This window comes from Lineus longissimus, chromosome 1 (assembly GCF_910592395.1).
Source record: "Lineus longissimus chromosome 1, tnLinLong1.2, whole genome shotgun sequence".
NCBI lineage: Eukaryota > Metazoa > Nemertea > Pilidiophora > Heteronemertea > Lineidae > Lineus > Lineus longissimus.
Genome location: NC_088308.1, coordinates 21933335 through 22180123, shown reverse-complemented (window position 1 = coordinate 22180123; position 246789 = coordinate 21933335). Strand labels below are relative to the sequence as shown.

Below are 246789 nucleotides of genomic sequence, written 5' to 3'. Positions count from 1 at the left end.
TTTGTCAGCAACAAGAACGTAAAAGGATTCACTGAGAGCAAATCCAGCCTTCATCTTGTCAGTTAGTTGTATCGACTTGATCCTCCTTCCCACAAAGAAGGAAAGAGGTTGAGCAGCCTCTGATAACTGGCATGGCTGGGGATGAAATTGCCAAGGTTCCTCGGGCTTTTGTAAAGAAGACGCTCATAGGCGATACCTGACCCTTCCCTTCCCCAGACTTGCATGTGCACCGCGGTCTCTTCCGCGTAAGACGAGAATGACATCTGATCCAGGTTAAACTCTTACAAGCCATGAAGACTTGTCAAATGAAGCTTTGGGGTTCACCCAGGAGATAATTGTAGATCGTGAGAGATCATGGCCGTGTGACAGCATAAACTTAGCTTTCTTATTGACGAAGTGATTGTGATAACGGAACAGGATGATGAACCATCATGTGCAAATGTTTTTTCTCCAACACTGCTGGTGATTTTCTCACAAAACAGGCTGTCGACGAGAAAGACCAATTACTTCTTGTACACTTGCCTGACCAGCAGATTCTCTAGCAAACGTAGCACGAGTCCTGCACGATTTGCAGATATGCAATGCAACAAAATGATCGGCTCATTGAAGGAAGCTACATGTATGATTGGTTGCAATGAAAACCACAACAAGCATCCTGTGCACACATGGACGGTCAGTATTGCCTATTCATAGAGTACCATCCAGATCCCGTGCCTGTTGTACAGAATGCATTAAAATTCATTCGATTTTTGTTTTCACGACACTACTGTCAATTGATTATTTCCGTCAAAATGTTAGCGGGGATTGATTTTGCACTCGCCATGTCAATGATGCTCTGTATAAGCCCAACGTTCCAATGGAAGTCTTGAATATTCATTGGAGGGAAATCTCAGGCCGCGTGCCGAGGCTCTCTGACGGTCAATGTTCCCATGATGGCCAATAACAAAGTCGATGTCGTTAATAATAGCCGACTGCTGGCATAAGCAGCATAAATCAAACTGGTAAGAATAGCCCCAGAGGGACCCATGATCGCCACGGGCCATGCAGATAGTGATGTGATGGGGAGCGCAGTTGACAAAGGCAATGGCGAATGTGGTTTCGAAAAGAAGGATAAAATCAGTATGATGATACCCGCAAAGGAGAGAATTCGCTGCATCAGTATAAATCACCTATATCTATTGCAATACAGCCTGCACTGAGGAGAGCATCTCAAACCGAGAGCTTCTGCCTTTCGCTTGGGACACTTTCCAACTGGAACATAAGTTTAAAAAGGAGAGTTGGGACTATACCGCCATCGTTCATGGTCATGATGGTAGTTTGGCTTTGATCCATCAAAATCACCCAACGCTTCGTGTAGGCACAGCGGTAGCTAGTCACTCTAATGCGGCTGACTGAGTTTGATGTGGAAGATGCCAAAACACCTAATAAGTGCAAGAGTGGACACTGAGTTAGAAACTTGGTGTGTTTTTATACCTTAACGATGACGATTATCCTCAAGCATTTCTTAGAGTGAAGACTCAAGGCAATACCTCGCCGAAATACATTAACTGGATGTCATGCTTCGACCGCCATAGATTTTGCCTAGTCTAACTAGTTAGCCTGCCCAGGAATTTCTATAGACGTATATATACATGTACCACCACTAAAGCACGTGATTGAGATTACCTTTCCAAAGTGCATTTGGTCATGCCCCACTCGGATCAGCCTCTCGTATCGAACACCTCAAGCCTCGCCTGATTGGAACCGCGAGTGAATCAATACAAGATGAACACCCTCTAGACATTGTCATCTATCAATGTCAGCCGGGCAGACACTGAAATCAGTGATCAGCCAAACTTTAATTCATTAAAACATCGCGGGTTTAGAATATGGTATCATCGCATTTCTCGTTGGTAAGCAGTCTAATATTTTGATGACATGCCCCGCTTCGTGGAATTGCTCTGGGTGGAGGACACTTCTCTATCGCTGCTAAGACCTTCCATGAGTTGAAGACTCTTTATCATCAGCTGATGAGACCGAGTGCGGCTCAACAAAAGAGCAGACGAAAGGAAATCATGGAATGAGCCGTGGAAACTGAACTCAAAGAAAGGTCTCACGTGGGAGTATGTCTGATGAAGAGCAGCAAACGGACAGCAAGAGCATGCGACTGAGGTAGAATCGACTGCAGCACCTGTGCTGATACCCTTTAGTTTTTGATCCAAATAAAACAAAACTATATGGGCACGGTGATAGGAGTGTCGCAAAGAACGGCTGGAGGGCACTGCCTCTGGCAAAGGCACGGAGGCAAGATGACCTTGCTATCTGGTTCAAGTACTTGCTGCGGATCGGATGTTGTCGAACGAATTCTCCACATTGAAAATTGTTCGACAGAACATGTCGAAGGAATGGTTTCATCTTGATCCTCACGACATCGCGTGACCACACCAATACCGCGCCACTCCAGAACCAATTTATAACAATTGCGGGTTATGATTTTCCCCACCGTAAACCAATTACCTGACCAAAGTTATTTGATTATTCCATCGTCGGAAACAATAAGACAATTACTCATAGCATCGACCGTGCCCAAGAAGCAAAGGTCAGGATATCACCTTGAGGTAGGTCGAAACTTGTCTTACCTGCTGTAAAGATGGGCACTGTCCATGAAGACGCTGATTCCATGCAACGCCTTTCTTGGTCTTTATTAACCCTTCTATGTTATCGGCGGAAGAATTAAACTTTCAGAGATGATAATTACCTAAGCACTCACTGTAACAAAGAAGTAAAGGTCCCCTGAAGGTTGGTCGAAACCTGTTTCACCTGCTGTACATAGAGATGGACATTGCACAACCATGTCGAAAAAAGAACAAAGGAGGATAATCGACTTCGAAAAATGCCTTCCTGACCAATGCTTTCCATGCGTACTATCAAAAGTACAAACGAACCTTATACATTAAATAGGTAAATAGGTATTTGATACTATGGCACTGTTGTGACGTTGCACTGAGGCTGAGTGCACATACTTCGCCGACATATTTGTCAATATTTTCTATTTTCTGTATATTCTTCAACAGGATAAGGAGGCATCCGTTCCATTAACGAATTGAAACAATACAGTCATTAAGTGGATGATTCACTCTTTGCGAAATTTTTCAAGATAAGTTGAACATCGTTTGAGTGGGAGATTATTAATCATCTTGCAATGATAACTCGGCAAAAACTCCATGTGTATTTGAGCGTTTTCCTTCTCCAACGTTGACATTAGGTATAACTTTGATTGAGCAAGAATTGAAAAAAGGTTGGAGTCTTTCTTTTACAGCTTGAATATGAAAATCGACCCATAATCCATCTTTTGGCTGTTATCTTTTACATCTATGGTTTCACCAATCACATATGACTTCTTTTATTGGGAGCGCAACCTTACAAGGGCAAACCATGAAGAAAACTAGGGTCTTACGTTAAAAACTTGTCATTCGAATAAAGTGGTAACAACTTGCAGCGTAATTGGCAGCTCAGCTCCATGATCATCACTAGTAAGGTTTACGGAGTGCATGTGTCCGAGCACCTACCCCCACGAAACAACTTTCAAGTGGGTCGATTGGCCTACATGTCAATTGGCAAGGGCAAGTAAACATACGTGTAATAAGACATCATTGTATTATTTCTTTAAATGGGCTGATGCAATAGTTTTTTGTAATGGTGACTTAGCATGCCGGGCTACGTTTTATGAAAATTATAAATCAAATTTTAATAGCTATACGTAAATGTCAAGCTGCCCTGTAATCTCCCGATGTTACAGCCTTCGTATAAGACAGTGATAAATTATCCACCTCCTGACATCAATGGAAGCTTCTATAATGGTGTGCGACTCTCGTTAAAGACCCAACCGATAACAAGTCCCAAGTGTCAGGATAATATCATACCATAAAACAATAGGTTCATCAGATCACACCAGGACTGATACGGTCTTCCAATTATCTTCATGATTTAATTCCACCCAGAGGACACGTTTTGCTTTCAGACAGATTAATCAAATTCTGAAGTATATGAAAAGTTCTTTTACACTCTGTTATAATGAGATTGATAATAATACAATATATACAACTTGAGTTATATGGCCATCGTTTTGTATGGTAGACCAACTGTTGATAGGACCAATGGGATTATTAATGGCAATATTACCAAACTGTACGCTGCCCAGTCACCTCCTATTCAACGTAAGTAATTTTAATCAACAAATAGCACATAAAAGGAAAAATTCAAAATTTGACTGAGTTATCACGCTGTTCCGATGCTGACTCCGATTTGACCCAAGTTAGCCCTCCGTGTATCGATCTTCTCCATGTGGACCGATGCGCTGCCTGAAGCCATGGATCTACGTCTGACGTCATGCTGACGCATATGCTTCCTTCTTTCTCGAAAGCCAACTCTGTTTCCCGATACAGTTATCGAAGGTTTCAGTCACTGATGATACTGCCTTATCTATGCATCCCAAGCAGGTTACGCATGAGTTGGTTTATTTACATTTCATAGTGTGTTTTTTGTTGCATGCAATCGTAATTGCTCCACTTTATGGCGATAAATCGTCTCATGAGCCGGAAAACGCTCGACTGATTCGCTGCAGTGTGATGAGAAGCACGAGAGAAGATGTACAGTACATATAGATTACATAAAGACTGATTTTATCCTGACACGAGTATTTTTCCTGCGTGTCCCACGAATTATTCACAATCAAGTTTCAGGTTTGCCTACGGCGACCAACAAGGCAAAACACAACTAATTCTTGAAATTTCTATTGAACGGGATTGAAATGAAACCCCATAATATTTCGAGTGGGATTATAGCCTCTGGAAGAGGAAATATTATTTCCGGCATGCAGTGATGTCATGCTAGCTCCAGGCTACGGCACCAATTTGCTTCTATGTTAAACTGGAGTCCAATATCACGACCTAGCTGATTTAATGAGCGAATTATTTCGATATGGTGATCATGCATTCCTTGCATCCTGATGTGAAATGTGACCACGGATGCGTGATTGTAAATGCGGTATCAGCCATATCACCGCTCCTGCTCAAACGTCGCCTTCGTATCAAAGCTGGTGTTGTTTTACTCAAACCTGATGAAAGGTAAATCACTCAAATTTCGAGGGAAGTTGGTGACTGCAGTAACTATTGTTCAACGAGAGGTGGCACGACCCCCGCCAAAGAGGTTGAAAAACCCAACAACTTTTGGCATCTTGATGAGCCCGATTGAATGTCATCGGAAAACACGTTTCCTTAAGAGCCTTTCGCCACTAATTTCATACAAGTTCTTTCCGAGAAGGCATTCCATGTTTCTCACGTCTGCGTAGCGCTTGTAAACCGGTTATCCGGGGCTCTCACGCCAAGCTCTTGATTAACCATTCGGATCACGTTGAGTCTTACTGGAGTCGAAGTAAGGATTCCGAACAGTTCTGCAGAAAGGCACTTTCATGGTGTCATCAACAATATACGTTGTTGGTGTCATACATGTTGATGAGTACTCATTCTAGTGTATGTTGGAGAATTCCTCAACACTGGCCATTGCAAACGTCAACAACTACTTCGGATTATGGGTACCAGTCTATATTTCCGTATCCCCAAAAGAGGAAAACGCCATACAAAGAGTGGCTATTAAAATTCAATGCAAATGATTAGATGTTGGCCACTTCCAAGCTAAGATGGTAACACATATAAATGATAAATACAGGTTGCTAATGATGGCCCAAATAGAACTTTTTCGTAAACTCTCAAGAGAAAAGTGGCTACTGACATGATCATGAGAGATGGACGGTCACTCCTACCATGTACCCACCACAATGTGCCTTCAATCCCAGCAGAACTGGCAACAGATACGTCCTAGTAAATAATCAACTGATGCACGGTCACCTCAACCATGTTATGCCTAGCCCAACGGTGTCGTTCATCCTTTCAATCTGCCAAAAACCTGCTACTGGCGGCGGTGCTCCAAGGACCCATATCACAGACCATGAATCTGAACCATGCAGTCATTAACTTTTTGCGTGGCTGATTTATATGATTTACTGCCAGACCAATATCTGCATCCAAGAAGCGTTTATCCAATGCACTAGTACTTAGTCCTATTTCCTCATAGACTTCATTTGTCTAAATCCATCATATTTCTTTAATGGAAGCTTGACAACCATTCAATGCGCTTATTGCACCGATGTGGTGATGTGACGTTCATACCACATCTGTCAGCTACAGAGGAAGCATTTAAAACCAGTAGTTCCCATGTGTAAATTACCAAACCAAAGCCGGAAGGTTTATTTTTGGCATGCGCATACCGTGCGCGGCGCGGAAGCAAGTTTTCCTGAACGACTCTCCTTGGGCAAGTTGCAAAAAGACAATTTTAAACTGCATGTTTCCGAGTTTAATGCCGGCCTTTTTTCTGTTTTAGGGAGGGTTTATGCTCGTTAGGAGCTTTCAAACCAGGTGCTACGGTGATACGACAGCAACCACTGCATTGATCGATCAGCGGATGATCCCCATCTGATACCTGGCTCATTAAATCTAAATGAAGACAACCGTTGGTGAAATATGATTACTGTAATGACATGAAAAATTCTATAAATTCCTACGCAGACCGAGACGACACTGTGATACTACCTCTGATATTCTACTTTAGAGTTGCAAAAATAAGGCGTCATTTGGTAATGACAAATCTCCTGCCGCATGCCAAAATTAAATGGGCTGTTTGTCTCAGGCGCTACTGACAGTTGAAATGGCACTGCAAGATTTGGTACTACCAAGGGAGTAATAAGTCTCGGGAAGATTTTGTCATAATGTATTTTATTCCATGCAGAGAGATTAAGTTGTTTGATTTTGCGTTTGGGGAGTTCCTCCTGAGTTGTGTAGCTTTCCCGTATTCGTACAGCATTCTTTTTAGAAGTTTTAGCATGTTCATATGCTGTAACTTTAGGAGGACAATCACCCGAGAGAATCGTTCCATGCTAACAGGAGCAAGATTACTTACAAATTTAGCTCTTTTTTATGGCCACCCGATTACATGTATGCTGTGTATATATAGTAACTGACTTTGGAAAACTCAAATCATAACAGCATTCATCATTCATAATGCGCGAAACTCACAAATCGGCTTGTTATGAAACTACATATGCCACAACGTCAATGTTAAAATGGATCGATTTCGAATATCGAACTCCTCAGATCAATAAATGATGTATTATCATTTGGCTACCGTAGTTTTATCAACACCTGAGACCAGTAATGGTACAAACACCTCACAGGCATATTTTTTGACAGTTATGGTATACACCATGTATTTTATTAATGAGAGGACACCGCCATTTGGACATTCGTGAGGTTGGAGAACCAGCTAAATTACAAGCATTTTTCGTGACAATAGATGGCCGAGTGGTATGGGCATGTATACCTCCATCGTAAATGTTAAACGCTTGATCACTGGTTATATAAGTCGCAAAATTACAAAAAATATTACGAAATGTAATTTCCCTGTTCTGACATTTTACCTACGTGTAATGCACTTCACCGATATTCGTTGTCTTTTACTTGACATCCTAGACGGTACAGGTGACATGTCTCTAAAGCTTTCGCAGCAGGATTCTTTTTTTCATTTTACATAATCCCCATTTTTTTCTGGTCGGCAAACTGTCAAAGGATTTTGCTTCTCAACTCGTGAATAAAGGGTCAGTGAGCTTATAGAAGAACCTTAACATGCTTTTTCGGCTGACACAAATGCACCCCTTAGCGGTTTATCAATAAAATGAAACCATTAAAACTGTTAAAGGTTTTGGAGATTATGAAAAACTTCCATAGGCTTTTGATTTCACAGAAAAACCGCTTGAGGATGTATTGTTTTGGCCGTAACCCTTGGTCTTAAAAAAGCTCAAACACCTTTATTTCTTAGAGTGTATGCTGTAGCCGATAGCTGGAGATAACGTAGTCGAAAGGGAAAAAATCATGCCACACATTAAACGCCGTTCAACAATCTGTTCCGCGTTATGTTTCTGACATCTGCCCACGACCGCATCTAATTTCGCATTCCCTGGATTTTACAGCGAAACCACTAGCATCTGTGGCATTTACTGTGCCATGTGAGCTTGCAATTTGCCAACAGTTTTATTGACAAACCATCTGTCAGTTGGACAGGCATCCGCAGCATTCGCTACAAAAAGCATTAAAAATAAAAGAAGCCCGGAAGCTGAAGGTATCAATGTAAATGCCACCGAGTTGTCACTTGTTTTCGATGCAGAATTATGTCGCTGTCAGGAAAACAATCTGTGGGATCAGAGGCGGCAGATTTGCAATTTTCTATTTCTATTGAGTCGGGTCCATCTGATGTAGACAAGCAGTTGGTCTGGAAAAAAAGGGAAACCTGTTTTTCTCCAAAAGGTCCATCTGACGGAGACATCGGTTGGTCGGGTGGTAAAAAGGAAATCCGTTTCTTTGCAAACGGCCGCCGTGTCGACAAATCGATGTAGCCAAATATTCCGACTATAGCAGGATGGCGCAAATCGCTCAGTGATGAAAAATGATGGCGTTTTTATAGCGATTTCCACTGACACGGGTCTGGAACAAAGCATTTCACAACAACTGTCATTATAGGTCTCCACAGAGGCACTCTGGATTATCAGTGGCAGCCGTCATTTCAGCACACACCTGAGCTCGACCTTTGGAGGACAAAGAGCGGAGTTCGAACCTGGCGACACTACGACTGAGAGTCGGACTACTCGCCGAGGTGCTCAACCCCATCTGCAGATCAGTGATCCTCTCGGAGGAGTCCATCAAATCCTACGCAAGTCTCTTTCCCTCTTTAGATTAACCCACCTCTAGGCAACAGCAAACGCGACGAGTAGGCCAACGAGGATGTTCGGCGATCACATCTCAAGGAGTGTGTCAGTTTCGGATATCGAACCAATGTCTGTACCATGACCCCCTTGATCACTAGTCCGCTGAGGCTGACGAGATGAGCTCACGTTTACCTTGTTAAGGGATGGGCTGGTCGATCCACCTGATCACGCCCTTCTTGAAACACGCCAGTTGACCAACATCATCGTTTCTATCAGCCAACCCAGTCTAAAATGCAATTCCGTACGGACGCTACGTTCCAGTTATAAACGCATCCAAACTAAAACTGTCATGTTATCTCTGCACAGTGTTACACTCGATGGCACCGAGCATGTCCAATTTTCCACCTCGGCCTCCCGGGTGACAAGACGGATTGTTGGTAATCTAGTGCAAGAGATAATGGCACTTATTTGTCACTATTCTATCGGCATTGGGTTGAAACTAGACGAGTGGCGTCGCCCAGATTCTGCTCAGTATCAGAAACAAAAGGTGTCAATAACATCCAACAGATATTCTGGGGAAAGATCGCTTCCACTAAATGGACTGGTTTCTAACTTAATCGGGGAGCAAAATTTTAAAAAGACATATCTTTAACCGCCAACTTGTGATTTGCAAGTTTCTTTTTTACTAATGTAGATTTTAAAGTTCACGATTGTTTTTTTGAGCGCATTAGATATTCCTCTCAGGTATTCCATTTTAGATATTTCATTTTGCGTTTTTTACTGAATTTTCTTTGAATATGGTTATTTGCATTATGATAAATGTGATAAATCCTACTGTATTTCATCCTTTCCAAACCTGTGAACAAGGAAACCCGGTTCGTGGTTGCGAACCACTTAAGGCATAAAGCATGGTTCACAATATGAACATGGTGCTCTTAAAAACACCTGTTCCGCGCAATGTAAAACATTTAGGAATGTCATAGTTTAGATTATAGGCGATGGTGGAAATGTTTCCCAAAACCAATCAATAAAAGCGCAACTCACCAATTTTATTCCTAGCGAAGACCTCCCTAGGGCGTTCTTAATGTCATCCAAAGTTGACTACTTTCAAATATGATTCGAGATGATAACATTGGAGTTGGAATTCGATTTAAGTTATCCCAAGGTTACTCGGCGTCAAAGCGACATGTATGTTGAAGCAAGTGTGTGGTGCCTTGAGTCAATAATTGTTCAATGGTTTCAACCATTTATGTACTCGGAAACAGGTGCAGATAATTCAGTTGTTCCTCTCACCGATGGAGAGAATATAACATTGCATTAACTACTACCCGGTAGAATATAAAAGGGCATGAAGCTGATGACTACATATGATATTCTATCGGAGGAATTTCGGCTGACAAATGAGAGTCCACGGCGATCCCCTCTCTATTGCTGCGTTTAAGGGTTGCACATGAGGTACCATCATTTTGGCAAGAACTTGAAAACCTTAAGTAATTAGACCTCTTTCAAAACGAAGTAAATGCCAATGTCAAGGGCTAGTCTATTCTATGTTTTCGGAAGAACATCATTGATTACCTTCACCTTACGTGAACAGTGGTGATTAGTCCGTATCACGGTCACTCTCAGGAGGACCACAATCCGAAAGTAATGGGTTCGGACCCATTCATGTTCATATGAGCTTCCCATAAAATGACCTCATTGCATTACTGTAGCCATATATTACTTTAAAAGATTATAAAATGACACAAATTTCTTCTAAATTCTGATTTATTATTTAACAGCATGGTCCTTTACTACAATGCAAAATGCATCGAAACATAGAAGTCAGTGGTCTAGACTAAATACCGATTTTTTTTACATTCTTACTGGCGGCACTGATATGATTCATGGAAGTTTTAAGCAGAAAAAAACAAACCTGTCCATCCCGACTCCCAAGACTTCGACATACTTTTTTCAAATGCAGGTGAAACGTGATATGTGCTTTATAGACCTAGCCCGTGGCGCCAGAATGATCATGAATGCCATGTGCCAAAAATACACACAGTGACTTTAAAAGGCCAAGTCCATTCCTCAATTCCTTTGTTAGTGTCCGTTAGAAATGCCAGTGTGCACCCTCCTTCTCCTGGGGCAGCAACTGTCCCAAAGTCCAACTTCTAAACTGAAACACTGCATCAGTTTAATATACCATACATAAAGTTACCCCAGTGCCACCTATTCAGATGGTTGTGAACTGCATACCATCAAGCAACCATGTAAACGAAGTTGACAAATGTACTTGGTTTTTAATGCTGTGTTTTAAGATCGTGAGACTCAATTCAATGGCAGTGATAAAAAGAGATACCACGGCAAATTTTCCAGAAAGATTGTTGACTTTCACAAGGACATCAACTAGCTACTGTAATCAGAGAAGGGGTGTCTTGTGATATGAATGCAGACCAGTAGGGTGATTCTTGTTGCCGAGTTCCAGTGAATATGGTGCTTTAAATATACAACAGAAAGTGTAAATTATCATCACCACAAGTTCAATTCTACGAAACTTCCATGATTTCACATTTTAGAAGTATGCAGAGACACAGATATCGAGTAAGAGTTGGCACATTCCGTAAATGGCCAAGTTTGATAGAATATAACACAATTATAAAAGGTGAAGTGCCCCTTTTATCGCCAAAGAAGACTCCATATTGTGTCAAATTCTACTAGCGACAGTAAAGATAATAAAAAGATGAAATAACTACAAAACAATAAACAAATATAATCTTCTCAAAATGAACTAAAATGAGTTAACAGAGAACAAACATAAATGCAGTAAAATGGTACATGTATTTGATAAATAAATGTAAAGAGTAAAACTATTACTGGACAAGAGATATTTTAATACCTCAAAGCATCATTGTGGTTCAGGCACAAAGCAGAACTATCACCTACTTGGACTCTCAGACAAACTGAAATGAAAAACAGACTAAGAAATAGGTAAGAAATCTACAAATTCATGAGAGATTCAGGCATGAGAGATATCACGACATTGATTACCTTCCACTTTCAGACAACCTGAATCACATGAATTGAACAGAGATATGCAAGAAATATATCATACATGGTCATTGCACAGCAAAATGCACAGCATTGTTTGCCATCTTAAATCATTTGACCTTTTTGGTTCGAAGAAGGAAAACACACAGTCTATCTGAACGTTATCTACTGAAGTCATTTTGAAATGGTCATAAAAACTAGACTTTGAACACAAGAAGTGAAACTTTCACGGCAGTTTTGTTATCTCTTACACTAGCAGAGTCTGAGAGATGAATGTCATAGCATTATCGCTATCCATTTTATTAACCGTACTATGGTTGCAATCATTTTGGGTCACACTGTATCAATACAGTAACAAGAATGGCAGTTTAGAAAAAATCTTCGAGGGCAGTGATGATAAATAAATTATTTTTGTGGAATGATCAAACCAACCCTTACATGTATATTCAACATTTCTAAGGGTCCTCAGTTTCACAATCTCTTCCAATGCAGACCCGTTTAATTCCAACTAACAATGATTTTAAATGCTAGATACAAGTGGCAATGTGTTGCAAAGTATCCTAATGTGTGGTTAGAGTTGAGAAAGCTCCGATATTGCTCTCATTTCAAAATATGCCTGGCAATTTTTTCGAGGTCTACCTCAAATGAATCTTGACATAAAGTCACATAGTTTTAAACCTGCATTGAAAACTTCTCTCATACCACTTCCGCTCCCAAAAATACTATAATAAATTGTATGCACCTGAGCACTGTGACCCACTTTTCGACGGCACGTGGAGTGAAGATGGCATGCAGTGTCAGCCATGCCTTCCAATTTATTTAGCATGGAACTCCTACATATTTGTCTTGCGTATGTCCGCACTTTTCTCAAAACGGTCCGAATGAAGTTTTGAATGGATTAAAGCAAAAATTTATAAAGATTTTATATCATCTTTATCAATTCTTGATTAAAGCTATGCAACAAAGATGCAATAGAAATAGGTATCATAAAAATTGTATACAACTAATGAAATGAGAGCGATATGAAACATTTGTCAACACTGCTGAGCGAACTATCGGACCATAATATACATCGATCTACCAACCTACTGGTGGTGACATGAAATGATAAAATATTGCACTAACCACTACATGAAGCCATCCATAGCCTTGCCTGTTACATTTGCATAGGTCATGCTGGAACAATATATTACATGTAATTAGGAAGCAAATACACTTGATACATATTCGCAAAGTCAAGCAAACTAGAAGACTTTGTACAGGCAGTAGCATTATATACACTATTTACAATTGTGACATTTATACAAATGCACCTCTTTCCAGATCAGTGCACCATGTAGTGCAGTGGTCAAACTTTGTCAAGTTACAGGTCGGTCAATGTTGATTTCGACATCAAGGCTGACATTAAGTCAGAAACATCATAGGCCAACCCCGTAAGTCAGCAATTTTGTTTTTTCACAAACAGAGGTCCACCACTGGAGGTACTGACCAAGAAAGAGGGAATCATATCCAAATTTGATTCCACCGAATTCGCTACTAAAATACCTCCCCAGTTCACAAAGCCACAATGAGTGCATTAATTTAAGGTTTTACAGTTAAGAAATCTTTTTACATGTACACTGTACATATCATTCATGGGTGTCACTTTCGGGCTCGTTTTTAAGACATGTCAAGGAAAACTTTTACTTGAAAATACTCTAAAACTTTGGACACCCAAGGTGTCAATGGAGCAATAGCCATTCCTCTAAGTCAGTACTAGTAGAAATGAAGGTCAACATTTGATTCTCCATTATAATTTGAGTATACAATATGACATATAGACTATTTACAGACAAAATTTACACCTTAAAAATCTAACTTTACCCGGATAATTTTGCTCTTTTCTTACATATAGTAATATATCCTTTAACCACTTTGTACATTTCAATTGGACTATTCAGTGTGGCACATACATTATGCACTCCAGATATCGAACAAAACTGCTTCACAACAAAGAACATATAATATACATTTTGCTCATCAATATGTACAGCATTCATGCTAACCCTAAAGTGTGCGTTCAAACAGTTGTTTATATTGTAGTTCTATACATCATTAGACTAGTATATAGTTCCTTTCATAAGACAATTACAGTCCAAATCACAATAGTCATCCTGTAAATCACGTCAGAGGCGGGTCATTGACATGCTACCCAGTGCGTAGATCGCGTGTGATTTACGCGAAAGATAGAGATAAGCGTGTCACTGGTGCTTCATTGGCACCCAACTCCACGCGTAACTTGTCACTGACACGACACTGAGACTGACACGAAGCAGGACAGATGTCATTTGTGATTTGGACTGTATGTACCTGTCTTTATACACAACATCCATTTTCTATATCTGTCCTAAAATATTTATAACATATCCACCAACCTAGAGAATAAGAATGGCATTAGATGAATCTTCATATCCAATCCAACAACCTTTCTCAGACAAAGACGATGGCACTGAAGAACTTCATATCCAATCCAACAACCTTTCTCAGACAAAGACGATGGCACTGAAGAACTTCATATCCAATCCAACAACCTTTCTCAGACAAAGATGATGGCACTGAAGAACTTCATATCCAATACAACCACCTTTCTCAGACAAAGATGATGGCACTGAAGAACTTCATATCCAATCCAACAACCTTTCTCAGACAAAGATGATGGCACTGAAGAACTTCATATCCAATCCAACAACCTTTCTCAGACAAAGACGATGGCACTGAAGAACTTCATATCCAATCCAACAACCTTTCTCAGACAAAGATGATGGCACTGAAGAACTTCATATCCAATCCAACCACCTTTCTCAGACAAAGATGATGGCACTGAAGAACTTCATAACCTATCCAACCACCTTTCTCAGACAAAGATGATGATATTCGATGACATACCAATGTGTAAAATAAGGACTGCAGTGGTCTCTTTGATATGTAATATTTTTTGTGACCAATAGATTTTGAGAAAGATTCTTCATTAAATGTTTTTGATATGGCACTTGTTATGCATTGCCTGGACGTTGAGCACCAGGGTCATCTGAAGAGTTTCATGGTAGAGAGTGATATGTGCCTTATCCAACATTGGCATTGAAATATGGCAGTTTATAGTAGAAACTACCATTTCATCACACTATTCAGGTTGCCTAGGTAACCCGGGTGCTCAAGTCAAGGTCAACAAATTTCAAAATGTAGAAAAAATTATCGGCAAAACTGCCCATTACGTTTTCTACAACAAAACAAACAAATAAATATGTTTAAAAACATATTGGCAGCTTTCTAAACTTATGGCAGCTTTGGACTCTGCAATGGATCAGATTAGATATGCATAAGGCAGTTTAGAGTTAATAATTTAAACATGTGAACAATGGAACTAGACATATGCACACACATCAGCAAACAATAAGTTTACTTCTGTTCAGTCATAGGCTTTCTGTCTTCATTTCAGAGCTTGTCAGTTTCAACCAAAGTATAGGAGGCCTACTTTTTATCAAGAAACTGGCTCTGTTTGCAGACTGCCCATGGCCATGATTGAAGCAACGTGGAGAAGGAAGAAGTTTGACTAGCTTTTTTTCCTCACATTGCGTGGAATATTATTCTTTTGTACCATATTATGCAATTATGTAAATCAGAAAAAAGCAATACCCTGGTTCAAAAATGCATCGCATTGACCCTATTATTGAAAAATCAATAGTTTTAGTTATCGAGACAACCCAGTTATATTCCCATGCTTTAAATCACATCAATCTTGGGAGATTTACTGGATATTGCGGCTGAAGGCCATCAGGAGCTCCGCTCATAGGCAGCCAAATCAAGAGGGACTGACACCTCCATTGACTTCAAAAAAAAGGAATGGGGCAACATTCCTCCTGCCACTTACTCTCACAAGCTATCAGTATCAGGGCCTGCAAAACCCGGCATATTTGTAAAAACTTACTCTTCGGGATCTGCCCTTGATCATGTGGTCCTGCCCGTGGTTGTTGGCGTCAGAGTTTATATCAAGTTACAAACTCTCCTGTTGCCATTTACTCGGAGAGCAAATTGTCACAGTTCGATGTAACATCATGTTCACACGGCCATCTTATCAATTTACTGACAATAGATGGCACCTATCACATAAAACTAAACCACAAGTATTCACAAAGCTAACAAGAGTTTTGAGCGATGCAAGGTCACTCACTTACTCTTTTGGCAGTGGTGCCTCACAACTATTTACACTGCATGGAAAGGTGAAATGCTCAATCAAACAGTACCGACAGATTTTCAACCAGAATGGTTTACTCAGACATGTCAGGGAACCCATGGAAAAAGTAACCAAGTGCGGTTCCATTCAAACAGTTCGGGTCATTACTTTAATCAAAAGAAATCATCATTTCACAAGTAAAGCTGGCGAGAGAAGCCAGGATTTGAAGTTTGCCCATGTGAAAAAGTTGAAACACCATACCTTTATGCTGAAAATAATGATGTAGGCCCTTCTTTGACATACCAATTCTTGTAAAGAAATCGGCAAGACATATCTGAAATGTCAATGTCAGTGTCAGCCTAAAATGTCAGAAGACACTCAGCATATCTGGCCCGACTCCTCAACAGTACTCATATCACAAATGAAACATCTCATGACATTTGAGCCCGAATAGATCAGTCTTTATGAAGAGTTAACCTTTCCGCCTCAGCTGCTGCCCTATAGTTATAACAATATCCTAAACGGTCAGACTCTCGTCGTCCCATGGCGCTACCTCATTTATACATGGCACATTAATAGCAACATTATCATTTGTCTCTGATTCATCATCGTCTTCTTCTTGGGCACGGACAGGATAATGTGCTGGAACTTCAAGACTCGTCTTCTGTGGACTTTCTCCAGATGATCTCTTGACCAGGCTGTCTAGTTTCTTGCGTAAAGTACTCGGCGAGGCAATTCTGCAAAAAACGATAAATCTATGTCGAGCCTGATGATAAAAGGTACATCACCCGCTCCTATGAAAATCAAGAGAAATCGATTGGAGTACAGCAGCCTTTTTTTCCAACAATATTTCATTGATATTTCACCTGGGCTGTTAACTATCTAAATCAGAATTTGACGGCACCTAACACTTAATCATCAATCGTTTTACATTTCAAATCATCAAATAGCGGCAGCTAAAGGGAATGCAGAGAGGAATTGAAGATGTTTTCACTTGACTCAAGCAGAGAAAAGACATCTCCTGTTATTTGACATCACCAGGAGAGTAAATGAAGAGAGAAAAAGGAGAAAAAAGATTACTATTTCATCTACTTTCACACAGATTATACTTTTTAAAACAGAACTGGCAAGAAAATTGACTGTTTTAAATTTCTAACCTAAAGCAGGGATTCAGAGAGAAAAGGAAGAATCTTATTACAGATGTGACTACAGAGATGACTTTTCACTGGTCCGCAATTTCCACATGCAAGCCTCATAGATATTGGACAACAGCTTGACAACACAACATTTTCGTTGGAATGTCCAAATTACCAAGCGAAGCACATCACTTTGTGTGTTGAAACAGATTAGGGAGAATGAAGATCCATCGTGCATGGGGAGAGCAAAGCACATTGAAAAGAGGGCAGCAGAATGCGACTTGTTTCAATTCAGCTGGCAATGCATAAGAAACAATCTGCAGCAACCACAGTAGGAGCCTTTATACAATGTTTAAGTTCAATAGTCAATACCCACATAGTTTACCAAGAACTTTCAGACACAGCAACTTGAAGTGAACCTCAGCACATTTCAAACATTTCTTGGTCAAATTAGGCTGATCAAGGCAATGATAGCACATAAACAACCAGATAGTGTCAGAGCCTACACAAAGCTAGATAGTGACTTGCTGTGCAAAAAGGCATCTTGGAAAGAAAGCTTATCCAGTGTGATCTGCCTGCTAGACGCTTATTCGTACTTAAGTCCCTTTTGGTGGCATTGTTGTAGCACGAGATATGCCACAAAAGTTTAAGGAAGGGGATCAACTTGACAGCTTGACAGGATGATAATCAGATCTGAAACACAAGATTACACAGCAACAACAACAATCAGCTTTGATGGTGTCATTTGACCATTTAATGACATCACCCTCAATCAGGGCAAGTTCGAAGGTCTATCAGTAATCACTCCATTTGCCTGTCTCAATTACGTGTGGTCTGATTCAAAACCGAATACAAATTAAAGTGAAATTTAGGTGAAATATGACACATGGAGGACACCTTGTTCCTGCTTGATACCCACATAGGAATCGAACAATCAAAGTTTGACAAGTTCGCACAAAGTACCTGATTTTCACCATCAAAACTGACTCATGGGCATGCTGTGGACACTGGTTACAATAGTACAATGACAGAGTGGCTTAACTGAATGCATCACCTGGGTGCACCACCCTGGACCTTACCTATCAGAGTCACCATTCTGCTCCTGAGACTGAGCGAGGGGCTCAGCAGGCTCAGGAGGTGCAGGCTCTTCCCTATGGGGGAAAACGGTGCAATCATCAAATCAAAGGTGGCAAAATGGGAACAAAATAGGTAGAACATTAAGTCCTTTCTGGTTGTGAATATGATACATGTATCCTAAAGTCTTATTTCATGTTTTTGGTGAGATATCATCAGATGAGAACTCCATAAAGCGCTCTCTGCAAATGAGCGATGTTTGTCACGGCACCTTATAGTAGCTTTGATACCAGAAAGGACCTACAATAAAACTTGTAACAGAAAATGCAGCAAAATTAGTGAGAATTCACTTCATACGCAGAAATAGTGAATGAAACAAAAGCTAAATGATTTCTTTTCAAAACCTACCTTTACTTCAGCAACCAGCAAATGAGCGATTACTGCAAAATGGCTACAAGTAGGCTCAGGGGTACCTTGTCAGCTACTTGGTGAAATCTTGCCACAGCGTTTACTTATAGGATCAGATATTGTGACTCCTGCTCCTAGCCTTTCCACAAGATTAAGAGGTTTCAGTCATTATAAAGTGTGTCATGCCCTTGATGAGATGGCTGCAAGGCATTGCTGCATAAAGATAAAACACCCAAAAAAGAAAGAAAAAGTGGTCTCACTCTCAAAAGATGAGATTTCTTCTCAAATGGCATACCTGAATACATTTCCAGTTGGTTTCTGTTCAAAGTCGAGCTCTTGTAGGTTTCCTGTACTATAGGAATGCTGGTGTCCCACGATACCGCTCGTACTGCCCTTCACGCTACTTCCGTCCGAATTCCTCTCGCTGCTTGTACTTCCCCGCCTCTTCGGTTGGGGACTGGGGACGGGTGTCTTCTTCTTTCCAGTGCCAAAGTTGAAGAACCTAAAATTATTACAGTAAAGAAGTGTTCAACGGACCGCATGACATCTCCCAGGCAATAAAATCAGAACAGCCCACCAAAGGGACTAGCTCAAGTAGCATTTCACCGCAACATATTCTTCATTCATAGTGTCAAATGAGGAACTAAAATCAATGAAAACAAAGGAAAAAGGAAATTGGGTTGTCAATCTCTCTACTCTTATCTTATTATTTTCATTTCTGAAATGAAAAAAAATCCTGTAGAAGGCGCCGAACAGGCAATATCCTACGTTTATAATATTTTTAACTGAATATTGTAAACCATGTGATAAAAGATGCATTTGTATTGAATGCTGATTTGATTTGAATGCCAATTTAACTTAATCACTAGTTCGAATTGAATACTCAATTGACTGTTTTTGGAATTGAATTGACTGTCAGGTTAAATCGACTGCTTTAAAATACCAATTTAAATTGAATGCCATTTAATAAACAATTCTATTGATTAATTTGAAATGAATGCTTCATTTCAAGACGGATGAATGCTAATTTGAATTGAAACCGAATGCCACATTTACCACAAAACACAATTGAAGATAAAATTGTGCAGGAAGTCAAAATAGCAGTGACTTGCTTGACACCTCTGGACTGACAACTTAAAGGCCTAAGCTGTTCGTTCAAAAATTTTGAAATTGAAAGAGTGGCACAGACCTTTAAGAGAAAGCATTTTACAGAGCTGGGCATGATGAGTTTGAAGCGTTGTGTAGCATTTTGAAGCATTGCACGTTTTGCATAGAAAAATAGAATTATAAAACTTTGAATGCACCAATGCATATTACAATGTAGGATGGTGGGCACAGAGGATAAGCAAGGTCACAAAACCATTTGTTGTATAAAGCCCTTCCCATACAAAAGGGCACAAATCAGCACGCAAACTTTTTACTTGGACTAGCTGTGTTTAGTAAATATTATTACTTGTGAGATGACACATTTTACAATTCATTGACTGGAGTGGGAATTCTGGGGCGAGTGCATCATAACTAGCAAGTACGTGTACCAGATCACTGAAAGCTAATTCCATCTGAAGATTTTGAAGTGTTTTGTGATTTTACCACTTCTAACAATTTCATCAAAACAGACCCAGCAATTGACATTTTGTTGTGTCTGCACTTAGAAATAAAAACATTGGAAACAAAGCGTGCACCATTGCATGAAACATCGCAAGACCACAAACACTGCAGATATCATTTTCTCACCTAACAATTTTACTTACATAATCGCTATTGCTGTGATACTACAGATATTGATAGTCAATACAGTGTCTTGAAAATGTCCCTAGTTATGACCACATTTTATCCATCTCGAAGAAACTAAAAGCTGGAGACGATGTATGGGAAGTGACGAAAATTCTAAGTTCTAAGGAGGGCTGAGGTATAGATATAGAGGTATATATAAATATCCTCCAAAAATTGAAAATATCTCATCTCTGGAAGTTGGACCAAAGCGATAACTTGGAACATTTATTCGAATGCTCAACACGTCACTCAGTCAACAGGTTTTGAAACAACAATGAGTGAGCGACACAGATCTTACCTAATGGGCGTAAGAGAGACTTCCTTTTGACTGAACAACGCTCAATTAAACTTCCCATTTGATGAATAAATCCATTTGATTTATTAGTATTGTTTTTATTTTATTTACATACCAATAAAATCCACAGTGCATGTATCCTTGTGTCATGATACATGTATAAAGTCACAAAAGAAACATCTGACGTTTTTACGTTACTGATTTCAACATGAAAGATTAAGTAGACATTGAAAAGACTGCAGACAATGTTGTGTCAATTCAAGATTATGTTGTCATCGAAAAAACCGCAGATAAAGTTGTGGACACATTTTCAAGTTCCATCTGTGAACGAGTTAACCCTCGTTGAACTTGGGCGAGTAACCTCCTGTTAAAGGGAATGGACAAGCAATATAAGAATCAGCATGACAAACAGACTCAGCAGACATGAAAGTGGTGGAAATTAAAAATACTTTTTTTTCCACGAAACAAATTGTGATCACCTGTATGTTTGGTTTTGCATGTATTTTGAAATCGCACATTGTGAGCCAGTACTGCCAACCGCAGAACTTTTGCTGGCATTTCATTTTTGCAGATTTTGCAAATAACCTAGATTCTTGAAAATGAAAATTGAGAAGAAATTTACTGGAAAACAGAAGCAAATTTTGTAATCTGCTCAAATAAAACAGTGCAAAATATTGGCAGTTTACAGCACAACTGAACAGTAAGCTTACACGACTGCCCCTAAAGTACAATCATAGTCCCTTGCAGCCATGGTAACAAAGTTTAATGCACCATGTCAAACAGCTGCTATCTGCAACATCTGGATGAAGTGGACCGCGCTATTTCTGGAAACGTCCCGACTAGAAAAAATTTATCAGAACACAGCGGTGCCACATTTCTTCACTTAAGAGGAAGTGTGTTTAGAGATAAAACAGAGGTTGCATATCATCTGGTACGACTACTAATCGCTTTTCAGCTTCGCGAGTGAATTACAGTCACCTAATGACAACTCCGATTCAACTGAACTGACAAATGTTTTCAGATAAAAAAATCTAAATCTTAGAATCTATAATGGGATCCGAGTGTAAAACATGGTTTAAGATAATCATCATAGGTACATCCGTGGGCCCATCAATGATTCTAGGATGGAAACGTTCCCTGTGTACGCATACAATTTGGCAGTGAAAGAGTTGATCATCAATGGTGCTGGTCTGGCATTATCTTGTGGTACTTCTCCTTTGATACTACACCATTCATGCAACTTGGTTTCCCATAGATAGAGGAGGAGCAGCATGAACTACTAACGACCATCCAACATGTGTAAAGGAGGCTTCTTTTTTAGTAGTAAAGGTGTGCTGCTGTGCATCAGAAATCTGTCATTTTCTGCCGTCAAATTAAGCCCTTTTTAGGAGAGGAAAAACTGAAATCATCCAAAAATAAAAAACGTCTTATCCCTGGCCCTGTATGAAGAAACAATGTATTACACATTCATGATGGCTTTTAATAATTTATGCGACTCCTGCCACTTAATTCAATTGCTGTATCTGACACCCATGTTGATGATACAGCGGAATTCAACTTACTTCTTCTTGGAGGAAGGTTGCAGTGCCGTCGCCAGCAGGTTCTTGTAATGGTCTGATCGCAGGAACCGTTGGTAGCTGTCCTTCTTCATCAACGTGAAGATGTGTTCCTGGGCAGCATCAAATGTGTACCTTACAGAAAAAAGAAACGTCTCAATTAAGAACACTTTGACTCAATATTACTTTTACTCAGTACATCCTTATTCAAAACATTCACACCGTAATAAATACAACCATTTCAAAGTCACAACATATTGCTTTAAATTCCTCCTAGACAGCTAGCGGAAGTCGACAACATGTAAATGTAACCAATGGGAATTTTGATACAAACCTTGTAGGGTTCTTTAGGTTGTGTTGAGTTAATTCCATGGTTTTGCAGTCGATGTTGATTTCACATGGAGCTCCTGGGGCAAGAAATTCTCTGAAAGAAAGAATCTGTACATAAGCTAAGATGAACTCATGCCAATCTTGAATGGCTGCCTTGCTGTGCCAGGTTGCTTGAATACAATATCCTACTATGCCAGAGGATTCACGTGTAATAAATATGAAGACGTAAACCCAATGGTAAGCCTGAATACAAAGGGGACAGACCTGACCAGTCATGTAAACCTACCTATAAATTTCATTTGCCTGTGCTGGAATCTGCAACATCTTCCCTTGCTTCAGCTCTTCACAAGCTTGCCAGAATCGAATGTTTTCCTGACTGTACTCCTTCTTCAGGTAGATCTCAAACTCGTTTCGGCCGGTCGGATCACGCAGCAGTTCATGGAGACCAAACGCCCATCTCTTCACCCGCCTCTCTGTTGGTGTTTCGACCCTGATGTAATAAAGATAAAATTGAACAGAGAACAGGACTTACAATTAGATCAATAAGCGCGGAACAGAGGAAATGACCACCCAATCAAATAACCTTCAGGATTCACAGCTGCTTCTTTCTCTAATGACTATCCCTCTGATTTCATCAATCAAGCTGAATGAAGCACATAAGTGGCATACATGTAATCCCTTATCAACCCTCTTTTACAAACTTACAGTATCCATAATGTTGTATCATCTGTTATCCACGGATTGGACGGTAAAGCCCCTACTATGATCAGGTCATGCTCTGCATACATCTCGGTACGGCTGATTAAGCTGTAACAGTTGAAAATTCATGTCTAAGGATACAAAAACGTACAGTGGAAGTATCTGTGTATCTGTCAACACAATGGCATGTTGAAATTCATATTCAGTACATATGTTCGCAATTGTAAATTTTCAAATTCAATGACAAATTTCACTTTTTTAACAAACGGCGTATGTCTTTAAAATGGAACTAATTGTAATACTATTGACAGAATGACAGATGCCACAGTAAGAGTTTTAATGCGTGCATCATCAATCACTTATATGACAACTCCGAAGTACTGCAACGCAATGGAGACTGCTTGTCCAGTACAACACACACAGATGCATCTGATATATTGTTTTTGGACTGTTCAATCACTTACCATTCAACAACTTTCGAAGTCTTCATTCTTGGAATGGTGACTGAATGTTTGAAGAATTCATACTGTAACAACAAAATGCACCATCTCAATCAAGAGTTTGACATGCTGTCAGTGTCATACATGATATACTGAAATACACAATACACAAGTTTTTCTAGGCAATTGCATATACCCGTAGATATTCCATGCCAGAAAATGCAAGTCTGTTTTATTTGTCATTCAAAATATGATACTACCTGAAGAGTTAGCCAACTATGGCAGTGCAAACTTTAACTGGGAGATGTGAGACAACAACAGAGGTTGTATTGCAGATGACCTTCAGCTGGGCAGCAGAATATTCATGACATGGGTTAGTTCTTTAGACCCACCTCTTTCTTGACAAACTCTAAGCTCTTTTTCTTCTTGCTCTCCGTACTCCTGAGATTCTTCTTCATCCCCTCCTCCAGAGTTTTGATCTGCCCGGGCTGAAAAAAGAGAATTCGAATTTGTAGAATCACAGGTTTTGAGATGAGGATATTTTGTTGTAGTGGGTCTTCCAAACCCTATGAACAGCGCGTTTTTGGAAATGATCAGGGATCGGCACTAATGATTTTGAGGGCATAGCAAAGCCTCCACAAAAAGGGGCAAAAAGCCAAAAAGATATGTTGCGATGCTGAGATTCTGCACTTACACCTGGTCTATGAATCCTCCAGAAAGCCTTTTCCTGACTATCGACGACTACTTTGTCTGCCTTTTTTCTCTCTTTTGCCAGTCTGAAAAATGGGACAAATAGTGTAACCGTTAAGTAAGATTAATAACAAAGGTTGAATGTGTCAAGATGCTCTGGCTCGATTTGGGTCGAACTGATATCTTTCATGCGGCAGTGTCCCTATCGCACCTATACATTTTTGCCTTGCACTGATGAGACACAATGAATCTAATTTCATTGGCCTCACTCCTAGTGAATGTGAGAGATGCCATTATCAGCACTGATACCAACTGGGGTCGGGTGTGATAATGGCTTCAGACAAGAGGCTCAGGCTAGGGAATTGGACTTGAAGATACCAATTATGGGCTGACATCAAAGGAATTCAGTGCAGCGTAATTAGTCCTGGTCAGCTCAAGAGGTCTATGGAATATCTTATTCTAGATGCCATAAGATAAAGGTCAGCCTATCACAGGCTATCTTTAATGTAGGCTATTCAATGTGGCTGGCTCGCTTATGACCTTGAGCAAAGCACCCTACCTTACTTGTTCCTCAGCTTGCATATATATAAATTCCCATTTATCACAGAGCATCTTCTGGAGTTTGTTAAACGCAACCTTCAATGGAAAAAAAAAACAGTTGCATATCCATAAAATAAAACACCATCCATGCCTATTTCTTGACGAGAATTTTATGTTGTCGTGTTGATGTTATTTTGACTCTCTCTTTGCATGTACATGTACAGTAGAACCTGTAGAACCTCTTTCTTAAGGACAGCTTTGGGTTGACAGAGCTGTCCTAAACAGAGAGGTGTACTGTTTTGATGGAAAATACTGACCTGTTCATGTTCATCAAGTCCATGTCTCTGTTTATTTCTCATAGTTCGCTTTGCAAGGTAGATAGCTGCAATGAAAAGTGTTACCTACAGATTTTTACAGATCAAAATGTGAGCATGTGGGGTTTAGACAGTATGTGAGATCCCACTGCATTGGTAATTTCCGCTGGTGAGTACGAGATTCAGTGCTGTGAGAGCCAAAAAGTTATCGAAAACTTCAGTTCAACAGCCAAATCTGGTCGACTTCAAAAAAAGAAAGGTGAGCGAATGTATGTAATGGGTTTGACAGTATGAGTGATCCCTCCCCCTTAAGGCATCTAATGTTCAGCGTTCAGCAGTGTGTTAGCGACTGAATAGCCAAAATCTATTGACAGTTGAGTACAGAACAGACAACATCGATGACATTAAGACAGAATGGTCTCGGCAAATAGCATGGAGTCTACGGTATTTGAGATCCCTATACCACGGCCATATTACCAAGTCATCCAACGAGTTCAGCGCTCAGTGCTGTGACAGCCCACGGTGTAATCAAAAAGCCATCGAAACGTCAGAACCATCGTCACCAGGGAGATGTAAGATATCTGCTCGCAGCTGGGACACCCAGGACAATATGATGGTAATGGTGATGAGGAGAAGCGAGGATCACCTTCGCAATTATATTACGTAGTCAACTCAAAGTTCATTTCACTGTTACTGAAATGCTAGCACCTGATCACAGGTGATGGCAATCCAACTGACTCTTGACGAGCATGCTACTTGGTGTTTCAAAATATACTTTTGGTATTTTTCATTCTGAATACCTCGACGAAAATAAGTGTGCTTTGTGGGCATGCCCAAATTACAATGAAGCAGCATCATAAATACAATAATTCAGTGGACTTGGAAGATAATGATGATTGTTTGAAGCATACCAAATGCAGCCTTGAGGCTGGCTGGTCCTGACACCTAGCTCCACACTGTCTAGCATCTGATCGATTAGAATAATTACGCAAAGGTTAGGTGACCCCAGGGACAAGAGTTGAGCTTGTGCCTGATCAATTTTAAAATGATTTCAAAATTTGGATTACATATAGTGGTCCTGGATATAGTCAGACATGTCAGAGATTGAGAACTGCCTCGAGAAACAAGAGGGCTCAGTGCTCTTGTTCATCCTCCCATAGCAGACTATGGATCATTTCTAAAACACACTCTCACAAAGACCATGTGTATTTTAAGAACAATACAAAGGTCTGCTGTGGGAGGATGGTCATCAGGGGCTGATCCAAGAGGGGGCCGACCAAGACCCTGCCCTAGGCTTAGCACCCCCCCCCGCCCTCTTTCTCATAATCCTGGATTTGCCCCTGGTCATGTGAGACAAGAGAAGTTACATATGACACTGCCTAAAACGCATTAACCCTACAAACATGCAAACAGAGTAAAGATGATGATTGATTTGAAGAGAAATTCATTATACTAACCATAGTCAACATTGTCAGGATTCCAATTTTTGGAGGGCCAGAAGTATGGACTCTGAAACAAACAAATAGCGCACAAGATAAATAATTGGTTAGTCTTACTCTTAATATGCCATATATTTTGATTGAAAAAAATTGAGACACTGCGAAAGTGCCTTGTCCAAGGTCACAAGCAATGTGATGTGTCCGTGACAGGCATTGAACCAACAATGAGAGGTGCAGACTGTGAGTCTGACACACTAACCTCTAGACCATGCCAGCCCTGCCCCTAGTATTGAGGCCCAACTAATCTGCCAATCCCACACATTATCAGATTCCTCTAGCCGTGATTTACGTGGAGGGAATATCGAATCTTATCACAGTCAAACAAACACACACTGTAGAGTACCGTTCTACCATTTGCCCTTTAAAAACAATCAGACAGCATGACTGACATCATGGGAAATGAAGAGGGTTGACGTCATCAGTGGTGGCACGCCATCCCTATATCCAATCTGTATTGGAGCATAAAGAATGCTTTACACATTCTTGATGGCTGTGGTCGATGTCTACTGATAGATTATAGATTTTTGGCTTAATGAAGAGAGCTGACCTTTATACACATGGCGCTACCATTGACAGCTTTTACTATATTTGTAATACACGAATACATATAGAAATATGATGAGACGCGTGAGCTTTCAAAAACATAGTTCAATAAAGCATCATTTATACTACATGTGCAGCAAAAAGATTTTGAATCATATTTTGAGAAAAGTTTTGATAAGCATCAGACTACAGAGCTCCGCAAATAAGTGATTTCTGTCTTTGTGACAAGCAACGTTACCATGACAACACTACGATTGTGACTGGAATATGGCTACCGATTGGTTAAGTCACAATCAAATGTTGTCGAGGTTACTGCGACGTAGGTCGCAGCCACATAAATTGCTTGTTTGCAGAGAAATAAATTTGTCCCTAATCTAAAGGTGTAAAGAAATTGTTTTGTCGATTTTTTGCGGAGACGAAATTAAACAGCAGATAATGGTTAAACAAACCTACAACTACCACTTTGAGACTTCGGGTCCCTGACTGATATTTGGACACACCTGAGCCACCTTGACTGCCAGTGCCATTACTTCTTTTTCAATGTTGCAGACATGCATATCACCCTACAAATGCATAGTGATCACCTCAAATTGATCCTTTTAAACTCAAGAGCTATTTCGAGTTGAATCAAAAACACTTCATATTCAAAACTAAGTGATAGAGACTTCATGTGGAACAAAATAATGCTTCAGGTGGCAGTTAATATTGAACTCATATCCAACCAGGACAAAGATGATGAGATGCCCCGTGTGCATAACACGCTGTTACCCAGTTTCAGGACGCAATTAAACAATTAAATTCAGAGGCTTTGGGACGTGTATACTGTTTTATAACAATGACAACCACCGTTCACAGATGATCCCTACTCAAACCTTATCTTATCTTCTCATGAGCTCAGGACACTGAGACTTTTGTAACGTTGTTGTAACGAAAACTATTCATTCCATGGATATAGTTTTTGCCCTCAGAGATCAACAGATATTGCAGTGCACATCCCACCTAAACATACCTCACGTCACATGCTCAAAGATGAGTTTTTAAAAGCATTGATTGACAACATACGAGTGAATTCATTTCGTGCATTCAGCATAATTATGGGACACAACACAAGGACCTGTAAATAATTGATAAAGCTTACTGATTAATGTACGCTGATGCTCACCCAGGGAATAATCAAAACCCAACTAATCAGCGAAACAATGTGAAATCCATCTTCTCTGTCCCAGTCATGCAAGTTCACACATGTTGCATGCACAGCCACATCAAAAAACCTTTATGATGATTTGATCTGTAGCCTAATGCAGAGCTGTCAATGTAATCACTGTACCCTACCCTAATTTTTTATCAAATGAAGTTCTAGGACAAGGTGAGACATACTATACTTATACAGATGCATTTCATACAAAATGTGATACTGACCTGAAATCTGTAAAGGGAATTGTCATCTTTGACGGAGAGGGTTCTGTTGTCCGTGACTGGGAAGATGTAGCCGTAATGACATAGCAGGTTGCCCAAATGAATGGCCTCAGCAGAGTCTTGGATCTCCAATCTTTCCATCAACCATTCAATGAGATCATAACCTAGAATGAAAACAGAACACAATGAAAAGGATGTGCAGCATTTCAGTATCAAATTATCAAGTGCACTACCAACAAAAATTATTGTGGAATGAAAAATGTGCCATCCAAAATCTGCCGCTGACACACTGTTCATCAAAACAATCACGTTACCACTATCAATGTCTTTGTCTTGTCTTAGGGCTATCGAGAGTCGATGCGCAGAGCACATTTCCATCCCGATGCATGCATGGTAATTTTAGTGATTACGCCTTGTACAGTCAATTTACAAGTGATTAGCCCACCTGACCTAAGAGGTTCTCATCAAAAGCTGACAATGATAGCTATTTAGAGGAGCAATAATTTGCCATACTCGCACTGAGGAGAGGCGGGTTATGAAGTCAGTGGAAAAGGAATACAGTCGTTCAACAATGATGGAGAGCCCACGAATTCCTCACATTCGGTCATCTTATTCTCTTCCTTTTTACACCGTTGGTTAAAAATTTGAAATTTGTAGGTCGTTTGAAAATTTTCAATTGCATTACTACCGCTTGGATTTTAATTTTAACATTGCCGTTGTGGAGACAAATTTTCAAATACTTTAAATTCCAAGTTGCAGCAAATTTGTATGCTAGATAACTGCCCAAAGGCATTGTGTAAACTGCATTTCTATTTTTCTGAGCCACACGTACGGCAAGCACCAAGTTATACCCATGTCTCCTCAGGCTAGCAGGGTACTGGGACGATTTTTTCATATTCTATGAGTCATGTGTCACAGGTGTAATGAAATTTTTTCAATTTTTTTAAAAGTTTTATTAAAAGTGGAGAGGATAATAATGAATGGCACAAGTATTCTTGAAACTTGAAACTTTTGCCTACTGGTAATCCTAAAAATCCATATTAAAAACTTTTCAAGCAAACAGTGATTGACATACATTGCCTATCAAATTATCTCAACAGCATTTTTAAAAAGCAGAACATCGTGATTTTAAAAAAAATACAAACCTGTGAAAGCACATGGTATGGTGGTCAAGAATATCTTTTGACATCGAACAGGAATGCCTGTGTCTGGAAGTTGCATATCTTGAATGATCTTCTCCATCTGAAATGAGGGGTCAATGCAAAGAAATGATATTCGCATCAGCTATTCACTATCTTCTGATTACGCTAGCATGCATGGTTGGGGCCATGCGGTTCAGAAATACTGTCCAACGGCACTGACCAGCCAGTTTCCTACGATTTCAAGTTAGTACAGGGGTTGATGTTTACATTATGTGCACCAACCTGAGGATATCAGGGCAGGGTTGATGTTCATTTCTCTAGAACTGCACACAAATTTGATCTCTGAGACAATACCCTTGATTGGCTGAAGTTCTAGTGCAGAAGCAACTGCAGACCTCACTAGTATTTGATTCCAGGAATTTAATCAACGCTATTCAAAGGTTGTTTTAAAAATTGTGCCAAAAGAAAAGAAAAGCACTGTCTTCTCTGAGTGTGAGGTGCAATTTAAGACTTAGTTTTTTGACTGCCATTTGTATTCATATAATGAGAGGTACAGTAAGGAAAGAGAGGTTGATACTTATACTCTTGATACTGGTTCTGGCAGCATTGCGACTACTGGTAATTACACACCTAGATGGTGGCTTTAAATGGTAATCCCCACTCCACTGTACTTCAGCCAATGTGGGGAAATGTCTCAGGGGTTTGTGTGCTGGACAAAGGTTGGAGAAGCAAACATTAACCCCCGATGTCCTTGGTTTTGGATCAGGCTGGGGTCACTGTCACCAACGCTGGCACTGACACTGACACTTACACCGATACTCGCAGCGTTATCAACCCTACCCTCACATTTAACATTAACAGCATATAGGCCTACACTAAGTAATACAGGAATGTGAACTGTGCTGCTTCAACATTATATAAGCCTCAATTAGCATGATAATTAGTCACGCAATGCAACGCAACTTGCAATGACTACCGTAATCAAAAAGTAAAACATTTAACAGTATGAATGAAAACGACCCTTTTACAGCGTCCAAGCGCACGTACCAAGCAAATGTAAGCGGAGGAAGCCACTGCTTGCCTAAACCTTGGAGGAATTTATTAATTCCTCCAAGCCCAAACAAACCTAAATTTATATAGATACAACGAACAAAAGAACATGTGGTGTGCTACCATGCGATATTTTGTTTGCTGCTTGTTTGTTGTGGCTAGCAGTGGCTTCCTCCGCCTGGTGTAAGGGTCTCTATAGCCATGCTACATAGTACCTACATTGCATCTGTGCTTACCTTTGAGAAAATCATGTTTTGTGGTCGATGGTCTTGATTTAGATCCATCGTCTGTGGACTGATGGTCATACTTGCCGTAGTTTACACCATCATTAAAGAATCAATGAAGCATACGAAATGTAAACATGACCAAATTAGGGCAAGAGCATGAAAACAGGCCCGAATTCTGTCCACAAAATCCCTTGATTGCTTCCTCGCAATCCTCATGAGTTATTCATATTGACGTCAAAATTATTTAGATCACCCGAACAACCACTCAAACCACGGTAAAATACATTAGAATATTGAGCCAAAGTTCGCCCAATTTAGATTTCACGATCAGCACAATTTGTGCACATCAATTAATAGATTTGATTTAAAAACCAGCTTGTTTATTTGTTTTCATACGCCCGTGCAGGATTTAATCGCTAATTAGCAGTTTGGACTAATTACCCAACACCCTTTATCAAACTGGTGTTAGTTCTTTTCTCTATATATTTTGGTGTCATATCCATTTGCTCACAACAGTACACGGCATTCAGAGGATCAGTCGGGCGCGTGCATTTTCGCCATTTTCCCCGATTTCAACCCGAACTGCGAACTTTTGTTTTGAAAGCTCGCATAAAAGCCCGAATTTACCGACTTGCAGATCTCAAATTCACCTACTTATCCTTAGACTGATAGAACGGAAAGCATAGAAAATGGTTGACAAAATAGATATGAGTTTAGATGACATCATCAAGCAAAATCGAAGGGGAAAGGGCGGCCGCGGTGCCGGTCGAGGTGCCGGTGGAGCTCGCGGCAGAGGCAGCGTCAGTCGACGTGGTGGTGGCCGACGAGGCGGTGGCCTTGGCGGTGTATCTCGAGGCGGTGTCCAGAAGAGAACAAGAGGCGGCCGTGGAGGAAGTTTTGCCAGAGTGAGTCTTCGATTTCTCTGTTGTTTAATTTAGCCGGTTATGTCTTTGATTCAGTTTATGGTTCATATTCATTCCATTGTTCGTTGTGTACAAACTATTTTGTCTCTTTTTCAGACCAGACAAGTCCCAGATGACCAGTGGCAGCATGATATGTATGAGGGAGGCAACGGAAACAGCCCAGTGAAGAGACGTGGTCTTGGTGGTGGTGGCTTCAGAACCACAGGCGGTGGACGTGATGGGAAACTTCATGTTTCCAATCTTGATTTTGGTGTCAGTGACCATGATGTCAAGGTTTGTACTTTAAAAAACATCATTTCTTCATGCTTCTTCAGGCAGCCTAGAGTCAAGTTTATAGGCGATGCCTCTCGTTCCAGATTATTGGCCAAACTTCCTCACTAAAATCTAAGTATATGACTTATACTGAGTCATCATGCAACATATTCAGTATCTAGAAGAAGGAAATATAAATTTGAGCTCACAGGTCTTTGGATGCTTGTGTTCTGACACTTATTCTTTCCTATTTCAGGAACTATTTGCAGAATTTGGTCCCATGAAAAAGGCAGCCGTGCACTACGATCGGTCAGGAAGATCGCTTGGTACAGCTGATGTCGAATTTGAAAAGCGTTCTGACGCTTTAAGGGCCATGAAACAATATAATAATGTACCGCTTGATGGTAAGCAAATGGTTACGTGAGCATGTAAGGTTCACGTGCAACCCTGGCAGGTTTGGTTCAATTTTCCTAGATGTTCCCTTCCACTTGGTCTGCAAGTTGTGGTTAGGTACCGTACTCTATCACCCTGCTGATCACCCTGTGACCTGTGAGTGTGTAGAGGCGCCCAACGTCAACAGTAGCCGAGGTAAGTTCATACTAAATGTGCTGTGTGCATTTGAATGCTTTGGAAAGAATCTTGACGGGAGAGTCATTTATAGACTTTAGGGAGGGAATCCAGTCCAAAGTGTTGAACTTGTACCAGGGAAGAAGACTAGAATATTTGAACCCAATTTCCCCCCAGATTGCACTCGAATGACATGATTCGATATTCTAATCAAATAATCTTTTCCCCCGTCATTTTATTTTCATCTGGACACAAAGTTTCTTGATTCAGGGAGGTTTTTTTTATGCAGATTTCAGTTGGGCCGTTACAGTTGGACTGATGACCTGCAACATGTCAAGTGATGAGGAGAATTTAAGGGCAGGCATGCTAGATGATGCATCCCACTGTCCAATTGGGATTGTAAACGGAATTCCAGCTATCATCCATAGTTTCAACTACTGCAATTTGTCATCTTGTTTGACCAAATCTCCAAGTGGAAAATATCACGTCTTCCGAACTTGGTTGTCTTTCATTTACCTACTTCTGAAATTTAACCGCCAGATTATTTTCCGGTGTTGTGCTGAACCAGTTCCAAGGACTCTTCCTTCCGTTGTGAATTTTAGGTCATATGTTAATACGAGGCAACTTCAACTGATTAACCCTTAAAGCGCCGAATTAACAAAATCATATTACCCCTGAGCGCCGAATTAACCGAGCATTTTTGAAAATGATTAATAACAACGTTATTTTTGTTACAAACACTATGGAATGTACTGATGATTTTATACAAATGGTAATTCCCGTCGATTTTTGTGACATTTCCCGCCAAAATTTACTAATTAGGGGTTAATTAGTGCAAATACCCATAATCAACAAAAATATGGCCAGAACATACCTCCATCAGCTTTTTATACCTCCCTTGGTATTTTAATATGAAGTCTGGGTCTAAATACATCGTTTCCATCCGATTCCTGGTCGAAGCATCCGTCTAATTAGTCGTAGCAGCGCTAATTACTCCTGATGACGTCATTCCCGCGAAAATGGGGCTTCAAGTTTTTGATAAAATACTCAAAAGCTTGTATAGAAACTTGAAATTTGTTCGATGCCATTTTGTGCTAAGCATCACTGTCGAAGTACCAAAGAGCGTACATGCACACTCACTGCCATCTCTTAGCAGACAGGTGGAACTAAACGTCTGCTGTCGACGATCGTCGCCTCTGGCGCTTTCCCCCTTATGTCGACAATCGTCGCCTCTGGCGGTTTAAGGGTTAATGGACTGCACTGGGTCCAAGGAGATGTAGTCTTATTGGCTTGTTCACTTCTTTTGTTCTTCAGGTCGCCCCATGTCAATACAGCTAGTAGGCGCAGTTGAGGCCGCCGCACCACAGCGACGGACAAGTGGAGGCGCTGCATTTGGTGGTGGTGCTAGTTCAGGTTTTCAGAGGACAAGGTACGTATCGTACCACTGGTAATGATTGCATGAACTTTTCGTTCCTTCATGAAGTGAAATGATCAGAGTGTGTCCTACTTGGTCCGAGTCGGAATGTCTTTCACCACTGTGAGCTAGTTTTAGTGAAGCTGTTTTTTAGATGTGGCACAAGTTTTAAAATGAAATCTAGTGGGCTACAATTGATTTAGAATACATGAGACGAGTGTACCATAGAAGTTTCCGTTTAACTTGTAGTCTAATAAGATATTTAATTTATTTAATATAATTATTTCAGAAGTGCGAGTGCCAGTGGAGGAGGTGGTCGTGGAGGACGTGGCCGGGGACGGGGCGGTCGAGGTGGTGGAAGAGGACGGGGCGGACAGAAAAAACAGTTAACAGCAGAAGAGTTAGATGCACAATTAGATGCTTATAATTCCAAGGTGGGTCCATGTCTTGTTGCTCTGGAGTGTGGGTCTGCCATACTGAGGGTGAGACTAGATGGCAGTCAGCTTCACAATTTACCCTTGATGAATTATTTGAACTACCGATAATTCCCGGAGCAATATTTAAGAAATGTTGGTTGATTTTGTGTTACTTTTGGCTTTGATGCAACTGTTTGATGCAGTAAAATAATGAGGTCTTTCAGTTATGATAGTGACAGATAGTAAATATTGTTGTTCTTGTTTTTCAGATGGAAGTAGAATAACTCAGTTGTCAGGTGTAGATAAAAGTTTACTTCCCATTTCTGGAGAATTCAAGGAGGTTGTCATCATACAAGAAGGAGACCAACGCAGATGCCACGATATTGCTTAACTACATGACTGTAAATTGCCACAATATTCTAATGTCATCATAGCCATATTGAATTTTATTCATTAACTTGCTGGGTGCCTTGAAACTGCAGGGAAAGAGATCTTATAGTCCGTTCTTCAGCATTACAGTGTTCAGTTACTGTTTGATGGACGGAAAGCAGTGTTATGTTTCAAAATTTGTGACTTGCTCGGTATTCACTGGTTTGAAACTCTGGGAAGGGGAAAATCAGAAAGACTAAATTTCAAGACAAAGTTTATGATCTTACATCATTGTAGTGGTTTCTATTGTATGATGAAATAAGAAGCTGTTATGTTTGGAACTTGTAATGTAATGATTGTTGGTGATATCAAGGATTTGTATTCTTGGTGTTATCATTGGTGCACTGCTGGGAAGGTCTTAAAATCTATCAAGACTAATGCGTCTGCCAATGTTGTGCTCTATGCTTTCATCCATGTCATCTCTCGGAGAATTAGAGGGGTTCTTGTGCAGCACATGCACATGCACAACTGGCGTCAGTTGAACGAAGCAATTAGACCAGAGTTGAAGTCGTGCTCATCAAATGAACTGCGTGTTTACCTTGCCTTGTTTTTACTCAAGTTTGGTTTTATTGTATACAAGAAACATATTTTATCCGGTTTTATGCGCTGGTAATTTTTATCAAGAGACTAAGTGAACAAATGTGGATGTGAATAATTGTGGTTCAATATCATTCCATTGGAAAATTTGGTACAAGGGGAAAAAAGAGGACTGACGGAAGGGAACTTCTGATCCAATGTGGGCCATCCAATCTATAATACACAAGGGGACTTCTTTCAATTAAAACAATCCTATTGAATAGTGGCCATTTAGCATGAAAAGTTGATGGGAATTCCTATAACTTCCGTTTTTGTAGTGATTCACATCCACAGGTTGCGGTATTTGTGAAGTGTGGTTATGTTATGTATTGTTCTTGACCCCCGTTCACCTGGCATAACTGCAAAATAACGTACAGTATTTGTGACTCGTTTTACAATAAATGATTTAACTGCCATAAATATTACTATGTCTTGTAACTGTGTGTTAGTAAAAACTTGTGAATCTCGGCTCCCTAAAGTCGCAACATTGTCCCCGAAATAATTTTGGTCAGAGACCAGACAGACCATTACAAATTACTTAAAATGATCTAAAAGTGAAGTCTGTGAAAACGACTCTTGTTCTTTCAATTTTTCATGGGTTTGATTTTATTAAAAGTAGATTTACTGGTGACAGTTTTTTTTTCATTTTATTTACCCCTTATATATGGCGATGTTTGGTAATCAACGGAGTATTGTTTCATTTGTAATCTTAATGGCAGCTGATTAAATTTTTGTTTGGAGATTTTTTCAGCCTGTACATGACATGATATACTTTCTGCACATGGTCTAATTCTAAAATATCCTGGGAGAAGTACAAATTGTGAAAATATGAAGATATATTGAATCAACTTTAATTTTCTCATTCGATTTTGCTACAATGCTTTTGCACCATGAATAGACTTGTCTCATGCATTGAGGGTTAATTCCAAACACCCTGACTAAATTGTTCACTTGCCATGTCTGTAGTACGATCAATGTTGATACAAATCTCCACTCCAGAAAACTAATAAGTAAGACTATTGTATATAATCAGTCAATCCAGAAATGATGTAATTTGTGTGCAGGTAAAGATAAAAGAACTTTCAGGATGGACCTTCTGCTTCGGATGGTCATTTGTCATAGCATATTTATTTATTATCAGTATCTTGAACTACCGTCCAAATTGTTTTGTGGATGTTCCATCAAAGATACTCTTTTGTCTTTATCATTGGACAAATGTTAATCAATACTTGATTCTCTATCCCAGAAACAGCATTTGTAGTAGGTTTGTAAATAAAAAGTCACATTCGAAACTTGTAATCAAGTTTTATTCCCATTTTGTGTGCCTGGCTCATAGAGTTCATCCAAATTCAAGTGTAGTGTGCATCTTGTCTACAGACAGGAAGACTGAACTGGAGACATTCATTGGCACTACAGACAGATATCGCAAGCCTATTCTCGGGACGTGATTTCTAGCAAATCCTCTTGCCCCTTCTGCGGTAGCAACTGGGGAGACCATCCTTGCAGTTGATGCCACAAGGACAATTATCAGGAAGGCTGTGCTAGCCAAATCAATGTATGCATCTTCCAAATGCTCCCTTCATCATTTGTCAGTCAACCAGTGAAGTAATGGCAAAAATGTATCATGCATGCGTGCCGATATGATCTTGGATTTTGAAAGACTATATTCTTTATCAGGTTCATTGGAGTTGCATGGTGTCTACACACTTAAAGGGAGACATTCATTGGCATTACCAACAGATATTACATGTTCGGGTATACTTGTATGCTATGTCCAAGACGAGGCCCATTCTCTGGACAAAATGTATAGCAATTTCTCCTCCTGTGGTAGTTATTATACATGTACATGTTGATGCCACCCAAGACAATATTCAGAATTAAGGCATTTCTTCGCTATTCAGCAGTAAGCCAATGAAGTGAGATAATTTGGCAATCTTGCAGCACTGAACCTATTTACTGTGCATTGCCTCTCGAATATGCAACTTTCACCAGGATCTGATCTGGTATTAGCTTGGTCAAGCAAGATGCCTCACCAACATGGTCTTTCATATAGGGAGGATCTGAGAAGCCCACTATGACAACCATTTTCCCTATTCCTTGGATGGAGATGTTGACCAAAAAAAACTGTCAGTCATTTGAAGAAATACGACACAACAAGAATAATTACATGTATATTTTGTGACAGTTTATTACAAAATTACAACATCCAACCCTTCTTCTATTCTATTCAGAGAAAGGTCAGTATTTTCATCACAGCAAAAATATGATATATTTCATAAGTAACAATAACCTTCATGAAATTCAAAGCTCCTCCAAGAAGTACACTGACCTAGTTATAACATTTGGGTTCCATGCCGTCTCAATTGAAATACCAGCAATCCCAAGAATAGTAATAACTAGGTTACATGTTTACACTACAGGCAAGTCATTTTTTAAACTTTTCGCTGCTGCAGGGTTTTGAATCACTAGCGATCAAAAGACAGGTGCCCACAATAATCTGGTCCAGACTTATCATATCACGACCTTGTATCTTCTAAGTATCATAGAGATTTAAAGGACCATTGGCATTATTATTAAAGCAACTGGCTCCAGCAGGAAACGCCTTACCGTTCCACGTGGAAAGAGTCGATGCGTGGAGAGCTACACCAGTCAAATCAGAGTCAACATTGGAAAAGTGCGATATTTCAGTCAGATTTTGAATTTTTTCCTTTTTTTGTGCAATTTTTCGATGAAAACTACTTATGTAGAATAGGAGGTGACTGAGCAGGCAGCCAACAGCTGGGTAATATTGCCCTTAATAATGCCAATGGTCATTTTGGTACAACTGTTCAAGAAATGGGATTGTCTCAAACAGTCAAGAAAAAATTTGATTATAGCTGACTAGGCCTCATTAAGCCGACTAGGCCTCAGTACACTGCAGCAAAAGCTTGTACATTGACTTATTTGATTCTTGATAAAAGTAGGCATTTGACTGTTCCCGACACCACTATCAATAAGATTTTATAAACTTTACCAAAATATATTTAAAAGACGATCCTACATTGTATGATGTTTATTCATACTGACGACACAAGTGACTAGACCTCTTCACTTACTCAGGAGACAAGGCAAAGTTATGAAACAGAATGCAAGACATCGCTAAAAATAGAAGTATGGTATCACATGACTATATTACAGTAAAAATAAGGGGGAGTATTTTGTAGAACTAGATTAAATATGTGGAGAAAATACCAGTATAGAGACTGTGCAGTTACATCATTCAACCAATCATTCTGGACTGTTAAATGAGTTAAAAAGGCAAACAGGTTGGATTTTTCTACACCTCTGGGGGACAAGATGATGAAAATTTTGAGGGAAATTTGGGGGTTTCAACCAGACAAGGCCCAAGCCACAACACAGTTTCTAACCTGACAATTTCACCTGGTCTCGGCTTGAATGATCCGTGGAGAGCCATGCTCAAAAAGAATACTGACCTGTGCTAATTTATTGCAACACTCACAAGTCATCTTCTACATTTACATTGTAGTTGTATGACTATGACTACAACTAATCGGGGAAATTTTCTAAAATAGTCATTTTCTAAGTACATTAACATATTTCGTACCTCATTGTTCGTAGCTCTTCGTTAGTGTGGCGAAACCTGCATGCCTAACATCTCAGTTGACACTGCAACAAATCACCATTGCCACTGTTGCACTGACCAAAAAGGCCGCCACACGCGTCAATGATGTGAATTTGACATCCGAAATGGTGTCTTGTTTTGGGATGACATCATCTGCACAGTTGCTCAGGCAAAGCAGTGCATGATCTGACCTTTATTATTATAGCATGTACATGTATGTTCACCAACTAATCTTCAGATATAGAAAGGCAAGTTAGAAATACTAATGAAACGGCACAAAGTTGACAGCAAGAGATTATTATGTATGTTTCTATAAATATGTGGGGCCTGACCCATTTTATGAGTCTGGTCGATCAGTTACAACCTACTTCTAACAGTAGTTAAAACACCTAGTATAAATAGGCCCATCCATTTTTAGTTACATATTAAAATTAAAATGTGCATTGTCTTGAAGGCATTCGGCAGTATGCAATAATCCTTTGCAATAGTTCAGTCCAAGGCCATTTCACTGACTGGTATTGTATCTGCACAGGTAGATTATCAGAGAATGCCTGAATCTCAAAATAATGCCAGGCCGAGCAGTACCGATAGAATATCAGGTTCCAGTAGGGTTGCTCCCCAAGGGGGAAGGTCACTCCTAGAAAGGGGTAGTGCATGCACATCCTTGTTCAGAAATTTGTTGAAGCGCCTGACACAAGAGAATTTGTGGAAGCGACCCCTTGGGTTGGCACTCTTTGTATGTGTAAGGAAATCTACACACTTACATGCTAGTGCTTACACTTCAAACTGTTTGTCTTCTGTCTCTACCTTTGGGTGTATGTAATAATGCCATCAACATTTACACAGACATTTATCTCAATAAAATGAGAGCACCCGCAATATTTACAACTTCAAAACAAACAATTAAAATTTTGGCAGTGAACAGTGCTACATCCTGTGGGAGTAATGTCCAACCAATAAATGTTCATAGTCATAGGGAAGCTATAATATCAGCCAGCCGATAAAACACATTTATCAAATAAAATGAGTAATATTTCACTTACAACTGCATGTATAAAAATCTTCTGAGCAACTATAACACAGCAACACCTACACTCCAAACACTTCCCACACCCATATAAAAATAAATAGTATCCATCAAAAAAATAAATAAAGCATTAGTGCCTGAACAGACTTATATAAATTCAATTCCTTCAAATTTATAATTTCCAATCTTCGTCTCGGGCAGCAGCACATCACCATCCAAATTAAATGCCATGATATAAGATGCAACATGTCCGTTATCTTCCTCTGATTTCAGTGCAATGATTATGCTATCAGTTGTAAAGGGTATGAATTTAAAAGATGAAAATCCATGCGTTGGATTCAGTGGGCCAATGCGTTTCACCTCAACTTTTTCGAAGTCCTCGTCAGCAATTAGCATGAGATTTGTCGCCCGTTTTTCATCAGCCATTTCCTCATAACGGTCATGACTAGCTCGGCGAGGAAGGAAGAACCATTTTCTATGAAAATCACTCCAAACAGCAGATTCATGAATCATATAGCCTGCAAAAAGATAGTGAATTTGAAATGAAAAATTAATAGAAATGAAAAATTTCTAATTCACATTGCCTGTCTGACGGGTTGAGAATAATGCCTCATTGCTGAACGATTTTGGTTACTTCATACATGTAGCTTAGCTCTTCATTTAAGATAGTTACCCACTCAAGCCCTTTTATCTCACAGACTTTGCCCAAAGCTATAGTGATTGGGCAACTGATTTTACCCTCACTGAGTCAAGGCCCAAGGGTCAGTAACTGAGTGAGCCCTTACCCATGATTACAGACACTTTGGCAATTAGGCATGTAATTTATGGTTAAATCTGTCAGCTGTTGTAGGCTTCCGTTTGTTTCAGTACCTAAGAAACTTAGCAAAACTTTGCAACGTGACACTGCTTAAAATGCCAATCAGGTCTCAAGTATCATGTTACTATACCAACCTGGATACTGAAAGCCAGCAGCCTGTCTCAGAGTATTATAATTGAGATGCCAATCAGAGTGTTCAACATGTCCGTTATGATCAATTATCTTCACCCACTGGGGATGAAGATTCACAAGCTCTCCATTGGTTGTAGTCCATTCTTTTCCAAGCCCACCAACAAAGAGTTTGCCATCTTTCACAGCAGTCCATTCTGCTTTAAAACCTTTATGTAGAAAAATAGTACCGGGTTAGTCTTTACTTATTCAATTCCTATTATCAATTGCACACAAATGGAATGATTCTTAACGTGGCAAAATTCATACACAAATGAAAATCAACAAAACAATACTTCAACACAACTTATGGATAATTGATCTAAGGGCACTGCAGTGCAGAGGTCAGACTGAGATGTAGCTCTTAGTCCTACAATAAAAACTTTGAATGTTGTCATGATTGAACACAATAATGATGAAAATCATTTGTTTTGTGATAAAACGATTATTTTATTTTGACATAATCAACTTCCCAAGCCTAGCTAGTAGAGGGTTTTCATCTGGCTGCGAGACTCAATTCAAAGCAACTCATGCATACCTTTGTTTGTAAGTCCATTCCCATCAGGTAGTATAACCCAAGGCACTACATCTTTATGGCGATAGATTTCATAAACAATCCCGGTACGATCATCCACTGTGTAAAGTTTGCCATTGAAAACAACAAGTTCTGAAAGCTCCATTCCTCGCCCACCTTGTGAAATCGAAGACTGCAAAGTGACAGGATCTTTGTCCCATTCGATCTTGATTTCTGTACTCTCACCAACTAGAGACAAATAGCCCATCCTTAAATAACTGAACCATTTGTTTTTCACATCTTGCACTTTGGAATCATGATCTAAATCGGTGACAACTGCAAAGCGTAATTGAATTCCTTTCAAATCTTTCATCGGATGTGTCAAGGGATAAGTGTTATTGTAATGTCTAACTCCACAGGCATATTTTTCCTCTTTGGTACCTGGCCATCTGAGTACGGTCAGGAAAAGCAAGCAAAAACACACACCAACAATGGACAGGATTGTTTTCTTCCTCAGAAATAAACTGGAACTGCCTATTCTGTACGGTGTTGGGGATTTTATGACTTTCATCCATTCATGGACTTTGTTGGTGTGGCTTAACATCATCTAATAATATAGTTCTACCTTCCTGCTAACAAATTATTGCTCTCGTTTACTCTGATAAATGTTTTTAACCCTATTATACATTATTTTTAGGTGAAATTTTTTTTGCGGACATTTGCGAAGCCATTTTGTTGGCGTTGTCGTTGCCGGTATCAGTGCGGCCGAAAATAGTTCTATATAACAACAGGTGGGCTGATAGTCCCACTCCATAGTCCACGAAGCATACTTCTTTTTTACTACATCATTTGACACTAGATCATATTTTAAATATTTTTTAGTGGAAAATTTATTGTAAGGCGAGGAGTGAAATAATCACGACTATTCACGCGGAAGCCAGTGGTATAAACCGGTCTATATAAACCGATGACGCTTTATTACTCCGCCTTTTTCTAACCCACGTGCTGATCGTTAGAATTGAGTTCCCGATTTCGTAGGCTTTCCCGAGGCCTTATAATACCAAAATTCATTTCTCAGTGTTCCGGCGATTTGCTTCCACCATGGCAAAAAGCAAAGTATTTTTTGACATCACCATTGGCGGAAACCCTGCTGGTAGAATTGTCATGGAGGTAGGCTACCGTTACCTTACTTCGAACTGAAAAAATGTGTTTTATGTCATGTTTTAGCCTACCCCAGCCAACTCTACTCTGTCTCTAGGCTATGCTCTACGCATGATGAACTCCTGCGTCGAGTATCAAAAATTGGGACATACACAAATTCAGTTGAGACAAACCAACCAGAGCCCAAACATATAAATGCACACAAGTAGGCTAGTCCAGACCGTCCATTATAGTCAAAACCCGACAGAAAGCAAACTCGGGTATTCTTATTAATTCTCTTGTTAAAACCATCTTATTTTCATGACTTTTGACATCCACTTTGCAGCTTCGCAACGATGTAGTCCCAAAAACTGCCGGTGAGTTGCTCTGTGGTTTGTTTGTCATCCATTATCTTTCGTCGACGTTATGGGTGAAGAGATTTTCGACACATTTTTCCTTTTTGCAGACAAGCTTATAAATAAATATAGTACATCCAATTTTTATGCCCACCACAGTGCACCAACAAAGAAAGACTACACCAATGAACGAGACACAAATTTCCGTTTGCTGTGCTGATGTAATTTGACAAGGCGTAAAAAGAACATTGTCTCATTTTGCTATGTTGGGAGTGCAGTGCACTTCACCTAATATGTACGATGGGCCTTTGGTGAGCGCCCCTAAACAGGCTAAAGAGCGTTGACATGGTATATGTACATATAGTCCTTCAACATCTCTTTGAAATGTGTTACATATCTCGCTTCAGACAACTTTCGTGCCCTTTGCACTGGAGAGAAGGGGTTTGGTTTCAAGGGCAGCAGTTTCCATCGCATCATCCCTGGCTTCATGTGCCAAGGCGGTGACTTCACCAAAGGCAATGGCACTGGCGGCAAAAGTATATACGGAGCGAAGTTTCCTGATGAGAACTTCCAGCTGAAGCATACAGGGCCAGGTAGGTATCCAGTGCGTATGCACTGGTTGTTGCCAGTCCTTTAGAATGAAGAAATTACCAGTGTTTTAAAAGAAGCATTATGATTTAAACAAGCAGTTTGTAAAATTCTGTCTGGTTGGAAGATGGCCTGCCTTCATTTTAGATGGAATTGTACAGTGAAGGGCCAAATGTACAGTGAAGGGCCACTATTGATATGATGCCCCCACTGGAAGTAAATCGCATGAGAGGAATGACTTCTCAACACTCTCATGTATTGCTTTCCCTTTTTAGGTACTCTTTCCATGGCCAATTCTGGACCAAACACAAACGGCTCACAGTTCTTTATATGCACTGCCAAGACTACATGGTAAGTCAACAAGGGCTTTTACAGAAACCTGCAATGAATGGGAACGAGTTAATTATGCTGCTAAGCTGTTAGGCCACATAAATTTCACTTACTGTTTGACACTGCATGAAAGTCTTAGAGTAGGTGACCTGTTGACCTAAGATTTACACTTGGTGGCAAATTTCAATAATATAGCATTAAGTGAGAAATACGAGAGAAAAAAAGACACCCCTCATACTTTTTATAGATTTCATTTTCAGTAATGTGCTCGCTTTTCGTGGCACTCGCGATTTTTATGGAGAAGCAGGGGCTTGGCTAGCGCAGGAACCAAAAAATGTGTTCGGGACCTTGATTTTTTGACAAAAAATTCAAAATGTGTCTTTTTGGCATACCCGTCCCCAAGACCAAAAAGCTAGCTATGCGCACCCTCGTGAAGTGCCTCTTGTACTTTTTTCTCACTAACTCCTCTAATTCTTGCAGGCTGGATGGAAAGCATTGTGTCTTTGGCAATGTTGTTGAAGGCTACAAGGAAGTTGTCGACAAGATGGAAGCTGTTGGCTCCAATGGAGGTCAAACGTCCAAGAAGGTGACCATTGAAAATTGTGGAGAGCTATCGTAAATAACGAGTACAAGTACAGCTTTCAGGAATTGTTCATATTGAATGATTTAAAAAAAACAGCACCAAAGTTTGTTGTCTTGGACTCTTTGTTGTACCAATATTTCACTCTATCGATCACTGTGCAGTATTATTTGAAATGTATTTCGTAGGATCTCATTTGTCTCAAATGTGCTATTTTCTGACAATAAGTTAAAAGCTTTAAAGGCAGTGCTGCATTTCGTCCCTCTGGTATCACAAGGGCCCTTGTGACAGCAGTCACATTACCGGTAGATATTCAATTAGTTTTCATTCCTAAATTATCTGTAATCCAAATACTGCTTTTCTAATACAACATTTTTTTCTCTTGGGACATGTCGTCTGAGACAATACCACCAATGAATATTCATAGGTTGGAGGGTCCAGGCCTATCAATTAGACGAGTGCATGTTTTTAACTCTCAAGTACATATTTGGAGAGGTATTGAACAAATATTTGCTGTGGCAAGTCTTCAGATGTGAAGAAATTATTTGATGAAAAAATTAATTTTGACTTTTGCTAATTTGGTAATATTTTGAGATTTTTCTGCCAGTTGGCTGAAAAGAGTGGAAATATCAATGTCTGTCCAATTTGTCGATTATCAAAAAATTTCTGTGGTCAAACACCAGTTTACTTTTCACCATTCACTTGCCCGACTGTCCGGAATATCATATCAAAATTTCAGATTCACAACCCCACGCAGTATTTGATGCGTCGCGGTCAAACATTGACAATTGAACTGCTAAAAGGCTTAAAAAATCAATGGTGGTCTTGCCTCGTCCAATTAATACCATTGGGTAAATATCGCTTGAATGGCGATGATTGCCAAATCTGAATTCATGCAATGAATAGCCAGAAAGAAGTGGAGTCCAGTAAAAACGAACTTATCCCCTGAAAGCATTGCATTAAACCTGTCAATTATAGTCTACTGTCTTCTCGATATGTGAAGGATTTTTTTATAGTACACAATTAAAAAATAATGGAATTGATCTTCCTTGTGGTGTCATTCCTTTTGAAATGTCATACTATCAATGCACGTGCATGCGTTAAGTTCTGATCATATTATCAGAACTCAACCCATGCACGTGCTTCAGGAATTTAATCCTATTGTTAGAGTGTGTTGTGTGCATAGTTCAGGGCAAGAACGAGAGCATGGTTGTCTGGGTGAGACAACCAGATTGGACCTGGTAGCTCCACCATCTAGCCAGCTTTGTGTGAACCAGATAGCTCCATTGTGCTGCAAACAGTCTGAATCTGTCTGGGACCTGGTTTGATGACTTTGACTCTTCGGAGACAGTCACAACCAGATCCGATAGTTCTGGCAGCAACACCATAATGCCAACTCGTGTTGAGACGGTCACAACCAAGCCAAATCAACCTTACATGCTCCACTCAATGGCCAACACAGTTGTGGCTGTTAAGCCTATATCGAATCTGACCTGGCTCTCCGCTGTATTGGCAACACGGTGAGAGACTTCAGACAGAATCGGTCCTGGCAGCGTGCCATGCTGCCAAGACGTTCACAACCAAACCTCACGAAATTTGACATGGCTGCTCCACCATCTCGTCTGATTGGTGAGAGTGTTGAGACCGTCGCAACTAAACAGAAGCGGGTCTGGCGGCCAACATGATGAGGGAGTTCAACTACCACAATCAGACCGATGGAAATGGGTAGCGTCACTGGGGTGCCAACACATAGACAGATAAGGCCGTCACAACCAGATCCGAATCGGAACAAGATGCTCACCGACTGTCCCATCTGAGACAGATGAGACAGTCGTGACCACCGAATAGGGCCTTGCCTCTACGTGTTGCCAACACGGTGGCTTTGTATAACCGTATCGGACACGCCAGCATCACCATTTTGCCAACTCGGTGAGCGAGGTGAAGCAGTAAAAACCAGACCGAATGAGACTTGGTAGAGTCACCTGACACCGCAACGTAGATACAGCCGCAACCAGATAACGAATCGGACCTGACAGCATCACCCTATTGCCAACTTGATGAGTGAGTTTAGAGAGTCACACCCTAGCCGAATCGGATCCGAATTCTCCACCGTCTTGCCAAAGTGGTGATAAAGTTGAGACATTCACTGCGAGACAGAATCGGACCTCACTGCTCCAGTGCGTTGGCAACACGTAGAGGGAATGGGGACCTACACAGTTATAGAAAATATCGGACCTGGCAGCGCAATTGTGCCGCCACGACGTTCACAACTACCCTCACGAAATTGAATATGGCTTCTCCGCCGTCTCGGCTGATCGGTAAGGGAGTTGAGACAGTAACAACCATACCGAATTGGACATCGCTGCTCTACAGTGTTACAAACACGGTGAAAAAGAACAAACACCCACAGCCCAGCCGAATGGAACCTGGTCACCGCGTTGCCGACACATAAGGACAGGTGTGTCAGTCACAGCCAGATCCGAATCGGACCCCACCCTATTTCAAACACGTCGAGAGAGATGTAACAGTAAAAACCAGATCAAATGAGACAATGAATCGGACCGGTCAGCTCCACCATCTTACCAACTCTGTGACGAGTCGGGCCTGGCTGCTCTAATGCGTTGCACACTGGGTGAGAGTTGCTTCGAGACAATCACAGCCACGAATCGGACCTGACAGCCACACCATATTGCCATCATGGTGACAGAGATGAAACTGTCACAACTTGACCGAAGTGGACCTGGGAGCGCCACCGTCTATTTACAACGGTTATCATACAGAAGAGACAGTCGCAACCGAACCGAATCAGGCGTATCAGCTTCACCGTGTGTTGCCAGCATGGTGAGTGAGTTGAGACAGTCACAGCGAGACTCGATCGGGCCTGGCTGCTCCATCGTCTTGCCAACGTATACGGTGCGCGAAGAGTCATAATCAGACCGAAAGTGACCTGCTGGCGTATCAGCCAGACTTCATTGACTTGTGCCAATGTCTTGCACAGTCGCAACCAAATCGAATCAGGCCTGGGGGTGCCCCACCCCATCGTGTGTCCAACACGGTGGGCGAGCTGAGAGAGTCACAACCAGACCGAATACGACCTGGTAGCGTGATCAGACAGCTAAGAGAGTTACAACCACACCGAATCGGTCCTGGCTTACCTAACGTGTCGCCAGCATGGTGAGAGAGTTGCATTGGATCATTCGCAGCAAGACCGAATGTAGTCTGCCAGCCCCCCCCCCTACCCCCCGAAACATCTGGCTAATTCGGTGATAGAGATGTGACAGTCTGAACATGAGTGAATGGGTCCCGGCATCGCCACAGTCTCTTGAAACCGGTGTTGAGACAGGTGAGACACTCGCAGCCAAAACTTATCAGACCTATTAGCTGTACCGTGTTACAAGCATGGTGAGTGAGTTGAGATAGTCACAGCCACACTGAATGGGACAGGGCAGCGCCACCCTGTCTCCAACACAGTGAGAAAGATCAGACTGTCAGAGCAGCTAAACCGGATCGGATGTGGCTACTTCACTGGCTTGCCAACGGTGACAATGAGATAGATTCGGGCCTGGCTGTGCAATCGTCTTGCCAACATCGGACTGGAAGCTCTAATGCCTTAGCGATGGGCAAACGCGAGCAGCACCAGTCCGAATCAGACTGGGAAGCGCCACAATCTCAGCAACACTTTGACTGATGAGACAGACACAGTCAGACTGAACGGAACCTTGCAACCACGTGGACAAGACAGTCGCAACCAACCGAATCGAGCCAGGTTGCTCCACCGTATTCCTAACAAGGTGGGCGAGTTAAGACAATCACAATTAACTAGGCCGAATGGCGACATTTTGTCGTCGCCGTGTTGCCGACTCATGAGACTGACGAGACCGCGTTGGCAAGACAGTGGAGCGTCCAGGCCCGGATCTTTTGGGTGTGACTGTCCTCACTCGCCCAAGGTGCATAGAACGGGTATGAGCAGGCAGGTCTGAATCGCTGTTGTTGTGACTGTCTCATCCACGTGTTTGCAGGCCGTCGACAATGCCAGGTCACATTGCTGTCACCTGACTCACAATGCTGCCAGCTGACAGGCCTGATTCTATTCGGCTGCGACTGTCTCATATATTTCACCGCTGTTTTTAATAGATAGACGAAGGCGCTGCCAGGTCCGATTCAGTCATGTTGTTACAGTTTCATTTTTGTCACGGTAATGGTAATATGGTGGAGCTGGCAGGTTCGATTCAGCCTGGTTTGTCTCAATGACTCGCACCGTGTGGGCAATGCGTTAGAGATTCGATGTGGTTATCTCTCTCTCATCTGGCTCATCATGGTTTGACAAGGTGGTTGTGCTGCCAAGTCTCATTCGGTCTGCTTTTTCACCTCTCTCATCATGTTGGCAAGACGTTGGAGCTGGCAGGCTGTTTCAGTCAGGATTTGACTGTCTCATTTCACTCACAGCATGAGCAAGGTGGTGGAGAAGCGAGGTCCAATTCGGTGTTGTCGTGACTGGCTCAACGAGTCCACCGTGTTAACAAGACAGTGAAGCATCCATGTCCAATTCGTTTGGTTGTGACAGTCGTAACTTTTACTCGGTAAGTGGTAAGACAGTCAAACCCAAACGAATCGTATCCGACCTGGATGCCTCACTGTTTTACCAACACGGTGATCTCAACCTTTACCGAGTTAGCAAGACGGCGGCGCTGCGTGGTCCGATTCAGATCTGTTTCCGACTGTCTCGTTTGTATCAAGCGCTGCTACCAGCAGGTCGTGACGACACACCAGGCTCCATTTGATCTTGTTACGACTCTTAATTCGCTCACCGTGTTGGAAAGAGGTTAACGTAGCTATGTCCGGTTCTGTCTAGCTGTAAATGTCCCATCTCCTACCATTGACAAGCCAGTGGAGTAAACATGTCCGATTCGGTTTAGCTGCTGTGACTGTCTCAACGTGTTGGCCTGGCAACACGGTGGCGCTACCGGGTCCCATTCACCGTGCGGTGGAGCTAACAGGCCTCATTCGGTGTGGCTGTGACTTTTCTGTATAGACGGTGGCGCTTCCTGGTCCCAATCCACCATGATGTGAGAGTGTCATCTCTGTCACCGCGTTACCAATACGTTAAGAGTAGCCAGGCCCGTTTCGATATGGTTATACCTCTCATATCTGTCTAATCATGATTTTGACAAGTTGGTGATGCTGCCAAGTCTAATTCAGTCTGTTTTTTACTGTTTCATCTCTCTCACCGTGTTGGCAATATGGTGGAGCTGACAGGTCTGATTCTGTCTGAGTGTGACTGTTTCATTTTACTGGCAGTTTGGGAAAGACGATAGAGCGGCCAGGTCCGATTCGGTCTGGTTGTAACTGTCGTAATGCGCTCATTGGGTCGGCAAGACACTCCGATTCGGTTTGGTTCCGCCTGTCTCTTCGGCCTTAGTATATTGGCACAAACTTTCACTACAATGTCTTGTTAGGTGTGGTTGTGCCTTTTTCATCGTTTTCCTGCCGATGTTTGCAAGACAGTAGGTCTGTGGTCTGATTGTGACTGTCTCATCGGTCTTAATATATTCGCCGTGTGGTGATGCTACCGGGTCACATTGGTCTGCTTATGTCTCCTAATTCGCTCACCGTGTTGGCAAGACTGTAACCATGTCCGATTCGGTGTTAACTGTCTTATAAACCTTCTCACCATGTGTTATTAATGACAGCGTGGCGCTACCCGGCCCCATTAATTATTGTGGTTGCCCCGACTCACTTACCACGCTGGCAACACGTTGTAGCGGACAGAATTGCGACTGTCTCATCCGTCTCACCACAGGTGCGAATAGACGGCGGCGATGCCGGGTCCCATTCGGTCATGTTGTTACAGTCTCATCACCGTGCAGGTGTGGTTTTTCGGTCTTGTTCTGCGTTTTTCATCTCTGTGTTGACACACAGTGACGCTACCAGGCCGCGTTAGGTGTAGTTGTGACTACCTCATCGTTCTTCTATCGCTGATGGCAAGACACTAGAAATAGAAGTCTCATCCACAGACCGAATCGGACCTGGTTGCTCCACCGTCTTGTCCACACAGTGGGCCTGTCTAAGCTCTCTTTCCGTTCTCAGAAGACCAGTGATTAGACTGCCACAATTGTTGTAAATTCACCCTGGCTACCAATTTTCAATTCGGTATGCTCGTGACAGTCTTATCTCTCTCACCGTATCGACATGGAGATCAGCCAGGCCCAATTAGGTCTGGTTGTTACCGTCACATCTTTTTCTTCGTGTCGACACAGGAGAGAGGTAGGTCCAGTTTGGTCTTGATGTTTTGGCGATACGGTGAAGCTGCCAGTTCCCATTCAATCTGGTGGTGACAGTCTCACACTGTATGCAGATAACTGGGCATTTGCACTGTCATATGTTGTTATACAGCATGGCTTCATTGTTGACAGAGACTCCAGAGTCTGCCTGCAGACGCAACTGACAACTCGGGTATCCCGAATTAATGTTGACTAAGTAAATAGTAGAACTTTAAACTTTAATGCGCAATTTGAGACACCTTGCAAATTGCAAATTGTCCTTTGGGTATCAAAAGAGATTTGCTTGTTCGTTTTTATTGTCCAACAACTTATCGTCGGGGCAGAAGGGTGGACGTGCAGCCATGAAGTTGCCTTTCTTCATCTTGCTTGCCATCTGTTTGATCGAGTCAATATTCGCAAGAAACTTTTTCCACCGCCGCAGCCACCACCACCACTACCACCACCAGAAAGGTAAAACCTCTCTTTTACATCATTAAGTTTTAGATAGACATTTCAAATTCAATTTTAATTTTACATTCATATTTAATTTTACATGTTGGCCTACCGAACCACGACGTATGTATAGCGTGCTCTACACATCCGTGACCGAACGAACGCCTGGCGTCGAATGGACATGTAGATAGAGTTAGCTTTTCACGTTAGGCCTTTCATTATTAACTTCTCTCTTTTTTGATACTTTTGAGGTTCTTGCAAACCAGGCTGGACTTTTTTTCGATCACACTGTTATAAGTTCTTTGGCCAGAGAGTAGACTTCACGAAGGCAGAGGAAATTTGTCAGGGACGCAATGCGCATCTGAGTAGCATCACTAGTTCCGAAGAGTTCACATTTTTGGTCGACTATTTCAAGTATGTATATGACTTAACACCAGATCTCTTTCTTTTACGGTCATTGTCATATCTGTCCAACGTTCTCGTAGTCTCAGGCGATAGAAGCTTAGAAGGATAATCATTTTAAGTTGAGTTTACCAGTCCTGGTTTTATGTTATTGCGACATTGGAGTACATAGGAAGAGAAGGCCACCCTTTACACACATACTATACATTTACGTCTCAATTTTTACCTAAAGTCTTGTAAATATCGTGGGACAAGGTAAAAATCATTAGAAATTAGTTTAAAAACTCTTTTGTATCATCTTGTAACAATGATGATTTTACAGACTGAAGTAAAACTTCCAAGTTCTATTTGCAGACAACAACCAATGTTCGGAATGTCCGCATGGAATATCTTTGCATCTCGAGGCCCAGTTTTTGGGCCATGGGTCGGTATCACGACAGCGAAGAAAAAAGGGAAGGTACACTTCAAGTGGCTCGACGGCTCCAAGAATACGTACAAGCCACCCTTGGATTCCAAACATATCAACGGAGCATCTCATGGTCGACTTGCTGCCAAATGGGGCCAATTCAAGCTGCGGTTTGCTGCGTCTGACTTGACGTTCCCCTTTATCTGCAAAAATAACGCCGAGATAGAGGTAAAAGCTGTTAAAAAAGGTGGCCCAGGTACGAAGTTTATTCGTATATTTCTTGTGGCTTGATCCCCAAAATACCCAAGCACAGAATGGCTAGGAGATTCGCAATCCTTCTGCGGTCTTGCTTCTGAAAAGAAATTGATGATAAATTTGAGGTGTAATCAGAGAATGCGTGATGCTTTTTCGACTGACGCCATCGAAAACCAACTTATCACACTTATAGGCCTATATATATCCGAACTGTCTAAAAAGAAGATTTTGTGACCCATGTTACATGAAGGCATTGTTGATCCTTTTGTCTCCACTATCAACATTTCTCGAGGTGAAAGGGAAAACATTTAGTCCCTACCGGAAGTCTGAGGCGTAGTTAGCGGAGAGCCAAATGTCCATCAGAAGTCAACAAGATAGTTTTGACCACGATTTGTTCCGAAATATTGAAAAAGTGTTATTTTGGAAGGGAACTGAAACATGTGTACACTTTACTATCAAAATAAAGATATGGACTCCTCTTCCGCAATGTGAGACAGTTTTGGTATGGGATTTCTATTTCATCTCCAGCTTGTCGACAAAAATGGAAGCAGTTCAATGGATACTGTTACAAGTTCTTCAAACGTCAGTTGAAGTTCTGGGCTGCAGAAAAGGACTGCATCCGTAAGAAGTCGCACTTGACCAGTATCCACAGCAACGAGGAGTTCGAGTTTCTTGTCAGATTATTTACGTAAGTTATGGAAGATCTTATTTCATCTATCAATTACATTACAGTTCGGGTAAATGTTAGTATAAACCATAATTTCATCGATCCATAACAAAGACGGCTTCATTAATTATTACAAAATCGACAAAAATGTTTACTAGTAAGCCGGAATATGATGTCACGACGACCATCAGACAACTTGGTGAAGCCTTACCACTGCCTAGTGTATATCCGAATTGAACATTTTGAAGTCAGCGAACGACAAGCGCTTAAATTTCAAAGTTTCTTGAGTCGTCAGAAACGGTTTTTGTTTAGTGAAAGCACATTGTAGCACATACACGCTCATGCATATAAATGTATAAGAAATTCGGATTTCTAATTCCACTAATTGGAAAATGCACATGTTGTAAAATTCCAAAAATGCGAGTATAGGTTTTTGATGATGATTTTTAATAATCATCATTAAAAACCTACTTACATTTTTACAAGATGGGCGAAGAGTTCTCAATTGAATATAAAATTTTGCTTTTAATGTTTTTTTCTTTATCCCTTCTAGACGCGTACAGGGTGGTCTCAAACGAGTGGGCAATTGGCTTCACAAGGGATTCACGCCAACAGGACCATGGGTGGGAATACTGATAAAAAACGGGACAACAGGGAACACCGCCCAGTTTACCTGGACGGACGGCTCTGACACCAAATACCGCCCACCAATGAGTATGGACAACATACCCAGAGGTTCAAGAGTCGCGAGATTGGTTGATGTTCTTCTCGTGTATAAAGTGAGAGATCATTCCGAAAACACAGAATTTCCGTACATTTGCAAATATAAATTAGGTAGGTACGGGCGGATTATACAGGAAACCGGCTCTTGAGTATTTACTATGAAGTAATGATGAAAGAAATCGCTCAAATTTCCATTTTGCAAAAGTTGCCACTGATTTTGTAGACCCTCCAGATGAAAATAATTTTCGCTGAAATTATCGGTGGGATATCAAAAGGATGTTTTTTTCTGTTGAGATGAATACATTTGTTGGTGGCCGAGCATGTCTAATGGATACAGGGAATCGTATGACCGCCCATAGAACTTTTCGAACTTGTTTTTGCATAAAGGCAATCGTTTCCGGGGTCGTATTCAGATCTTACTCGTATTTTGACGTGAGGTCTTATGGTAAATGACTTGTATCCTAATTAATATGAAGGACTGCAAAGCAAAACGACCATGTCAGTCTACATAGGACTTAGGCTGTTTCGCCAGGAGGGAGGATGCCACATTGAAACCCCTTTTCATATACCTCTGCTCTTTCGTCTCTCAAAGCATCTTCGTTGAAAAACACGACTAAGAAGTTGAAGTCAAAGCAGACAAAATCGAAGCAGAAGAAAAAGCAATCACGCTCGACACCGACTACAACTACAGTGACACCGACAACAAGACAACTAAAAGGTTTAGCATATTTTTTATACCAAAAGCGTTTTGAAATTTCAGCCACTGATGATTTCGTTTAAAAATAACAACATTTCGTGCAGTATCACCAGCCAGCCAGAAAATCGACGAGCGCTTGAATACGCGAAACCAATCGCTTTGATTGAGAATACATTGTGTTTTACCAATTGGTGAGAATGATGGTCACCACATGTCCCTGATTTGTTGCCAAGCACTTCCTATACCTGCAGAAAAGCAAATTTATAACCTTACCGCATTTATCTGCTATCCTACAGTCCAATGCGCTACGAAATGGTTCCGCTACGACAACCGATGTCACAGGTATTTCTCCTCGAAGCTATCTTTCTTCAAAGCAGAGGACTTCTGCAAGAAGCAAGGCGGCCACCTAAGTAGTATCCACAGCAGAGAGGAGTACAAACTGCTGATGACTCAAATGCCGTAAGTATGACTAAAAACTCCCCCTTCTTTTCCCTTAAAACACCTGGTCCAGAATAAATTCTGCGGTAGGGCTTGTTATAAACCGCGAGATGAATACTCATTATTTTCTGCCACAAGATTTTCTACTTCCCCGGACAATGACAATCAATCACCATTTCTGATACTGCTCTCCACTTCCCCACTCAATGATAGTAGGGCCGAAGACAATACAAAGGCTACATGCAACTGCATGTTCATCTTGACCACAAAGGTTTTTGCAATTTATCAAGACATACTGTGAGTATAATACATGTACCACGAGGTTAAGGATGCTGCATGTGTCAAGATTATTTTCCCGTTACGCCTGGCGGTACAAGTCACCATACACTTGATTGGCCGATAACACAGGGCATGCACTTGGTGAACGTCTGGTCATCCCTAAAAATAGCGCGGGATAGTCTGACCATCTTGATTGGCCGATAACACAGGGCATGCACTTGGTGAACGTCTTGTCATCCCTAAAAATAGCGCGGGATAGTCTGACCATCTTGATTGGCCGATAACACAGGGCATGCACTTGGTGAACGTCTGGTCATCCCTAAAAATAGCGCGGGATAGTCAGACCATCTTGATTGGCCGATAACACAGGGCATGCACTTGGTGAACGTCTGGTCATCCCTAAAAATAGCGCGGGATAGTCAGACCATCTTGATTGGCCGACAACACAGGGCATGCACTTGGTGAACGTCTGGTCATCCCTAAAAATAGCGCAGGATAGTCTGACCATCGGTTTATAATAAGCACTGCGGTAGGGCAGTGCACGTCCATGACCTCAAATCAGTGTAACGCCGTTGTACATGTAAATGGCGTATTGCAAATGTTTCCGAGCCATTCACATGCAGTCTCAGTGCTTCCCTCTCCTCGCCGCTTCACTCGAGTGACCAAACATCAAGCACGGCATCTCCCGCCAATATCTGTTTTAGGGAACACCGAATGGGGAAGTACCAAGCGTTTCACCACCGTCACTCGGGAGCACCAAGTCACTTTCGTCAATGCAAACGTGACAAACAGCATACCATACATGTATAAAGGAGATGTCATGATTAATAAATGCAGCACATAAAATACCCTAAACCTACCATGTTAAAAATATATCGACCGGGCACTGACACGATTTCGAAATTGGCCTGATTCAAATATCAAATTAAAAACGATGTTTCCACAATGTAAGAAGGAAAATGTCAAGTTGATAAATCCTGACATTTACATGTAGTAATTAAATTTCTGCATGTCTCACAGGAAAGGAAATCATCCTATCGAAAATGCATGGGTGGGTATGAAGGTCCCCAAAGACCAAACGGCCGGTGACTTCATGTGGACGGATGGGTCTTGGAATGACTACGCCCCTCCTGCGAAGTTCGATGGTAAACCAGCCGGGGCGAATGCAGCCAGACTCATCATTTACCGCGGGAAACGGATGGGCTTGTATGATACGTTGGGGGCAACACCATATCCATTCATTTGCCAGAGGAGTCTCAAAGATAGAAATGGTTGGTCCAAGCGTTTATCTCAATGTCGCGTACTAGGTCACATCTTTCCGAGACTCTTGGAGATTTTACGGGAATTTCCATTTTACATCAGCAGCGTGATCTTGTTTCGTTGCATGGAACAACTTCAATGAGCGGTTTGCCGAGTGGTAGATTTGCCTGGTAGCGAAAAACATGCTGCCATTCAGGCTTGTGAGCTTCTGCACCAAGACCCTTAGTGAGACCGATCACATGCACGTGACTGACATGTTCTTGCATTTTGATAAAAATATAGATTCAATTATCAATTTCTTTTTAGGTAACACGGTGAAGTCGACCAGGACTAAGAAGCGACCAACTTTTACCTGATGATGACCTAAAATTTAAATAGAAAGTGTTGGCAATGATAGCAGCCTTGACAGTAAAAAATGGCATCATCAAAAGATAGAAAAGCTTTTTTCATCCAAATACATGTACTGTACATACATTTAGCAAAGAAACAGTGTAACATGTTTGAAAAATGAACATGAAATAGTACACAATTGCACATACATTGCAGCTGTATCACCTGGCTTAGAAAAGTCAAGTCGGAGCTCTAGTTTTCTGAATGTACACTAGAGTCCTCGATGAGCAATGTTGATAAATAATTACATTGTACATGTACTTTGTCAGTCACCAAGACGTAGTATCTTTTTAAATTACCTGTCCCAAATATACATCCCCAGTGCCATTTACATACTGAAGCTACACTATCCTCTGGATTAGGCTAGGGCTAGCGCTGTCCTCTTCGTGAACTCAAAATGATTGGAAACGCGCTTTATCATTCAGGGTTTAGCAGTTTTAAATCTGGTACGTTTTATATGGTCGTCCAACATCTCATTCAAGTGCTCAAATAAAAAAATCGTCATTTTCAAATGCTCATATGAAAACGATCTGTTTTTTGGCGAAAGAAAAGCTGCCATGCTTCCACTATACAGTACAACATAACAAGACTGTGGGGTAAAATTCTTAACCAGGACGACCGATCCCTCGGAATCTCAAGCATCTGCAAAAATTCACCGGAAGGAAACTTCTTCTCCTTCATAAAAAGCAAGTGCATAATGCAGCAGCTGCTGGGGTTCGCAGAGACCAATAATACCCAGAGGGAAACACTACGCAAATTCAAACATCAAAGAGGCGCGTAACAAACTAATTGGACAACGCAGCGAAAGCTTTTTTTAGAGAGCCATTGGTTGTTGGCACATCTGGAAAGTGGGAATTATTATAAAGTGAGATGATCAACAGATACATCCGTGACACCACCAGGAATAGGTACCAAAATAATCCCATCGAAAGTTTATTTCAGAATTTGTAAAGTGGGTCGGTTGTAGAATGAAATGACAAATTTTGGCAGCGCTGCCTTTTTGTTCAATTGCATTTTCTAGCCTTACTAGTAAAATTCCGGGAGTTAAACTCATTAGGATGACCACTGTACGGTCGCTTATTTGAGAGGCCGTCTTTCATTTGAGAGATTACTCTCGACCTGATTCAGGACCCAGGCACCTGAAAACCGAGATGAAGGATTCTTGGCGCCTCCCCGGCTGAGTGAAGAACAACTGAAGACAGGCGTCCTACTATATACGTACAGCATATACTTTATTCTATAGTCTCAATAAGAAGTGAGTATATCATATACACGTATAATATACATTGAACACAATGGGGAATGTCGTGAATGAAACGGGGTTGCCTCAATCATAGCCAGGCTGTCTAAAGTAATGAGCAGGGCCAATACCAAATTAATCCATGGTGCATGTATCTTCGGCATCTCAGAAATTTCCCCCCACATATCAAAACCGATAAATATGTAGCTGGCAAGTAATTTCTGAACAGGGCTTTCTCTCGTTTGGAATGTACAATATACTAGTTTGAACTCTACCGGGAGGTATTCTTAACAAATCCATCTGCTACAAAATACCTTTTTGTCTATCAATCTTAAAAGCAATACATGTAGACGACCAACTTGAACATGCTTTATTTCAGCAAAATCCATAAGATGTGAGTTTTACTTATGGCTTTTCTTGCAAAACCCTGTAGTTGAGTTACCTCGGTTGGATGATGTTCCCTTCAACCGGGGTGATATTTTTTGGCCATTCACCTCAAACTTGATCTTAGAAAAAAGCAATTACTGAAGCAAATGCTTTGTTTATTCCTGGCTGTGAATGGCTACCCAAGGACGTGGTGATTAATGGTATGAGAGATGAGAAACCAAAAGGGCAAAAAACCTAATCGAGCTCTGACAACCAGCAAGTAAAATAGCCATAATGGCCACACCATCATGGCAACATGCATGGTTGTCTTGACAACGCTGCGTCCCGGGCTTATTACAGGTTCTTTGAAGTCGGCTATATATCTTAAACCAAAGTTGTTGTGTCATAATCATACTCACAACGACCTCTGAGGGCATAGACAAGCTACCACTTCACTGAAAATTGACAAAGAAACCAGGGGTGGAGGCCTGAAGGACGAAGGGTAATTCTTTTTTTTTTATCAACGTTATGGCGTTATTAATTATTAGAATTGGTTTCAGGACTTCATAAAAAGCATTGGTTGGGATTTTACAAAATTATAAAATAATCGGAAATTTTCAGTTTAAAGAAGTTCCTAACGTTCAGTGAATGTTACCCCTGAACCTGGGTAACATTGTAACTTACCTCAGGGGGCAAGTTATTATTGTTATGGAGAAAGCTTTGTTTATGTCTAGTAACCGTAAAATTTTGTCTGCCTGATTTCATAACCAATTGTAATAACTCCCCTGAAGATATCGTGTACGTTCGTGAACCAGATGTTGTAAATTGCCTCGTTTCAGTCTCAAGGTCAATGTCGTTATTCCGTGAACAAGGTGGACAGTAGTTGTAAATGAAAATTTGGATAAAACCATCTAAATACAATGTACACACTACATAATAAATAACAGTGACATTGCACACTTTGAAGAAATATTCTCAATTCTGGATTCAACATTTTTACATGTTTTACTCAACAAATAAATTTCTCGGACGTGAGACCAACTTTCAATAACTCAAGAAAATATCCATAACTCTTTATGGGAGTCATCAAGACACGTGCTAGAATATCTTCCAATATTACAAGTTTTAGGTATTGTAAATTATTTGAAATGGCACAGTAGATAGTTTTGGTCTTTTGAAATTCAGCTATTCCGTGCGTCAAATTTAAATCAGATTTTACGTCTTAATATTCAAATCCTAAAGCTTTGTAGCCTTCTACATGTACACTGTATCCTAAAATGATGAGTTTAGAGATTAGAGATAAGTTTAAAAAGCTACGATTCACTTGCAAACTTACCGGAGTTCCAACCGAACAACAACGATCAACGCTCGAAATTTGTTTGACGAAAAGGGTGTTGGCATAACGTATTACCTTGGGACAACACTGAACTCCATTTCATAAACACATGTTTTCATTTGTGTTCACTTACTTCACATTGACGAAAGGAATAATTACAGTTGAAATTTAATTTTAATTTCAATTTCATTTAAAGGGGGACTATAGGCAGGAGCAGAGAGGCTAATTTGGCCATCTTCAGGTGACTAATATACGCAGTAAGGACCTTGGGTCATGTCAGATTCAGCACTGAATATATTCCTCGAACAAGAATGAATTATTTTGACGTACTGTGAGATGTGAGAGACCCCTATTGGTGAATTCGTGTAACTTTGTCTTGCCTGCCCAGCTGCTGCCCATACTGTCCCTTTAAGTGCGAATTTTACAATAACGAAAGGAATTAAAATGAAACCATCCATTTTGAATTTAAATTCACTGCCTGACAGACCTGTAGGCTACATATAGTTTCCATGTTTGTACTCTATTATTGCACTGACCAAACAACTATTGATAACATGAATAGGTATCATAATCATAACATTTGAAACAAACTGTAGCAACTGTATTCTGTGGCCGCCACGCGAAATCAGAAAACATGAGACATTTATTCGCCGGTACCTTTCGATACAATACATTCACCACCTACATAGTTGTTCATGAACGCCATTTAGACCAATCTCCAAGCCTTCACTTTGGTGACTGTTGATAGACCATCGCCGTTTAATGAAAGTGTGGGAGGGGTACTGTCGTACTTTTGCTCTACGGAACTAATGTACTATAGCTCTTCGGAGCAAATGCAGCTATTTCTCTCATTGGGAGATTGCATTAAGACATCATCTCTGCAAGTTAATACCGAGAACTTACCTCAATTTGAAATGACGTCACTCACGCTCATACAAACGCTCATGCAAACTGTGGACATCCACCTGTGCAACCTCATCAACGGGTTCAGTTATGAAATACAACACGAACACATACCTTCTGTCGTCCCTGCACCAGGATATGATATAAATATGGGACGGGGTTGTTACTAATTAAATTTCACAGCCATACGAGTACTAAGTAATTAACATACACAAAATTACGTTACGGGGCGTGCGACCACTGATTGATACAATATTGAAATAACTGATGATCATAAATCAAATGACGATGACAATAAGTTGAGTAATATGGACAGGATTGCGCCAATATCCGGGCATTCCTGCATATTTAAATACAGGCTTTCGCTCAGATTTCTTCGGCGGCCGTTCAATCTTCCTGAGCTGACTGCCCATTTCCTTTCCATCCCGTTGGTATATAAGTGTCTGTATAAACAAGTTCTCAACCCGATGAAAAGGCTCTTGCGGTTGCGCTACAACCACTATCATATTAAGAAAAAGTGATATTTTTCTCCTGAAATTTTGGGAAATGGCTTGTAAACCTCTAGGAGTTGTAAGGACAGTTGAGGTTAAGTCAATTATTCTTCACCAATTTTGCTTTGCAGTTTCGTTATCTACTGCAATTACAACATGTCACGATTACTAAGGAGGTTTCTTTTAAGTCGAGTTTGCGGAAACATCGCAGATGGAACAACAAAGATCATGGGTGCATCCAGTTCGGGAATGAATAGATATGCCGCCGAAACTCCAGTACACACGTCATTCAGTACAATATACATGTACACGTACATTTAATTCATTACAATTGCAGTTACATTTAGGTGCTTTTGGACACGAGGTATAACGATATATAAAAGACTTGACACAAAAAGAATTACTATATCTAATGAATTCCCGTGTAATTTGATATTATTCAAATTGTTAGCTAAATTCTACCGAAAAATGGATTACCATAATGTCAGTGATGTTATTCTATACCCTATATCGTGTCTATGTTGCGTCTACTCTAGCATAATTCCGTATAAAACTGTTCGGTCAAAATGGACGTTCAGCACATGAGCTGTCCACTAAGAGCTCACCTAATGAACATCTTGACACAAGGAAATTAAATGCAACCCGAATTAGATAACGAGAAAGGTCCACTGATAAAAGATATTTGTGTGAAGTCATCGTTGTCCGTGTTTTTTGGCCAAAGACCCTCCAGTTGAACAAAGCTTCAGACGGATGCCGAGGGCTTGTATCAACAAAAATTGAACAATAGGCAAGTTTCGCAACCGCTATACGAACGACGAAGTAAGAACTACAAACTTCAAGGCTTGTTGTGTAATATACATAGTACTATGCTAATTCTTCTATTTTTAGTTTCTACGAAGAATCGGGGAAATTTATGTAAAAATTTACAGGTGCATACTTCGTACTTCGTCGTTTGTAGATCTTCGTAAGAGTTATATTGCGAAACCTGCCTATACCTATTTTCAGAAATTAGACCGAATTCGGGCGAAAGGTCCTCCTTTCAACGACATCTCCAACCAGACAGCTCATGGTGCTTCGTCGATCCTTTCTACATTCGTAGCTCTCTACTTTAAATGTTTGAATTCATATTGATTTTACAGGGTATGCATAGCTGGTCATTTTAATTCCGCTCATATCCGATTGCTCGATCGAGTACGTCTCTAAAACTCTTGTACACTCGTGGAAACCATAATGGAATTTGGCTACGGAAATCTTGTAGGTCTTCATTCTACGCTCTTTTTTCCACACTTGTTGTGAAAGCACCATGGGAAACCATTTTATGATAGCGCTGCTTCCGAGCAACTTTCAGCCCTTTCAGGTACCCGACTGCTTTTCAAGATGATGTGTACATTATGGCTTCTACATGTACGTGCACTGCGTGGTGTTAGATGTTATTTTCTTCAATACCTCAACAGTGATTGATACGGTTAGGTTGGTGTACATGTGCTGTTGTAAATCATGCGACAACCGCAACTCGATGAGTAGCGTCTGCAATGCCACCAGTTTACAGAATCCATGGGCTAAGACGCAAATCGGTGTTACAGATTTTGTGCTGTTTTACTATTATATATATCAAGTGTGAGCGCTGCAAAATGGCGGCCAGTTTAGATTCGTGCAGTAAACAGATGATATGACAAATAGGTGCTGATTTGTCGCCATGAGGGTAGACCTTTAGCCATCTGGGGGCCATCCAAGCAACATATTCTGTCAAATTCTCAGCTCTCTTTGGGTGAAGTGTGCGTGGTTGATGTCTATGGCGGCGTTATAAAACTGTACATTTTGTTCTCTCGGCCCAGGGGTTTTCCTTTTTATCTTTAGGCGGACACACGAGGGCGTCTTTCGGCATGTTCCCGGTGACGAAGTTAATCATCCTGCAAAGAAAAAGATTGAAATACGCATCAAGGCATCGTCATAAGATGGATTATTCACCAATAAGTGCTTATTTTTGACGCCTCCGCCGTATCTTCCATTGTTTTCGTGCGTCACCACCATGTTTAGACTAGGACTATACTTGTACTCTGCAAATCAAGAGAGAGAATCTTTTCCGTGTGTTCCTTATTATGCATACCTCTGAAACAAATAATATCCTTAAAAATCGGGGGTGGAATAAATCATTGATCAATATTCCAAAATATATTTGTAACAGGCATGCGGTAATGTGCGTCCAACAGAAAAATCTAGAAAAGGGTTGATCCAAACATTGAAAAGTATTTAACCTGTCGCGTACATATACAATACTGATTGCAATGCATCACGACATTCACAGGAATATATAGTTATTTCAAACATGACCGCCATCAAACTAAACGATGATTTCAATGAGACCAATTAGAATATTGATTTTGTGACGGTGTAGTTTATAATCGCCCAGAACAACCGTTAACGATAGAAACCACCGCGTAGGTCTTGGCATATTCAAGGTCATGACGGAATGCGCTACAGCGAGCTTACCACGATGGCAGGCAGGAAATGCCCTTTGGCGATCCTTTGACTGCAGCAGAAGTCACCGATGCTATTGTCAGGAATGTGAAAGGTGAGCAAAAAAGAAACGGAGGATTATGTTTGGTCCTTGAATAGTTGAGCGCACACGGCGTGCAGCGATGCAAGTGCAACTTTCGGGAGAATACGGTGCAAAGATTACCAAGGATGTCCACGCGAGCCAGTTGGGCCAGTTTAAGTTTCACGTCGCCAATGTATCGACATGTACATTGTATCGACTACATTGTATCTCCTAGAACATTCACAATTCATTCAAGCTGTGGAAGCGCGGTGATGTAGCGGTAAGAATGAAAGACTCCCCGTGACCGAAAGGTCGTTGGCTCGAATTCCTGTCGAGCGACTTTATTCTTCCTGTAACAGTTCGATGGTCAAATGTGCTCAGTACATGTATAGCTGCTACTCAACAATCCCCGGTTTAGCTTGATGAGGGAGTTTAGAGAATCAGTGCATGATGAATACGTTACTCAAAGTGCTTTAATCACGTAGACCAATAATTATTGAAACTCTTGCAGGCGATATTCGACTTTTATCATTTGACGTCATCTTTACCGACATCTCGGAACTTCTCGGGCAATTCCGGAAGGTCGTCGGAAGTTATCGGGTTTTCCGTGTTGCAGATAGAACCTGACAAACTCGTAATTGCTGCTACGGAAAGTGAAAATTGAAAAACAAAGTCCATGCGCTAATAATCACGATTGCATGACCAGACCTCGCCCATTGCAAACAGCGGTAAAAGCATTACATGTACACGAAAGCTTCTGGGCGTGATAGTCAATTTCAATTCCATTATCGAGAAGATTAAAGGGACTCCGTTGAATAAAATGCTATTAGCCATTCAATAAACCCTCGGTCCAGCGCTCTTTGCTTTCGCGTGTGCTAATTGTAATGGACATCAATAACTAAAAGCATGAATTGAGCAACTGGTGTGTATGATAAACAGGGGCAACGGATCGAAATTGTTTATTACACAACATAAATCAAACAATAATACGATATTTTATGGGCAAGCAATTGGTCGATGGATAAAGCTTCTCTTTCATGAATAGTTATCTAGCCGCACACAGCCGTTACAAATTTTAAAATTCTCATTTTTTATGTCTGAAATCTATATATAAATCATCACATTTACATGATGCTTTTTGGATCGATTATGATTAAACATGTGCATGAGAAATTGTGTGCTTCTCAAAAAACTTGAGAAGCCATTAACAAAACAAAAGATGTACTATCCTGTGTGTACATGTATACATTGCCCGGTTTTGCCCTGATGTTCCGTCCCGTCATTCCGGAAATCGATTTCGAAGATAATGAAAACCAAGACGAACAACTCTTCGGCCCCTGAGCAGCAAATATCATGATGTGTTCATTGGCTTACACCATCACGTGAATAATCCCCGGATAAAGTGTCGTTCCCCCGCCAACTTTTCATCATCGAAACACCTCATCCCCGTGAATAACCGCGTTCTTTTTTATACACACCACGTTAATGCCAAAAGCGGATTCTCTATACATCGTTTCCAAGCTCACCGGGCAAGATTTTTAACGCAGGAAGAAAAGGAGATTGAAAAGCAGATATATGACACATCTGGTCAGCCAAGCAGGATTACACAAATTAGCCGGATAATGATGAATGAAAGATATGATGATTCAATTTCGCGCTAGCTTGTCAGCATTTCTTTCACGCTACGCGGAGATAGCCGCTACTGGCGATAGTATCTCACTTGCCCGCAATCTCCGTCACAGAGGTCTGACTTTCCATACGTTTTTGTTAAGAGATTGAGATGGTTGCTGCCTATAAAAACAAATAGCGACTGCAGCGCCCCTGTGGCAGGGGTTGACTTGCCCGGTGTTCTCTCAGTGGTTGCTTTATATGACTGCGTTGTCTTTCGCACTGTAAAAATCAGTACGCACGTCCAAAAGCTCGCACGTCAAAGGATAAGATCTATCTTTATAAATTAGATCCATACTTAGTTTCATGATACATTTCCATCTGGCATTGTGTGGCAATTATTGTATCGATTTTAGTGAAACTGATCAGACTCATTTGATTTATGATCATTAAAACTGGGATGGTTCAGGACAAGATTAATTGCTTTTGTGGTATTAATCAGAAGTCAATTCCCTCGCCGGGAGATGTGCATATTTCTATACGTATCGATCCCCTTTAGTTTTCTGGCGCGGTTTATAATGATTCGTAATTTCAGTGGCTTGGCTGTTAATAACGACTAGTACATGTAACAGCTAGCTGCGCACTTGACTGATGATGATGATTATGATGATGACGATGATTAAGAGCTCGTGAATTAAATCCTCTATAACCTATTACGATGTATATATTGTATACCGCTATAGACCTATTTATCAAAGGAACAGAAATACCTTTTATCACAGCCCACAATAATTCACGGGTGGAATACATGTATTTAAATGGGGAGGGGGGGGGATAAGGTCCCTTTAAGCCTTTTGTGTCAAGATAACACTCCTCAGGCTACATTCCCAAGTCCATCAAAATGAGTTTCCGGTCTATCAGTTTTCAATTTATGCAAACTCACTTGGAATCATCCGTATACAAACAGCCAATCTTGGTGTGGATAATCGTCTTTCGGGTCATTAGGCGGAACTACACCGCCATATCGATTACCTTTGAGCTGACAATCCCCGGCAGCTTAGGCGGGTAATCCCGTTAGCAGAGTCAACCGTGGTCGAGGGATTCCTTAAAATACCCCCTATATCCTTACTAGCCTCAGCCAGCTTGTTTAAATCAACCAAAGAACTGGTAAAGTGTTTTAGGAGTGTTCTAAACGAATTATTCTATCAAGTTTGAGGAAAGGCATGAGACGCAAATATCGCCACGCGAAATAGCATAAAGCATTTTTTTGTTATTCTAATTGATGCTACAACATCGCAAAGGAGTGGTTTGGCCACAAAAATGTCGTTGTCGTGTCAAAAGTCAGATAATAAATAAAATGAAATGAGTACAATCCAAGCACTGAATTTTCGACGCGACGCGCGGCCTTGCCGCCGTTCTACATTATGTGCAGCTTGTCTTGACATGAACCTCAAATCATGCGGCGAGCAGTCAAAGACCCTCGTCAAAGCATTCCGCATCTTCAACAAAGGATGCCACAACGCCATACCGCATCCCTTAGAAGAAATCGAATTTCGCCGGACAATCGGGATCAGAAAACATGACGCTTTCTGTCAAAGATCGAGAATTCGACTTATTCAGCTCCATACGCCAAATGATGCCACGATCATGCCACATCCCGAGGCCCGCTCAAAGAAATAAAATTATGCCAGTCAGACGATCAAGGTTTTCTTGACAGGGTGAGCCATGGCGCGACCTCAGAACGAAGCAATTCAGGTATCTGACCAATTCAGCTGTCAAATCCCCGGGCCAACTGAAGAAATGGAATTCTGCTTGACCGTCGCGCTTTGGAATGTCGATCGGGCGGACGATTGATTGTGTCCCCTGGGGGAGTTTTGAAGAGACATCTCTTAAGTCGAGGGGCTTTGGCTATGGATTCCTTCGTCTTCGATCCGACTTGGCGACTCTCATGACTGTGGTTATTCAATAGAATATTCCTGAACAATCAAGTTTTGTGCGGCGTTTACACGGACATTCTATCCGATGTGAGGTGAATTATATGATGTCGCTTTTTTCGTGTCGTGTATAAACGGCACTGTTTATATATATGTCATGGGTGTGCATGCCATATTTTTAACAGTTACATCAGAATCACATGGAGTTAATCTGAGTTGTTTCAGTACATGGATTCCTGATTTATCTGGCTCCCAGTCTGACGTCAGCACAACTCACCTGACCTCACCCAGCTGAGGACATCACTACGAGCTAGATATGAAACACTCCCGTTATCTCCGCCTGAAGCTCCGCGGTTTGATGATGATTGTGATTATAGCGCGGATGCCGCGCAATTAACGTGTGAGACACCCTTTGAGGTTATAGGAATACATGGACTTGCACTATAAAATAGGTACATATACAATGTACAAGTATAACCGTTCGTTGAGGATGGAAACTCTCCCATATGGATGGTGCCCATACCGATATATCGTTTTTTGCCATACCTTGTAAAAAAGGATGTTTAAGGCATAAGACATAATAACACGACAGATCTTCGTAGTTCGTGGTTCGAGCGTGTTGCAAAACCAGCCTATGGATATCTTACTCTACAGCGCGAAGTGACCTCGAGGGTATTGCAAAGCTCTTTTGTGATAAATGGTGTGGGTGGATTGACAGGCCCCAAAGGAACTGTGAACGGTTTCTGATGGCTTGATCGGGTGGCATGTGTCGGTTAGTACAACCTTTTTCTACTGTTGCCGTAATACTTATGGAGATAGTAAATCAGAAAACCTACAGCAAAAAATAAGACAAACACTGAACTGGTCAGGTGAGACACGATGCGATTTATATCAATTTTAAAGAAATGAGCGTCGGCTTGTACACAGAAGCCCACTTCTATCAGAAATTGAGAACACATTTGAAAATCGGAGAAACGATCTGCATGATAGGCTGATAACCTCTAATTGGAGCCAGGGCTAGAACCACAGACCTTATTTGTAGAGCTATCTGAATTACCCCTTGAACTGTGTCGTGTACATGTAGTATCACATACAAGATGTATAAGTCGCATTCAGACCTCGAGGAAGACGAAGAAGAAGAAGTGACATGCCCTACAGCCCAGCGAAACCAACAATTTTCGGAACAGAGTTGGATGATGATAATAATGTCAAGAAATGGTAATCTTAGTGCGCCGGATACGGCCGATGGTTACCATTCTTCATCATAAGACCGGTCATACACTGCTGATAAGACTGACAACAAAGACCTTGGCCCGTCTATTTCAACCCACTCTCCATCAATCCTTATAAGACCCACGCCTATTTGATACCATATTTGTCTCTGTCGACTGATAAATACAATGCGCTCAATGATGTCCTTCGTTTCGCATATGAACCCAGTCACACAGAAAATAAAGCAGGTTTTGATCAAGATGCAGTGGTGATTAACTCTTTAATCACTGGAAGCTACAGTTGTGCTGAAACCGTTTTAGTGCGCGCTAACCCCTTGTATAGTTAGTATCACCAAGTTTTTATACTGTCCATTTTTTTTCATATATTCATGCAGCTCTTAACAGTACTTATTTTAAGTCAGCAATTGGTTTTGTGATTTACCTCAAGAGATCACAACTGTTATGATAGTTCCGTCTTTGGCTTGGGGAAGTCACCGATAGAAAGTAGCCATTGGCGCCATATAGCTCACTTTTATTGGACACGTACCAATAATTTAACTGATCATAATGTTCAGTTGCACCCCATTACAACCATGACAGACTGGTAACACTTTCCTAAATTGTAGTTCCTTCAAGCAGTTGACAAGTCCATTCAACCAATATCACGAGTACACTTCTTGCATCGGAAGCTGTCTAAGACACTTATTACCATCGCCATCAATTTCCTCTTCAAGTAAGAACCGGTAACACCCTTGATAGACAGCCTCTCAATCAAGCACTTTCGAGAGAAAAAAAACTTTTGTGTAACATGAAGATCGCTTGGGCATATTGTTGACCCCAAGAGACTGCCAGAGGCAGTAATATCAGTTCAACCTTTCAATAAGTTTTTTAGCATATCTTTTTTTAGTCGGATTCGGTTCGGATTACTAATTCAAATGGCCAAGAGTTCGTGTGGTCTGGAGATTGTCACCACCTCCACGACATGGCAAACGTGATATGACTTACATGTAGGTACCTATGGCAAGCCAAAGCGGAATTTATTCAAGACTTTAGAATTACCATTCAAGAAGTTAAATATAAGTTCAAGAAGGAAATATATGTTCAAGACTAAAATATGTTCAACCTTGAATCAAATGTTTTCAACCTTGAATAAAATATGTTCAACCTTGAATAAAATATGTTCAACCTTGAATAAAATATGTCCAACCTTGAACAAAATATATTCAACCTTGAACAAAATATATTCAAGACTCACGTGACCATATTCAAGACGCACGTGACCACAAAATTGATGACGTAGAGCGTAGAATCTGTGGTACTTCCGATGCGTTCTGTTTCACGACAGGCATTGCGCATTTTGAACCTATAATTTGCCTGATGTCTGTGAAACATGTATCGACTCTGACATTCACTCGGCATCCATGTCATGATGTGTAGGATTACAGTACATGTCAGGTGTAGGCGGCTAGGTACGTGTACAACCATGTGTCAAAACCTCGTGCGAACAATTCGAGCTCCGAAACGCAACACCAGTACCATGGGTTCGGGAAAGTCCGGACGCGGGTTCGGGAAAGTCCGTAAAGCATCAAAACATGAGCAACTACGTCATCAATTTTTGTGGTCACGTGCGTCTTGAATATGGTCACGTGAGTCTTGAATATATTTTGTTCAAGGTTGAATATATTTTGTTCAAGGTTGACAATATTTGATTCAAGGTTGACAATATTTGATTCAGGATTAAACATATTTTGGTCTTGAACATATATTTAACTTCTTGAATAGTAATTCCACGGTCTTGAATAAATTCCGCTTTGGCTTGCCATAGGTACCCACTTCATTGCAGCGTTTGACAGGCGAATATATAGATTTTTTAAACTGATCAAGAAGAATAAAAAATCTCACATTTCGTTCATTTGAACGGCGATGCAACCGAACCTGGTTTGTGAGATTCTTACTGACTCCTTTTTCTTTTCAACAGTAAAAAACGTTGTGAACGCAGTCAATCTATTCATGCTAAACTCTTTCCACCTCTCTTCTTGACCAGCCTGACCAGGCGTTATACCATGAGATATATATACAACGATATTGGTATTGGTATTTACCAGCCGCTTATAAGTTGTAGCTTCCTGACTGGCGAAATGAATGAGACTGTCTGACAATCTGAGTGGATTCCTGCCCACAAATTACTAGAGATACATGTAGCGCAGCTCTCACTTCCAAACTTAACGTGACACTAACGTAACTGCGCATGCGTAATTGAAAACTGTCGGATGTCAAAATGACAGGCGATCTTCAAGGGCGTCTTGGAAGGAAGTGGCTAAGTGCAATAAATATGACGCTTTTAATCTAATTAGGACTTTATCAAGTGACACGAATTTTAATTCATGATATGTAGCAATGGATGGCAGACCTTGGAATGGAACGCTTTGACAGTCTTATTGCCGGATTTGTAAGGGCGGAAGTACCAATCATGAAGATTTTATCTGCTTGTCTAGACGAGCGGTCAGTGCTCTCAAACTCGATTGCCAGGAATTTTCATTTAGTATTGCGAACATGCCTTGTTGACTTGTTTCGGCTCTCTAGCCATTTCGATGATCAGCTACCTGTCCCTCTAATCATGTAAGCATGCTTGACAATTCCCGATGAACACTAGCGGAGTGTCAACATCTTTCCCTCGCTTAATTAATTCGACAAACGTAGTGGAAGCGCTCATGACCCATGTAAACGAAACAACACGATCTTCGCGTGATATCAAAGGTATCAGAGTCACTTCTAAAGAAATCCGTTCACACAGGTTTATTTGGAAAACGAAGGTTGGAAATTTCCTATTTCCCGATCACGACATTCACAAGTTTAAACGTTTCAGTAAATTGATTATATCCTAAAATGAACGATTAAGATAACGTGGTACAATCATACCACCTGCGTCATGATCACCACAGCGTCCAATTCAAAATAGTGACCTGAAACGCCATCAAACGTTGGAGAAGAAGGACATACATGTGTGCTGATATGATAATCAAAACCACAGGCAAAGTCATAACCACGTGGAGGTTGACACTGTATGTCAAATGGAATACAGAGAGTAAAGTAACAATTGAATAAAACGGCAAGAATTGCATGAACAGTCTTATTCCAACTCGCAGAATATCCACTTTCCTACATTATTGACATTATTGGAAATCGAACAGTTTGAATTAAACGGAATTCAATTTCTGACGGGAAGATGTCCAAGCGGAAAATCAATTAAATGCATGGGATGATGCTGTCAGTAGTTGCAGCTGGGGCAGAGATTGGGTGTTGGAGTTAACTCGTCGGAGAAAAAGCAATATTAGCATACCTTTTGCACAATAAGTGCATGGCATGAGTACATGTATGTACATGAGTATAGTGCTAAGGAAGAGCTTATCACAAGCGATTCAGGTAGATCATCAGGGTAAAATACCTTGATAAAGATATGCCTTTCGACCTAGGAAGACCACATAAGACATCAATGTCTATTTTTTGCATACCACTTTGCTTGACAAAATGACTGTCATTCCGCTGCGCTGAGCCATATCAATTCGATATCATCCATGCGGGCCAGCTGGCGGCAAAACAGCCGGATAATACCATAATATGGCCATCCAGACAAAGTAATGGCCGATATCAGAAAATTGGGGTCATTGTTTTTATCAGTAATGCTGGAAGGTTAATACATCACAAGACTAGAAAAAAAGAAATATCAAAATCCGATAGCTTCTCATTGCCAATAATTCACTCGGAGTCGACAGCATAACATCTCTTGCTGATGGGAAACGCTATACTTAATCTTGTTGATAGCGTGAAGCTTGGCTGTGAGTCCTTCACATTACCCTGACCTGTGTTTGGGCATAACATCGTAGAATGGAACATACCACGTTTTCCTGATACTAGTTTTGTCATCATCAGCGTCTTGTCTTTTGAAAATAACACGCAGCCTCTATTCAGTTTCCTCTGCCCTTGACCTCATAGCCGCCATTGTTGTTTAATAATGTACTAGCATCGACTCCTACGCCTTGGGCCTATTATAACAGATATCTTTTCTGAAAAACAGGCATCAATGGAAGTTCCTCTTCTAACAACAACGCAGTAGAGTGGTTAGTTTGTTTGTTTTGTTGTTTATCTCATTGGCTTCATGTTTCATAAGCTTCTCAAAACCATCTCTATGGTTTGATCTACTTTTTTTCAAATGGCGACGAAACTCAAACAAGGAGGGTTACACCCACATATCTGTTTCCGTTTTCAACATGCAATTTAAATTTTAATTACAATTCATTCTAAATTAATTCTGACATTTAGCATGATAAACATATAAGTAAGTATGCGTATACATGTACGTATGCTCGCTGAGGAAATGAAAGATATTTTGATATCGACATGTAAATTGCACACTACACATGTAAATACTTGTAATTTTTTTTACAAAATGTTGCTTTTAGAAGGTGAGGGATTGTATCACCGGAGACTTTGGGATCATCAACATTAAGAATAAAATAAAGACTAGTCTACATTACTTCTTGGTATCATACACCAAAAGCACTATTCAGCTCCAATATAAGTATTTACATTGCACATACGCATTCTATGCACATTTTTCGAGTACATGGTACATGTAAGTCGAAGAATTTGCATGCAAAAACAATGCATGAGAAGGAAAAATTATTGGCATTTCTCATATGACTCAGCGCAATCTGTACAAAGTTAACCATCACAACGAGCCTTAACTGTATTATGTTTTGCCCTATGGCTTTTTGTGCAAGTTTCAAGTTCAAAACATGTTTACATGGCCTGAGGCGGTCTTTCTTGCCAAACGATAATTAGATTTGTGAACATATGCATGTACTTCCCACGCGTTGAAACACAAAGAAAAGCGGGAACGCGATATCAACGTGGTTTAAGGAAGAGGTATTGGCAGCCCACCCAAACACCGCTAGAATTCGTGTTTCCAATCAAAAAAGTTTTTTCTCGCAAATCTAGCGAAATCCGCGATAATAAACGCTGTAAAAATATTTAATTGCAGTATCAGACTATAAACCACAAATATGAAATATAAAATACCAAAACAATATTTGTTATTGCTTTGAAAAACACGCTCGGCGCTCAATGTGTGAGATAAAAGTGATTTAATGCATCAATTAGCGCTTGTTATCCACAGTCAGTTTAGAGATAATGCGCCTTCCATTCATAAAAGAAACCTAGTAGATATCCTAATGCATCAAGAGAAGCCCTTGTGGCGTCTTAATCTTGTCGTGGTACGAAGAGTACTGCATGTCAGTACAATGTAATTAGGCCGAGAGCGGAAATACATCTGTCTTTCGAACTATACCTGCTGGCTAATCTGTGGATTTGGTAAGCGCAACATCGATGCTATAAGCAATTAGTCACTTTAAACAATTGCATTGCACTTCGAATAATATTTTTTTTAAATTTTCCACCAGAGATTGATAGACTTTTTAAAACATTGTTTGTCAAGAAGGGATCCAACAATATCACGGAAATGTCGGTATTGCTATGCCAAACTTCTTTTCTCGCTCATCGATGGTTTCTACATGTTGGTGTGTACTTTTAGAACAGGAGTGGAACACGTTTGAAGTATTAATGGGTTTTTCCTAAGACACATACGAAAGAACTTTTTTTGCCATATGATATCTGTCCGTGTATTACTACATTTTGTATTTTGTTTTCTTACGCCCTACCTTTGCTCGGACTTAATGGGGTTACTTTACTTACCTGCAAAGAGAGAAACACAGCACATAAAGATCAGAAATAATCAGAAAAGTATCTGGAAACCATCGAATTAACATCTCGATATTTATAACTTTGTCAGTAGAAAGACGAAAGACGCAGTACATCGAGTAGGCCGCGAATTAAGCAACGTCACAGAGTTCATCAAAACGCCTGCGCCCTTATTTTTACCATGTTATCACTCAAAGGAAATGTATTGGAGCTTCCAAAAGACATTTGGTCAATACATACATGTATGTACATGTACCTCGTCGGTTACGGGTTTTCGGCAAAATAAAAAACCTTTGAAGCGCTTTCAGAGTCACAAAAACCGTTAGCGGTTTTTCATTTTTCTGTAAAAGCTCTACGAAGTACAAATCTGCGTTGACCAAAAAACCTTCAATGGTTTTTCAAAAGCTCAAACACCTTCTTTTCGAAAGGATACCTGTCCATCTGAGAAGTTGAAGAAGAGGAATAAGGAGGAGAAAGGGAGGAGAATAATAATGGGAAGTTGAGGAAGAAGAAGAAGAAGAAGAAAACAAAGACGCCGGGCAATAATTACTTTCCTTCAGCCTGGACAAGACAATTGGAATTTTAAATTAGTGAACTGAGCCAATTACTTTAGAAATTGCAGACGATTCCTTCGGGATACATAGCACATAAAGGTGCATACCATGGCAGAAATCCTGTTGATTGGAATGTGTCTGTAGTGTTATGCAGCCTCCTCAGGGTAACATACGTCTTAGTTTGTTTATTTAGATTGTTCCTTTCCACTGATATGATATTCATAGGATTCTATTGTCGCCAGGTCTGAGGGGTGATGTCTGCGGATGTGATCAACACCAGTATAAACTGAGATTCAGAGGAAACGAACTAGAGTGGGCAAGACTCGTGCAGACAACAACTATCTCGAACGCCATACAAATGTACACATACATATACGTATGGTACAATTTACTCTGACACTGTATGTACACGTGGAATTCTTTTTCTTTAGTAAGGTCAGTGAGGTTATTACATATTGACCACTGTGCATCTGTCCAAATATCAGTCACGTGAGGGCCGGATTCGAAGCCTCAATGATATGTCCACAACACCTGTAGGTACATTGTAATTGAAATATGACACAGCTTGAACCTGTCAACATACCCCTCTTAGGATCGATCATAACTGAACGAGATCGGACTCAGATATAGTTCTTTTACAATCAATGATTGAATAAATGGAAATTATCAGCTACTATTGATAGATACTTCATAAAATGCGCTGAAAGAAGCGTGACATTCTCTCCCCTTCCATCTCATTAGATCGCTATGGCCTTCGATTGTCTTTGAAACGATTCGAAGCGATGCGCTAATCTCTCTCATTGATCTGCAATAGATTTCCTGATTTGGACTGCTCTGGGAAATGACCCGTGTAGCTCAACCTTGACAAAAACCCGATCAATCTTAATGATTTTTCAGGGTGTATGACCGAGCAATATGCAATCATTCAGCCATCGATAAGGTCGGATTCCTCTCTCATGACTGCCATGCAGCAAGGGCAGAAGACAAGCCAGACAGTGCACCTAAATATAAGTAGAAACCGCTTGCTGCAATCAGTAGCACGTTGAAGTGGGATTGCATGCCGTAGTTGGATCAATGGATCCAGTGGGAAGCAGCCCCCGAGCCGTATGAACAATATTTTCCACGATCTCACCGACGGAACTGGGTGAAGCAAGGTCCTTATTGAACAACAACACTGTATTCTCAGATGCCACAAGGTAACCTTTACTCGTTGGTCAAAACATCATATTCATATCCATCACATCAATTCGATGGTTGAAGAACGTGCATATTTTCCGAGATTTCTCCATGTTTTCCAAGATTTTCCCAATGTTGTCCGGGAAAAGTCCGAGCTTTGAGGTTATCCCCAAATGCCAAGGAATCCCTTTAAAACACGTACATCAAATTACCAACTAATAACGACGGACAGAGCCGACCAAAAAGAGAATCTCTTCTTCTTTTTCAGGAGGAACTCAAATCAGCACCCTACGGTTTACTTACGTTTTCACGAAATATGACGAGCAGGATCAATTATTGATAATTGGGGGCTCATTTTATCACGCGAACATCCTGTTTCCCGTGCCTCCCAATTAGCTAGGTCCGCATCAGAAAGAAATCCTTGATTAACGAGCAGCAATTAACTTTTATAAAAGTGATTGCGCCATTTGTACGGGTCTAACCCAACTTGTAAGGAGAAAAATGACGATTTTCTATGTAAGTATATGATATAGCTCGGTCATTTGAAAGAAGAGGCACAACATACTAACACTTGTTTAAAACTACATGTTGTAATTGAATAGTTTTTATAGAGGCTTCGAAACAAATTATTTTGATGCCGACATTTTTAGACAGTAGACAAATTTTATGGCTGAATTGTGGATACTGTATCTAAAGTTGTGATCCCTCAAGCTGTAAATCACTGAACAATGATAACTGAACAACTATCTTATCTACATATCGGCTGCGATCGACAGCCCTTGCGGTCAACGACTCGGCAATCACGATCAACCGCTCTCCGCCAGGTCGTGAACGCACTTCTATACGAAGTCAAGCCCTGTCGTTGGTATAATCTGATTGATGGAAACACCTTTCTACGTGACACCTCGGGTGACTTATACCATCCTTCTCTTAGGTCCCTACAATACTGATGATAGCCGAGGGAAAATGTGTTTTGGTTGCTAATAGAGATCATGGTATTGCCATGGCAACGTCAGGTAAACTTTATTAGATACCTCGATTGCCACGGTAGATGCGACAACGTTTATCGTAATACTCAGTTTATGGGATTCGCAAATATGACCTTATTGGGTTGTTACGATAGGGTTATTGCGGTTTTCCAGGCTCTTGGTGTTGCTAGCGTGCACTTCAGCACGAAGATTTTACTTAGAGGAAATTTTTATGCATCAGATATGCGCATATTTGCGGATATTTGCTATATTGATATTTGCTATATTGAACGTATCCAAAGGAAGTTATTCGAACCGTATCTCTCATTCTGTTCTGCTCGGTGCTGCGCATGGATTTGGCCACAAGAAGAAACCAAGGTGTTTTCTTATGACTTCGATAGTCAAAATTGAAATTTTCCTTTGATTGTCGGCATGTCTACAAAAAAGTTAGGCCTGCCTTCTGAGGGTCAACCTATATGTTTCTCAAAGGTTCGGAAGGTGATCAGTTTCACTGTCCTCTCAGCAACAGTTACAGGATACCTCACTTAGTACCTTTCTGACAGGTCAACAGTTAGTGTGTTAGATGCTGCATCCCTTCACCTCCATAAGCAGAATCAATAAATGTGTATCAAATTGCGTTGAAAAAGAAACTTCCGAAGAAATTATGTAGACATAGACCATTGTTCTGTTTTTTGTTGTTGTAAAGTTCGCATCTAATTTCGTGCTCTTAACATTACATCCTTACATTAGCATCAACTTGTATCAAATTAGTTCATTGTTAGCATAGTTAAGAATAAAAACACACTTTTCCTGGCAGGGGTAAAAGTCCATAGATCATTGGATATTGTTAGCTCGTGCGATCAATCAGATTATAGCATCATGGTAACAATAGGGAAATGTCGAGCTTTTCGAGGGAAATTAATTAATGGTGGCAAGAAGCTATAACAAAGCTAATCTATCATCGATGGTTCGCTGCTCCTGTCCATGACGACGAAAACACTGCCTATGCAAGTTAGCTGAGGCTACAATGTATATGCTTGTGACAGAAGCAACCCTTTTAAAGTAAATTAAATTTTATTTTTAGAAATCGGTTAGCGTGACTCCTAATTCAATCAGTGTCATGTTCTTTGCTAATTGAGTTGCAGGGGATGATCTGTCTACTTCTTGCATGTCGGAGCTATTTTGATACGATTATTTCTCTCCCAGCGGTCTTTTTCAATCAGCATGTGAGAGAGCATAGCCAAATTTCCGGCAATTCGGTTGAAATATTAGAGTTCGCTTTGCTTAATATTCATTACGTCATCTGTTCGTCTTGTGACTCTAACGAAGCTTGGTTTCAAAATGAACCTTTAAACTACTTCACATTCAGCCCTCACAGTAACTTTGTCCGCCAACTTTCACCACTACCATATTTGCCCCTTGAGGCTGAGTTAATTTTACACGAGCTCGATACAAAGCCCACTCGCACCTAGGCCTAAATTCCCATTGTTCTACGATCTTATCAATGGTTATCGCGCAAGTTTTGATAACATCGATCAACAGAAGAGCTTTCATGGGGTTCGATAGGTCTACGGTAGGGCAAATAAACGTATATTGATTAGCTCCATCGCACTCTACATGTACATGTAAATGAAATCAGATGCCCACTTAAAGAGTCAATATCCTGAAGGTCGCAATGACTTACACTGGTGTCAGATTGACGTCACACTCCTGTCAGGGTCCCAGACCTCCGATGATTGATCGGTGACTCTGTATACAAAATCAATTATCGTGTAGAGCATGATTCCGATTAGAGACCAAGTTGTCTTCTTGACTTGGTCATTCGCTTCGGTGGCTGATACAAGCGCCTTCGTTACTGAGTCTTGACTTTGATACGTTGTACCTTGGTTTTGCTGAGGTACTTGCTGTTTCTTCTATGACTTACATGTGGACGGTTCTTCGAGCCACCGCCAAAGACCCCAATTAGAACCAGGGGCGATGATGCTCCAGGCATGCCTAATCTTGGCAGGAAAAATTATTTCCCTCACCGAAACAAAGACCGTGGGAGGTTTTCTAAGACCAACCGCTGTCCGAGTCGGTCAACAGCCACCCATTTGCTTTGAAAACAAACGAAATTCGTTTTATCCTTAGCGATTGGTGACGAAAGCAACAACCAGCAATGAATTTTTTCCCCAAACTTTCCCTAATAAAATCCCGTGACGGGTTATTGATTACCGGCGGCCGGTGCTGCGTAAAATCGATAATTGCAATGATAATCTGGGGTAAGTCTCTGCTTCCTAGAAATCAATTTAATAACTAAATCGATATTCATATTGGTACAGGAATGAATTCTGTTATAGAAAAAGATGATTTGATGTGAAAATGAATAACGTTATACCGCGTTCACTGCCGGCAGCATGTGACTAATCTAATCAAGAATGGAGGACTTTTTTTAAAAAGTACAGTTATTTTGAAGCTCGTATTCAAGAATGATAACAACGCGGACTTGATTCTGGTCTCATCGAATTGACAGAACGGAACGGAAGAAAATGGAATATCAATGATAAAATCACGTCTTAAACTGTCGTAAAGATGTTTTAGTTCAAGGGACGACCAGCGGGAGATAATGACCTGGTTTCTGTGAAGAGTGCGCCAGACATATACATGGTAGGTTGGCACAGATTGGTTTTTGCTCACATGATGAATGCGTGCCAGACTTGCCCTCGAAACAATAACTCCTTTCTTATCATTAATGTTGGTACGGCGCTACCTGCTCCTATACTCCCTCAAACGATTTATCGTGATTTCATCACGTTCCGTCATATTCCATTATATTCCGATCATTCCGTCAATTCGACGAGGCCACTATTCAGTAGATGATATCGTATTTTAGCGGAAAAAAATACAGGTATATTTCATTTGGCTAATGGATATGAAATGTCACTTAATCCAGGCGGTTTGTGACAGAACAGCAAAAACAGCTCAGGTACGTGGTAATATGACTTTTGGTCGGTGTAGAAGTAGAAAATGACCATTTGAAAAATTGTCCGGCCCATTGTATTCAGATAGATTATGCCTGGTTCTGTAGAGGCCATAACTGTCAATGTCGCATAATAGAATCATATGTTCGACATACATTCTATCCTTGCATGATGTGGTTCCGTCCCTGTTTGAATTGGCCATAATCGCCATACTTATCGATATATATTTTATTGCTTAAAGCATTCATATATACAATACAGCTTTTTGGTACGGCGGCCGATATAATCCTCGTAATCTCTGACAGCAAGAATGGACCAAAGATATCTCTCTGTCCAGTTGTACACTACACAATTGTGTTTTAGCAATCGTGAGTGCGTGCACATGCTTATGAATCTGTCCTAATGCCCATGACATCTCACATATTTCTTATCCACTGGCCCATTCAAGCCGAAATGTGAATCGTCACTAAACAGAAGAACGTAGACCACCCAGTTTATATAAATTTACTTCAAGTACCGACACAGCACCTTGGTATATATATTTGATTATGCACACGTGAATCTCCAGCCCAAACACAGCCCGGGGGGGGGGGGGGGGGGCGGCGGTCATACAGACTCTTCCTTGCACATATTGTGACATTGAAGCTAATCAAAACTCCCTGGGGCTAATACCTATCGTCCCAGGCAATGCAAGCGGTGAGCTGGAATTGATTTGCTATCAAGGGCGTTGAACATAAACCCCAGGGTGTCTATTAATCTATCAGTGCGAGGCAACTTATTATGTCACCATTATGCGATAATTAAAACCCTGATTTACAAGCAACAAAAGACCTTTGGAGAAAAATGATGACGATGACATCTTCTGTTCGATTTTTAGGATAGATCGATAGAGGAGTTAATCATGGGCGTTTGGATAGTGTCGTATCTATTGAGAATACAGACTCATTCTTAGGTCAATAATCGATCATTTGCACGCACTGTAAAATTCTGTAAAACAACTAATTGGAGGGACAAGGATTGAAATGACATGACATGAAATCAGTCAAACTATTGATTATCGATATGATGTTTTTAAGTCACATGCACCTGTCCAACACTTATTGGTATCTTTAGAGGAGAAACGGGGCGTTTAAAGTTGGGAGCGCACAGAGGTTTATTATGTCTGCTAGATGGAATACGTCGTATAGATGTAAATTCCTACATTAATGTTTTGAGAAATAGTAACGTTTCGTTTTGTTGGTATCAGTGAGATCGTGTCAGCTGAAAGTCGGAGGATACATTGCGGCAAAGCAGCACGTTATAGATTATTTTTTGGGGCCTGTGCGACACGATCTGGCGGATATTTACCTTTCGACACAGGTCTATGGTAGAAGTAGTCTGGTAGAAGACAGTGTTGCCGATATGAACGATCCCATGCACACCATGCAAACCATATACTCCTTGCGCAGTGATAGTAGGGTGATGAGGCGGTCCTACTGTGCTTGAATATTATCGCTGCTTTGGAGAATGCATGAAAATCTAGACTACGAGATTAAATACCTCCGATAATATCCGACTTCTACTTGACTAATGAACTGCGTAAAGACTATGGATTGATTATAATTAATGGTCGCTAACATAACGAAAAATCGACTTCTCATGATAATGATACACATAGTTTTCGTATTCTAGCATACTATAGCAATATTATTCGACAGCTGAATATCTAAAACCTATAGTTCCTACTTCCCAATAAAAATCACTTGTTAGATCAGTTCCATCCCTTACAAACCTAACCAACAACGTTACTTCCAAACACAACTAGCATGCGGCCATACTCGAGTTCGCCCTCGGTCAACGCCAGCAGAATGACCTTGGCTTTGAAGTCTATAGCGAGGCAAGTTTATTGAATTGTATAACACTATTATTAGGTTAGACGAACGAAGTGGGCACCATGGAATCACAAACGGTATCCCCGTATAAACATGGAAGCTGGCTCATCCGGTGACCAATCAGGATCGTTGCTGTACTCCTGTCGGCTTCTTTGATGTCGAATTGGAAAAAAAGGCTCATCAGTTTCACGTAGAAGGAATAGCGTCGTTTTGCACTACTATGTACATTTCAGCACGCTGTGAGACAAATGCGATGTCGCTTTCTGTAAGAAGAGTCGTGTCTGTAACATAAAGGAGTGGTTGTATGAATCATTTGTAATGAAAATGCTTGTAATCCGACTCGCGTACATGTATATGTCGAGTGTTGTCGTTTTTATCCCGACAACTCAGTTTCAGGTGAAAAACTCTGACACTAACTTAAGCAACTTTCCGATGATTTTGTTATTAAAGGTTTGAAGTTAAAGGCAACTTTGCGTGACCAAATTGTTAGCCGATGTTTTATAATTCCAACGCTCGAGAAAAAAGCTCCTTATTTCCTGTTTCGCCGAATTGCCCAGCTAGCTAGATTCGGTCTGCTGAACTAGTGATAGGTAATTTTCTATACTGAGGTCCGGGAAAATATAAGGGGCATTGTATTAAGTGTGCGAAGTACCCCTTAAGACTGCTATTCGCAACCGAAAAGTGCTAAAAGGTACTGTCTACAGAAGAGACTGCTGCTATGGAAGTCTGACTGACCGAGTGTGTAGAAGACAGCTGGTGCAAACTGGCAAGGATTTTCCTTCTGGGACAAGCCAATAAACCAACTTTGTATTGAACAGTCAGCTAGCGCAGCTATCGCTTCATGTCCGACAGGTGGTCATTTCAATAATAGCTTTATTCCCAGACACAGCAATGCGTGCGAAGAAATATTGAGGATATTCATCTGGTTTTCAGCTCACCTGCTAAAGGTGGCGGGAATTTGCCATGTCTACATCATTGGTACATGTGGGTGCGTGGCGATTAGACCATGTTCCTGTTCACTAATTAGCGATATCGAGTCGGCAACAGCAGAGTATTAATCATCATTACATCGCTAAAAACAACTCCTTTGATAGTGTTGTGAGAAGCTTTAACCTGGGTGATGATGAATATACATAACTATCGTATGAGATGAGATGAGATAACAAATTCAGGCAGACACGCCTAAAGAAAAAGACCGCTGAAGTATATTGTCTCCGATAAAGAACCATGCACGAAATTTACCCGTCTCGTAGTTTTCTATTACACTTTATGGTGATTACCGCAACTTGATCACAATATCATCAAAGTAGACAAAGCGATTGCATTATTGATAGTAATTCGCGAACGTAAATGCAGATTCGGTAAGATTGTATCAAAAAGTAATCAAACAATTTTCTCAACTTCCAGAACTTCATGCGTCAGACGTCCTACTATATAGGAATATTGTTACCAAATGCGTTAACACTATCAAAGGGGACCACGGGCCGTTTCTAAGCGATCAAAGCCATTGTATTACCGCCTTCCGCCCAGATCGTCCAATTATATTATATTCGATAATATTCTCGAGAAGTGTTCGTTATATTCAAGTTTTCCCTTTGATATGGAAATATCATAATTCTTTATTGTCCCCAAAGTCCAGTCAATTAAGATTGCATTTCAAAGCAACCTTAAGAATCGATTTTTCGAAGGTTTTGAATATGCTCGGAAATAGGTAATGATTTTACTTGAAGTGGTGAGTATATAGGACCATGAACCTGGTGAGGTGGTTGGTGAGAGGGGTGGCAATAGTCTTTAGAAGGTGGTACCACGGACATCCATAGACATCAGTCGTCTGTTTGCCAAACAATGCATTCAGCGAAATGCTCTCCATCATGTTACTTGCATGACAAATCCTCCTGATTGATTTCCCTAATCCACCAAGGAACCTTCCAGTTGAGAACACATGTAATCAGTAAGCTGAGTGGTGTGGTTACAACTCCGTGAAGAAGGATTGGAGAGGACACCAATCACTAAAGGGTTTGTGCAGCGGGATAATCAGTTGATTTCAGTTGTGTCTTTAAGACAAAGACAATCAACATCAATTACGGCCCTCTGACTTGGGGGTTGATAATACTAGCGAAATTGCTGCTGCTTTGCGTCTATTCTGAGCTAGTCTGTCACTAAATTTGTCTAAATAGCATGATATGTATTCGAATCATTGACCGATGTCCTTTATCCACGTGGGAAACTCACGAAATTAGCCAGCTCAGTAGTGTCCAAGAGGACATCCATTCACTTATAAAGGGTTTGCGCAGCGGGGTAAAGTGCAATATGTCTGGGAATATGTCTGAAGCAGTGGACAGACAAGAGGAAAGGAAGTGATAATACTGAAGACTGCCCTGTCTCATCGCCAGTGTAGATGGTCAGATAGAAATTTTGCTGGTTCGAGCTCTTTAGTAAGATTAATATCATTTTGGCTTCATAACGACGAGTGTACAAATCTGATTACATTGGGGAAGACTAAATAAGTAGTTATTATGATAGGTATTTCATGAATATTTTTGGGCCAAACAAGTATTTTGTTCGAGCTTGATCCAAAAGTGATGACTCAAATCCACTACCGGCTCTGAACAATACTACTGGCGCATTATATAATTCCCCGTGAAAAGCAAACAGTTTGCCGGGCTAGTCCACCATGCACTAGTAACCCAGTTCAACTACCGGCTCAGAACAATACTAATGAAGTATTATATACATGTATAATTCCCAGTGAAAAGCAATCAGTGTGCCGGGCTAGTCCACCATGCACTAGTAACCCAGTTCAACTACTGGCTCAGAACAATACTAATGAAGTATTATATACATGTATAATTCCCAGTGAAAAGCAATCAGTGTGCCGGGCTAGTAAACCATGCACTAGTATTACCCAGTTCAACTACCGGCTCTTAACAATGCTACTGACGCATTATATAATTCCCCGTGAAAAGCAATCAGTGTGCCGGGCTAATCCACCATGCACGAGTAACCCAGTTCAACTACCGGCTCTTAACAATGCTACTGACGCATTATATAATTCCCCGTGAAAAGCAATCAGTGTGCCGGGCTAATCCACCATGCACTAGTAACCCAGTTCAAACTAAATTGATACATCCCAAAATTGGTCGCCAAATATAATCGCACAACTCCATGACCGAAGTCCAATGGGATTGTCCAAATGTTGATGGCAATTCAAATCTTAAACATTCCAGCTGTGACAGAGAAGTTCACGAGACTCCAGGGACGTCTGGAATGGCTCACGATATAACTTCATCCCGTTGTTGTCCCACGGGGAGATCGGATTTGGCTTAAACAGGGTCTTTCAAGAAAAACTCTGGCTTATACTAATCTATACAGGGTCCGAATCGAAAACGACTATATGGAAGCAAAAACTCCACTTTGCCCACTGAATGTATGTTGTATCTATTCCGTGATATTTCCTTTGCGGTTTTCGTAGCCTATCGATCAAATTGGGGGCCGGGTAAGTTTTCTATAACCCTTTTATCTGATACGGGGCCGATTTGCCAATGATAAAATTGGTATTAACGAAAAAATGAACTTCACATTTTGTAATCAGGAAGTTTATTCCCTTGTTCCCTACCAAATTATTTCTTCGCCTGATATATATATTGCATAGACTTCGTCGAACATTTCTTTTTACAAAATAGTCAATAATCCTTTGAGGGTGATATAAATGTTGGGAGAAGCTCGCTGGTGGTCAAGATACTTATGCCTTTGCCTTTCTATACCAAGCCACAAGCAAAGTAAGTCGTGCAGTGCGTTAGTTTCCTGCGAAAACCTGAATGCAATAGTATGGAAAAAATCCTGCATTGATATTGGTGTTTTTACTGCTTGATCCAGTAGCAGATGTTACCCTCATTACCATCAGGACAGGATAATTGATCGAATAGTACGTTATACGATAGGCATCATCATCGGATGACGGAGATACACCCAATAGCAAGATACTCTCCTGGATAATGGAATCGCATAACGGTTTCAGTAGGAAAGCAATTATCTTCTAGTCATCCTGTCTTCATGTCGTCATAATCATCTAATATGCCTCATTAACCCCTATCACTAAAGTTTTTGCGGTGGTAAGCATTACAGAGTTTTTGCAAATCCCCCGAAACGCCAACGCGAATGCCTGTCCCATTGTTCGACATCGTCATGAGGAACTCGAACGATGGGACGGGCGTTCGTAATGGCGTTTCGAGGGCTTTGCGAAAACTGGCCAATTATGCATTAGGAAAACGTCTAAAGAGATTTCACTGACAATTGTTAAATATTGGTTGCCTTTTTTAAAGGCTGTTTCGATATCATATGCGTCGGAAACACCTGCGAAATGCTAGCTAATAAAGAGGTTCAGATTTTTATCTCAGAACGAGAACGAGTTCCTTTTATCTCTCTGGCTGATTTCTTGTATTTTGTACTATTGTTTGTAGCTACGCCAGAAAATAACGACGCACTGCTTCATTGCATTTCTGACAACCAGCAATGCTTCCCGAAATTGGTGGCTTGCATTGGAACTAACTTTTTCCTCCTTGTCCGTCAGTAAAGGCATTCAAGTGTGTTGGTCAACCATGACTATCTCCTTTGTCCCTCCACCATAAAGCCTAGTTTCCCCTTATGACATCACTATTTCGGACACTCGGCGCCCCATTTCTGGAAAGGTGTATACATCGTTAGAACACCACCTTGCTCTCGTTCTTGAGCTCGGATCAAACTCTGAATCTCTCAAATGGAAAAACATCGACCCAATTAAAAAAATGTGCAAAGTGCTGATTCAACAAATTTATTGCGTCTACGGCATTAATATGAAATGTAACAGACAGGCTGTCGTCGTAAAGCAAACAAACACCAATGTTAGCACCCAACCGTATTTATTCAGTTCCAGGCTCGGAAACCTCAAGTCTGCCACACTCCACATCGATCATCCGGCAGGTTTCGCAACCCATACGAATGAAGAATTTCGAGTGACAAACGTCTATTGTATCAGGTCATGCGAATTTATCAATGCGACACTCGTAAAAGATATTCTATACTTAAAAGCTAAACGAGGAATCAGTGAAATTTTCCAACGAAGTCGTCGATAAAAGTACATGATATACTGTCGTACTTCGTCGATCGTAACTTGTGTGTATGTAGGGATTGCGAACCTGCCCATTGCTGACGGGGGGGGGGGGGCTATTAAACCACCTGCAGCCATAACATGTATTAAGAAGGTAGCAAGTTGTAGATATAATCAGATTATCGCATTTATGAGCATCTTTTCAACAATGTATAATGTGAAATGGCTTCAATAGAATGGCAATTTTTAATCTGGTTTTATGCATCATGTACCAAACATGTTACCTGAATGAGAGACACTGGTTTGGTTCCCCTTCTGAAGAGACACCGTCAATCTAGCTGTCTATTGTTTATGTGTGAAAACAATATTGGGAACGTTCCCAACGTTACATAGGACCAAACGCCTCTCTTCTACTAACACCTGTTCCTCCGGTTATTGGTGAAATTATAACAAGGATCATTTTACCACTGTGAGCGTGAATTTAAGACACGAGACAGTGAGTGATAGACAGGGTGAGATGCATTTCATGTACTGGCATACTGAACTTTCAGCGGTATTGCCTCCGGCGTGGCCTCCGCCCATACTGACGCGCGTTGTCTGGAAGCTGAACAATGTCAATACATTAAGGGTCAAGATGTTTTGATGGATTGCCTTGCAAGATTTTGTGACAAGAACATCAGCTCCCCCCCCCCCCCTTCTACAACTTCGTCATGCTGTCTGTGATTAACGTGCCTCTCGGGGGACAAATCATACATGATAAGATCGCCGATATCCAATTGCCCTTGAACCCATGACGGAGCACTCCATCAGCGCCTCCGCCAAATTAGTGCCGTCCCTCAGTATATTGGAGCCAGCGGTGCAGCAAATGATATTGGCTCGCCTGTCGATAGCCTTGATTTCAAACATATATACAATATATTGAAACTTATTCTAAGATTGAACGCAATGTGTTCGGGCCACTTAAGCATGACCAAAATGACACTCCGGCAATTTCGTGCTCTGAATGGTTTATTGCCGACCTTGACCCCTGCGTTCATCGAGGATTCCATTTTGTGACCTTGACCTCGGTTGCTAGTATAGAATGCGTTAACCAATAACATTTTTCGAAAATTTCCATCGACTGACCCTTTCCTGTGTTTATAAGATTGATCATTTTTTCATTTACTGGTTTGATTTGGAGTTTTTGAGGCCCTCTCTTTGTTCGTGACGAGAGATCGGTTATCCAAGCCTCAGACCTATACTTCTTGTGATCGTTTGTGTCCAATATACGACTGATCAAATAATTTGTGAGTTCCGCTTGCTGTTATATCTTTCAGTGTCTAAATTCGACTGTCGACTTTAACCCGCTCTCTGCTTTAAATTTTATATCGCTGTAAGATTTTATTGGGGCCACACCCATTTTTTTCCTCTCCTTCCTTGCCCTTGCTCATACGACTGGTCAATCAAATTAGAGTATGTAACATATTGGTTGCGATTTACTACAACCGAGGAATTGAGGAAGAACGATTGATTTTCGACTGGTCATTGAAATAAATTCGATAATCTGGAGAATGTTTTACTTAATGTAAAGGCTAAATGAAGGGAATAACTCACCACAAAAGCAAAGGCTAATGGCGATACATCAGCAAAAAAAGGCATCACATCGAATCCCTTTCCGTGACGGGCTAGAGATGCCGCCCGCCGTCGCCTTCACCGACTATAGCTAGAGAGCACATTCCATTAGCCTCTGAACCAGAGAACGCTCAAACTAATGTCATTTTTCTAAGTAGTCTCTTTTCCAATATCTAACGATTTTTTCCCCGTTTGAAGTGCCCGGGGAGAGAAATTTTTCAATTACACAGTCAATTGATGCTCAGGCTATCAATTTTCTCTATTAACGCTCACTTCAGATGGTTTATTTTCCTTGCAGAAGTAACTGCTCATCGAGATGTAACAGAATATAGATTTTCACTGCTGCCTTTGTTTTTGTCTTTTGATTTTGATGCGTCATTTGAGTCGAAATGAGAAAACGATTCAAAATATTGAACAGTACACTTCAAAGGAAGGGTAAAACAGCACATTGCTTTTGACAGGACTTGGATTTGACCGGGACAAATTGCCGCCATAATTGGAAACATCGTGGAAGAAAAACGATATCGAGATATTTTGGTACCCCAGTTATATTTAGTAACTTGGTGAGCGTACAGTATTGGAGCAACCAAAAGGCCTGTAATATGCAATTCTATCACACAAATCCACGTGACCACCACGAAGAAATCTGATGTACAGATGATCGACTCGATTAGCGTGCTGGCTAGCGGTGTAACTCCATGACAAGATGACTGAGGCTAGAGTTATCTGATTGGGCAAGCGGTGATTGCAGTCTGAGATAGAATAACAGATATCGCGGGGTGTTGCCTAGGCAGTGTGATTGCTGCGATGAGCAGATGATTCGAGCAATGAATACCTTTGGCAATGACAGGACAAATATTATAGGCGAATGGTAACTTGTATACCAGACTAGATGTATTTTTTCCACGGACATTTTGACATAGAATATTGCAGTGATTGACCGATTGACCAAAAACTAGAAGGCGTCTCTTTCCTTAGATTTCTTTAACCCTCCAAAATTAGCTTAACAGAGTTGACGAAAAAAATGTACTGACCGCGCACATGACAGTCTATAAATCAGAACTTACCATGCTGATCAGTTAATATACTCTCTACATGTATGTCGTTTGTCATTCTTTTGTCTATATATAACTACCTTTGCTATTACCTGGAAAACATGTAGAGAACATCGTGGTTCAAAGCTTTTAAAAAACATATTTTTTTTACAAAAAAGCATATCAGACACATTTAGCAAGAAGCATCTTGTTCAGGCCAAGCTCCGCTCCGAAAACAGATAGGCAGCTGCGCCCAGGGCAGTTGCTTCAGTTTCTTATCAAATGCTTGTCTTGGACAAATAAGGGGATATCTGTCATATCGGATATTTGAATCTAGGTGCTAACTCAAAGGAGGCCGGATAACCAGCCTACATCTTCGAACCCTTAGGGAACGGAGGCCGCCGAAGCAAAATTTCTCTGAGTAAACGTGAAGCATCTTGACTCATAGCTTAAGGGGATGTGGTACAATATCCCCTTAAATGTTCATAAGCTGGAAAGCTAGAATTGTATGAGGAGACATGTTTGATTAATCAAGCCGAAATTAGCTTTAGTTTTTTAATAAAAAAATATTGAAAGGCTCTGGTAGGATATATCGTAGACCCAGTTTTGATACAGTGATGCCAAACACAATATATTGACAAACAGTGGAAAGAAACCAAAGGAACTGGCACTGAAACAGTATCAGTATCGGTGATTACTGTCAACCTGAATCCATGATGAGGTCAATTAGTAAATGTCATTGCTGTATTTGTACACCACTGATTCATGTGACAAAAACAAAGCCAAATCATTATCAAAGAAAGAAATCATTATGACAGCCATTTCCGACGGAAACCCGAACCAATGACGTCATTCGGCTCATCATTTCCGCACTGATGACACTTTAAAAAAACATCAGATGATAATGTCGTGAAATGCAATCTTCTTACTGCAATTATTAGTTACAGCTCTCTCCCTCAAGGGTAATTGTATGGTTGAACGGGTCTATTTATTAAGAATTCTGTTTAGAATGATGTTGATGTATACCATAATTAATTAAGTGAATAGGACCTATATAGTGACAAATACGTTTACAATATTTACATGTACGTGTTATTCATCTCATACCCAGTTGGCATTTGCTGTAGTCTCATGGGAAGAAATGTACCAACATGATGGTACTGGCTCTATCCACAACAATGATTCTCATCGATGGGAATGGTTGGTCGATGGGAATCCTTAAATCTCAGCCCTGAGCAACATTCAATATCGGCCTCGTGGCCTAATGGACACGGCGTCTGACTTCGGATCAGAAGATTGCAGGTTCGAGTCCTGCCGGGGTCGTTTTTTTTTCTAGTCCAGCTTTTGATCTAAAATGCTTGTATTCACCGCCTCGTCAGTTATCACTTTTTTAAGGCGTGGTATTCAACAAACTAGTATTCATGGACTTCATAAAGCTTCGTTTACACATAGAAGTGTATTGAAAAGACACTCAAAAAGATATGAAAATTAACAGCAAACCCTTTTACGATGTTCAAACATCGCAGGTTTCTCAGATGCAGCTTATGTTATTTCAAAGAGTTTATGCTTCAAAGCTCTTTGGTTGCCTTCGTGGTTCCTTTATGATATTCGCCTTTGTCATATTGAGACTCTACAACATGCACATGTCAACATCTCGAAGAATATGAAGTCAGGCATGTAGATGGAGGCCCCGTTTGAAAAGGGTGTATCGTCAACCTCGCGGGCAAAATTAACTACAGTGGAACCTCAGTCGGCGACAACCCGCTATGACCACCAAGAATCGCCGGTCCCGAATGGTTTCCTCTCTAATTACCATAACAAACCCCCAGTAACACGACCACCTCTGTACCCAGACCAAGACCACTGGATTGGGCGGTCCCAATGACCAAATTTACCCCTCTCTATCCCGACCAAATGGCCTAATTGCCGTGAAACTACTAGAACCAAGTAACACTGACATTTTCTTCATGATAAAAGATACATTTTTTTCATAAATTCAGTCTCATGAGTCTATTTTATTATGTACAAACCTTTCTTAACAACCTTCAGCATGGTTGTACACATTTTTACTGTTTTAATTCTTAATTATTATCATTTGACGTAATTGCAAGGAATTAAAATCCAACGATCATCATCATTAGAAACTTTGACAACATCATTTTCTACTCAAAATAGCACAATGTTAAGTAAAACGCAAAAATGACAAGACAATTACATGTAGCTATGACGAATCCATTAAGAGAAACGTGAGCGCACTTATCCTATTAACTAGCAGATAGATGTTTACTGCAGTTTAATCCGCACGTCTTCAACTGCCTTAGACAAGTTTCTATCAATATTATTTATAGAAATAACGTATACGCCATTCGTATTTACTGGTGGGTCAGGAGAATAGAAATGCAGTTATACACAATGCCGAGTGCAGTTATCATGCATACCAACATATTGCTGAAACTTGGTACATGTTTACATAATATTGGAAATATTCAAATTCAATTAAAAATTTCAAATTAGTAATGTACGACGTCGGCCTTTAATTTCTCCTTACTAAGATAACACAGACAGAATCTAAATATTCTCACAATGATTTAAGATATGATTAATATCATTAATGTCTGATCGTCGCGGGATATTTGTCGTAAAGCGTAATGCGTATAAATTAATATGAACATTTGCTAATAAAAGGCGCGTGCATTTATCATGCACATGTAAATGCATATACTTTCAAAACATGCAACACATTATCGTTTCATTCGGGGGACATGTACATGTAAGCCTGACAGACAGAAATCCAATATCGTAGCTTCAAAGTCGATGACAAAAGGCTGTGGAAAAAAGTAAATCGGCACAAAAAAGCACGCAATGAAAATTACATTCATGTGTCGACCAAAATGTACTTTGACAGTAATGCTCGGAAACATTAACATTACGCATATTTACCCTAGCCGGGTTAGGCCTATCAACCTAGTAACAGGGGTCTATGTAAAGCCTGCAGCACACTAGCCGCCAACTTTGGCGACAAGAAGCGTTCGGCTGACCCCTCTCGACGCCAAATTTGGCGGCCAGTGGATCCCGGTCAGAGCACACCTGCCCAGAATCGGCGTCCAGAAGCGTCTTTTCCGCCACTTTAACTCATCCTGGGCCATGCAGCGCGAAATCATGTGACATCAAGACGCAAGCTGATTGGCCATAGCCTCGCCGCCGACGCCAAGTCAGGCGGCCATCCGTAGCACACCTGGCTTCTTCTTGCGTTCAAACGCGGCGACACGCGTCAAAAATCAAACATGTTAGATATTTGGCGTTTAGTTGCGGCAAGTGGCGGCAAGTCGCGTTCGCTGACGCCGTTCGTAGCAGACTAGGGATTTTTCAGGCGTTCAGGACTCTTGCGACAAAAAACACCAGTGAACGCCGAAGTTGGCGGCTAGTGTGCTGCGGGCTTTATCAAGATTTGGCCTAGGCCTAGGTGCGAGCGGGCTTTGTTTAAAGGCAATAGGTCGTGTATTTGGCTATAGGTCTGAATTGTTTTAAGTGCGAGGTAATGGCAAAATAACGTTATAACATAAAATTACACCATCCGTCTGGAGACCTTCCATATCGGTGACTTTCCATTCATATAAGCGGATATCCGGATGGGCGCGACACAAGCGTCTATCAACCTACTACAGTCCACAGTGCAGATAATGAACACCATGTTAATCAACCGATGAAATGTCGCCATTAAAACAATAATGACTTTCGATAAGTAGTTACATGTAGATCGGTTCTTGAAAATAATTATTTCTGAGCTTTTGAAAGGGTTTTTTTAGCCAGCAGAAATATGCTCACCGTCGAGGTTTATCAGGAAAATGAGCTTTTACACAGCCTCAAAAACCTTTTAGAACTTCTTTTGCCTAACTCATAAGTTATGCGTAACTTTTATGCAACCACACTTCATGTTTAGCTAAAATAGCGAGAAAACTGTTGAATACGGTTTTTGCTGACCCGGGAAAAAAGCTAGTACATGTATATAGCAATGCCCCATTCAAGCAAGTTACCCACATTTGGCAGACACTGAAGAACTTATATTTGAGTCTATTTTTGTAATTTGTCAAGAGTATTGCTTTCTACAACTTCACCATAAGCAGCAAGCTTTCGCCACCTAATGGCTCTACGTTCCCCATCGGTGAAAGATTCATGGTGACGGAATTGCCGGCAGACAGTAAGAATTAGCCTCAATGGCTATTAATAATTCATATCAGTCGCTGTGACTAGATCCTATTCGAAAGCACTTCATTCTCAATATTCGCATGAGGCATCGACACTCAACAACGCTGTAAATTATGCAACTTTGTAATCTGCCAGGGATGGAAGATCGAATTCTAACAGCAACGGTTGACATCAGTATGAGATGACATATCATTTGGTACTGAAAAGACAGCAAAACCTTCAATATGTTTAACATACTTGCTTGTAACAACGATAATCAAATTATCAGATTCAATTTTCTAATTCTAAAAAAGGCACGGCCTTTAAGTGTATCCGCTGTAACACTGCAAAACGATTTAATATCCGGTAATAAACGCAATTCCCCTTCCAATATCAACAATGCAACCAACCAACCAAGAGAGCATACAACGAACCTCGTCCCCGCCGACAACTCATGAAAAATATGTGCATTTTCCTAAGCATCATGGGACCAAGTGATAAAACGACTCGCAACATTATCACGTGATATCTCCTGATTCCAATATGGTGTCGGAGTTGATCAGAATCGATATTGCTCGGTGTCCAATTTCACTCCCACCTGCATCAGCATGCAAGGCGTGGGTTGACGCTTCTTTCATCTCACATTTTTAACACACGCAATCAGAGAGTTAGATCAGTTTCTCCGCGATTGACACCACTTCGTGCCATTTGGGAATCGAAGTGTGCAGCATTGGCAACAGCGGTGAAAGTCACGTTCGTGTCTCTTTGAATATGATCGACAGGAAGCATTTGCCTTTATCATACTGGGGCCAATGGCCTGTCATTTAATTCTGATGCGACAATGTTGATCAGAGCGATTCCATGCGTGAATTTGATAAGTCAGTGTGGTTTCCAGCGAAACGTGTAACGTCGATCACGAAATTGTTTCTGTTGTTCTTGAGATTTTCAAAGATCGCCAATTGTTAGACCAGAGTCTTCCAAATAAATGTACGACGTCATTATTTCCGCTCTCATATACACAGATCCGATCAGGAATGCAAAAATTATACAGGAAAATGTGCACGTAGTTTCTCAGAAGGGAGTTTTGCATATATAACCTGTAATATAGCATAGAAAACGCGGTTTTCATCTTGATGTTGAGATCCGCGTGAGTTCATGCACAAGCTAATTTGCCTTTGCCAACAACATCGAAATGCAATCTTATTGAAATAGTATATATGCACATCGATTCGATTTGGCTAGCAGCTTATTCATATTGGTTTCTTTAGTCATGTTAACCTGATGGAGAGAGCGTAATCTCAGCCTGCATGAACGAATCTCGGAGCATGTTCTGAAAAGTGTTATGTTCACGGAAATGTATTCGAAAGACACTGATCGATAGTTTTTCTTTCGAAATGTAACAAGAAACTACGGTGGCCCATTAGGGACATCATGTTTTTTTTTAGATTCAAATACGATTTTTTTTTCTCGAATTTTCTCCACGGAATTAAGTATTTTCTCCACGGAATTAAGTATTTTCTCCACGGAAATAAATACTTTTCTCCACGGAAATAACATTTATCTCCACGGAAATAAATACTTTTCTCCACGGAAATAAATACTTTTCTCCACGGAAATAACATTTATCTCCACGGAAATAACATTTATCTCCACGGAAATAAATACTTTTCTCCACGGAAATAAATATTTTTCTCCACGGAAATAACATTTATCTCCACGGAAATAAATACTTTTCTCCACGGAAATAAATACTTTTCTCCACGGAAATAACATTTATCTCCACGGAAATAACATTTATCTCCACGGAAATAAATACTTTTCTCCACGGAAATAAATACTTTTCTCCACGGAAATAAATACTTTTCTCCACGGAATTAAGTATTTTCTCCACGGAAATAACATTTATCTCCACGGAAATAACATTTATCTCCACGGAAATAAATACTTTTCTCCACGGAAATAAATACTTTTCTCCACGGAATTAAGTATTTTCTCCACGGAAATAACATTTATCTCCACGGAAATAACATTTATCTCCACGGAAATAAATACTTTTCTCCACGGAAATAAATACTTTTCTCCACGGAATTAAGTATTTTCTCCGCGGAAATAACATTTATCTCCACGGAAATAAATACTTTTCTCCACGGAAATAAATACTTTTCTCCACGGAATTAAGTATTTTCTCCGCGGAAATAACATTTATCTCCACGGAAATAAATACTTTTCTACGGTGGCCCATTAGGGACATCATGTTTTTTTTTAGATTCAAATACGATTTTTTTTTCTCGAATTTTCTCCACGGAATTAAGTATTTTCTCCACGGAATTAAGTATTTTCTCCACGGAAATAAATACTTTTCTCCACGGAAATAACATTTATCTCCACGGAAATAACATTTATCTCCACGGAAATAAATACTTTTCTCCACGGAAATAAATACTTTTCTCCACGGAAATAACATTTATCTCCACGGAAATAAATACTTTTCTCCACGGAAATAAATACTTTTCTCCACGGAAATAACATTTATCTCCACGGAAATAACATTTATCTCCACGGAAATAAATACTTTTCTCCACGGAAATAAATACTTTTCTCCACGGAATTAAGTATTTTCTCCGCGGAAATAACATTTATCTCCACGGAAATAAATACTTTTCTCCACGGAAATAAATACTTTTCTCCACGGAAATAACATTTATCTCCACGGAAATAACATTTATCTCCACGGAAATAAATACTTTTCTCCACGGAAATAAATACTTTTCTCCACGGAATTAAGTATTTTCTCCGCGGAAATAACATTTATCTCCACGGAAATAAATACTTTTCTCCACGGAAATAAATACTTTTCTCCACGGAATTAAGTATTTTCTCCGCGGAAATAAATAATTGATTCCGCTGATATGATTGGTCCTGCATTTTAGAGGACGAGGTCAAGGTGAAACTATTAACCCTTAAACCCCAACCTTGCGGTAGGCTCGGGAACCAAGCTGTACAGGCGCTGCCCGCTGGAACACGAGGCCGCTTGTCAATCCCGTTTGACATTGTCAGATCTGACTATACGTGTATAGTGTTGGCATGAAGACTGTGGAAGATGTAAGTAACACGATGATTGTCAGATTTGATACGTTTTGAATCATAAAAATGCAGTTGGTAGCATCTTTGTAGAGTGGCCTAGTATCAGTGAAGAAAACGGTACGTGGAGACCCACTGCCGATGTTATGTATAGCTAGCTACTGCGCGCGATAGCTAGCTATACATAACATCGGCAGTGGGTCTCCACGTACCGTTTTCTTCACTGATACTAGGCCACTCTACAAAGATGCTACCAACTGCATTTTTATGATTCAAAACGTATCAAATCTGACAATCATCGTGTTACTTACATCTTCCACAGTCTTCATGCCAACACTATACACGTATAGTCAGATCTGACAATGTCAAACGGGATTGACAAGCGGCCTCGTGTTCCAGCGGGCAGCGCCTGTACAGCTTGGTTCCCGAGCCTACCGCAAGGTTGGGGTTTAAGGGTTAATAGTTTCACCTTGACCTCGTCCTCTAAAATGCAGGACCAATCATATCAGCGGAATCAATTATTTATTTCCGCGGAGAAAATACTTAATTCCGTGGAGAAAAGTATTTATTTCCGTGGAGAAAAGTATTTATTTCCGTGGAGATAAATGTTATTTCCGCGGAGAAAATACTTAATTCCGTGGAGAAAAGTATTTATTTCCGTGGAGAAAAGTATTTATTTCCGTGGAGATAAATGTTATTTCCGTGGAGATAAATGTTATTTCCGTGGAGAAAAGTATTTATTTCCGTGGAGAAAAGTATTTATTTCCGTGGAGATAAATGTTATTTCCGTGGAGAAAAGTATTTATTTCCGTGGAGAAAAGTATTTATTTCCGTGGAGATAAATGTTATTTCCGCGGAGAAAATACTTAATTCCGTGGAGAAAAGTATTTATTTCCGTGGAGAAAAGTATTTATTTCCGTGGAGATAAATGTTATTTCCGTGGAGAAAAGTATTTATTTCCGTGGAGAAAAGTATTTATTTCCGTGGAGATAAATGTTATTTCCGTGGAGAAAAGTATTTATTTCCGTGGAGAAAATACTTAATTCCGTGGAGAAAATACTTAATTCCGTGGAGAAAATTCGAGAAAAAAAAATCGTATTTGAATCTAAAAAAAAACATGATGTCCCTAATGGGCCACCGTAAGAAACCTTTTAGATATATAGTTTGTTGCGCTGGATGTTAGAGGAATGTTTTATTCGTGATTGAGACCGAGTCTGGTTGTTCAAAATACATGCATGATTTGTCATTAACGCTTTAGCTTAGCCCGGCGTTATCTTCTTCATGAAAGCCTCTAGGCTTGACCATATAGGCACCAACATTTTGGCTAGAGCTTGAAATCCGAAAGCAATTTACAAGTCCTTCAAAACGAAGTTAATGCCAATTTCAAGGGTGAATGTCAGTTCCTGGAAAACAAGGAATTGATTCCCACTCTTGAAATTGAACTTTACTTCGTTTCGAAAGAGTTCTGATTGCTTTAGGTTTTCAAGCTCTAGACAAAATGGTGTTGCCTATGATCAACCCTTAACTCCAAATTAGATTAAAGCAAGCGTTGGTGACAAAACTTTTTTTGAACAATAAAGAAAGGAGAAGAAGCGGATTAATGAATGTTTCGAATGAACATTTGATTAGTGTTATGGAACTAATATCAAACCAGCCGACTGATTTTTTAAGATAAGGGGAAACAAACCATATCCAATCTGATTCAGCCGTCCTCGCCTCGGTCTCTAATTTCGTGTCCCCGCGTTTATGCCAAATTAGGCCTCGAAGGTCGGGAAGAATGATAAATGACATTTCCCCATCCATGGTTTAGCCGGGGATCATGTCTTGTGACGTCAGTGGTAATTACTGCTGATGGTTGGAGATCCAGTCTGTATAGAGGTTGATTTTAACCCTTGTTTGTCGATGGCCAGAGATCTACATTGGTACGGATGGTACGGATGAAAAATGCTAAGTAAAAATAAGTCGGTCTGTTTTTGAAGAACATATATATACCTGTATATGACAGCAGGCAGCCCAGAGCAGATATAACTCCCGGATAGAACTGTAGGTGTTTCTGAGGAAGTGGAACTGGCTCGGCCACACCCGGAGAAACCAAAGGAAAAACATCACAAGGCATCGCTTGGGTCGTGGAATCCGCGAAACGCGAGAACTGTTTAAACCACTGATCGACATCAAGTCAATAGATTTCCGTCCTTGGTGTTTCACAAGCGACACACCCTGTTGCAGGACAAATCTCGCTTATCATTAGTTCATCAAAGGACCTGTTAACTCTTGGTATTACTGTAACAGTTCCCCACGTTTGCCGTCAAATAATGTACATGTAACATGAGCAAATATTGCGTATTACATATAACCTTTTGTTTGCTAATGGCCTCAAACGACGATTCATTTGCTAAAGTGTATCATGAAAGACCAATATCAGTCCCTCTTATATAAACTGCTGGCTACAATAATTAATGCGATGATTGATAGATAAAATAGTCGGTTCGCGTGGCATATTGTTATCAGATTTGATTAAATTGCCGAATACATCACGATCATTCACCAATAATAATGGCCAAGCCTCTTTTTATGGTGGTATGTAGATTGGTAGATTTAGTAATAGGTACCAGAAAGCGCAATAATTGCACCGACAAATTCGAGTGAAGAACAAAAAGACCAAAAAACAATCGGGAGATGTATCTCCATGTGCATATATCTCGTGCATATCTCCACGCAAGCGTTTCATGCCGCGTCTTACGCACTATAGCATGTCGATTGTTCTTGACAACGCAGCCTAAAAAAACCGACAAAGGCCCTCTGCTTGATGCGCGGCGTGATATGTTTATGCGGAGAAAGGCCTTGAGAATGAAAAGACTTCGGGACTGCAAAAATCCTATAACCGGATCGTACACTGAATACATCGGGACTTCCAATTGACCAGGACAATTACTTGTATCCAACTATCATCGAGCGTTCTCCGGTGGTCGTCTCTCGGGTATCGGCTCAGGGTCACGGTAGCCCTGGACGGACCTGGAAATCGATATCCATGGTTTAGTCAAATGCTGCAAACTACCCGACCTCAATGACATTACCTACCATCCACTTTTGTTTTAAATAATTCATTCTCGTCCACGCTGTTGGCTAATCTTATCTTTTCAATAAGCTGTTCATGAGATTGCATTGCCAGATTATATCACATTAATCAAATTAGCAATGTGTCCATTTCTGTAAGCTGATCGAAAACCTCAATTGATCATGGAACGTTCTGGAATTAACGATTTCCTATTCATAAGATAGAAGTAACTGTCATTCCACATTTTCCGATCTATATCTTTTTGGCCTGATGTAAGGTAACGCAAAGTGAACGTTAATCGGGAATTGTTAAACCATTCGAATCGAGCCTGTTTACGAACAGAGAATTACAGAAAAATAAGGCTTTTTCACATACTTGACAAAGAAATCCGATATTTATATCTTACAAAATACTGTATGTGAGTAGAGAGCGACAATAAACAAGTATGGCGATGCGCGCACAATGTAGGCGATAAACCCATCAAACAAAACTAACAGCAAATTCTTTGTCTATTGTCACAAAGCAAAACGGAGAACCATTTGAGTGCAGGATCACGACGAAACAACGAAATTACTCGATATTGTTAAATATTCATTTCGTCTATGACAACGATAAAACCGAAGCAATCTGGGTTGACATTATTGTTTCCCCTACAAAACGCTAATCGAACAACCGTATCTCAATTCTCACCCAGCTGTCTTGACACTGCACCACCACGCGCCCCGGAGGCCTTGAGAATCAATCAACCATTCTCTCAAGTCGCGCAGCATTTCTTTTCTAAATTTCAAAAAGGATGATCGAAGCCGCAGGGCTCGTGCAGCAGTTCTCGTCACTATTGAGGGAAATGAAACGAAAATATTGCTTCATTTCATTACGGCAAATTAGGTAATCTCCATTGCCAAAGTAATGATACCAACAGACATGGTCCGTGGCGAATCGTGCATGTCGGAAGCACGGAGGTATTGCACTGCTTTTTTGAAGACACTTATAGGAAAGTTTCTGATGTGCACACTTGCAGTTTTGTTTACCTTTGTTTGATGTTAAATGGGGAAAATGGGAAACAAAGACGTTAAGTTTGATGACCGTAGGGCATGAGCTGAAAATCATCAAACATTGCCGATTCCGATAATGGATCGCATCACCGACTGAAGAAACAGGTACGATATTTCCTAATGACAACAGTACATTTAGTTCGGAGAAAGCATCGCCGTCTTGCACAAGAAAATCCTCGTTGCTAAAGAAACGCTCAGTGAGAGATGCTGGCAGCGCTGCAACATACAATTCCAGTGCATTTTCAAATCTGAAACCTAACCTGTAATCTGAAACAAGCTAAATAGCAACCATTGAAGATAATTTGATAGTCATGACATCTTAGTCGCACAAGGTGTAGAAACGTCTCAACTCAAGGACGCTTCGCTGACAACAGTATAGGCGATATAGATTTTCTTCAGATCTTCTATTCAATCATGTAGTACGTGCATGACAATTTGGTTGTTTTTCAAGATATTGCATACAGGTTGCATGAAAACTATCTGTCAACTCAATACGTGCATGACGGCCGAATATTTCAGGGTGAGTACGTTCGGAGCGGGGTGATATTTTGTGGACTAATTTGTAGGTACAGTGTACAATCTCATATGAAGTACATGTTCGTCTACCTTTATTGTACTGTTCTAGATATATCGTTTGTCCTCGTCAGGCCTCCAACAAAAGTACATTCACCGCCGTTCAGCAAACGATTTTAATTAACATTTATCAAAGCATTAACAGATGAAAAGCCGGTCCACACCCTGACTTCTCCTAAGCACAATTATAGCCTTTTAATGTGAAAGTTAAAACAATTATCGAACTGTTCAAATATCTGTTCACGGTATCAAAGTCAATCGAACAAATCGGAACGCAAATGCAACAGAATCAAGATATAATTACAGATTGCGCCTTTGATAACACTGGGTGCAGTTACAAAGGATATGTTCACTTTCACAAGTCGCTTTCACTTGCTTCGTCATTTGACTCGCACAAAGTACGAAAACTTTTCGATACAATCAATATTAAAATAAGGATTCGTCAACAAGAACGGCGTGAACGGCAAGAAGGTAATTTGATCGGGAACCTCTTCTTCTCAAAATCAAGCATCGGACATCTCTTTAACTAAAAGCTATTATAAACGTAGGATACAAAATCAACAGAAACCCTTTGGTGGTAGTACGCTCGTAGAAATAAAGATTTTTCAACTTCTCAAAATCCTCATATATAAATCTATGTTTTCTCCCAAAGGTTTTTTCGCGGGCCAACACAAATATGCAGCCCGTAAGGTTTTTCGGCAAAATGAAAAAAACACCTGGTGGCTTTTAAGATTCTGAATAACCACTTAGGGTTTTTCATTTCCCTGCAAAACCTGTACCGGGTGCATAATTTTGTCGGTCGAAAAACCGTTAGAGGTTTATCAAAAGCTCAAAAGCCTTTATTTCTATCGGAGCACGTTGTTAATGCGTATGTGGATCTTAAATAAAAGCGTACAATGTATTTGGAGAAAAGTGGAATTCAAAAGTACAACTAATTTTACAAGTAGAATCCTACTCACTCTGCTATTGATTCCGACAGAACCATTCTATCAATGCCTTTCTGCCTCTGAAGTATATCCCTTTGGCGTTTGAGTTGTTCCTTATCCATCCTTATCACCCACTCGACGGCAAACAACTCAATCCCTAACTTGAGGAGACTATTTTTTAGCTTCTATCCAAATGCCTTTTAAAGGCTTACAAAGCGCCAATATGAGTTCGAGTGCGTTAATAATGTATCCTTGAAATGGCTATATCCACGTTGCTACCCTTCTCTCAATTGTATCCTGTTCAATGTGTAGTACACAAGGCGAATGACATGCACCACCTTGTTTGAAATTACTGCTTCTGGATCGATGCAGCCTTTTCACCGCGGAGTGATGTGATATTGAAGCGAGTGTGCGTTGTCAATGGTTGCAAAGGTGCATGGTTCGGATGCTCTGTGCGCGGTATCTATATCAATGTAGTGGCGTCTTTTTATAGCTTGTGTCGAGGTTCTCTCAAACGACTTAACGTGAAAGGACTTCCCTGTCAGTGAAGTTCTGCTCAGTTGAAAAAGATACCACTGAACTTATAGGAGCCAAATCACCAGAGACGGTTTTTAAGTCCAACGGACGTTAAAATCGTCTGTTGGCTTCAAAAGCATCCAATGGATGCCAAATCGTCAGTGAAAACCATAAACTGTTCGTATCAGTTTTCCCTTCATCTCTTCGACGTTGCCGTCCGTTGCAGTCACTGTAGGATATGCTGCCAAAGAAGTAAATTTTCTCAAAAAGCATCCAATGAACGCTAAATCGTCCACATATAAGACTTTGACTGTTTGAATCAGATTTCTAATCATCTCTTTAACGGACACTGGAACTTTTCTCCAAAAGCATCCAATGGCCGCTAAATCGTCCATATATAAGACTTAGTCTGTTTGAATCTGGTTTCTCTTTACATGTATCTCTTTGACGGACGCTGTCGTCCAATGGGCGCTAAATCGCCCGTAGGATCTGTTGCGAACTCATATATAAATCTATGTTTTCTGCCTATGTCACATTTTTGATGTTTTATAAATCTATGTTCTCTCACCACCTCGCTGATACTAATTACCAGGTGTGGAGTTAAAATAATATTATTTTGTTCATGGTTTCTTCTATAGCAACAGGAGAACACTTATCGATTTCTATTGGCTTCTTCCGTTTTGGAGAAAGGCTAAAATTCATCTCCATGTTGGCTTCCTATTGTTTTAGATGTGCATAAATCCCGGGTTACAGCTGGTCATGTTATTTCCCATCACGACGAAAGAGAAGACGACACGCCCGGGGATACCACCATGAGAGATCCGCAAGACCAGAGACAGCCACCAGCCTATCGTGACCTCAAACAAAATGGGAGGAAAATAAGGGCCGCCAGGGCAGAGATCCGCATGATGGAAGGCACGATTGACCGGCTCAGCAACCGCTACCAGAAGGCCGTCACGGAAGGACGCAAGGCGTTCAGGTACAGCTACCGGATCCAGCTGTGTACCTTTCAAACGATACGATTGGCGTATTACGAGTACATCCGGCGGAAGTTGGCAGAGAGAAGACAGATTATCGCCCGGATGTTAGAAGACACAGCTCGGGAAGCACAGTAGCGGTGTGCGTCTGCCTAAAACAGCAAACGGCTCTTTTCAGAGCCATCAAAATTGTCAAAATAGATAAATCAGTGTCACAGAAATAAGAAAAGCTTGTCTCGTCAGTAGATGTAAATATGTAATTAAAAGCTTGCTAAAAGTCCCCGGCTAAAATACCAAAATACAAAGACGAGAAATTGATTGAAACATCAGCAAGAATTTTCAGTGGTACATTTTATATGCATGAAATTTCAAAATATGGCCAGAGGGCAGTTTCAAAATCAAAAGTTAATAGGCATTCTGGTTGTGACTCTTTGTCTTCAGTCACACCCCTTTGGAAATAATATAGAACAATACTTAATGATGGCCCTATGAATCTTATCCTGATGAGATTAAGAAGTTTTTTCACTCCTGTTTCATTGAAAATTTGAAATGTCGAGAGGTGGAGTATATTGAAAACCACTGGTTATACATGCTTCCCGAAATTGGAGGCTTGCATTCGAACTAACTTTTTCCCCCTTGTCCGTCATTAAAGGCATTCAAGTGTGTTGGTCAACCATGACTATCTCCTTTGTCCCTCCACCATAAGGCCTAGTTTCCCCTTATGACATCACTATTTCGGACACTCAGCGCCCCATTTCTGGAAAGGTGTATAGCAGGATGCATGGGTCTATGAAGGTTTTTTTCTTTACCCAACCGGTAGACGGTATTTTCGCGTTGTTCGATCCGTTTCATCACTGTTTCCCAGTTGACGGGTTTGACTATTTTATGGGTCGCAGAGTGATATCCTTCACAATAAGACGTGTTTACTCTTCAAGACAACACTGCCAAAATGGAAACACTATAAAAGGAGGGTCGTGTCGTCTTTCTTTTTTAACTTTACTCGCTGTCGACACAAAATTTACTCATTTGATAAAAATGTCGCAAACATAAAATGATTGTCTCTTTTGAAATATTGTGATGGCTCTAAAAAGAGCCGTGTTTGTTGTCTTGTCGCTTTCCGTCTTTTATCTCTTGCGGTAACTAACATAATGCAAGCTGTGTTCTCTCTTTCACTTTAAGTTGGATGTACTCGAAGTAGGCCTGTCGCACCCCTTCATAAGTTGACAACTGGAGTCGATAGCTGTTCCTGAATGCCTTGCGTCCGTCCGTGACGGCCTTGGTGAAGCGGATGGCGAGTCTGTCCATCTGTCTGTCAAGGAGGCGGATCTCTGCCGTAGCTCGCCTAATCTTCCTTTCAATCTGTCTCAGGTGGATGCAGGCCTGTTTCAGTGTCTTGTCTTCGTGCGTTGGACTCATGGTGTTGTCTTCTCTGCTCCGAGGTGTGATGAAATTATATGCCCTTGAGGGACAAGGAGTTATATCTCGATCGAAGCCATTCGAATTCAATTACGCCATGTAATCTGCTGCCAAGACTTTGAGATGAGTAGTTGGCAGTTATAGGCCCTCCTCATTTTTAGAACCAGAAAAAACCAGTCTTTGAGCTTCCATGGCTTCTCAGCGATCTCAAGGAAACTATCTCGAGGGTGATGCAAAATAAGCAGGTGTGAAAGTAAATTTAGCCCCCCGGAATATTTTAGTCATACTGGTTACTGTGTGGTCACACCTAATAAAATTCCTTGCTTTGGGATACGATGGTATAAGTCATCCATCCTTATTTCTCGGCGGGACAATGAAAGACCACAATGTGGGATGTGCGGCTCGCGAAATTTTGGTACACATTAGAACAATGGGTGATATGAATAAAGACTAGCAAATGCTTTTACTTCAATTTTGTACAGAAAGCCCTAGTGTAAATGTACATGGAGTTTTAGATAAAATCATTTGCTAGTCTTTATTCATATTACCCATTGTCTCTATTATGGACCCCCCCCCCCCCGCACACGCACACACACCATTGCCCATTAAGTGACCCGACCGAATCAAGTTTGATATAATGCTATCAAAGTTGGCAATTGTATTCTGTTTCGAATGATTGCAGGTTTCGAAACTGAGCGCCCTACGAACGACGAACTACAAAGTACGAGTGTCTGTCGAGTCATCAAGTCCTCTATCTGCTAATTGATTTACGCGACACCGAACCATCTTTTATACGTGGTTGTTGGAGGAATTGGGGAAATGATAAAAAAATCGTTGATTAAAAAATGCATTTACGTCGTCCTTTGGCTTACGGAACCTGCCTTATGCATAATACACAGCTCGGCAAACGTACATGTACAAGAATGTATGCTAAAGCTAATGCCTGCATATTTTTGACAATGCCTCTCATAATGATCCATTGACAGAACAAGAGACTTTGGTCATGATCGGTCGCGGTTGATTTGAACGCCAGTCGGGCGGTGTGTGAGCTGTGGAGAACATCGAGGGAACACTTTCTCCGATTTCAAACGTAAAAATGCCTTCAAATTTTCCGAAACAAATCAAAACGGTTGCAGCAGAAGGTAAGGCACAGTATCTATTTCTGATAAAAGTATGGATTGGTTTCAAAGGGTTTTTATTATAGAAATAGTCATACTATCAAGACGGGAATGAACTGCACAGTTTGGAATTTCAAGTCAGACACGTGTGAATTATGTACATCACTGTACTTCATGTATACATGTTCAATGGCAATTTTAATTGCTATCCCTAATCAAATACCATTTGCTCAAAGAAACTAAAGGCGCACGTCCAAGTCATGATGGTAAGGATGGAAGTGATTATGTTAAATCTGCGTGATACCATCACTTCGGTTCTATCCTCTGATGTGGAAATCTCCATTGAATTCATGAAGGTTTGTCTAATTATATGTAAGTTGACGTGAACAAAATTCAACAACCATTCATTTGGCGGCCACTATCCCGACTGTGGTGTAGCACCCGACTATAACTGGCATGAATAGGGAATACGCTGGTTATGGATGTCAGATCGTGGTTTCCTGACTTTTGCAAACAATTTCACTGGACGTAACCCACGCGGCGACACCAAGGACCGCTGGCTGATCTATTGATATGTTCGTAGTAGGGTGTCAAAGTCGGAGAGACGAAGAGCCACTCGTCTCTTGTAGGGGGTCCATTTGGAAGTGTTTGCATTTGTTAGCCTATAAACACAAGATTTTAATCCTTCAGTCTAGAGTTTGGCGGAGAAACTAATCTTACAGAAGGCCCAGTCATATCTCGTCATTGACAGTATCTCTGGGAGGTCCTGTGTGCCGTTGAACCAATATACTTGAGGCTGTTGGAGAGACTTCTTGTCTAAAAAGTACCATTCTGCCCCCTCTAAGGCATAACAATGGTAAGTAATAAACACAAGATTTTAATCCTTGTCTCGGGTGTCTTTAAGAGAACTGATCACACACAATTCCCAATCTACTCGTCAGCTAGCTGACAGATTACATGGGTTGAACGTGCTGCTGAGATGTTTTTGAAGAGATACTTGTGGCTGTTGGAGAGACTTCTTGTCTGAACAGTACCATTCTGCCCCCTCTAAGGCATATATTGATACTAAATTGACTACTAAATGAAAGCAGGTCAACACAATTATGGGCGAGCGGGTCGAGTATAATGCAAATGATCAACCGTGTTTTGTAAGGATGATATGATGTCATGTTTTGGCGAAAGAATTCGGCTTCATATGGTTTTCAGTCAGATTCAAATAACCACAACACGTCAATAATAGATTAAATAACATGCCACTCTCTATATCTTGCGGTTAACTTCAACTCTTTAGTTTTCAGAGAGCATGTGCCATGGACCTGCCGACTTTCCGATGTAACCGTAATGAATGCCAGCCGGAAAATGAGTCTTCTACTGTAATTACGGTGAAGGTATTTGGTAATACTGAAAGCAAAGAGTTGACCCAAAGAAGCATGAGATGTGGACGAGAACCCAAATGACCTTGATATGCGTGGATGCAATGAATCTAGAGACTATGGGCAGAATTTTCTTTCACACGGGTCCCATGCCGAAAATCTGATCGGCTGTCAAGGAGTGAGTTAGGGCCTACCTCAGCTGGTAGGATACCTTGAACACAGTTTGCATGATGACTATTTTCTTGTCCAAAAACTTGGCCCCAGGAAGAAAAGGTCGCAAATTCCTTTTTTTCAAATGATAACTCACACAACGTAGTGAGTGTAATGGTTACGTATACGGTCAATATTCCAACGAAAGAAATAGAACAGGTGCTATCAAGAAGAGGATAGACGAGCGTACGGGTTTGACAACGGCCGCCCATCGACCGAAGACACCGCACAAGCCCGGCAAGAATGGAATTGAGCAATTCGTTGTAACCCGGAAGTGTCAGTCTCGTGATTTTTTGTCGATTTATCATTACTTTTTCGCAGTTTTCTGTTATTCATCAAACTAAAAGCGCTAGATATTTGCTTGAAATTGAAGTGAATTATACAGTGGTTGCAGGTGTTCATTTCATTATTCTACCATTCATGTGATTGAGTGAGTTTTCATCGGGATATATTCAGATGTTTTCTCTCTACAGAGTGTCCCAAAAACAGTGCCTAGTTTAATCAGCAAAATTTGCATAGTGTTGAAATTGTGACTGTTGTGTCAGCCTGAATGCTCTGCTACTGCACCAAAATGTTGCTTGTGTAATGTCTTGAGGCAAATCTCTTATTTCAGATTGAGATAGCCTTTAGAGGCCACAATGAATGCAATCATCTCTCTGTGCCACTTCTGTGAGCTGCATGGTCCGAGTGTCCTCTTCTGCACGCAGACATTTCATACTCAAGATCCCCAGCATGTGCTGAGTGCGGAGAGTCCAATATCTGCTGACAAGGAGGCTCCATCATATTATGTTCGAGACAGGGTCCGTTCTCCAACTGTTGAGGCTTCTGCATCAGATCCCGCTGAACAACAGACGCGTCCCAGTAAAGCTTCAGACCTATGCGAGGTAAGAAAATGTAGCCAACCAATTGGATTGTCAATTGGTTTATTGCATCACAGAATCAGATTAACTTGGTACTGTCAGATTGTCCTGGATTGTTCAAAAGCACCAAATCGACGTTATCTCTAATGGTTACACGTAGGTTAAGTATCCTTAAAGATATCATCTCTTTCAGTTTAAATAAGACTAATGACTCCTACAAATCTAATGTGATTTTGAACAACCCCTGATGTATAATTTACCTGGTACTAAAGGTCAAGCTGCAAAGCTTTTTTCATGTCAGTGTTTTCAAGTCATGTATTTCAAATGTTGATTAATTTTAGCAAAAAGTATGATGATATCAAATAATAATAGCATCGCAATACATCACCAAATAAATTTTAATTCATCATTTATTGTGTTTTCAGGCCTGTCGTTCATTGCAACCAGACCAGCCTGGTTTTATCAGTAATGACCATGAAGCTAAGGTCAGCTATGTGAGTAGCCAGTACCCCGACCACCCTCAGGTATTTTCCATGGTTAGACAGGCTTGTCTAAGGAGCTTGAGTTGTGAGGTAAGTAGATCACAATGGTTTTATGGAACTGCCATGGTTTGTCGAGAGGTGCCGTCCATAATGTGTGTGTGTACGCACCTAACCACAGATTTTCGGACCCCCTTCCCCTGTACGCACCTTGGATGCTTGCTCTACCCAGAGTGTGTGAGAAAGAAACTGTCCAAAGATAAGTTATGAATAAAGTGTATCACAACTACTGATTGTGTTTCAATTGTTATAAATCATATCAAAGAGAGAATCTTCTCCAAACTATTTCAGTTCCAAATGATAGCACATTAAAAGCTGTCATTTGCTATGGCCTAAGCATTCTTCATCAAATATCACCAAATGTTCAAATATTTCATGGCTAGTGTTGCATAGTTTTCTACACCTAGATGTATTCAAAATAATGCTTTAAAAATCTTCATTATTCACCTCGCATGTATTTCTATCTCCCAGGTTTGTCCGGGGCGAGAAGGTCCAATATTCTTCGGTGACGACCACCGTGGCCATGTATTCAGTCACACCTTCTTCATCCAAGACAGCCAGGCTCGTGGTTTTAGCCGTTGGTATAGCATAGTAGTGGCCATGATGGATAAAGTGTACCTGTTGAATTCTTGGCCATTCCTTGTGCAGCATATAAAGGACATCATTGACCACATTCAAGAAAAAGCCTCAGCAGTTTACCAAACAGAGCAGGTAAGAACTGGGCACGGTCATTCAAAACAAATTTTGTCCCTGTCATTGGCATTAACATAACTTGGCATGAGGAATCCGAAACTAAAACTATATGTTCAACTTAAGAACAGATGTTTGGCAGCTGTTTTCCATGACAAAGTTTTTATTGCTATTGATAGAGTTGTCCGTTTGCTCTGAATTCATCAGGCCAAGTGTCCGCAAAGAGCCCACAGACTTCTCACAGCTCACATCAATCCAGCAAACTTCAGGCAGCACCGTGGAGAAAATAAACCTGCACGCTCACTCGTGGACTTGACGAATGACAAGAACATTTTCCGCTACCTACACCTGTCATTCACGTGGGTGCTCAAGGCTTGTGGGAATCGACTGACAGAGAAGCTTGTTGAAGGTCCACCGACTGAGGACTCGGTCATTGATTTGGAAAAGCAGGAAGGTGAGTTTAATTAGTTGGGGATTGATGCACATATTCCACTGTAGTGCCTGGGCTATCTGGCCACGTATTTGGCCAATCCCAGAGTCCCAGTGTTTTTCTCTTTATGGCTATTTAAGCTAGGACATTTCTGAACAGAGTCTCTACAAGGACCTTGCACGTTCCTGGCTTATTGTCATGTGACACATCCTGTTAGGTGACAGTCACAATCCTGGAGGAGACACCACAAAAGCAAAACCTGTAAAATATCTACTTTCTTTTCATTATGACTTCAGAGACCGATGAAGGCTTCATCAAACTTTATACCAAGAAGAAAGATACAGCTGAGAATGTTACACTGGATGAAGAGTTGACAACAGACTACCCTGAACCGTCATTCAAAAATATCAGGCATTTGTTTAAGGTGGGTCCAAGATGCTCACAAAATCTGGTGTTTCTCCAGCACTAGGCTAGGGAATAGCCTTATTCCAAACGGATTATATCTGTATCAAACCCTTGTCTGTTATTATGATACTAAGTGATGCTCTGCTGCTTTTGGAAATGAATTTTCAAAGACGATTTGAAGGCTAAGAGGGGTGGATTTAGAAAAAAACATGTACTTTGTTAAGAAGAGGGAAAATAAACAAGTTATGTAGTTGAACACCCCCAGTTTGTGATTTGATAGAAGGATAACTTGGTGTACAGTCTTATAGAGCTCTCTGGAGGAAATTACACTAAGTTAAAATGAACACCAACTTCGTGACTTTACCTGTTTGAACTACCGGGCACAGTTTAAATACACACTTGTATTTTTTCTTCCAGACTCTTGATGCTGAGAAGTTCCACACTTTAGCTCACCACGTTGTGACAGGCAATCAGATTGTGGTGCGATCAAGTAGTGAAAATCTAACAAGATCTCTTATCAGCTGTTTAAAGGTAAAACTTTGTATTTCAGACATATTTGTTATTAAGTTCTCTTTGTGCCTCGAGGGCACATGAAGCTTCTATTTTCATTCTCCACCCTGTCTGATCGGCAGCCTGTCTGTGGATGTTTTCTCAGGTCAGACCAAGCTGTCACATCTACTGTTTTCTACTGAATGGCACCAGGTCTTTCTCTGGACTTGAGCAAGTTTACTGGTTTGGGACAACGTTCTCACATTCCAGCATGCTATCATCAAAGTAGTTTTTGGTGTAAGGGAGTCAACAGTAGAGGTGTGCAATCCGAGACAGATTTGGTCCACATCAGCTGTACACATCAGCGCTCATTGTGTCATAGGATGACTGACTTGCGTTGTCCCTTGCATCCCGTTGTTGGGTTTCCGTAGCAATAGTGTATTTTTACAAGTATGGGGGTGCTAACCCCATGCCAAAACCCCCAACCTGGAGGACCAGGAGTCTGATTTTCGTGTGACTTTTCACAATCAGCTAGTCTGGCATGGTTGAACCTGCCGGGAGTTTTCACTCCAGCCAGTAGTGTCGTCCGGGTCATTGAAGTGCACAAGCTGCCATACCACTTCAAGGTAACAAACACAACAGTATCAGTGTGTCCCAATATGGAGACCAAATAAGTCTAGGATACATTTACGCATCAATAACCTTTTGGAGAGGTGTGTTGCTGGTATACTACCCTCTGGTACCATGCATGCTACCCCTGATACTATGTACACTACCCTCTGGTGCCATGCTTCATACCCTCTGGTGCCATGCACACTATCCTCTGTTGCTATGCGCACTACCCTCAGGTATCATGCACACAACCCTCTGATGCCATGCACACAACCCTCTGATGCCATGCAGGCTACCTTCTGGTTCCATGCACACTACCCTCTGGTGCCATGCATGTACACTACCCTTTGGTGCTATGGACCCTACCCTCTAAAGTCATGCACATTCATGTACACTACCCTCTGATGCCATGTACACTACCCTCTGGTGCCATGTACACTACCCTCTGATGCCATGTACACTACCCTCTGATGCCATGTACACTACACTCTGATGCTATGCCCATTGGTGTCATGCGCACTACCCTCCGATCCCATGCACATTGGTGCCATGTACACTACCCTCTGTCATTCATACTGTTGTCAAGCTCACTACCTCTTTTGACATTCCCAAATATATTCAGAACAGTCCAATGGATTTATTTGGCAAGGAAATTCACTTTCAATTAAGAAGATTGATGAAAATTTTGCAGAAGTGCAATTATTCTTGATTGAATGATATAACCGGTTTTCAACTTCTCTTCTGATCACCAGGTGTTACTGCCCCGGGGATGCTGCAGCGTCAAAGGATACAGCAACACTTATGAAGACTCCTGGCGCTGTAACTTTCTTGGTATCCCGAAGACCGTCATGATGCCTCAACACGTGGTGACATCAGAACACTACCTCCTCGTCGAGGTGCGAGGACCCCTGAACAAGCCCCCTGTGCCTACTGTCGCAGATTTTGAGTTCATGTTACATTCAGAGGCTACTCTGCCTGAGAAAGGTGAGTTCATTTCCCATGCAAAGGGTACATTACACCCAAGCATAGTAAGAAAAGAGAAAATTGATACCATGCTCAAAAATCAGTATTATAGTGATTTTTGTCTTTCAGGTCCCACGGTGCTTACCAAGATGGAGTCCGCCATTACCAATGAGGATTTACCAATAGAGGTGGTTGAACAATGCCTGATATGCCTCAAGGAAGAATGGATGAAGTAGGTCAAATTACTTGATGATGAAAAATTAACATGGCTATTCTCCACCATGCTTTTTGTCTAGGCGCAGCACCTGGACAGAATCATTTTTTCCCTTCCCTTTCAGCACTCAGACTATAACATTAGCACCAAGACAGTTTCATAAAGTTTATGGTAATGCTTTTACTGTTAGAGTATCTGGACAGGTTTTGATGGACCCTACTCAGAGCTCACCTGTTGATACAACAACATCCCAAAGTGGAACAAGTCTATTTTGTACACCTGCATGTTGGGGGGTAAATCTTTGTGATTGTACAGCTAAATCTTTATGATTTTACATGTATCTTCTTTCTTTCAGTAAAGTCAAGGTGCTATTCATGTTTACCAAGGCTGGTGGTAGCCGGAGCGACGAGGACAACAAGAAGATGCTAAAGGTCCTGGGGGCCCAGGAGGAGGACAAGAGGGTACTCAAGTTCTGGATGACGGGCCTCAGTGTGCAGTACAGGAACCATATGCTGTCTGCGTCAAAGAGCCAAGCTTCATGAGGGTTCAGTGTGCAGTGCAGGAGCCATGTAGGACTGAGTATTGCTGTTGAACAACTGACCAGCAATGCACTCTGATTCCATTTTGTGTAAAAATAAAGAAAGGAACAGATGCTAAGTAGTTTGTGTTGCCAGTGTTGGCAGATATGGTGCTATTTCGTAATTTCATTGCCCCAATAAATTTGATTTGATGTTACAGAAGTATTGTTCATTATTTGTTTGTCTGCCTGGCATTTTCTTGTCGGAAGTTTCTGAAGATGTCATGTCAGCACTAGAAAAGAACTGTGATTTCTTGGCTGTCCTTGCTTTGTCTCTGCAAGAGTCACAAGACTATCCATTGAGAGTCCTAAGACTATAAAGGCATTGGATCAAAGGAAAAAAGGTCCCATCTCCTAGTTCATGGTGTTTTTAGCTCACCTCTGGGGAGCTTGTACAATACCGTGGCATCCGGCGTCTGGCGTCGCCGTCCGTTGCTGTCCGTTAGCAGATCACTTTGCTATACTTGGATGGTACCAGTAATTTTCTTTTGTGCCATTGAGCTGAGAAGAATAATATTATTCGATGGAATCAAAACTGGTGAAACTAGCCAGAAACTGTTCTCCCCATATCCACTGCAAATGACATGCATTACATACCCGAGGTGAGCACTAGGTCCCTGTATGGCATCTGTACGACATCCCCAACTACATTGGCAGTGTTTTATTGGTTCTGACATGTCTAGATATCAATTATAACAATATATCATTTTGGGTCATTTTTGGATGAATTTTCATGGCAAACACGAGCGATGCTAAGATGCTGAAAATCTTGGAACGTAATGATATATACATTATCTGATTGATGCTTAAGCGAAATATCGAAATCAATGCTAATTAACCATTTATTCTTCTAAATATCAAGAAATTACAACTTGGACATGTTCTCAAAATATCAACATTTTTTGAAAATGTTCTTGATGACACGGAGGACAATGTCAGTCTGAGTACTAAACCAAGATTTGGGGTGAAAACATCAAAGTCTAGTTGATTGAGAGGGAAAATCGTTTTCGTGATATTTTGAAGAATTACTGCCAAACCAGCATTGATATAAAAATTTTGCTTTAACATCTATCAGATTATGAATCTATCATCAATATCCCGCATTTTTAGCATTATATCACGCACAGTTTGCCGATGCAAACCACTTTAAAAATACCTTGTACCCAGGTCTTACAGGCTTTTCAGTCCTATACATTCATGCTCATGGATGGTCATATGGGCCCTGGATCCAAGGCCCCTTTTTGAGTTTGATGGCAGAATTTGGCAAAAATTTACCAAATTTTTGAAGAACCATGAAGCGGTTCGAATTTTGAGCCGATTTTTGCATGCAGCATCTGTACGACATCAACAACTTCATTGGCAGTGTTTTATTGGTTCTGACATGTCTAGATATTAATCATAACAATATATCATTTTGGGTCATTTTTCAAAATTACCTATTAGGCCAAATGTGACCCGACACAGCACAACCAGGCCATGAAATCTGAATACATCAATTGGATAGATTTTCAGGGAAAACAAGATGCCGAAAATTTTGGAACGTAATGATAGATACATAATCTGATTGATGCTAAAGCGTAATATCGATATCAATGGTCGATGGATTCGACTGAAAAAGAAAGATGTTGTAGAGAGTACATAGATATACAATCACATGAAATTTGGTTGCAATCCGACTGTTTAATTTTCAAGATGGCCACCTGGCGGCCATATTCATGACATGCATGTAAGAGTAACAATGCAAACTTATTCAAACTATTTAGATGGAGTTGAACATGTCTTCCTAAGTTCATGTAATTTTGAATGGTTTTGAAGATTGATTTTAAAAATGGCCTTTGTCATTTTAAACTCATTGCCTGTGAAAAGGGCATTTTCAAAAGGGCTGGAAATTGTTTTCGCAAACCCTCTATAATTTGGCTTCATTTCTCTTCATTGGTACATAAAGTGTCACTCCCAAAGGAATGGCTCATTACTATTGGTACAGAATATGAAGTTACTTACCCAAAACTGGTGGGCAGTTCTACGTTCTCTGTCCACACACTTGGTTCCATTGCCCTGGGCACCGGCATATGTATTGAACATCCTTCTCTGGTATACAGCCTACAAATAGGCCATTCCTGTTTAGATCGGTGTGTCTATCTTGGTAGTAAATGGTGAATGGGTTGGACAAAAGTATTTCACAACCTTGTGGCAAGGGCCTTTTCAACTTGTCTTTAGGCCTTGGAAGTAACAGGCCGAATCACTTTCTTCAAAATTACCTATTAGGCCAAATGTGACCCGTCACAGCACAACCAGGCCATGAAATCTGAAAACATCAATTTCTTCCATTATCTCCTGGTGTCGTGTAGGCTCATCGGCCTGGTTTTGCTGTGACGGGTCACAAATATAGATCAAGCTTGCTCATCTACGACTGAATAGGCCTACATGTATTCATTCGATGAGGCAGCTGTAGTTATGTAATTCTGAGAGCCTGTGTAAGGGGTCCACAGATATTCACTCCAAAGCACTCCTAAACAGTTGGGTAGAATGTCGTCCGATCAAGTTCTGAGGTATCCACGAACGGCCCTTTATTGGAATTCAGCAAACTTGTAGTGCTGGTGAGCAATTCTCCTGCTCCCCCACCTTTTACAAATAACAAGAAGACTTTTTACTTTGTAATTTTCTTTTAATTGTATTATACTAAATATACTTCGACCCAAGTTCAGACAACCTGTTTTTAATACATTACTGGCATATTCGGTTAACAGAAATGCTCAGATGCAGCAATGATTAAGTCAACATTCATATCATTACAGCTAATTACATATTCTGCATTACCCAACAGCATGGATTAGTCTATCTCATCTCATTCTCATCCTCAGAGTTAAGTCAGCTTGAACCTCGAGAGATGCACATGTGTACATGTATGTGTTAACATTTGCCCACCACAAGAGCATTCATTAACAAGATTATTCTCAGATGGCAACACTTTCTTATGTGATTGTCTACAACGGCAACGAGTCGAGCTAAACCCAGAGTTGGCATTAATTCTGTTTAAATATACAATTGAAGGAAAGAGCTGTACAAATTTGCCTTTCTTGATCAGTTTCTCACTTGGGGCAACAAAATTGCCGACTTATGAGGTCAGCCTTTGATGTTTTTGACATCACGGTGGACGAGACATCAGAATCATTAGAGCCTGACCCAATAACCTGGTGAAGTTCATCTACTCCACCACAAGAGACGCCGATGAAAGGAAAGAGGCAAATTGTTGTTGACCATCATTCATGTTCCTATGTAGAGTCGAATGAATGACTAAAACAGCCCAATGAATATGGTAGTGCTTCATTTGTGTACATATCTGTACATATCTGGAGTGATGACTGTATACAGTAGTTAATGCAACTACTTGTACTTCTTAGATTCAATGAGTCGACATGTACTTGATATGGGTTACATTTCTGCTAGCTGATGAATCCGCAGATATTTTTTTGGTGATTTTTTTCGATGTTATTCGCAAAATCTTTAAAAATAAACATATTTGCCGGTTTGAGGTATGCTGTTGGGTAGTGTCACTAAAAACATGTTATTTCAAAAACGTAATGGATTAGTTAAGAAAAATAATAAAATAAAATGATATTTTAACACGTCAACAATATCCACGTGCTCACACGGCCACTGAGGAATAGAACAAGTCACATGAAAAGCTTTGTCACAAAATGCGAAAGTCCCCAAACTGAGTTGAATTCTTGGTTACCAATTCTGTCATAAAGAAAAATGTGTTAACCCGATTTTTTGAAGAATATGACTGATCAGTGTGATTTCAAAATCGAACTTAGCACAAAATTCTGCGTTTTGTATAAAACCATCGAAGTTAAATTGCATTTTCCTCGCAATGTGATTTCACATTTTTGTGACGAAAGTCCTCATTTGCAACAAAATCTACAATGTAGCATTAGTAGGCAAACAGAAAATTCAAATGACCTCAAGATGTTTAACATGACAAGGAGTAACAGTCATTGAAAGGTTTATCTTGGAAAGGGGTGGACAAATTAATGGTTGATTTACATGTTCACTTTTTCTTTTTACAATATCAGGGGGTAGCTAGTCCGATCAAATAGTTTCTCAACCCAAAATTCTGATCCGTTGGCAGAAAAGATATGAGTGAACAAAAAGATTCTACACAACATACGTGATCGGTCTAACAACTAAACTGTCATGTCATAAATGAAGCCAATTCTATTTTACAGAGCACTACTTTTTCAGCTAGGTTCGCATGCATACTTGTCTATAGTTATGTCTAAGAACAGTACGGAAAACAGTATCTTTTTCGAAGCCAGATGCCAACTTGGACACACATTATTATGAAAGAAGTCACCCAGGAGAATCGATTCCCAAGTTGCCGAGGATCTGACATGCCATCCAATTTGCCGAGCTGGCCTGTTGTGAGAAAGGAGTTTTTCAAAACCGGGTATTGTTGGAAAAACTGTGTTGTTGGAGACTTTCAATGGAATGTTGTCCGGTTGTTTTTTTTGTGATGCACACATTTTTCTACGGCTCTACTAAGCAATATCCAGGGCCGGCTACTCGGTGAGTTCGAATGCCTGCCTTGAATACTAAAGATTCAGATAAGACTCTCGGTAAGTTGGGGAACTGATTCTCAAGGGTGGAATTATTATACAAAGGTGAGGAGTTAGGACCACTCAGACTGAGAACTACTGACAGAAACACAGTGAACACTCTGGTGCATTTTATACATTTGTATATGTACGAAATCTACCCAATATGACTAGCGCAATATCTGTGTATGTCCAAGTTTTCAAATGATGTCCCCTTTTTAAAAGTATTCTTTTTTGTAGGCAAAAGTTAGAATGAATAGAAAGTAGTCTTAATCTATTCTTGGCTGTAAGAAATTAGGACATGCATATGTGTTTGAAAACCTTATATAAATGAAAACTTATAAAGCCCAGTAACCAGTTTTCTTACCGCTCAGTGCTGTCCCAAGAACTGGTAGAGAGGCTTTCTCAAATCTGGTCAGTGCAAGACCAAGATACATTTAGACAGAAAAAGCAAGCTGATTCAGATCATGTTTTGACATATCTTGGTCAGTTTTTTGGTGAATTTAGAAAAAAATGAAACGTAACATAAAAATCGGTGTACATGTAGCTCACTAAGTTGCAAAATTCAGAACAGTTAGTTACATTTCGCATTGAATAAGACATACCGCTATTTATACATTAACCTACGTTCTTATAAGCACTTTTGATATGAGGTTTTTATTCACATTTCAGATATGATGGCAAAATTACGCAATTTTGACCGGAAATAATGGATATTAAATAACACCAATAAATGTAGTGTACATGTACAGTGTTAATTCACATAAACGTACGTAGAGATGACCTCAAATACTGATTCTAATCGATTCCTCCTTTTGTTCCCCGCAACAAGATGCCATGCACGATTGCAGGCAAAAGCACAACAAAGAAAACGTAACAAACTGTTTCAGTGCCGGCCCGAAATTGATTGAGGGCGGTGAGAAGAACCAAGAAAGTAACTTTCAGAGGCCTAGTTTGTGGATGGGGAAAGTGTGTAGACCTACATGTATTCTATTCTAATAAAAACTTGACTTATAAACTGGTGGCATGATCAGGAAGGTCCTGCATGAAATAATGGAGTTTGTTCAACAACCTGGAAACTTTCAGGTTGATGAAGTACCACTCTAACCTGGGAAATGAACTTAACAAAACAAACAGGAGGTTGAGGTAGAAGGAATACACTTACAACAAATGTTCATATTTGTTTGGCCTTCAGGTACAACATCAAATTTATGCGGCTTGACAAGACTTTTTCATCAAATAATCCTGGACAAAGGCGGTAATATAGCAAAGAAAATTAAGGATAAATATGAAGTATTACAAATCTGCTCTTTGAGATATTTTACTATGTTCTATAACAGCAGGGTAAAAAATTTACAAACACAGCGGAGAAATATTACATCCGTTGCCTGAACCCAACTGAACAGGTTTGCTTGGGCGCATTTTCCTTTTTAACATTTCCGTGAAAAAACAACCAAGGCATAAACTGAATTCTGAGGCCTGTATAGCCACAACAAGTTATAAAGTCCACCCCAGAACTGAACCCACTGTTTTTTAGGTTTCCGTTACAAAGTGGCGTATCCTAGTTTACACCGTTAGAGATACGAAGCTGTTATACTGCGCGATGTTTCGCTTTAGGATGTCTGAGCACGGGCCGAGAACTCTCTCAAATCGCTGCCTGTCCATCTTAACCGTCTTTAGCGGGCCTCGGGCAACCACGGTGGCAGCACGGGGACGGTCTAGCAGCAACGCAATCTCTCCTACAAATAGTGAAAGAAACATTTAGAACAAACTTACAAAGATGGATGTTCGAATAAACGTGAGTATGCTCCTGGGAGTAGAGTAGCCGGTAGCCAAAAGCAGAAGCTTCAACAGCCAACGCACTGAAGACTCCCTTTATCGTGAGTTTGTATCTCCAATGCGTCTGATACAGCAGTGATCTTAGGCCTATGTCATGTTAGTTGACTCTTACTATCTACAAGTAAGCCACTGTGGAGTATTGGCTCGGACTCTAGGCGACCATCCAAGAGGTCCCTGGTTAGAACCCGAGTTGACATGAGACTTTGGGCAGGTCTCTTTGTCTCACTTGCCTTACTCCAACCAGGCGTATCAATGGGTACCAGTAAAAAATGCTCAGGTTGTAGCACTGACTTAGCAACTCATCTGTGTCCTACTGAAAGGTTTTAGGATAGACCGGGGTTAAAGTTTGATGACAAGCTCTACTGCAGTGGATATCAGACTATTACCCCAACTTGAACTTTTTAAAACAACTTTAAGCCATATGGAGTAGTGAAGCACAGTGACTAAACCTTCCTTATCAAATGCAAATTATTAACAAATTCTTACCAAAATAATCTGAGGGTCCTAACTTTCCAACTTCCACAGGTTCTTCATTTTCAGATTTCCTCTGCAATACAGCGGCGCAGCCCTAAAGAAAGTGGAAAGACATCTGTTTTTAGCGGTAAGCATTATTTCAGTTCAAGTTCAAAATGTGACTTATTTGTTTTTGTTAAGTGAAAATAAATTAAATCCATTGATGAAGTTCGTAAAATATTTCGTAAACTTTTGAAGCACTTTTTGGATTCTCTCGGCGAGGCCACTGGTTAAACAATCCATGACAGGATGATAGGTTGGCTTGAGAAAAAGGTTTATTTGTTACCTCTGTGATTATAAAGAAGTCATCTCCTGGTTCGCCCTGTCGCACGATCTCGGCATTGTCTTCAAAAAGTGCTGGTTCTAACGCATCTGCAACCGTCAAACGTTCCCACTTGTCCAAACTCTCTGGAAAACACAGTTTTTCTTTTAGGATCAACATTTCTTCAGAAAAGTTGCAAAAATTTGTTTTAATACGTGTTACATTCAGAAACAATGTCAAACATAACTGACAAGACTAACACAAGTAACATATTGATCATGATTAAACCAAATGTTTTTCAATTTATGAAAGCTTCACATCTTATACAGCGTACCTAATATTGAAACCTTGGCTAAGAATTCTTCATACATTTTCCTCTTACGAATAGTGCTACCCTGAAAAGGCAAAGGAAACAAAGTCAGTCATGTCTGAAGAGAAAACCTCAATCCAAATGTCTAGTCAAATGCTCATGTCTTTTAAAAGTGTCTCCCACTATTGCCAAACAGTGATCATGAAGTGCATCCAGAGATGCAATCAAATGTGTGGAACAACAACGCATGCACTGAAAATACAGAACAGGTAAATCTCATCTCTTTAAATGACAGGGGAGCAAATGCTTGCTTGACGTGGCCTAAAATGAACTAACTGGGCAGAACTGGTCACAATTCAAAGAAACCCATTTCATGATATGAAAATGTCAGGCTCTCTCTTGGGAATGGGACCACAAACGACTCTGCCCTGATGGTAACCAGTACAGGAAGCCCCTCTGACACACCCCTTCCCCTCAATCAAAGGCAGACGACTGGAACGTGGCCAGTTCTTTGTCTATGAGATCAGAAGGCACCAATTACCCTCACGACAGGTGACAGGATGAACCTTTAAGTGTAAACCTTGGGTCATTCCACGTCAAGGGATTGACACTGGTAGCATAATTGCGGGTTGGGATTTGAGAAAAATAACATGTAATCAAGAGTGGAAATTGCTGGTTTATCAAGACATGAAAGTAAACCGCTGTCATTTTTGATCCAGTAAACTACTCGCTTTGACTCGGGGAAATAATATCTCAGACTTTATCATCCCTATCATCATTTACTGGGCTCTCTCAGTTGCAAGTCCAATATGATAGCCTCCAGTTCAGTATCAATCCTTTAACCATCGACTCTAGGTCTAAGGATACCAAACCTCTAAGGACTACCCTGATGCCAGAAATCCCGGAACAAACCCAGCAACTCTTTTCTACCTACCATGAGGATTCTTCTGTAGCTATCGCGGTCGATTCCCCACAACTTAACATCACATTTGGCCTGAAAAATTAGTACAAAATATTACAATTATTTCACTGATATTCCACACTCATCATGCATATGTCTCGAGCTTTTGAACTTGAGGTTTTTCTAACTAATTGTCAGAAATCTTAAATCTGCACATGTCAAAACTATTTTGAAGAGTCAGAAAGTTATGCAACAGGTGATGTTCAATTCATCAAAGCGCGTAATTCCATCACGAGATTAAGAAATTCTTGACATTTCAAAGTTTTGATTAATCGAATAGATTTCTTTAAAATATTCATTAAAGACAGACTCTCACCAAGTCATGAAGTCTTCAATAATTTGTGATAGATTTTAGCTGTGCAGTTGGATAGACAGATCAGGATCATATCTCCAACAGCAGTGTTATACTCAACTTATACACATTTTCCAAAACAATTTCTTACTCCTCTGGGGGCGAATAGCATAAAATTACTCATTCAGACAAGAAAGATCATAATTGGATCCTACATGTATGCTTAATTGATATTGTTCAAGGTTTCTCCACTCATTGGGCTTCTGGGGACTATAGCCATCCGAATGACTATAATTAGGGACACAGAGGTGCAATGAAACAACTTCGATGTCATTAGATTATATGGGGCGAGAATAAGAATAGGCTAGTGATGTATTATTCTAAAAGCCTTATTATCACTGGAGGTCGTCCAAGCGAATTTCAATTTCAATTTCAAAGCAATTTGTGCTAGAATTTATAAAATTCTTCTTCAACACTTAAATGACTGATTGGATCCATATCAAAATATCGCAAATTTTGGTATATTGAATTGATGGACAGGCTTAGTACTAGTGTCTTGCCCATGCAAATGACCTATCTAAAGATAAGTGCTAGTGAGCGATCCTTCCATGGCAATGACAACGCAATCATTGTAGAATATTAGCTGTCTTATGCCGGCAAATACAGCCGACAAGTCATGACAGGTGGCTGCCGCTATAAAGCGGCTTAAAGTATCACGATACGCCGCTAGGGTTCAAGCTAACAAGAGCTACACCGTTTGTACTAATAGAATACAAAATGTACAGCCCCTTCATTTCTTGTTGAAACGAGAAAAAGCACAGATCTGCATTAAAGAAGACCAGACCAGCACTTAGCTGGCTTGGCATATAGTGTCCGTTCCTGACACTGATGAAAATATCCAGATGATTACAACCTTTTTTTCACGATTTGTAATGCCACAGGGAAGCCGTATTTCAATTGATACATGATGTGCCTTTTGGCACCATAAGAAGTCATGACAATAAAGTTGTTGATGCGAAGAGAATATTACACCTTTCTGTGGATTGATACATTATATTGCAAGATAACTTTGAGGGAAAGGATGCTTTTCAATAATTTCTTCAAGAATTACACCGATCTGAAACTGTAGCGCTGTCACACATAAATCCCTTGGCGATATAACCAACTTGAGTCACTTGGCATCAGAAATTCAAAATTCATTTGAAACCAGACCATGATGCATCTAGTTGATGCGGTGTACTCATTTGCAGAAACTGAATCTAAAGGTCAGAATGAGATATGCTTGCATTGTGTGTGGCAACAATGTCAGAATTCGTTGTATTTTTAAAATTTTCCAAGGAATTCAGCCGGGAGCAGGTTGTATAAGATGGATTGACGTTCAGCTCATTCATTCAGCATCTTACTCCGATTAAGGGAAGCCACCTGAGGCTTAATTTATCAAATTTCAAATGAAATGAAAATACCATGCAATTCTCATCCATTTTGATACTGGTAATAGTGAACATTTTTAAAATTATGATAAAAAACTTCATTTTAGATTAAAATTTTATATTCAGATCCGTTCTGAAAGTTTGTTAACTAAAAGATAGTGCAAGTTTTCTCTTGAGTCATTTTCTTTTTAAAGTTTGAATTTGATAATATTTTGATTCAAAGACAGCATTGTGGTCAGGGTGGTGTCCCTTGGCCAGTAATTTTTTAGCTATTTAACACTCCTCAAATGCTGCTGAACTCACCTTAACTGTTGCAGCTCTTGGGGTACCATAGATGAGCGCCAACTCTCCAAAACTTCCCGCCTCACCGATACAGATGGCAAATTCGTTATTCACATAAACCTGAAAGAGTAAAAGTAAAGTGCATATATTATTTGAAATTCGTCAAAATTACAACTGGTATTATGGTCGGTTTTGGCATCGCTGGAACTCGAGGGAAGAATCCCTAAATTCAAGACAAAAAGGTCGGTGATCACAAATATAGACATTATTGACAAAATTATGCATAGATCTAACTGTTCATGATATCACACAGACAACAGGGATGTGACAATGCCCAGAGCAAAAAACTGGAACAAAATGTTCATGCGAAAATGCTGTCCTTTAACAGGCTTTCCATTTCTGCTGTCAAATTAAGCCCTTTTTAGAAGAAAAGTGAAACTTTTTCTTCGTCACAACATCTATCAAATGATCAGACAATAATTCTGCACGCCAATAACCAATATCTCACTTGTATTTAAGGTGCAAATACAATTGTCTTTCAGCCTAAGGCAAGGAGTGTTCCTCAACCAGATAATAGTCAGTATAGCTCTTGGTTTTTAATTGGATTATTTCGTGTCATATCCTGTTAACATCTCAGTGCCTCTAGAAGGAACATTGACGTCATTGTCACATGAACAGACACTGATAACTAGGTAGAGCTGGGAACAACTGGGTTGTCTGGGAAACAGATGAAAGTTGAAAATAGGTAAACGGACAAGGCCTATTGTTTGACAACCTGTTTGAGTATGAGCAGGTAAGGTTCTGAGTTACGTTGCATCTGATTTTTGGGTTCGACATAACTAGTGTAGCTGACCTCCCAATCGTAATTTCTTCGCCCAAAATGTCAAACAAAAGCCCAAAAAGCCGATATTAACTTAGTGATCACCTCAGATCATGAGACCAAAAGCCTCGGTGTCTGATCGGGCAGATAGAAACCGACATCTCCATTCTGACAGAAATAGGGAAATAACCCCAGGTTTGGAGACGAGGGTTTCTTCTCATGCAAGAAAAAATGCAGCGATGATGAAATAATTGTGTATCTGTTTAGAAAGAGTGCGAATATTGCCTGTTTATATTGTATGATTCACGTTTACTTGTTATCTATTTCCGCACCTATAAAAAAGTGCCCGAAGGCATTGAGGGGGTTGCTGTTTTGTTCACTATTGTTGTGTGAAGCATGCTTTGACATTTTCCGAAGGGAGTGTGGGGCTATTTTCAACCGACAACGTAACAAATATTTATAGGACTGAGAATGGCTCAGTCATAAGTTTAGGCCTAAAAGCAATCGTTCTGTCAAGAAACAACACAGTCACACAAGTATGCTTTTGTGTGGTTGTTACACTTGGTTATGCTAATCATGTTTGCATTCTGATAAAGATACGTATTCCTGAAAGTCGTAATAAACGACATCTCAGAAATAGCACCCGCCCCACCACCCTCATTATACTAGGGTTAATCAGTAGATGCCGGGTCGTGGTTATTTCTCCCATTTTAATTTTCTGGTTGAGCACGTCTTTAATCACGGCTGCCTAGAACGGGTGAACATTATCGATCTTAAGTGGCTCAGTCACGTTCCAAACATGTACATTCAGCATAAATTTGAATAATGCTACAACAGTAATTTCAGGTTTGTTTTTTAGTAATTTATTATTAAAACCATCATCTACCATACAGGCGCTCGCTACCTTGTTTCCACTTAAAATTCCATTATGAAAAGCACATGCCTATTTGTGGTAAAAATTGGTAAAAATCTATTTTATTTCAGCAATACTCTCAAAGCCCTACTTTTACTGGCATATAAAAATCACTTTCTTTGAAGACAATTTATGCATTTTCAAAATCAGATTACTCGGCCAAAAGGCCCATTATAACAGATAGCATTCTTTCACTCTGTCTACTGCAGTTCCAGCCTGAAGCTTTTAGCTTTGAACTCACAATGGCAAAGGACTGGAACAGCCATCAATTCACTTTGATTCATTTTATATTGGGAGATAACAACCATAATTAAGAAAATTATTGCAAAGCGAAAAAAACTTCTTGAGTGAGGAACTGTGTAAAAATAATATCGCAAAGGAAATTGGTTTACAGCTGATGGAAATTAAGCTCACATTGCATGATAGGTAAGCTTTAATTTACCACAATATTGGTTAACAGGCCAGAGAAGTTATTTTGGTATTGTCCTGGCAATTTGCTTCAAGCCACAGGATGAAATAATTTCTCATCAGGAATAATTAAAAACGGGTATACGTTATCAAAACAAGCTCAGTAATTTTTAACCGTCCAAACTGATTTTTGTCAGTCCAAATAAGCAATTTTGAGCAGTTATGTCCACAGCGGGCAATTTTAAGAATTGACACCCATTAGCCATTTGGCAGCCACAAGATCCCATAATTATGCATCTTGACTCGCACGGTTTGACTCCGTTTATGCCTTCGGACATTGATACCGTTCAAAGGATGCCTGTTTGACAAAGTGCCTCACCCAAGGCCATATACTTACATCTACTTCTCCTTGATCTATTACATAGAAGTTATCTCCCTCATCACCTAGAAAATGGAGAAAAATTCACTCATAAAATATACCCAATCAACTATCTTGCAACAGAACAGTTCCAATAAAGGTGTGACAGTTTTAACCAATATAGAAATACTCTAGCTGTGCAATGCCTTCCCTCTGAATGCAAGTCAAAATGGAAAATCTCGTCATAAACATATTGATTTTAGATTTTAAAGATTATCAAATTTTTAGTCCATTAGATTTGGTATGGAGATGCATCAATGTGAAAGGTTTTGAGCACAAGTAGTAAAGTACCAAGCTATTTGTGGCAAGCTCAGGCTAAAGATGTACACATATCCAAACATTGGAAAAAGGTTTATTGGTACGAGATAATTCCTCACACGATTATCTTTAAAAAGATGTACATGTACATGTCATACATGACAATATCCTAGGATTGACTGAGATATGGACTTCGCAATATATCATTCTCAAGTTTTAAGTGGAGAAAACCTGATCCAAAGATCGGTTACTTAGTCGGTAAAGTATTTGAAGGAGCAATTTATTTGCTGTAACATCTCAAACATAGCAAAAGCTACTTGGAGGAAAGTGATCCTTTTGTCAGAGTCTTTCACATTTGGTGATATCACTTTTTTGAGATGCGTTCAAAATGTGTCTCTTCACTCACCTTGTTGAATGATTACTTCTCCAGCATGTCGGTGTACAGGAAACATGGCATCAAAAATGTCACTGGAAAGACAAAGGAGGTGTATCATTACAATACTATTCAGCAACAAGGCATGATCAAGTGCAAGTTGTCTTTCAAATATGCTTGAACCAATAACTGTATATCTTTCCCTGGTATGCTACTGAATCCAGCAAGAGCTGAAAAAGACTTAGCTGTTCAGTATTCATATGACCCGCGGTCAACTCAAGGGAAGTATAGCACCACCCAGCACTCTCTCTAATCATTTCCTATAAGCCAAATAGTGGAGGCAAATAGGGAATTCTGTTGATGATGGTAATGAAAGGAAGCGGGGAGAGGACCAGGGCAGATGGAAATTGAACTGTAGGATTAGGAAGTTGGCAAATTAAGCATTGCTGTCAAGAGCGCTGATTGAAAACAGGGACATGTATATATAGAGTTTTGATAGCATCAACTAAGAGAATTCGTTTAAGGAATACAGATTTATTAAATTGGAGGTATTGGTTGTCTCGCCAAATACCATTAGGGTGAAGCTAAACTGTAGGCCAAAACCAGGGCATGAAGGAAACGATGCTGTTAGCTATCATGCCTTCCTCTTTTGTCTTTGACTTAAAGTTAACTCCTGATAGAATCAATTCTGTTACTTCCAACACAACACCAGATTATTTGAACTGATTGCCACTTAGCTCTATCATCATGGACTAATTGGTTGCATTGGGAATGCCTTATAGTGCTCTCAGAATTCTGATCACTGTCATTTTAGCTAATTGCAAGTCTTACATGTACATATCATCATGATCAGCAGACAGTGGATCAGACCTTCTTTCCTAAGTCAACATCAGTCATTGGTTTATCTGAAGTTCTTGGTTACAAGAGCGCTAAATCTTGGCAAACAGAAGAGGATCAGACCTTCCCTCCAGAGTCACTATCACTCCTTGGTTCTTCTGAATCATGGCAAATAGAAGATAGAGGCCTGACCTTTCCTCCAGAATCAATTTCACGCTGTGCTTCATCTTAAGCTCTTGGTTTCAACAGCACTGAATTATGGCGAATGGAAGAGGATGGGTCAGACCTTCCTTCCAGAATCAATATCACTCCCCGCAGTTTATCTGATGTTCTTGGTTATAACAGCACTTAATCATGGCAGATAAAAGAGGGGGTCAGACCTTCCCCTCAGACCTTCCCTTCACTCAGACTCAATATTACTCCCTCCCGGTTCATCTGGAGTTATTGTTTCAACGGAAAGCTATCACAGCCCGAGCCTAAAAGCTTTCTCTAATCAGAACAGACAACACACCTCCACCTACCCAATAATCTTGGCAGAGATATCTCCTCCCCCATGCCCTCAAGCTGATACTAGTGTACCAAATCAAGAAACGGGATCAACCCATCCTTATCTACTCTTGAACACCATGGATTATACTTCGACTCATTTGTAGGGGATCACTTGACCCAATACCTGTCAACACTGTCAATCCCCAAAGAGAATTGCGGAAATCCTCTGTCCCCAGTAAGTCACTGTCACTATTTTTATCTGAGATCCGCAAAAAGTACCTCCAGACGCTTTTTCTTTCTTGGCATTCTCGGTCACCAAAGGATGATATCAATGTCATAAAGCATCTTCTTCAAAATCTACGAGAGCAAGATCTTCCTGCCTTGTTGATATGTCTTCCTCTTTGCCAGTCTCAAGACAGGCAATTAGACTTGGCAGATCATCAACATAAAATCGCAAAATGTCCAAGTACTGTCCTACTAAGCTGACCTTTCCATGAAGTGGTCTACTCTTCTTCGGTGTTACCAGTTGATTCTATGTCGAACTCTATGCTGGTGTAAAGAGTGAGAGTGATTAAACTCGTGTAGATACAATATCCCGATGTGAGGATGAAATTCAAATTAGACCATCAAAATGCAGTTTTTTTATTGACCGTCATCACATAACGCCTCAAACATCATTAACTCGGCAATAAAGGAGCTTAAATGGTGGCAAGCACACTGCACTAAACAATTCCACAATCAGTGTCGATGTCTCCCCAACGGCAGAGTAATTACAGTTTGAGAGACCTCCGAAGTGATTCAAATCGTGAGATCAATCACATTGTCAACAGGTAATTGAAATGAGTCTCCTCGAGCTTTACCTAACGTCAATTTGAGCCGTAAACTACCGAGAGAATAATTTCTAACCATTTTGTTGGCAGAAGATTGCCGCAAGCCCAAGAACTCCATCAGAGTTCTAAACTCGATAATTTTACACATTAGGCGACAGTTTCAACTCTTTGATTTGCACTTGGAATAAAGGTAATCTTCACCCATTATCTATCGTCTTACATATCAGCTTGAATATCAAGGATTTTTTCAGATAGTCTACATTGTAACTAGAGGCACAGCCATAAAAATTACATTCTATCAAAAATATGTAAGCGAGCCTCATAAATTTTTGTTTCTATATCCGGTATTACTTTCGTTTTTTCGAATCAAAAAAAAATATGTGTGATTTTGGAAAACTAACTTTTCCCAAAATTTAGTTTACGACAGTTGCTAATGATAAGTTGACAGAACAACCAGAAGTATTGCTCCCGGCATGTGAAAATTTCATTAAATGTGATACCTTTAAAGTATGGCACATCAAAGTTGATTAGATTCTTTGCTATGACTGTGATTTTGATCCAGTGATATCTGCCCCCTCTAGTCATGATATCGTAAAATTTCTATGATGCTTTTACTCAACACTGAACTGATTGAGTTAAATGTAGTTCTTCAAAGGGCTGACAATGTTGAGACGATTCCAAGGCTTTTTCATGCAAGTTTGTGAGTACTGTATAACTTTCAAAATTGCAGAGAAAACTAATACCTCAGTTGAATTTCAAATTCTTCTAACACTTGTAGGGGTACAGGCGTTGTTGATAGAAGGCCAAGGTAAAACATAATAACCAGACCCACTTGTTGACAACAGTGGAAAAGATGGTAAAACACAAGGTCATTTCAAAGGTAAAGAAACATGTAGGCGAAACGTAAGTACAAGGTCATTGGTCCCTATTGATCTTCCCGTCACTGCACCATGCTTTTGATTCTAATAGCGAATACTGACAAAAGGTTACATTGACACTTCCTTACCGATGGTGTCTTATGACCGTGCACATCAGAAACGGTGCCAATTAGTACGGCTTATTGCTGCTGTGAATTAATCACGGTGTTTGTCAACCTTTAGCATGGTTGTTGCCTGGTTGGTGGGAGGAGTGTGAGAGGGATTTCACCTCATCACTTAGTCACATTGCTCGCTATGATAGCCGCCGTGGAGACAGAAGTAATATAAGGCTTCTAGTGATCAACAAATTTCTCAATCTTTGTATAAAAGCGCTCCGCAAACGAGCTATTGTATTGTAGCAACCTGTGATCATGATCATATGCGACAAAAATGGTGTGTTTGTGGTGATCATTGCAGGTTCCTTTGACAAGAACCGGTGATTGCCACAACCTGCAATGAACATCAAACTATTAAAGTGATTGCCCGTTTTACCCAAAGACAACAATGCACACTGTCATTTTAACAATCAGGACAACAAAACCTAAGTGATGGCTCAACAGGCAGTATTGAGGCACCCCATGGTCTTTGGCTCCCTTCCTCTTCTATGTGACACACCATAATATCAACCACAAGCACGAAAATTGGAACGAGCGATATTCACCAAAATCAGTATAAACCAACATTCCTCCGGTTTGTCAGGTAAATCTCTTCTGTATTCATGACAGAACAATTGCCAATGATCCTTTCTATAGCTCCTCAGGAAATAGTGGAACCAGAGATGCAGTTAATTCTGTGATCTCACATCGATCTTCTGCATACCAATGAAGGATCAGCTACTACGCGGTAGCTGTCAATGAACTAGACATTGCTTTAATCATGACCTCTATTTCTTATGCATTTCTGAGTGAGGCTACAAAGAAGCGGCAGTTACACTACACCACGGGTGCAACAACGTTGCCTCATTCATGGAGGTCATAGCAGGAGATGGCATAAAGCTAAATATGCAAGACAAGTACTGCCTCACACTCTTAAGTCACATTTTCTGCTTGTCCTCTAGGTCTTTCACTTGTCACATTATCTTTAACTTGTTAACTGTCTTTCGCTTGTCAGGCCGCCTTTCACTTGTCACACTGTCTTGATCCACTTGTCACATTGTCTTTCACTTGACTCGCTGTATTTAATTTGTCACACTACCTTTCGCCTGTCGCACTGTCTTGCTTTTGTCACATTTTCCACCAATAGCCTCCTTTAAGTTAAGTCAACTCATCACAATTTCCTACATCTTTAAAATTGGTCACAGTATCTTCTCGTGTGACATGACACACTCAAAAAGACCACACTGCTTCTCCAACGAATAACAACTCATCATTCCTCCTTCCTTCCTTGAACGCAATTAACGAAAGCCTGATCCAAAGTAACAATCTGGTCTGAAACCCCAGAGACTGAGTCGTGCTATGAAAATTATTTCCTACAGCTGTGATTGAGCCCAGCACACTATAGCGGAACTTGTCACATTTCTTATCGCTGATGCGAGATCAAATAACTGGTTGGAAAGGAACAAGAGTGCTTCTGCATGATGGCGTTCTTTGTCAAGCAAATCAAATATCAGCCATGGAGGTCGAGCATGGCACATGTATGAGACACGCAATAACTGTGCTGCGATATGGTTAGCTTGAAGCAGAACCTGCAGTACCCAGAGAAACCCTTCAGAATGATAACCAACTCTTCGATAACATGCCCATACAACATGTCTCAGAATTTGTGGGAAGTCTGACAATTGGCAGGGCACAGATGCCAACATCCTGACTCCTTGGGTATAACATTACCTAATGATTTTACCAGCATGAAGAAGAAGTGACTGATATCACTGTCTTTGGGATCAAGATGATGAAAGACCAATTTCTTTCTGACATGCCTATTATTGTCACAAGCCCCAATCCAGACAAGCAACCTTTACAGCAAAGATATGTAAGGCTGTAGCCATGTATTAAGTACAGTCAACTCAAGGCCACAAACATGTTATTGACTAAAGACAGGAGACAGATTTCCCGCTGACATCAAACAAAACCCCAAGACAGTAAGTGATTAGTATGGAAGTACATCCTCAAGTCCTTATGATGATGAAATTATGTTGGGCATGTTGGGTGCATGGCTTCGGTCCCTTATCAGTATAAATAAATGTCCAGTACATCAATTTGTTGAATAGGACGGTGGGTTCGTTTTAAAAGGGGCACATCAATTTTTCTTTCGGAAGAGGGCACTTTTGTGAGTATTGAGAAAAAGGGCACACTTTAAATCTAAATTGATAAGGAAAGATTGCCTCTGTTTAGGAAGACATTTCAAGGTCACTAAGGCAAAAGGGGAAGACACAAGGGCAATCGCTTCTGTCACTTCTGTGAATTTCTATCCCTGGACTCATGGGAGAGGGAATATCATATTCAACACACCTTCATTGATTTCCAAGGGGCAGACTGTGCTGCTGGCCATGTTCACCACTTTTACTTATGTCCAACAGCTGCAGTATGTCCATTTCCTGATGGTAGAACAAAAATAAAACTATCTCTTTTCGGATTGATGAAACAATCACAAAAGTTCATATCTCAACCTGCAGTTGCAGGAGATTGTCCAGGACTGCAGGCTCTGGACCAATCAGGGTTTAGTCACATTAGGAAAAGAAGAGGATACCATTTAGCTTGGGAAAACTTTCCTGCTGGCATACTCTTATTATGTCTTCCAGCCTTGTGTTTTTGCCAATTTCATATTGGTAACATGAGATAAATATGAATGGACGTACTGTAAAACAGCACCATGAGGAAATGGAAAATTAATAGGTCTCCATTTTTTTTACCAAAACCCTAGCACGCTACACAAAATGGGGCATTAATGAGGTGATTAGGATATACAACATCAATCAGGATTTTTAGGATGCTATCATCATCCAAACATAACTTCTTTTTCTGCATGACCAAAAGAGAATTACCCCTGAAGCTAGCTGGCACACGGAACGTCGCTTGGCCACAGAAAAAAATAGTGCAACTAACCCATCTCAACTTCAGCTCATGTTCCCTTCATTTGATATGCCACTACAACTATATTCTATCAGTTTGTACAATTCAATTATAATTTATCAGACAATTAAGAGAAAAATTCACTTTACCGACAACTTTACAGTATTCCCAATTCTGTCAGAGAAGCCACAACATGAAATGTAATTTAGATGAAGCAGGAATGCTGGTGATTAAAAACAAGTCTTTTTTTGTTTAATATAGAAGAGGGGAGGCTTTGTTGTCATAATGATACATGCTCCACAATTATTGTGGGGTTTTAAAAATCTTAAGCCATCATACTGGATGGGAGGAAGAGCCAAGGGTAAACAACTCCAACAAGGAAATGTCGTCCAAATCGAAACATTGTAAATAATATAATATTGGCAAGGGAAATTACTAGAAAATAGTAGACCTCCATCGACAAAGAGCTTTTTCAGCAAGAACATCCTGTTTCTTTTAGAACCCAAATGGAAAACGGAAAATCTTGATTAATGGTAATCATAGAAGACGTTGCTTCTTTTTATTTCTACCATCTGTGATCTACTACATTGTATCTATCCCAAACCATTCTCAATCAAATCATTTGAAACCAAGGATAAATCTGCATCCTAAAAGGGGAAACAAATCTACGCAAAACACACCATACCTCATCATTACTAAATCTAAAGCACACATGTACCAATGAGGAACTTTTATATCATCAGGAGGTGGCAGTAATAGATTTCCAGCCAATGTCAACATTTCATCGACCAAAGGCTCTGTTAATATAATACTGCCACCTTCTGGAAATAAAGTCCTTTATTAAAGGGGCAGCAAACACACAGCCTTTCGGGTCTTTTTCTGTCTATGCCAATGTCCAGGCAGCATCACAGTCTGCCTTCAACAGACAGGGCGGAACAATATGCTACATGTAGCTGCTCCCCCCCCCCATGTCAGAAAAGAATGATTATTTGTGGAGGGAACTGTCACCTACCTTCTTTCATTGTCGTCTAAATGGGAAAATAAAACATTCTTTTGAATGGCCTTGGAGAGAGCTGCCATTGTTTTATAGTCCTTAGGGACAACCTGAAATGAGAGTAAGGAACACCTGATTAGAATTTGATGAGACTGAATGACATTTGTGCACCATTAGGTGGGAATGCTGTGGGTTCTTTTTCTGCATCACAAATTTCATTGCTGCTTCTTGGAGTAGTGCCTGTTGCTGTATCAAAGGATGATCCATCTTCAGGGAGTGCATCTGTCATCATAAAAGCTGTGTTGATCAGCTGATGTTGTATGCTGAGACCTTGAAAAGATTCTGTGTGTGCTTCATGATGTAATCATTGATTTATTGAAAAGAAGACCTCCCTAACCAAGATTGCTTAAGTAATTAATAATTTGATTTACACTCTTGTATCAGTAATAAAAGATTTGAATACGTTCATAGATTGGTGCCTGGGATTTATAATTGATCCAAACATCCTGACAAACACACCAATGACTGACACATTTCAATAATTGTCGGTGACGTCAAGAAGATATCGTAAGTCACTCTTGAGCCATCCTCTCCTCTGAAGCTTCCTTCCCTCCTCTCAATAACTCACAGTAAAGCCATATTGCATGACAAGAAGTTAGTATGACATTTTCACATCTGAGCAATAATACAGCCGATTATAAACAGAAGTCACGCATAACGCTTTTTGCAGGTCTATTACTGAGCAGCGTATCAAAATATTTTCAAAGCCCCTCAACTCGATTAATCAAGATAATGACTTCTCTACGCCATCATGTCCCACACTGATGTCCAGGGTCAGGAAGGAGTTGGGTGACAAAAGCTAGAAGAGAACATAGCTGAGGGCAGACGTGATCTGCATGGTGGTTGAGTTTGGCAGAAAATAATTTTTGCCTTTTCTCACCTTCTCCCAATGGTGTCAACCTCAGAGGAGAGAAATTATAATATTGATAGATAATATATTGGCTCATGGTTATTTCTAACTCCCCTGACATCTCGTGTCCGTTTGTTATTCATTAGCACCTCAGGAACGGGGGACAGATCAAGGAACTACAACCCGTACCCTGGTTCCTGACGTGAGCCAAATGTGAAAAGGGCAGCGGGCTCATTATAACACCACCAGGGGTCGGGTTATTGGTGACTGGCTATAATGAATACAAAATAACCAAACCAGGAAAACAGGCATATTCTTCCAGTGATGGAGTTCAGGCTGACAAATCCCCATCGTAGGACCAATCAGGCAGGTTAAGCCAAGAGACGGTTTGATTTAAGATCACAATTTTTTGCAAAGAATGTTGTGCAAAACTCTCTGAATTTGCAAGGCAGTGCTGGTGCACATCAGCCTTATCATTCAATGTATGCAGAGACAGACTGTCAGATTTTGCATGCAGTATTGTCGCATTCCAAGCAGTATCTTTAGCACCGTTCCCTTCAAGTGGAAAAGAAGTTCTCCAGTTCAAATGACACCTATCAACCTCCAGGAATCTACATGACAATAGATTTCCATCATTCTGAGACAACCTGAGAAAACATGCCTGCCTATTCAACTAGAAAATCTAATCAATATTGCAAACAACCTGAATGGTTTGAGAGAGGTGCAATAACAGATTCCTCTGTGACACACACAGTGGTACAAGTTATCTTGTAAATTCAATATCTGACATTCTTTCTCAACTTTCTGGCTTTGATGGATTAGCTAGTCAGGAGTAGATGTCAACTGTAAAAGCTTTGAAGTGATCAGGTGAAAAACTAAACAAGACGAATCGGTTTCCATTCAAAAGGATTTTGCAGAACCTCCTGCAGATCGGATTTTGCCCCAAATAGAAGCTGATCTAGAGAAGTTTAGAATAACCATTGTGGTTGACTTTTTCAGAATCAGGCAGCCTTATTCAAACAGCAGAACCAACCAAGTATTAGTTATAAGGATGAATCATTGTTAGTTTGCGATGCCAAAGATTTCCCCCAAAGGAAACCTATACATTTCCATTATCTTCAAGATTTTTTCAACATTAAAAACTCTTGTCAGCATTTGCGTGCCTCTATGAATGAGTCTTTGAGCTGAGAAAAAATTAAAATATTGCTAACAATTGCTGTTCTCCTCTCTTAAATGAGTACATGTGTCTGGTTTCTCATTGTTGTGTGTTCTTATGTCATACTTGTATCATTTCAGCAGCCATTTATCTTTAGATTTGATGAACTTCATTTCTGTTGGATTCCTCTTAAGAACAAGAGAGATGTGGCAGCCATGGCTACACATCCTTTCCTTATTACAGAAGAACCGCTTTATTAAGGACGCCCGCTGGACTGACAAATGATTTTACCAAAACAAGTATTTTTAATAGAGAGAGTGTCATGGTATTAACAAAGGTGTTGCTATAAGAGAGGTTTCCAAAGAATCAACAAATTGAGATGAAGTCTTTTCTAAACACTGACATCCTAATTCCCCAGGCAACCTAGTATTTCAGACTCCAACACCATTCTTAACTGTTGGAGAATCTCATGTCAACACAACTATTGCTTGGTTCCAATATGCAAGGACGCAGCAAAAACTACCAGAGTCATTGTCAGGGTTGATAGATTACAGCAAGTAATACTGAGGGATTACCTCCGTGCCAACAGAACCAACATCCTGGATTATGTGTTATGTTCAAACGACATGAAAAACTATACAATAGAACCCCATCTATAAAGTGCAAATGATCCAGAATGCAAGACAAGGGATGTGACTTCTGCCAAGAATGATAGGTCAGATAGTCAAAAAAGGACAATTAGATTGCCATGAAAACTGATTGCCATATTCTTATTTGATTCCAACATCAAACGCAACTACTGCTTTTGATAAAGATTCAAAATACAAATGTAGCAATTGAACAATCAAAGCAAAAGTTTGCATCATCATCAACAGAATGTTAGCGAAGAAGTTTGTTGCTGTTGAAACCAAATTGAAAGAGCATTGAAACCAAAATAGTATGTCTTTTGCACTTCACATAAAAGCATCTATCTTCATTTGCTATTGATTTGAGCATAGTAACAAATATTCAACGCGTTACCAAGCAATACTGTCAGTATTGGGAATAATCACGACGACAAATATAGGCCTCCTTTGACAGCAACGCGAGGCATAGCAATGACATTTTGTAGAATCTCACAAATTCCTACCTTCGGTCGATAGTTTTCCAAGGCCAGTTGCTCCTCTGCTGACAGATTCTTAATATCACCTCTGAAATCCATGGCTAACGAAACCAATGTCCTTGATAGCAAGCTACGGTGACAATCCAAAATCTCTGAGACTAAATCAGCGAGACTGGCTAGCCGAGTGACGCGACACGCAAGCACAAGTGGTACCGACACTGAGCATGAAGAGCGATGTTTCTGCGCTACTGCTGATGATGGAACTGATGACAATGGTCGTGTTGGAGGGTTTAATATGCTCGTCGCTAGAGGAATCGTGACAAGAGAAGAGATGGCCGATTCAACAGGTAGAGAGCAAATATCAATAAAGTTGGTCATGTCCAGGTTTTGTATTTCGTAGCCGATGAAAGTAGCGATGCAGGGTATGGTCGTAACTAGAGGATTTGTGACAAAAAGATTAAAGAGGAGATGGCTGATTCAACAGCTTTATAGTGCAAATATCAACAAAGTTGTAGCATTTTGCAGCTAGAAATAGCAATTTTTCTCATCTTCCCGCTAATACAACACAAGGATTTCTATTCATCCCTGATAACATGAACCATGTCTTCCTATTTATACTTGGCAAAATAAGTTCGTCACTACTCGTGACAAGAGCAGGACAAGCATGACACTGGGGACATGGCTGATTACCATATCAATAAAAATGTTGTATTTGGGTATCAGACCTTTCATGTTCTGCAGCTTAAAGGGACAAGCAGGGCATGAGAAATGTGATTTTTCAATGTAAAATGGCTTCCAGCATGTCCAACAGGGCCACGACTTTTCCAAACTGGATCACTGAACTGAAATAATGACTTCACAAGCAAACAATGCAACCTTAAACTGAAATTCACAAGCCATAGCCAAAACCACCTTGCAACACAAGCAAAAATCGTTATTGGAGATCTAGATCAGCATGAGCGTGACGCTACATGTGGTGGCACATTGTGGCAAGAAGGCACATTATCTTCCTGGCAACCATCCCACACCCAAGTTGCCCCTTTGATAAAGAAGTGTGTGTTTTCCCCTCCAATATAACATGCAGAATGTCTTTTTTATTCTTGACAAGACTTCTGTTCACTTCAGCCAGTACAAACATCACAAATACTAAAATGCATGAGGAGAAAGAAACGATTTGAAAAAGGGACAAATCATGTTTGGTCCTCATGAAAAACACCTTTTGCTTCAGCAAAATGGATAATTTTGAAAGAAAGTGCGGACCAGATTCCTATTGACAAATGAAAGGTGATCCAAACCAAATCAAGGAATGTACCAACGGCAAGATCCAATAAGTAGTGAATCTCTGGTTGTTATGGTAACGAGGTAGCAACCGATCACTTCTTGCAAATGCTACGATTCTTTTAAAACCGCCTAATGCAATCATTTCTTCCTTGGCTATAAAAGCACTACAGCTGCATTGATTTAATAAAAAGTCAAAACCAAATTAAATTGTTGAAATAAGAAGATCTCCTTGAGGCAAAAAACAGTGTTTTATTCAATGCAGTTAAAATGCATTTTTGCTTAAGCCATCTTTATGAAGTTAATACCAGTACCATTCTAAATAAATTGTTGAACTCAGGTGTACTTTTGATGATGTTCTGACCAATCTTTTAATGCCATGAAATGAAAGCAGATATTCTGCGTCGCAGATTGCAGATTTCACAACTACATGGAAACAGGGTCCATTTATAGGCAACTCTGCTTTGAAGGACAAAATGTTAGGCATGCTCATATTACTTCTTTCCCAATAAGTAGTTAATGCGAGTCTATCATTCTTTAGAGTCTACAACACAGATTAGTACAGAAAAATGTAGCTGATTAGTACAGAAAAATGTAGACGGGTTCTCTGAGGATTGCACATGACATAAAAGAAGGATGTTCGCCTCCCTAGTCTTTTTATCAGTCAAGGTAGCTAATTGTTTACGCCAATGTGCCAATGGCATCAACAGTTGCAGGGAAAAAAGAAAGTTACTGCGCACTGCAACACTGAAGATTGAAGTGATTTGGTAACTGTCTTCTGACTTCTTATTATTGGTACCCAACTTATAATTGACATTCAGGCGAAATTGTCACCAATTAAATGTTGCATTTAACTTTGGCGGTCTACTGGGCAACTGGGTAAAATTGGTACCCGGAATCTTGATTGCAATCATGTGCAACTACTGATGCCCTATAGACACCCTTGCAAGCCTGGCCTCATTCAGTTTCACAGGGACAGAATGCATTTACTACAGTCGAAAGATTTCCTCCCTCCCCATCGAAAGTTGTCTATAATGAATAGTACAGCCATTCTGACAAACATGTAGCTGACCTGTTATCCAGTTACAGCCTAAGCCATCAACCCAGCTTAGAAATTCTGCCTGTGGGTTAGTCTTCCTGCCTGTTATTGGCACCTGTCAAATGCCCCTACTACAAAGCAGTTTATCAAAGTCTGATCCGACTTGTAATGTTGCAGGACTAGATTCCAGCAGAAGTTAAGTGGTGTAGAGTTAGCCTGAGAAACCATACCCACAAATATTAAGACAAAAAGTAACCGCAAGAATGCAATTTATACCCTCAAAGATTTTGAGCATAAAAGTTATCTCTGCCCAAAAGCCATCATCTGGTAAGAAGAAACTTTTGTTATTTCCTTGTCACATAAACTGTAGGCCATTTCCTTATCGGAATTTGTTGGCAGTTTCCTTCCTGGAAGCGTGACAAAGCCATTTCCAGTGAGAAGAAAACATCAACCATTCTTAAACGGATGGTTGAGGCATGAAACTGTGGATGGACTAAACTGCAGAGTACATTAATCATGACACAAATTGGCTGGACCTCAGCACAACAACTATTTGTGAATGGGATGCATTTCTCAATAACAGAACAATATTTTTTACTTCAAAAACATCAAAACGATGTACTATAATTTTAAAAGAATCATATGGTAGAATTAACTGTCTAGTCTACTAGTCTCAGTGTCCCATCTCCGCGTGTCTGTGTTCTAGGGCTCCAGTTGGTATCCCTGTCATCCTAAAGTCAGTTCTTCCTTTTCTCGTCAGAAACAACCACCTCTTCAAACCAAAGAGCAAAAATAACATGGAAGCTTTTAGCCTGGTTCCCAGAAAGATGTTTAGCACTAGACAAAGGTGCTTACAGGCCAGTGGGATTGAAGGAGGCGACCAAAAACGCCCACACGCTCTCGAACCTAAATCTCCTGCGGATGATTATCCCACCTAATAACTGCCGAAAAATAGTAGACAGGACTTGGAAGTTTATAATTAGCTGATGCTTCCTCTGATCAGCAAATGAAAAGAACAATAACTATCAAGTAATAATGCGGATTTAGACTCAGCAGGACAACATCCACTCAAAGGTCATCTCACAATAGCTCTAGTCTGCTCGTCTCAGGACACACAAAGGAAATACTGAAAAATATTAATTTTGCAGGATTTGCGATCCTAAGATAACGATCATAACTTAAAGAGTTTGCCTATACATTACCTTGCCAAAAACAAACATATATTGGACATCGCATAAGGCACAAGGTGACATAAATAGACAGTAAAAAATATCTTCTTAAGTACACAATTCTGTATTACAAACCACAAGGCACATCAGAGAACTGTCAAAAATGTCTTAAAACATTACTTAAAATGCTTTGAATTTTCATACAAAGCTTGTACAGATTGGCCATTCTAAAGTCTGAAAGGGGGAATGAAGTATCCCTATATCCAATTACTTGAGCAATGATGATGATGATCTTGATGATGAAAACCAAGCCAACACAATCCAACATGAATATCACCCTCCATATCCAACCATGTGAAATATGATTTAAAATAAATTGGCGTGCTGAGCAGGGTCCATCTCTTGATGGCCAGGGAAATTACATCAACTCCAGGGTACCTAAACTCAGTGTCACATCAAAGAATACACTCTTCAGTCATCTCATATGTCTAGACTTGGATTTGAGATGACCAAAACCGAGCCAATACCCCCCATAAAACCATTTGTAACAATATCAGGTCTATTATATCTGTCCCTTTCAGACTGATCAAACAAAGAGAAAGGAATTTGGATGCTGAGCAGGGTCTGTATTCTGACTGATAGCCAGAGGAATCTAATCAAGTGGCAGGTAAGTAAAATCAAGTGTGACATCAAAGGGTGCACTATTCAGTCACCTCAAATTAAAGGCTCCCAGACTTGAAATCAGAAGAAAAATATCATCAGTCACCTGAGGGGAGGGGTAAGATGCTACTGATGTATTTGGTTTCCTGTGTGGCGGTTGTTTGTTCATGGTGCAGTAGCAAGACTGAACTTGCCAAGAACAAATAGAAGCCATTGATCATACCAGGAAAAATCGTAATTCAAATTACCACATTAGGACGAATGCACATCATATTTCAATAATGAACATATCTGCATCAAAAAAGCATTCTTAAACTGTCATTGCTTTTCTGAAGACTGAAGTATGAAAAGTGCCAGATTTCAGGGTGTGTTAGATAACAACATATAAGTATGATAACAAGATGTTACCATGGCAACAGATGGTAGTGTTAGTATTTTAGAGTCTTTATCCTCAGGCGGAGAGATTTCATCAGCAAAGTTAAGGCTTATGAATAAGACGCTGCCAGGGCATCAAAACTTGTCAACAACAGAAAACTGGCACTGAAGAATATGACAGATCCCTGCAGACACGTAATAAGAAGCAGTAAGAAGAATTGACATTTCTTGTCTGCGGGTAAACCCTTCATCGATGCGTTTGATATTTACGTTGGTCGCAACGATGACTGATTAATTGTTCGAGCACCTGTGAAGACCCTGCAGAAGAGAGATCTTTGTGTCATGCAATATCAGATAATTGCAGATTAACACAACAAAAATCTCTCATTAGCAGAATAAAGAATTCGTATCATCACAATATACAGTGCTGCCATCTACCTCTATGGCAACCTTCAAATTCTACCTCTGGGGTGAATTGTTCCATTTCAACACATCAATAATGCTGCCATCTAACTTGGTGAGAAGGAATCACAAGCAGAGCCACTCAATGCAACAGGACGAGACCTTTTTACCTTTTTGACATATGATGCGGCATCTTCTTCTGTGTAAACCTCCGCACTGACAGCGCCTCGCCGACTTCTTTTTTTCGGTGCAGGCTGTGGCGTGGGCGAAACCTCCTCCTCCCGGTCATCACTGGGAGGCGTACTCGATTTCTTTTGTTGTGCAGCTTCGTCCTGGAAAGAGTAAAGGGGTACAAAATGATTTAGAAAATGGCCTACTTGCATGTTGTAGACCTCAGGGTAGGTCAAGCACCAGCTGAAATTTAACTGAAAATCTGCCCTCAAATATGACCTACTCTAGAAGTAGATGCAACTTGGTCACTACAAGGCCTTGTGGTCTGTTCGGGTTGCTGACTTTCAAGACAATGACATGACTAGACTGGATGCAGCATAGAAGTCAGACAAGAAAGAAGCATGAACAGTGCCAAGTGCAAATGCGCACTGTATGCACACCTAGGGAAACTCTGGCTCCCGGCTGTTGCAAAGGAAACAATCGAGATTCTGAAGCTTCATGGAGAACAATCCATTTTTAGATACCAACCTCTTCGATGAAGTTCCTACCCCTCAACCTATTGAAGAACTTCAACATGCTAAAGGACGCTGCGATGAAAACATCTGAATACACTGCCTCAAGTCAAAGATGCCGGATACACATGTATTTCCAGAGAAAAGTAGGACAAAATCTGACCCAGAAACTGCCACCTTTGAAACACAATTACAATAGTAAGCTGATGCTTTGTAAACACTCTATGTGAATAAAGGCAAGGTCATGCGTCCATTTATAAACTTGAGTACATGAAATAACCAATCGATATCAAATCACGTAATTCATCTACCTAGTTCCTATTATTTCATTTACATGTAGTATCAAATTTATCTAGCTGCCAATTCATCAAGTTATTCATGAGATCATTTGGAAAGGATACACTGTGTCAGAGCTCTCCCACAAAGAGCAATGCTGCAAAAGGCAAAATGAACTAACAGGAAGTTTTGTGTGGAATGCAAGGACAAAGTTCATCACACTCCTTGTTTTGACCCTAACCAGCAAATTATGACCAGTCGACTACAGCCACCAAGCGGTAGCCACAACTGTTACTCCTCTCATCAGAATAATTCCAGCATCAGTAGTTTCCTTGTGTAACTTCAGATGGCAGTACCATTGCTTTATCAATCGCTGAGACTGTTGGAATTATCGGCCAGTCAGAGGAGGCAAACAGAAACAGATTCATTCAACAGACGCATGGTATCTGCCTCCTGAATAATTTTGAACCTTATGACTGGACCATGCAAATTGCCATGCATGGGCAAAGCTTCTTCACCGTGCCTAGTCGGGGCTAGCATTGGCAAAGATTCAATATGGAGGTGAGTTGAGAGCAGTTAACCAGCAAGTTTCAAAGTAAAAGCCTGATCAATGAACATCATTATTAATCAGTTATTTGATGGAAAGGTTTCCCAGTTGTAAAGGTAGAATCGATTTCAAAACAGTCCGCACATCAATTTTTTCTAGTCGTAAAGGTAGTCTTATCTGCATCTGCTATGAAAAGGCAATTCACTCAGGTACTCATTCCAGCTCTACACACCCGACTGAGAATGCATTCACACACAGCAGCTGAGTCAGTTTTCAGACCAGAGCCAGCAGCCTTCCCTAAGTAGCTCTGTTGCTTTGGAATGGAAGGCTTCAAGACTTTAGTTGTAATGTTGAGAATGAGAACTGCCTCACAGATTCTCAACAGCAACTGCTAGTTTTCGGAGTCCATTGGCATGGTTGGCGTGCACGATATAAGTTTCAAAAGAGTTAGTTTGCAACCATGGTCCGTCTCAGAAGACTTTTATTCTATAAATTCAAAACGTGAACTAGATCGCTGATATGAATAATGCATGTAGCACTGCCATGAAGAAATTGCCCATGAGAGCAAAATATTGAAAATTTCTCAAAAACATTCATTAACTGGGAACCAAATGGGAATACAGCAGAACCTGTTTACGTTTACAAGTCTCCCTTTTGTTGCACAGAAGTTCAGTAATTTTTAACTCACCACATCACCACTTCATTCTAACGCAATCAATGGAGAGTGATGAACCCAAAGCCCAACGGACCCCAAGCTACCAACTTCTCCAATTCTGATTGGACCATGTCATTATGGGACTGCTTGGCAACACTGACATCATGAAGCATCACAGTGCAAGGCGCATCAGTGCTGTCCTGTGTTGACATGATTGAAAAGTGCATTTCAAGGTGGGAACTTCGTTGGTGCCAATAAACTTTTCTGACTGCAAATTAATAAAACTCATATTTTCTGTTCTGGGGTAAAAAACTGCATCTGAATACAGTATATGGAGATAACATTGTTCACGAGCCGCAAAACCAGCCAGAAAAAGGATGAAAGAACCATGGCCTTTTGTCATTTTTTGTCATGGCTGGCGGAGACCATTAGCATGTGGATAGGGCAATTACGATTCAGAATACCACAAAACGTCCTACACTACAATGACTGATGGGTACGAGACTTATCGGGAGATTTAGAATCAGATTTATCGGTTCTGGTGGAATCAGTAATCCGTCCCAGAGCTGCAGACGTGGGTAGATATAATCCTCGATTGATGACATGGATGTACAGGAATTTCTCAACAAATCTGCATGCTGAAACTGCTGACACTGCCATAGTTTTTGGTATTGCACTACCTTTGTCTCACCTGGGGGTGGTTTGGGGGGGATAAACGCAAAATCTTTACCGTCAGGCTTCGGGATATCCTTCCTTAGTTCAGCAGGATTCAAGAAAAATTCAGGATTGTATTAGGATTCGACTGAAACTCCTTGGCGGGAAATGAAGTGAATCATTCTTGACCACAGAAGACAGCAATCCGCACGAGGATGTTTTTGTGAAGAAATCAGGAATGTTTTGCTAGCTGTGAAACCACCCGGTTCAGGGTCAAACAAGGGATGATCTCCCAGGTCAAACCCATGACATAAATGAAGATAAATGTAATTTGTAGAAAGAGCGAGCACAATAAACAAGCACCCCCTAACATAACAGATTTTGCTGTGAAAGCCTGAAGTTCAAGGTCAGGCAGGGATGATATATTCCGGGCATTTTCTCATTAGAGATGATAGAGATGGGATCCTGAATGATGGAAAATTGCTTTGATCATTTAGAGCAAAGATCAGAGATGGTAATAAATGGTCTAATCAAAGACTGGTATGTAACAGCTTGATAGGTATTGATATTGAGCTCAAGGTATTGGTTGCCCTACCATACACCGCAAGCATGTGGGACGCCCCATGATGATAATGAGGCACAGTGCATTACACACTGTAAACTAAGCTACTTTGTGAAACCAATAGTGTCTTTCAAAAGACATGTACAACTCAAGTGACAAATTATAGGTTTGCGGTGTAAGAGAAGTCGAGGAAATGAGCAGTTGCATTTTGATAGATGTGGCGTTGGCAACTCCCTTGGTACACTTCTTCCATTTGAAGCCAATCCGAAGGTGGGATCATATACTTGGTGCTACAGAAGACATGGCTGTTGATCTCAAAAGAAGTGACCTTTATAGTGACCATTTCATTGACACCATGAAATTTCAGTAAAGTAGGATCATCTCAGGTCAAAACACTCTACACTTAATACATGTCATGGCATTATGAATTCTCCGATCATTCTGTCTCTCGTCTGAAGATTATGAATTTTGCTCATCTCTGCCTCATATTTTGTTCCCAGGGCCATCACTAATGAGATATCAGTGTATCACATTTGGGTGCGATTTATATTCTCAAAACTGAAGAGCAAAGAGGCCGCTTAATGAGGATAATTCTTGAAGTATGAACTGGGTTTTAAATTCACAAGAAAATCTCAAGGCTCAAGTAGGCTGGAAAATATAGGGGGCAATTACACCCCACAATGGGCCAATGTCGCCCCATTGTATGTTATCCTTCTTCTACTCCTCAGCAATCAACACAACAGCACTTCAGTACATCTTTGCAAAATCGCATCAACACCCAATCCTTGAAGCAATACAGACAATATGCCTTACGCGTACGGTTACTATGAGCTATCCGAGTCCATCGATCAAATGTCATACATGACACATCACATACAAAAGATGCCGAAAAAACAATCATCTTCTGCCATAAGAACCATTCTCAGTTGGTTTAGGAGCTGGATTACAAAATGGCGATAAAGAGATGGCAGATTGCAACAAATGGAATTGGATAAATGATATGATGTACTGTATGCTACAAAGATGAAGATCAACGATGCATCTCGAGTTCAGGGACGTGCTATAGCATCACTTTCAACAGCAACAACTATCATGAAAGCTGCAGATGGTGGATTAGTGAAAGGAACTCTCAGTGGTTTTATCAAAGGGATTATTACATTTATTTCAAAGTTCTCGACTAGAGCATATCAAGGATCATTATCTTGTAAAATGCAGGGTTCCGGTTCTCTTCTACGCTTTTGTCCAGACACAGCCAGCACCTGGACAAATTAATTTCTTCTATTTCATTTGATTCATTAGTTGCTCGATTCCTGTAGAAATCACTATAACGCGCCATCCATCATGAGTCAAAACCTGGGCAAACAAATCAAGAGCAATGAATCTGTCATGTAATCCACACACAATGACATTTAGTGTGCTTCCCACAGGCTACCAAAGAAATATTGGAGAATTGACTGGTTTCTCAGACATTTGTCGAGCTAATACAGGTCGCCAGTAGGAGGATATATGATACTGCAAGAAAAGTGTTACCTGCAAAAAACTCTCACACTTACTGTCCAAGAACAAGATTTCGAAACTGGGCATCGCTCTAATTACATGTATATACCTGTCTGCTTCTGTTCCAAAGGGGAGCAAAACCATTTCCTTCTCTGAAACTTTTGGCGATATCAATGACAACATCGTTGCAAGTTTTTGTTGAGCTAATGCCTAAACTTGAACCAAAGAAATATATCTACTTGCTCAATTCCGCTCTCCGTTCATGGCAGCTATGATGAGAGAATACCGTCTCTGACTCCGCGCAACATCATTTAGATTTAGTAACTCAATATCAGTTTACCCACTTTCACATCATCAAGTACCGGGTAATGATGAACGCCGATGACATCCAAGACATTTTGTTAGTGAAATTCTATCATAATCGAAGATTGAGAAAAACTTTCGAATAACAGCAAACACAAATTTCTCAGCGCAGAAAAAGACAAGTAATCGGGCTTCAGGGCATGAGGCAATTCCTTTGGTTCAGAATCAAATTTGCTCAAAAAAACACAATCTTGATAAAGATCAGAAGAGAAGAAGTGATGTTATGTGATAGCCTCGGGGAAGTATGCAAATAATCATTGTCCATTTTAGAAGACTTTTATAGACATTTTTCATTAATCTAGAAACATTTAAAACTTGAAACCCTGACATCCATGTAACATCCGACTTGTTTTAACTGATTTTTTAGGCATGAGTGTCGACACAAAACTAAAGTGAGGGTGGTCGTTTTGAGAAACCATGAGTCCAAGACAAAAATGAAATGGCCAGGGCCATTGTGCTCACCTCATGTGGAGGAAAGATGGATAAAGAGCATGGTATTGTGTCATGTAGTGTTAGGTTTGATGTAGGTCCAAGCAATTACAATTTCCCCAAAATGGCCAATTTACATAACATTCGACCTCTGTGACCTTGAAAAGTAGGTCAAATCAAAGAAGACCCGGGTGACACATTGAATGGTTGTTAGAATTAGATGTACCTATGATATAAAATTGGTGCCAATCGGGCAAGTCATTACTAGGAATAATGGCATTTTGAAGAATTTAGGATTTGGCCCCCTCCCTGGAGGCCAAACGGCAAATCAGATCGCACCAAACTTCGGTACCTGAGATCACCTGACCAAGGGGTACATGTGTACCTAATTTTTGATCGATAGTCATTGCAGTTAAGAAACGTGCCATAGTTACGGCCTGACGGCGAATTTACGCCATTTGACCTTTGTGACCTTGACAAGAAGGTCAAATTAAAAACCTGTGTGATATATACTGTATGGTGGTTAGATGTACCCATGATATCAAATTGGTGGCAATCGGGCAAGAAGTTAAGGAATAATCACATTTTTAAGGTTTTTGGATTTTGCCCCCTGGTGGTCAAGTGGTGAATCATATTGGACCAAACTTCGGTCCCTGAGATCACCTGACTAAGGGGTAAATGTGTACCAAATTTGGTATCAATAGTCATTGCAGTTTAGAAACGTGCCATCGTTACATCCTAACGGCCAATTTACACCATTTGACCTCTGTGACCTTGAAAAGGAGGTCAAATCAAAAACCCGGAGGATATATGATGCACATTTGCTAGAAGTACCTACCATATTTTTTTCAAAATTTCCCGACTACTATTAAGGGAGATATTGCATATTTTCACTTTTAACGTTTGGCCCCCTGGTGGCCAAACCATGAAACGAATCGGACCGAAACTTGGTCTCCAAGGTGTCATTACATAAGGGTACATGTGTACCAAGTTTCAACTCAATAGCTCTAACAGTTACGAAACGTGCCCTGCTAACGGACGACGGACGACGACGACGACGACGACGACGACGACGACGGACGACGGACGCCACGGTATGGGATAAGCTCACCTCTGCTAAGAGGTGAGCTAACTATATCAGCATTTTCTCCTTTGATGGTATATAGTTTTCACCAACGAAAATTACCTACAAGCAAGTGAGTTGGCACTGATGCTTAAAAGAAAGGAGGTTTCCAAAAAACAGTACTCTTTTTAGTTTTTTAACATCGACTTCTAATAGCTTTATTTCGAACAACAGTAATTGCTTTTAGCACCATCTATTTTCTGCTTTGAGCCGACGTGAGATAATTATGCCTGGGGATGACTTTTTGATGAAGTAATTTATAAACGAGTATGGATTTTAAAGACTGTGCACGTAATGTTATATAAGATAGAGGCATGGATGGAATCGGTACATTTCAACATGTTCTGCAGAAGGATGCAAATTTCTAAGATCAATAATATACCGAAATGACAAACAATAGTTCCCAAAGCACAATTTTTATAAACCTTTCTCAAACCTTTCTCTTTCTTTATTCTAAATGCAAATAAGACAGGAACCATTCAATATTTACCTTCAACATGTTCAATTTAAAGCAGCGTTTGTACAAATGGTTTTAAACTTGTAGTGCACATATATCCTTTACGAATGAACATGATGAACTAACAGCCTCAGGTTAGCAACTGGAATCCAAAGATACACTTAATGTATATGCAACGGTATACCCACCAACATTTTTTCAAAACAGATCACCAAATACTCCTTTCCAAAACATGTAGTTGAATCCAGTGACAGCTCTTTGTCTAAACCTAGCGTTAGAGTTGTGGAAATCCTATCTGTGAGGAGAGGCCACTTATCATTGAAACCGGCACCAGCTAGAACATAATCCAGGATAATGATTCGGAAAGTGCCGGGCCCCTGTAGCGAAGTCTTTCACAGCGTAATTACATGTAATTAGAAGCTGGATGATACTTTACAAGTGAAAAAGAGAATTCGTCAATGCAGTTGGAATGGGCACACTATGCCCATCTGACCAAAACCATACTCAGAAGAATGTATCCATTGTAAAAAACATCTCTTTCGTTGCCTTGCAGCACTAAAAAGAATATCTTTCGGAGATCGCAACTGCCTTTTTTCATAGCTAGACGCAGAAGTCTATGGGGACCACATCGACTTTTCATCATCGCTGTTGTCAATAAAACAGCAAAGAACTTAAACAAAGGAAACAAAAGTGTAGCAAAAACACTGCATGCATCTCTTACCAGTAAACTCGATTGAGGAAAGATACTCACAGAACTAATTTGTAGGTAGTTTGCTACATTCATCAGAGAGTTGGGGAAGTTGAATGCACTAGTCAAGGTAGGACTCAGCCATTGGAAGCACAAACGGCTATTATCAATTGACTGCCACAGACTCTGACTAATGTCCTCTGCGGCGTGTGAATGACTTTCTGACAAGTGCGACCAAAACGTAGTGTCCCAGCGATGGACCTTCATGTGTAGTATGGACTGATTTCCAGCAAAGTGATGTCCAGACAACTTTTGAAGTAATTTTTTCCGTCGGGTGTGACTAATTTAGGCAAGCAATCATCGATTGGTTGCATCCCACAACAGGCTGCTATCATGAATATGACAAGCAATAAATCTGGACTTAACGTGGTTCGACAGTTTCTTTGATGAATGACGCAATGATGGGGATAGATGTTTATGACTAATTGTTGGGATCGAATCTTGCTCCATGGATGATAAATGGTACTTAGAGCAAACTTAATTATTCCAGCAGAGGTTCATGTATTAATACTGTACTCGATACATTCTGTATTATATAACGAGTGCAAGTGCTATGATGAAATATAGCTCTGTCACACTATACTGCATGTCTCTTGGGGATTTATCTCAAGACTTGCAGACACTACCAAACACATATAAAGCGAGCTCGAGTCTAATGTATTTTTGATACTTTCCAGCGAACTCTTAATTGGTAATTTCATCAGTGATTAATCAGTCTGAAAATAGATCAGCCGCTTGTGACTGAAAATACATTCATCCACATCTCTTTAGATTGATTTTGTAGCCTTGGCTAATGGAAAATGGATGCAAAAAGCTTGCTTCAATCTAGGCAGAGCAGCGACTAAGTTTGAATTGAGTGCATAATTTATGCCCAGTTCTTTGGCTGCTTGTCAATTCTCATGAGCCATAAGAGGCAGAGGCGAGTTTGAAAGCAAGGACAACTTGATGCTGAACAACTCCAAGCTGAAATTGACAATGACACAAGATGAGCAGCAACACCAGTGCACTGTAGTCAACCTGCCTCAATATTGGGGAAGAGTTTTTATTATCTTCTTCCTGCTCTGCCACTGGGGAAACAATATGAAACTGCATGGCCAAATGTAATAAATTGTTATCAGACCGCCAGAAAGATGATGGTTTGGAAACCATAAAGCAAGATTCAGCTGCCTAATGATACAGGTAGATCAGTGTATAAATCACTGCAACAGATAACTTATTCTGATAAGGTTAGAATCAACAGCGTTGTATGACCGAAGACTGCTGTTATGTTGTTAGAATGTATTTCTTGGCATGAAAAGATCTGGCTTACTGCATGGACTTTGAGCAACAAAACAAAACCAACGAGAAGGTTCCTAGGTTTTTTTTCTTTTCACAACAGCCTCTTCATCCTCGGGCCGTGGTTATATGGGGAGTAATCATTGATTGCCAAAACTAGGCCAGGATTCAACCTACCAACCTCCGATGTAGAACTTTGCTTTGAAGAGGGATGGCTTCCAACAAGCACAACAACAAGCATTGCATTTGCAAACACATTACTGCTCTATCGTGCTGAACACAGACACACCAATGGTACATGATAACTGCCATTAGATTAATGTTTTAAAACAGTTTTCCATATTCACCATCTTGAACTTGAGAGGCAGCAGTTGCATAGTACACCACATTAACTGCTCCCTCAAGCTAAGGTCTAATCACATTAAGCGGACTGTACCCCGACCAATACATGTCTCTTTTCAATGATCATGTCAACACTATGCGGGAGAGACTCATTAATAGAATGGACAACATGACTGGAGTTGATCAATGCAAACCGAATTAAGATAAGGCAGGAAACCGTTGGACCACAGGACCGAGATGGATAGAACTGCTACGCACCAGGGGATGGGAATTTGCCAGCTGACCAGACAAGGCAATCGCTTTATATGTCCTGGTTCACATATTTAGGTGAAACTTTCTAAACATTGGTATCCATGATTACCAATCATGAACCAACCATCCACATATGGAAGATGTTCATGAAGCAACAAAATCATTGCAGCAAAGACACAAGACACATTCCTCCAGTCCTACTTATCATATTGCCATTAATCCTTGCCAATGCCAAGGCCACTTATCAAAATTTGTGAGAAAGGTAAAGGGGTTGAGCACCCATCCAAAGTGCTCAATATGATCCCAAGGCTGTTTCATTATTAGATTATAGCCTTTAAATGTGATATTTGATCTCTCCTTCAGACCACTTGCCACTATTTCACCCAGTGGCAAGAACGTTGCACTGAGTTTAAGAGTCCATCTAACAGGTTGATCTAATTTCCCTTACAAATATACACATGTTCCTGAACAGAGTACTGTAGTGGGTACCACAAACTGGCAATATTGCCTAGTAACTCCACCAGTTTCATCCACATATAACTCCCATATTACGCAACTCTGAAAAGTTCGGGTACTTTGACAATTCCCATCCATATGAATTCTGAACAAATTCCAACAAACCTGAAAACCATCCGAGTCTGCCATAGTTTATACATCTACATGTTATACGTGACTTCAGAAATATCCATTTTTATTTGAATGTAGAGCAACCCAACATACAGGAACACAGCTTTGCTCACACTGAAGCAGCAACCGAATACAGGAACACAGCTTTGCTCACACTGAAGCAGCAACCGAATGTACAGGAATGCATCTTTGCTCACACTGAAGCAGCAACCGAATGTACAGGAATACATTTTTCCCCACACTGAAGCACCAAACGGAAACATCAAAAGTATGTCAGTCAGCATTCAATTTGAAATTTGTCAATTATGCTATTAACACATAGAAGCATTGATCCGTAACATCAGGTCCAAGGTTAATCAAACCGCAAATTAAATCTTGAAAACGGAGACCCCTGTACCATCAATATCTATTATGCTTGATCTATTTTTGACGCCATGACCGCAAGCAAGAAAGTTGACTGCCGTCAGCGGGCAGCCTGACAGATATTCTATTGATTTGATCGAAGAGATCAGGTTTCAAAGACCTATCCATATGAAATGAATCAATGACATCACAAGGATGTCAAGATGAATTGCTTGTCTTTGGCAGAGCTATCTTTGGTCGCAACTGTTTAAAATGCAGTCAAAATGTCTTAATTTTGCGTAGGTTCCGTCCACAGACATTGTGTGAAGTTGCTCTCTCCTTATTTTTTTTCCAGTTGCCGACACCACAGACTGGATCGTATGTCATTAGGCTGAAGAAGATCAGGTCGACATCGCTAAATTTAAAGGTCATCACAGGAACAAGCAGCTGCCAGCCACAGCCTATAATGTGATCCGAAATCAATCTGCAGAAGAGATCAGTCCAATATTTAGGCAGTAACACCAGAGGGACTGACACAGACAGGGTAGAAGATTTTTTTTCCTCAGAAACAAAACATGAGAATCCTGGTTCTGTCATGTTAGATAATCTGGGGTTTGAGTGCTTACTCTTTGTACTTGTCAATGGTGAGGGATGCCAACCCTATGAAGTCAATCATCTACAAATAGAACTTGCTATATATTTCAAGGACATGCTGACTTTGACGAAGGCTGTGGTGTTCTGGTTAAAAGGTAACAGAAATTCTTTACAGACCCTGAAGTCAGTGAAAACCCGCTACTTTGTATATTCAGATATCATAACCCCCATCCTTATCACCATAGAGAGTCACTGTACGTGCAGAGCCTAACCTCACCAGAGAAGAACAGCAACCGATGCATTTCAAGCAAATCCATTGATTACATCCGTAGAGTATAGGTAAATGGCTCCTGGAATCTGCACATTACAAGCTGATCCATTGATTACTTCCGTAAAGTATAGGTAAACGGCTCCTGGAATCTATCATCCCTACTGGAATCTATCACTTATAGTTAGGTAGAGTGGCAACATCAATAAATCATAATGGAAAAGTTGACAAGAGTTATGTATCTTTCCAACCAAAACATAGACTGCCAATATTTCTTTAGTGTCCTTTAAGAGTACTTTCTGGAATAGTACCGTTTTTGTTACAGGGGTATGATTTTCTTTGACGTTATTTTTCCTCAGAATAGCCCAAATCCCTATAAAAGAGTTGAACATGCATATGAAAGGTCAACACTTGTCCCCCTTCTTTCAGCTGGTCACAAGGGAATGTCGCAAGATTTGATTATATCGTGGATGAGATGAGATCATGGTGATGGCATGTGACACTTATTACTGGAGAACCTGATCACCAGTGCCTGTACACATGTAAGTGTGTGAGAATGGTGGCAGGTGTAGCCAATGATATAGGAGACAAGAGATTGATTTGATTGTTCCAGCCGGGTCAGAACAGGTGGGCGGTGTTACTAATGTGACAAACCTTGTTATGCCAAGAACGATTCTATTGGGCTATCCCAAGGGAATTGGCATTCTACAATGTGTTTGTAAATAAGGGAAAATCTGGTTTTGTTACGATGGTATAAGGTACTTGCTTCTTTAGTCGATCAGAGCAGGCATATTGCCAACTGACGCAGTTGTTAATGACCCTGAAGGGGATTTGAGGCAACAATTGGAGACCAACTGAACTACTCTGATGATTCTGATTGGCGGCCTCATTATAGTGCAGCGTCTCTCATAGAAACAGGAGCCCTGTGTTTGGCTGTGGTAGGAGGAGAATAACGCATGGAGTAAATATAACACAGAAAACTTGGATCAAAGAACACAAACAACATGCTCAACCCACACCGAGTATCGCCTCCATCTGCTGGTATTTGAAATATTCAACACAATGATTGCCCAGCTCGGAGAGAATTACCGCGGCAAAACCATTTCGCAGAAGGATTAGAGGCTGAACGAGCTTTAGCCGCACAATGATCAACACACAGATTCGATTCACCAAATCGATGGTAAGCGTCTCAACACATGTTGTTGGGAACTAACCAGGTTTTGGAAGCGATGAAAGTATGATTAAATTGCTTCTTTCCTATCATCTCCATGGATGTACAGTCCATCAAACCGTTGGCTGATTTATGAAGTTGCTATGTGACAAGCCTCAATTTCATCCTCATCTCGCAAGCAAGATGAGCTATGACAAAGTTCAATGCTGAGTGGACGTAAGGGATAGATACCATACCCCAAATTGGATGACTTAAACTATGATTTTCTATAAGACCAATTTCTAGGATTTTATGAAGCAGTTTGATGGGATTCATGATTGTGCCACAGTTTGAAGAAAAGGGGATATGAGTGTCAAAATAAAGCAAAGGCAGGTGTTCAATAAATTAGCACAAGGTAAAAGATAAAAAGATGTGTTAAATTCCTGACAAGCAGGAGACACATTTAGCTACAATGTGCAATTGTCATTTTCTCAATGATCAGATTGCCTGACGGTTATTAAGAATTCTTAATTTCCAATCGACAGCGCGAGACGATTACAAAGAAGCCGTCAATAGCAGACGGATTGGCAGATACCGTGGGACGGGCCGCGGCAGTTGATCGGAATCCCATGGATTCGACATTGACGTTGGCATGCCAATCCAATCTCAGCAGGCCGTACTTCCATGAAATGCATTCGTATGCGTTATGCACAGCTTGCTGCTGCTTTGACATACAAGAAAACATTTCTATGGCATTTCCATACTGCATTCAACCTGGCATGTAATAGAGGGTGATGCCACCTGCAACCTCAGGGGCAGCCAGGAGAAATTTGTATTGGAGTGATCAGTTCACTCCCACGATGACATTTTACGGGAGTGATGAGACCACATTTCACATACACAGCAGTGATATATCAATTCAAGTTGAAGGAAGGATGGCCACCACTCCCACAAAAAAAATTGCGGGAGATTATGCGGGCAGGTCTCATGGCTGATACTGCAACCTGGCTGTTCCACACATTACATTAGACTAAAGACCGCAGACTAACTCGCTCCTCATTTTGACTCGGAAGACATGAACGGACACATGAAGCCAATGAAGAGCAAAACTATTCACAACACCGTTCCAAACTCTACCGCCTACAGCCATCAAGTCCTTTTGATGTATGATGCATTATTGCTAAGTGATAAGAGTTGAGCATTAGCTTGATAGTTGGAATCTAAAAGCCATGAATAATGAAATATCCAAGAACTATTTTGCAGGTGTCAGGGGAGTATCAGGTGGTGACATCAAATGAATTGCAAGGAGACACCAGCAGTATTCAAATAAAGTTTAACTTTTCACAAACCAGTTAAAATGTTTTTACCTTGACATTTCATGACTACTCAAGTCAATTTATTATTCATCTGTATTGTGAAAAGACAAACTTCGTTCAAAAGGACACCAGCAGTCTTTTAGGAGTAGGCCGGTTTTGAATTACCAGCCGAAGCCTTGGAGGCAGAGTACACTCATTGGTATCAAAGAGAGGCAGTGTCGATGTGGAACCGACAATGTTGCAATGAGTCAGAAGACAGATGATTAGGTACTTGAAACAAACAATAAAAGCTAGATTCAAATCTGAAACCGACAAGAAATGCAAGTTTTTCCATATTGGTGCATCAGTGTCGCCAATTTTTATTCCAATATCGACTAAATGCTCTACGACACTTCTTTGAAAGTGCCACGCCATGTAGAACCAAGAACGAAATTGCCAGCAATCCAAAGGACATCGTTTTTTGATGATTTAACTGCTTTGCCTGAGCAGGAGAGCATGAATGGCCAATTGAGCAAATATTAATGACAGCTGGTAGTTTGTCATTCAATGCTGCTATTTATGGTCAGAAGATCAGGATGGGACATCCGTATTGAAAATCACGGAAGATAGCGAGGTGCTTCGAGGAATACTAATATAGAGAAGAGAGCAGAAGCCAGGAGTACGACACATGAGGGTGAAACTAGTCATCATATCATCATCATCATGATCATCATCATCATGTGTAATGTTATGTTTTCACCAGGGAAGTGCTTTTTATATATTGCTTCTTTTTTCAAAACACTGGATCTCATAGTGTGTGTAATTTGTAAATAATTTTGGCCAAAAAACCCTTTCCATTTTTTTAATTCTTTACTTTTTACATAACTGTCATCATCATGCCTCTTTCAAATCCTAACTACACTCCCTTTTTAGGGCGACTACTGCGGTGCCCAGCAGTTATATAGCGTAAAAAATCAACTAAATTTCGGTGAAAGGCATCACGGCCATATATCGCCATGTACATGTACATGTAGCCTACTCTTACCAGGCAGTATATACCGTATCATGGATGCTAACAGTAAACACCACACCTTTTGTTGACAACAAATATTCAACCCAATCCAGAAATAGAAGCAGAATGAGTCACAAGCTGCTATTTATTAACCAAGAACCTTTGACATTTAGCCATCAAGTAGGCATTACAATTGAAGAAAACAAAATGGTTTTATCACCAACACATCCCAAAGCCTCCAGTCATTGCTGGCTAAAAACTGGAATAGAATGTAATGTGAAAAGTTGGATACTTCAGGATTGTATCTGATGACTTGGGTACTTAAGGTACTGATCAGCATCCTGTAGAAATCATACGTTAAATGCAAGGATTATCTCAATCCAAATATTTGTGGCAAGAGACTAGGCTTAGCAATCCTTTTATCAAGACATTTGTGGTCGTCAAATATACCATTCCCCATGTACAAAGCCATAGCCACATACAGGTCAAGGCTTGCCACCCAGCAGTGCCATGGCTAAATGGAAGATATCAGGTGCGGCATTGCAAATACCCAATACAAAAAACAAGCCGTCAATCTTCATGTAAACTGACAGCGAGGGTTTAAAAACTTGATTTACTGGTGTCACTCACATGTCAGTTTAGCAATTTTATGCATCTGTCTCATAAAAACTTCTTCATAATTCTGCAGCAATATTTCATCGAATCATGCCATCATGTGCCATTATTTCTGAGACTGTCAAACTGTCATTAATCACTGCTAATTATAATCTTCAGAATATCAAGATAAAGTTTTTAGAGAAATTCAGTAAAGGAAGAAGATATTTGCTTCACCAAACCTGCAATTTTCAAAGCAACTGACTTTTTGTAATTTTGATTCAGATTTTTTATGTTTGTTTTAAAAATAATCATGCAATTCTTCTTTTTCACAGTCAAACATTAAGTATAAAGGTCACTCGTATTGTAATTTTGGACTCTTTATGTAATATTCATCAGAGACCTTTTGATCTGATATCAGTGAGAATCAAAGTATTTGAAAAAATTAAGCTGAGAATTTTAACGCTAGTTCAACCCTGCACTTCGTCATTGGGTCACAAGCAAACTCGAGACTTTTTAAACTGAGCAAGCAAACTCTGCCCTATCCAATCTACACTGTGCAAGCTCACATAATTCATTGTATCCCAGCACGCATCATGGATTTTTCGATTTTATCACAATGATTTGTTACTGAGAACGAGAAACTGATTCTTAATGCAATTCATTCATCTTCATTATATTTGACAGCAACATGCCACGAGGACTGTGAAATCAAACTAATCAGGCACATACATTTTTCAACATCAAATAGAAGCAAAGGACCACACAGAATATTACAGGCAAATTACACCAGTGGTTGTTGTGCAGGCTGAAACAAAACATGCACAGCAGTCATAAGACATATGAAATTATTAAATTAGGAGTCAAGTTTATATTAATGACCATAGGAATAAATGGGTCAATCGCTTCAAAGCCACTTGGAACTCCATTGAGGAAACCTTTACAGACATGAATTGGTAACGATTAACATGGTTTCAAACTATCATAAATTATTGAGATATGAAAGAGATAATATTAGATATTAGATAAAATGGTTTTATTTCGTATTTGCTCATGGACTTCCTGTATCGGTATGATAATGGTATTGATATAAAAATTATAAGCATTCTGATTAGAGGTTTTGTGCTGAAACGACCACTCCATTTGCAGTCTTAATGCACTGAAAATTGCCATCAAGAGAAAATGTTTCCTGGACCCAGAACTTGGTCTTGGAACTGATCAGAAAGTGATTATTATTGGTACCATACTCAGAAACACCAACTGACATTATATTTTCCAATTCGAAAAACGAGTCGCATCCTCGACCTGTGAAATGTAGTACACCACAGAATCGGAAGATCACGGGTCTACAGATTAAGCCACAGCCCATGCCCTTAGAACTCTGCAGCAGGCAAAACAGTCAGAAGCTCGGTTACCCTTCCACTTCCAGTTTCAGGGTGGCAATGCAATCGTAGGGGAACAAAAAAGGTACCATCATCACAAAAACTGCTTTGGGGGCAAGTTTCAAGAATTTCTTCAAAATTTATGTTACCATAGGATATCGTGAGTAGAGCAAAGCTCGGTCTGAGTAATTTGGTTCTATTGGTAAAAAACCAAAGAAGACCACATTGTGAATTTTCCGCATCACATGCAGGTACACTGGCAACAGTGATTGGGAGGCAGTGGGCTGTAATTGACTTTGGTGGTTTCAAAGGATAGCCATTAGCAGGTCTTCTGGTACCATATCCACTGGGTAAGATAATTACAGAGCGTAAGACACACAGCTGCCTACCAGGTTGCTCATGACGAAAAGGCGAGAACATCAGTTTGTTCAATCAATGTACATGTATACAAATATCACCAGAGGCCTATCAGAGTATATTCAGATATTGAGATATAACCATACATGTAGCTACATTTATCAGAAATTGTATCCTTTTTACACAACTTGTGACAGACAAAACCCAATAAAATCAATCGAAGCAGAAGCGTCATAACGCACATCCATATCTAGGGCTCGAGGCCTAGGACTCTGATATGACTATGGACATTCAATACCTACATTTTGTACATGATCATGTCGCTCAACATCGCTACTGACATCCCTCGGTTCCTTACATGTAACATCCACGTCAACTTTGACATCTGTTGTCGACGATCTCAAACAGGAACAAAACCTAGGCATGATCCAACAAACAAAATTTGACCATTTGATATTTCCAAAGGAGTGAGCGAAAATTTATCCCATTCATAAAATTGGCTCTGTCCACTGCATCATTCTACAATGAAATGCACTGAATGCAACAGGTGCAATGAAAGGCTACAGAGCATGAATACAATACGGAATACTACAACTTTTTATTGATCATTGCATGCATGAATAATACAGAATATCACAATTTTTATTGATCATGGCATAAGCTTGCAATTGAATGAAAAGATTCTTCGGATTATCTCGGAGAGAGTGTGACACACATGTACGGACACTTCAATTTTATTATGATAAATATGAGAGTTCATCACATGTCAATGAGAACACACTTCAATCCGAACATGGCTGTTTAAGCCTTACTACACTCCATGTCATGAAAAATTGGGACTCTGATTTTTTAAGAAAACTACATCCGAAACTACACTTCGTATACCAATTTATCAAAAGTCAACCAGACTGAGAGCAAAATTTCCTTAATTAGAAAGCTCTTACACTGGCCGGAGGCATCTCACACTAATCACCTGACTTATCATGCTTATGATGTTGACAACAGCCAGAAGCCTATTCCATTCCAACACCACATATTTTTGAGAATAATTGAAGGAAATGTCAGGGATTTTTTAAAGTACAGTTTAAGAGTTTTTAACATGAGTTTAGTTTATGTTGAAGAGTGGAGCGTGTGGAATATGGATGACAGCAAATCACTATGTTACACTTCTTCTAAATCAGCATAGAAATGCTTTTGGTGTGGGCCTTGTTTTGGTGATGACCACTTTTGAATGCCCACGTGTCATGAGAGTACATGTAGGTAATTTGCATCCAATTGGACATGCCAAACATGCTCCGTTCCAATGTGTCTAAAGTCTTCCCTGCCTTCCAGCTGATCAGTTCACTGATTGGCCAAAGCAAAATGACCTCCCTGTGCCCACACTGAAGCCAGTGAAGAAACCTCGAAAACCATCTACAGAACCTTAGGCTATCTTGCCCGGGATCAATGCAAGTCCATCATTTTGTTCTCCACTCATCCCAGAGTGTTTTTGGAGACCCTGGGGTAGGACCCTAGATATCACGTTTCATTTGCGATTAACACCACACATGACTGTCTTCTAGTTCTATGTGGTTTAATGGTGAAGCTGACAGATTTATGCTTGCACTTGCACATTAGGGATAAAGATCTCTCCAGTTGTACCGTATGCAATATTTCGATATGAAAATGAAGGAGGCATGTAACAGGTCACTTAATTTACCATTGCAGCAATAGCGGAAGTCATGGCTTCTGAGATGTATTGCAAACAGTCAATATGTCCTACACGCTGACAAAACGTTTAGTTTTTGCCACTGCCTTGATCAGAATAGCAATAACCATAGAGCGCATTATCGGATTGTGTCATAAACGGGAGGGATACAGCTAGATTTGAACAGGATGAATGCATCAGGATCTCCAGGGAATCTGTACATGGATGCAATGAATACGAAGTGCTGCAAACACATGTTGGAACTTCATTCCCAGAATGGAAGTCTTCACACAGGGCAATATTCATCCATTGCGAGGATATGGCCATGTTTTTTTCATGCTCTTTTCAGGAATTGATATTTAAAGGGTATTGTTACATTCATTATTGCATTTTCAGTCACAATTTCCTATACTATTTCTATTGACATGATTCACGGAGCTATGATTGATGGACAACTTACCTTACTCACATTTTTCTCTGGCTCCATCACAAAATATTTAACCTTCAAAGATGTTTATTTAAACTGACTTTTAAAGGTAACGAAATCCAGTGCACAATGAAGGGAAGTAGTGAGTCGATATACCAATTTCAGCCAAAATTGAACTCGACAGGTCTCACAACTTTGGTAAAAATGGGAGCATAGTACAATGTTTTAGGCCTACATGTACCTATTCCAACATATTGACTCTGTTTTAGAAGTGGTTGGATGATTGCAAAGGCTGATCAAACAGTTTGACCCAAAGGCTTATATCATGAGATTAGCACACCTGTGATCAGACAAACCATAACTACCTCTGGTGATCAGGTAATCATGAAAAAGTGTCACACCAAATGATGTCACCAAGAGCAGAGACAACAGATGAATATTGTATCTGCATATTTCACTCAAGTCAAACTCAAAGGCTCGCTGATTGGTGGTGTTCACATTCTCACTGAACATCCCATCAAAACAGTGGGAGCCATACGCCACTAGACGTGTCACAATACGACATTATCAGCCCAAACAATATTGGGAGATTTGTAATGGTTAGAACAGCAGGAAACTAGAGACCCCAGAGGAAACCTACACTGTCGATGAGAGTCACCCTCTGTAGCACACAAGTACCAGGACTGGCCGGAAATCAATGTGGGGACCTCTGAGGTGACTGGCGCCGATGTTTCAACAGCTTCACATGGACAGCCCACTCAAAATACAACTTCTTCCAATTCCCGCGCCTCATGATGAGGATGCAGAAAACAGCAAAATTTATGCATGAGTCATTACTATGGAAATTCTGCTGTGGCTATGCATGAATGGAAGCACATGTCGAGTAGACAGAATCAATGTAACTGAATGCTGGGTAGCAGTTTGAAAACACAGGCCCAGATATGTGATGAAAAGAAAAGGGGAAGGCAGGACAACCATTTTGGAAAATCACAGCAGGCAATAATCTCTTTTGGCGGTTTCCCACTATACATGTATAGTCATGCAAGTGTCCTTGGACCTAAGCTTGATGAATGACCAATGTCAATTATCATGCCTGCTTGGATTGCACTGAATGGATAAAATGGCCAATAAATAAGAGATGTGATAGCCTAAATATCTGATTCTGGGTTAATTATGGATTCATTTAGTTAAAATGTAGTGTACTGATAGAAGCATTATCCTGCATCACAACAGCATGAACAACATGACTGACCAGTGTAAAGCAGAATCTTTGGTGGTTGAAGGTTATGTTGGCCTATAAATGGAACAAAAAGGTTTCATAAAGCCAGGGACATGTGGAGCAAGGACCTGCCTAAAGGTATGCACAATGAGAGTCATCGAGAATATTGACAGCAAAAGAACAAGAGAGTTGGCGATAGTTTTGAGAGAGCAGGACATCTCGGAAGACCGGAGCAATCCCTACGCGTTCAGATGCATATGGTAGAAAAACTGGATAAATGCCTTCCACTTCACCTGCATGACCTGCCTGCTCAGTGCACTTGAGGATATGAGAGGTAGCCTACTTTACCTAGGAAGAGCTGATCCAGGCCTTATAACCTCAAGGCCTGTTCAGTCGTGCTTCTGGCCAAAACTCTGAATCTGAATGCAGCAGGGTAACAAAAAAGGCGTGAATATTGTACGCAGGGGGCCGATGTACAGCAAGGTCGGGGGGGGGGGGGGGGGGGTGCTTTTTGGCTTCACTTCCCCCCTTTCCCAACCTACTGTTACTAAAAAGACCAATCATTTAGAACTTTTGGAACTCTACTCGGTCTACAGGCAACCTTAGCAGGGTTAAGGGAACTGAACTGCAACGTTGTTTGTTTGTGATCACTTTAAGTCTGTGTTTTCACAGGGCTTCCTCACTTAATGTGGTTCATCCATGCCAAACAACCCAAAAGAAAGTTCCATGCACCAGAAGATTTTACTTTTGCAATTACTGACACTCGTTGGGCTTTCAGGTTCATATAAGGCCTTTCTCTGTACATGATTTTGTATAAATATTCCTAAATCTAGGGTAAGAATAGGGTAAGATCTCACAAACCCAGACCTGAGACTTAACCCACAGTCAACATGAGAGGTGGTTGACACAAATTGTAGAAAGCATGACAATGTTTTATGTGCCGGTTATTACACACTACCCGTATACACTGTAGAATGTATGACTTTACTGATGCGTATGCGTACAGAGGAAGGGGGTCCGAAAATTGGTGCTGAGGTCCCAACGTTCTTATGGACGGTCATTTGCTGCATGTAGCTGTAGCCTACATAAGCAAACCATTTTTCGGTTGGAAAAGGTTAATTTTCCAGGACTGATGGAATTATACTATGGAAGTGCATCCCACGACACACCATGTCCAGAATCATGGCAAGACTGTGAAAATGACACCTGCTCATTTCATATCATAAGAGCTTGATAAACTACAACTGAGATTCAGGATGGTGACAATAATCGATGCAAAAGATGTGGGTCTCGGGGTGGGTCTCAACTCGCACTACAACCCAGCAGCTGGAAAGGAGGATCTCCACAAGAACTACTAAAAATAAGGATGCTGATTTCAGTTTCCCGACGGAGGTAGACTTCCACTTCCACATCACTTGTAACAGATTTAAACTGATACATTTTCTAAGCCACTTCTGAATAGGCTCTCCCTTTGTAAAGTCATGGAATCATCCTGACCTGACAACAAGTTTCCTCGCTAAACCAGGCACAACAAGATACCACAGAGCTAACACCATGATTCTAACCGGTGAAGTATAGAATCGTTACATGTCAGGTATACCTCCAGTGCAATACAACATCGACTGCATTGGCCTAACCATCATACTTTTCAAAAGCATCATCACCAGTAATAGAAGTGAAGTAAAACATAGCGAACACTTCACACAAGTCAGTGAATTTTGTCACGGCAATACCATAAATAGAACGAAGGCGATAAAGCCGGTCGGCTACACCCGCAATGTACTCATCGCGCTACAATTGTACACAGACATGATAGAAGCCCCACAAGGCATGCTAAAAGTAGCCTATGGAATCAATAGTATGAGAGTGATGGTACCTCAGCATTAGTTACAGCTATCTCCGGTTTTGAATCTTCAGCAATGGGTTCAGCATCAGTTTCAGCAGTTGGTTCCGGCTTATTCTCCTTGTCCTCCTCCTCAGGCCCATCTTTACCTCCCCGAGCAAATTTCCGCAATTTGTTCCCCATCTTTGTAATCCAAAATTGAACACTATCCACAAACGGTAGTGGACAAGCTGTATTCCAAAACTCTAGTCGCGTCACTGGGCCCCTTCACGAACTCGAACCTCAGTAGTCCTATGGATACACCCCTGACCCACTCTCAGCCCCTGAATTTATCCTGTATCGCTACAAACCGGACCGCATCAACCCTCTTCAACAGCAAAGAAGAGAATCAATAGTCATTGGGCTGAATGACCATGGCTGGTTTTTATAAGTGACCTAATTGTAGGTAATTTTTTGTTGGGTGAGCACTAAAAGCATGTGCAATGGTTCTGGGTTGGAATAAAAATTATGTTGTTAGACAGACCCATTAACAGCCTAATTAGTCTGGTTCATCGTAATGTTGAACTGTATAACATGCATACATTAGTCAGGGTAGGTGAGGGAACCAGTGGTGGCACCTAGCGTTCTGCAAAAGAACTGAAATGACTCAAGTCTTTGGAAGGATGCAGGCAGCAGAAAAACTGTGAACGCAGGTCATTATCAGGTTGGAGAGTTGATGGCCCTTGGTCACTCACTTTGAGGGCACATATACATGTACACATCTGAAGTGTTTCATATTACTAGATACTTATTCAGACTTAGTCCATCCGTGTTTTATCAAGAGGGTACAGTAGCCCAAAATGCAAGCCACAAGTCTCTCGGTAGGCAGGTTGAAAACAAGCAGTGGATACTCAGGTATTGGGAAGAGGCATTTTCGTAATAAGATGTCGGATGGATGCAGCGTCTCGCACTTCTGGCGGGGTGCAGACCAAGGTTGTGTGTCTTGATTCCAAAGTTTCCAGTTGCCACTCTTGCACTTCTCTGTAACCTTGCATTAGGCACTTGCATTGAGGATGTAGATGCTGGCACATTCACAAAATCTCAGCAAATCAGAAAAGGTGTGGAAACAAAGACAGAGCAGTTTAGGAAGTGATTGGCAGGTCTCCAATACTACAAACTACGAACTAGGAAGTTGCATAATCAGGTTCTGTCCTTATTCATTTCCACAACACTCTTATATCATTTTCCACCTAGCTGTAGGCAGAATTGGGGAAATCTTCAAAAAATTGCTGATTAAGCACTGCTTTGCAGTGTAAATGTGTAGCTATAAAGGGTGGTAAAACCGGCATATTATCTTGCAGGCAAATGGGCATCCCCAAATACCATGCAATAATATCATAACCGATTTCCCTCTGTCATGCCTGCGAAACCGCTCAAAACAACAGCCTGGAGTTCATCACCAACATTATTTTCCCTACCACTGAAAAGCAATACAATCAACCATGTCAAGTGATAGGTGGACTGTATGAAATTTCTCAACAATTTTTCGAACTCCTTCAATGACTCGCAATGTAGTAAACGGATATCCAAAGCACGTTGAGCACAGGCGTTGTACAACCTATGTGCATTTATAGACAATAATGTATCACACAATGTTTATAGATTTTGGTGGTCAATGAAAGCAACCCACTCGTATACCATGCTGCCAGGTCTACCACTTGACTAAGATGCCGACTGACTGAGTAAGCGAGTTGAGAAGACCTTTGCTGATGGATGGCACATTTGGGAAGCCTGTGGAGCAACATACTTCACTGCCACGCCGAGTTGTAACACCAAAACTGAGAGACACACCCCAACAGAGGAATGAGTGATTGGCAACCCTCTGTTTGACAGACCCCGTGGCCCCATACGCCCCCCCCCCCCCCCCCCGAGGAATGAAACAGAATGACACAGGAAGAGGGCAGGCCTATTCTGTGGCCGAATCCTATAGGACTATGCTACCGTAGCTTTGGATTTTAGAACGGTTCTTAGCAGTGCAGTTTTTCTTGAAATTCCACAAAATTGATGTCAAGTCTTTCGTCGCGCAATGTACAATTTTGTTCGAGAAGTGGGAAACCTGTCATGCCCGAGATTGCCCATCAAGTACAGTATCAATGTAATACTCACCAATTTTGTGTGATTCACATCATTGTCTGGTTTTGCGTGATTTGCCTCCTTTGATTTTATATTTTTGACCTCATTTGCAGGAAGCTGTTCAAGATGATAAATCTTTCTATGTTGCACATTGCCCATGATTCGATAAAATGTATAATTCTGTCCAGGTATGAATTAACTGATAACCCTGATTCCGCTACAATGATGTGTAGCTAAGCACAGCTACACTACACAAGCATGTATACTTTACTTCCCATCCAGATGCCCAAAGATTTTGTGGCAAAAATTCCAATAACTCCAAGTATGTGTGAATGAAATTGGCAAGACAACTGAATCCGCACGCCAAATGCCACAAATTATTTTGACATGAATTCAACAAATTCAGATAGCAATGTCATGAATAATCCAGTGTGAGTATAAATGAGCTGCAACATGTGTATTCCAACTGGCTCCTGATCTTGACCGAATTCATTCACCTATTTTGTGTACTACACATAAACAGGTACGGGCTGCATATCAGAAGAGCAATCCTAGCCAAAACACTATCAAATCCTATCTACTGGTAATGAGTAACCCTGCAGATGTCAAAACTCACAAATCTCTGCCTAAACCTTATTTCCACACAGAATGCACACAGACAGGTAGGTCATGAAATAGCAGGGGATTTACACTGCAGGGCAACCTCTCGCATTCTTTCATGCATGGCCAGTCGGCAAATAGTAACACTGTTCTCCACTGGCCAAGAGACGGACCAGGCAAAAATAGCTTCCATCGAGAAGTCCTCGAGATAATAGGTTGAAAGTGGATACAGGAAGTATAAAAGTTTCATGTAGGAGACACAACAAAAGCACCATTAAAACCCTTTCATGAGTATTTCCGAGCCCCAAGTCCTCACAAAAGACACACAAAAATCATTGTTGCTTATTTTTAAAGAAAAAATCTCAAGGACAAGGACAAAACCTGGATATCTGGATTAGTAATGTCCTGCAAAATTGGAGTAATAAATGATGATGATGATGTTCTCTTTCGCATATTGTTTGTATTTTATTTGGTTTCTTATTCTGCCATGCCTTTCAGATAGCTGGATGGACGCTGCTCAAAACATTGTAAAACCTGTCTGCGATGGCCCCTCTGACACTTTTGCATAAGTTGGTCAACTCGTTCACCAAAATAAGCTTTAGAAAATTTGGCTGCATGAGCTTGGTCAACCTGTCGTCAAAACCTTTTCCAGCCACAATCAAAAGGGCAAATTAATGACAAGACTGATGCCCAGAGGGCAGATAGAGCTCAGCCATGAGCTGTATGTTATTGCAATTTCAGTAAACGATCTCACATTTCTGCAACTCATTTCCACGCACCAACCTTCGATAATGAAAAGAACACCAAGTCGAACATTGGAAACATTTTTCTATTTCCTCTGGCATGAAGAGAAATATCCCCAGCGCACCAACATGTGGTGCCATCTTGAAAGAACTCAACAAACTGGTATTGAAAAGAAAGTCATCCGTTCCAATCAAAATGTATGAAATACGCTGTCCGTGTTGCTATTTTTGAACCAACACACCATCCAAATAAGACCATGAGATGCCAACATCCTTTGGTTGCCATGGAGTCGCTCTGTTATGTTCTGGCTAACAGGGAAAATCTGGCTTCACCACAAGACACCCACGTAAACATGCGTGACTTGATAAGTATATCAACATCATACCCGACCATCGGAATGATATTTGCTGAAGACTTAAAGAAAACTACGAAGGCGAATTCTATGATCGGCTTGTAGCAAGAATACAATGAAGATGACCACAGGATTGGCAACCAAATGTCAGATAAATGAAACCTTTTCATCGCCAACACAGGGTATAATAGTAGAAACCAAATGCGGAAGGTATTTTTCGAGGCGTTCTACGTACAGGTACAACAACCATAGTCTGGTTCCTGAATAAAATCAATGGACGCTGGTAATAGCCCATTATGTGTGATGTTTCAATGGCACATTAAGATATGCGTTTTCATTCCCTATTAGTATTAAAATACATAGAGGTGATTAATTCTTTAAACTTCTCTATTTTTCAAACCCCCTCTGGCACATAGTATTCAGACATGACAGTACCTGCATTGATTTTGATTGATATGCCAGTATGACTTTTCTCACTTTCTATAGATCTATAGATCAACCTCTCTATAATGACACCCTCAGCACTGTGGTCGGTGCTGTCCTTTTGATTGCATCTAGCTCGAATTCAATGGAAACCTCCAATTTGGGACCACATGCACTTTATTCGGCTTAGACCAGAGGGTGCCCTCATAGAGACACGTAAAAAGGTGTTGCAAAGGAAGGTTCAACTGTATTTTCTTGATATGTCTTTCAGCAACAGAAATATAATGTCACTAGCTGACTTCAAAGTCATTTCAAGCCAGTTAGAACTTAGAATCTTCACAATATTGTACATGTACTTTCAGAGATGGCAGAACAGACACGCAAGTAAGTCGGGCATGCGAGGTTGAAGTATCAAAATTCTGCATTGATCTGCTATTCACCAACATGTATGTAGGCTAAAAGTATGCTGTGCAATGGTTGGATGTAGGCATACACAACCGGTTAGAACAATGTTTGAGACGACAAACAACACCTGTGATGGAGAGGTGGAAACGAAAATAGCAAGCATTGCTTTAAGGCTATAACTTAGTAACATAGCAACACTAAGATCTAAGTTTCTTGTATGGTGGCATTGAGGCAGAACTATCTGACAATGAATGATTCTGAGAATGATAAAATCATTGTTTTGCGTAGTGTTAAAGTGATCTGTTCACGAGAAACGACCTATCTGACGCAATATTACAGCCTTCACCCTAAAACATTTCCCGGAGTTCTTTACATGAAAGTCATAGTAGGCTGTCTTCACAAGGTCATCCTTTGACCTTTCCTACCCTTAGCTCGACTACAGAACATATGTTGCTTTAAAATGTGTACACTACATGGAGTGAATAACTGAATAACTTTAGACGGCCTCACTGAAAACAATGACGAGAATTGAGATGCATGCTGTGCAGAGTTCGCCACTCTGCTTTTTGTCAAGCATAGCATCTGAACAAAATTATTTTTTCCAGTTTAGCACCAGCACAAAAAGGTTTAGGGCACGCCGCGGAATGACTCATGGCGCTGGTAAGGGCTAGTGTTAGAGCTCCCGGGCAGATTTTGCTGCCAACCTGTCCAAAATTAAATTAAATCACATTGACAAGTCCCGGTCAAAGAACGTTGTTGTGAAGAACACTGGGAGGGCAAAACTTCTGTTGAAACTTCATTTGTATGCTGGCCAGCGTATGTGTGAAGAACAAAAATTCATGCTGACATTATATACAGTTGTTGCCCTAGTTGTCTTGCTTTATAAATTATCATTTATGTACAAAATATCTATCATCCAACTATTACGACTGGAAGCTGCATGTTGGAATGTTTAGGAACTGTTTGCCTTTTCAAAGTTGTTCTCATCATAATGCTTTGCTTACACACAGGGTATGTACATGCCAGCATATCTACAACGAAATGTAGTGTCTTCCATGTTCCTCCATTTCAAGTACTTTCTGCACTTCCTGAGTTTGAGGAGGATATTTTGAACAGCAGTTTGCCCAAAAGCACAATGTATTCCCCAATCACATGTTCATATTGGGACCAAGTCATTTTAAATTTCCCTGACAGCTTCATCTTGAATGATTGAACTTTTGACCGCATTCATGAATTTGTTCAATTACAAACAGTCCTGAATCAACAATGAACAACAAATGTATCTGCCATGACTGATAGTAGGAGAGGATACAGTACCAACTTCTAAAGTAGTATACATTCCTGCATGTAGTACAATGCAAGTCATAAAAGGAACATTTCCTCATATAATTTGATCTATCGATTATCGACAGGACATCAATTTGCTATTCCATATTGCGCCGCTTGGCATAGGGTACAATCAATAGCTGCGCTTACACCACGAAATATTGGTGGACCAATTGCACTTACACCACCACATTGCCGCGACAAATTGGTTCGGCAATCCATTGCCGATACAAATTGCCGAGCGAATTTGTCCCACCAAGCTTGATGGTCCAAATTCGCCCGGCTTGTTAAAAGCTCGGCTTTGTCGTGGTGTAAGCGCAAATGGATCGGCAATTAGCTAGTTAGATGGTTCGGCTCCAGGCGGCGCTTTCGAAATGGCGCTTTCTGCCAAGGCTTTCCGCGTTCTGCTTATTGTTTGCGCGCCATCTGTAGCCGGATTTTATAACTAGCTGCAGCGCTGGTGTAAGCGCTTGGTGGATTTTCGATGGTGCGGCATTGGTTCCCGAACCAAGATTGGTGGTTCATTTTCAGGTGGTGTAAGTGCGGCTAACATAACTCTACCAGGTGGTCAGTTGATAGTTATTCAATAGCATAATGACACAACAACCTATTATCGTTAGCATCGTATGCTGAACTAATTAAGTGGAGTTATTGTGCTTGGTTGATAAATTTCTTCATCATAAAGAAATTTATCAATCAAGCATGAGATTGTATGACAATTACACTGAATCAACAATGATAGGCGTCTTACAATTGGGTTTTTTTAGAGCATGGGAAACAATGAATCATTAGTTTTCATTTAACATGTTTAAGAAAAAAAGTTTTGATCTGTCATGTCTGTCTAATTATCCAGAATTGGTGGCCCTATAGTGCAACAGCAGGAAGACAATGCAACTGCAGACAGGGCGTATTTAAGTACATGTAGTAAAATCGTATGATCTTCATATCACTGAAACAAATATTACTGACACTTTTAGCCGGCTGAGTGCATTGGTACCTGTACAAAAGGCCTGGTTTACGTGTAACAGCTAGGCCTATGTGTTACAGACATGCCTAAACCACCTTTACATCGACATAATGATAAGCTGATGCTTGCAAAAACATCTATGCCAGATTTGTTTCCATTTATTTCTGCGAATGACCAGATTTTCCAATGATAAAACGCCAAGTGTTCAAACATTTTCACACCGCAAAAGATTGATCAATACGCTACCCTCCCTTGCAAGAATCGTAGACTCGCAAAAAAAGAAGTTTTCAATTTAATCTTCCTAGGAGATCTTAGATGATATTTCATCTATAAGCCCTTCAGGCATTCATCATACTTTTAATCTGAAGAACATTATTAACATTGAGCAGTGATCTAGAATTGCAGATTTACCACTGACCTACTTGAAGACAAGGATTTACCTCGTTTTCGATTCAATCAATGAAGAATTATTCGCTATAAGCCACCTTTTTTTACCCATTATGGCACATGCCAAGTACGGTTTAGACAGAACTACATGGCAACAAAACCACATGTACGATTATCGTAAACCATGTACCACTATCATGAACATGCAGTGCTCACATTAAGTCATGGTAACAACAGGCATAACTGTATGATATCGTTGTCATCCACAGCATGAATAATAATTCTCATACTGGAACAGATTTACCTCAGAACAAAAAAAAAAGTATCTTGGGAAACTCAGTTGTCCCAGAGTTCTCCAGTCATCATTGAATCTTCGGGTTCTACTTCACTTCACAAACTCTTGTGTGCAGTCTAGGACATACCGCTGTAGGCCGAAGAGTGCTCCAGTCTACAGTGTACGATGATTCAAAAGATAAGCCAAAGCCCACAGAAAATTGAACATCTATCTTTTTAAAACATCCCTTCAAATCTAAAAAAATATTTCATTATAGCATTGACTTTATATCATTAGCATTACTAACTGCATGAATTAGTATGGTTGTTGTAGTATTATTAGGAATAGAACGTATTAGTCTGCCTAAATAGTAGTACTTTATCTCTATGACTGAAAGCAAACATTCATTGTTTAAGTTAGCTATAAATCCAACTATTCAAAATATTAGCACAAAGTAAGCATGCTAGTTAGTAGGTCTCCAAATCTCCAAAAAAGAATTTTAAAGTTTATATGAAATCAGTAATCCATGGTTTTTTTACTTTTACATACACAGCTTATAGCACTTGTTCAGAATATGGCTGACATTTTCAAGCTTAGAATTTCCAATACAGTCCTAAATGGTAGTATGTAGTATGCATGTAGACAAACTATCCAAGTCTGAGGTTTAAGTGACCTGGAACTAACCCCATTTAAGCCATCACTGTCCAAAACTAATGACAGAATTGGTGGTCTTCTGATACTAGTAAAGTCATTGTAAACATATGATTACAGATAGTGTTCCATGACTACCCAGTCATGGTTCCATGACTACATAGTCATGATAATCCATCCTGAAATGAAATGGTCCAGGGACCATGTGCTCACCTGTGTCAAAGGACCTTGAAAAGGAGGTAAAAAAACTGCAGACGATATATGATGAAATGGCCAGGGGCCATTGTGCTCACTGCATAGATATTTGGTGGTTTGGAATTCATCCTGGTTGGTCAAACCAAAGTCGGTATGACATGTGATGTATCGTTGCTTGGACTGTTGGAGTACCTACCATAAAAATATCATCAAAAACAAGTCTCTTAAGAGAGATATTGCACCAAATTTCAAGTTAATAGCTTTAGCGGTTAAGAAATGTGCCACAGTTACTCTCAAACGGCCAAGTCACACCATTTGACCTCCGTGACCTTGAAAATTAGGTCAAATCAGAAAGCCGTAGGCTATGTGACCTAAATTCATTGTCAGAGGTTACCTGACCTGGGGGTCCTGTGTACAAAGTTTCAAGTTCATAGCTTAAGCGGTTAAGAAACGTGCCACTGTTTTTGAAACAGGATACAGACGACGACGGACGACGGACACTGCGCTGTTGTTTTGACTCCCCTCCAACCAGAATCGTGAAATGCACAACCATGACAATAAAGTGATAAACAGAACAGCAACACAAAGAAAGAAAGAACGAAAAAGCCAAGGTTTATTAAGTTTATTACACCAGCAATTCAGTTAAGAACGTGTTGGAGCCATTTCTGTTAGCTTTTTCCACTCCAGCCACCCACTGCCGCTAATGTAATGCTAACTGATACCTGTGCTCTCGCAGCCCATGGATGCTCAATGTATGCAGTTTCTGTAGACTGGGAGTGTGAACAATCTCTCACTCGATCATCAGGCTTTTCAACTACTACATTTTTTACAGCAATAGACCACATTCAAAAGTCGGCCAGAGCCAACGAAAGCTCAACAAAACATGTGTGGCCAGTGCCCTGTCATCAATCAAGGGCAGACAACCATCAATACTTGCTATTTAGCTGGTTTTGGTGCATCTGTTTCACATAGGCCTACACGTAAAGTACAGGCGCCCTTCAACCAGCTAACTACACAGTCATGACAGTATCACATTCGTTTCCGTGCATTTTACCTATGGAAATATATGATGTTGGCACTGTTCACTGCATGTCTACAGATACTCTATAATATAATACTATGATGTTCGAATACGACATGCATGCATGGAAGACCCTTCAAATTGCATCCAATTTTACAAAAACTAAAACTTTCCACATATATATCCCTGGCACTTTTTGACTAGCTAAGACCAGTCTTAATGATATCTGGCAAAATTTCCTTGTTTTTGTTTTTTCAAAATTTGATGAAATTTGAATGGTCTCCATATCGCAATCGTTTCCCAACATAGGCTAGTAGCCTAGTATAGCCTAGCCTAGGCCTATAGGCCTGTATGTGTATATACTAATATACAGCCGTACAGGTGATGGCGACCAAAATGAAAACACGGGAGGAAATTGCCTACCTTTTCCAAACGCTCGAAGTATTCCCTTAGAAACTTAAGGGGGTTATCGGGCCGGCTGACACAGAGCTGTACGATGCATTCTTTCAGAATTTGCTGAATGTCGTGCTTTTTCACGTACGATTCAACTTCCTTCAGATTGTGTTCCTCATCAGTGTTGGACGCCATCTTGAAGCTGCAATTTCCCTGAAGTTCCGATATTCACCAATTTTGTAGGGGAAATCAAACATGGCCGTTAATCGGTGTAAATGACGTCACGGCGTGGAATTCCGTTCAGTATCTATTTTAAGATCATACTCACGTGTGTTGTTTATGTTTTTGACTTCTCTCCTTCCTCTAGGCCTGGTCACATAATTATATGGAACATGAACGCGGTACATGAACGCGGGTTCAGGATTGCTCCGAAGTAATCTTTGCTATCGAGCTCGTTCATTGGTCTACTTTTAGATGGATTATCAGGTGTGGATCTGCTCGTGCTGCCCTTGGCTCTAGCATGGGTGTAACAGCATTTGTTATCTCGCCAGGTCTGGTTGTGACAGTATCTGCAATCCTATCAGGTCTGGTTGTGACAGCATATGCTGTATTATCAGGTCTGGTCCTGTAAAACATGGTGCACTACGTTGGGAGAGTGCACATCTAGATCAGACAGAGTACGCATAGTGAAGGGGCTTGGCACATCCAGCAAAGACTTGGTACACTTTGTGGCAACATGATGATCTATGAATGGGGGGGGGGACATCTCCAGAAGAGATATGGTGCACTACTCTCTCATTATGGCCGAAAGTCATTTCTTCAGGTAACAATATGAGCGACGGTAAAATACACAGGCCCGTTGCGGTGGAAACCAGAAATATCCTTTTTTTTCACTTTCGCTCCGATGTCTTTGAACAGGGTGACAAGTTCATGTACTACAGGGTGGCCAAGAATTTTCCCTCACACAATGGATGCACAATAGTTTTCTATTGTGCAAGGGAAAACCTTTCTGGGCCACCCTGTAGAGTTTCGTGAGTTTCCTCATCAATGATTTTGACAGGACCCCAGCTGGCGCCATCTGAGCTGAAAAAGTGGAACTACGCGATTACTTAAAATTAAAAATTCTGGGTGGAAATTCGTCAATTTCAAGTTCTTTCTCAAAAAGGGTCGATCTCCCACTCGTGTATTATAAGATGCAATGGCCTGCTATAGTTCCCTGGGCAATCCATTGGGTCTCTCCTTAATAGTGTGAATAATACAATTATAGGTAGGTCCACGACAGCAGGCCCAGATGTCTGCCAAGTCATTCGTAATAACCTTTGAAGCTGAAAGTATTTTCATTTCGAATTTTCCAGGTTACTGGGTTTCGGACCTGGCTGTTCCCATTTTAATACCACAACTTGTAATGAAATCACCGGCACTGGTCGAGTGTGAAAAGATTTCGACGACGAGGTTTAAGTTTCCATAACCTGGCTTGTTTTCAACGATTAAGTAGGCCTAAAAGTTATAAGTAACATTTAATTCCCAAATGAATGCCATGCCCGTTATCCCATTTGCAAATACCCGAGTTGAGATTTAATCAGCAAAATAGTTGGGTATGAGCCCGAAGTAAACGCTTTGGCCTACTGACTGAGGTTGAGAAATAATGGCGAGATAAAAAGAAACAATGGCTTAAAGGTAAGTTAACCTTCTGTCATCGAAGCTCCTTTTCGTCATACTGATCGCCTTTCCTTCAGGCGACAGGACGAGGCCGGCCCACTGCGTCCGGAGTGTACTGTTTATTGGCCATATTCTTCTTAACCTCATTGTTTTGTTATTCACATTGAGAACGATAAATGGCCGACGGGTGTGCAGTTGGCACACTACCCAGCTAATCCATCGTCGAATACCAGAGAAAATCGTACGCTCCTCCCCTCGCACACGTTCGGTCATTGGTGCCGAGTGTTGCACTGAAGATCCGGATGGGCTAATAATACGCTATGACACACATTTGACAATCATACTGTACGGCAATCCTACCGTTCGACCGTATGATGTATGACAATCCTACCGTATGACATATTTTACTGCACAGTGGAAAGGAAGGGGATGTCGTCGGTTTGGTTGTATCGGTATACTGAGACAAAGGCACAACACCTGGACGCGCGGACAACACAGTCCAGTGGCTCTATCGTGTCGGATTCTGTATTGTCCGATGACTTGTTATTCTGTCCTTGACAGTAAAATTGTCGAAATCTTCACCGTGACACAGGCATTGAACTTAACTGCCCTGATGAATTTTCCAATAGCCTCATTGTGTTCTGCCCATTCGATCTCTCCATGCTTTCAAAAAGTTAAGAAATGTCACATATGTCAGTCATGATTCTAGGGCATTTGCCCCCCGGACATCTGCCCCCCGGATCTTTCCCCCCGGATTTTTGCCTCCCGGACATTAGCCCCCCTAGGACTTCTGCCCCCCTAGGACATCTGCCCCCCGGACATTTTCCCCCCGGACATTAGCCCCCATAGGACTTCTGCCCCCCTAGGACATCTGCCCCCCGGACATTTTCCCCCCGGACATTAGCCCCCATAGGACTTCTGCCCCCCTAGGACGTCTGCCCCCCGGACATTTACCACCGGGGACAGTCAAAGAGAACTTGGATGAGTCGGTCAGTCCAAGAGTAGCAGGATGATCAGCTTTGGCCTGTATTAATAGATTTAAGAGCATACTTATGTGCATTACTCCAGGGCAATCCATAGGTCAAATGTAAGAATGGTAAGGATTGCTGTATTTCTTTTAAATGAAAATTACTGAAGGTAGCAGAATTACTGAAGGTAGCAGGTAGGCCAACCTTCAGTAATTTTCAGCACAAAGTAATTTAAATAATGATTACCTTCTTTGACCTGTACTATAACTTCATTTCTTGATTGGTTGTGATGGTGGAAGGAGACGGAGGTGTCATGTGAAGTTTTCTATTTTAATCAAACAACAAACACGTTTCAAAACATCAGATATACATGTACATGTACTAAAAATAGATTTACAGAAACATTGTATGACAGAGGCATTTCTCAGAAAAGGAGTATCATTAGGCCACTTTAAAAAAAAGCTGGTTAGCGTCCTTGCTTCTGGGAGGAGGTGGGTAGGGGGAGGTGTTTTTGTTTTTTTTAATTCATTTTAAGGCTGAAAATATAGCTGCTGAGCAAATAAAAAAAAATCTGAATCATGATAAAATCCGGGTAGGTGTACATTCTAGTGTAAAATGCACTATACATTTTTTTTTGCTCTCGAGCACTTTGTCGGGTAGGAAGGGGGACGCCAACTAACTTTTTTTTTATTCGGGCTTAGCTACGCAAGCCTATCCCTTCACAAGCATCGGAATAGCATTCCGCGACGTTACTATATATAGAATTATCGTTACTATAAATAGAAAAGATGTATTCAGAAATCCTATGGGGGCTAATGTCCGGGGGGGGCAAATGTCCGGGGGCAGATGTCCTAGGGGGCAGAAGTCATAGGGGGGCTAATGTCCGGGGGGCAAAAATCCGGGGGGCAGATGTCCTAGGGAGGCAGAAGTCCTAGGGGGGCTAATGTCCGGGGGGCAAAAATCCGGGGGGCAGATGTCCTAGGGGGGCAGAAGTCCGGGGGCAGAAGTCCGGGGGGCAAATGTCCAGGGGGGAAGTGTCCTGATACCGTCAGTCATTGTCACCTTATTGCACTATGATATCTTCTTAGGATTTTAGCCTCACTGAGCTGGCTGAGTGAAAATTAAAGAAGCATAACAGGTTGGACTAAAGTATCATTTTTATCAATTCTTCTTCAGTTCGACACGTTCATATCGATTATAATGGGCAGCGGAGGTTCCAAGACGATCACCACCCCTCAGTCAGCGGGCCCCAGGCCAATGGTGGCGCCTATCAACAACAGGTGGCTTCTCGACAAGGACCAGGAGCCCCCAATGGCCATTAATCAGGGGCTAAAGGTCATTGAAGTTCAGGAGAGCCCGCGGCCAACAGAAAAATCTGCCCGTACAGGGAACATCTTTATTCGACGAACATACTCCTTCGGTGAGAGCGAGAGCGACATCAGGCCGCCACTCCGTCGGCGCGAGAGCCACAGGCCGCTATCACGGAGTCCTTTATTACGGTCCAAGGAGTCCGAGGATTGGCAACAGGATGATACATTTCATCAGGAAACCCGCAGGAGTACGATATTCCACGAGAAACTTGGCGACATCTTCGTCTGTTGTCCTAGTGGTCTTCCGAGACTGCGTAAGAGAGTGAACTTTGAGACACTGTCACCGGAAGACTTATTCTGGCCCGGGAAGAGAGGGTTGATACCGGAGTTGAAAGCCTTTGCAAATCTGGACAGACACGCTGAGGAGGTTTGTAGTATACTTTTAGTAGAGAATTTCACAAAATGCAGGTGAGAGATCGAGTAGACACAAGCTTATCTCTTCTGGAGCTAGAGAAGACGTTGAGTATGCTCTCGGCAAGGTTTTGAACATCTCTGCGCTGAAGGTAACGTTGTTTGCTGCACTATTCGAAGGGGGAAATTTTTAGGTCGAGTTCCTGCCACTTCTAGGGTGTTGCTCTACCCCGAACTAGAGATGATTTTGACCGACTTGATCTATTATATTCTTGTCTTAAATCTCAACCTTACCCTCTTCAGGCACCAAACGAGCTTCATTGCAATCATTACCAACTCGTGAAGTACCTAACGGACGTGTGCTGGAACCAACTTGGGCGATTCCGAGTAATCTTTAGATGGGTTGCATCTCACATTTCTTACGACGTGGAATGGCTCAATTCAGGTGGGTGTCAGTTGAGACCGACTCCATTATCTACACGAGAGTCTTTCCCGCCAGTGCCCCCATAGCCGCGCGCGGTCGCTGTATTCTGGCGGTTGCAGAGGAGCTCTGTAGTCTCAATCCCTGTGATAGCTCAATTCTCAATGAGGAGGTCTTGTTAGACCCTGCTAAAACGGCTCAAAACACCACTACCAGCTTTTATTTGTTTCGTGATACGGGATAACCTAATATTTATTCACGTATAGGTCGGCAATCGCAAAGTGACCCGGATGATGTCTTCAGGAATGGATTTGCTAACTGTGATGGTTATTGTAACGTTCTTCAGGGACTTTGCCGGTAAGTCAACGGCTGTTTTCATATATTTAGGAATGAGCCTTTCAGAGAGCACTCGGGAGAAATTGACTTTTTTCCACCTCCAGTCAGTACAAAAAATTTCATCAAAATTTACCATTACCGACGAATGTTAGTTTTGCACACTGGAATATCAATGAACTCGTCGGTGCGCCATCATTTCGCATTTTCGGCTGAACTGCAATGGCAGCCTCAGAGTTCTGACTAGATTGAGATGGTCGTTCTAGTTGCTGCTTCACGACAAAGAAACAAGTAGTGACTGAAGCGTCCTAGTGGACGCACATAACGACTAACCCGGCCGGTGGTTAACGTCAATCCTAAGCACAGCGACGGTAGATCGGCATGGCGGACGCATTGATATCGGTCTCGTCCCACCCCATGAGGGCTATAAGCATGGATAGGATGATGAATTGATTGCCTCGGGAGTCGACCCTGTGGTGGGTTGGGCGACTGTAGTTTTGTTGCTTTCAACACGGACCTAGTCCGTGCGGGGCCGGGAGAAGAAAATCTGAATCCTAGAGAAATGGACGAATCAAGGATGTATCAAAAAGTATAAGTTGGTTTCCTTTGCAGACATGCTGACATTGAGTGCAAATGTATCAAGGGGGTGTTTAAGAGAGGGCGTGGCTGCCGTGTCGGAGAAAAGGAGGGCTACAAAATCAGAGAGGGCCAGCCTACCGAGGCCAACCACTGCTGGTCAATGGTCACCATCGACAGGAAGAAATACCTCTGTGATGTCACATTTGCGGCGGGAAAGCTGAGTGAGTAGTCTGGCCATTAAGCACTACCCTTGCAAAGCGGAAAATCGCATCAGCCTTGTTTGTTGAATTGCGCGGAGGCTCCGCCGTGGCCGAGGACTACGCCATATCAACGGCGAGAATTAGAACGTTAAAAAGAAGAAAATGTGGAGATTTTATTTCTTAGATGATCTTAGAAGATTCTTCAAGTTAGGCCTATACACATTTTGAGACCGTTCTCTCGGTCTAGTTTTAAATACCCAAATTCTTCCAGGTGTCGACCAAAAGAAATCAGTTTGGAAATTTGGCTTTTCTTGGAACGAAGAACACTTCTTAGCCGATCCTGAGGCTTACTTGGAAACGCGATGGCCGCGAGATGACACGGATGGAACCGCAACTTACTATCAGGTAACATAAGCTCACAGGTCCCCGCCAGCTTTGTTTCCAAGTCGTGATGGCGGTATAGTAGTCACCGTCCTTGCATCAGTTTTGTGGTTGGAAGAAATGCAGACTGGATACTTCTCACAAGCAGCGATAGGCGTGGTTGCGGAATGTTTTTTTAACCATGAAGCTCGACTGTACCTATCCTACCAGACTGACATGGCACAATGTTGTTACATATGTATTTCATTACTTGAATGTGTGTTAATTCTCACTGTGTCTTTTTCAGCTTGTTGAGATACCACAGCACGATTTCCTTCACTGGCTTTCCACGCCGATCATTGGCGAAGCTGCCCACAAGTACAAGGTCAAATTCATCTCTCATCTAGAAGGCGTGATCACTCTTAAAGACAACACAGCGGACATTGTCTTCAAAGCAGAATACCACATCCAAATATACGCTGACCTTGAGATAAAAAGCAAGGGCAATCACAGGATCATGAAGAGATACCAGCCGTATACGACACTGCAAGGATATGTTGCGACGTCGGTAGTGGACGATGTGCACACCGTCCACGTGACATTGCCTGGTCCTGGCGAATACTACCTCACGATCAGGGGAAAGTTGGCTGAAGCTTTGAGCAGCGAAAGCGAACGACTCCAGCTTATCGTTGCTTATAAACTGATGGGTAGATCCCCGGATGTTACTCCCCCACACCCGAGAACCATGTCGACGGAAATTGGACTAAGTTTGGAAGCGTTCTGTGAAGGGTTCCGCCTTGCAAGCCACACAGACCCAATCTTCGATATTCATGAAGGCACGGTGGACATAACTGTATCCACTCCGACTTTTGATCCCTACGAGTTGACTCATTGTTTGCAGAAACTAGGCAAGACGTTTCAAGACAACTTGCTCAAGCAGGTCTATGTGGAGCGGGTGCGTGAATCGCTGGTATGCCATTTGCAGATGTACGAAACTGGTCGGTACATATTCACCCTGAAGGGAACGATCGCGAATGCGACTGGAAAATCGGACAAGCATCGACTTATCGTTTCGTACATCATTTCCTGTTCGAGGCCGGTGAAGAGTACGACACATCCAACCTACCCCATCCATGGACAAACCTGGGGCCCAACTCCCAGGTTCTTAAAGGATGGTTTGAGGCTTTACAACCAAGAATCGTCAACATTGCGCCAGAAAGAGGAGGGAACGTACACTCTTCTCATAGAAAAGCCACTTTGGTATGACATCAGTGTTTCCATCATCTACGTCGATGGCGAAATCCACTATCTAAGCCAGAGAATGGTATTCAGAGAGAATCGTGGACATTTCCAGGCAATGACTGTGCGAATACCCAAAAGGGGCCGTTACAAACTGACATGTCGGAAAGCAGACGACAAAGGTTTGCTTCTTGCGTATTTTCTTGACGCAGTGCATTTCTACAAAGGGAATCTGTTTCTTGAGATGTCTTTTCCCTGGGGGACGATGCAGGCGTTTGAAGACGAGGGGATGACAGATTTGAACGGCTTCACCAACCTTGATGTATCGGGGGAATGCAAACTGCGCTTCAAGCTACCAGCGAAGCGGACTCCCGAGGACATGAGTATGTGGTTCTTTATCAAGGACATTGAGGGGAACTTTCTATCTCGGCATCACAGCTGTGGGTATGTCGAGGACGGGATTCTTACCATCTGGATACGGATATCGGCGGAAGGCGAGTACAGGTTTGCGCTGTATCAGAGAGGGCCGGAGGGCAATGTCACGCAGGTGCTCGCAAACATCATGTTAATCTGCACAAAGACCTTCAAAGGCGAACTATTCCCCATCACAAATAGGTTCCTGGGCATCCTCCCGAGGGGTCTAGAAATAGGTTTAGCACCCATCGATTCGTCCTTACAGTACAACATGCGAACCAAACCTGGACTACTTGTTTTGGAGTTCCGGTCCCATTCCAAGCAGATTCAATGCTTGGCTGTCATCATGCGCTTCGAAAAACGGCTGAAGGAAAGGCTTTTTCAATCAGACGCTGTACGCACAACCAGCGGATCGCGACTCAAGTTTGTCCTAGATTTACCCGATCCTGTAATGTATGCGTTCCGAGTGTGGGAGCTTGGAAGTCCGAATGTACAGTTGGTCGAAATGTTGATCGATGTTTGGCAAGATCAATCAAATGAAATCGATATCCTCGAGTGAGATATCTTCTTCTTTTTCTGCGTTCAGATAATCGTAACCATCCTTACTCTCCGATGATAAGTACCAAGTGACTGAAAGGCCCTGAAGCTCGGATGAGGCACTGTGGCTCCGGTCCATCAGTCTGTAACTTGCCCACTATAGGTCTTTGACATCGTCAGACTGCACCGTTGTGCGCTGGGAAATAACCGCCCATAGTAGTGATACAAACCACGTTTGAGAACCTGCTTACTTTGCTTGCCAAGCGGAAATCATGTTTTTAACATTGTGTGAAGCTTCACTATATAAGGCTCATGTCTGGCTCTGTGTTTGTTGAATTTTATTGTTGAAGCGTTAGGGAAACAAAGAAGAAAATCTAATTCAAATCATCATCTTTTGAAAATTATTTATTGTTGTACATTCCAAGAATTATTCTAACATGGCGACTGGGAATGCCCTGTAGGAGGACAACCGTTTCAACGGGAGAAAACCTATGCGATCTGGAGGGAGTTGCCAAATTCCATCACACAGTTGACAGGTGTAGCGCATACAACCAAAATGATGTACATTGCATCGATCAAAGTCACTGTAAGATAGTTATACTATCACACATGTTCGCCTCGTTGACCAATTCCAACGATGAGCCAGCCACAAATGAACTAGCACTAAACCTGTGCATGCATTCATCACAAGTTTGGCTATTTAATAGTAGCCACTCTCGTTACAAAAGTTTTATTGTTCAAGTTTCATTGCACTATATAAAGCACAACATTTCTGAGACTTGCTGAGTCTGCGGAGTCTCAGGCCGATACTGCAAACACAATCAATCTTGACACCATATGCGCTGATTTCGTTCCTCAGTGCCTGTTTGAGCGTATATGATTTAGCGCCATCTCGCGGGACGAAATGGTATTAGGCTAGGATGGAACAAATCGCACTCGCAAGAGGGCGCTGACTGTAAAAATGGCAACTTTTGGAAAAGGTAGGCCTCTATCACTTTTTTCACTTTTCAAATGATTTTTAGCGACGAATGACCCTGCCAGCAAAGTCGTGAAGTTATTGAATAAGAAGTTTAATGTGTTGACCAACATGATGCTGAAATAAACAATCAAAATCGATGCAAATCCGACAAAGTCGGAGAGGAATCAACCTAAAATAAAATTTGCCCAACTTCCTTCCAATGCTTCTTAAGACTAACACTAAAGTCGTAGTCGTATAGAGAGGTGACCCTATTAGAGAGGTCAAATTTTAAATGGAAAGAGCCAAATTGGGACCAAAACTAATGTCCTTGATAGACTAGAGGGGGTTTTTTAATAGAGAGGTCGTGCGTGACTGCCAGTGGGCTGAGTGGCCCAGTCAGTGGCAGCGCCCCCCCCCCCCCCTGCCCCTGGCTGGCCACGCTTGACTTTTTCGCCCCTAGGGGAGGGAGAAGGTTAGCTGGTGTAGGCATATGTACTAATGGCAAATTGAGGATTTGATTAGCTAATGTTAAGTCTTGGCAGGATGTTTTCTTGACCAGACCTTCTTGTCTTTTCTCAATTTTCTCTAGACTCGTTCATCATATTGCCTGTATTCTTTCATCGATGGCTTAATCATGCCTGCACCCTGCCTTTTTCTGACTGGCCTATTTACATGTATTTGAGACCTCTAGAGAAACGGAAGGGGCAGCTCATTAAGTTGCCACACCCTGTAGATATTCAGAAATTCACATCATTTGTATTTTTCAGGAATCTTGATGTTTAGGGCTATTGCGAAAGCTCAGTCCAGTCGTTCCCCATTAGTTTTGCAAGCATCAGTACGATGGCTTGTCCCCAAAAATGGATTTGCAACAAGTAGCGCCAGACAAGCAATGGTGACGATATCAAAGGATGATCAAACAGGTGAGTTGGTTGTCTGTTTTCATTCAACATGGCTCTGGACGATACGTGATCAAGACAACCATTTAAAAAAACTTCATGCCCATTCCTTCAGGGCTAAAATAGGAGGCACTCTTGGCCTTTCAACCCTTTTAACATAAAGATAAGTACCGATCAGAAAAGGAGATGTTCATTCAACACGCCCCAGTGCCATCATATTTTAAATACTCTGCAGCTATGAGGCTCCTCTCGACTTTTGAACAACTCTTCGTTTTATTTCCTCACTCATCCCAGGTGTAGCGACCTTGACACTTGATAAGAAGCCTGTGAATGCCCTTAGCTTAGAGCTCATGACAGAGATGAATATTGCTTATGATAAATTAGAGGCTGACAACTCAGTCAGAGGAATGATCCTAACTTCGGTGAGTAGTCAAATTCGAGACTCTGCAATGTTCTTTGTATGATTTTGCAATCTGGTAAATCCCTTTTAAGAGTTGCAGTGAAACATTTGTGTCTACCACACTCGCAACTTCGAATCGATTCCCTCCTCTAACCTCGCCGTCCCCAGTAGCCCCTCTAATGTTAAAGTGGTGTCTGCCACTCGTGCATCATTTTGGTAAGAAGTCACTTTAAGGATACACTATTTGTATTTACTGGTGGCTCAGTCAATCAAGAGTTTATTAGTATATTTTGAATATTTTCAGGCAATTCCAAACTTCTTCAGTGGAGGTTTAGATATTACAGAAATGTATCAACCCAAGCGAGAAAGGCTTAGGGAATTCTGGAGAGTCTTTCAAGGCATCTGGGTGAAATTGTATGGGAGTAGATTGATCACTATGGCAGCTCTAACAGTATGTTAATGGTTCCTTGTGCTTGTTCTTTTGTAAAATTTTTAAAAGGCTGAAACATAATGCATTAACCAATCAATGAAATATCTGTTCTGAACCCAATTGAAAATTAATGAGCATATTCGCCAAATTTTCATTTTGCAATCATTTCACAATTCTTCTGAATGTTTTGTCCTGTGATTCAGATCGGTCTTTTTTTTTTCAGGGTCATTGTCCTGCTGCTGGTTGTATGTTTGCCATGTGTTCAGACTTCAGTGTGATGGCTAAAGGAAAATATGTGACAGGTCTGAATGAAACTCGATTGGTAAGTATGGTAGATGCATAGATTTCAACAGCCTATTTTGCTCCATTGTTCTGGGCAACTTTCATGCACAGTTTGCTGGATGGAAGATTCTTCAATGCGTCTACCAAGTACAGTCAGACCTACAGCGCATCCCTGTGTTCAAAATATCCAAGCGATGATCCTAATGAAAAGGATCTATCAAAACACTGCTCAATCAAAAGAAAGTGGCTGCAAGTACATTAAAATGTCTCTATCAAGGACATGTAACTCATTTCATAGATTCTATTCATCAGGTTATCAGTTTTATTCTCTTGATTTCAGGGCATTGTGGCTCCTTTTTGGTAAGTTTGTCAAGTAAAGCAACTAATTTGTGGCTGCAAATAATAAATAGCACTCAAGAAGTCAAGAGAGTTCTAAAAAGATCAATTTCAAGAAGTCTTGACAAAGGAATGTTCAATGGGTCTCTGATGAAATGTGAAAATAAAAAAGTTCTTTTTGATTGTCGTACAGCCCATTGATAATCTTTTCATCTGCCCTTCCAGGCTTGTCGATTCCCTGGTCAACACAGTTGGAACACATGCTGCTGACCGGGCACTCCAATTTGGTGAGCTGTACAATGCGGACCAAGCGTTCAAGATTGGAATGGTTGATGGAGCTGCTGAGATGGATCAGGTGTTACCAATGGTGCAGGCGGAGATGGCGGAATGGCTAAAGATACCAGGTAATTGTATGGAAAAGAACTTGAAAGGCCATACCAATTTAATTATTCGTTAACAGATTTCCCTCTTGCATGTCATCCCAAATGTAAAAAGTTATTTCCATTCCACCCGCTTTCCTCACCGAGGTCCATTTTTTCTTTTATACATGGTACAGTTTCATGGATCCTCTATTTGTATGTTACATATGATTCCTGGGAGATCATCATTCCTTCTCACATCTCATTTCAGATGCAGCAAGGCAGATCAGCAAGATGGCCATACGAAAAGAAACGCTCCAAAAATTTATGTCAAAACGTGATCAGGAACTGGAAGAAGTGACAGAATTTCTTATGAAAGACTCAATTCAGAAAAATATAGGGAAATATCTTGAGAATTTGAAGAAGAAGAAGACATAAAAGGGAAAGTTTTTAACAAAAGTTGTGCATGTTGATTGCTGTGGTGTGACTTTCATTGGCCAGTGGACTGCGTGTCAATGGAAACTCAATCATCCAATGAATTGAAAGACCCTGAAGTGGAATTGGCAATCGAGGAAGCAGTTGTTTAGGATAGCAGTAGTTATTTTCAACTGTCCTTATGCCGCATACTTCAGTAGTTTTACTACTTGAACTATTGTCAAAAATGTTTTTTTCATTAAAAAGGCTTGCATAGGATTTAAATATGAATCCACATGGTCGATATAGTTTAATTTTCGAGTCAAATCATGGTGGATTTTTAATCCTATTGAAGTAGCAGTGTATCAGCCATCTCTACATTGTAGTGCCCTCTTCTGTTGATACCATGTACGGTATAACAAGCTTCTAAAATATTTCAAAAAACAGTTCAAAATGATGTAACATCAGATGTAGTTTATTATTATATTTTATCGTTATATCATCTATTGTTTGTTTTCTGTGTATTTGCATCTATAGGTCCTTTTGTGGCCAGTCTTCCCCATTCGAAAGCCATCTTCCCATCCAAATGAACCAAATGTTTCTCCAATATTATGATTACTCTTGACTATCAGGACAGATGTCCAGTCACTGCAATGCTGAAACTAGAACTGAGATTTCACAGGAGCACCTGTGAATTCATGACTCCAGGGTTGTTTTGAGGGCGATATCGTAAGAGTTGGTCTTGAGCAGAGTATGGGAACCTGAAGGTCCGTGAGGCACCTGGTTGAACGATGGGATCTGTTCATGGAGAAGAAGTGTTGAGTGGCTTGGTATCGTGTACTCTTGCTGGTGGTTGAAGGAACACTACTATTGATCTCATTATATGAATACCATTTAATTACAAACAAGTGAAAACAGAGCATATCATATTCCTGGACATAAATTAAAATAGTAGTGCGGGAACACAAAGTTTTTTTAGTAGGAGGAAAGCGAGAACTTTTTGCGCCGTCGTATTCCGATTTGACTGGTTAGTGGTGAAATCTGCTTTTACTTTTGCAAATTAAACATATTCGTTTTTCCAGTTCTAACGTTGTCTGAATTAAAGATGCTTTCCCAATGCTTGACTGGTCTGCCAGGAAAACGTGACGTCATTTTGGCCATTCTTCTTACCGCACGCCCTCCCTCTCCGTAAAACTTCCTGAGATGGTGTAAAGTGGGAGGGCGCACAATGGGAACCACACTGCCGCGATGTTAATAGTTTCTATTTATAGAATTCAGCGGCAGAGATTTTAGCATGGAAAAAGTAGATTAACTCGGCTAATCTCAATGGATTTTACCCAGGAATGTTTTCAAGGCGAGAGAAACATCTGATTTAAGTACTGCACTTATTAGATTTCATGTTCATGCCGAAGATTGGCCTAAAACGTGGACGAAAAGAGTGCATTATCGAGTGTTGGAGAGGTCACGTGATTGGACGAGAAACCTGAGCGAAAACAATACTGTCTCCAGCTCCCAGAGGGAGGAGCTGGAGTCATAATAAGGCATCACAGTTTTGTTAAGAAATTGGAAAGACCCCTTAGTAGGACCCCTTGGTGATATAGGATAACCAGGAGGCCAAGATGGTCAAACTGGGATCTCTCCACTCCTGGTAGACCAATACTTCGTCCCCAAAAGGGACGAAGTGCGAGTTGCCTGTTGCGAAAATGATTGGTTTACAAAACAATGGCCTTGGATTGGTTGAATAGCCTTGTGACGTCAAACTATTTTTACACCGAGGGGTTTTCCTGTTTTTCATCATGGTTTAAGCTTAAATGCGTTTGGGCTGGAATTCCTGGCTTTTTTCGGTCTCACACATTACATAGACAAACTCGCCCCTGTACCGAAATTAAATCGGCGCCTCTAGTTTCTGAATTTCTTTAATTCCGGCATTGGGGCGAGTTTGGCTTTTCACGCGAAGACAGTGGCGCCTCTATCGGTTAAACTCGAAAAGTGGGTGTTCAAAAGAGTTTTTCCAAAATGTACGCGATGATGACGTGCCCCATTAACAGGACGTAACATCGATTTTAAAATGCGTTTCCAAAGTGAATGCATGAGGACAACCCATTTGTGTCGTATATCACTGGAAACGCCCGATTCCCCTGATTCTGCAGGATGTTAAATCGGGCATTTTATTTCTTTAAATAAATCATAAGCGTCGCATTTGCTCCTAGCTCTGTTCACCATCCAAAATGGCAATATTGCCAATTGGGCGGGAGAATCACGAAAACCCCCAAGTATTATACATTTCCTCTTGAATAATTCTTACAGTGACCATTCTCCCATGAAAGACAGTTGCTTACGCTACACAAAAAAAATCAAAAAATCGAGGGTCAACCTTTGAACTTTTGAGATATGTTGAATTTTGCACAAATCAGCGAAAAACGCACCAACTGGCACTGGACGGCATTTCAACACGGGGCCGACGCACATCCCAAGTTCAGTGTACACCTACGTCGGCAGCAACAGTAAATGCGTAGTTTCTTGTTAGCCGCCTATTGAGTAGCGCTTTAGGTTTTAGAAACTCCACAAAAACATGTCTTTGCCAAAACAATTGCTAAATCAACACTGACATACTGTGAGGACCGAGAAATTAATGATTTTAGGAACTACGTTTAGGGCTTGGCCGCGCATGAATACAAAAAGTCCCTAATGAGACCTAAACCACATGATCGGCCTCCACACTAAAACCACATCACCAATTCGAAGAGTCTCACAACACCTGCGATCGCGAGGGTTCCGAGTCCAGTCCGTCGCCATGGGAGAAAAATGTTACACCCGCAGTTCAGGTGGGTGTCTTATTGTCATTGTGAAGTCAAATTCGAGGTGACGCGTACTGTCTAGACTAGTGACCTAATAATACTCAGTATACACCTTTCCAGAAATGGGGCGCTGAGTGTCCGAAATAGTGATATCATAAGGGAAACTAGGCCTTATGGTGGAGGGACAAAGGATATGGTTGACCAACACACTTGAATGCCTTTAATGACGGACAAGGAGGAAAAAGTTAGTTCCAATGCAAGCCAGCAATTTCAGGAAGCATGTATAGTACGCACTGTCTATAGACGATACATAGAAACAGCTGCACCCCCTAAGAGCACGACCCACTACCCATCCTCTAGACACCCACTACACAATAGGCCGATCTTTCGTTCCGGGCCATGTTTTATCGCTAGCTCTGTACACACTGACAACATTTTGGGAAATATGTTGGCCAACATGTTGTCCAGGTGCGATGTTATCGAAAATGTTGGCAGTGTGTACAGTTCGGAAACATTCGGTAAAGGCGGACACTGACTACCATCTATCTAAAGATACCATCCCTTCAGGTAACTTCCATGGCAGTGTGTCTGGTCCACAAACCTTTCTTTGCAAAGTAATTTGATACCGGGGAGGTAATTTGCCAAGTGTTGGCCGCTGCTCTATTCTCACCAAGCAATTTGTTTATCTTGGCCTGTTGTTGACAGGTGTGTTGGTATCTAAACTGAGTTGGTCAATGGTAATGACATCAAAATAGGTCTATTTCTGATATTTTGAGTGATACCGGATTGTATTCCTGTGTCTGCATATGCTGGAGATCTGTGTAGTGGGCATTTGGTCAGTAGTATCCTGTATACTGAATAGAAGAAGACCTCTGGCAGATACTTGTAACATATTTACGGCGGAAACCTTCAAATTCATAGTGGTGGCACAGAATCGACCAGGGATATGGGATGTCACGTCAAAAGAATACAAGAACAAGCATATTAAATCCCTAAATAAAATCGAAATTGCCCTTCTCTTCCTCTGGACAAGCACTGTCAGCATATCAACAGTAGCCATCTTTGTATTTTCCCTCCAGAATCATCAAGGTCAAGGGGATTTTATTCTTGGGTAGCCCACCACAGATGCATGGATTCAATTGAAATAGAGAGTTAGATGTTAGTCTGTCCGTGCACTGTTTAGATACTTGACCAACTTGGCCACATCTGCCTTCAATACTGGGTGACCTAGTGTAGTCTGTGTCGTGTGCTGCCGAGATGTTTCCGAAAATGTTGTCAGTGTGTACAATAGTGCTGCCCAGTTAACCACCGCTGGATCAAGGTATACCTCATAAGTTTCTAGGCCTATCTCTGCCTGTGCTTAACTGTAACTGGGATAGGCCATATATGACTAGATCACTATTCACATATATAATATAAGATAAGACGTTTATTGGTTTTAGGTAGGAATACATGGAATAACTGCAGTATATAGTATGACAGTGTGAAATAATTCTGCTGTTTGTCGATCACTCCCGAAAAATCTGTCACCAAATGCCGATAGTTTCCCGTTTTGTTGTGATTTGAATACAATCAGACTTTGCCGTGATTTGGTTCATTCAAGGTAAACCGCGATTGTACTACTAATCCTGCCTTTGTAATTCGGCAATCACGTTTTTGTATGAATTTACGAAATCATGTTTTTTATGTGACATAAGCAATCAGGATAAAGCGTGACAAAGGAACAATCAGGTTTTTTCGTGTTTGCCCCGATCAACTGAATAAGTATTAGAGTCCAGAGTTTGATGAGGCCTGTTTGTTATGTGTTTGGTGGTGAACGTTTGCAATAAAAAATAGTTAAGCTTACATTATTTGTTGTTATTGTGCTGTGGATTTGTTAAAATCAGTAATGTACCAGTGCACGGGTGGACGCCCGGGTAGACCGTTGCACAGCCGGTCGAGAACACGGATTATTCAGAAAAAAATGCCTGTTTTTCAATGTTCTATCGATCAATAGGCAGTGAATGGACAAAAAGTGGTCAAATTTGTACACATCTGTGATCTGCTGATGACTACACTCCGTCCGAACGTAGTGGACTGGCCTCCTTCCTCAGCCTCACCCTAAGGAGACCAAATTTGGATGACGCGATGGGCTGCCCAGCGTAGACCAATACTTCGTCCCCAAAAGGGACGAAGTGCGAGGTGCCTATTGCGAGAATGATTGGTTGACGAAACAATGGCCTGATTGGTTTGCTAGACTTGTGACGTCAAACTATTTTTACACCGTGGGGGTTTTCCTGTTTTTCATCATGGCTTGGCTTAAATGCGTTTGGGCTGGAATTCCTGGCTTTTTTCGAGCTCACACAAAGGCTCGATGTGCAGCGTAGCGGATCGAGGATATATAATGGGCTATGTCTAGCGGGAGTCTACTGATGACGTGTTGTAGGCCTATATATACGTACCTCATTTAAAGCAAACCCTGACACCTGACACCAGCCCCGTCTGTCCAGCTTCCATGCGATCCCGAATCCCCGATCAGTGGTTTTTGGTCAATCCCTAGCTGGTGACTGAAAAATAAACATTCCCACTACTTGCATAAAATTGCACCACTCACTTTGGATAGCACCTAGTGTGCAGACAAAATAGGAATATAAGGGTTAAAAACTGGAGATCGAATTCCAGCCCTGCCCGAAGCTCATCACCAACGGACTACTGTCATTTTCAATTCCAGGTGCCGAGTGCCCACCGTTGACTAAAGACAAGGTGCGCGTCTACAGCATGAGATTTTGTCCATTTGCCCAGAGAACAAGACTGGTGCTGGCTCATAAGAATATTCCGTAAGTAAAACACTGCAGCAAGGTTCTAAACGCACGCCGCATGAATCCAGGCTGGCTATCAAACTTAAAACCGGATTGGTAAGAGCACAGGATAAATTGATAGTTCAGATGGTTTCGCCTTTTTTCCGTCCAGAAACGAGTGTATCAACATCCATCTAAGGGACAAACCCACCTGGTTCCTTGAGAAGTACGACTACGGGACTGTCCCCTTGATTGAGATTAACGATAAGATCATCCCCGAGTCACTGGTTACTTGTGAGTACCTGGACGACGTCTACCCCGAGCCGAAACTGATGCCATCTGACCCATACATCAAGGCGAAGCATAACGTACTCATCCAGAGATACAGCAAGGTCAGTGCGATGCTGTTCCGCAGCAGTCTACTACGTAACCAGCTCTAACACTCAATTGTCTGGTATCACTTAATGCTGGTGTATTGGTTTTTAGCTCACCTCTTAGCAGAGGTGAGCTTATCCCATACCGTGGCGTCCGTCGTCCGTCGTCGTCGTCGTCGTCGTCGTCGTCGTCCGTCGTCCGTTAGCAGGGCACGTTTCGTAACTGTTAGAGCTATTGAGTTGAAACTTGGTACACATGTACCCTTATGTAATGACACCTTGGAGACCAAGTTTCGGTCCGATTCGTGTCATGGTTTGGCCACCAGGGGGCCAAATGTTAAAAGTGAAAATATGCAATATCTCCCTTAATAGTAGTCGGGAAATTTTGAAAAAAATATGGTAGGTACTTCTAGCAAAGGTGCATCATATATCCTCCGGGTTTTTGATTTGCCCTCCTTTTCAAGGTCACAGAGGTCAAATAGTGTAAATTGGCCGTTAGGATGTAACGACGGCACGTTTCCAAACTGCAATGACTATTGATCCCAAATTTGGTACACATTGACCCCTTAGTCAGGTAATCTCAGGGACCGAAGTTTGGTCCAATATGATTCACCACTTGACCACCAAGGGGTAAAATCCAAAAACCTTAAAAATGTGATTATTCCTTAACTTCTTGCCCGATTGCCACCAATTTGATATCATGGGTACATCTAACCACCATACAGTATATGTCACACAGGTTTTTAATTTGACCTTCTTGTCAAGGTCACAGAGGTCAAATGGCGTAAATTCGCCGTCAGGCCGTAACTATGACACGTTTCTTAACTGCAATGACTATTGATCACAAATTAAGTACACATGTACCCCTTGGTCAGGTGGTCTCAGGTACCGAAGTTTGGTGCGATCTGATTTGCCGTTTGGCCTCAAGGGAGGGGGCCAAATCCTAAATTCTTCAAAATGCCATTATTCCTAGTATTACTTGCCCGATTGGCACCAACTTTATATCATAGGTACATCTAATTCTAACAACCATTCAATGTGTCACCCGGGTCTTCTTTGATTTGACCTACTTTTCAAGGTCACAGAGGTCGAATGTACTGCAAATTGGCCATTTTGGGGAAATTGTAATTGCTTGGACCTACATCAAACCTAACACTACATGACACAATACCATGCTCTTTATCCATCTTTCCTCCACATGAGGTGAGCACAATGGCCCTGGCCATTTCATTAGTGTTTACCATATTTCATTGTTCCCCTACATGGATATGGTGACTACTTACCAAAAAACGACGATTTGAGGCCTGATCTATTGAAGGGGTACAACTTGAGGACCTGGCTCAGAATAGGTTCGATTGGATGAAGCTTGTTGTGGCCACCTGAAGATGATGACGATAGGCGAAACACACACAGAAATACTCACGGTAATACCGCGGAGTAAAATTTTTGGTTGCCCCAGTTGGAGAGACCATGGCTTCAGGGGTAATGGCAACGAAACAGCATGTCAATTTGATTTTCCGCGTTCCCCAACAATGAGGGGAAACATTGAAACACCCAGAAAAGTAAACACTCAAAAACGTGACCTCGGGCCTACCGCTTAATTAACCACAGTCAAGTCAGTCGGTATCATTCAGATCGATTGTGGTCTATGACGTTGATGGCAAAATGTATTGGTTGGCCTGTGTAATACTCGTCAGGCATTTTCCCGAGGTCATCGCAACTTCTACAAGCCAGGGAGTGACCTTATCTTACTATGCTGTTTCTTGTTATAGTTAATTTCCAAGTACTACAAGGAGCTGAGGTCCAAAGAGGGTGGAGATGTATTTGCTGAACTGAAATATTTTGAAGAAGAGCTGGCGGCTGTTAAGGGAGACTTCATTGGAGGTAAGGCAATTACGTACTACCATTTTCGAGACTTGGTGTTTCAGGATCGTAACGCTGAAGGGGTTATTTTCTCCCTTTGAAACGGTTTTCCTCCTACAGGGCTTTCCAAGTCGCCATGTGAGAATAATTCTTGGAATGTACAAAAATAAATGATTTTCAAAAGAAACTGATTTAAATTAGATTTTCTTCTTTGTTTCCCTGGTGGAATATCGAAATATATAAACCGCCACATTACCCTTTCTAGACTAATTCCGATATCCTTTTTTTCAGGGGAAAAACCGTTATTTGTCGATTTCATGATATGGCCCTGGTGTGAACGATTCGACTTAATACCCACGTTCTCTGAGGCCAGAGAGACATACCCAAAGTTTGCAGCATGGGTAGACGCGATGAAGCAGATACCGGCGGTTCAGGCATGCATGTTAAGCAAGGATTTACATATGGGGTTCTATAAGACTTATCCAGATAATGCTAATTATGATTATGGTCTTTAGGCATAGCAGTGAAAGACATGACAGTTAAAGAAGCAAATCTCCGGAGCAAATCTGTCCTCAGTTCCTATCGTATTCCCACTACTGATGAAATACCAATCTATATCTTTCAAACTATTGCATGGTACCAATGGGTGTTACGGTGCACAGACACTATGTCTGAAAAACTTTAAGTCGACACTTTTGCCATGGAAAAGAAACGTGTCCACTACTGCTTTCCAAATTCAGACACAGGCAGTGTATGATGTATGTAGCCTGCCGAAACAAACACAACACGTTTAAATAGCTTCAAAAGATAATAATTATGCCAGTGATATTAAGTGTTACCTACGTTTAAAGTGGGTTCATAATATTTTTACCTTGGATGATGTCTCTATAAATGTAAATGTAGTTGGTATGAAATTAACAGATATTCATCATTAAATTAATGGTTATTGTTATACAAAAGTCTGGTAATTTTTCTTTTATCCATTGGGAAATTGGATTGTCGTGACATATGAAACGTTGCGAACTACATGTATACTGATGCCTGGTATGCTCGGCGGGCACGATCATCTAAGTAGTGATACAAACCACGTTTGAGAACCTGGTTCTTTGCTTGCCAAGCGGAAATCATGTTTTAAACATTGTGTGAAGGCTCCACTATATAAGGCTCATGTCTGGCTCTGTGTTTGTTGAATTTTATTGTTGAAGCGTTGGTGCACCACCAGGGAAACAAAGAAGAAAATCTAATTCAAATCATCATCTTTTGGAAATCACGTATTTTGTAAATTCCAAGAATTATTTTCACATGGCGACTTGGAAAGCCCTGTAGGAGGACAACCGTTTCAACGGGAGAAAACCTATGCGATCGGAGGGAGTTGCCCAATTCCATCACACAGGTGACAGACGTAGCGCTTACGACCAAAATGATGTACATTACATCGATCAAAGTCACTGTGCCACTCCGAAAGCCCATTAAAGGAGGAGAAAAGGAGATAGTTATACTATCACACATGTTCACCTCCTTTGTCCAAGCTGGTTGACCAATTCCAACGATGAGCCAGCCACAAATGAACTAGCACTAAACCTGTGCATGCATTCATCACAAGTGTGGCTATTTAATAGTAGTCACTCTCGTTACAAAAGTTTTATTGTTCAAGTTTCATTGCACTATATAAAGCACAACATTTCTGAGACTTGCTGAGTCTGCGAAGTCTCACAGTCAGGCCGACACTGCAAAAACAATCAATCTTGACACCAGAGGCGCTGATTTACATTTATACGTTTTATATGTGTGTTTGAACGTATACATGTATATGATTTAGCGCCATCTCGCGTGGCCTAATGGTATTAGGCTTGGATGTAACAAATCGCACTGGCGAGAAGGCGCTGACTGTAAAAATGGCAACTTTTGGAAAAGGTAGGCCCCTATCACTTTTTTCACTTTTTAAATGATTTTTAGCGACGAACGACCCTGCCAGCGAAGTCGTGAAGTTATTGAATAAGAAGTTTAATGGGCCGTTTATTAATGTGTTGACCAACATGATGCCGAAATAGACAATCAAAATCGATGCAAAGCCGACAAAGTCTGAGAGGAATCAGACTATCACTAAGAGTCGTAATTTTAAATGGAAAGAGCCAATCTGGGGCCAAAACTAATGTCCTTGAATGGCTTGATAGACTAGAGAGGGTGTTCTTAATAGAGAGGTCGCTGCAGCGTGCGTGGCTGCCAGTGGGTTGGGTGGCAGCGCCGCCCCCATGGCCACGCTTGGCTTTTGGCCCCTTGCCGCGGGCGGGCCGGTGAGGGAGAAGGTAAGCTACGGGGTATAGGCATATGAACTATAGTGGCAAATTGAGGATAGGATTAGCTAATGTTTAGTCTTGGCAGGATGTGGTCTTGACCAGACCTTGTTGTCTTTTCTCAATTTTCTCTAGACTCATTCATCATATTGCCTGCATTCTTTCATCGGTGGCTTAATGCCTGCACCCTGCTTTTTTCTGACTACCCCATTTATTTGAGACCTTAGGCTCTATCGAAACGGAAGGGGCAGCTCATCAAGTTGCCACACCCTGTAGATATTCAGAATTTCACATCATTTGTATTTTTCAGGAATCTTGATGTTTAGGGCTATTGCGAAAGCTCAGTCCAGTCGTTCCTCATCCGTTTTGCAAGCATCAGTACGATGGCTTGTCCACAAAAATGGATTTGCAACAAGTAGCACCAGACAAGCAATGGTGACGATATCAAAGGATGATCAAACAGGTGAGTTGGTTGCCCAACTACTGTGTATTCTAACATTAATTGCATTCCATTGAGTTGTTTGTCCCCTTGTGCTCTAACTACAAAGAATAAAGCTTGATGTGTAGTAGCTCCCCATCTAATGCTTACGCTGTCAATGTAGAATGAAGCGTACGAACACCACCTGCATGCATATAACAATGTTGGCAATTAATATGCTGACCACAACAAATGCCATGAGGTATTACAATAAAGTAATTTCAAGTTCGCATATAAATTGCATGAAATTGTTTGAAGTAGTTAATATTCCAAATTAAATGGAATATGTAATACCCCGGTACGTAGACTTAGCTTCACGACCCGCATGTTCATACACATGAATCCACTTTTTGGACAATAATTGCATAACCTCGCTATTAAGGACACCTCTACATTACGGACACCAATGTCCAGTTCCATGGGTGTCCGCAATAGAGAGGTTGTACTCTACTCTATATGCAGCTATGAGGCTCCTCTCGACTTTTGAACAACTCTTCGTTTTATTTCCTCACTCATCCCAGGTGTAGCGACCTTGACACTTGATAAGAAGCCTGTGAATGCCCTTAGCTTAGAGCTCATGACAGAGATGAATATTGCTTATGATAAATTAGAGGCTGACAACTCAGTCAGAGGAATGATCCTAACTTCGGTAAGTAGTCAAATTCGAGACTCTGCAATGTTCTTTGTATGATTTGGCAATCTGGGAAATCCCTTTTAAGAGTTGCAATGAAACATTTGTGTCTACCACACTCGCAACTTCGAATTGATTCCCTCCTCTAATCTCGCCGTCCCCAGTAGCCCCTCTAATGTTAAAGTGGTGTCTACCACTCGTGCATCATTGGTAAGAAGTCACTTTAAGGATACACTGTTCGTATTTACTGGTGGCTCTGTCAATCAAGAGTTCATTAGTATATTTTGAATATTTTCAGGCAATTCCAAACTTCTTCACCGGAGGTTTAGATATTACAGAAATGTATCAACCCAAGCGAGAAAGGCTCAGGGAATTCTTGAGAGTCTTTCAAGGCATCTGGGTGAAATTGTATGGTAGCAGATTGATCACTATGGCAGCTCTAACAGTAATTATGTTAATGGTTCCTCGTGCTTGTACTCTTGTAACATCATAGTTATAGGGGCAGCGGTAGCGCAGTGGAAGAGAGTCGGCCTCATGATCAGGAGGTCGTGGGTTCGACTCCCGGTGTGCAAGGGATAGTAGTCCTAGGGCTGATAGTCCGTGTAACAATAGCCCGCATTGCTAAATGTTTGGTTAGGGTTAGCGGTACAATAGATCATGCTGCTTAATTGGTCAAATACAATGCTACCGGACTATGACTCCAGGGGGACTATATCTATATCACTGTCACACCGGCCGAGTCACTGCTCAGTTCCCCTACTGGTCGAGTTCAAGTGAGCACCTTCTGGTTGCTCCTTGAAACCCCTGATTGATTTCTGTGGAGACCGGGGTAATAATATGATATCCCAAAGCGCTTTGAGCGAGAACTATAGTGTCACGGAATTGCGCTATATAAAAGACTCATTATTATATTATTATAGTTGAATTGCTGTACAGTTTTCCTACAAATTAAATAGACTTTTGACTTCTATTCAATAGTACGGTGGCTGGGAAAGGTGGCTTTCATAAGTCGTCCCCCCGACTTAATAAGTCGTCCCCCCGAGATAATAAGTCGTCCCCTCGACTTACTAAGTCGTCCCCCCGACTTACTAAGTCGTCCCCCCGAGATAATAAGTCGTCCCCCCGACATAATAAGTCATCCCCCGACTTAATAAGTCGTCCCCCCGAGATAATAAGTCGTCCCCTCGACTTATAAGTCATCCCCCCGACTTACTAAGTCGTCCCCCCGAGATAATAAGTCGTCCCCCCGACATAATAAGTCGTCCCCCGCGATAATAAGTCGTCCCGCCGAGAATTTTTTTTCGATGTCCTTTCCCAGCCACCGTATTGTCCTGTGATTCAGATCGGTCTTTTTTTCCAGGGTCATTGTCCTGCTGCTGGTTGTATATTTGCCATGTGTTCAGACTTCAGTGTGATGGCTAAAGGAAAATATGTGACAGGTCTGAATGAAACTCGATTGGTAAGTATGGTAGATGCATAGATTTCAACAGCCTATTTTGCTCCATTGTTCTGGGCAACTTTCATGCACAGTTTGCTGGATGGAAGATTCTTCAATGCATCTACCAAGTACAGTCAGACCTACAGCGCATCCCTGTGTTCAAAATATCCAAGCGATGATCCTAATGAAAAGGATCTATCAAAACACTGCTCAATCAAAAGAAAGTGGCTGCAAGTACATTAAAATGTCTCTATCAAGGACATGTAGCTTATTTCATAGATTCTATTCATCAGGTTATCAATTTTATTCTCTTGATTTCAGGGCATTGTGGCTCCTTTTTGGTAAGTTTGTCAAGTAAAGCAACTTATTTGTGGCTGCAAATAAATAGCACTCAAGAAGTCAAGAGAGTTCTAAAAAGATCAATTTCAAGAAGTCTTGACCAAGGAATGTTCAATGGGTCTCTGATGAAATGTGAAAATAAAAAAATTCTTTTTGATTGTCGTACAGCCCATTGATAATCTTTTCATCTGCCCTTCCAGGCTTGTCGATTCCCTGGTCAACACAGTTGGAACACATGCTGCTGACCGGGCACTCCAATTTGGTGAGCTGTACAATGCGGACCAAGCGTTCAAGATTGGAATGGTTGATGGAGCTGCTGAGATGGATCAGGTGTTACCAATGGTGCAGGCGGAGATGGCAGAATGGCTAAAGATACCAGGTAGTTGTATGGAAAAGAACTTGAAAGGCCATACCAATTTAATTATTCGTTAACAGATTTCCCTCTTGCATGTCATCCGAAATGTAAAAAGTTATCGGTTTCCATTCCACCCGCTTTCCTCACCGAGGTCTATTTTTTCTTTTATACATGGTACAGTTTCATGGATCCTCTATTTGTATGTTACATACGATTCCTGGGAGATCATCATTCCTTCTCACATCTCATTTCAGATGCAGCAAGGCAGATCAGTAAGATGGCCATACGAAAAGAAACGCTCCAAAAATTTATGTCAAAACGTGATCAGGAACTGGAAGAACTGACAAAATTTCTTATGAAAGACTCAATTCAGAAAAATATAGGGAAATATCTTGAGAATTTGAAGAAGAAGAAGACATAAAAGGGAAAGTTTTTAACAGAAGTTGTGCATGTTGAATGCTGTGGTGTGAATTTCATTGGCCTATGGACTGCATGTCAATGTAGATGTCGATGTAGTTTATTATTATATTTTATTGGCCTACATGTATATCATCTATTGTTTGTTTTCTGTATATTTGCATCTATAGGACCTTTGGTGGCCAGTCTTCCCCATTCGAAAGCCATCTTCCCATCCAAATGAACCAAATGTTTCTCCAATATCATAATTACTCTTGGCTATCAGGACAAATGTCCAGTCACTGCAATGCTGAAATAATGCATCACAGTTTTGTTAAGAAATTGCAAGGCCCTTAGTAGGACCCCTTAGTGATATAGGATAACCAAGAGGCCAAGATACTCGAACTGGGATCTCTACTCCTTCTGGTAGACCAATACTTCGTCCCATGGTGCCTATTGCGAAAATGAGTGGTTGACGAAACAATGGCTTTGGATTGGTTGACTTGCCTTGTGACGTCAAACTATTTTTACACCGAGGGATTTTCCTGTTTTTCATTATGGTTTCAGCTTAAATGCGTTTGGGCTGTTTTCCTGGCTTTTTTCGAGCTCACACATAGGCAAACTCGCCCCGGTGCCGAAATTTAAATTCAAATTTGATTTCAGTTATGTAAGGAACGAAATCAGCGCCTCCAGTTTCTGATTTTTTTTAATTTAGCGGTTATTATAAATCTAGATGTTTTAGAATTTGGAATAAAAAAGCGAACACGCCAATGACCCCACAGACACCTGTTATATGTACAATCAATTTTACTATAAGAACAAACTTGGTCCGTGACCTGCACCCGACTATCACTTTTATTAGCGTAATGATTATTCTTTCCAATCCGCAATATTCATTGTCATGTCATAAGAGACGGTACATCGATTATCTTGGCAAGAACGAAAATCTCGTCCCTACGCAATAAATCTCGCGCGATAGTTACTCGAAACCGTCCTTGATTGCTCTTCCTGATTCAGTGGTGACAGATTCTTGACAGGATATTTACACTATATAACGGGGGATTCGAGCTAGTGGATGTCTGGTGCGGATACGGGTGAATCGAAATTCAGATAACTATATTCATCCCTGGACGCGGTTTTACGCATTATGAACTGAACATGTTAACACGGTAAGTGAATTAAAAATCCAGAAGTAAATTTGACGTAGTGAAAACACCATCATTAATGAAATGGAGGCGTTCTCAGGGGAGAAGGAGATAGTTTACTGCTGACTTTATACTTTTTTGAATTTATTTTTTTTAATTCTGACGAGTCAAACAGTCATACCTTGATAAGTTCGTCTTGCAGAACTGAATTCTAAAAATGAAGAAAAACAAGCAAGTTTCGCATTGATAAGTTTCATGTTTGTCAATAGACTGTTGACAGAATTATCATGTTTGATATAATTTAAGTGGGAAGACATGTTTAAAAAGCACACTTTGTTTTTGGCTGTATTTCACCTCCCTGGTCCTAAAATGAGTCAAAAACGCCTTTTTCGATTTATCTTTTTGGTGATATACACCATATGATAGCCATATTAAATCATCAATGATACAGTCATGTCTTCAGATGCTATTCAGCGTCCCGAATGTACGATCCAACACCTTTACTCTTGCCAGGAAACGCGCCAACCCACTGCTGTGCCGGTAGTAAACAAGGGAAGCACAATATAACACAACGTACTCATTCCCTGCTATAATATAGCATGATCTCTGTTTGAATATCTGGTTTCTGTGCTCATTTGTTTGTCTGAGACATTGGTAATAGAATGGACAATTATCTACACATAGATGCGTTGAAGCCAAAGCTACATGCATTTGTTTCATTTTTTTGCTATCGGAAATAGTTCTTTCTCTGAAAGCTCTCTCAAGAAGCGCGTCCTCGGTCTTCAACAGAGATAGGGAATGCATGTTGGTTGATAATTATTTCCGGTAAGCTAGCGGCTTGACTGGAAAGCATAGAGCATAATAGCGAAAAATCCACTCCCGCACGAGTGTAAGACGGGCAGCAGATGGTCTTCGTTTTCTTAGTCCCTTTACTATAAAAAAATGGAATAACCCGAACGTTTTGATATCACTACTCGGTACCAGTTCACTTATTCAATATCGCGTAAGAATGGAGAGTGGTGTAACTGGGATTCTAACTTTATACTGTTAATTGTGTTCTTTATATTGTATTTCTACGATGCGACGTTTTCAACAAAGTCAGAAAACCGTTTTTGATTCCAACCAATTTCTTCATGTATTGTATACAAGTTGCAGGTTATTTCTTTTTTTAACACATTAAGGTAGATCATAAACCATTACGCGCTGGAAATGGGATCAAGTTCGAAATCGATGACCGTTATTATGTGTCTGATTCAGCCAATAACAATGCATAGTAGGTCGGCATATTTGACTTGCTTGAGGCAACTACAGCCGAGGTAAGGTTATCATGTTGATCACATGGCGCTGCACCTTTGAAGCGGATCTTTCATCAAATAGATGAATGATAACAATTGAGTAGACTTCCGGGTAGAGTACATTATGTATGTAGAAAACAGCCTCGCCCCAGGTCATTGCGACATCGCCAATTCCTGACGCAAAGTTGGATTGTATATGTGTACATGTAACTATACATGTAGCTACGTTTACAATTAAATATCAAATATCCAATATCACGAGGTCCTGCAGGGATGCGCATGGTTTTACCAGGCACTAGAACAGGTGATAGGTCACCAGTCACTGCTGGCAAGGCACGATTTAGCTTATTCTAATATCATGATGAGAGGTGTTGTAATAAATTTACTAAGGAAAAAGTTAGGATGAAATCGTTTGTTTTATCCATTTTTTACATTGTATGCACTATCTTTTGAAAAGTGCATCGGGGAAGGTGTACAGCCATAAATGTAAATGCATGTACATTACAAGTTAAGATAGAAAATTCTGTTTCTCGTACTGAGGGGAAATACATGTAGTATCATCTGCTGGTGCATACATGTAACTTGTGCTGATAACTACCACGGCTATTCTAAGCAAGCCCCCCCCCCCCGCGCTAGTTGATAATATTCGTTTGATTTATTTACAGTGCAAAGAACACTAATGATGATGAAACTTTGCAATACATGTAGCCCTGGCTTTGTCCTAAAGTATTAATCAATCCGAGGATATCAGGACTGATTACTGCGATGTCCAGGCGTTTTCCTACCCAGCCAAAATGGACAGGGGACAAAATCGAACCAACGACGATTTTTCATGTACCCCATCAAGCCGTTGATCGAGTACATGTACATGTATTCAAACATTCCAGTCGGCGCTGTGTTCTGCCTTCCGGTACCTCTGTACTTATTTCCGGTTCCGTTCCTACGAGGATGGATCCGGAATACACTGGGGTGAAAATCAGGGACGATCAATCTGAGGTTAGCCTAATCGCACTTTGATCAGGCCTGATGAACGACGGGTAGGCGTCAATTAGCCGCTAATTAGATATAACGTGTCACACTATGTAACCGCGCAAAGATTTATTTTTGGAAATTTTGCGGAAGAAATATAATAAGAATGTCTTTCTTGATTTCCGATGCAAGCTCTCTCCGCTCGGCTCGATAACTGTAATTAGTATACGAAGGTCGTATTCTTCGCCGAGTTCGCGACCACCATCGTCATACGGCATGTAGTGATGGTCAACGAAAGTACAATTAGATGATGAATAATGGGTTTGCGACAGGGGGTGATATGCCACGACCCTAACTTTATCCATACAACAATGAAATTGAAAAAGTCATAGAGACTGCATGGTGGTCGATAGCCTGTCCGTATTTTGTTACAATAATTAAAAACAATGATGTTGATATAAAGAATACGCACGAAGGGTCCAGGAAAGCATCGGGGCATTACATATACATGTATTTGATAAAGCCCCCCTATGTTTCTCATTCAAAGTTAATCAAATTTCTTTTATCGCAAGTAAGCTGCCTGGTGTGGTTGCTGTTCATAATTACCGGGTTGCTGACGTTTATGTCACCCTACTAAACTTTCTGAACTTAAACCCTCAATACCGAATAAACGTTGAATCAACGTTATTCCCGACAAAAAAACTTCTGCACCGGTTGGAGTGTTTTGATCTCGCAACTTTGATGAAACGATCGGAATATGTACCGCTTATAACACTTATAACATAGTTTGCTTTGTGTATCTAACCTTTATTGAAAATGACCTTGATTAAATAACACAAGAACACTTTTTTTCTCTCCAAAACTTGAATTGACAAAACTAATAGGAGACATTTCTGGCAGATGACAAAAGTGATGTACCGCAACCATAAAAATAAACAAGACTGATAACGATAGATTCCAAGAAGAACATCGACGGAAAACACGTCTTCAGTGTCAGAAATAAGGATCACTTGTGCATAATAGAAATGACAAGTTTTGCAATCATCGTAAAGGTTTATGTTTGAATAGTGGGGAACTGGTAATCCGCTGGGAAATAGAGATATGCAGAATCCTAGTCAATGTCGGTCACATTAATGGATGAAAACGTCAAACCTGCTGCCACTTATCAAACATCTAACATGTCTGTCCACAATAAAGGGCGGGGGGGGGGGCGATATTCTAGAAGGTAAACCTATTTGGTGGTATCAAGAATTCATAAAGACTAGAATTCTTGGTGGTATGGTATATAGTTGAAAACATATTATCAAGAATTAATAAAGACTAGCTTTTGTTAACTCTTGATATAATGCACAGTTGAACTGGGTCTGGTTAGAAAACCGCGAATAGTGCCAATGTACTGACAAAATGTAGAGAAGCCGGACACTTATCGCTGATTTCGTGAAACTAAATCTGACCCGCCTGTCCCCTGCCTATGGTCTTCCTTTAGGTTGTATGTCATAACCTGTATGACTGTACTATTATAATGTTTCAGTGACGTCAGTGACGTAGCAGGCTATGTTATCGTCATTTCAACCGTGTTCTTGTCTCTGATAAAATCCAACCATGGCGAGGAACTGAGGCTTGGGATTCTGACTAGAAAAGGAGGAGTCTTTGGATGGGATCAAAATATGGGAGCCTTCCTGATTGCTATAGACAAGCTGCATAAAAACGGGCTTATGACCAACTACACATTTAGGTATGCCCCACACCATCTCGGTTTTTCTAGCATTGTGGACGCCTGTATATGCAAGCTTATACATGGTGAAATACAAGTAGTTCCGTTTTCAAAAAGCGTTACTCCTAAAAAAGGACATGTTAAAGCCAGTATAACACTCCTCAAGATTTAATCTGTCTCCTGAACTGGTTTTTATCTGAAGTACTGAAAGTATATTTTTGTACACAATTTTTTGCAAATGCATAGTGTTGCCATTTTTGTTCAGTAACGTACTGTATTCTCTGAAAACCGAGATGGTTCAGACTGGTATCAATCAAAATGAACTGAAACACAAATTACGTCATCTACCTACCTTCTCGTTTATCACTTTATGGTATGGCCGAATGTCACTTGGTCTGATGGTCACTGGATAAGCATTAACTAGGCTATCGCAAGGCCAAAATCATGGAGCAACTTGGCCTTTTCTAAAACACGGTTAAAATAATCTAGCCAACTGCCAGTTGGACTTCCCGGAGTATTTTAAAGTTTTGTGTGACCCAAAGCAGTATGAACAATTGATTCCCATGTTAAACACGAGTTACCGGTATTTCATGAATTCCAAATGCATCATGCATCATTGCATTAATATTATCCTTATTCTTCCAGGCCGATTTTTAATGATGATAAAAATACTCCTAAGAGAGCCGCCGGTCTAGCTGTCGAAATGAAGGTCAATCACAGTGTCAATGTGTACATTGGGCCACCAAACTCACAAAGTAAGACATTCAGGAGTTTCCGAAAGCAAAATTTGAAATCGTCCAATCAAAGTGGTCCGATTGCCGAAATGGTAACCTTGGTAACTGAATCAAAGTAGTCTCTCATTGACTCCGAAAGTCAGCTCAAACGTACCTCGATTCGAATTTTAGCAATGAATAGAGCGCTAGTAGTTGACAGTTTGCCCTCCAGAGCCCCAAATGATGCTGACATACCATTTATGAATGGACTATCATTGCTTTTAACACGAGACTAAAATCAATTGTTCTGTTTAGATACTGTCCCAGTGGGCTATCTCTCTTCCTATTGGAACGTACCCCACTTCAGCTGGGCCTCCACGAATCCCATACTAACTGACAAGAAAAAGTACAAGACCCTTGTTCGCTCGGGGCTAGGAACCTTTTCAAAGTTCGCCAAGTCATTATTACTGGTATGTCAGAAGTACAAGTGGAAGAAAATCGCAGTGTTCCTGAATAAAGCTTGTAAGTTTCTCAACGACACTGGAGATGTTTTCCGGCGCCCTCCATACACCAGGAATTTCGAGCGCTTCATTGACGCTGGTGTCAGTGCGATTCTAGTCCACCCATTTTAAAAGTCACGCTGATTATTTTTGGATTTAGAGCTAAAAAGACCTCAACCTTACGTTAAGATCGTATGATAGAATCATGGTAATGACTTTGATCACTTTTCACATACATTAAGCGCTGCGTCTTCTACTTTTCGCTACACCTCATTTTTAATGTCGTACATTTTTAAGTGTGGTACACTATGACATACTTAAAAGTGTTTCATAGTATACCACACTGGTAACGTCCTTAGAGACAGTACGTAGCAGACCGGGCGATCTTTGTCATAGTCCTGCCGTCAGTAAAATGCACGCTTTCTGTCGCCTCCACAGTCATCGACATTTCGGCTACGGCCAGCAAGGAAATCGTCATATGACATGACGTGACCGTGGCAACGTACAGCAGACGGTATTTAGCGCTTATGAAAGATACATGTATTTCTGACGCTTGCACATCGCCAACTGCTGCCGACTATAGGCAACGCCATGATAAAAGATTTATGTTATGCTCATTTCTTCAAACAGCGATTTGTTCATACGCAAGGGAAGGAATCGACCAACTTTTCCCGAAAAGTGGCGTCGATATTGCCGAACAGATAATCTTTGAAAGCAGCCAGTTTAGCGACGCTATGGTGGAGGATCACCTTAACCGTTTAAGGCAAAGGGCTCGTAGTAAGTACGGTTTACGTAAGGTTTTCGGCATCTCACAAAATCAAGGAGCGATTGACGCGGGGCCACCTGTGAACAAACGAATTTATCACAATGAATACCACAGGCGCCTGAATGTGGAAAGATGTTCATTTATGGAGTTATTCGAGGATGTCCTTGGTGGTATATCTTCATAAAAATTGGCAAATCTTTTACTTGACGATGATGCTGAAAGATCCAATTCAACTGCATTGATATATTATATTAGGTGAGCTCCACTGACAAGGTAAATATGTTTGCTGCATACGGGATTGTAAACCACCAGATTTGCAAGGGCGCAAGGGAGTTTTTTTTAGAGATGCCAGCGACTATCGTGTGATGTAGCTGCGTTTAAAAGCAATCTCTCTCATTAGTAAAAGTTGAGAAAGTTATCCGGAAATTTTGCGAATTGCAAAAATGCAAAGGCGCATTTTTATGGTTAGTATGAATAACGCATGTCACAGCGATAAAACCCGTTGTCCGGTGTGTGATTTACAGCATGCATGATTCCTTATTTCAGTTATTGTGATATGCGGCAGGCGCAGTAGTAAAATTGATGAAGGACGGAGGATTTTGATCGCGGCGCAGAAGTTAGGAATGACAAATGGCGAATACGTCTACTTCTACCCGGGGACGCACAGTCTAAATCTCAAACCAAAGCATTGGGAAATAACCAATGACCCAGACAACGACGTGGCGAAAGAAGCCTACCAGTCTCTTTTTTATGTGAGTGTTATATTTCCTCGTACCGACGTGTAGGCAAGACCAACATGTATCTTGTCAGTAATACTCATTTTATATACATGTACAGGGTATTTAGAAAATGGCTATAGTGAAAAGGTTGAAATTCTTTTGCTGAAAACAATTGTGGTCAATAACTCTCCCACGTGAGTACTATCATAAAAGCTACAGGAAAATGTTTGGGTATAGTAGTTTTATTTGGAATCATACCCCCCCCCCCCGCTAGCAGCTCAGCCCCTTAATCGATACAAAAACACAAGTGACCACCTGACGACATTTTTGATAATCTATAATCCATATACCTATTATTTTCAGATCACGTGGAGAGAAAGCGAGGAAGAAAAAGATTTCAGAAAAAACTACGCCAGAATTTTATCAGAGCCACCATACAACAACAACTCGCTACTTAATGTGACGGTATGGTAATCATTAGAAGTTATTGCCCGTTGCTCCGAAACGTCCAACTACAGTTCGGTATATTGAAGAGTCACTCCTTCTTCATATGTTGGATACCGACGCACAACGCCGGTAGATCGGCATGTCTGCAACAGAGTTATCGAACATTGCATTGCCATCAGCGAAATGTAAGAGATATGAAGTTGACGCTCTAATAAAACGCTTTATATATGTGCAACTGAACTGTTTCAAAGTGCTTAGCGATTCACTTCATGGCCTAATTTCTAAAATCATATCCTTTGCAGGTGTCGCAATACGTGTCTTTCGCCCATGACACGTTCTATTGCTATGGCGTCGTCTACCAAAAGATCTTGGATATCGGCGGTAATATCACCAATGGCACATTATTTCTCGAAATGGCCAAGAATACGACATTCGAAGGTGTGACGGGGAGAGTAGCATTTGACGATAACGGCGACAGAGAGCCCGACTACACGTATTGGAAGTTTGACAAAGATACTGGGGAAAAGTACCCAGCCATTGAAGTGCTTCTCACTCAGGGACTGGTGAGTGGGTTTTCGTTTTACCACACGTTTGGATGTTCTTTTCAGTCTGTCTTTGACACGGAAGGTACTCTAGTTTCACAAATCTAAGACCGTTTTTGACCATTTATTCATTTTATTTGCCATTACCACATGCGTACCATCATCTACACCGGTCATCACCGGGAAATTGCCAACTCATCAACGCAGTCCGCTCATGATCCCATTCTTATTTCTAAGAGGAAGCGAGAGGCCTATCCACTGCGTCCGTAGTGTATAGAAAAAATTGTTTCACCCACTTTACCGTATTATATTGGCAGCAAGTGGTGGAAGTCGGCACCATCGACTGGGTAAATTCTCGAAGGAAACCTCCACCTGACACTCCAAGCTGTGGCTTCTTTAACGAGAAGTGCAAAGAGGACAATACAGGTACGTGATAATCGGGGGGGGGGGGGGGTAATCATTGATGAATAGTAGTGCAGTCTACTACATTTGACTAGCTGAGAGTAAATACTTTTCAATAAGTCCAAATTTGAAATAATCCATCCAGTAGTGTTAGAGCTCTGACTGCACTCTTAGAATTAGGGGTTTTCGAATATTTTGGAAAATATTTTTTGAAAATGCCGTTTAAAATGTTTACACAGCATGGATAGGCAAGGGGTTTGCGCAACCAAGTTGGTTGAAACGTTCCGGGTTGACCTTTGTGTTGATTTCTAAGTCATTAACCAACCGGTCTTAGATCGTTGAAACTAGAGTAATTTCCGTATGGAAGCATTGTGTCAACCTTCTACCACTTCCAGGTGTGATAGTTGGTGTGGTCGTCGCACTTTTTGTGGTTGCCACCGCCGCCGGAGGACTAGCCTACTGGATAAGGTACGGATATAAAAGGATAATTCGTCCCCTTGAGGAAAAAAAGGTCAGAAGTGACATTCGCATTTTTATCATTGTATGCCATACGTGTAGGATGATGTCTTGATCTGAGAAATAGTAAGTTAAAACATAAAATATAGCTTCTTATGATTTTAAGGGAATATTTGAAGGCCTTTAAAACGATTCTGAATGTCACTTACGGCATTCTGTGTCAACATTTCTGAGTTTTAGAAGTACATTCTAACGATTTTATTTACATGTATTGCAGAAGAAAAAAACAGGAAGAAGCATTAGCCAAGATGTTATGGAAAGTTAACTACAATGAAATAACGCTTGTCACTCAGAAACGAGGTTTAGAAAGCCAAGTAAGTTAGATGAAAATGCAGAGTTTGAATTAAAATAAATTACAGTACATGTGTACATGATCCGTTCCCTTCAAATTTATGCGCAATTTCAGCCAAATTGGCCTAAAACTTCCTCCCTGTCTTTTAATTTGAAGGAAATTCTGGCATATATCCTACATCATTATTTCAAAGGGAAAATCCATTGGGAACCACAAAACTTGTCTCCAATGTTAGCACCACTCCCAAGAGTCTTAGTTACCCAACATCGACCCTCTATTTCCGGTTCCTATTCCTTAAATCACGTAGTTGGACCAGCTTCGTCCCAAGCCTTTGCGCCTTCGCCATTTCCTGACTCAAGGTTGGATTGTAGGTACGTTTACCGGAGCGATCGACCACCCAAATATCACGATATTTCGCAGGGAGGCGCGTGGTTTTACCAGGCTGGTAGTTGTCTTAATGATAATCCTAGAAGTTATAAGCTGAGGCGGCTCGATGGCTTTGTCCTTCGAATGGAAAACAAAAGTTGATTGAATGATCTCTATACATATTTCAGGTTAGTTTTCTGAGTTCAACAAAGTCTCGCAATTCTTCTAGAGGCAGTCAAAGTGGGAGGCCAATTTCCCCGGCACCACTTGAACAGAACTTCACAACTCTTGGCCGCTATAAAGGTCAAACTATTGCCGTCACCAGGATCAGAAAGGATACTCTACAACTGACTAAAGAGGACTTGGTTCAACTGAAGGCGGTGAGTTATGGACTTTGCGTATATTATCAGATCCGTTTGAATTGAGAGAGGTTTGTTGATACTAAATGAAAGCCGAACTCTTCAAACTGCAGCTTTGAAAATCTTTTTCATCCAACCCATAGGTACGGCGGCTGGAAACGGACATTAGCATGATTTCTTTAATGGGCGGGATCAAGTTGGGGGGACGACTTGTTATCTCGGGGACGACTTATAAAGCCGTTATTTTGGTTTCAGATGCGTGATCTTGGTCACGAGAATATGAATCCTTTCATCGGAGCCTGTGTTGACCCGCCAAACTTTGCGGTCCTGTTTGCATACTGTGCCAAAGGCAGCCTCGTGGTAAGTTGACCCTGCTCTTAAAGAAATTTGTGCTTTCAGTGCCGTAAAACATACATGTCGAATCGTATTAACTGCGCATGGCACAAGTTAAACATTCGTATTGGCGAATGATGACCAAAGAAGGTGTTTTAAGTATGACAATAGACTTTTTTGAGGTAGAACGATGACGAACTTACCAGTTAGGGCAATTCAATAAATGACAGTTCCTTTCGGTTCGTACTTTCAGGATATCATAGAAAATGACGATATCAAGTTAGACTTACTGTTCAAGAGGTCACTCATACAAGATTTGAGCAACGTAAGTTACCTTTGTCAAATCGAGTTACATGTACAATGTACATGTATACAGAAATTTACATATTTTCTTGCCTTTTACTAAGCCCAGCTAGTATTTTAATAACGTGTGTCACTCATTTTATACATTCAGAGTCTTTCTGAATTTTAAGCATGAAACATTACTCTAAATTTGAGGTAGTAAAGAAAACCTCTTCTAAAAGCCATGCTCATCAGATTACGCACATGCACCGTTGAAAACCTCGATGACATATGTCGATTCTTAAAGTTTTCAGAAATCCAACTCTCTCTCGTTGAGACGAGAGGTGGATCGGGATCTTTCCGCTGCATCTCCGATCTTTTCTAGGGTCTTCACTATTTGCACTCCTCCTTCCTCAAGTCACATGGCAATCTCAAGAGCAGCAACTGCGTGATGGACAGTCGGTGGATGTTAAAGATCACGGACTATGGTTTACAGAGGTTGAAGGTGGGGCAAAGGGAGGACGAGTTAGGCGATCATGAACGATACAGCCGTAAGTGCCAACTACACGATATTCTAGAGGTAATACGATCGTATCATCTTATCAGCTGAATAACGGACGGATATGTCCATTCGCTGGATGACGGCGATACGACGATGTTTTATCTATCTTCAACTGTACACTGTCATTGCAACTACATGTACTGTATCTAACGACAGCCTCCTACATGTTAAGATGGACCATGGCGTTTTATTATTCCAAAATGAACCAAATGCGACAGCCTTTTGATGTTAGAAAAGGCTTTGTCCTAGACGACGCAGGATACCAGGAACATCACTAAGAAGATTTTACGTAATGAGCTCGATCAATGAAATGGGTAGGCCTACAATACCGAAGGGACATTTCTGCACTCATCTGTCATCTTGGGAGAAGCTTACTGGTTTTTGGTACTTAGGACAAATGTACACGTATCTATAAGTGCAAATGTACATGCTTAAGGACGGGTGTGATCGAAGTGACCATACCGTTGCTTTAATATAAGCGTACTTATCAAACAAAATTGGTCATTTTTGATTGCACAGTCAGCCACTTCTGGTATAAAGTAACAACTGTCATAAACTAACCTTTGCCTATATCGTCTTCAGGTTTATGGTGGACTGCCCCCGAACTCCTTCGCCAGGCTTTGCCGCCTCCCGGAGGTACACAAAAAGGCGATGTATATGGTTTTGGAATCATAGTGTATGAGATAACCTTCCGTCGAGCACCATATAGCACAGAAACCTTGACTCCAAGAGGTAGGTCATTTTACTCAGAGGTCTATCCTCACCATATCCGTAACTGAGCTCTCATGGGGGAGAGACGATCACGCCAAGAGGTAGATAGTCATAATCCTCCCATGTATCAGTCATTTCAATCAGTGGTCCATTCTTGACATATCCGTGCCGTGGGGATGGCGCTGATTGCATATTTTGGTTCTTCTTCTTCCCCGACTCTCCTCCTTGTTTTATTCTCCTAAAATTCTACTCCTACTCCTTGGTTTTCTTTTACTTCTGCATCTGCTTCCTTTCCCATCCAATCTTGACCACCAAGGTTTTGCATCTTATCCAGATTGAAGATATACACCGGCTACGTTTAAAGGGATAGAATATGATCATGAGGTTCATGATATTCATTTCCCTTCCCTTCTCATCCATCGGACTGCATGATCATGATACTATACATGTCATTAAAAAATGATGTTATAAAGCGAAAATGGTTACACCAAATTTTTCTCCGACATACCGGTGCAACGTTTTGGGTTGCTCCTCATATTTTAGTGTTTCGATACAATAGACAGTAGGAGAAACCATGACTTCTTGATGGAAGGAAAGAGAAAAAAACGTGTAATTTTGTCTGCCAACTTTTTGACAGTAGAGGAAACGACGGCTCACAAACGGAGACACTCAAAATCGTAACACTGGTCATATTGCTTTCAATAGGTCAGACCAAAGCCCCTTACAGAACGCTTCTCTTTCAATTTTTATTCTCAGAAATCATCGATAGAATAAGAGCTGGCGAGAAAAACTGCTTCCGTCCCGATATCGATGACGTCCCCGAAGACGCTAATGCCAACCTGGTCCAGATGATTGAGGCCTGCTGGGCGGAGAACCCGAATGACCGACTGGACACCACGGGAATTAGGAAGGCGCTGAATGTCATTAATAAGGGAAGGTCAGTCCATGCAGATTAAAGACAATGTACTGTTGCAGGGTTGATATTTGTTTAACTATTTTGTCGTATGTGCGCAGGGTCCCGATTTTTAGCCACGCCGCAAGGGCTCGACCTTGACGACTTCGGTGGAATTTTTATGGGCATTTACTGCCCGAGTTTGATAAGAGGTGTCCTTCTCCTAGACTGGTTGTCTACTTTTGCTAAGGAGGCCAGCCCCCCCCCCCGGAAAACAGATTGCATTGGTTTACAGGATACCAGTGGCAAGCAGTCAAACCTGTAGCCAGGGCAGGGGCAGATCTACACTATTTTATAAAAAAGATTTTTGCAATATTCTGTTTTCCTTGACCACCAATTATTACGAACGGCGTACCCGTAAATCGTTTTGTTTTGCAGGAAGCTGAATATCATGGACAACATGTTATCTATGATGGAGAAGTATGCAAACAATCTTGAGGAGCTCGTCGAGCAGCGGACTGGGGAACTGATCGAGGAGAAGAAGAAGACTGATCTGCTTTTGTACAGAATGCTTCCAAGGTAACTAGACATTAGCAACGTCCTAGATACAGCGTTTGTTACCAATTACCTTCCGTAAGTCAGATTGGTGAATGTTCTATAGTTTTAATAAAAGTTCGGATTGTGAGCACTTCCACCAGCGCTACAGAGCTGGCCTAATTTAATAGGCCCTACATGTACATCGTGCGGTTCGGTGTGACTTAGCTCCTACTAGGAGGAAAGAAGAAGGAAGAGCGTGCTTTGCTATGTGTGACGTCCGTTTTGCTTCATGTGCGAAACCTCCGTATTTTATCCTCTTGCAGGCAAGTGGCAGAGAAGCTAAAAAAGGGCGACCTGGTGAAGCCCGAGGCGTTCGAGAGAGTGACGATATTCTTCAGTGATATCGTGGGTTTTACCACGATCTCCGCCAAGAGTACACCCATGCAGGTGATCGACTTACTCAATGATCTCTACACGATGTTCGACAGCATCATAGAAAAACACGATGTTTACAAGGTACATGTACATGTAATTAATTAATTGAACCAAACCCCCTACTTTATAAACACAGTAGAACATCTCTATTGAGGACACCCTCGGACTGACAAATGCTGTCTTTAAAAGAGAGGTGTCTTGAGAGAGGTCAAAATGACTGAGGAAAACCAATTTGAGATTATGGACAGGAGTAATCGGATATACAAATGGACGACCTCCATTATCTTGCCTTGGTAACATGTACAAATAGAAACTTTGCTCATTCTGAAATGGTCTTCCAGGTTGAGACAATCGGAGATGCCTACATGGTGGTGTCCGGTGCCCCCGTCCGCAATGGTGATCTCCATGCAGGCAAGATAGCTGACATGGCACTCAGTATCCTTCATGGCATCCATCACTTTCAAATGCCCCACATGCCACACGTCCAGCTTCAAGTCCGGATAGGACTGCATTCGGGTTCTTGCTGTGCAGGTACGTAAAAAGGGATCGCTATTTCGTAACTTATCATTACCAAGCGGTCAATTTCTTAAAGGGAGTACATGTACATGTACATTCATCCAAAACGCTAAAAAGCTAACTGGATTTACAGAAATGCTGCGCAGATGCATTGCCGTCAACTACACAAAAAATACAAATCCAGGCAGGGGAAATGACGTAGGACATACAATGTTCCAGTAATTCTTTCTTCTGCAGGGGTGGTTGGGCTGTCTATGCCAAGGTATTGTCTTTTTGGAGATACGGTGAATACAGCATCGAGAATGGAATCGACCGGAAAGGGTAGGTGGTGCGAATGTGGTACGAATGTGGTACGAATGTGCCCCGGGGACGAGCGAGAACCGGTTATAAACTGGTTCTTACGTGCTCAATTGCTCCCATGTTGTCTCAGTTCAATGGTTATATTAGAATCTACGTAATTGCAAGCTGATATCATTAGGAAAAATGCATAGCAATGATGATGATTCGTACAGAACATTGGAGTCAGTGGATGACGTTTTTCAAGCCAATCTCAATTTATCTGCAGGTATGCGAATCCATCTGAGTACAGAGGCCAATGTAGCCCTGGCTCACCTTGGCGGTTACCATACAGAGATGAGAGGGGAGATTGAGCTGAAGGTAAGGGACACAAACACATATAAGTTCACAGACTTTCTGTGACTAACATTACAATTACATCGCTGCTTATCGTGTTGTAGATGTTCCCTTTTATTGCCAAAGAGCCAATAATTTTTGATTGTATCATTTATCGTTACTATCATACGGTATTCGAGCTCAAATGACTTTTTTTCGTTTAGGGGTGGACACGTCAGGTATTGGAGAACGGTCAGAGTATGTGTTTCATTGGCTTCCCCAGTCACGGTTTCCACAACAGTTCAATATTATCAAAAATATAAAAGCCAGCCGATCGCTCGCCTCATACATGCATTTTTGATATTATGCAGTCATGGATACTGTTTTTTCCGTGATTTTTCAAATTTTGATACACGAATTTAAATTAAATTGTAGAACTAAAATGTTGCCACATAAAACTATCATTCCAGGGGAAGGGGAAAGTGATAACGTACTGGTTGAACGGCAGGGACGGATTCACCAAGCAACTTCCAACAGAAGAAGAGATGTAAGTCAAGGTGGAGAATGATGTAATTTTATCTTGATACAGCAGTAGAGGGCTACATGTAAACCATGCCAATACTCTTCAAACTACAAGTTTGGTATTGGGTATGTTGGTTGTTCCTATAATAATGCCTTCAATTGGGCCGTGATTTTTCTCCAAACACTGACAGAACCATTGAAAAATCACTAAACTGCATTGAACAACCTAGTGCACTTTTGTGTCTTCAATGATACTTTTTCTTTCACAGTAACAATAATCCTCTTCGACCAGATGGGCTGCCGCAAAGATATTTCTGGCCAGATAAGTCTAATGCAAATTTGTCCGAAGCTTGATGAGGTTGCGACTGTACGTCAATGCACATTAGGAAGGACTGGGACAAGCAGAAACGGCAACAGAAATGATACAGATATTTTCTACTATATACAACATTTACCACATACACATGAAGAATCGCGTCATCCAGCGGTGTTGTCCGACTCCATCCGACAGATCAAGTCTGGACCTCATCTCTACTCCTTGTTTGTGACAAAGACTGTCCTTGGACAAATAATCATTGAATCAATCGGTCGTTGTGACAACTCCAATAAATGCGACATTTAGTTGATATTTATATGTAACTATATTGAATTTTGTCTCCAATGTAATGTGGCGTAAAGTAAGGTGCAGTAAATTAGTGCGTACGTACGCAGGTAGTGGTCTCGGCTTCAACATACGCATGCATACAGGGGGAAGTAGGCCAACCACTAAAAATCGGAAAATTGTGCGTACGGATTAAAAAAACGGAACCCAAGTATTAAATTGTATTTATACATGTAAGTATGATTGTATGAATCGGGTGCACCCTTGTCCCTTGATAGTGTAATGTTTTCGGGTATGGGAGAGCAAATGGCCTTGTCGTTTGCCCTGTTGTTGATGTTATTGTCGGGAATTTCTGAAACTGCCTCTTTCTGATAACCTGCCGAAAATATTGTCACAATCCGTTACAATTCATAAACTGGTAGTAGGATCCCTTGTGAATCGGGCTGTCCGTCAATTAACGACAAATTGTTTTCCCAGTGTGACAATTGTTAATTCTACTCCGACCACCAGCAATAGAATTAACAGCTCGAAAGAGGTGTTCAATGAACGTCTACGTGGGACGGCGGTTGGTGAGGCAGGAATACTATGCCCAGGGGAACTGTGGTATAAGAGGAAGTGCTCATTCAATTGAAATATCATGGTCACCTTCTGCCACTTAAGGCTAGGCCGGGTAGGACTATTCTCCAGGGGACTAATCTACTTTCACACCAACGTATGCTTCTCTCTGTTTTGGTCGGAACCTGCGAAATAGATTCATATGTGTTGAAGGGATCATTGGTGTCTGAAGAGAGTCTGCGGTAAATTTTGCAATCGAATTTTATTACTTCAGAGATGTATCTAAACTTCGATTTATAATAGAGTGTTAAACAAGTAAGGGAAATAAATTCTGACTATGTACAATTAGTTTTATTGTTAATTTATAACATGTTTTTGCTATGATAAATATATACCAAGTGATATTTACAAGTTAATGGCACGTGATTCACTGCTCTACATAGTATGCATGTGCGGTCTACAAAGATGTTAATGAAGTACAAAAAGCGGTTATATAAACATGAGAACAAGCCTATTTACAATGGATAGCACCAATTTACCAGTTCTGTCCTAAACCTGCTAGGTCTGTTGCGGACAATGTTACACAAACAATACAAACAATAACGAAGAGTTCATTTTCAAACGTTGAAACATCTATCTTTTTATGTGAATTTCTTAAAACAGAAATAAAGTTTAAACGTGGGAAATTGGAAGAAACCGAAAGCCAAGTTTGATGTTTAACCATCTTTGTCGTTTTACTGTACATCTAGCCATTTACTGACTTTGAACCAAGAAATATTTGAGGGCAAACTCTTCGAAATACAAATGAAAAGAAATTAGAAACTGTACAATAATTAGCACCAATCGACCAGCGTTTGTATCAAGAGCCAAGCGCAGCTTACAAAGGCAATCTCGGATTGCGCATGGGACTTCATGCGCATAGGATTCAAGCAATACCAGTGTCAACTAACTAAAGTTTTAAAAAATTGTTCTATTCCAATGAGAAATAAAGGAATGAAACATGTTCTTCATGTATCTAAACCATTGAGTCTTAATTGCACACGTCAATATATTCATCATCAGCGTCGCAAGATCCTTCTTGCTCAGTTTCGTTTGAATCAGCATCCGCGTGAAGAGGATAAACACCACTGATCGGAGACACAGGGTCATGTGATCCGAGAGAATCGTCCAGTAACCGAGATGTGGAATCGGAGGAAACTTCGCACGTTACTTTCACGAAGGGATGGCGTAGCTGTGGCTCTCTGCGTTGGTGCGTCGACAAATCGAGTCCTCTGGTGGCTCTAGTTGGCTGTCGCGGAACAGGTCGTCTGTGAGCGGCGAACTTATCGAGAAGTCCGAACAGTCGATGGAGGTCTTCAGTGGTCTGCGTGGCTCTGGACGAAAAAACATCGGTCGGTGGAGTTGGCCGGACATTTCGTTTTCGCGGCCTGCCTAACTTCGGAAGCAAAGACTGGCAGCTACTCTGTTGAGCGGGAACGGGATGCTTTCGTACTCTCGGAACTGAAGACATGGCTGAAGGTGCTCGGAATGCGACAGGGTTCGTCATGGCGTCGGGAATCGGAGGCAACATCGGTACCATGACCGATCCTCGCGGACAGGCATACGTGAAAGGCATAGTTGACAACAGCGTTCCAAAGAACGACGTCCCAGCGAAGTCAGACATGGGTAAGGACGGAATAGTGTCAGTAGTAGACAGGCTTGGCGTAGCGTTCTCTTGACGGATACTCTCGGGAGGTGCGGTGGTACGTTTCAGCTTTTTCTTGCAGTGTTCGTCGACATGTGGCGACGGTTTCTTCTCTGCATGTTCATCTTTGGCCGGGCCATGACGAAATTCGTCATCAAGGAGACGTTTAGCTCCAATAGCATCAGCATGTTGTTGTGGTCGGAGGACTTTGGACGCCAGCAGCCTTTTGCGGTCTTGGAACGACAGTTTGGGGACAACGCGACGACGACGGTTTTGAAACCAGACCTAGAAATACAAAATTTGAGAGAAAACATAAGTAAAAGTCATAGTTTCGTGAATAAAATGGGAGAGGCGGGCCATCGGGTTAAACCTTTTCAACATCGAGGGTCAGGATGTGACAGGCGCGTGCTCCATTCTGAGGATGCTAATGCGCACTGTAAACCGATGCATGTTCTCGTTGTATGGCCATACAAACTGGGAAACTTTCAATGTCAGGAAACCTACATGAACTCTGTCTTCTGCAACACCAGTCACACGGGCCAGTTCCTCTCTCTCACTGATGCCGGGGTAGTGGTTCGTTTCGTACGCGGTCTCTAGTCTCGCGCATGCGTAAGGGCTGAACTTAGTCCGCGAGCGGCGCTGTCTATTGGCATCTGAAGAAAAACAAAATGAAAGAACATTGATTAAAACGAAGACGAAAGGGCGTGGTAACATTAAAAAAATGCCAAAAAATCAGGATTCGGTCAAATTTTTGTCTAGGTAATTGGAATATCAGAGTTTTATCACGCAAGGGAGTTTTCATTAGATATACCAGCGACTATCATGTAATGCAGCTTTCACATTTGTAAATGACAAGGGCTGAAAATACTGTATGTATGTAACTTTTAATTGTGTTATCAATCAACCCTTACATTTTGGTAATTACTATAACAGGTAATTATATGAGATCAAAAACTTCTTTGTTATTTGTCTCTTACTCAAATTCTAATTAGAACTTACTCATTGCTTATAAACGTTTAAACATAGTAATCACAATCAAGATATATGCAGGGGTCAGTTTGCACTATTAAAATGCGGCCTTTTTAAAATCTCATGACAGGTATGAACTCATTAGTTAGCTGTCAACCTTTCGTGGCTGATACTTCTTATTTCGAAAGCAAATGGTAACACTACACATTGTAAAAAAAGACAGGTATTCAATGCAAACCCCCCAGCACGAGCTCGCGGATGATAGAGTAGCTTACAAATGTGTATATAATGATTTAATTCGGAAATTGGAATCAGGAAACAAATTTTATGAAATCGAGTTAAACTTACCGAACTGGGGCGCTTGGAGGTAGGTGACAACACTCTCGTTAGACGATGGCATTTTGGCGATTATTTTGTGGCTCCTAAGGATTTGATAACTTGATGTCGAATCTGCTAACTAAAAAATTGTCTCCATACTTTATACTGCTGCGACACGCGGTATGCAGTTCGAGCTTGCCGGCAATGATTCTGATTGGCTGCATTCATGATGGCGTCATCTGATTTGGGAAATGAAAGTATCTGATTGGTCAGCGTCTGATTACGTCAGGTCATGACCACATTCTAGGGGGTGAGAGTTTGCGGGAAAATGAAAGGGTTTCTCGACTGCCTAATTGACCCGAGCTATACTGGAAGAATCCATCTTCCTCAAAACACATAATAGGTCTAATTCATTAATTGCGTTCGCCTTTATTTCGAGGACAAAGGGAAGTGGATATAATTGTTTATGATGTCTTCTATCGTGCAGAATAAATAGAAGAAATAATTACATCTCAATTTGATACGTATTAAATGGTTTCTTGTTACAATATTGAATGTGTCCTCTGGATTATTATTTCGTAGAATTCAAATGTCTTTTTACTTAAAACTAAGTGTATTGCTTTGCCATGTTATTGTAGTTATAGAAACTTCCATTTCAGGAGAAACAATATACGTACATACAAGTAATATATTTATATGACGGTAAATCAGACAACTATAGCTTGCGAAAGAGGTTAGTCTCTGACGATTTGATGATAAAGTAATCCGAATGATGGAGTTCCCTCAGAGAGTGAATGACAGCCCCCAGCCTTCTCCACAAACGCGACCAACGAAGGGGATAGACCCATGCTTTATTCAACTTTGATTTCTTTTTTCCATTGACATGAGAAGATGTGATAAAATTAATGATAGTGCTTTTGCAATTATTGATTTAATGTCAAATTGAACGACTAGTCAGGATCTGGAACAAAACGATGCAAAGAGAGTCCTCGTTGAAAAGGTTAAATTGTGAATCTAAAAATGGCAGAATTTGCCAAGTTTCCACTAGCAAATTCATGTGCATGATAACTGCACTTTTGCATGGTATGCGACTCCATTTTATTTGCTGTCCCGCCAGTAATTACGAACGGCGTACCCCTTCAAAGGAGACTATACATGTATACAAGAGCTATTGGGTCTAGTATTAAAATCTTCATGTGACTAGTATCAACAGGGTGTCATTTCCACCTTCTTCACGTAGCTAGTGTCAGTGTACATGCCCCCGGTCTCCTTCAAGATACAACTCCAATGAGTAAGCTCCGAAGCCAAGAATGAGACAGAACACACCAATGAGATTTACCTTCGAGTCATAGTCAAACCTCAAAATCTCAAAGAAAGTCACAAACATAAAACTCCCCGCAGCAAGCGCAGTCAGAATTGTCTCGGTCAGTTTCAGCGCGGGCGATTTTGAATAGTCCGCGAGTAGAGCTGCGATTGTGCCGCCAATTGGCGACATAAGACAGAAGACCACGATCAGGCCGAAATAATGTTTCACCGATAGCTGCTGCTTGGCCTTCAGTAAACGAGACCCGAGACTGAAAGCGACTAGGATCTTGTGGAAGATTATTGCAACGAAAAGTTCCCAGAGGAGGGATTCAGTATCCTGGAAGCCTATCACCATGCCATCAAAGATTGCGTGGAGGGATAGTGCGACGAGTAGAGCGTACGTCCTGAGGAGGGAGTTCCGCCCCGGGCCGTTGTTGGACGTCTCGACGTGGTCGTGGAGGAGGTGCGCGTCGTCAATATACGCAGATTCTTCAACCGGTATGGCCTCGTACGAGCGATGGTGGCGTTTCTGGTGCTTGAAAGTCGTTGACAAACCAGTTGTCTCTTCCGCCTCAAGGTTGTCTTGTGACGTGAATGTCTCATGGTTACCGTGATTTCCGTAGGCCTGCTTCCCCTGATGATCATTTCCTTTGCAATACATCACAATCTGCTCGAGGACGACGAAAGTTATCAACCCAATTGCCACGAGGAATGGGCCAAACGGGAAGTGTGTATGGATCCCCTGCGCTTCCAAGCTCTCCGCCATCTCCTCTGTCACCTCCGGTACCATGTGCAATAGAATTAGTCCAAGGAATACACCGCCGGCAACAAAGTTAAGATAGTTTAGTATTTTCTCCGCCAATTCGATGCCATTCTCCCTGCGGCAGCATCGCAGGTTTATGCTCGCACTGATGAGCCACGGAAGCAAGGCGAACAAGAAAGGGATTACTCCGACCAGCACCAGCACAGCAACCTTCGCCGTTACATAAGACGACATGGTAAACGTTGTTTAAAACACGTCCCGTTCCGGCGTCCTTACGCAGTCAGTTCGATGTCTTCGCCTAAGTCCAGCCTTCCAATGAACTGTTGCAATGAACTGTCTTCTTTCGTCTTGTCTTCAAAGCCGTAAATGGCCGTGTCGCACCAGACTGGTTGTACGTAAGACAGCTTCCTCCGAATAGCACTTCAGATTTCCTATAAAGTTGGCCGTCGTTTCTGTGGTGACGAATTCGGGTTAGTCTGCCGTTTCTTGACTGAAAATATGGTTTCGTCTCGGAATTGCTGCTCGTCTCTAATATTTCTTCTTTCAAGCTATTGTTTGCCTAGTGACCAGTGTTAGGTTCTAATAATTGGTTGCTGGATGACGTCGTGTTATATACCAAGTGATAAATTGTCCTATTTCCAGTGTCGGGTCATACTCTTCACGTAGGTCTAGTTTTCACATATCGAATCACGCGTCAACTCTTATCTTCCCATTGTGTTTAAATAGGTCGTACATAATCAATACAGTCCTAAGGTACAAGCGTCTGGTGTATGACCAACTCGGCCTATTAATACCAACTTGGCCTGGGTTATAAATACTTGGTTTATTGACATAAGCTTTTCTTATATTTTTTTGTTTTTTGTTGGTAGGTTTACTTTGTATTCATTCCTGTTGGAAATTTGAAGAAAATTCATTGGGATTTGAAGGAGAAATCCATGAAATAACGGGGGGGCGAGTGTGTCAAATTTCCACCAGGAATGAATAAAATAGTAGGCCTATATATATAGCAACAAAAAAAAAACAATATGAGGAGAACTTATGCCGATAAACCAATGATTTATAACCCAGGCCGAGTTGGTCATAGGCCGAGTTGCCCCGTAATCAAGCGTTTCACTCCTAAGAGCATATGATTAAGAAAAATCGCTTTCAACAAACGATTTTTTACCGTAATGACTATTTTTGAAAAGCCTACGTTCTTTTTTTTCCCTTTTCAATAGTCGTCACTATTTCGGGACCAAATTGGTGGTTTCGATTCCAATCAGGCTGTCTCTCTCAGTCCGTCGGTCGATCGGTAGGTCGGTGGACTTCATGAACACATGCAAACCAAACTCTCATGTACATTTATAGGATTTATTTTAATTTTTTTACATTGCTCCTATCACACAATTACATATGCATTTTAAATAGCTCTGCTTGCTATACATGTGTGCTTATATATGTACAAATAATAGAGTACCTAACCCAAAGAATTATTAGATGCCAGTTGTATTTTACGAAAATACTGGAAGCTTGTATATAACTGGCATCAAAACTTGAACAAAAGATGCCAACACGTCTAATCAGAAACATTTGTGGTGAAAGCTCCACAGAAAACAGAGAATTTCGCCAAAAAAATTAGAGTTGCATGAGCTTGACTTCACAGTAAGAAAGTTTGATTGCGTCTTAATAATTTCCATTAATATTTTTACTTTCTGAAATTGGAGACCAGAGCTTTCACAGACAGACATTCTGACAACTCTCCTTTAGGTTGATTGTTCTCGGACAACTGGACTGGTCAGCAACAGATAATAATGGAGGTGAAGCCCAAGTTACATCAAGGCCGGCACTGAGTGTATAGTTCAGAGTTCCTGTGTAGAGGACAGTACAAATACACAGAGATATCCACTAATGTTTCTGTACTCCTTTGGATGGATGCTAAATGACCATTTATGAAATATTACAGAAACTAACTATACCGGTGCCATCTTTGCACCAACTTGCACCACCCCTCCAATGAATAGTTTATCTGCCTATAGCCTAAGAAATACACTGTCACAACAACAAGCTGCAGCCAGGTTGCGGTAGCGCAAGTTCAAATACGATCAGTATACCCCCTGGCTAACCGGTAACCACTCGTATTTGAAAACATGCTGCTGCAACCACGCTGCAGTCCATCATCTTGGCATTAGCAGATTAACATGTACACAAATAATAGCCCATCATCTCACCGTTACCGGATCTGTGTCAACGATTTTACACAAATTATAGTAACAACATCTCTATCAGTAGCCATCTGTACTGATCATAAGGTGAAGTTTTTCATTCCCCATGCATATAATATTTTTGATACTTTCTGTTTTTTTGTAGTTTTTCCCCCCAATTTCATTCCCGTAACTGATTGGTATGATTGGTACATTTCCAACATGCATAAACCAGTACATGTACTGAACATAATATCTTCATTATTAGAAGCAGCAAGCACACGGTACACAGGTAGGTATATCCAGTTGCAAAATTACGTAATGATGTCACCTCTGTTGTATTGAATCATCAACCACACAATCACGATAAAAATATACGCACCATATTACGTATTGGCTGTTCCGTTGACATATCAAGGATGCTCTTTTTATTATTCAATTTTCAGCCCTGGCGCTGCTATTTCTTATCTACAGTAAGGTATTGCTGGTATCGCTGCAGAGGAGCGCCCATCATTGTAAATGAGGTGGCAGTTAAGTGCAAGATTCTGGCGTAGGAGAACTGGAATGCTCTTTTTCGAGACGCCCTGACAACCAAACTGATGACTGTACACAATATCAACAAAAAATATACAGGAATTGCAATATAAAAGATATGTGCACACCGATTATGTCAAGAGTCCTGAAGTACTTGATTATGCCCACAAAGCAAGGCCATCAATCCGGCAATAAACGACCCTATAAGTCTAGCCATAAAACAAGCTCATCGGTCCGGCCATAAAATGAGCCCATCAGTCCGGCCATAAAGCAAACCTATCAGTCTGGCCATTCATGACACTGCAGATCACAACATATATTTTTACACACATCTTACACATCATGGTGCTGTGATTCGAAGATGATTTCAGGTTTGTATTAAATTTATCAAAGGGTCAATGAAAGATTTTATAAATTACACACAAATTATATGCATCATTGTATGTAATTTAATCATGTCTGATTTGTGCAAAGTTTTGCTTTTATAATATATTATGAAAAATGTCCCATGAACTTACGCGTACAACATGAAGAAAATATGATGGTATTGATAAGAATAATGACAGTCAGTTATGGTTCACACTCACATTACGCACAAACATTTGAGGGAGAAGCACCAACAACTTCATTTTTCATTGAGAAAAAAATCAAGCAAATTCAAACTCCACTCTTATTTTGATATAAAAAAAGTCATCCTGACACTTCTTGGTTTCCAGGAATTCAAATTCTTCAAATAAAAGTCAGTAATTGAAGATAGACTTAACACCTAATAATAATCTCCTGAATTATAACCATATATCAATCACCATCAACTGCCAAATAATCGGCACACTAGTCAATATCCGAAAGCAGATAATTTTGGATATTCTGACTTTGAAAGAATTCTCACAAGTTTTAAGTCCAGAAATCATTCAAAGTTTTTTTAGCTATGTCCATTTATATTTTCACCAAACGTATCCAAATTCCAAGAATAAGCAACGTAGTTCTTGATTGCATCCCAAATCATTGTTTAAGTAGAGATAAGGTTCAGTCGTTCTCGTGTGTCATTGGGGGAAACTCATTATCGTCGTCTAATCGTAGATTTGCTGTCGCCTCGGCCCCCACAATGTCATCCACATCTTCATATGGCTGAGATTCTGAAAGTAAAAACGTAACAACATGCAATGCCCAAATATCCATTAGCCTGGACCCTGTGTTGATTCCTTGGTCAGACTGATACCAACAGGCTCAAGCTCCTCAACATTTATCCAGGAATTTAAATTCAAACCTATTTGGTAGAACATGAGGCCGATCATTAGTCGATATAAACTGTATGGACGATTTCTTCCGACCAAGTTCCTCATATTTCTCAGGCTCTCAAATACAAATGTGCTTATCTGAAAAAAAATAATTTTGGCTCTCTGTACAACTTCATGCAGTTAGTAACCAAGGCAGGCATTAAAAAAATGACAGAGAAATCAAGTTGTGTTATTGGCACATGTTATTGTGAGATACATGACAAGGTAAAAGTTACCACATTTTAAAATTTTTATTGTTCCAAAAAATTCATTATTAGCCAAGATAGCATGAAAGTGGCCAATGGTGGTTTTGTTGTATAACAGGAAGAAGAGTCCATTGACTATGTTATTTGTTTTGTTAAAAACTATGTTCACCAAGACCTATCTTTAGATATGAAAATCAACAGAAAATTCAGGAAATTGAAGTACGACACATGGTTCACTGTGATTCGTCCCCCCAATTCCAATTCAGGACAACAACATGCTCTCAAACTCAACTATCAACTGCCTTACATTTAGCATGGAGAAGGACTTAGGTGACAGCTTTGAAGCTAATCTAATCTCATCCCCAGAAGATGCAGTAACAACAGGAAAGAAACTTGATAGACCTTTACTGGCTATGGCAAAAAAGAAGTCTGTTGGAAATTCAAGGAAAAACCAGTAGCAAATTGCTAAAGATTCGAAGGTAGCTGCTAGCTTTTAAAATAGAAGCAGCAAGATGCTAATTTGCTTAGTTTATCATCTTCTGAAAAAGGCTAATTGTCAGTTGAAAAGGAAACTTTCCCGATGAAGGTTTTTCATAACAAGGGACAGTCACCAAGCCAACGCTAGAAAGGATCAGTACAGCTAACTTAAATCAATACACTGTACATACCGACTGCCTGTTTCCAGTGCAACAAACCACCTGCAGGTAAGAATCATCCTGGAACAATTTATTAGCTCAACCAATGCGAGTCACAATCTCACTCTCCACGTTTCTACTGTAGACAGTCAGGTATCAAATTCTATTTTAGAACACCTCAAACATAACATTGAAATGTGATTTTGATTGATTTTTGACTAGTACTTCTACATCAGGCGCCAACCCACGCCGCTGTGATTGCCCGATCATAACCACCGTACGAAAACGAGGCACAGTGCTTTATACACAGTAAACAGCATTATGATATTGATACACCGGTTAAACACACTTCAAAACAAGCAGAAAGAAGTTGGTTGAAAAAGAGGAAACAATCACACTAACTGACCAGTCAAGGGTTAATACATGTAGCTGTTAATATGTTTATCTAGTCTGTGCTGGCGCATGCTAAGATTTGAAAGAACTAGCTAGATTTTTACCATTCACTTCTCTCCACCTATTCTAGTATTCACGATGCACTCAACTGACTACTCTAGCTACAAACTATGCCTACGGCCGCAACAAGCTACCAATAAACTGACTGGGACTACTGAAGAGTGTTTTTAAGATACACTTCCTGGCACTCAGACCTTATCACAAAAAATGCAATCCAATCGATACAAGTTGTCCTTAAAACAATTGACATATTTTTATGTTCAGCGAGTCATTCTGCAGTGTGACAGGGCACTATCTTTTAGTCGAATTGCACTAATAGGGTCAGTCACTTGTCATAGTACATGCATTGTGGCACTGCTGGTAAACCAAACTGCACTGCTCAATTGACACAGATGGGCAAGAATGCTAAATACATGTAGGGCAGAAAAAATGGAATGTGTCCATTAACAAGTAGATAGGTGGACTACATCCTGCAACAAATGAAAAACTGCATGAAGACAAAGAACTAAAACAATGCCTTTTCCAATGTTATATGGTACCACACACAAATCGACACATGGTACAGGCAACAACATCATGATACATGTATTTATTTAACTTTGCAGGGTATAAATGAAAATAATTGAAACTCACAAATTGAACAAATCATAAAATTACATGAGCCCAATAATACAACGTATGTACAAAGGTAGAGTATCCAAAAATTCCTTCACAAAAATAAATGGTACTCGAATGCTTAGAGGGGAGGGTTACGGTATCTAGGATAACAGCAAAGATACCAACATGTAATTCAAGAAAAGAAATAACAAATAAACATTGTTTTCAAAATAAGAATTTTGGTCATTAAACTATAAACTTTTGCAATTATTGTGTTTTAGCATGGTTTCTACGAAATGTGCAAGTCTGAAGAAGTAAATGCCACCCCAAGTTTTATAATATTTTATATTCCCTACTTAATCAGAGCTGGGTCAGAGGGCATAAAATTACAAAATCTTGGTCACATTTCAAAGGTGTTTATTAAAGTGGTTAGCACTGGCACAATAAGTAAGTGATTAGATGTAAGAACTAACAAAGGTATTTACCATCTTATAAAATGTTTCATACAAACCTACAGCAGCTTCACCAACCCCAAACCAACTCATTAACACACCTAGAATCGTTTGAAGTCATAAGCAACCCCCAATATCAAATCTCCCCATTCACCTCAGTAGATTTTTGAAGATTATAAGCCATCTGAGATCAGTAGCATCAAACTGGAAAATTTCTACTTGCATGAGTCTGGGAGTCAAGACAGACTGAGGAGAGACAAAGGCCGAGAGAAAAGCAAAGACTATTTAAAATCTACCCAGACTCCACATGCAAGGGATACTGGTGAAGGAGTGACTGGATACTCTACCTGTAAAAACGTCCTCCCAAGGGTCACTCTGCGGACCCTGCTCCTCTCCGTGCCTAAGTGCTGCAGCATAGGTGTGGCCACTCCTGTGGGATAAGCTAGGGGACTGCTTACCTGGTGGTGTGCCCTGATGGCTGGGACTAGCGTCAGGACGTTTGACCGTTGCAGCGTAGCTTGTACCAGCAGTTAGTGGTTTGTCATGGGATGGGTTCGGTTCAGTTGCAGGTACGTCTTGTCTTCCATCCAACCTGAATATGGCACAATAGTTGAATTAAAAAGAAAAACACACTTGCCAGGTTCAAATTCAGAGGTCAGGCATAAAACTCATTTACTTGCGGCTGTAAGAATAAGGCTTCTTGTATACGATATCGTGAAATATCACCTTTAAGCGCTCGCCTTATATATTCATTTACATCAATGATATGGCGTTACTGGGACAGGAATGACAATCACACGTCTACACTCACCTGTGTTGTTTGACCAATGTGCACTCTCCCCCATCCCCTGGATCCACATTGTAAACATATAAATAGCCATCCTGCGATGCCACCAGCAGCCGTGGAACTTTTTGAATCCTGGATGAAGAGATCAATCAAAAGTTACACACAGGTAGATTATCTACAAGCCTTTATCGCTTTCAGCTCTAAAGTCGGCAGGCATTATTGAGACCCCCGATTGTATTCAATTTATTTCAACAGTTTCTATATCTGAATCTATTCCCTTTGGTGTGTGGTTTGGAAAAGAAAGAATTCTGCGCAATTTTTAATTAGATATAGTACTTCCAGTGGACAGACAGCTCTGAGCATAGCCCTGGATTCAGAAGATAAGTAAACATGGTATTGTAGATGCAGTCTTTCTCATATTATGAGTAAATGTAATAGCTGTAGCATCCCAGCTTGTTTGGCTTCAAGGGAACCATGTTAGAAAACAATACCAAACTTACATGGCTAGAGAACAGACATTTTTCAAGCCTGATCCTGGTAGCCTAGCAGTAGAAAACGCTCGGTCTTGGTTCAGCATATCAGATACCTGACTAGGTAAATAACTGGCAGACGACTTAAGGGCTTGATTGAAGTAGCCCATCCAACCCTGAGGCTCCTCTGAAGTCCTGCTAAAATAGAAAATTTCTTTTCATTTAAAAAAAACTTTCCATCTAGAACACAATGGAGGTACCATCCAACCTATACAAAACAAGTACATGTGACTCAGCAGCCACATGTACTGTAACACTTTGTGTAACTACAAACTAGGTTATACAAACATACATGTAGCTACCGGCATGGCCAGTTTTTGATATGACCCTATGGGTCCAAGGCAGGACAACTACAAGTAACTCATTGTTCCAATAGATTGTTGACACAACACCAATTGATAAGTGACAATGAATCAGCTTACACTTATCTTACGCTGTAAATGATCATATCGTTTATTTTCTTTTACAATGCATAAAACTTGGACACTTGAAGAATCCCGATATGGCAGGTCAATGTTACAGATGACTATCAGGGCATATAAGTAGACTACCGGTACAAGTATAGTGAAATAGAACAAACATCACTTAGAGCTCTCTATAGGATTTATGCATGTCATTGCATTGGTATTAACCATATTACCCAGTCCTAAAGTAGTACTACTGTTCTATTCCTACCTTTCTTTGGGCACTTCCAATTTGAATATATGCACTGTCTCCGTGTTACTTGAGGCACACAGGAATTGAGAATCACTACTAAATGCTAGCGAGTAGATTTGTGCACATCTGAAATTCAAAAGAGCATCATGACATTACTGCAGGGCGAGGTTGTTCAACTAACTAGTTAGTCAATAACTCTGAGTTCTCCACAGGGTTTTCTCAAGGTAGGGTCGTACCCTCGACCTTGACATTCAAGAATTTTTGCCAGGGTGCACCACAAGGTATGGTGGCCAGCAATTAAAGGTAGGGCGGTCCTATAGAAACCCTTTACAAAATCTAGACCAAGGTTGAAAGTTAAAGTTAAAGTTTAGGGTTTATAGTCTGATATTAACTACGATATAGGTTATCATCCGACTTTACACTTTAACCCCAGTCTGTCCTGAAACCTTTCAGTAGACCTCAGATGAGCTACTCAACCAGCGCTACAATCTGAGCATTTCTGACCGGTACCCATTTATACACCTGGGTGCAGAGAGGCAAGTAAGACAGAGAGACCAGCCTACAGTCTCACACCGACAGTGGGGATCGAACCCGGGACCTCTTGACCGCTGGTCGAGAGTCCAAGCCACTACACCACAGCGGCTCCTTAGGTTGGGTGGCTGCTTCCAAGGTAGGGTGGGCCACCATGACAAATGGCCTTGTTGAGAACACTGCTAACCTGACGTTAACCTTAACTTGACCATATGTCTTATGGGCTTAACTGGAGGAGAGCCTGGAATTGTAGTTCCTTTAAGCCATGCCGGTTCATCCAGGAATACAATCATGGGTTCTCCCCGGAATCGTACCAGGGCCCTACTGCGTGGTACTGTATCAAGCAGAGTTAACCACTAGGCTATGAGGCTTCCACAAGGCAATCAATCCAAGCCTGGTCATACCTTTTTACTCCTCTTCTAAACTCAAACAACTTTTGACCCTCTGGTACAGAGAACACTCTTATCACAGTACCCTGAAAAAGACGAAAATGTTAAACAGACAAATTTCAAATTCAATCTTTGGGGTATGAACATTTTCACAAAAACACCCCGACTGTAAACACTCAGCAGGTTTTAATTTGTTTAAAAGGTCGTTAGGTTGAGGATTATGACTCGGTGACCCCTGGCTACAACATACCAAAGTATACTATAGTGTCTGTCCGGATGAGCATGATTATGTTTACCTTTTCTGATGCTGTAGCTATCATTGTTCCCTTCATATTAAAAGCCATTGCTGCTAAGGGGTTGTCATGAGCAGGGATCATGGCAACTGCCCGCTGGAAGTCAAGAAGTAAACAGAGTTAGGAAATGTCTATCGGTCACTTTTCAAAGCCAATAACTACTTTTAAGTCGGGATTTTACATTCTACATGTATGCAAAAAATTTAACATCAGCGTGACTGACAAAGTAAATTTTGCTACTAAACCGATAAACTCAAGTCAGAATTAAACATTCTCAAACACTTGTTTTGTCATTCCCATTTTCCACGAAACTATGAATAAAATTATTTAGTTCTGAAGTCTGTATGATAATCCGATGACAGAAGGCCTAAAGCTTGAAGGGGAAACAAAAGTAAACAGCTTGCATTCATATTTCAATTCATTTTTAACAATTAATGCACATGTGGTAAAATAAGTGGGGTCATACAACTTTGTATGCAAAAGTCAACTGAACAACTGAATTTATAGGAAATTTTGAGATTTACTGCAAGTCGATTTGTGATTCACCTGTATCAATATGGGAATCCTATCCCCATGTACATGATGTACATGGGATGAATCAGCAACCCAAACCCAATGTAAATCAAGTTTTGACAAACCTGTGTTTTTTTAATACTAGGCGAGAGATGTCTATTGTGACCAGTGTTCTCCACAAGGCCATTTGTCAGGAGAGCCCACCCTACCTTGGAAGCAACCACCCTACCTTGCTCTAGAATTTTGTTAAGGGTTTCTATAGGGCCACCCTTACTTAAATTTCTGGCCACCCTACCTTGTGTTGCACACTGGCAAAACTTCTTGAATATGAAGGGTACTACCCTACTTGGAGAAAACCCTGTGGAAAACCCTGATTCATGATTGTCTTATATTACAGTACAACCTCTCTATTGCGGACACCCATGGGACTGGGCCCAGGTGTCCGCAATAGAGGTGTCCGCAATAGAGAGGTTATGCCAAATCGTCCGATAGGTGGATTTGAAGTTCCCGCCTTGCAGGTCTTGGTTTTCTCTGTGTCGACATCTAGCGTAGAAACTTTAAACCTGTTGGCTGATCGGTATTTGCTTGTGATGTTGCGTTGAATGACGTGAGCTACTTTGGAACTCAGAGCGTGAATAATCTCTCTAGTAAAAGGTGCCCCTTTTATTGCAAAATCTCCTCGACATGTGATAATGTGTCAAAAAACACCATAATTTCTGTCCATCAGCCACCTTTGATAAATAATTATTTTTTTCTAATTTCTCTACTAACGCATATTCACCGCAACACTGACAAAACCGCGTGGATTTATGAGTGTCCGTAGACACAAAAGGCCTATGTGATTATTTGAAAAGATGAGTAAACAAATGCCACGGCTTAATTAGGATACAAAAACACAATGCCATGGGGTAATTACGTTGATTAATTGCGCGAATATCACACCTGTCGGGCCTACTTGACTCTCCAAGCGCAAGCGGGAAGCCATTGTTTTTGCCTACTGTCCGTAATTGGGAGGGAATTGGACCAAAAATTGGCTATCGCCCTGTCCGCAATTCGGAATAGAGAGGTGTCCGCCGTACAGAGGTTTTTGTTATTGGAAATGACTTAGAAAAAATCGGGACTGGCCGGACGTGTCCGTTATGTAGAGGTGTCCGCCTGGCAGAGGTGTCCGCAGAGGGAGGTTCTACTGTAGTTCTTTTTGAAGAGTTGGAGTAAATGTCGTCTCATTCACCGACTCCACTTACCAGGTTGACCGCATCAAATACTTGCACTTCACCAATCTGATTGCTTCCAGGGTAAGCCAAATAGCAGTTGTCATTATTCGTGGATAGGGCGCATAGTCCAGGCGGATTAGGGGGTGTATCTCGGATGGTGTGCAAGACTTTCATGTCACGAATGTTGTGAATGTAGAGGCTCTCCTCTAGACACACCACCAATCGCTGAAAGACAGACAGAAAGGAATTAACTTTTAAAGTGACAATTTCAACATTTCTCTAAGATGAGTTCAAATTAAGGGAAATGAGAACACTGTCACCAAGGGCGAAAACCAAGTGTCTCCATAAGTGATGGGTTTCATTGTAATCTAATTTTATGCACCTAACAAGCCTAATAAGATAAGAACATGACGTACCAGTCGGTTCAACCGAACTGCGAGGATGGTGTTGGAATAACTGTAATTGCATATTTCTGTGCCTTTCTTGAAGTGACACACTTTCAATTTTCTCGGCGACGAGAGGCTGACTATAGCCACAAGACTACTGGAGAACAGCCTCTCCACAGTGTTTATGTCTTCACTATCTGAAGAAAAGAATAAAAAATTGCATTACAAGTTGGCAAGAAGTGGTGCAACCTTGTGTTATGGTTCATCAGCACCCATCTGCTATCCATCCATTAACCACTCTCGGCGTTTCAACCATTCAGTGACAGGGCCAAACATCTCAACCACAACTACATTAAAAAGGAAATGCCCTGTACAGACTTCTGGATGGGTGGACATCTATTACAAATGTAGTTTGGTGTACAATGTTTTTTTTTCATCCTTTACAAAAAGTTGGCTTGTATGTGGGCTACTTATACTATAGCGGCTCTTCGCTTCTGCATGTGTGTCCATAATTTTTTCTCTAGGATTCATTATTTCGTAAGATGAAAAGGTTGCCAGACGTCTTTTCTCAGTCACCCATCCACAGATTCACCAACCGCTCTAGGCACTGATGGGTGACAGGGCCAGACCTGTCAAGCACAGCCCCATAAAGGAAATTCCCTCCACAAACTGGATAGCTGGAAGTCTCTACTACGATACACCCCATGTAGAATCTTCACACATCCACACGAATAGGGCCTACAGTAATCGTAATATGCTATGGTTTAGCATACCTGGCCAAGGGGATATTCAACTTAAATAGGGATCGTTTATGAATACATTGATTGTGAAGGTGTATGAAAAATTTTATCAATCATCGATTATACTACAAGAAGTGACTAAAATGAAACAACATGCTATATATATGTATGATGTATTTCTGTTGCAATACAGGCCATTCAAGCACTAAATGGTTGCACCTGGTGGTGTTGTGGTAAATCCATCAAAGGTCAACCCTCCCACTGACAACTTGACAAAGGGGAAATGACATGTTTCCAAGTTAGCTGCTCAGCTGCTGACAAAGTTAGGTTCGTTTTTAAGACATCATTGAGATCTTCCTGCTTGCAACCTGTGCCCTCCTGTGAATGGAACAACAACCACACCCAATACCCATCAAGAAAGAGCCCAAGCAATGTCTTGACTCACAATTTTGTACCACAACTTGTTTCCAATTTTGTGATTACCTTTAAATGTGTGGCGTTATTATGAGGTGAGAAAAACAGCAACAGAAGACAATGACATATGCTTTTACAGCTAACAGGGCAAAAATTACTAGGCATTTGACCATAAACATTTCAAGTAGATATAAAATGCGATGATCAAAGTTATGTTTTATAGTTTTAGAGGCAGAGGGTGAGGGTTGGCTACATATCACAGCTTTCTTGTCCCCAGGGACGCTACCAAAACTGGTGTGACGTAGCCGACGAACCACCTGTTAGATGACTTGCACGACGTAATGGCGGGCCGTGTCAGAAAACGCAACAGAGCCACTTTGCTTGCGACGTCACCAACGATGTGGATGTTTTGTTTTCTGGCCCCCTCTGCCATTACATCATGCATGTCACCTATATTTCCCTGTGGAACTTTGTTTATATTACTATTTCAAACAGGAACCAAAACAATGTTCGACGATGCTGATCTCACGATCTGTCGTGCAGGCCTTCACATGATAGATGCATTTTCAGCTTGTCTGCTTGTTGTTTGTTGACCTTAGGACAGCGTTGGTTCAATGGAACTGACAAAGCAGATGTAACAACACCATGAACATTGGATGGGGCAGGGATAATCCTGGGAAGGAGTGTGATAAACAAGGGAAGAGCAAGAGGTCAAGTTCTTTTTCGTCCCCTTTCCTCTTCTTGATCCTCAAAACTCACCATTGTCATAAATCGCATCTAACTTCTCGATAGAACTGAGGGAGAATAACTTGTACCCAGTTTTTGTCCCAACAGCTAAAGACCTGAAAATACACAGAAGTTTTAGCTTCGAAAATTTGGTGTTGACATTTTGCGATTGCGATTTGTGTTGAAATCGAATGACGGGTTTTCGGAGAAAAATCTTACGTGCAATCCTGGTTAAAATTCACGAATAGTAGATCGGATGGGGGATCAGGAGACTGGCTTGCAAGGTTCATTAGGCCTGTTAAGCCCTGCTCAATATTGGTGTATAAATACTCCGTGTTTATGGGGTAATTTAGTGGTTATTATCGACTTATTTTCGCTACAGACTTCATATTGTGTAGCTTTGTACTTCAGCTGATCACCACTGAGCATGCGCCCTGACCCGACGGTATTTTGTAAGGTCTATTTTGGTTGGTTATGCACTGCGGCTACGTCACCAGATGTTTGGAATTGTAGTTTAAGCTAAAAAATTAAGATGGCGCTGCGGTTTTACAGTGGTGTTCAAGAGTGAAGTCCCCCGTTTTATGGCAACACACAAACTCAACTCAATTTTAGTCGCAATATCTTTTTCTATATCAATATTCTCCAGGGTGGTAATGAAAGTTTAAGAGTGCCTGCCATTCTGTACACCTTGGAAGCAGTGGACCGGCGTCGTCCTTCACTCTAACATACCCCTTCTAATACTCGTTCTCTGATTGCAGACACACTAAGTTTTCTGTTTGTCGGTGGCTCTAACGATGAAAATGTCCGAGATGATAGACGGCCTTCATTCCCTCCCATTTCTCACGTCACTTCTAAATATCAATGAACATGTTTCACTTTATGCTTATTCCTGTGAAAAGTCACAATATGATGAGCAACAGCAAATCATGCAGATGACCAAATAAAAGACTTATGCAGATGACCAAACAAAAGATTAAATCCATAATGGTTTCGAGCATGGCATCCTGCCACTAAGCACGCGTGCGTGGCACCTGGCGCCGTTCATGGTGGCCCAAGAAAAAATGAAGTTGTACACAAAGTTAGTATTTGTAGTATTTGTATATCTGTCTACACAATGGCAGTACTGAAATTTATATTTAGTTCCTATTCATACGCAGTTGGAAATTTTCAAATTCAATATTGCAAATTTCGAACGGCGCATAGGCCTTTCACCATTTTGGCGAAAACTTGAAATCCTAAAGCAATTAGAACTCACTCTTCCAAACGAAGTGAATGCCAATTTCAGGGGTGGGAGCCAGTTGTTTGTTTTGTGCCGTGGTGAAAGTGCGGGTGCATGCAAGCCAGTAGACCTTTCATCGGTTCAGGTTTACTACTAAAAATTAGTTACCGGCCGGGTCCCTAGATATATTGATTTGGGATGGAAATGATGCTATATAGAGTCTCGTTAATCATGTTGACGGTATACTTATTTAAATGCATTTTTTAATTACACTTGGTAGGCCAATACGTTACAAAACATTGAAAGGGAAATCTATTTGTCTGAACGTTCCAATAAAAAGGCACAAATGTATAAACTCTTAAACTCCTTTCAATAGACATAACATCTGTTTCAATTTCATAATATAAACGGCGAGGTCCCAGTTGGCCAGGCATTCGTCTGCAGTGGAGGACAGCATCCGGGGATAGCGACCACCACTAACATTTTACTTCTCTCACTGAGCGTTAGAATGTGTGATGACGAGATCCAGTTTCTATTTTTAGACTATGGGAGCGAAATGTTTGGCGCTGGGTTCCCTGGAGAGGATAGTCCGAAGGTCTCTTTCCCGGCGGTCGTTGGAAGGCCAAAGGTGAGGGTTTTTTCACTTTTGAAAGTCCTTTAAATGCACCCCGGAGAGGTTTTTCAGCAAAATGAATAACCCTAAAGGTTTTTAAGAACCTCGAAAACCTTTAGGGTTTTTCATTTGAAAAACCTCTAAGTGGTGCATATTAAATTGCCAAAACAAAACCTCAAAAAGCTTAATTTCTATGGGATTGTATCGTTTGTAATGCATGAATGATCCTTCGGCAGAGAGAGTGCTCAATGCTCTGATGCAGAGTCATAAATTGCTTCAAGCAGAGTCTTTCAAATACACGTAAATGTATTTTAATGACTCTGCCTTATGGCAATTTGGTGGATAACCTGCACACATCCCGCCAGGTAGGCCCCCTATTCAATTTTTAAACGTCTTCTTGGACTTTTTGTCGCCAACCAGGCGCCGTTTTGGCGCGTTTAGTGTTTGAGGTGATACTAAAAAAGAAAATAGCGTTATGTTTCCCCTCCGCCTGAATTGAGATTTTGCTTTGGTCAGTTTTGAATGACACCGCTTAAAATTCACGTTATGTGTTTCAGGAAGCTGATGGTGGGAAACCGGTCGTCGGTGAAGAAGCCCAGAAAAATAAAGATCTGATGAATCTGGAGTGCCCGACCAGGCACGGTGCCATCACGAACTGGACCGACATGGAGCTGATCCTTCATCATGGCTTCGAGCAGCTGCAGGTGATTCCCGAAGAACACCCAGTCCTGATCACAGATCATTCCCTCCACACCAATGCTGACAGGGAAAAATTGGTTAAGATGATGTTTGAGACTTTCAAAGTCCCAGCTCTGTATGTTGCCGACCAGGCTGTGCTGTCACTCTTTGCATCAGGTGCCACCGATGGAGTTGTGTTCGAGTCCGATGCCGACTGCAGCGCCGTCATCCCGGTCTCCGAAGGCAGCGTTATCCGTGAGGCGGTCCTCAGTGTCGACAAGACTGACATGGAAGTAGACGAGATCGCAAAGATGATCAATGACAGCATCGAGAAATGCGATGCCGCTATCCACAGCAAGCTGTACGGCAACATCCTCATGCCTAAGGAATCGACCCCGGGATTGGCGAACCGCTTGAGAAAGGAGTTGGATACCCTCGCCGAAGGGCAGACAGTCAACGTGACTGTCCCGGAGACCGGGTGCTCACCTTGGCGTGGTGGGTCTATGATTGCCTCTCTCTCTACCTTTAAACAGAAAGCGATCAACAAGGAAAAGTACGAAGAAATAGGCCCGGCAGCTGTCGCCAATAGCTTTGAGGCCGTCACCAAGTAGTGTCAAGCAATGGCTCCTTTTAATGTCCACTTAGAAAAAAAGGGCATAATAGAATCTTTTGTTTCGGACATTCTATCCTGAGGATATATCAAACTACTACACCAGTTCCGCTTTAAATATTTCAGCAGCTATATGTATATATGATATTTGGAATGGTCAATAGTCAGAATGTTTGGAACCTGATTTCGTTTCGTAATTGGTTCCCCATATCACATTTTCGACTTGTAAGGCAGTAACTATATCCAGGCAAATATTGAACACCGTTACAACTTTTTATTTGATAATTCCTTAGAAATGGTAATTTCATACGACGCATAATGTGTAGCTATACTGCAATTTTAAAAGAATGAACCTTTGAACCTCCTTGTAACAAAACATATTCGCTGCCGAAAATACGAATATTACTTCGCATCATCTTTCAAAATCTAATGACGTATTGAATATCAACCAAAAAAGCAATAGCTCAGGTGACCTGATTGAATGCAAATATTTTATATACAGGTACAAGTATAGATATATGGCAAACAGTCATTTAGAGTTCGCACGGTTTCTTCTCGTCCGATATTTTTGCCTGCATTTTTACTTTTTACTCTGGTTTCTTTCCTGGTGACCGTGGCGACTGTCAGCATATCGTTCACGCGCGACTGATCCTTTGTTGGTAGCAGCGTCGAGGCAGGTTTAAAATCAGTATACTTCACGGCAGTAGCATTTCCGTCTTTAAAAGATGTGTCCTCAAAATACCAAGAGACTAGAATTATAGATGATTGAAATTCGAGGGATGTAATTCTAAAGATGTTCTCAATCTGGTAAAGCAACTTCCATCATCATCATCATCATCATCATCGAAGCCTCTTATCGCAGTTTTTGATTTATTTATGGTGATAACAGTTTTGATGGGAACTTTAGGTCACGCAAGGTAAACCGAACTTACACGTGTAACATGGACACCCCTGTGATCAAGACAGCTGCATTCATCTAGGGTGTCTATGTTATGCCTGTTTAGGTCGAATCGAATGCTATATTGCATTGACGACCTCTCGCGTTGAGGATGCCTTGGTATACTTTCAATGGTTATCATCAAAATGCGCAGTTCAAGAACAAAGCTGCAGTGTACATGTGAGCCTTTACAAGACCAGAGTCTTTCGAATTATAGACTTTGACAAGACCAAAGCCAACTGGTAAGCCAGGAAAAACCAACATTGTCATAACTATTTAGCACGCCAAGAGCATCATGTGATAAAGTGCTGTTCATGTTCGACTTAAACTATGGTTCTCATATACCAATGAGTACAGTTGCGTCGTTTAAGTTGAAGTGATCAAGACTTTACTACAATATGATTACATCGATCACGAACTTATGATGTCTTGTTTAGAATAGAAGTCCGTTCATCCACTCCTGAATCGTCAGCCTCAGTTTCGGATGTATCGACTCACATGCGATGGGTATCTTTCCCGGGTGATCAGTGATAGGTAGCGGGGACTATCCATCCGGCACTCTGAAGCTAAGCCCGTGGGACACAACAGCTAAGATTTGGTTGAGCACAAATAACAAGCACAAAGATGCCAGAACGTCTGAATTTGTTTTATTGCCTTTCGTGCAGAATGGTTGAAATTGTGTGTCCATTTTGAAATGCATGTATAGGTAGTGTTTTTGTAAGAATATTTGTCTGCGGAACCTTTATGCGTACTATCAAAAAGATACAAATGTATAAGACTCGCTTATTTTTGTGGTTCCTTTATGCTATGAGGCCCGTCGTCATCTGTGCTGGTGGACCACGGATTTATGAAAGACTGCGGTTGACGAAGGAAGAACGAACCTGATCAGTGAGAGTATAGAATTCCCTGAACCAGCATTAACTTTGAAATCTTAATTCGGTTTCTTGAACAATGACTTCTTTTACTTCACTAAAATCCCTAAATGGCTTCCAGGATATTTTAGAAATGTCCGGTGCAGTGTCTTCGGCTTCTCTCAATAAAACGAAAACTTCACTTTGAAATTGTTTATTTTGTCGTTGCTTCTGAGTAATCTTCATCATGTCTGCGAATGCCAACACGGCAGAAGTTGAGCAAGAAGGCAGCAAAACGCAGGACATTCTGGAAACTGGCGTTTACATTCTTCTGGTAATCATTCCTCCCTTTTTAGCCATCGTCGGCTTCATCGGAAAGCTACAAGCTAATGTATCAGAAGAAATATCTGAACTCTACAATATGTTACTATCTGAGGTGCATGGCAATATTTGACAGCCTGTATATTTTCGGTAGGATGATCCTTCGATATGGTTTCGTCGTTGCCCCGTCCGTTGTAGCAGGCAAAGATGTGAAGAATCCGTACTGCTTATTTCATTCCGCCTCTGTCTATTTCACCAAGTCATTGTCACCATGGATTCTCATCGCTATGGGTATCGACCGGTACGTTGCAATGAACTGGCCGCTCCAAGCTGCAATAATATGCACTATGTTTCGCGCAAGGATATGCGTCGCCGTCATAGTCATCGCCTGCTTAGTTTTCGGAGGGTTACAGTTCTTGAAAACGGAACAAAAGAAGTACCAAGCGCAGCTTTGCCCTCATGAATTCGCAGAACCCATGGACGAAGTCTTTGATACTGTCAACGGAGTCCTATTCACGTATTTACCCATTTTAGCTCTGGTTTTCCTCAATGTTGGCATCGTTGTTGCTGTGCATAAGAGTAACAAGGAACCAGCACTTTCCAAGTCAAAACGAAATTCGACTGAAAAATCTATTGCTCTGACCACGGTTTTGGTTGTGAGCATTTTCATTATTTTCAATATACCAAGACGCATTGATGATATCTTCTGGGCCCAATGGCAGGGACGGTTGACCGATGAAATCATATTGTGGCAGAAACTCACCAGTAACATTGCCATGGTTTTGGAGAATGCAAATTACTGTCTCAATTCTTATTTGTACGCATTCGCATCAACACGATTGAGAAAAGAGTTGCTCGAAATCGTAACATGTTCAGTCAGCAATCGAGGCGGAAAGGGTTGTGTTAGTTAACGAGTTCCTAGAAATCGTAATATGTTCAGTTAGCATAATATGCAATCAACAGTCGAGGTGAAAGGGTTTTTGTCAGTTAACGAGTTGCTAGAAATCGTAACATGTTCAATCAGCAAACGAGGTGAAAGGGGTTCTGTAAGTGAACGAGTTGCTAGCAATCGTAACATATTCAATCAGCAAACGAGGTGGAAGGGGTTCTGTCAGTTAACGAGTTGCTAGCAATCGTAACATATTCAATCAGCAAACGAGGTGGAAGGGGTTCTGTCAGTTAACGAGTTGCTAGCAAGCGTAACATATTCAATCAGCAAACGAGGTGAAAGGGGTTTTGTCAGTTAACGAGTTGCTGGCAATCGTTACATATTCATTCAGCAAACGAGGTGGAAGGGGTTCTGTCAGTTAACGAGTTGCTAGCAATCGTAACATATTCAATCAGCAAACGAGGTGAAAGGGGTTTTGTCAGTTAACGATTTGCTGGCAATCGTTACATATTCAATCAGCAAACGAGGTGGAAGGGGTTCTGTCAGTTAACGAGTTGCTTGCAATCTTTACATATTCAATCAGCAAACGAGGTGGAAGGTGTTCTAGAAAATTAACACAAATTAAAGAGACCCATTGGTCGATCTGAACCTTGACCTTGCAAGAAGTTTGTTTTGTCATTATTTGTTATCGATTATATTTGCTTGGCCGCAAAAAATCAGTATAGGTCATGTGATAATCTGGTGATAGCCTAGTTACCGACGACAAGAGTTCTCTCTCAACCATTTCGGCCAAGTTGACTATTCAATATAGGCCTACCTGCACTCCCGGTACGTATAATGCCACATTTCTCCAAATATATAAGTCTAAATCTAACTGTCCTTTCGGGACTTCGCGTGATCTCCGAGCGTTGTCCGGCAATATCATTGTCCATCTTCATATATATAACCAGTGGTTTTCAATACACTCTTGATGTCTCAAACCTTGGAGTGGTTACACTAAGCTTAAACCGACTAAAACTTTTGTGTATGAGGTAGGAGTGAAAGAACCCTGAATCACATGATGTACTATCATATATAAAGCATGATTTCTGTTATTCACATCGAACAACGCCTTTTCTTTTCCCATGTACATGACGTTGTGTGCCCACGAATATTTCTGCGCAACATGTTTGAGATTTTTTATGCCTTTACACCTTTCCACAAATTGATGTTCGTGCATGCCGACTTATCGGCGGTGAACATCAGTCCTAAAGTCTCCTATTTTGAAGGAAGGGTATATACGCACAACGACGATGGATCGGCATGATCTTCGTTTTGTCTGGGTCAAAGTTTGTATCAAATTTTCATTATTCTACACGACCATAAAGATAGTAATTTGGACAAACCACGTTCGTTTTCGGAGTCCGTTCGTATGTTTTCTAGTTCCCGTTTCCTTTGCAGACTTTGGAATTGAACGATAGGACACCATGAGCAAAGTTGGCCCTGCGGAAAAACGTGAGTAACGCCATAGGACACTTCAGAACCTTGTCCCGGGTATGTCGACGGTACGGTTTTGCGTGGTCTGTTATACACAAACCGTTCCATCGTCATATCCGGGACAAAAGTTCTGAACTGTCGTTTTGTCTTTAAAGTTAATCTTTAAAGGGAGGCTATATGCAGCAGCCAGGGATGTCAGATTATGTCAAACAGTCTCTACTATCTCACAGTAGGCCTACATCGAAACTATTCACGCTTCTCCGAGGAATATAATCAATGCTGAACTGTCCCATTCCACTAACTGTGAATATACGTCACCTGGAAATGACCAATTTTACCTCCTAGGTCCTGCCTATAGTCCCCCTTTAACATTCAGAAATTGTATTAATGCAGAACCTTTGAGCGCCCAACCAACAGCACCGTCGTACGATGGTCCACCTCCAGCCTACCAGGCTCAAGGAATCCCACAGCCAGTGCCTAGTGTCGTGCCCCTCCCAATGGTCAGGCCCGATCTGTCCGAGTTCCCAGTGAACTGCACCTGTCCGCAGTGCCAGCAGTTCGTCACCAGTGAGCTCACCTACACGAATGGACTCATCACTTGGATCTCAGTCGGCGGACTCTGCTTGGTGTTAGTTTCGTATTCTCTTCTTTTGTTTCCTTTCGCAGAAAGAAAGCCGACATTTCGTAATATTTCTTGTAATCCCGCCTTGCGCTGTCACTATGGCAAGCTTCCAGCAAATACAAGAGGGCAATGTTTAGTAGACCTGACAATTTTAAAGTGCTTTGGCATCATGCTGATGATAACATGCATCGCACCAGGGCAGTTGGTCGTTTTTAGACAACGTTGAAGATCTGCTCCCCCCCCCCCCCACCCAATGAAAATGGTTCCGACTCTTAATTACTCGTCTTTATCATCAGGCCATTTTTGATCACACACGCTCTACCCATCTCTTACTGACCGGTTACTAACTTAATTCCTGATACACTGGGCCGATTTCAAAATACTCATCTCTTCAGAAACATTTCAGCGGTTTGTGGCTGGGCTGCTGCCTGATCCCTCTGTGTGTCCCACAACTCAAGGATGTCGTTCACAACTGCCCCTCGTGTGGGAATATCCTGGGCATTCACAGGAGAATCAAATAGGCGATCCAGAATAGGATGGAGGTACGATTTTAGTCAATGGAACGGGGTACCCCAGATTGCAACAGTGATCCGCCACCTGCAGGAGCTACTGAACAAACAGGCAGTGCAAACTTGAAAGTACACTTTGTTGATCTCAAAAATGCATAGAAGGACCTCCGCCAATGTCGCCTAGGAACTTGAAGAGCCGACTTATCGATTGTTAATCTGTCATGTCTGTATCAAAACATGAGTAGGCCTATTTGAATACTTCACGTAATATGTTCAATCGTAATCCTGTCACATGATGAGTTCATGGCAGTTAATATTTTCATTGCAAAGGTAGACGATATCACTTTGTTCAAATTTGTAAACTTAGGAGTGACTTCAAGATGATAAATATACAGCGTGTGTACATGTACAGTGTTCTATGCACACAAGATGACGAATACATGTACATTCCGTAACACTTCTTTGCTGTTGGTTTTTGTGTTAACGCCACACGCAAGTCCACATGTTCACAAGGGAATGGAATACAAGTAGATACGCAGCCTATAAGAAAGATGCCTCCTTGAATGCATACTAGCGTCAGTCGTATGG

At 40.9% G+C, this 246789-nt stretch overlaps 15 protein-coding genes, 1 long non-coding RNA gene and 1 other non-coding gene across 28 annotated transcripts; 10 read left to right on the top strand and 7 right to left on the bottom strand.

The window, feature by feature from the left end:
- Positions 1–10540: 10540 nt before the first annotated feature.
- On the bottom strand, positions 10541–31376 carry LOC135492240 (regulator of G-protein signaling 7-like). Of its 4 annotated transcripts, none has more exons than XR_010448046.1 (17): positions 31173–31376; positions 29890–29986; positions 28748–28908; positions 26744–26795; positions 25290–25354; positions 24992–25068; positions 24437–24518; positions 24135–24230; positions 23767–23828; positions 23309–23410; positions 22890–23093; positions 22608–22697; positions 22280–22408; positions 18945–19151; positions 18247–18318; positions 14710–16768; positions 10541–14285 (listed from the first exon to the last, which is right to left on the bottom strand). XR_010448046.1 is itself a non-coding variant. In XM_064778572.1 (16 exons), the coding sequence occupies exons 1-16, from the start codon at positions 31239–31241 to the stop codon at positions 16549–16551; spliced, it is 1785 nt and encodes a 594-aa protein (XP_064634642.1). In that variant the 5' UTR covers positions 31242–31376; the 3' UTR covers positions 10541–16548. The 4 variants fall into 4 exon arrangements, 2 of the variants coding, with proteins under 2 accessions (XP_064634642.1, XP_064634659.1); XR_010448047.1 differs by lacking the exon at positions 10541–14285 and adding an exon at positions 14592–14603; XM_064778572.1 differs by having other exon boundaries at positions 10541–16768.
- Positions 31377–31702: 326 nt separating this feature from the next.
- Positions 31703–37039, top strand: LOC135492231 (THO complex subunit 4-like). Its single transcript, XM_064778542.1, has 6 exons — positions 31703–32068; positions 32183–32359; positions 32595–32742; positions 34220–34334; positions 34609–34753; positions 35005–37039. The coding sequence occupies exons 1-6, from the start codon at positions 31853–31855 to the stop codon at positions 35017–35019; spliced, it is 816 nt and encodes a 271-aa protein (XP_064634612.1). The 5' UTR covers positions 31703–31852; the 3' UTR covers positions 35020–37039.
- Positions 37040–37921: 882 nt separating this feature from the next.
- Positions 37922–42616, bottom strand: LOC135492225 (soluble calcium-activated nucleotidase 1-like). The gene is made up of 3 exons (XM_064778529.1): positions 41913–42616; positions 41341–41544; positions 37922–40907 (listed from the first exon to the last, which is right to left on the bottom strand). Exons 1-3 carry the CDS (start codon positions 42493–42495, stop codon positions 40537–40539), a joined length of 1158 nt encoding a protein of 385 aa, XP_064634599.1. The 5' UTR covers positions 42496–42616; the 3' UTR covers positions 37922–40536.
- Positions 42617–42871: 255 nt separating this feature from the next.
- Positions 42872–45925, top strand: LOC135492238 (peptidyl-prolyl cis-trans isomerase-like). The gene is made up of 5 exons (XM_064778556.1): positions 42872–43058; positions 43375–43405; positions 43792–43977; positions 44248–44323; positions 44783–45925. Exons 1-5 carry the CDS (start codon positions 42990–42992, stop codon positions 44919–44921), a joined length of 501 nt encoding a protein of 166 aa, XP_064634626.1. The 5' UTR covers positions 42872–42989; the 3' UTR covers positions 44922–45925.
- A 5560-nt stretch (positions 45926–51485) lies between these two features.
- On the top strand, positions 51486–57443 carry LOC135492213 (C-type mannose receptor 2-like). Its single transcript, XM_064778508.1, has 9 exons — positions 51486–51613; positions 51847–52009; positions 52352–52659; positions 53187–53346; positions 53879–54159; positions 54641–54766; positions 55042–55204; positions 56483–56733; positions 57029–57443. Exons 1-9 carry the CDS (start codon positions 51505–51507, stop codon positions 57076–57078), a joined length of 1611 nt encoding a protein of 536 aa, XP_064634578.1. The 5' UTR covers positions 51486–51504; the 3' UTR covers positions 57079–57443.
- Positions 57444–58317: 874 nt separating this feature from the next.
- Positions 58318–103003, bottom strand: LOC135492220 (uncharacterized). Its single transcript, XR_010448044.1, has 2 exons — positions 102663–103003; positions 58318–63358 (listed from the first exon to the last, which is right to left on the bottom strand). It is a non-coding gene; the product is annotated as an uncharacterized LOC135492220 (long non-coding RNA).
- Trnar-ucg (transfer RNA arginine (anticodon UCG)) lies at positions 91008–91080 on the top strand. The gene has a single exon. It is a non-coding gene; the product is annotated as a tRNA-Arg (tRNA).
- Positions 103004–108505: 5502 nt separating the features above from the next.
- On the top strand, positions 108506–114175 carry LOC135492204 (folliculin-like). Its single transcript, XM_064778497.1, has 10 exons — positions 108506–108669; positions 108853–109123; positions 109525–109671; positions 110110–110349; positions 110536–110782; positions 111055–111182; positions 111581–111694; positions 113017–113248; positions 113357–113459; positions 113797–114175. Exons 2-10 carry the CDS (start codon positions 108878–108880, stop codon positions 113981–113983), a joined length of 1644 nt encoding a protein of 547 aa, XP_064634567.1. The 5' UTR covers positions 108506–108669; positions 108853–108877; the 3' UTR covers positions 113984–114175.
- A 2479-nt stretch (positions 114176–116654) lies between these two features.
- On the bottom strand, positions 116655–175572 carry LOC135492182 (cAMP-dependent protein kinase regulatory subunit-like). 6 transcript variants are annotated; one of them, XM_064778437.1, is made up of 11 exons: positions 175402–175572; positions 143032–143193; positions 134789–134880; positions 127729–127790; positions 127044–127090; positions 124527–124625; positions 122475–122534; positions 121565–121625; positions 121255–121376; positions 120942–121023; positions 116655–120355 (listed from the first exon to the last, which is right to left on the bottom strand). In XM_064778437.1, exons 1-11 carry the CDS (start codon positions 175564–175566, stop codon positions 120183–120185), a joined length of 1125 nt encoding a protein of 374 aa, XP_064634507.1. In that variant the 5' UTR covers positions 175567–175572; the 3' UTR covers positions 116655–120182. The 6 variants fall into 6 exon arrangements, with proteins under 6 accessions (XP_064634507.1, XP_064634528.1, XP_064634517.1 ...); XM_064778458.1 differs by lacking the exon at positions 175402–175572 and adding an exon at positions 167667–167923; XM_064778447.1 differs by lacking the exon at positions 175402–175572 and adding an exon at positions 165555–165971.
- Positions 175573–184755: 9183 nt separating this feature from the next.
- Positions 184756–188379, top strand: LOC135497567 (enoyl-CoA delta isomerase 1, mitochondrial-like). The gene is made up of 8 exons (XM_064787360.1): positions 184756–184782; positions 185528–185680; positions 185951–186078; positions 186361–186507; positions 186710–186808; positions 187109–187128; positions 187330–187508; positions 187735–188379. Exons 1-8 carry the CDS (start codon positions 184764–184766, stop codon positions 187899–187901), a joined length of 912 nt encoding a protein of 303 aa, XP_064643430.1. The 5' UTR covers positions 184756–184763; the 3' UTR covers positions 187902–188379.
- A 2198-nt stretch (positions 188380–190577) lies between these two features.
- LOC135492174 (glutathione S-transferase omega-1-like) lies at positions 190578–196639 on the top strand. Its single transcript, XM_064778425.1, has 5 exons — positions 190578–190702; positions 193386–193491; positions 193625–193844; positions 195599–195710; positions 195981–196639. The coding sequence occupies exons 1-5, from the start codon at positions 190582–190584 to the stop codon at positions 196202–196204; spliced, it is 783 nt and encodes a 260-aa protein (XP_064634495.1). The 5' UTR covers positions 190578–190581; the 3' UTR covers positions 196205–196639.
- A 916-nt stretch (positions 196640–197555) lies between these two features.
- Positions 197556–201820, top strand: LOC135492170 (enoyl-CoA delta isomerase 1, mitochondrial-like). Its single transcript, XM_064778413.1, has 8 exons — positions 197556–197603; positions 198294–198446; positions 198983–199110; positions 199391–199537; positions 200453–200551; positions 200852–200871; positions 201070–201248; positions 201479–201820. Exons 1-8 carry the CDS (start codon positions 197585–197587, stop codon positions 201643–201645), a joined length of 912 nt encoding a protein of 303 aa, XP_064634483.1. The 5' UTR covers positions 197556–197584; the 3' UTR covers positions 201646–201820.
- Positions 201821–201959: 139 nt separating this feature from the next.
- LOC135492162 (atrial natriuretic peptide receptor 1-like) lies at positions 201960–219253 on the top strand. The gene is made up of 24 exons (XM_064778399.1): positions 201960–202789; positions 206561–206764; positions 207389–207498; positions 207772–207978; positions 208587–208733; positions 209269–209474; positions 209805–209906; positions 210191–210451; positions 210748–210856; positions 211228–211300; positions 211566–211662; positions 212195–212386; positions 212621–212725; positions 212952–213023; positions 213366–213531; positions 214125–214274; positions 215010–215190; positions 215584–215724; positions 216006–216198; positions 216459–216648; positions 216871–216954; positions 217199–217290; positions 217716–217792; positions 218037–219253. Exons 1-24 carry the CDS (start codon positions 202779–202781, stop codon positions 218119–218121), a joined length of 3255 nt encoding a protein of 1084 aa, XP_064634469.1. The 5' UTR covers positions 201960–202778; the 3' UTR covers positions 218122–219253.
- Positions 219254–219953: 700 nt separating this feature from the next.
- Positions 219954–221976, bottom strand: LOC135486796 (pituitary homeobox x-like). Its single transcript, XM_064769929.1, has 3 exons — positions 221925–221976; positions 221112–221260; positions 219954–220892 (listed from the first exon to the last, which is right to left on the bottom strand). Exons 1-3 carry the CDS (start codon positions 221974–221976, stop codon positions 219954–219956), a joined length of 1140 nt encoding a protein of 379 aa, XP_064625999.1.
- A 712-nt stretch (positions 221977–222688) lies between these two features.
- LOC135486722 (zinc transporter ZIP1-like) lies at positions 222689–224196 on the bottom strand. Its single transcript, XM_064769831.1, has one exon. It carries the CDS (start codon positions 224194–224196, stop codon positions 223141–223143), a length of 1056 nt encoding a protein of 351 aa, XP_064625901.1. The 3' UTR covers positions 222689–223140.
- A 1097-nt stretch (positions 224197–225293) lies between these two features.
- On the bottom strand, positions 225294–237884 carry LOC135492145 (WD repeat domain phosphoinositide-interacting protein 2-like). Of its 4 annotated transcripts, XM_064778376.1 has the most exons (12): positions 237696–237884; positions 237510–237592; positions 235627–235793; positions 235241–235435; positions 233487–233579; positions 233206–233276; positions 232289–232396; positions 231584–231751; positions 231108–231215; positions 230755–230888; positions 228828–228857; positions 225294–227812 (listed from the first exon to the last, which is right to left on the bottom strand). In XM_064778376.1, the coding sequence occupies exons 1-12, from the start codon at positions 237764–237766 to the stop codon at positions 227703–227705; spliced, it is 1338 nt and encodes a 445-aa protein (XP_064634446.1). In that variant the 5' UTR covers positions 237767–237884; the 3' UTR covers positions 225294–227702. The 4 variants fall into 4 exon arrangements, with proteins under 4 accessions (XP_064634446.1, XP_064634428.1, XP_064634457.1 ...); XM_064778358.1 differs by lacking the exon at positions 228828–228857 and having other exon boundaries at positions 230644–230888; XM_064778387.1 differs by lacking the exon at positions 228828–228857.
- Positions 237885–239121: 1237 nt separating this feature from the next.
- LOC135492138 (actin-57B-like) lies at positions 239122–242311 on the top strand. Its single transcript, XM_064778346.1, has 2 exons — positions 239122–239323; positions 239866–242311. Exons 1-2 carry the CDS (start codon positions 239204–239206, stop codon positions 240595–240597), a joined length of 852 nt encoding a protein of 283 aa, XP_064634416.1. The 5' UTR covers positions 239122–239203; the 3' UTR covers positions 240598–242311.
- The last annotated feature ends 4478 nt before the right edge of the window (positions 242312–246789 follow it).

Bases quoted from the DNA above. Each gene is read 5' to 3' on its own strand.
- LOC135492240 (XM_064778572.1), bottom strand. From the start codon at position 31,241: ATGACCATCAGTCCACAGACGATGGATCTAAATCAAGACCATCGACCA. The intron at 19,152-22,279 runs GTAAGTTGAATT...TAATAATTTTAG, and splicing joins CAACCTTCCTCCAAGAAGAA to GTTCTTCAACTTTGGCACTG. The intron at 18,319-18,944 runs GTATGCCATTTG...TTTCCCCCATAG, and splicing joins CCAACTGGAAATGTATTCAG to GGAAGAGCCTGCACCTCCTG.
- LOC135492231 (XM_064778542.1), top strand. From the start codon at position 31,853: ATGGTTGACAAAATAGATATGAGTTTAGATGACATCATCAAGCAAAAT. The intron at 32,069-32,182 runs GTGAGTCTTCGA...TCTCTTTTTCAG, and splicing joins GTGGAGGAAGTTTTGCCAGA to ACCAGACAAGTCCCAGATGA. The intron at 34,335-34,608 runs GTACGTATCGTA...TAATTATTTCAG, and splicing joins TCAGGTTTTCAGAGGACAAG to AAGTGCGAGTGCCAGTGGAG.
- LOC135492225 (XM_064778529.1), bottom strand. From the start codon at position 42,495: ATGATGTTAAGCCACACCAACAAAGTCCATGAATGGATGAAAGTCATA. The intron at 41,545-41,912 runs GTATGCATGAGT...TTCTACATAAAG, and splicing joins GAATGGACTTACAAACAAAG to GTTTTAAAGCAGAATGGACT. The intron at 40,908-41,340 runs GTTGGTATAGTA...ATCTTTTTGCAG, and splicing joins TGCTGGCTTTCAGTATCCAG to GCTATATGATTCATGAATCT.
- LOC135492238 (XM_064778556.1), top strand. From the start codon at position 42,990: ATGGCAAAAAGCAAAGTATTTTTTGACATCACCATTGGCGGAAACCCT. The intron at 43,978-44,247 runs GTAGGTATCCAG...TTCCCTTTTTAG, and splicing joins GCTGAAGCATACAGGGCCAG to GTACTCTTTCCATGGCCAAT. The intron at 44,324-44,782 runs GTAAGTCAACAA...TAATTCTTGCAG, and splicing joins TGCACTGCCAAGACTACATG to GCTGGATGGAAAGCATTGTG.
- LOC135492213 (XM_064778508.1), top strand. From the start codon at position 51,505: ATGAAGTTGCCTTTCTTCATCTTGCTTGCCATCTGTTTGATCGAGTCA. The intron at 52,010-52,351 runs GTATGTATATGA...TTCTATTTGCAG, and splicing joins TTTTTGGTCGACTATTTCAA to ACAACAACCAATGTTCGGAA. The intron at 54,160-54,640 runs GTAGGTACGGGC...CGTCTCTCAAAG, and splicing joins CATTTGCAAATATAAATTAG to CATCTTCGTTGAAAAACACG.
- LOC135492204 (XM_064778497.1), top strand. From the start codon at position 108,878: ATGAATGCAATCATCTCTCTGTGCCACTTCTGTGAGCTGCATGGTCCG. The intron at 110,783-111,054 runs GTGAGTTTAATT...TTATGACTTCAG, and splicing joins TGATTTGGAAAAGCAGGAAG to AGACCGATGAAGGCTTCATC. The intron at 113,460-113,796 runs GTAGGTCAAATT...TCTTTCTTTCAG, and splicing joins CTCAAGGAAGAATGGATGAA to TAAAGTCAAGGTGCTATTCA.
- LOC135492182 (XM_064778437.1), bottom strand. From the start codon at position 175,566: ATGGCGTCCAACACTGATGAGGAACACAATCTGAAGGAAGTTGAATCG. The intron at 134,881-143,031 runs GTAAAAAGGTCT...CTCTCATTTCAG, and splicing joins CCGCATCATATGTCAAAAAG to GTTGTCCCTAAGGACTATAA. The intron at 127,091-127,728 runs GTGAGTGAAGAG...TCCATTTTCTAG, and splicing joins AGAAGTAATCATTCAACAAG to GTGATGAGGGAGATAACTTC.
- LOC135497567 (XM_064787360.1), top strand. The intron at 186,508-186,709 runs GTATGTTAATGG...TTTTTTTTTCAG, and splicing joins TCACTATGGCAGCTCTAACA to GGTCATTGTCCTGCTGCTGG. The intron at 187,129-187,329 runs GTAAGTTTGTCA...CTGCCCTTCCAG, and splicing joins GGCATTGTGGCTCCTTTTTG to GCTTGTCGATTCCCTGGTCA.
- LOC135492174 (XM_064778425.1), top strand. From the start codon at position 190,582: ATGATCGGCCTCCACACTAAAACCACATCACCAATTCGAAGAGTCTCA. The intron at 190,703-193,385 runs GTGGGTGTCTTA...TTTCAATTCCAG, and splicing joins ATGTTACACCCGCAGTTCAG to GTGCCGAGTGCCCACCGTTG. The intron at 193,845-195,598 runs GTCAGTGCGATG...TTCTTGTTATAG, and splicing joins TCATCCAGAGATACAGCAAG to TTAATTTCCAAGTACTACAA.
- LOC135492170 (XM_064778413.1), top strand. The intron at 199,538-200,452 runs GTAATTATGTTA...CTTTTTTTCCAG, and splicing joins TCACTATGGCAGCTCTAACA to GGTCATTGTCCTGCTGCTGG. The intron at 201,249-201,478 runs GTAGTTGTATGG...ATCTCATTTCAG, and splicing joins AGAATGGCTAAAGATACCAG to ATGCAGCAAGGCAGATCAGT.
- LOC135492162 (XM_064778399.1), top strand. The intron at 211,301-211,565 runs GTACGGATATAA...CATGTATTGCAG, and splicing joins GGACTAGCCTACTGGATAAG to AAGAAAAAAACAGGAAGAAG. The intron at 216,955-217,198 runs GTAGGTGGTGCG...ATTTATCTGCAG, and splicing joins AATGGAATCGACCGGAAAGG to GTATGCGAATCCATCTGAGT.
- LOC135486796 (XM_064769929.1), bottom strand. From the start codon at position 221,976: ATGCCATCGTCTAACGAGAGTGTTGTCACCTACCTCCAAGCGCCCCAG. The intron at 221,261-221,924 runs GTAAGTTTAACT...GTTTTTCTTCAG, and splicing joins CCTCCAAGCGCCCCAGTTCG to ATGCCAATAGACAGCGCCGC. The intron at 220,893-221,111 runs GTAGGTTTCCTG...TTGTATTTCTAG, and splicing joins TTGCAGAAGACAGAGTTCAT to GTCTGGTTTCAAAACCGTCG.
- LOC135486722 (XM_064769831.1), bottom strand. From the start codon at position 224,196: ATGTCGTCTTATGTAACGGCGAAGGTTGCTGTGCTGGTGCTGGTCGGA.
- LOC135492145 (XM_064778358.1), bottom strand. From the start codon at position 237,766: ATGAACCTTGCAAGCCAGTCTCCTGATCCCCCATCCGATCTACTATTC. The intron at 233,580-235,240 runs GTAAGTGGAGTC...CTTGACTTCCAG, and splicing joins TATTTGATGCGGTCAACCTG to CGGGCAGTTGCCATGATCCC. The intron at 230,889-231,107 runs GTGAGTGTAGAC...TGCCATATTCAG, and splicing joins ACATTGGTCAAACAACACAG to GTTGGATGGAAGACAAGACG.
- LOC135492138 (XM_064778346.1), top strand. From the start codon at position 239,204: ATGTGTGATGACGAGATCCAGTTTCTATTTTTAGACTATGGGAGCGAA. The intron at 239,324-239,865 runs GTGAGGGTTTTT...TATGTGTTTCAG, and splicing joins CGGTCGTTGGAAGGCCAAAG to GAAGCTGATGGTGGGAAACC.